The sequence below is a fragment of the Canis aureus genome, chromosome 7 (assembly GCF_053574225.1).
Source record: "Canis aureus isolate CA01 chromosome 7, VMU_Caureus_v.1.0, whole genome shotgun sequence".
In the NCBI taxonomy this organism is placed as follows: Eukaryota; Metazoa; Chordata; class Mammalia; order Carnivora; family Canidae; genus Canis; species Canis aureus.
In genome coordinates, this window is record NC_135617.1 from 67,588,492 (window position 1) to 67,802,171 (window position 213,680).

The following is a 213,680-nucleotide window of genomic DNA, read 5'->3' on the forward strand; positions in this document are numbered from 1 at the left end:
ATCAGGGATCCCTGGGTGGCGCAGCGGTTTGGCGCCTGCCTTTGGCCGGGGGCGCGATCCTGGAGACTCGGGATCGAATCCCACATCAGGCTCCCGGTGCATGGAGCCTGCTTGTGTCTCTGCCTGTGTCTCTCTCTCTCTCTGTGACTATCATAAATAAATTAAAAAAAAAAAAAAAGAAAAAAGAATACAGATCAAATAAAACTATTGAGAAGAGATGACATTTGAGCTGGGCATTAAGAATATGTAGGAACTGGCAACTATACTTCAATTAAAATTTTTCTTTGAGGGCCATGTGGGTGGCTCAGTCAGCTAGGCCTCTGACTCTTGGTTTTGGCTCAGGTCATAATCTCATGGGTTGTGGGACTGCGCCCCGAGATGGGCTCAATACACAGCACGGAGTCTGCTTGTCCCCCCTCTTTCTACCCCTCCCCCTTCATAAATAAATATATATATTTTTAAAATAAGGGTTTTTTTTGAAAAAAGAATATATAAGAACTATGTGATAAAAGAAGTACACAGTATAACCTATGAAATAATCTTGCCAAAAATATTAAACCTGAATCTTATCAATACTGCAGATCTAACTACCAGATTATAGGAAATATAGGGGGCAGAGGAATATGTTAAATGATACAAAGTAGAGTCAATCAGTGGAATCCAAAAAACTCAACAGGGCAATTGAGCCAGTTTTTTCAACAAATAAATTGAAAAACAAAAAGAAGAATGGAAAATATATAATTTCAGAGTCTTAAGGATGGAATATGTGGACCTTGTTCAAACCTCAATTTGAACTAATTGGAAAAGAACTTGAGACAAAGTCTACTAAAGGAAGGCGACTTTAATAAGCATACAAAAGATCTTGCCCTTGAGACATTTGAAGTCAGAGGTGGGCTGAGTCTAAGTAAAGCCACAACACAGCTCAGTTTCTGATACAATTAGGATGATCAGTCTCTCACTTTTTTGCCTAATAAGTATGTATCGTATGTGGGAAGAAATAACATTGACTTCAGTCTCTTTTTTACACAACTTCCAGCATATAGTTTTTAAAAACCACAAGGAATTTGAAGAAGTAGGGAAAATGTCTGACAATTAAGGGAAAAAAAGTATAGAGATACCTAAGTAACTCAGTCAGTTAAGTATCTGACTATTGATCTCAGCTCAGGTCTTGATCTCAGGCTTATAAGTTCAAGCCCTGCATTAGGCTCTATGCTGGGCATAGAACATACTAGAAAGAAAGAGAAAGAAAGAAAGAAAGAAAGAAAGAAAGAAAGAAAGAAGAAAGAGAGAGAGAGAGAGAGAGAGGGAGGGAGGGAGGAAGGAAGGAAGAAAGAAAAAGAAAGAAAGAAAGAAAGAAAGAAAGAAAGAAAGAAAGAAAGAAAGAAAGAAGAAAGAAAGAGTATACAATAGAAGCAATCCCACAGATGACCCAGGTGTCATAGTTAGCAGTAAAAGACTTCAAAATAACTATTATATTTAAGAAAATGGTGTAAAATATGGACAAAATGAATGAAAAAATGAGTAATTTCAAAAGAGAATTATAATTGACAGAAAAAGAATCAAATGGACATTCTAAGACTGGAAAATGAACATTCGTTGGACATGCTTAACAACAGACTGGACACAGCACAAGATAGGACTATATCACTCAAAGACAATGAACATAAGATATTCAGGATGAAGTACATAAAGAAAAACGAGGTAAAAACAAGAGAGAGCATTCAAGACATGTAACACATAATCAAATGACCTAATGTATGTGTTTTTGGAGTCCAAGAAAGAAGAGAATGGGGGAAATAATATTTGAAGATATAATGACTGAGAATTTGCCAAAACATGAAAGATAGCAAACTCAAAGATTCAAGAAGTTTATCAAACCCTAAGCAAAATAAAAAGAAAACCAAGCACAGGTATATCATAGTCAAATTGCTGAAAACCAAAGATAAAGTCTTAAAAGCAGTTAGAAAAAAAGGCACATACTTGCAGAAGAACAATAACAACACTTACTGATGACTTTATTTTTTTAAAGATTTTAATTATTTACTCATGAGAAACAGAGAGAGAGGCAGAGACACAGGCAGAGGGAGAAGCAGGCTCCATGCAGGGAGCCCGACGCGATCCCTGATGCCAGGCTCGATCCCAGGAATCCAGGATCACACCCTGGGCTGAAGGCGGTGCTAAACAGCTGAGCCACCCAGGGATCCCCTACTGCTGACTTTTTAACAAAACCTATGGGGAGCCAGAAGACCAAAGAGTAACATCTTTTAAGTTCTGAAAGAAATGAAAAATCTGCAGACCTAAAATTCTGTACCCAGTGAAAATATCCTCTGAAAATGAAGATGAAATAAAGATTTTATTAGACAAAGAAACTGACAGAATTCATTACCTACAGGTTCACTCTACAAGAAGTCTTAGAGAAAGTTCTTCAGGCTGGGGCACCTGACTGGCTCAGTTGGTAGAGCTTGCAACTCTTGATCTCAGGGTCACGAGTTCTAAACCCACTGTTGCGTGTAGAGATTACTTAAAAATCAGATCTTAAAAGAGAGAGAGAGAGAATGTGCTTTAGGATGAATGAAAATTACTGCAGGGGGAAGCTCAGAACTATAAAAAAGGAATGAAGAGCATTGGAAGGACTAAATATATGGATATGTATAAAAGAATATAGCTTGTAATTGTTTAAAGCAATAATAATAACTATCATGTGCAGTTTATGATGCATAAAAGTATGTTATATGACTACAAAAATACAAAAGACAAGATAGTAAATGGAGGTAAACTATTCACAAAGTAGCAAAGAACTAATTTAAGGTAGATTATAATAAGTTAAAGATGCATATTATTATGTCCAGGGAAACTATTGAAATAATAGTGCAAAAGAGGTATAATTAAAAATTAATAGAGAAGGGATGCCTGGGTGGCTCAGTGGTTGAGCGTCTGCCTTTGGCTCACGGCGTGATCCCGGAGTTCTGGGATCGAGTCTTACATCGGGCTCCCTGCGTGGAGCCTGCTTCTCCCTCTGCCTGTGTCTCTGCCTCTCTCTCTCTCTCTGTGTCTCTCAGGAATAAATAAGTAAAATCTTAAAAAAAAAAAATTAATAGGGGATCCCTGGATGGCTCAGTGGTTTACCGCCTGCCTTCTGCCCAGGGTGTGATCCTGGAGTCCTGGGATGGAGTCCCACATCAGGCTCCATGCATGGAGCCTGCTTCTCCCTCTCTCTCTCTCTCTCTCTCTCTCTCTCTCTCTCTCTCCCTTATGAATAAATAAATAAAATCTTTAAAAAAATTAATAGAGAAAAGGGGTATCTGGATGGTTCAGTCAGTTGGGCAGCCAGCTCTAGATTTTGGCTCAGGTCATGATCTCAGGGTCCTGGGATCCAGCCGCCTGTCAAGCTGCATGCTCAGCAGGGAGCCTGCTTGAGGATTCTTTCTGTCCCTCTCCCTTTGCCCCTCCTCCCTCTCACATTCTCTCTCACTCTCTGTAAAATAGAATAAGTAAATCTTTTTTTTTTTTTTTTTTAAGATTTTATATGTAGGGACGCCTGGGTGGCTCAGTGATTTAGCGCCTGCCTTCGGCCCAGGGCGTGATCCTGGAGTCCCGGGATCGAGTCCCACATCGGACTTCCTGCATGGAGCCTGCTCCTCCCTCTGCCTGTGTCTCTACCTCTCTCTCTCTCTGTGTCTCTCAAGAATAAATAAATAAATAAATAAATAAATAAATAAATAAATAATCTTTCTAAAAAATTTTATTTGTATCTTGGAGATTCTTAATATTAATACTGAGCCAAAGGAGGGTTTTTGAATTTGTTTGATTGATTATTTATTTATTTATTTATTTATTTATTTATTTATTTATTTTTTGTTTTGTTTGATTGATTAATTGATTTTTTTTGTTCCAGATTTCAGGTTAGTTTTTATTTTAAACAGCTTTATTGAATCATAACTGACATACAATAAATGACACATATTTTAAGTGCCCAATTTGATATTTTGACCTATGTATACACTCATGAAACCATCACCACAATTGAGATGAGCATATCAGTCACCCCCAAAAGTTTCCTCATACCCATTGATAAGTCCATGCTCCTGGCCCTACCCAACTAAGTTCCCACTCCCAGACAACCACTGATCTGCTTGCTATTACGATACATTGGTTATTTTCTGGACTTTTACATAAATGGAATGATACAGTATGTGCTGTCTCTGGCAAGGCGGGGGAACTGGCTTCTTTCACTCAGCGTAATTACTTTAAGATTCATGCATGCTGCTTCATGTACCAAGAATTCATTCCTTTTTTTTTTTAATTCATTCCTTTTTTTTTTTTTTTTTTTATGATAGTCACACAGAGAGAGAGAGAGAGGCAGAGACACAGGCAGAGGGAGAAGCAGGCTCCATGCACCGGGAGCCCGACGTGGGATTCGATCCCGGGTCTCCAGGATCGCGCCCTGGGCCAAAGGCAGGCGCCAAACCGCTGCGCCACCCAGGGATCCCCGTATAACTATCTCACGATCTGTTTATCCATTCATCTGCTTATGGACATGAGTTGTTTCCAGTTGGGGGCTATTATAAAGTTGCTATAAGCAATAATGCAAAAGTCTTTGGATGAACATATTTCACTTCCCTTAGGAACAGAATGGCTGAGTGTGTGATCAACATTTTAAGAATTTTCTGAAATGTTTGAACTATTTCATTTTTTTAAAGATTTATTTATGGGCAGCCCGGGTAGCTCAGCGATTTAGCGCCGCCTTCAGCCCAGGGCCTGATCCTGGAGACCCGGGATCGAGTCCCACATCGGGCTCATAATTTATTATTATGAATAAATAAATAAAATCTTTTAAAAATGTTTTTTAAAAAAATAATAAAGATTGATTGATTCATGAGAGAGAGAGAGAGAGAAAGAGAGAAAGAGAGAAAGGCAGAGTCACAGGCAGAGGGAGAAGCAGGCTCCATGGCTCCATGCAGGGAGCCCAATGTGGGACTCGAACCTGAGATTCTGGGATCATGCCCTTAGCCAAAAGCAGACACCCAACTGCTGAGCCACCTAGGTGTCCCATGTTCAGTTTTTTTAATTTAATACTTTCTAATAGCTAGTAATTCTCACTGTGTGTGTTTTTAATTTGCCTTTCTCTAATGACCAATCATGTTGAAAATTCTTTCATATGCTTATTTTATATTCATGTATCTTTTAGTTTTATTGATTTGCTCTATGGTTTTTCTGTTTTTTATTTCATTGATTTCTACTCCGATCTTTTTTTTTTTTTTTTTTTTTTTGCTTTGCTTGTTGTGGGTTTCATTTGCCCTTTTTTTTAAAAAGAAGATTTTATTTGTTCATGAGAAACACACACACACACAGAGAGAGAGAGAGAGAGAGAGAGAGAGGCAGGCAGAGACACAGGCAGAGGGAGAAGCAGGTTCCCTGCAGGGATCCTGACGTGGGACTCGATCCAGGGTCTCCAGGATCACACCCTGGGCTGACGGCAGCGCTAAACCGCTGAACCATCCGGGCTGCCCTCATTTGCCCTTTTTTATTAGATCCTTAATGTGGAAGCTGAGGTTATTGACCTGAGACCTTTCTTCTCTTTAATACTGGTTTATAATGCTATAAATTTTTATCTACTGCTTTAGCAACATTCCACAAATTTTAATATGTTGTTTTTTTATTCAATTCAAAATATTTTATGATTTCACTCTTGATTTCTCCTTTGATCCTGGATTATTTAGAAGTGTGTTAGTTTCCAGATATCTTAACCTTTGCTATGTGTTCTTGATGAATGGACCCATTCATTCCTTATTCAACATCACTCTTTGTGCCTGGTGATATTTTTGCTCTGAGTTTTACTTTGTCTAATATTATTATTGCCATTACAGCTTTCTTTAGAATAGTGTTACCATGGTAAATCTTTTCTCTGTGCTTTCATTTTTAACATACTTGTATCTTTAAATTTAAAGTGGGTTTCTTGTAGGTGGTATGTAATTTGGTCTTTTTTTTTTCTCTCTGAAAATCTCATCTTTATTTGGGATTTAGACTATTTGCATTTATTTTTTTATAGATTATTTATTTATTTATTTATTTATTTATTTATTCATGAGAAACACAGAAAGAGAGAGGCAGAGACACAGGCAGAGGGAGAAGCAGGCTCCATGCCCGACATGGACTCGATCCCCAGTCTCCAGGATCAGGCCCTGGGCTGAAGGCGGCACTAAACTGCTGAGCCACCGGGGCTGCCCCACTATTTGCATTTAATGTGATTATTGATATAATTAGGTTTGAGCCTATCATCATGCTATTTGTTTTTATTTGTATAATTTGTTCTTTGTTCCACTTTTCCCTTTTTTTGCTTTCTTCTGGATTAGGTGAATATTTTCAGTGATTCACTTTTATCCTTTTTGTTGGGTTGTTAGCTACAACTCTTTGTTGGGTTGATTTAGAAGTTGCTGTAGGGTTTATAGTATACATATTTAACTTATCATAGTCTACCTTCAAGTAATATTGTGTGACTTCTTCCGTAAGAACCTTACAACCGTATACTTCCACGTCTTCCCTTCCAGCCTTCATACTATTGTTGTCATACATTTTACTTCCATGTATGTTAGAAGCCCCCAAACATATTGCTATTATTTTTACTTTAAATAATCACTTATCTTTAAGAAGATTTGAATAATAAGAAAAATTTTTTGCTATTTACCCATATTACATTTCTATTGCTTTTCATTCCTAGGTGTAGATTCATATTTCCACCTGGAATTGTTCTCCTTTTGCCTGAAGGAGTTCCTTGAACATTTCTTGAAGTGTCGGTCTTTCAGATTTTTTTTTTCAGAATTTTTTATATCTGAAAAAGTCCATATTTCATCTTTGTTTTCCAAGTTTTTTATAAGATTTTATTTATTTGAGAAAGAGAGAGAATGAGCAAGAGAGAGAGAGAGGGAGCAAGGGGAGGGACAGAGGGAGAGGGAGAAGCAGACTCTCCACTAAAGAAGGAGCCTGACTTGGGGCTCCATCCCAGGACCCCAGCATCATGACCTGAGCTGAAGGCAGACGCTTAACTGACTGAGCACCCTCATCTTTGTTTTTTGTTTTGCTTTTTAAAGATTTTATTTATTCACGAGAGACACAGAGAGAGAGGCAGAGACATAGGCAGAGAGAGAAGCAGGCTTCTGCCAGGGAGCCCAATACAGGACTCAGTCCTGGGACTCTAGGATCACGCCCCTAGCTGAAGCCAGATGCTTAACCACTGAGCCACCCAGGTGTCCCCTCATCTTTGTTTTTGAAAGATATTTTCACTAAGTAGAATCTAGGCTTAACAGTTTAAGTATTCTTGGGATCCCTGGGTGGCGCAGCGGTTTGGCGCCCGCCTTTGGCCCAGGGCGCGATCCTGGACACGCGGGATCGAATCCCACGTCGGGCTCTCGGTGCATGGAGCCTGCTTCTTCCTCTGCCTGTGTCTCTGCCTCATTCTCTCTCTCTCTCTCTCTGTGACTATCATAATAAATAAAAAAAAATTTAAAAAAAAACAGTTTAAGTATTCTAAAGAGTCTATTCCACTCTCTTCTGGCTTGCATCGTTTTTCTAAAGAGAAATCCTCTATCATCTTTTTCCTGTTCCCCTATATGTAATGTGTCTTTTATCTCCCATTGCTTTTAAGATTTGTTCGTTCATTTGTTTGTTTTTAAGAAGTACCAGAACTGGGCAGCCCGGGTGGCTTTGCGGTTTAGCACCGCCTTCAGCCTAGGGCCTGATCCTAGAGACCCGAGATCGAGTCCCATGTCAGGCTCCCTACATGGAGCCTGTTTGTGTCTCTGCCTCTCTTTCTGTGTGTGCCTCTCATGAATAAATAAATAAAATATTTTTTTTTAAAAAAGAAGAAGTACCAGAATTTTTATTTTTGCTTAGTTTTATTAAGAATTTGTTCCTTAGGGCAGCCCCGGTGGGGTTTGGCGCAGCGGTTTAGCGCCGCCTGAAGCCCGGGGTGTGATCCTGGAGATGGGGAATTGAGCCCTCGTCGGGCTCCCTGCATGGAGCCTGCTTTTCCCTCTGCCTATGTCTCTGCCTCTCTCTCGCTCTCTCTGAATAAATAAATAAATAAATAAATCTTAAAAAAAAAAAAAAAAGACTGTTCCTTATTGCTGGTTTTAAGCAATTTGTTATAATGTGCTTTGGAATAGTTCTCTTTTTCTAAGATTTTATTTTTAAGTAAGTCTTTATGTTTCTTCTGCTTGCGGTTCATTGAGCTTCAGGAATCCTTTGGGTTCTAGTTTTCATCAAATTTATAAAAATTTTGGCCATTCTTCTTCAAATATTTACTATCTCTTTACCTTCCTCTTCAGGAACTCCTCTAACATGTTATTAGTCCACTTGAAGTCATCCTGTAGCAAACTGATACACTGGGGTTTTGGTTTTCCCCTTTTCTATTTATTTTCTTTTAAAAATTTTTATTTATTTATTCACGAGAGACACAGAGGGAGAGAGAGAGGCAGAGACACAGGCAGAGAAAGAAGCAGGCTCCATGCAGGGAACCCGTCATGGGACTCGACTCCAGGTCTTCAGGATCACACCCTGAGCTGAAGGCGGTGCTAAACTGCTGAGCCACCGGGGCTGCCCTCTATTTATTTTCTTTATGCTTTCTCTCTGTGTTTCTTTTTTTTTTTTTCCTGTGTTTCATTTTGGATGGCTTCTGGTTATATCTTCAGATTCATAGATATTTTTTTCTTCTGTAATGTCTACTCAGCTGGTAATCCCATACAGTAGATTTTTCCATATCAGACATTGTTGTTTTCATTTCTAGAAGTTCAGTGTTGGTCTTTTTATATCTTCTACATCTCTACTTAACATATTATTATTTCTTCTAGTGTCTTAAACATACAGAATATAAAAAAAACATACAGAATATAGTAATAGTTTTTGTGTTCTTTTCTATTTTGTGTGTGTGTGTGTGTGTGTGTTCTTTTCTATTGATTCTATCAAGGTACTTTTTAGGTCAGTTTCAATTGGCTGATTTTCCTTCTCATTAAGGGTCATTTTTTTCTGACTCTTTGTATATACATTAAATTTTATTAGATAGTAGACCAATTATGTTAGATATTGTAAATTTTATCTTTTGGGGCCTGAAATATAATTATATTCCTATAAATATTCTTGACCTTTGTTCTGGGATGTGGTTAAATGACTTGGAAACATTTTGATCACTTTAAGTATGACTTATTTATGCTTTGTTAGGTGAGACCAGAGCAGCATTTAGTCTAGGGCTAATTTTCCCCCAAACGGAGACAAAGTCTAAATATACCCAATGCTCTGAATATTAGATTTAACATAGTCAAAGGAGCCTTATGCTTTAATTTGTGTTATTTTATAAATTTGCAGATGGAGACTTTTTTGAGCTCATGATACAGATTTGTTAGTAAAGTTTTTCATTATAAGAATAATACTTGCTGGGGATCCCTGAATGGCTCAGCGGTTTAGCACCTGGCTTCAACCCAGGGCGTGATCCTGGAGTCCTGGGATCGAGTCCTGCATCAGGCTTCCTGCATGGGGCCTGCTTCTCCCTCCCTGTGTCTCTGCTTCTCTCTGTGTGTCTCTCATGAATTACAAAAAAAAAGAAGAAGAATACTTGCTTTTATTTTATTTTAATTATCTGAATTTTTAAAAATTTTTTATTTATTTATGATAGTCACACAGAGAGAGAAAGAGAGGCAGAGACATAGGCAGAGGGAGAAGCAGGCTCCATGCCCCAGGAGCCTGACATGGGATTCGATCCCGGGTCTCCAGGACCGCGCCCTGGGCCAAAGGCAGGCGCTAAACTGCTACGCCACCCAGGGATCCCTAATACTTGCTTTTAAATGAAGATTGAGGGGCAGCCCCGGTGGCTCAGAGGTTTAATGCCACCTTCAGTCCAGGGCAGGATCCTGGAGACCTGGGATCGAATCCCACCTCAGGCTCCCTGCATGGAGCCTGCTTCTCCCTCTGCCTGTGTCTCTGCCTCTCTCTCTCTCTCTCTCTCTCTCTTAGGAATAAAAAAATAAAATAAAGTAAAAAGATTTAAAAAATAAATAAATCTTAAAAAAAAAAATGAAGATTGACAGGGCCCCTGGGTGCCTCAGAGGTTGAGCCTCTGCCTTTGGCTCAGGTCATGATCCTGAAGTCCTGGGATCAAGTCCTACATCAGACTCCCCATGTGAGCCTGCCTCTCCCTCTGCCTGTGTCTCTGCCTCTCTCTGTGTTTCTCATGAATAAATAAACAAAATCTTAAAAAATAATAAATAAATGAAGATTGACAAAATAGGGGCACTTGGGTGACTCAGTCTGCCTTCAGCTCAGGTCATAAGTCCAGAGTCCTGGAATCAAGGCCTGCATCAAGCTTGCTGCTCAGTGGGGAGTCTGCTTCTCCCTCTCTTTTTACCCCTCCAAGCAGCTTGTGAGCACTTTTTCTCAAATAAATAAATAAAATCTTTTTTTAAAAAAAGAAAGAAAACCTTTATTTATTTTTAGAAAAAAAATTTTTATTTATATATTCATGAGAGACACAGAAAGAGAAAGACACAGACACAAACAGGGAGAAGCAGGCTCCATGCAGGGAGCTTGACATAGGACTCCATCCTGGGTCTCCAGGATCATGCCCTGGGCTGAAGGTGGCGCTAAACCGCTGAGCCACCCAGGCTGCCCTAGAAAACCTTCTTTTATTTTATTTTTTTTTAAACATTTTTTTATTTATTTATGATAGTCATACAGAGAGAGAGAGAGGCAGAGACACAACAGGCAGAGGGAGAAGCAGGCTCCATGCACCGGGAGCCCGATGTGGGATTCGATCCCGTGTCTCCAGGATTGCGCCCTGGGCCAAAGGCAGGCGCCAAACTGCTGCGCCACCCAGGGATCCCCGAAAACCTTCTTTTAAAAAAAAAAATCTACAGGGGATCCCTAGATGGCTCAGCAATTGAGCATCTGTCTTCGGCTCAGGGCAAGATCCTGGAGTCCGGGGATCAAGTCCTACATCAGACTCCCCATGTGAGCCTGCTTCTTCCTCTGCCTGTGTCTCTGCCTCTCTGTGTGTCTCTCAAGAATAAATAAATAAAATCTTTAAAAATTAAATTAAATTTTTAAAAATCTACAAAATGTAGAAACACAGGGAAAAAAATCCCTTGTACTTCCACTCTGTTAACATTCCAAGAGGCTTCCTTTGCTTTACTAGAAAGCATGGGCTTTCCCCTAGTAATGCAAGGATTCTCCCCTCCATAGTTACAGAACTTTCTAAAACTTCAACAAATTAGGGAGAGTATTTCGATTAAATCTAGAAGAAAATAACCCATGCTAATATGCATTTCTTGACCTCAGGTTGATTGATAAAGAATCTGGGAAGTGCTGCTGGCTGCCCACATCTGGCCCCAGCCCTACAGGGACCTCCCAGGCCTACAAGTTTGTTTCTAGAGTTCTTTCTTCAGATTTAATAAACTCAAGGAACTACCAGACAGTAGACAGAAGCTGTGACCATTCTCTGACACTCTTTTTTAGGAAACCTTGGGTCATGGCTGCTCCTCCAGGTTCAGGGCAAGTTGTCCTGGGCCAACCTGTGATGTTAGCAATTTGTCTCCAGATTTTTTTCACTTAGGGAACATTTGTGTGCTTGCCAATTGCTGAGCCTTATGCTTGTCTGGGCTTTTAAAAAATGCCTCTCTGCTCTGGAGGAAATTATAGGCGGGAGGAGGAGACAGCATATAACCCAAGGACTGTAATGCTAAATACACCAAACCCCTGTTGGAAAATGCTGCAGGGCTTTGAGGGCAAAGCATGAGGCAGGATTCTGCATTGCCCTCTGCTGGGAGCAACAGGAAAGAATTTTAGTTTTGGTTGGTTGGATGGTTTCTGTTTTTTACAAGAACACCAAACATATTTTATTAGCAAAAAAAAAAAAAAAAAAAAATCCAGCTGTTACGAGTCCCATTAAGTAGGAACACACATTAGCAATCAAAGGGTTAGTGTTATATACAAATATATATTTTCTCTTTTGTAGCTTTGGCACTAGCCATAGGGATATAAAAGAACATTTTGTAGCAGCAGGTTAGGAAACTGAGGGGCACTCACCAGTAGTTTTGAGCACATTAACAAAAACACACAAGAATGGATTTGACCACTTTAGTGAAAAATGTCTAGCACAGAACTGTAAATTCAGCTTAATACCAAGGAGCAAATACTAGAATTTGATATTTCTTCCAAAATAGCTCACTCAAGAAGTATTGCACACTATTCTAAGTGACAAAAGGGTGCTGCGTAAACTCATTTACACAGACAATGGCTGTACAGTACCTTTTTAAAAAGATTTTATTTATTTATTCATGAGAGACACAGAGAGAGAGGCAGAGACACAGGCAGAGGGAGAAGCAGGCTCCCCATGGGGAGCCCGATGTGGGACTCAATCCCAGGATCATGACTTGAGCCAAAGGCAGACGCTCAACCAATGAGCTACCCAGGCATCCCCATACAGTACCTTTTAAATCTGTAATTTAGGTTCCAGATTTTCTATTAAAAATTAACTGCACTGAAATATTATAAATTGTACTTAAGTAACTGGGCTATGAGAGTTTATAGCGAAGAGAAATACTGCTATCCAAACTATTAATTATAGTTTAACAATAAACTCAACATCAGCAGCCACTGCACTTATTATTATCTGACTTGTTCAGGCATCCTCTAGTCTCACTTCTTTCATGGTCCACAAACTCAACATAGGAATAGGAGCTCAGTATGGGAATCAATGATTAGACTACATTTGTCAACTTATAAGTCATGTACGGGGGTGCCTGGGTGGTGCAGTCAGTTGAATGTCTTACTCTTGATTTATGGCTCAGGTCATGATCTCAAAGTCCCGAGATGGAGCCCTGAGGAGGGCTTGCCTGCTTGTCCCTTTCCCTCTGCCCCCTGTCGCCCTGCTCCTTTGTCTCTCTCTCTCTCATAAATAAATAAAATCTTAAAATCAAAAGTCACACACAGGATTACATTGCAGCAGCTATCCCAAATGTCTGGGATTTTTGTGTGTCTTGTGATTGTTGTTTAGTTTAGTTTTTTTTTTTTTTTTGTCATTTAGTTTTTATTTCACAATTATAAACTTAACTCTGCAATCCAGCTAGACTTGGAGGGGAGTAAGGAAAATATGGAATCCATAAAACTGCATTAAAAGCACAAAGATTATAGGATATTTCAAGTAGATGAGAGTGAAAGGGTGCTCTCTTAAGCCACAGAAGGAATGGTCTGGCAGCTTAGGTAAAGCACAAGTCAAATTTATTAGATTTGTCCACAGTCAGCAATGGTGATCTTCTTGCTGGTCTTGCCATTCCTGGACCCAAAGTGCTCCATGACTTCGATGATATTCCTGCCCTCTTTTGTCTTGCCAAAGATCACATGCTAGCCATCCAACCCAGTTGGTATTGGTAGTGCAGATGAAAAACTGGAAAGCTTTTGTGCTGGGTCCAGCATTTGGCATGGACAAGATGCCAGGACCTGTGTGCTTCAGGATGAAATTCTCATCATCAAATTTCTCCCTATAGATGGACTTGTTGCCAGTGCCATTATGGTGTGCGAAATCACCACCCTGGCATAGAAATCCTAGAATAATCCTGTGAAAGCAGGAAACTATAATAAAACTCTTTTTCCCCAGTGCTCAGGGCATGAAAGTTCTCTGCTGTTTTTGGAACTTTGTCTGCAAACAGCTCAAAGGAGACAGGACCCAAGGGCTCACCCTCACCAGCAATGTCAAAGAACACCATGGATTCTTGGGGTTGATCAAGGTTGGTTGATGTGGATGGCTCCAAGGCAGCAGTGTCTATAAGGTTCCAAATGTCTGTTTTAAATTTTTTTTTATTTATTTATGATAGTCACACACAGAGAGAGAGAGGCAGAGACACAGGCAGAGGGAGAAGCAGGCTCCATGCACCAGGAGCCCGACGTGGGATTCGATCCCGGGTATCCAGGATCACGCCCTGGGCCAAAGGCAGGCGCCAAACCGCTGCGCCACCCAGGGATCCCCCAAATGTCTGTTTTAAATTAAAGCACCCATTAAACTATTAATACCTAACCTATAAATACAATTTTATTACCAACTTTATAAATCTGAAATTTTAGAACTATTATTTTTAAGACCTGGCTTATAAACAGTATCTTTTGCAGAAGAGACAAAGAAACTGAATATAAACTATATCAACATGTAAGTGAATTCTACTATGCCCTTGGGGCCAGAAAATTGCATTTTTTTTGTAAAAGGAAGATAGTTATTATTTTTTGGACTTCCTAAGTTTAATTTACAGAACTACAAGCATTTCTGCTTTGAGAAATTTATAGAAAAATTCTTTTAAAAAACCCCCTAAACATTAGGCATACTGGTGAAATACTCATCTAATATTAATAATTCACTCTTCAGTAAGAAGTAGAATTCCTCATAGCAAATGCCCCAGAGTTGCCTCACTCAATTACCACAGACATTAAAAACCAAACTGTTAGCTAAATCAGCAAAATATTTTTGTAACCTTACTGAACACCTGTACCTGTAGCTTTATCCTCTGCTGTCTCAATAGGCACCACATTTATCTAAGTAACAACAGATCACATCTGACAGATACTAACACTAAGCTTGTATACTGTCCTGAAAAAGCCTAAAGGTGACATGTGTGCTTGCTGTAGGTATACTGTCCGATGCACATAAAAGCAGATCTAGTTAATGCCCTTTGAGAACAGGAGAGTTCTCTCTTAACTCTTTGTTAAGTGGCACACTCTTAACTTTTTGTTTATAACGATATTTAAAAAGAAAAAAGATTTATTTATTTATTTGAGAGACAGTATAAGCAGGGGTGGGGCCAAGGGAGAGGGAGAGAGACTCCCCAGCAGACTCTGTGCTCAGTGCAGAGCCTGATAGAGAGTTCAATCCCAGGGCCCTGACTGAGATCAGGATGTGAGCTGAAACCAAGAGTCTGACACCCAGCCGACTGGGTACCCCAGGTACCCTTATAATTACCCTCTTTTTTTTTAAGATTTTTAATTTATTTATTCATAGAGACATACAGAGAGAGAGAGAAAGGCAGAGACACAGGCAGAGGGAGAAGCGGGCTCCATGCAGGGAGCCTGATGTGGGACTCCATCCTGGGTCTCCAGGATCACACCCCAGGCTGCGGGCGGCGCTAAACCTCTGTGCCACCGGGGCTGCCCTAATTACACTCTTTAAAAATTCTGCACCATTGATGGTAAAGGAAGCCCATCAATTCCATTACATGCAGTGCATCTGCAGATTATTGAATGGCGGATATATTGCAGACTAAAAGGGAAAGTCGTCTAGTGATATAGTAAGCAATGGTTCAAAATATATGCAAGAACTGGGATCTTTTTAATGTTCCAAAAGCCCTGTTACAGCAGAGGAGTGAAATACACACAGGTCATGGACATCAAAACTAAAGTTTGTGGTTCTACTGTTCAATTTGGGCACGAAGGGATCTGCAGTGGCAAAGGAAGCTCACAGAGGAGAGATAGTCCTCTTGGGCAGAGTCCCTGAGCAAAAATGTGCCTGCAGCTCTCCCTTCAAGAAAGGCTTCTGTTTTCTTGATTACCTGGAATCAGAAGCAAATCAGACATGAGGCTGTGTATGTAATCAATCTGTGGATAGACTTCCCAAGCTCCCAGTCCGCTACCGTGGGCATAGTTGTCTCCAGATACCTGATGTTGCTTCTGCCTACGTGACTGCAAACACAGGGTGGTTGTGTCCTCTTCTGAGTCACAATTAGTTTATGAAATGGCAAAATTATCCCTGCTTATTTCAGGCAATCCATGAGCTAACTTTGGTCCTAGTTAATACAAGTTAACCTGTGCAGTGGCTTCAATGTATGTACATTGCAATGTATGTGCAATGGGAGAGGTGTCAACCCCATCTGCAATACTAGGTCATCTTCTCCCTCTAAGCTTATCTTCTTTATCTTCTGTAGAAGCCAAATATGGATCAAGTGTATCAAAAAATGTTGAATGTGGTTTCTCAGGGCCTCTATACTATGTAATCAAATGCCATTTTGGAACTAAATCTGAGCCAGCAGGAAAAGGGCGGTTTGCAAGGATTAATTCAGACAGGTGTATTTTTCTTTCATTAAAAAAAAGGAGGGGAGGGGGAGAAAAGGGCTTTAACTGCTTGTAAATTCTCATGGAAAAACACAAACTCACAGTATCCTGCAACCTTTGTCCCAGAGACTGACTTCCCTTCAGGGGTTCAAACAAAGGGACATAATGAAATACTGATGTCTGAATTAGAAAGTAAATAACTTTAATGACCAGGTAACACATCTTTTTGCAATTCAGATGGTTTCCCATTATTTGATTTTGACAAAATTGAATAAACACCTCCAGGAAAAAAAAAAAAAACAAAAAAACACCTCCAGGAATTGTCAGGTGATGAGTGATTAAAACAAGCTTTGGTGATGATTACTGAAGGGTTTTGGCAAATTATTTGGAAGGAGTTCCAAAAGAACACCAAGAACTATATTACTGTAGCAAAACCCTTTTGGTTCCTATCCACTTGTTTTATATGGGCCAGTTTTCTTGGCCATTACGAAAGAAAGAAAGAAAGAAAGAAAGAAAGAAAGAAAGAAAGAAAGGAAGGAAGGAAGGAAGGAAGGAAGGAAGGAAGGAAGGGAATGATGCAGGACTCTTGGAGAAAAATCACCCACCATTCTAATGAGATGCATTTGCAATAAAATTCCATGTATCAAAAAATGATGCTATACATTATTTTGATTAATCCTGCAATAAGAATACTTGTAATAGGTAAGAAAGTGTTTTGTTGTTGTTGTTGTTGTTGTTGGTAAGAAAGTTTTTAAAAGATTTTATTTTATTTTTTTTAAAGATTATTTGTTTATTTATTTATTTTTAAAGATTTTATTTATTTATTCATGAGAGACACAGAGAGAGAGGCAGGCAGAGTCATAGGCAGAGGGAGAAGCAGGCTCCATGCAGGGAGCCCGATGTGGGACTCGATCCTGGGTCTCCAGGATCACGCCCTGGGCGGAAGGCTGATGCTCAACTGCTGAGCCACCCAGGCGTCCCTAAAAGAGTTTTTAAAAGAAAGTTTTTAAAAGATTATGATCTCAGGAAACGTTTTTAATTTTTTTTTTTTTTTTTAATGATAGGCACACAGTGAGAGAGAGAGAGAGAGAGAGGCAGAGACACAGGCAGAGGGAGAAGCAGGCTCCATGCACCGGGAGCCCGACGTGGGACTCGATTCCGGGTCTCCAGGATTGCGCCCTGGGCCAAAGGTAGGCGCTAGACCGCTGCGTCACCCAGGCATCCCCTTTTTTTTTGTTTTGTTTTAAGATTTTATTTATTTACTCAGGAGAGAGAGAGAGGGGCAGAGACACAGACAGAGGGAGAAGCAGGCTCCATGCAAGGAGCCCGATGTGGGACTCGATCCAGGGACTCCAGGATCACGCCCCAGGCCAAAGGCAGGTACTAAACCTCTGAGCCACCCAGGGATCCCAAAAATTAAATTTCAATGTAAATGCACATTTATGTGTTAGAGAAGTATGACAGGATGATCAATAAAGACTTTTTTTTTTCATCATAAGTCAACTGGACTTTATTTCCAACTCCAATATTTTGCAGTTATTTTCTTGCCCAGGTGAGATTTTATTCCTGTCTCATACCTTCTTTTTTAATTTAAATTCATTTCATTAACATATAATGTATTATTGGTTTAAGAAGGTCAGTGATTCATTAGTTGCATACAATACCCATTGCTCATTACATCACAGGCCCTCCTTAAAGCCTGTCACCAAGTTACCCCATCTCCCCACCCCTTTCCCCTCCAGCAAGCCTCAGTTTGTTTCCTAGAGTTAAGAATCTCCTATAGGGAGGCGCCTGGGTGACTCAGTGGCTGAGCATCTACCTTCAGCTCTGGTGGTGATCCTGGGGTCAGGTGATTGAGTCCCACATTGGACTCCCGCAGGGAGCCTGCTTCTCCCTGTGTCTAGGTCTCTGCCTCTCTCTCTCTCTCTCTCATGAATAAATAATTAAGATCTTTAAAAAAAAAAAAGTGTCTTATGGTTTGTCTTCCTCTCTCATTTGCTCTGGTTTTATTTTTCCCCCCTTTTCCCATGATCCTCTGTTTTGTTTCTTAAATTCTACATGAGTGAGATCTTATAATAGTTGTCTTTTTCTAATTGATTTATTTCCCTTAGCATAATATCCTCTAATTCCATCTAAGTCATTGCAAATGGCAAGATCTCATTCTTTCTGATGGCTGAGTAGTATTCCAGTGTGTGTGCATGTGTCTATGTATGTTTGTGTGTATCTTTATCTATTGACCTGTTGATGGCCATCTGGGGTCTCCATATAGCTATTGTGGACATTACTGCTATAAACATTGGGGTGCAGGTACCCCTTTGGATCACTACATTTGTATCTTTGGGGTAAATACCTAGTAGTGGAATTGCTGTATCGTAGGGGAGCTCTATTCTCAACTTTCAATAAAGACTTTAAAGTATAAAATTATATGACTTTAGGATAAGCTACTGTGACAGTAAAATGGAATAGAATTACAAGTTAAAGGAGAAAAAAAGTAATGTAAAATTTCTTGTAGTTAAAGTAATTTTACTTTTTTTGCTTATATTAATGGATAGATGCAGGTATCAAATTGGCATTCAAAGCTGATGTAACACTTGTATTTCAAAGTGTCAACTTCCTTTCCAATTTGTATGCTTTTATTTAATTTTCTTGCCTAGTGATCCTGGCTGGAACCTCCAGTACAACACTGAATAGAAGTGGTGTGAGTGGACATCCTTGTCTTATACCTGATCTTAGGGTGAAGACATTTAATCTCTTACCGTTAGATATGATGTTAGCTGTGGGGTTTTCACAGATGCTCTTTATCAGATTGAGGAGGCACCCTTCTGTTTCTAGTTTGTTGAATGTTTTGCATGGTGGTAGTTTAAAAGTTATTTCAGTGAGCAAGGGTGCAAAATGTTTGGAAGTTCAAGTTGAAGCTCCTTCGATGCTCTAGCCCTGCTATATCCACAGCAACAAGAATAGTCCTGTACATAGAAGAGGCCCAGCAAACAATTGAGGAGCAAACTTCCCTATCGCTCCCTTGGCATTTTATTCTCCAGTGATTCTATGGTGTCTCTGCTCCCCCTCGCCCCACCCTCCAATACCATGCTGTCTTATCTGGCTGGAGTTTTCTTTCTCCTCTTTCTATTCCCAGCTGACATCTATTCATGCTCTCCACCGCCATCCAGGTGTCATCTCATTCAAGAGATGCCTCTCTCCTCATCCTTCCTAGGACCTTGAGCTGAGTGGGCCTCTTTTTTGTGCTCCCACACATTAAGCACTGTGTGAATTATTTATTTATATGTCCATCTCCCACTAAACTAGGTGATATGGTGTGTAGCCAAGAGTGTGGATTCCAGAACCCAACGGCCTATATTCAAAACCCTGCCTCTTCCTTGCTTGCGTGAACTTGGTTGTGCCTCAGTCTCCTCATCTGCCAGAGAGGATGATAATAACACCTATTTTTGGTAGAGTTGTTTTGACAGCTGAGGGACAAATAGTAATTATTATATGAGTTAGCTATTAAGTCCTAGAGGGCAAGGTGTTGGCTTTTTTCCTTCTCTGCTTCTCACGGCCCTGGCCTGCAGTGGATGCTCAATGAATGTTCATCACGAGGGTGATGTGGTGAGAAGTATCTGAAAGAAAGAAAAGCAAAATGGATTCAACATTGCATCGCAGGTAGAAATCAGAATTCAAGTGCATAAGTCATATTTCTATGTTTTTCCTATACTGCCTTTGCTCTGAACCTGAGATTGCCAAGCTGGAGAAATTAGATCGCTCTCATTACGTGCTTCCTCTCCCTGGGGTCCCCTTAGAGAGTCTAGGAGGTTTATGCCTTGCTCAGAAAATAGGGAAAATACGTTTGATCTTCAGTCCGTTGTTTTTATTGTCCAAGTCTGCATGGCTCCATGAACATATTTAGTATAGTGGAGCATCTTCGCCTGGCCTGGCAGCCTCAGAGGGGCACTCTACCTCATGTTGTTTACAATCTTCCTTAAAATATTTTGACATTCCCCATTGGAATCAAGGAAAGAGAAGCATAGTCTAGGTGAGGATGTTTTTCCGGTACTTACAGAAACTTAGAAAGAATTCAATGTATCCCTGTTTTGGCAACTCACCTAGAGGGGATGTGTTGTAAAACTTTTTTAATCCATTCCCCTAGGGATGGACTCTTTTTTTTTTTTTTTTAAATTGGCATTTTTAAAGAAATGAATCCACCTTTTCAAAATAAAATACTTGGGCATATGAAAACTTTTGACAAAGACCGGATAACATTTGTAGATGCTAGTTACTTATAGTTACACCCAGGTGCGGCTTATATTCTAATCTGCAATTCCCAGGCCAGGAGTAGTTTGCGAACATTCTAATCAGAAAGTGGCTTCAACAAAGGGGTTCAGAGTCATCGATTACATAAATTCTGCCAACAGCAGCTTAAAAAAAAAAATAACATCCATTACACAAATTAATAGGCAACTCATCTCACAAGTGGAAACCTGCTTCTAAAAAAAAAAAAAAGGAAACCTGCTTCTGCTGACACCTCTGGTGTTGATCAGGATTGGAATAGCATAATGAATTATACAAAAGACCCTCTCTCTGGTTCCCTGATGCCTACTCTGCGGGTGACAGAGTCCTGCCTCTGTGATAGTTACCCCATGGGGAGGGAGGGGAGCAGTAAAGCTTTCACACAGTGGCCAGAGCATCTGAGAGGACAGAGACCTCAAAGAATGTACATAGTCACAGGAGCTGTTTTTGTGCCTGCTTGCAAACAAATGTTTGACAAATGTGTGTGTGCGGCAGATTTTAGTCTGCAACTTTTCATATGCGGGAGTGAGGATGTGAGGCAGACAATTCCTCATCCCTTCAAACTTTGCTGGAAGGTATCGTTAGCAACAAAAAAGAATGCAGAGTTGGATGTGATCAGCTCAGGCCAGCTTGCAACGCCTGGCTCTCTCCCCAGAGCACCTCCAGGAAGCAGAGCAAGGGCTCTACCTGTCTCTGGAACCACGGATCTCTGTAACCTCCTCATTGCTAGAGCATCTCCTCTCTCCTCCAACTTTGCTGCTGTGGACAGAGCATCCAAGAGGACAGAGCACGGAGACTGCAAAGAACTCATTTAGTTCCCCACTCCACCAAACCAAAGTTTTTATTCTTTTATCTCTCCTACCTCCTCTCCCCGACACAGTTTCCTTGTGAAGCTTAAGCTTTTATGGGGGGAAAAAAAAAAAAAGCCAGAAAGGGGATTATCTCCAAGCAGCTTTGGTTCTCAAGCCTTTTCAGGGACCAGGGAGCCCAAAAGGCTGGCTTACTTTGCTTGGAAAGTGCTAGCCACTTTGGGTGTATCATGTAGACTGCCCAGACAGGCTGTGCTGGATATTCTCTGTTTGCCCCTCCAGATGAACCCTCCACCCTTCTCCACCCTCCCTGTACCCTGGGAGGCTGGCTTGCCCAGACTGCATCACCCAGGCACCCTTGCCTTCTAACTTCCAGGTGGGTTCAGTCAATGGGAGGCACTAGTCTGAGAGGATAAGAGGAGAAAGAAATTGGGCATTTCATTTCCTGCTAGGCAGTGGTTATGTCCTTTTATCTTTTATTTATTCATGAGAGACACAGAGAGGCAGAGACATAGGCAGAGGGAGAAGCAGGTTCCCCACAGGGAGCCTGATGTGGGACTGGATCCCAGGTCCCCAGGATCAGGCCCTGGGCTGAAGGCGGCGCTAAACCGCTGAGCCACCGGGCTGCCCCGCCTCACTACAATTCTGATATGAGTTGAATTGTGTCCCCTCCCCAACAACAACAGAAAAGATATGTTGGAGTCTTAACCCCTCCCCTCAGTACCTCTGAAATTGACCTTATTCTGAGATAGGGCCTTTACAGAAGTAACCAAGTTAAAGGAGATCCTTAGAATGAGTCCTAATCCAGTATGACCGATGATCTTATGAAAGGAGAAATTTGGACACAGTTTGAGACATACATAAAAGAAACTAGAAAGAGACACAGAGTCCTCTAGAAGCCAAGGAAAGAGGACAGATCCGTCCCTCGTGGTCCCCAAAAGGACCCAGTCCTACTGACACCTGGATTTCTAGCCTCCAGAACTGTGAGATCATAAATTTTTGTTGTTTAAGCCACCTAATTTGTGGTACTTTGTTTTGGCAACCCTAAGTTGACCAACATAGGTATTATTGGGTTCCGGTTAACACCTCCACCCCTTGTCCCTTCAAGCCTAGGAATGTCAGTCCCTGGATGCCTCACCATCCCTTCTTCATTTCTCTTAACCTTACCCACATCTCAATCCTTTTTTTTTTTTCACATCTCAATCCTTTCATTCAATTCCCTTCGTTTGTTGAACATGCCATGTGTTTCCTGAAACTCAGCCTAGAATATAATTGTTTTCCCAATATAGTTCACAAAACTATGTAAGATTCTGTTGGGGTTCTCCAATTATGCAGACATCTACTAGGAATCTGCAAAATAAAGCATCTGATACAGTTCCACTTTCTTCCGTTGTCTGTTTCATCTCACAAATACTTTGGTTTTAATTCAGATCAAAACTTTGGACAAAGAATACAAATTTGTGGTAACCAAAGCAGGGAATGTTGGGTTTAATGAAATATATGTCCTAAACCTTAGGTGATCACATTTCAAAAACTTCAAAGACGCATTAAGGAAGATCCAAGGGAGTCTTCATAAATAAACTCCTGGGGAATGGGATCTTTTCAGAAATTAAATTCTGGCACTGCTTCATTCTCCAAATAATTCTACTTTTGAAAGAACTTGAGCAGGGGCGCCTGGGTGGCTCAGTCAGTTAAATGTCTGCCCTCTGCTCAGGTCATGATCTCAGGGTCCTGGGATCTAGCCCTGCATCAGGGTCCAGGCTCAGTGGGGAGAGTGGGGAGCCTATTTCTCCCCCTGCTGCTTATGCATTCTTTCTCTCTGCCAGATAAATAAATAGAATCTCTAAAAATAAATAAATAAATAAATAAATAAATAAATAAATAAATAAATAAATAAAAGAACTTGAGAAAAACAGTTGTTCAAGAGGGATATGCATGTAAGAATGGCCACCACTTGAGGAGGAAGGGTGAAGTCCAGAGTGGCACAAGCCCTCTGAAACTGGGGATGAGAGGGTGGGGAGTAATTTTTAAAGTTACTTTTAAAGCAAGAAGCACAAAAAAGGCAGAGGCTTTTTTTTTTTTTTTCAAGTTTCTATTTAAATTAGTTAATTAACATACAGCGTAACATCAGTTTCCGGAGTAGAATTCAGTGATCCATCACTTGCATGCAACACCCAGTGCTGGGTGCAACACCATCACAAATGCCCTCCTTTTTTAAAATTTTTAAAAAATTTTTTATTTTTATTTTTTATTATTTTTATTTTTTTTACAAATGCCCTCCTTAATACCCCTTTCCCATTAACCCCCCACCCCACCTCCCCTTCAGTGACCTTGTTTGTTCTCTATAGTTAAGAGTCTGTTTCCGGGTTTGCCTCCCCCCCACCCCATGGTCATCTGTTTTGTTTCTTAAAGGCATAGGCTTTAGAAAGGGGGGGGGGTACAAACTAGCTCATATGAACAACTACACAGAGTTTAGAAAAAGTGTGGAGAATGAAGTACGCTGAAAGAATGGGGGAAAAAAAACAAATGAAAAAAGGGCGAAATGGTCAATTCAGGGAACTTAATCCAGTGAACATGACACCGACTTTGGAAAAATTCTCAACTGGGTTGTTAAATAGTAAGCTCTTAGAGAAAGAAGCAATGATTACTCCGAGCCAGAATAGGTAGGTGAATTCATGCCAAGTTAAACGAATTTCCCTTCCGATGAATCTGCAGTAACCTACTTGGGTACTAGCACAGCTTCACGTTGTCCCTCTCATTGTTTTCTCTCTCTCGTCCAGAACTTTCTCATAAACTGCACATCACTTATTCTTTGATTAGACAGATATTTAAGCCCCTTAAGTGCTGGATACTATGCGAGGCACTGAGGATCAAGGAAAATCCAGGAAAGGAATCAAGGAAAATTCAAAACAGTGTCCTACCCTCATAGAGTTTACTTTCTGGTGGAGAGTACTTTGCCAATCTGGGACTTTTTCTCAGCCACTGCAGCTTTCCTGTCTTTTCTGAATCACACGAGGTTTTCCCAAGCTAGTGGAATCCTCAGGTTCCAGGGGTTCACTGTCTGCCCCAGCTCTCCTTTTGTTCTCAAGTAGAGTGGAGAGGAAACTGGGATGCAGTTTTCCTTGGCCAACAGGTGCTGTCCTCTTTGGCAATATGTCCAGAAATGTTATCATTCAGGTTCCATGCAACAGATATTAATTATCTAAATTTTGAATTTGGCAAACCTGCATTTCTGGCCTCACATGCCACTTGATCCACTTCAGTCGTTACCAGCCCCCGCCCCCGCCTTAGGATTCCAAACCTGTGCCTTTTTGCTCAATTGATTTTCTCATTCAGAAATGCCTAACATCTCCTTCTCCATCTATGGAAACCCTTACACATTTCCCAAGACCCACTTCAAAAGCTGCCTCCTCCCTGGCTGGATTTAATTATTTACTTTGCTCAATAAAATCCCGCCCAAGTCCCCATGCTTCACTTGCGCAGTACTATTATACTTTCATCTTCCCTTCTTAGTCAATTAATTACTTGTCCGTCTTCCCCATAGAGTCTAACTTCTTTCAGGGCAAAGGTCTTCAGAGCTGCCACCTGTCCAGCGTTAGTGCTTTACAACAGGGGTTGGCCTAAGCCAAGAGGGATTGAAATAGTTGAAAAGGATCAACAGAAGAATAGTATTTCATGACACGTGAAAATTACACGAAATGCAAATGTCAGGGACCATAAATAAAGCTTTATTGGAACACAGCCCCTATTTTCTATTTCCCTTTTGAGCTCCAGGGGCAGAACTGAGTAGCTGAGAAAGAGATCCTATGGCCCACAAGCCATAATGTACTATATGGCCCTTTACAGAAAAACTTTGCTAACCTTGTTTTATGATACGGGTTTGATGATTGAATCTTTGCATCGGGACATCAAGATTGAGTACACATCCCCTTCAATTTTTAGTTTCTTTGTATGGTGGAGGTAATATTTTGCTTTTAGGTTGTCATAAATATCAAATGAGGTAATGCGCTTACAAAAGTATAAAGACATCCTAAGAGATAACTATATTTCTCATGTACTGAAAAGATGAAGTGTTAAAATGAGAAAACGCTGTTTTTATTCTCCCCATTCCTTCCCTTACAGCCTTCGTATAAACTCGAAATTTCAAAAGAAAAACACACTTTTAAAGTTTTCACTTTTTATATATTTTTTAATTTATGATAGTCACAGAGAGAGAGAGAGAGAGAGAGAGAGAGAGAGAGGCAGAGACACAGGCAGAGGGAGAAGCAGGCTCCATGCACCGGGAGCCCGATGTGGGATTCGATCCCGGGTCTCCAGGATCGCGCCCTGGGCCAAAGGCAGGCGCCAAACCGCTGCGCCACCCAGGGATCCCGGTTTTCACTTTTAGAGTGAGGAGGGAGGGTCACAGGCTCCCTCTTTCCAGTCTTCTGCGTCGCTCCAACTTTTCCTTCTTCCTCATTTACAACCCCCCCCCCCCTTCTTTCTTTTCTTTCTCTCTCTCTCTTTCGTCTCAACAGACCCTCGCGAGAGCTCAGCGAAGAAACTGGGGCAGGCCTGACCAAATCCATTTTACAGACCAGGAAACTGAGGCGGACTCCGGGTGGCTGCGGAGCACTGACTCAGCACACAGGGAACCCTCAAAGCCACGCGGTCCTGCTCTCCTGAGCGGCAGCCGCCCCGCCGGCGGAACGAACCTGACCCCGCCAGGCTTCCAAGCCGGTTCTCCGCACCTGTGCGGCATTCACGGCGGCGTTCTTCCCTCCTCCCCGCCCCCGGTCCCGTACAGCCCCCCCTCTCCTGGCGAGCAGGTGGTAGGCTCCGCGCTCACCGCGCAGGCGCGCGCCGTCGTGGGGCCGGGGCGGGGCGGGGCCTGGAGGGCGGGGTGTGCGCCGGCTGGGTTTTGGGCCGCGGCGGGAGCGGGAGTCACCGCCACTCGAGTGCGCAGGCGCCTGGCGGTTACCGGTCTCGCCATGGAGCGGAAAGGTGAGCGGTGGAGCGGCCTCTGCCACGAGGGGCAACGGCCGGCGGGGCGAGGTCCGGGTCAGCGCTGGAGCCCCTCCTAACCGCCGCGGTCCAGTCCCCGGGCGTGCGGCGCCCCCCCGCTGAGGTGGCGCCGCGCCTCACCCCCCGCCTCTGGGCTGCCGGTCCGCGCCCCTCAGCCCCGGCGTCCTTCCGCGCCGGCAGCCCTCGCCCCTTGTTCCCCGCCAGGCCGGCCCGCGTCCTGGGGCCGCTGCAGGGCCCGACGCTCGGCGACCCGGGCAGACCCCGGCCCGCCGGCCCCCTGACCCGGCCCGGGCCCCCGCCGGCGCCCCCAGCCTGGGCGCTGCTGTGCACCCGGGGGGCCGCCCGCCGCCCGGCCGAAGCCGCGGCGCTCGCCCCGGAGCCGCCCTTCAGGCAGGCCCCGCACCCGGGCCTCGCGCCCCTGCTGGGTCTCCGCCCTCACCTTGGTCGGCTCCTTTCCTCCACGGTCGCCCTTCATCCATCCCTCTCTCCTGCAGTGCTTGCGCTCCAGGCCCGAAAGAAAAGGACCAAGGCCAAGAAGGACAAAGCCCAAAGGAAGTGAGTCTCGTTCCTTCTTTGGATTTCCTCCCGCACCTCCTGCCCTCTGGTTTCACCTCTTGAACGTGCGCCGGCTTGGGGCGCCCCGCGGCCGCATGGCCTCGGAGTGGCCCCGGAGGGTCGCGCCTCCTGAACCGTGTGGAACGGAGCTGGTGTTGCTGAGGGCCGGGCCTGGGTCTCAGCGGCGCCGGGCCTGCTGGACAGGGCTGTCGGAGGAGGACCGGAGCCCGTCCGGTGCCTTAGCTCCCCAGCTCCCCCCGAGTTTGGGCCTCCCGGCGGGGCTGGTTGATCCTGATCAGTTTGTGGACCGTGGTCTCTTCCCTACCTGCTTCCCGGTGTCCTAACTGGACCCCTAAGTCAGCACGGTAGGCCGTTGGGAAGTTCTTAAAGTGAATTTTCCGCATTGGGGTCTGCCCGCCGCACGCCGTCTTTTGTAGACGAGGGCATGGAGCTTTCCCCCTGGGTTAGTGCGGGCGGACCACTGAGGACACAGCCGGCGGCTGGTGCTGCTGCTCTTCTCTCCAAACCCTAAGTCCTCGCGCTCGGTGCGGATCCCTGCTGGAGTGGGCCTCACAGTAGTGACGGGAGAGCCCTTTAGCCACACCGCTGGTGAATCTGGTTTGGGGTGTTAAGTGCCTCAAGTCCGGTTTTATCAGCAGGATGCGTAACCGTGGTTTAGCGCTACTGTGGGAAACACAAAAGTTGGTCACATCTGAGAAACGCCCGGTAGAGGGCTCCTGCCAGCGAGGCTTAGTCTAAAGAACTTTAGCTCAAACCAGCGTTTACTTGCCGAGGGTCCTGAAAGTTGTCTTTTAGACAATTTGGATTGAAGGGGGGAAATGCATTATTTTCTTGACCCTTTTCCATTTACTTGTTGAATACAACTTCATTCTTGAGCTGGTAAAAGGAGCAGTTTCTGAGGTTTTCCTAGGTTACCTTTCTGAATGTTCCCACATGCGGGGTGTGTGTGTAAGTGTGGGTCTTGGTGGCTACCTAATGTTTGAGATGAGCACGTAATGACTTTTATCAATGTAGCTAACGTGGTAGGTGACCTCACCGCTTGCTCCATTTCTGTCAACTGTCTTACGAAATTTTTTATTTTGTAAGGTGCTTGGTAGGTAACCTATGCATTTAAATGTGAGTTTATCTACATGTGTTTGTGTGTGTTTGCCTCTTGATTATCCACATATGGATTATTCCAAAACTAGTTGTTTTTTTTTTGAATTTTTATTTATTTATGATAGTCACACAGAGATAGAGAGAGAGGCAGAGACATAGGCAGAGGGAGAAGCAGGCTCCATGCACCGGGAGCCTGACGTGGGGTTCGATCCCGGGTCTCCAGGATCGCGCCCTGGGCCAAAGGCAGGCGCTAAACCGCTGCGCCACCCAGGGATCCCCCAAAACTAGTTTTTAATCCCAGGTTGGTTTAATGGAAATAGCTGAGGAGCTAACCTGGTTCTTGTCTCCAGTGGGAGTGTAAATGTTACATTTTTTTTGTATGTGCCTTAGTTTTGTTATTCCCTCTGGAGCTGATGTGAATGTTATAAAACGTTTTATTTTCTGATGTAGGGAGATGGTAATTTCATTATTTTCTGTATTGTTTAGGAATGATGTGTCCTGGTCTCTCCACTTGGAAATTAATTTTGTATTAACCTGAATAACTTGTCATTTGGGAGGAAAATATATCTAGGTGATACTCATTCATTAATTCATTCATTCATTCAACATGGGGCTTGAACTTACCACCCTGAGATCAAGAGTCGCGTGCTTTACCAACTGAGCCAGCCAAGCACCCTGATAATATATTTTTAGCACCAGATATTCATTACTTTTGGATTATCTATTTAGACGTATGCTTTATTTCTAAAGCCAAATATATGTGTTTTGGATTATCTGTTACTCCTTCCTTCACTGCTGGATAATTTGTGTTCATTATTTACATTCACAAAAGCAAGTGAATAGCACAGATAATCTAGCAGTTGTTTTACTGTATATTTCATCTTGTACAGGTTCTATGTATATGAAACTTTATGTAAATGAATCACCCTTGTTTACTTGTAGTTTCAGAGGTGTTTTATTTTTGTCTTCAGTTAATAGTTTTTCTTGACAATTTTACCTTTCTTATTTTTTAAGTAGCTGAAATGTCTAATTTTTTTTTTTAATATTTTATTTATTATTTATTTATTTAAGTCACAGACAGAGAGAGAGAGAGGCAGAGACACAGGCAGAGAGAGAAGCAGGCTCCATGCACCAGGAGCCCGATGTGGGATTCGATCCCGGGTCTCCAGGATTGCGCCCTGTGCCAAAGGCAGGCGCCAAACCGCTGCGCCACCCAGGGATCCTGAAATGTCTAATTAACTTAGGTTAGAATACTGTGTCAGAAGTTCAAGTCCCACCTAACTCAAGTAACTTGACTTTGCTCCCTGACTTCTGACTGCATTCCGGACTTCCAGTCATTTTGCAAAAGCAAGCTAAGATTAGTATCTTTTTTTTTTTTTAATTTTTTTTTTATTTATTTATGATAGTCACAGAGAGAGAGAGAGAGGCAGAGACACAGGCAGAGGGAGAAGCAGGCTCCATGCACTGGGAGCCTGATGTGGGATTCGATCCCGGGTCTCCAGGATCGCGCCCTGGGCCAAAGGCAGGCGCCAAACCGCTGCGCCACCCAGGGATCCCCTAAGATTAGTATCTAATCTAGTTGGTTACTAGATTAGTCAGGGAGAAGGTCTGAGGAAGAAGTATGCCATAAATTTGGTCTTCAAAGTGAGTCAGATCTGGTTTGAATTATGATTTTGCCACTTTTAGCAATCTGACCTTGGAAAATTTAGTTAAGGAAATGGTCTTCTATGTTGTTATGACTGGTAGTTTAGTCATGGCAAAAACTGATTAAAAAGTTACAGAAGCTAAGCGTTTATTTATTTTTATTTTTTTAAGATTTTATTTATTTATTCATGAGAGATACAGAGAGAGGGAGAGGCAGAGACACAGGCAGAGGGAGAAGCAGGCTCCATGGAGGGAGCCCCACATGAGACTCCATCCCGTGTCTCCAGGATCCCGCCCTGGGCTGAAGGTGGCGCTAAACCGCTGAGCCACCCCGGCTGCCCAAGTTAAGCATTTAAATGAAGAATTTTAGAAAACTTAGGAGTACAGCTGTAACCACATCTTAGTAATTTAGTCAGTCATGGTGTGGTACCAGTGGAAAGGATTTCAGTCTACTAATTTCGTAGATCTTTTTTTTTTTTTAAATTTTTATTTATTTATGATACTCAGAGAGAGAGAGAGGCAGAGACACAGACAGAGGAGAAGCAGGCTCCATGCACCCGGAGCCCGATGTGGGATTCGATCCCGGGTCTCCAGGATCACGCCCTGGGCCAAAGGCAGGTGCTAAACCGCTGCGCCACCCAGGGATCCCTAATTTCGTAGATCTTAAAACTAGAACCTACATACATGAAATAATATGTCCACGGAGCTGGAGCTGTTTGTAGTTGGATCAGAACTGGGATCCAGGGCTCCTACCTTCCAGGTCAGTGCTCTCTAGTATTTCCTTTGGGTTCTTTCACTGTGCTGAAAGATTGGACTTTGGGGATTTCTAGTCTATTTTGAAGAATTTTGTCTCCATTTCACTTTTTCAGACACTGTACTCTTTACCAACATATATCTGGGTCTGATATATCCATCCCAAAGGCCTCAGTACTAACCATTGCTATCTCCAAGTGACAGTTCCTTTTGATACGTCTGGGAGGACAAACAAGGTAGAAACTGAGCAAACTGGGTCTTCTTAATAAAGTACCTCAGGATGCCTGGGGTAAAGTTTTAAGTACCCTTTCATGGCCTACTGGCTAAAAGGGCACAATTCTCTGTTGTCTTTTGGTCATTTGGTTTTCAGTATATATACACTAATAGGTGTGTGCTTTTATCTGCCATAAGCTTTTATAATTTAACACATTTTATGTTTGCTTTTGGCATTATTTCTATGGAACATAATTCCAGAATGGATTTCTTATCTAATGATTGTATTACTTAGCTTAGGATGTTTGGACAGTAATTTTTAATTTCTTTGCAGTTAAAGAACTTCATGGGTTTAGTATAAATTTGGTAGTAAAATTATTTGACCTGGAGAAGTGATTTTGCTCATATTTGATCTATGGAGTCAAAGGAGAGATGGCTTTATTTCCTAATTTTCCAAAAAAATGAAAAAAAAAATTTAAACTAATTGTTACATTGAAAATTAAGAAGAAAAGATGGGGACACCTGGGTGGCTCAAGTGGTTGGGCGTCGTCTGCCTTCGGCTCTGGACGTGATCCCGGGATCTGGGATCGAGTCTTGCATCGGGCTCCCTGTGGAGAGCCTGCTTCTCTCTCTGCCTATATCTCTGCCTTTCTCTCTCTCTGTCTCTCATGAATAAATAAATCTTTAAAAAAAAAAAAAGATGGTTGAAAATGTCTAACATTTTTATCTAGTTAGTAGAGTACATAAACTTGAAACTTTTTTTTTTTTAAAGATTTTATTTATTTATTCATGACAGTCACACAGAGAGAGAGAGAGGCAGAGACATAGGCAGAGGGAGAAGCAGGCTCCATGCAGGGAGCCCGACGTGGGATTCGATCCCGGGTCTCCAGGATCGCGCCCTGGGCCAAAGGCAGGCGCCAAACCGCTGCGCCACCCAGGGATCCCGAAACTTTTTTTTTTTTAATTAAATGGTTTTGGATGCTTTTTACACTTAACAATGTACCTTGGATCAGTTCTTTATAGTATAGCCTTACTATTTTTTTTTTTTAAGTCTGCCTCTTTCATGAGGCTTAGAAATGATTGTGTATGGGGCACCTGGGTGGCTCAGCTGGTTAAGCAAGCCTCCGATTCTTGATCTCAGCTCAGGGCTTACAGGTCTTGATTCCTTTTATTTTTTAAAGATTTTATTTATTTATTCATGAGAGACACAGAGAGAGAAGCAGAGACACAGGCAGAGGGAGAAGCAGGCTCCATGTAGGAGCTGATGTACGACTCAATCCTGGGATTCCAGGATCACGCCCTGAGCCTAAGGCAGGCGCTAAACTGCTGAGCCACCCAGGGATCCCCACAGGTCTTGATTTCAAAGTCGTGAGTTCAAGCCCTGTGTTGGGTTCCAGGCTGGGCATGGAGCCTGCTTAAAAAAATTTTAAAAAGAAGAATAAATGATTCTGTATCATGACACAGTGAGTAGCTTCATCTAGTATTCCATCATTCTGTTAATTGGTATATCATTATTTATATTAGCGCCTATTAATAAACATTATTTTTTTAAAGATTTGTTATTTATTCATGAGAGACACAGAGAGAGAGGGAGAGGCAGTGTCAGTGACACAGTGCCTGTGTCAGGGAGAAGCAGGCTCCACGTAGGGACCCCGATGTGGGACTCGATCCCAGGACTCCAGGATCACGCCCTGGGCCGAAGGCAGGCACTAAACGGCTGAGCCACCCAGGGATCCCAAACATTTATTATTCATATACTCAAGACAAAAATGGAATCATTGGGTATACTTTTCCCCCCAGCTACCATAGCATTAAATATTCCACATCCTTTTCAGTGTTCTAGTATACGTTGTTTCTAGTTCTTCACAATTCATAGTGAAGATGAATAAGCTTTTGGATAGCCATTGCTCATGTCAGTGATTATTTACTTAGGATAAATTCTTAGAAATGATATTACTGGTATGTACATTTTAAAGGTTTTTAAATTTGGAGCGCCTGGGTGGCTTAGTTAAGCATCTGCCTTCGGCTCAGGACCAAACCCTGAGTCGGGCTCTCTGCTCATCGAGGTGTCTGTTTCTTCCTCTCTCTCTAACTCTCCCTATTTCTCGTGCTCTTTCTCACAAATAAATAAATAATAAAGGTTTTTAAATTTATGTCATCAACAAAGTTTTCTCCAGAGACATTAACTAGTTTAATTAGGAATTAACTAGTTGGATTTTCCTAGTCATTAAACAAATAATTTTTGAACATCTCCCATATCCCAAGCAGTTTTCCATCCCTGTAATATGTCAGTGAAGGAAGAGCATCTTTGTCCTTGGAAACTTTATTTTCATGGAGGTGGGGGCAGAGAATAAACAATGTACATAATAAGTAAATTACGTGGCATGTAAGGCAATAAGTTGGAAAAATAGAGGAAGATAAGGCAAATTGAGAAGTGGAGAGGAGGGTGCAGTTTAAAATAGGGTAATTGAAGCCATACTGAGAAGATAACACCACGTAGGGAATGAAGGAAGACTGTTCCAAGCAAAGGGTTGGAAGTGGGAATATTCTTGCACATCCTGCTTGGCCAGTAGAACTGGGCAGTGTTACTTAAAAAGTTTCCCAAATTTGGTAATTGATAAGGTATCTTGTTATAATTTCTGTTACAATAAGGTGGGCCATTTCTGAGATGTATTTATTGGCCTGCTCCTATCTTTTACCCATTTTTATATTGGATTGTTGATCATTTTCTTGATCTTAAGAGCTGTTTAAGAATATACCTTTTGTCATGTGGCAGATTTATATTTCTCAGAATGTTGATAGCCTTTCTGATTTCATTTATAGTGTGTTTTTTACATACATTGATTTTTTTTTTAAATGTGGCAAATCTTTTTTTTTTTTTTTTTTTTTTTAATGTATGTATTCATTCATGAGAGACACACAGAGAGGCAGAGACATGGGCAGAGGGAGAAGCAGGCTGCATGCAGGGAGCCCGACTTGAGACTATCCCAGGCCGCCAGGATCCCGCCCTGGGCTGAAGGCGGTGCTAAACCCTCTGAGCCACCAGGGCTGCCCCAAATCTGTTTTTTCCTTTGCTTTTCATCTGAAATTTTCAGTGTCAGTTATCATTAAATAAAGTTTTATATTTGTGATTCCATTGAAATATGTGGTTGCAAAATTGGATTTCTAGAATTGCAGTTGTCAGAAATCGTTTCTTGTCCTCTTTTCTTCCTTAGTAAGTTTATATAATGTTGGTAAATTTTGTTTACATTAGTCTTTCTGGTATAATGGAGAGTCCATTAATAGCAGAGGCTTGCCAGAATACTATGTTCCTTTAGAATATTTGAAACAGGCAATTTATGGAAGTGTCAAAGTGGTGGGTACTTAGAAACTCCTTTATGAAAAATGAAGAAAAGACAGGCTAGTCAACTGGACTCAGTTTTTACTATTTTTTTTTTTTTTTTTTGACATGGTGAGATAACTGTGGCAATGTTTTTTTCTCCTCCATCTTAGGGAGACTTCTTGCTCCATGTTCATCTGATCTTCTCTATCACTAATGGGAGATTAAGGACTCCTATATTGGCTAACGTATTATTTTAATGCTTCTCTGACTGTAACTGAATTAATTCCATACAAGTAAAAAAAATTTGGATAGCCAAGAGGGTATTTTTGAACTCATTTCCAGTACAATGCAAATAATGATTTAGCTAAGGTGAGAAGATAACTAGATGTATTTGTAATCTTGGAGGGCTTTTTTTTCCCCATTGAATTTGAGATGCAGTTTTTTATTTATTTACTTATTTTTATTTTTATTTTTTTAAGATTTTATTTATTTTTTTATTTATTCATGAGAGACCACAGAGAGAGAGAGAGAGAGGCAGAGACACAGGCAGAGGGAGAAGCAGGCTTCATGCAGGGAGCCTGATGTGGGACTCGATCCCGGATCTCCAGGATCACACCCCGGGCTGAAGATGGCGCTGAACCGCTGAGCCACCAGGTCTGCCCTATTTTTTTTTTTTTTTTTTTAAGATTTTATTTATCCATTCATGAGAGACACAGAGAAAAAGAGAGAGAGAGAGGCAGAGACACAGGCAGAGGGAGAAGCAGGCTCTGTGCAGGGAGCCTGATGGCAGGACCCGATCACGGGTCTCCAGGATCACACCCTGGGCCGAAGGCAGCGCTGATCCACTGAGCCACCTGGGCTGCCCAGTCAGTTTTAAATTACACCATTTTATGTACCACGTAGGAAAAATACTACCACTTAAAACTGATCATTCACTGTAAGATGCATCTTGATTTCAGACATATGGGTATGGTTGGGAGACCTATTTGTGTTTGAATTTGTGAAATGCAATACTTCCAATGAAGGGCTTGGCAGCATTTTGTCTTTTTAAAAGCTTTATTGTGGAAATTTTCAAATGTATACAAACAAGAAAATGGCAAAAAAAAACCCTTGTGTAACCATCTCAACTTTAACAGTTACCAACTATGGCTACTGTTTGATCCTTATTCCCTTCTACTCCCCCTATTTTATTTTATTTTATTTTATTTTATTTTATTTTATTTTTAATTAATTAATTAATGATTATTTATTCATGAGAAACACAGAGAGAGAGAGGCACAGACACAGGCAGAGGGAGAAGCAGGCTCCATGCAGGGAGCCCGATGTGGGACTTGATCCCGGGTCTCCAGGATCAGGCCTTGGGCTAAAGGCAGCGCTAAACCGCTGACCCAGGCTGCCCCCCTTATTTTATTTTATTTATTTTATTTTATTTATGTATTTTATTTTTTTTATTTTTATTTTTTTTTTATTTTTTAAATTTTTATTTATTTATGATAGTCATACAGAGAGAGAGAGAGAGAGAGAGAGGCAGAGACATAGGCAGAGGGAGAAGCAGGCTCCATGCACCGGGAGCCCGACGTGGGATTCGATCCCGGGTCTCCAGGATCACGCCCTGGGCCAAAGGCAGGCGCCAAACCGCTGCGCCACCCAGGGATCCCTGTATTTTATTTATTTTTTTCCTGTATTTTATTTTATTTTATTTTTTTAATTTTTATTTATTTATGATAGAGAGAGAGAGGCAGAGACACAGGCAGAGAGAGAAGCAGGCTCCATGCACCGGGAGCCCGATGTGGGATTCGATCCCGGGTCTCCAGGATCGCGCCCTGGGCCAAAGGCAGGCGCCAAACCGCTGCGCCACAAAGGGATCCCTTTTTCCTCTATTTTAAAGCAAACCCCAGATATCATATCATTATGTAAGATACAGACTCTTAACTTTCTTCTTCTTTTTTTTTTTTTTTTAATTTTTTTTTTTTTTTTTTTTTGACAGAGAAAGAGCACAAGCAAGAGGAGTGGCAGGGAGAGGGAGAAGCAGGCTCTCAGCTGAGCAGAGAGCCTGATGGGGGCTCAGTCTCAGGACCCTGGGATCATGACCTGAGCCCACGGCAGTTGCTTAACTGACTGAGGCACCTAGGCACCCCAACTCTTTAATTTTCTAAACATAGCTACAGTATTATTTTCACACTTAAAAATTTTGAACCGGTAGCCCCGATGGCGCAGCGGTTTAGCGCCGCCTGCAGCCCAGGGCGTGATCCTGGAGACCCTGGATCGAGTCCCACGTCGGGCTCTCTGCATGGAGCCTGCTTCTCCCTCTGCCTGTGTCTCTGCCTCTCTCTCTCTGTCTCTATGAGTAAATAAATAAAATCTTTAAAAAAATTTTTTTGAACCACGGTCTTTTTTTTTTCCCCCAAAGATTTTATTTATTTATTCATGAGAGAAGGCAGAGACCTAGGCAGAGGGAGAAGCAGGCTCCCTGTAGGGAGCCTGTTGTAAGACTTGATCCCAGAACTCCGAGATCATGCCTTGAGTTGAAGGCAGATACTCAACCGCTGAGCCACCAAGGTATTAATATCAAATACCCAGTCAGGGTTCAAATTTTAATTTTGTTTGAATCAGGATTCATAAGGTCATTCATTATATTGCTATTGTTTGAAAAGTCTTGGTCTTTTTGTTTTGTTTTGTTTTAAGATTTTATTTATTTATTCATGAGAGAGAGAGTGAGAGAGGCAGAGACACAGGCAGAGGGAGAAGCAGGCTCCATGCAGGGAGCCTGACATGGGACTCGATCCTGGCTCTCCAGGATCATGCCCTGGGCAGAAGGCGGCGCTAAACCGCTGAGCCCACCTGGGCTGCCCTCTCTTGGTCTTTTTATCTATAGGTTCTTCATGTTTTTTTTTAATTTTTTTTTTCTCCTGCCATCTTGTTTTTGCTAGACTGCTTCATAGATGATGATGTATATACTTCTACTAGGAAACACCTGCTGTCTGGTTAACTTTTTGTGATGTTAGCGACCACTGATTATTGCCTAGATCCATTTTATTTAGGGTTGCAAAGTGTTAATAATTCTGTTCTTTAATTTATTAATTGTATTGTTCTGTAAAGAGAAACTTTATCTCCTCCCTTTGGTTACTCAGAGAGACACTAAATATATGTAAGACGCAGGGTATATATTTGATAATTTCTGGTTTTCATATAATTAGAGTCCTAGCATCCTCCATAGTGATCAATAAAGATTTATTTTTTTTAACATATTTTATTTATTTATTCATAAGAGGGGGGAGCAGAGACACAGGCAGAGGGAGAAGCAGGCCCCACGCAGGGAGCCCCATGTGGGATTCGATCCTGGGTCTCCAGGATCACGCCCTGGGCTGAAGGTGGCGCCAAACCACTTAGCCACCGGGGCTGCCCTATTTTATTTTTTTTAAGATTTTATTTATTCATGAGAGGCACAGAGAGAGAAAGAGAGAGAGAGGCAGAGACACAGGCAGAGGGAGAAGCAGGCTTTATGCAGGGAGCTGGACCTGGGACTCCATCCCTGGTCTCCAGGATCACACCCTGGGCTGAAGGGGGCGCTAAACCGCTGAGCCACCCGGGCTGCCCTAAAGATTTATTTTATTTTTATTTTTATTTTTAATTTTTATTTATTTATGATAGTCACAGAGAGAGAGAGAGAGAGAGGCAGAGACATAGGCAGAGGGAGAAGCAGGCTCCATGCACCGGGAGCCTGATGTGGGATTCGATCCCGGGTCTCCAGGATCGCGCCCTGGGCCAAAGGCAGGCGCCAAACCGCTGCGCCACCCAGGGATCCCTAAAGATTTATTTTAATATAAACTCAACAGATTTAAACATTTGTGGTTCAGTCCATTGTAGTTATTTTTTTTTTTTCCTGGTACAACTTTATGGAGGTACAATTTATATACCATGACATTCACCTGTTTTACATGTATAATTTAGTGGTTTTTAGTTTGGTCAGAGTTGTGTAACTATCACCATGATCTAATAAATTTGAAACATTTTCATCACCCCAAAAAGAAACCTGTACCCATTAACAGTCACTCCTCATTACCCCCTAACAGTATTCTACCTCCAACCCTAGGCACTGACTAATCCACTTTGTGTCCCTAAATTTGCCTAGTCTGAACAGTTCATATAAATGGAATCATACTAGTAAGTGGTCTTTTATTTATTCATGACAGAGAGAGAGAGAGGCAGAGACACAGGCAGAGGGAGAAGCAGGCCCCATGCAGAGAGCCTGACCTGGGACTGGATCCTGGGTCCCCAGGATCACACCTTGGGCTGAAGGCGATGCTAAACCTCTGAGTCACCCGGGTTGCCCAGTATTCATGTATTTTGTAGCATGTATAGTTATTTTTAGTGATTGTCCCTTCTTTGGCCAGTTGGAGTCCCTTTGCAATGGCCTAGCCCCAAAGTCCATTTGACTCAGTCTAAGGCATCTTTGATAACTTTTTTGCTATCTGGTATGACAATTTGTTCATATTTACCTTGTGGTACATTTTCTGCCTAGACCAGGAAATAGCCCTTTCTCTGTGAAGCTTTTTAGTGGGAAATGGCTTTTCAAGATCACAATCTAGGCACTTCATGACTAACTCAGTAGGAAGAAACACTTTGTTTCGAGGCCTTATTTGTGATTGGAGCTAGAAAATAAGTTGTGTTTTTTTCTTTTCTTAAAAAAAATAATGAGTTCATGTTATACTTAAAAATCAAAATAAATGACCCAGGGACTTTTCCCTTAATCTTCTTTGATTTTACATCTCCAGTCTCTAACAATGAAAACCCCTAGTTTTCAACAGTGTCTACATGATTAACTTGTTTTCCTTTTCCCATAGTATAAATACAAAATAGTCTCAGAATGACAATGCCAAATCTACCACCAGCAATATGATTATTGAGGAAAGCTAATGGTTTGTTGTTGTTTTATTGTTTTAAACCTTAGGGTATATTTCCCTAAGGGTATAGTCAAATGGCTGAGTTTTTTTTTTTTTTTTTTTTTAAGATTTTATTTAGGGATCCCTGGGTGGCGCAGCGGTTTAGCGCCTGCCTTTGGACCAGGGTGCGATCCTGGAGACCCAGGATCGAATCCCACATCAGGCTCCCGGCATGAAGCCTGCTTCTCCCTCTGCCTATGTCTCTGCCCCTCTCTCTCTCTCTCTGTGTGTGACTATCATAAATAAATAAAAATAAAAAATAAAAAAGATTTTATTTATTTATTAATGAGAGACACAGAGAGAGAGGCAGAGACAGAGGCAAAGAGAAGCAGGCTCCTTGCAGGGAGACCTCGATCCCGGGTCTCCAGGATCGTGCCCTGGGCCGAAGTCAGGCACTAAAACCGCTGAACCACCCAGGCGTCCCAAATTAACTGAGTTTTAAAGTTACTTGGGCCAGTTCCTTCCTGTGTAATTATGTTACTGCCTGGTTAACACAGATTTATTTGTCATTTTACATCATCTTCGGCATTTTTCCCCAAAGATTCCAAGTCTTACAGAATTTGGGTCACCTGTGTTCTTAATTTAAAATGAATATTGTGGGCAGCCCGGGTGGCCAAGCGGTTTAGTGCCTTTCAGCCCAGGGACTGATCCTGGAGACTCAGGATCGAGTCCCACGTTGGGCTCACTGCACGGAACCTGCTTCTCTCTCTGCCTGTGTCTCTGCCTTTCTCTCAGTGTCTCTCATGAACAAACAAAATCTTTTAAAAATAATGATAAAAACAAAATGAATATTGTATGTAATTTGTAATTGTGTTGATTTATTTTTAGAATGTGGCTTAGAAGCATACTCTGAGTAAGCCAAAAGAGGATAGTGATTATTAGAATGTGTGGAGTAGGCCTCCTCCTTTATATCTGAAGAAGAAAAGACTTCTTAGCACTCGTCCTGTGAGATGAGCCCAGTGTAACCAGATCGTCAGATTTTGTTTTTTCTTTTTTAAATATTTTATTTATTTATGAGAGACACAGAGAGGCAGAGACATAGGCAGAGGGAGAAGCAGGCTCCATGTGGGCAGCCCAGTGTGGGACTCAATCCTGGGACTCCAGGATCAATGTGGGACTCAGGATACCCTCAGCCGAAGGCAGAAGCTCAGCCACTAAGCCACCCACATGTCCCATCTTCAGATTTTTCAACAGACTCTGGAAATCTTTGTTTTCATGTGATTCTCCAGATTATTTGTTTATAGCTATTTTGATTATTTTTTTCTTTTTCAGTCATTGTAAACAAAAGTTCAGGGGCAGAATTTGGCTTCTAGTCTGGAGTTTGTAATCTCTGCCATAGATTCTGAACAGGATGAGGGTTAGGCCTTAATAGGCCTAGGCTTAATGCTATCTCAAGTACCCTTTCCTAAAGTTAGAGTAGACACAATTGTGGAAGAGCCCTGTGGTTCTGTGTACTCTTGCTGGAGAATTAACTTTGGGAATTTGAAAAAAACCCATGATACCAGCTGTGTAGACTGGAGTATCTAGTTTTTCAACTCTTTTGACAAAATGATTTCAGAAAGTTATCAGAAGCCACAAAATAAGTTAAATATACTTTGTTCCTTTGCAGAGAAAATTCGTCGCACTGGACACAAAAGTCGGTTGGCAGGAGCTAGCTAAATAAAAATCATGTTCGGGGGATCCCTGGGTGGCTCAGCGGTTTGGCGCCTGCCTTTGGCCCAGGGCAAGATTCTGGAGTCCCGGGATCAAGACCCGCATCGGGTTCCCGGCATGGAGCCTGCTCCCTCTGCCTGTGTCTCTGTCTCTGTCTCTTTTCTCTCTCTCTCTCTCTCTCTCATAAATACATAAATAAATAAATAAATAAATCTTAAAAAAAAGAAAAATCATGTTCATTTGTCATGATGTGCTTTCAGTTGTGTAGATGAAGATTAAAGTCAGGTGTAATGTGTTGCTCTTGGGTAATATGTTTATTGGTGGCTTAAATACTTTGGACAATATGGATGGGTATTTTAGGATAGCTTGTAAAGAAGTTTGAGAATGTTTAATACATAGGTTTTTTTTTTAAAATATTTTTTTATTTTAAGTAATCTCTGTGCCCAATGTGGGGCTTGAATTTAGAACCCCGAGATCAATAGTTGCATGCCCCACCAACTGAGCCAGCCAGACTCTGCTTACTACATATTTTTACTACTATATATAGAAATTGTAACCAGTAGTGATGTACAAACATCAATGCCATTAAGTTTGGTGTTGGTAGGTACCATGAGCCACGTTGATGATCTTTGTGTATTTAATTTACTCAAATTCTAAAGTTTTTGTTCTGAGTGGCTAGACATTTTTTGAAAGGCTGCCAGAACTTTGGAGGTGATTTTGAGAACCTTTGTTTCCTGAAATACCAAGGTAGTCTTATTTTGTAACTGATTATAAATGTAATTTATGGCAACTGTATCTTCTCATTCACTTTGCCTTTAATTGTGGTGCTGTTCCAGTTTGTGAATGTTCTTGAAAGTCCTTTTAACCAAGGAGTTTGATCAAAGATGTCAGGTTCTTTTTACAATGTGAGCGTGATGGCGAGGTCCCTTGATATTCCTTTTCCCTTCGACACCTACCTGTGCCTTTGAGAATAGGTTTAACAGAAGTTGTATTTTGCATTTTTTCTTTGCTAATATTATTAATAGTACAATGTGATTAAATTAGGTGACTTGTGCTCATCATGTTTCTAAGTGGAAGGTTAGAAACATGTATTCATGGTACACGTTCTCTTTACCAAAAAGAGCTTGTCCATTTAAATCACACAGTCCTGGGTTCCAGCTTTCCTTCTACGCCATTGCTGGGTGAACTTGGACAATGTCATTTGACTTCCCCTGAGTCTGACTTGGCTTATCTGTAAATGCTGAGATTCTGAGGGTGAAGTTGCATATGAGTGCCTAGCCTAGCACTAACTAAAGTGTTCTGGTGGTTACTTCCTTCCCTCCTCATGCTTTCTTCCTGACCTTAGGTGATTTTACCTTTTGACTTTTATGTGACATTTCTTACTATTATTCGTTATCAAACAAATGGTTTTAACTTCTCTGTTGGTGTTTCCTCTATATGAATCTCTAAATATAAAGTCTAATTTGGGGTATAATTGCCTAAAGATTGGGGTTCATTTATATTTAATTAATACTTGATAAACTTAGGCACTCAAACTTTTATTTTGATGGTACCAAACCCTAGCTCCAGTTTAGGATTCCTGAGTTGAGATTACTACTTGAATATGTCTCAGAAGTTAAGTTCAGCTTGTCAATTTGCAAAAGAAAGAAATAGCTGTCAGGAAAAATATGTATGGAAAAGTAGTGGGAGAATTTGAGTTCTTATTGAACTCTACTGTGTTTAGGTGCTGTAACTTAAAATAGTATCTTATTAAATTTTTGCATCAGATCAGGTACTTCAGAAGAGATACAAAGATGATTTCAAGTAGGGTCAGCTCTTCTCAAGGGGAGATGAGCATACAGACAGGATTTTCTCTTTGTATTAGTTTCCTAGAGTTACTGTAACAACGTACCACAAACTGGGTGTCTTAACCCAAAGAAATTTATTGTCTCACAGTTCTGGGGGCTACAAGTCAGAAATCAAGGAATCAGCAAGGTTGATTCCTTCTGAGGGCTGAGAGGGAAGGATCTGTTTTAGGCTTCTGTCCTTGTCTTGAAGATGGCCATCTTCTCCCTCCGTATCATCTTCCCTCTGTGTGTGTCTTGATTTGTATCCAAATTTTCCCTTCTTAATAAAGACATTGGTTGTATTGGATTAGGGTTCATCCCAAGGACTTCATTTTAGCTTGTTCACCTCTATAAAGATACTATCTCCAAATAAAGTCACATTCTGAGATACTGGAGGCTAAGCTAACTCGGCGGGGGAGATACAATGCAACCCGTAACACAGTCCCTAGAAGACAGTTCTCTATATTAGATGATCCTACAATTATTCATTCCCCATAAGTCAAAAGAAATGAAGACTAAAGTTTACAAGTAAACTAGAGTTGCTAGGGTGCTTTCTCTAGTCAGCTTTTTAGTTTGTCTTTTGAAGCCAGAACTAAATCATTTATAAGACCGAAAACCCAGTATCTTCAAATCAGTTCTTCCTCCTGGATTTCAGTTTTATTTTGATCAATTCCAGATTAAACTCCAGCATCTCTCACCTCTTCACTCAAATGTCACAATCCAATTTGAAATAATGACAATCTACTCTGTCCCCTTGCCTTAATTTTTCTTCATAGCCCTTGTTGTAGTCTGGCATTATAGAACATGTATCTCCTTGAGATACATTGAGATAGGACTTTGATGGGACTTTGCTGACCCAACTTTAGTTATTCATGGCAGAAACTCAAGAACCAGATAGATTCAGATATTGAGGGCTATTTTTTGTTACCCCATGCTCAAATGTAAACATGATGAAGACCGTGGACTACTACTTCTTTTTTTTTTTTTTGCTCATGGCTGCATTTCCAGTGCCTAGAAAAGTGCCTGACACAAATACTTAGTAAAAATTAGTTGGCTAACGAACAGATGATTGCTTATTTGTTTTCCTTTATTCCTACAGGCAGTGCTAAAATTTATGTATCAGTCCCCTGTACTAAGCATAGGATAAGCATATAAAGTCTATGTTCTCTATAACGTAGATTTTTTTTCCCCCGTCCTCTCTTTATCCACTGGGCTGAAGAACAAAGCTTCCTGAATTTGCGGTTTATCCAAAGTCCTGGAGCTCTGGTAAACTAAAGAGCCAGGATCAAACCTAAGTCTCCTGGCATCAGAGGCCTTGCTTATAACAACTACCTTTCCAGTGTCTCCTGTATCTTTGGTTTCTACTTCTGTTACCTTTTACCACCTTGACCAAAGAATTTTTCTAAAGCGCTGTTTTTATAAGGTCCCTTTTGCTGCTTACCTGTTTTGATGACTTCCACATAAAATAAGTCAGTGCTGGGACATTTAAGATTTAAGGCTCTTTGCAGTCTCCTTCCATTAAGGGACTGGTTTGGGGTGTAATGGACAAACGAAGTGTGGTAATACCTAGGGATGAAAGAGAAGATAGATACATGCCTTATGTGTATCCCTTTTCTAGGCATTTGGGATGCAGACATTGAGCAAAATAAAGTCTGTCCTCATGAGACTTATATTCTGGGATCGTGGGAAGGAAGACAAGAAAATGTCAAGTGCTGAAGAAAAATAGAGCAGGGTAAGTGGGTGGAGGGGAGAGCATGCAGCCACCTGCTATTTTAAATAGGAGTGTTGAGAAAGTTCTCTGAAAAGGCAACTAAAGAGATATGGTCAGAGATGGGTTTGGGGGCAATGAAAAATTGGATCATGAAAGGCTATGTAAGGCCGTTGTGAAAGCATCTGTTTTGAATGTAGTAGTTGCCTGGTATTGGTGCTTTTTTACAGATCAGTTGTGTTTTTGTTTTCTAAATATAATGAAGTCTAAAATGCTGTCTACGGAAAACCAGGCTGCTGGGATTGGGAGATCGATCACAGAGTGCCATCTACTGGCTGTTTATCATAGACGTGGGTGAGCCTTCCAGACAACTAGGCTCTACAGTAGTTTTGCTAGCTCAGTCATGTAAATGGAAAATGTGTATGCCTGAAGAAAACTTTTGTTTTTGAACTATTTAAGAGTTAGTTACAGACATTGACCCCCATACTCCTAAATACTTCATGTATTGCCTTAGAACAAGAATGTTCCCTTATATAACCAGAATAAGAAATAAAACATTGATACAGTATTAATACTTAATTTGGATCTTTTTCAAATTTTGCCAACTGTCCCAATGTCTTTATAGAAATAAAGTTTTTTTTTTTTTTTTCCCTGGCCTAGTATCTAACCCAGGAACATACATTGCATTTTGTTTTTAAGTCTCTTAAAACTAGAATAGTTCCGGGATCCCTGGGTGGCGCAGCGGTTTAGTGCCTGCCTTCGGCCCAGGGCGTGATCCTGGAGTCCTGGGATCGAGTCCCACATCGGGCTCCCTGCGTGGAGTCTGCTTCTCTCTGCCTGTGTCTCTGCCTCTCTCTGTGTCTCTCATGAATAAATAAATAAAATCTTAAAAAAAAAAAAAAAACTAGAATAGTTCCATAGCCTGCCTTTGTCTTTCCTAACATTGATATTTTTAAAGAATATAGGGGGGATCCCTGGGTGGCGCAGCGGTTTGGCGCCTGCCTTTGACCCAGGGCGCGATCCTGGAGACCCGGGATCGAATCCCACATCGGGCTCCCGGTGCATGGAGCCTGCTTCTCCCTCTGCCTGTGTCTCTGCCTCTCTCTCTCTCACTGTGTGCCTATCATAAATAAATTAAAAAAATTAAAAAAAAATGTTTAAAAAAAAAATAAAGAATTTAGGGTATTTTCTAGAATGTCCTTCAGTTTGGGTTTGTCTGTTTCTTCATGATTCAGGTTATGCATGTTGGTACCACCTAAGTAAATTGTATCTTCCTTGGTGCATCACATCAACAGACACATTATATCTGTCCCAGTATGGGTAGTGTTACCTTTGATTGCTTGGTTAAGGTAGTGACTACCAAGTTTCTTCAGCATGTTTTTCTCCTTTGCAAATCATAAATTCTTTGTGGAGAGATACTTTGACCTGTGTAAATAACTTTTTCCTCATTAAAAATTCACTATTTTAGTATCCTTGTTGATTCTTGCCTAAATCAGTTATTATGACAGTTGTAAATGGTGATTACCAAATGATTCTCCCATTTCCTTCTATAGTTACTGGTCAGCATTCTGTTACTACAAAAAACTTTCCTCCTTCCGTATTCAACATTGGTATGATCTTAGGGAGTCTGTTTTATTCAGTCAATTTTAATCCAGTACCATCATTATTTGATGCTCATACTCTTTCATATTTGGTCAGTGGGAGCCTCTTCAAGCTGGCACCTTGTCTTTCAACAAGTCTCCTGCATTCTTTTTGAGCACTTACATACTTTAGCACAAAGTGTTCGAAGTTCATCTTGTACTTTGTGTGTTGCAACCCTGGGATCAGTCCTTTCTCTAAGGAGCCCTGGTTCCTTTTAGTAAAGATTGGTATTTAGAAACCAATATTAGGGTATGATTTTAAGGTCCTCAAAATTTTATGTTGTACAGTATGTTGGCATACTAGTAGGTTTCTGTGACATCACAGTCAGTTCTTTATTTCCAATGAAAATCTCAGGTGGCAGAACCTGTGATGATCTCACACCTTTGGCATTACTCTACATTTAGTAGGCTACTGAAGCGATGGTAATTAATGTCGTAGCGAAGCTCCATATTTCTATTCTTGAAATAGTACATTGTAGAATTTGTTATTAATAAGTCCTCTAAAATATTGAATACATGAAGATTCATTTAAATAATAATTAGTTCTCCCTAAATTAATACATAAATGTCCTATCTAGTGACAATATTCTGTGAAGAACTAAAGCGGATTTTAAACTTCATGGAAAAATACGAATGTAAGAATAATAAAAATTGTGAAAAGTGTAATAGTAAGGGGTGCCTGGGTGGCTAGGTCAGTTAAGCGTCTGCCTTAGGCTCAGGTCATGATCCCAGCCCCACATCTGGTTCCCTGCTCAACAGGGAGCCTGCTTCTCCCTCTGCTCTTCCCTCTGTGCTCTCTTTCTGTGTCATGTAGATAAAACTTGAAAAAGTGTAATAATAAGAATGTGGTGGGAACTGCCCAGGTATTTTAAATGCTGTGAAGTTATAATAATTAAAATTGCTTGATACTTAATCCTTGAATAAACAAGATGGTGGAACAGAACAGAGAATCTAAAAAGGCAGTAAATGCATGGGAATTTAACACCATAAAAGTTGTATTTCAAATGAATTCAGAAAAAATGGATTCCAACTGCTATTGGAATAACTAGGGTTAAAAAAAAAATTATTCTTGCCCTATTAACACAATTAGTTAGAGGTGGGGACACCTGGGTGGTGCCCAGAGCATGAGCGTCTGCCTTCGACTCAGGGCGTGATCCTGGAGTCCCAGGATCGAGTCCCACATCGGGCTCCCTGCATGGAGGCTGCTTCTCCCTCTGCCTGTGTCTCTGCATCTCTCTCTCTCTCTCTCTGTCTTTCATGAATAAATAAATAAAACCTTTTAAAAAAAAATAAATAAAACCTTTTAAAAAAAGAATTACTTAGAGGTGGATCAAATATTTAAACATTAAAAAAGAAACCATGAAAAAAAATTAAAAAATAATAAAAAAAAATAAAAAAGAAACCATGAACACATAAGAAAAAATGTGAAAGTTAAAAGCGAAATCATCTTAGAAGCTGGCAGGCCCCCTACGCATGACCAAAAGCTGTATATATAAAGCTTGAAATATTTTATCTCATAAGAATAAAAAGTGTATGCATGACAAAAGGAAGAAAGTCAGAATCAAAACCAAAAAATACCAGGGAAAAAATCCTTTTCAACCTGTGCTCAAAGTGCGATGTTCATTTGACATGCAGTAAGGTTCATTTGTTAGTGTTTGTGTTTCATTTTGGGTTCTCTTTGCATTTTGGTTGGTTTTATTTTTTTATTTTGGGAGCCAGACAACACACTACGTGTGGTTCTGAAGATCCAGAGCTATACAAAGAGTTCTACTCAGAAGTGCACTTCCTTCCCATCCCAGATACCCCAGATCCCTCTTTTTCCACCTCTTTCCATTGCCCGTTGTTGTTTTAGTTCTCTGTTATTCCTGTGCTTTATTTTGCACAGGTGAGGAGGTATGTGTATTTGTTTTAATACCCTTTTCTTTCTTCCCTGGAGGGTAGTGTCCTATAGATACTCCTTTGCACTCTCCTTTTTTCACTTGGCTGTATGTCTTGGTTATCTATTACCTTATATCAGTTCATAAAGAACGTCATCCTTTTTTTTTTTTTTCTTTTGCAGCTGCATAGTGCAGAGTCCCACATCGGGCTCCCTGTACAATGTTCCTCAATTGTGTGCATATAACGCACTGTATTCAGCCACTCCCATGTATGGGCATTTAGGATGTTTTCAATATTTTGTGATTACAAACAAGACTGCAGTGAATAGCCTTTTGTAAATGTATTTCCAATTTGTTGAAGGTGTATCTTTCAGGACAGATTCCTAGAATTGGATTGCTGGGTTGGAACCCAAGTAGATTTATCATTTAAGTATTACCAGATTTCCTTTCAGCAAGATTGTACTATGCATACATTCTCACTAGTTTGAGTGTGTAAGTGCTCATTTTCCAACTGCTTCACCAACAGAATGTGTTGTAATTATTTGGCAGTCTGATAGATGAGAAATGATCCCTCAGTAATGAATTTACATTTCTCTTTCAGGGTGTTTGACCTTTTTAAAAAATATGTGTGGAGTGTCATTTTTATCTTTTTGTGAGTTGTTCTCCATTCAACCTTTTTTGAAAAAAAATTTTAAGCCTGTAGTAAAGTTGAAAAAAAAAATGGTATGATAACCTATAATTCTTCTCCTGTTACTGTTACTTACTGCTGACATTTTGCCCTGTTTTCTTCCATCTTTCTGTAACAAAGTACACAATTTGATGATTTGGCAGCTAGCTGTATGCATCCATGAAACCACCACCAAAGTACACAAAATTTCATTGTGTCCAGAAGTTTCCTCATGCTCCCATCCCTTCCTATACTGTTGCCCCCAGGCAATGACTGCTCTGTTCTCTGACATTATACATCAGTTTACCTTTTCTAGAGTTTTATATAAATGTAAATACACAGCATGTATTCTTTTTTAAAAAAATATTATTTATTTATTTATAGAGACACAGAGAGAGAGAGAGAGAGAGAGAGAGAGAGAGAGAGAGAGAGGGGCAGAGACCCAGAGACCCAGGCAGAGGGAGAAGCAGGCACCATGGAGAGAGCCTGACATGGGACTCATCCAGGGTCTCCAGGATCACACCCTGGGCTGCAGGTGGCGCTAAACCGCTGCACCACCAGGGCTGCCCAGCATGTATTCTTTTGTATTTGGCGTCTTTTTTTTTTTTAATACTTTTTTTTTTTTTTTTAATTTATGATAGTCACACAGAGAGAGAGAGAGAGAGGCAGAGACACAGGCAGAGGGAGAAGCAGGCTTCATGCACCGGGAGCCCAACATGGGACTTGATCCCGGGTCTCCAGGATCGTGCCCTGGGCCAAAGGCAGGTGCCAAACCGCTGCGCCACCCAGGGATCCCTGGCATCTTTTATTCAGCATAATGATTTTGAGATGCATCCATGCTTTATGTGTATTGGTAGTTTATTTCTTTTTATTACTGCACAGTATTCCAGTTTATGGATATACCACAGTTTGTTTATCCATTCACTTTTTGATAATCATCTAGGTTGTTTCCCGTTTTTGGCCTTTATGAAATAAAGCTGTCGACATGGTAAATTTGATGCTGAAACATTTGGAAGTTGCAGATCTCATGACACATCATCTGTATAGACTTCAAGATACTCTCCTAAGAATCACATTTTCCTTTAATAAAAGCAATAATGTTATTATACTGATAATGATCACACTTAAGAAAGTGAATATTAATTCAATATCATCTAACACTCTGACCATATTTTGATTTTCCTATTATCTCAAATATGTCTTTTTTAAAAAAAAATTTTATTTATTTACTTATTTATGAGAGAGAGAGAGGCAGGCAGGCAGAGAGACAGGAGGAGGGAGAAGCAGGCTCCATGCCGGGAGCCCGACATGGGACTCGATCCCGGGACTCCAGGATCGCCCCCTGGGCCAAAGGCAGGCGCTAAACCGCTGAGCCACCCAGGGATCCCCTCAAATATGTCTTTTACACCTTTTTTTTTGGATCTAGGATTTAGTCAAGAGTTTGAGCATTACATTTGGTTACATCTCTTCAACTTTAGTTATGTCTTATTCTGCATAAGGAGATATTCCAGATTCTTTATGCTTTCTCTGCCCAAGACTGGAATCACCTATTGCTCCAAAGAATCCCTTTGTGCTTTTTAGTGAGGAATTATATATGGAAATGAGGGTCTAGTTGCTGGTCCTGCTCATTGCTATTAGGATTCTGTTGTTTCTAGGCTTTTTCAGCAGGCATAGAGGGTAAAGGTAGGAAATATATTTAAATGTATATATATATTTAAAAGATTTTATTCATTTTTTTTTTTTATTTTTTTTTTATGTTTTTTAATTTATTTATGATAGTCACAGAGAGAGAGAGAGAGAGAGAGGCAGAGACAAAGGCAAAGGGAGAAGCAGGCTCCATGCACCGGGAGCCCGACGTGGGATTCGATCCTGGGTCTCCAGGATCGCGCCCTGGGCCAAAGGCAGGCGCCAAACCGCTGCGCCACCCAGGGATCCCAAGATTTTATTCATTTATTTATGAGAGACACGCAGAGAGAGAGAGAGAGAGAGAGAGGCAGAGAGAGAAGCAGGCTCTATGCAGGGAGCCTGACATGGGACTCGATCCTGGGTCTCCAGGATCAGGCCCTGGGCTCAAGAAGGCGCCAAACCGCTGAGCCACCCGAGCTGCCCAAGAATAAAGTTTCTATGAATTTGTGTATAAATCTTTGAACATACCTTTTCATTTCACTAGGATTGGACCTGGGAGAAACCTCAAAATGTTTTCTTAACAAGAAAGCATTCCTTTTCATGGAAATCGGTAGATAATATAAAAACTTCTGTAAAATTGAAAGATGATTATGATTTATTAATAGGTGTCAAGTCTTTTTCAGTAAACTTTTGAATGCCTATGAAATTAGGGCACATGTAAAACAAAAATGGATAAGACACAGTCCCTGTCCTTGTGAAAATTACAGCTTAGTTTCAGATTGGTGAGGGCAAAGAAAAATTAGTATTATTACACAGATATTCTAACTGCTGACTAACCCTGGTTTGCCAGGTGTCAGAAAAACACTTAATTGGGGTGCCTCGATGGCTCAGTCATTTAAGTGTCAGACTCTTGATTTCGGCTCAGGTCATGGGATCAAGCGCCCTGAATTGGACTCACACTGAATGTAGAGCCTGCTTGAGATTCTCCTGCCCACTCTAGCACATGTGCGTGCACACGCGCACACACATGCGTGCATTCTCTGTCTCTAAAGAAAACACACAAAACACTTTTCATTATTGAATATACCTATACTAAGTTTCTGTAAGCCACAAGAAAATCATTTATTAGTTTATAGTTACACCATGTCAAGAAAGTGCTCATTTAATGCTTTCCTGTGTATCCCACTTTTTTATGTTTGAGGTTGTTAATCACAGAAACCTAAATTTTCAGAAAATTAGAAATAACAATGCATCTATGTGGAATATTAATGTTTTTAAGTGCAATAATGGCTATAAAATGTTTAATAAAATATATATAAAACATAAGACAGTTCGATTCTATCCTAATCCTTTATCTCAGTGATGAGAAATTTCAAAAATCTAGAAAAGTTGAAAGATAGCATTATAAATACTTTGTATATTTGGCTATTTAGGTATATTACTTAGGTATATATGTATTATATTGATATGTATATGTAGACACATGCATATAAATTATTTTTGGCTGAATTATTTGAAAGTAAGCTGCAGAAACCATGATACCATATCCCTGAATACTTCAGCTTGCTCCTCAGAAGAATAAGGATGTTCTTTTACATATTTTTGTCAGCTGCAGTAATGGTGTTATGGTTAGCAGTAATTCCCCAGTATCATCTTACAGCCAGTTAATAGTCATATCTCCCCAGTTGCCTAATAAATGTCTGCTGTTTAAATCTTGATTAAAACAAGGTTCTCCTATTTTTTTTTAAATTTTATTTATGATAGTCACACAGAGAGAGAGAGAGGCAGAGACATAGGCAGAGGGAGAAACAGGCTCCATGCACCGGGAGCCCAACGTGGAATTCGATCCCGGGTCTCCAGGATCGCGCCCTGGGGGCCAAAGGCAGGCGCTAAACCGCTGCGCCACCCAGGGTTCCCCAGGTTCTCCTATTTTAGAGGTGTATGTTTATCTCTTCATCTAAAACCATCTCCCTCCCCTCCACTACCCCAATAACTGAATTTCTTTTTTTTCATATTTTCTTGGAAAATATCCCACATTCTGGATTTAACTTGTTCTCTCTCCATTGTATTTTCTTAAAACTGGAAGTTCAGACTAAAAGATTGATTAGGTTTTAGTTAAATATTTTGTTGAGAGCAATCAAGATGCTGTATACTGCATATTATTGTATCATTGTTTTTTTTTTTTTAATTTTTATTTATTTATGATAGTCACACACAGAGAGAGAGAGAGAGAGGCAGAGACACAGGCAGAGGGAGAAGCAGGCTCCATGCACCGGGAGCCCGACGTGGGATTCGATCCCGGGTCTCCAGGATCGCGCCCTGGGCCAAAGGCAGGCACTAAACCGCTGCGCCACCCAGGGATCCCTGTATCATTATTTGTAATGGGAAGTTTGACCATATGGTTATTGGAAGCTAGTTTTTAAATAATTTTTAAGGTAAAACCGTGTTACAATGTACATCCCCTTTGATTACACTAGAAAACATTAATATTTGTGAATGTATTGAACCTGATGGCTTTCTCTGTCCCTCAAACAGGAGAGTGAGTTTTTATTTTCTCGCATACTTTCTCCTGGACTGCTATTTTCAGTAGTGCTTAAAGAACTGGACAGGAAGTATAATGGCTTCATTTCTGGATCAGCAATGCAATTTTGTTTTTTGGGTTTTTTTGCAATTTTGTTCTATATTCACATGTACTTTGGTAAAATATTCAAAACAACTTTTCTTCCATTATGTACATACCCACTACGTAAAGCAGTGGTAGAGTTTATTTATTTATTTATTTATTTATTTATTTAATGGTAGAGTTTAATATCCTTGTGTTTTGAATTAGACTGAAACAAGGAGGCTTGGTCTTTTTGGTATTACTAATTTGAAAAGTAGGGGTGTATGAACTTTTTTAAGGTTGATATTTTTGTTGTTTAAAACCTATTGCTTTGGGAGTCCTGGGTAGCTCATGGTAGAGCGTCTGCCTTTGGCTCAGGGCGTGATTCTGGAATCCCAGGATTGAGTCCCACAGATGGAGCCTGCTTCTCCCTCTACCTGTGTCTCTGCTTCCTGCTTTTCTGTCTGCCTGTGTGTCTCTGCCTCTCTCTCTCTGTGTATGAGAGACATACTCATGAATACTCTCTCTCATGAATAAATAAAATCTTAAAAAAAAAAAAACTATTGCTTCTTTTAAATCTGATCCCTCTTTGGAGAGGGAAGATTGTAACGTGGCTTATGGGTTGAAACTTCTAAACTATATTCTTTTGGAGTGCAGAAACTGTCTTAGATTGGAGATGTCCCTTGCCTTTTCTAGGTAACATAATAATTTGAAGTCAAGAGATATTTTAAGGTTATTGTTACCAGCAAATTATTGCATAGTCATGAATGAGTTGACTATCTCCCAATAGAATAAAGAGGAGGAAAATCACATAATAAGACTTTTTTTTCTTCCTGTCCTTTTTCTACTTTTGATGAACAATTACTCTCCCTTGAGAGAAGCAACAAAATTAATTGTTTGCTGGCATGTCAGTGTTTGATAAGCATTAAGCACAAATAGATGAGCACAGCTAAGCAACTTCATAATTACAGGAAAAACCCCCATTATTCTTTCTGTATCAGAGTGCTTTTTGTGTACATGATCACACAAGAAGCTTTACTGAAGTAATTTAAATATATATATATATTTTTAAGTGTCAAGCAACAAAAGAAGATCCCTTATTTATTGACAGGGATAGCATATAGAATCCGTGCATCCATGGCTTTAAGTATCCTAGTAAGTGATGATTCAACTGACAAAAAAGGCACTCTAAAAAGAAAAGAAAAAAAAAACATTTTTTAAGTCCAGAGAGTTTTTTTTTTAAGATTTTATTTATTCATGAGAGATACACAGAGGCAGAGACATAGGCAGAGGGAGACGCAGGCTCTCCATGCTGGGAGCCCGATATGGGACTTGATCCCGGGACCACGGGATCACTCTCAGAGCCAAAGGCAGACGCTCAACCACTTAGCTACCCGGGCGTCCCTCCAGAGAGTATTTTTCTCTCAAATAGTATCCTGTCTTTTTTTTTTTTTTTTTTTTAAGTATCCTGTCTTAAAATTAATTTTATTTGGGTTATATGCATGTACCTTTCTCCCAGAACTTTAAAGTTGCATTCCTCAGATTCACTGCCAATATTTGTTAATATCAAACTGTCACAGAGAGGAGCTCCAGCCAAAGAGGCTATCCAAATTTCTCTATTTGAAATAATAGTATCTGTTGCCAGACAACTATCCTAAGCCTTTTATAAGTACTGCTAACTCATTTCATGCTCATTGCAACCTCATAAACTTAGTGCTTTTATTTTTATGACTTTATAGGTAAGGAAACAGGTTAAATTACTTGCCTAAGATCACACGGAATAAAAGCAAAGCCAAGATTTGACTACAAACATGTTATGCTGCAGTCCATGCTTTTACACTCTATTATAATGTCTCGTAAGATGTGATAGTTGGCATTGAGGTTCTGGAAGAGTGGAGACAACAGGGCACATATGTGTCTATAGAATCAAAGGTCTTACGGTCAATTCATATAGAGGAGAATCTTTTTTCTTTTTCTTTTTTCTTTTTCTTTTTTCTTTTTCTTTTTAAAAAATATTTATTTGAGACAAAGCACAGGCAGACAGAGGGAGAGGGAGAAACAGACTCCCACACTGAGCAGGGAGGGCAATGTGGGGCTTGATCCCAGGACTCTGGGATCCTGACCAGAGCCAAAGGCAGGTGCTTAACCGACTGAGCCACCAAGTGCTCCTGTTTTCTTTTTCTACATAATCTGAATTGCCATGAATTCCCTTATATTGTCCTTTAGTCTTATTGGGACTATGAAGATGCAGAAATAATGCTAATAACTCCTTTTTCTTTTCCTGCATGTGTTAATATACAATGTTTTTGTTGTCTTTTGTTTGTTTGTTTGTTTGTTTGTTTGTTTGTTTTGGAAAATCTGAACTGGAGCCAGAGGTCAAAAGGTGCTAAGAGGGAAGTCTTAGGGAAAACACGTAGACAAGAAAGTAGATATGGGACACTGGAAAAATGTGATAGTATGATAAACTGACTATTTAAAAAAAGATAGTAATATATACTTTCGAAGTTCATTGCACAGAAACATTTTAAGGAATAGTAAACATTTAAAATGGAAGGTATTGGGACACCTGGGTGGCTCAGTGGTTTAGCACCTGCCTTTGGCCTGGGGCATGATCCTGGAGTCCCGGGATTGAGTCCCACACCAGGCTCCTTGCGTGGAGCCTGCTTCTTCCTCTGCTTGTGTCTCTGCCTCCCCGCCCCCCGCCCCCCCCCCGCCGTCTCTCATGAATAAATAAATAAAATATTTTAAAAAATAAAATAAAGTGGAAGGTATTGATTAAAGGGTACAAATAGATAATCCTTTCAGAAATTACAATCTTTACATTAAAAGAACAAATTAGCAATCAAAGTTTACATAAATGGTGATTTAAACAGTCAATAAATTTACTTAGCCCTTTCTTGCTGGGTGTTTAGGCTTTTTGTTTGTTCCATAAGGAATTATGTCTCTTGGTATTAAAAAATGGAATGGAAACTTTTTTTTATTATTTATTTGAGATAGTAAGAGCATGAGCATGGGGGGAGAGGGAGAAGCAGGCTCCCCCCTGAGCAGGGAACCTATGTGAGGGAGGCCCAATCCTGGACCCTGAGATCATGACCTGAGCCGAAGGCAGACACTCAACTAACTGAGCCACCGAGGCACCCCAGAATGGAAACCTTTTAGTAAAAGGTACATATATATATAGTCTTTTGTCCTACCCTTTCCTGAGTCCTGAGCCTACTTTCTTAAAGCAACTATTTTTGACCTGTGTCTGTGTAGTTGATGGTTTCGTTTTATTGAGATATAATTGACATGTAACATTATGTTCATTTCATTTTTTAAAAAATATTTTATTTATTATTTTTTAAAGATTTATTTATGAGAGAGAGAGAGGCAGAGGCAGAGACACAGGAGGAGGGAGAAGCAGGATCCATGCAGGAGCCTGATGTGGGACTGGATCCCAGGTCCCCAGGATCACACCCTGGGCTGCAGGCGGCGCTAAACCGCTGCACCACCGGGACTGCCCCAGATTTTATTTATTTATTCATGAAAGACAGAAAGATAGAGATAGGCAGAGGGAAAAGCAGGCTTCATGCAGGAAGCCCAGTGTGGGACTCGATCCTGGGACTCCTGGGATCACATCCTGAGCCAAAGTCATGCTCAACTGCTGAGCCACCCAGGCGTCCTTCATTTCATATTCTTTTGTTTAATGTATAGCTCCATCATGCTTATTGCTATTTCTTGATTGATCGGCTTTAGCTATTACCATCAACTTGTGCTATGATTAAAGAAGATTTAATTCATTTATCCTACTTCCACTCTCCTTTCTGACATCAGAGTTGTACAGTCTTAACCACAGTCTAAATTTAGAACATTTTCACTGCCCCTGCACCCTCCTCCCCCCAAAAATAAAACAAACTCACTGCAGTCACTCACCATTATACTCTTTTCTCAGATTCTGGCAACTAATCTACTTTCTGTCCCTGGGAATTTGCCTATTCTGGACATTTCATATAAGGGGAATAATATAATATGTGGTCTTTTGTGGCTACTTCTTCCACTTAGTATAATGTTTTTAAGGTTCATTCATGTTGCAGGATATGTCAGTACTTCATTTCTTTTTAAGGCTGAATAATATTTTGTCACATGGATATACTACCTTTTATATATCCACTCATCAGTTGATGGACATTTGAGTTGTTCCACTTTTGGACTATTATAGTTAATGCTGTTGTGAACAGTTGTAGTTTTTTTTTCTGTGTGTGTGGGTATATTTTCATTTCTCTTGGATATATACCTAGAAGTAGAATTATTGGGTCAAATGGTAATGCTCATATTTAACGTTATGAGAAACTGACAAACTGTTTCCCAAAGTATTTGCATTATTTCACATTTCCACCAGCAGTCTGTGAGTGTTCCAGTTTCCCCCCATGCTCACCAACACTTGTTATTTTTTGTCTGATAATAGCCTTTCAAACAGGTGTGAGGTGCTATCTCATTACAGTTTTTATTTCCATTTCCCTGATGTTGAGAAGTACCTTTTGGCCATCTGTATGTCTTCTTGGCGAAAATGTCTCTTCAGATCGTCTGCCCATTTTTTTCCCTTTTTTTTTCTGCCCATTTTTTTTTTTTAATTTTTATTTATTTATGATAGTCCTACAGAGAGAGAGAGAGAGAGAGGCAGAGACATAGGCAGAGGGAGAAGCAGGCTCCATGCACCGGGAGCCCGACGTGGGATTCGATCCCGGGTCTCCAGGATCACGCCCTGGGCCAAAGGCAGGCACCAAACCGCTGCGCCACCCAGGGATCCCTCTGCCCATTTTTTAATTGAAGTTTGTTTTTCCCCTGTTGAGTGTATGAATTCTTCAATATTTTGGATATTAGCCCCTTATCAGATACATGATTTCAAATGTTTCCTCCCATTCAGTAGCTTACCTTTGATTTTATTGATGGTTTCCTTTACTCTGCAGAAGCTTTTTTTAAGTATGATTTCACACTTATTTTTAAAAACTTTTGTTGTATTTGCTTTTGGTGTCAAATTCGGAAAATCAAGACTTTTGTCAATGAGTTAACAACCTATGTTTTCTTTTAGGAGTTTCATTGTTTCCGATCTTATGTTTAAGTGTTTAATCTATTTGTGTATGATGTAAGATAGTGGTCCAGTTTCTTTCTTAATGCCTATGGCTGTCCAGTTTTCCCAGCAACATTTATTGAAGAGACTATCCTTTCGCCATTGTATATTCATAGCTCCTTTGTCATAAGCTAATTGACTATATATGAGTGGATTTATTTCTTTTTTTAAGGGATCCCTGGGTGGCGCAGCAGTTTGGCGCCTGCCTTTAGCCCAGGGCGCGATCCTGGAGACCCGGGATCGAATCCCACATCGGGCTCCCGGTGCATGGAGCCTGCTTCTCCCTCGGCCTATGTCTCTGCCTCTCTCTCTCTCTCTCTCTCTCTGTGACTATCATAAATAAATAAAAATTGAAAAAAATATTTTATTTCTTTTTTTAAGATTTTATCTACTTATTCATTAGAGACACAGAGAGGGAGAGAGAGGCAGAGGCACAGGCAGAGGGAAAAGCAGGCTCTATTCAGGGAGCCTGATGTGGGACTTAATCCTGAGACTTCAGGATCATGCCCTGAGCCGAAGGCAGACACACTCAACCCCTGAGCCACCCAAGCATCCCAATGTGGATTTGTTTCTAAGTTCTCTATTCTGTTCCACTGATCTATATGTCTGTTTTTATGCTAGTACCATACTGGTTTTTTGTTTGTTTTTGTTTTTAAGATTTTATTTATTTATTCATGAGAGACAGAGAGAGAGAGAGAGAGAGGCAGAGACACAGGCAGAGGGAGAAGCATGCTCCATGCAGCGAGCCTGACATGGGACTTGATCCCGGGTCTCCAGGATCACACCCTGGGCTGGCAGGTGTTAAACCGCTGAGCCACCCGGACTGCCCTGTTTGTTTTTGTTTTGAGAGAGACAGCACAAGCAAGGGCTGAGGGAGGAGAGGAAGAAGGAGAAAGAATCTTAAGCAGGCTCAATCACCCAGGCATCCCTAGTACTATTACTGTTTGATTACCATTGTTTTGTTTGTTTGTTTTTTTGATTACCATTGTTTTGTAATAAAATTTGAAATCAGAGACCATGATACTTCCAGCTTTGTACATTTTTCTCAAGATTGTTTGGTTATTGAGGTTTTTTTATGGTTCCATACAAATTGCAAGATTTAAAAAATTGTAATATTATTCCATTTTTTTGAAAAAATGCTATTTGAATTTTCATGGTAATTAAATTGAATGTGCAGATTGCGGCAGGTAGTATGGATATTTTAACAGCATTGATTCTTTTAATCCAAGAGCTTGGACTGTCCATTTATTTGTATCTTTTTAATTTTCTTTCATTAAGTTTTTATAGTTTTCAATATACAGGTGTTTTCCCTCGTTTTATTCCTAGGTATTTTGTTATTTTGGATACAATTGTAAATGACATTATTTTCTTAATTTTCTGATAGTTCATTATGAGTATATAGAAACACAACCAATTTTTGTGTATTGATTTTGTATTCCATAACTCAACTGAATTTATTACTTCTAACAGTTTTTTGGTGGAGTCTTTAGATTTTTCTGTATATAATATCATGTTGTCTGCAAATAGTGACAGTTTTATTTATTCCTTTCCAGTTTGGGTGCCTTTTATTTCTTTTTCTTGCCTAATTGCTCTGGTTAGGACTTTAGTACTCTGTTGACTGGAAGCAGTGAGATGAACATCCTTGTCTTATTCCTGATCTTAGAGAGAAAAGGCTTTCTCATTGTTGAATACAATATCAGCTGTGGGCTGTATTTATATAAACCTTTATTGTGTTAAGGTTTGTTCTCTTTATACCTACTTTGTTGAGAGTTTGTATGATGAATGGGTGTGGAATTTTGTTAAATCTTTCTCTTTTTTCAAGATGGTCATATTTTATTTATTTATTTATTTTTTAAGATTTTATTTATTTATTCTTGAGAAACACAGAGGGAGGCAGAGACACAGGCAGAGGGAGAAGCAGGCTCCATTCATGGAGCCTGATGTGGGAGTCAGTCCTGGGTCTCCAGGATCACACCCCGGGCTGAAGGCGGCGCTAAACCGCTGGGCCACCAGGGCTGCCCCGATCATATTCCTTTAATCCTTCATTTTGATAATGTGTCCATGCTGACTGATTCGTGAAGGTTGAACCATCCTTGCATCCCTGGAATAAGTCCCACTATTGTAGAGATGATCCTTTAATCTGTTGAATTTGATTTGCTAATATCTTGTTGAAGATTTTTTGCATCTATGTTTATTGAGGATATTAACCTGTAATTGTTATCAGGGTAAGTCTGGCCTCATAAAATGAATTCAGAAGAGTTCCCTCCTTTTCTATTTTTTGGAAGAGTTTGAGAAGAATTAGCATTGTTCTTTGACTTTTTGGTAGAATTTACCAGTGAACCCATTGGTTTTTGTTTGTTGGGTTAATTCAGTCTCCTTACTAGTTAATGGTCTTTTCAGACTTTCTGTTTCTTCCTGATTCATTATTGGTATAGGTTGTATGTTTCTAGCAGTTTATTAGTTTCTTCTAGTTTGTCCAGTTTATTAGCATATGATTGTTCATAGTGGTCTCTTAGGATCTTATGTATATTTATAGCACAGTTATAACGTCTCTTTCATTTCTGATTTTGAGTTATCTTTTCTTAGTATAGTTAAAGGCTTGTCGGTTTTGTTTCTTTTCAAAAAAATCGACCCTTAGTTTCGTTGATCTTCTCTATTGTCTTTTTAGTCTCTGTTTTATATATTTCAGCTCTAGTTTTTGTTATTTCCTTCCTTGTACTAACTTTGGGCTTTGTTTTTCTTTTTCTAGTTCCTTGAAGTGTAAAGTTACGTTGTTTGAGACTTTTCTTGTTTCTTAAGGTAGGCATTTATCACTATGACTTTCCCTCTTAGAAGTACTTTTGTTGCATCCCATAAATTTTGGTACATTTCAATTTTCATTTGTCTCCAGGTATTTTTTATTTTACTTTGATTTCTTTAATTCGTTGGTTGTACAGTAGCATGTTACTTAATCTCTATTTTCTAGTTTTCTTGTAGTTTATTTCTAGTTTCATACCATTGTGCTCAGAAAATATATGCTTGATATATTTCAGTCTTTTAAAATTTATTACTTGTTTTGTGAGTATGTGGTCTATCTTGGAGAATGTTGCATGTATTTGAGAAGAATGTGTATTTTGCCTTTGGGTGGGATATTCTGTATGTATCTGTTAAGTCCATTTGGTCTGATGAGTCATTTAAGGCCATAGTTATCTTACTAATTTTCTGTCTGGATGATATATTGATGTAAGTAGGACATTAAGATTTTTATTATTATTGCCTTGTATCATTTTCTCCCTTGAGGTCCGTTAATATATTTAGGTACTCCTATGTTAGGTACAATAATATTTACAAATGTTAAGTCATCTTGTTGGATTGACCCATTTATCATTTTTTTTTTTTTTTTATTTATTTACGATAGTCACACACACAGAGAGAGAGAGGCAGAGACATAGGCAGAGGGAGGAGCAGGCTCCATGCACCGGGAGCCCGACATGGGATTCGATCCCGGGTCTCCAGGATCGAGCCCTGGGCCAAAGGCAGGCGCTAAACCGCTGCGCCACCCAGGGATCCCCCCTTTATCATTTTGTAATGCCATCTTTGTCTCTTATTACAGTCTTTGTTTTATTTTTTAAATTTTTTTTATCTACGATAGTCACATACAGAGAGAGAGAGGCAGAGACACAGGCAGAGGGAGAAGCAGGCTCCATGCACCGGGAGCCCAACATAGGATTCAATCCCGGGTCTCCAGGATCGCGCCCTGGGCCAAAGGCAGGCGCCAAAACCGCTGCGCCACCCAGGGATCCCACAGTCTTTGTTTTAAAATCTATTTTTTTCTGATAAAAGTATAGCTATTTCAGCTTTCTTTTGTTTCCATTTGCATAGAATACTTTTCCATACTTTTACTTCAGTCTGAGTGTGCCCTTACCTCAAAAGTGAGTCTCTTCTAGGCCACATATATATGAGTCTTGTCTTTTTTATCCTTTCAGCCATTCTGTGTCTTTTAATTGGAACATTTACTCCATTTACATTTTTAAGTAATTATTGACAGGTATATACTTATTGTTAATTGATTACTGTCTGTTTTTGTAGTCCCTTTCTGTTTCTTCTTTTCTTGCTTTCTTTGATGACTTTCTTTAGTGGTATAATTATATATTCCCTTCTTTTTACCTTTTGTGTATAGATTTTTGCTTTGTGGTTACCATGAGGCTTATATATAACATCTTATATCTAATAATCTATTTTATAAAGTTACTGACAGCTTACATTTGAGGCCATTCTAAAGCTTAACATTTTTATTCTCCCACCCCTGTGGTTTGTTTTTTATGTCACATTTTATTGTGTATCCTTAACTAATTATTGAAATCATAATTATTTTTATTGCTTTTATCTTTTAACTTCCATCTAGCTTTATAAATGATGAATCTGTTTTCTTTACATTTACTTTTCCAGTGAGATTTCTTTCATATGTTTTCTTGTTGCCAATTAGTGCCTTTTCAGCTTAAAGAAGTTCTTGCGCAGCGGTTTGGCGCCTGCCTTTGGCCCAGGGCGCGATCCTGGAGACCCGGGATCGAGTCCCACGTCGGGTTCCCAGTGTGTGGAGCCTGCCTCTCTCTCTCTCTCTCTCTCTCTCTCTCTCTCTGTGTACTATCATAAAAAAAAAAGAAGAAGAAGAAGAAGTTCCTTTTGCTTTTGTTTGCAAAACTCTCATCTCTTCCTCAACATTGAAGAATAACTGCTGGATAGGGTACTCCTAGCTGGAACTTTTTTTTTTTTTTTTTTTGAAGTACTCTGAGTGTATTGTGTTACTCCTTTCTGGCTTGCAGTTTCTACTCAACAGTCTGCTCATATTTTCATGAGGGTTCCTTGCACATAATGAGTTATTTTTCTCCTGCTGTTTTTAATTTTCTGCTTGCCTTTAACTTTTGAGATTTTTTTAAAGATTTTTTCTAGTTTTTTTTTTTTTAAGATTTTATTTATTTGAGAGAGAACAAGAAAGCACAAGAGTGGGGTGAAGCAGAGGGAGAAGCAGGCTCCACTGAACAGGGAGCCTGATGCAGGGCTCGATCCTAGGACTCTGGGATCATGACCTGAGACAAAGAAAGATGCTTAACTGACTGAGCCACCCAGGCTCCCTAATTTTTGAGATTTTAGTTATGTGTGTCTTGTGGTAGCTGTCCTTGGATTCATCTTATTTGGAATTCTGTTGGCTTCCTAGATCTTTTCCCAAGTTAGGGAAGTTTTCATCCATTATTTTTTCAAAAGAGATTTCTGCGTCTTTCTTCACCTTCTGGGACCCCTATAATGCAAATGTTAGTCCATTTGATCTTGTCCCATAAGCCCCTTAGGCTATATCCGTGCTTTTTTTTTTCTTGCATTGATTGAGTTTCACTGTCTTGTCTTTGAGTTGACTGATCCTTTCTTCTACTTCATCTAGTTTGCTGTTGTATCTAAGTGTATTTTTCAGTTCAGTTATTGTATTCAGCTATGTATGTGACTTCTATTTGGTACTTTCTAGTATTTACTACTTCTCTCTTGAAGTTCTCACTGTGTCCATCCCTTCTTCTCCCAAGATTGGTGAGTGTATTTATAGCCATTGTTTCAAATTTGTTTCATTAAGGTTTATTTTTTGAGGTTTTATTTTGTTCATTCATTTGGAACATATTCCTCTGTTTCATCATTTTGCTTGACTCTGTTGATTTATTGGAAACAACCACCTGTCAGCGTCTTGAAAGAGTAGCCTTATGTAGACGAACCTTTTTTTTAAAGATTTATTTATTTATTCATTCAGAGAGAGCGAAGAGAGAGGCAGACACAGGCAGAGGGAGAAGCAGGCTCCATGCAGGAAGCCCGATGTGGGACTCGATCCTGGATCTCCAGAATCACACCCTGGGCTGCAGGCAGCGCTAAACTGCTGCGCCACTGGGGCTGCCCTGAATCTTGTTGTTTAGCCCTGCCCCAACTCTCTTGTCTTTCAAACCTTTGTGGTTTTCCAAGCAGCCTGTTATATATATATTTTTTTAATTTTTATTTATTTATGATAGTCACAGAGAGAGAGAGAGAGGCAGAGACACAGGCAGAGGGAGAAGCAGGCTCCATGCACCGGGAGCCCGATGTGGGACTCGATCCTGGGTCTCCAGGATCGCGCCCTGGGCCAAAGGCAGGCACTAAACCTCTGTGCCACCCAGGATTCCCTAGGCAGCAGTTTTTAAATGTGTGCAGATATATACATTCCTGTGGGACCAGAAGCATAAGCCTCTCTCGCCAGGCAATCTGGCAGTGTCCCCTGGGGAGCAGTTGCAAAAATCAGGCCTCCAGATGAGTGTATAATTTCTTTCTGGGAGATACTGGTGAGCTGGAGTATGATAGAGCAAGAGTGCCAAGAGGTGTCCACAGCCATGTATCTTGACAGCAGTTCCCTAGTCTACTAGATGTGTGCCACAGATCTCAAGTATACTTGAGACATTGGAGATACATGATAAAATAAAAGCTCCAGGACAAGCCAGGAGGCCTTCACAGAAAGACCGGGGGTTGTGCCTTGACATGCAGTCTGTACAGTACCCTGGAGGTAGCTTCCTGGCTGGGAACTATCTCCTTGATTGCCAGAGACCCATGGTACCCAGGAATGCAAGCCCTACCAGGCACCAGAACCAGGTGATGATGGGGCATCCTCTTAGTGGCAGCTGCAAAATACCAGGGCATAGAACATAAAAACCAGAGCACCAACTATATGTAAAATTCCCCTCCAGGAGTCAGTGGTGCTCCAGAGCATGACAGGAGAGTGCAGAGATAGTGCCTACCCTCTGAAGTCTCTGGAAAGGACTAGTCAGCCCTTAGATGCATGTTTAATTATATTGATTTTCAAAGTAGAAATTCAGTAATCTATCAATAACTAATGTTACTTTAACTATTATGCCTGTAATTATATATCCTTTTTCATTTGGCTTTTGGTTGTTTTCTGGAATTTTTCTTACTTTTCCCTTGTGTCATCTCCTTTTATCATGTATCTCCAATGTCTCAAGTATACTTTTCTTGTCTGTGTGTTTTCCCTGAGACCTCCCTCTTAGAGCCCTCCAGTTTCTGACTGTAGATTAATCTTCGATTAAATACATTCCAGGATTTGTTTTTAATTCCAGTATAGTTAACATACACAGTGCCATATTAGTTTCAGGTGTACAGTATCATGATTCAGCAATTCCATACATGACCCATTGTCCATCACAAGTGTACTCCTTAGTCCTCATAGATTTTCTTTACAATTATTCTCTTGGAACTTTTTTTTTTCCTGTCATCTGTTTGGATTCACTGTTTACCTGGATCTCATGTCTTCTATCTATAATCTTTTGTTTGCTGTCCTCAAATGACTTCTTCAGAAAAGGTGAATGAAAAAAAAAAAAGAAAAGGTGAATGATAGATAACTTCTTTAAAAAAAAATTATGTATTTATTTACTTACTCATTTATGAGAGAGAGAGAGAGAGAGAGAGAGAGAGAGGCAGAGATACAGGAGGAGGGAGAAGCAGGCTCCATGCCGGGAGCCCAACGTGGGACTCGATCCTGGGACTCCAGGATCATGCCCAGGGCCAAAGGCAGGCGCTAAACCGCTGAGCCACCCAGGGATCCCCTAATGATAGATAACTTCTATATCCCTTTATATTTAAAAGACTGCCCTCAAATGCTATTCAGAGTTAGATTGGGTAAAAGAAATTATTTTTCTCAGAAATTAGAGGAGTCATTGCCTCATGGTCTTTCTTTATATTGGGTTCCTTTTCCTTTTCCTTTTCCTTTTCCTTTTCCTTTTCCTTTTCCTCAGACACACAGAGAGAGAGGCAGAGACACAGGCAGAGGGAGAAGCAGACTCCATGCAGAGAGCCCAACATGGGACTCGATTCCCGGTCTCCAGGATCAGGCCCTGGGCTGAAGGTGGCGCCAAACTGCTGAGGCCAACCCAACCCCCCCCCCCCCCCCCCCCCCCCCCCCCCGCCGGCTGCCCTGTATCTTGGGTTTCTAATGAGACATTTGGTACCAGTGCAATTATTATTGCCCTTATAAACCTTTTTTTGCCCCTAAAAGTCATTAGGATCTTAATACTGGATTCTGGATTCTGAAATTTCCCTAGTCATCTCTATATATAGATTAAAGTAATCCTATTTTAGAACCAGGAGGGCTGTTTTAAATGGAGATTCCATTTAATCTCCAGGCAGTTCTTGTACTCCTTTAATAATATCCGCCCCCCCCCCCCCCAAATGTAAGTTTCTTGTTCTGCAACTCCCATGCAGATGATGGACGTTCTAAATGGATTGTCTTTGTCTCTTACCTCTTTTGGTGCGTTTATCATTTCCATAGGTGATTCCCACCCCCCCACACACACACATTTAGAAGACTGTGTATATTAACAAAGCTTGCTTGCTTGCTTTCTTTCTTTCTTTCTTTCTTTCTTTCTTTCTTTCTTTTCTTCCTTCCTCCCTCCCTCCCTCCCTCCCTCCCTACTTTTTTCCTTTTCCTATTTATTTATTTATTTATTTATTTATTTATTTATTTATGATAGAGAGAGGGAGAAGCAAGCTCCATCTACCGGGAGCCCAACGTGGGACTCGATCCTGTGTCTCCAGGATCGTGCCCCCCCCCCCCCCCCCCCCCCCCCCCCGCCCCGCGCCAAACTGCTGCTCCACCCAGGGATCCCCAACAAAGCTTCTTTCTCACGTTAATTACTTCTCTTTTAGAGTACCTCTTTCCATTTGGAAGTCAATATCATTTAAGATCTCTTCATTCACATAAATTATAGTTGACCCTGGAACAACAAAGGGGGTGGGATGCCAAACTCCAACACAGTAAAAAATCCACATATGTTTTGAATCCCCCAAAACTCAACTTCCAAAAGCTTACTGAACCCTCGCCTTGCCAATAACATAGTTGATTAACAGGTATTTTGTATGTTGTATGTATTATATACCATAATCTTTCAATAAAGTAAGCTAGAGAGAGGAAAACGTTACTAAGAAAATCATAAGGAACATACATTTTATAAGACTATACTGTGTTTATAATCAAGAAAATTGTGCATATAAGTAATACCGTGTAGTTCAAACCTATGTTGTTCAAGGGTCAACTGTAGTTTTAAAAACTGTGCTCTTCATTTTTTTTTTTTTTTAAATTTTTTATTTATTTATGATAGTCACAGAGAGAGAAAGAGAGGCAGAGACACAGGCAGAGAGAGAAGCAGGCTCCATGCACCGGGAGCCTGATGTGGGAATCGATCCCGGGTCTCCAGGATCGCGCCCTGGGCCAAAGGCAGGCGCCAAACCGCTGCGCCACCCAGGGATCCCAAAAACTGTGCTCTTCATAAGGCACCTGGGTGGCTCATTCAGTTGGGTATCTGACACTTGGTTTCAGTTCAGGTCATGATCTCAGGGTCCTGAGATCAAACTCCATGACTCTCCGTTCACTAAAGTCTACTTCCCGTCTCTCTCCTTCTGTGTTTCCCATGCCCCACTTATGCTTGCTTCCCTCTCTCTCAAAATGAATGAATGAAAATCTTTTCTTTTAAATGTGTAAGAAAAATAATCTTTTTTTTAAAAAATGCATTTCTCTTAGATCCGTTTTCCAGTTATTTATCTTATACTCTATCTTTGGGTGTTCCTCAAATGTTTACTAATACTTGATCAGCTTTTTGTATTTATGAAATGAGCCATTAGAGAACTGATTGAAAACTTTGTGTTCCTAGCAAGGTTTTTGCTTTCAGTGAATAAGGAGAGAGTTGTCCACGATCCCGGGCACCAGAATCTGGAGAACTTACTCTGGAGTACCAGCATCCAATCCACACTGATAGCCTTTGTTATTCCATTTCTGTTCATTTTCTTTAGACAATAGCCCTACAAGGATAACTGCTAGGCTGTCTACTGTGTTGTGTTAGGGTGTCAGTAGTATTTTACAAACTTCCAGTTGATCTCTTTCTTTATCCCTCATTTCATACCTGCATTCCATCATACCCATGTATCCATAGTTTAATCAGGTATCACAGGTTGGTGGTCTCCCTCCACCACTGTATGTAGTTCACCCTACCTTTGTTTTTCTGGGTTGCCAGGGCATTGCTCTTTTTGCCTCCACATTGTTTTAGATTTAAACCTTATTCCTTTATTTTACTTTTGTTGGCTTTGAGCAGGAAGATGATATAAATATAGTTGTAAAATCCATTATCTTAAAGTTTTTGTTTCTAGTTTTTTGTTATAATAAGTGCTGTGACGACCATCATTATTATTATGCCCAAATCTTTGTACATATTTTAATTTTTCCACAAATTTTTAAAGCTTTTTAAATTTTAACAATAATTGCAGATTTACAGGAAGTTGCAGAAATAGTATAGGGAGTTTCCAGTTTTCCCCAGTAGTTACTGCTTATGTAACTATATCAAAACTAGGAATTTAACATTGATATAAAGTGTATGTTTATATGTATATTTATCTTATTATAGAATACATATTTAGAAGTGAAATAATTTTAAATTGTGATTATTGCCTAATTATGTTTATGTATGTCTTATTTAGAATGCTTCTTGTTAGAAGTACTCAAATTGAAACTCATAGCCTGTATCCAGAGAGACTAATAGGTAGGGAGCTGTCTATGAATCCTGGAGGTACATTCAGTGCCAATTTTCCTCCACCCCTAGTCAGTAAATGACTTAGTTTTCTTTATTTTGGCATCATTCGCAGACATTCTGTCCCTCCTTGGCAGCAGTAATCATATAGGACAACTCCTTGGTCATTATTGCTTAAGATTTCAGAAATAGAGTTCCCAGCATCCATCATTTGTGCCTCAAAAGGATCTTGCTGGATCATGTGTCCACCCCCATAGGGACATAGGATGGATAGGGCCATGTGATTGGCAGCCTTGGCAAGTTGTAGAGGGTCATTTCCTGAAAGGAAATAATGCTGGTCAGAAGATGAATCAGAGTATGAAAGTAGCAGTCCTGTCCGTATACTCTTACCAACCTAACACTGAATTGCATCTTTTTAAAATTTTACCTATTTTTTAAGTGATGTGAATATTTCATGAGTAACAGCTTTTGTTTTATAATTGGTATATTCATGGTTACAAATGTTTCTCAAGTGAAACTCATAGATTTTATTTTTATTTTTAAAAAATATTTTATTCATAGAGATAGAGAGAGAGAGAGAGGCAGAGACACAGGCAGAGGGAGGAGCAAGCTCCATGCAGAGAGCTTGATGTGGGACTCGATCCAGGGTCTCCAGGATCACGCCCTGGGCTGCAGGCGGCGCTAAACTGCTGCGCCACCAGGGCTGCCCAACTCATAGATTTTAATATGTAATGTACTCTTTTTTAAACACTTTGAATTTTTTTTTAAGATTTTATTTATTTATTTGTGAGAGAGACACAGAGAGAGAGAGAGAGAGAGAGGCAGAGACACAGGCAGAGGGAGAAGCAGGCTCCATTCAGGGAGCCTGATGTGGAACTCGGTCCCATGTCTCCTGTCTCAGGCACTGGGCTGAAGGTGGCACTAAACTGCTGAGCCACCTGGGCTACCCACATTGAAATTTTATTTTATTTTTTTTAATTTTTTATTTTTTTTAATTTATTTTTTTATTTTTATTTATTTATGATAGTCACAGAGAGAGAGAGAGAGAGAGGCAGAGACACAGGCAGAGGGAGAAGCAGGCTCCATGCACCGGGAGCCCGATGTGGGATTCGATCCTGGGTCTCCAGGATCGTGCCCTGGGCCAAAGGCAGGTGCCAAACCGCTGCGCCACCCAGGGATCCCCACATTGAAATTTTAAATTTCATTCTCTTTAAATCAGCATCTAAGATATTTTTTATTGTATTTTATATATGCCTAATTGGGATCTTTTTTTGGATGTGTTTGGAAAAACTAGATATAAAGTATACATACAAGTATCGACTTATATTATTAAGTTATCATATAGTTGATGCCCATGTGTACTCCTCCTTGAAATATCCCTATATTGTAGCTCCACTATAGAAAATTTTTTTATTTTTTTATTTTTATTTTTATTTTTATTTTTATTTTTATTTTTTTTAAAGATTTTATTTTATTTATTTATTCATGAGAGACACACAGAGAGAGGCAGAGACACAGGCAGAGGGAGAAGCAGGCCCCATGCAGGGAGCCCAACGTGGGACTCGATTCCGGGTCTCCAGGATCACGCCCTGGGCTGCAGGCAGTGCTAAACCGCTGCGCCACCGGGGCTGCCCCTAGAAATTTTTTTTAAATACTTTTTTTTTTTAAATTTATGATAGTCACACAGAGAGAGAGAGAGAGAGAAAGGCAGAGACACAGGCAGAGGGAGAAGCAGGCTCCATGCACCGAGAGCCCGACGGTGGGATTCAATCCCGGGTCTCCAGGATCGCGCCCTGGGCCAAAGGCAGGCGCCAAACCGCTGCACCACCCAGGGATCCATCCACTATAGAATTTATAGTTACTCTGAATTTGTTGTGTATTTTCTTTTTTGTTATTTTAAATTTTTTTAAAATTTAAATTCACTTAATGTATATTATTAGTTTCAGAGGTAGAGGTCAGTGATTCATCATTCTTAAAATACCCCGTGCTCAGTACATCATATGCTCTCCTTAATGTCCATCACCCAGTTATACCATCTCCCCACCTCCCTTACAGCCAGCAACCCTCCATTTGTTTCCTCTAGTTGAGTCTCTTGTGGTTTGTCTCTCTCTCTCAGATTTCGTCTTAGTTTTTTCCTCTGTTCCTCTGTGATCCTGTTTTGTTTCTTAAATTCCACATATGAGGGTGATCATATGATAATTGTCTTGGTATGATTTATTTTGGTTAGCATAATACGCTCTCGTTCTATCCATATCATTGCAAATGGCAAGATTTTTCTTTTCTTTTTTTTTTGGTGCCTGGGTAGTCTATATATTTGTGTGTGCGTGTGTGTATGCATGTATATACATATATACATACACGCACCACGTCTTTACCGATTCATCTATCAATGGACATCTGGTTTTTTCCCAAACTGGTTACTGTGGACATTGCTGCTATAAACAGTGGGGTGCAGGTACCCCTTCGGAGCACTACCATTATATCTTTGGGGTAAACCCCTAGTAGTGTAATTGCTGGGTGGTAGGGTAGCTCTATTCTCAATTTTTTGAGGAACTTCCATACTGTCTTCCAGAGTAGCTGCACAAGCTTGCATTCCCACCAACAGTGTATGAGGATTCCCCTTGCTCTGCATCCTTGCCAACATCTGTCGTTTCCTGACTTGTTAATTTTAGCCATTCTGCCTGGTATGAGGTGGTATCTCATTGTGGTTTTGATTTGTATTTCCTCAATGCTGAGTGATGTTGAGCATTTTTTCCCCTGATACCGAGAGATTTTGAGCATTTTTTCCGTGTGACTCTTGGCCATTTATATGTCTTCTGCCAATTTTTTGATTGGATTATTTGTTCTTTAGATACTAGTTTGATAAGTTGTTTATAGATTTTGGATACTAGCCCTTTATCTGATAAGGCATTTGCAAATACCCTCTCATTCTGTCAGTTGTCTTTTGGATTTGTCAACTGTTTCCTTTGCTGTGCAAAAAGCTTTTTATCTTGATGAAGTCCCAGTAGTTCATTTTTGCCTTTGTTTCCCTTGCCTTTGGAGCAAGAAGTTCCTGCGGCTGAGGTCATAGAAGTTACTGCCTGGGTTCTCCTCTAGGATTTTGATGGATTCCTGTCTCACATCTAAGTCTTCCATCCATTTTGAGTCTGTTTTTGTGTTTGGTGTAAAAGAATGGTCCAGTTTCATTCTTCTGCATGTGGCTGTCCAATTTTTCTAACACCATTTGTTGAAGAGACTTTTTCCACTGGATATTCTTTCCTGCCTTGTCAAAGATTGGTTGACCATAGAGTTGATGGTCCATTTTTGGGTTCTCAATTCTGTTGCATTGATCTATGTGTCTTTTTGTGCCAGTACCATACTGTCTTGATGATTACAGCTTTGTAATAGAGCTTGAAGTCTGGGATTGTGGTGCCACCAGTTTTGGTTTTTTTCAACATTCTTTTGGCTATTTGGGGCCTTTTCTGGTTCCATAGAAATTTTAGGATTATTTGTTTGAATTTTGTGAAATAAGTTGATGGTATTTTGTTTTTTTGTTTTTTTGTTTGTTTTTTGTTTTTTGTTTTTTTTTTTAGTTGATGGTATTTTGATAGGGATTTCATTGAATATATAGATTGCCCTAGTTGGGACAAACATTTTAACAATATTTGTTCTTCCAGTCCATGAGCATAGAACATTTTTCCATTTCTTTGTGTCTTCCTCAATTAATTTCATGGGTGTTCTTTGGTTTTCTAGTACAGATCCTTTGCCTCTTTGGTTAGGTTTATTCCTAGGTATCTTATGGTTTGGGGCAGAATGCGATTATAAATGGGATTGATTCCTTAATTTCTCTTTTTTTCTGTCTGTTTTTTTTTTTTTTTAAGATTTTATTTATTTATTCATGAGAGACAGAGAGAGAGAGAGAGAGAGAGAGAGAGAGAGAGAGAGAGGCAGAGACATAGGCAGAGGGAGGAGCAGGCTCCACGCAGGGAGCCTGATGTGGGACTTGATCCTGGAACCCCAGGATCATGCCCTGGGCCAAAGGCAGGCACTAAACCACTGAGCCACCCAGGCGTCCCTGTCTCACTGTTAATGTATAGAAATGCACCTGATTTTGCTGAATTCCTGTGTGAGTTCTAGCAATCTTGGGTGGAATCTTTTGGGTTTTTCCACCCAGAGTATTATGTCATCTGTGAAGAGTGAGTGATATTTGTTGTCGGCTTTTCATATATGGCTTTTATGATAATGAAGAATGTTTCCTCTATCCCTACACTGTGAAGAGTTTTAACCAAAAAAAAGGATGTTATAGTTTGTCATGTGCTTTTTCTGCATCTATTGAGAGGATCATGATTCTTGTCCCTTTTTTTTTACTAATATAGTTTGTCACATTGATTTGTGGATATTGAACCATCCTTGCAGGCCAGATATAAATCACACTTGGTCGTGGTGAATAATCCTTTTAATGTATTCTTGGATCTATTGGGTAGTATCTTGGTGAGAACTTTTGCATTCATGTTCATCAGGGATATTGGTATGTAATTCTCCCTTTTTTGTGGGATCTTTGTCTGGTTTTAGGATCAAGATAATGCCTCATAGAGTTCAGAAGTTTTCTTTCCATTTCTGTGTTTTTTGTTTTTTTGTTTTTAAAGACAGATTTTTTTTTTTTTAAGATTTATTAAATTTATTCATGAGAGACCCACAGAGAGAGGCAGAGACACAGGCAGAGGGAGAAGCAGGCTTCATACAGGGAGCCCGACTTGGGACTCGATCCTGGGACTCCAGGATCATGCCCTGGGCCAAAGGCAGGCACTAAACCGCTGAGCCACCCAGGTGCCCCTCCATTTCTGTTTTTTGAAACCGCTTCAGAAGAATAGGTATTAATTTTTTTAATGTTGGTAGAATTCCCCTGGGAAGCCATCCAGACCTGGACTCTTGTTTATTGGGAGATTTTTTTTTTTTTTTTTTTTTATGATAGTCACAGAGAGAAAGAGAGAGAGAGGCAGAGACATAGGCAGAGGGAGAAGCAGGCTCCATGCACCGGGAGCCTGATGTGGGATTCGATCCCGGGTCTCCAGGATCGCGCCCTGGGCCAAAGGCAGGCGCCAAACCGCTGCGCCACCCAGGGATCCCTATTGGAAGATTTTTTTGACACACACAGAGGACAGGGACAGAGACACAGGCAGAGGGAGAACCAGGCTCATGCAGGAAGCCTGACGTGGGACTTGATCCCGGGTCTCCGGGATCATGCCCTGGGCTGAAGGCGGCACTAAACTGCTGAGCCACCCGGGCTGCCCTGCCCCTGTTGGGAGATTTTTGATAACTACTTCATTTCCTTCCTGGTAGTCCATCTGTTCAGGTTTTCTCTTTTTCCTATTCCATTTGTGGTAGTTTAAATGTCTCAAGGAAAGCATCCATTTCTTCTAGATTGCCTAATTTGTTGGCATACAGTTGCTCATAATACGTTCTTAAAATTGCATTTATTTGGTGTTGGTTGTGATCTCTCCTCTTTCATTCATGATTTTATTTGGGTCCTTTCTCTTTTCTTTTTGATAAATTTGGCCAGTGGCTTATCAGTCTTATTAATTCTTTGAAAGAACCAGCTCCTGTAGGTGTAAGGTTAGGTTGTGTATTTGAGACCTTTTTTGTTTCCTGAGAAAGGCTTGTACTGCTATATACTTCCCTCTTAGGACTTTCTTTGCTGCATCCCAAAGGTTTTGAACAGTTGTGTTTTCATTTTCATTTGTTTACATGAGTTTTTAAAAATTTTCTTTAGTTTCCTGGTTCACTCATTCATTCTTTAGTAGGATGCTTTTTAGCCTCCATATATTTGAGTTCTTTCCAAATTTTCTCTTGTGAATTCCATCCTGGAACTCCAGGATCATGCCCTGAGCAGACACTCAATGCTGAGCCACCCAGGCATTCCTAAAGGATTCCTTTTAATATTTCTTGAAGGGCTGGTTTAGTGATCACAAATTCTTTTTATTTTCTCAGTTTCTTTATTCTCCATCATTTTGCTTCTTCACTTTTTTTTTTAAACATTTATTTATTCGAGAGAGAGAGAGAGAGAGAGGCAGAGACACAGGCAGAGGGAGAAGCAGGCTCCACGCAAGCGAGCCTGACGTGGGGCTCGATCCCGGGACTTCAGGATCAGACCCTGGGCTGAAGGCAGCGCTAAACCACTGAGCCACCCGGGCTGCCCTATCTTGCTTCTTAAATTACTTTTTTCCTCAGCTTTATTTGAGATATAATTGACATATATATTGAAAAGTGGGTTCTTTAAAGATTTATGTATGTGTATTCATGAGAGACACAAGGAGGCAGAGGGAGAAGCAGGCTCCGTGCAGGGAGCTTGATGCAGGACTAGATCCCAGGACCCCAGAATCATGACCTGGGTTAGTAATAGACGTTTTAAAGGGGTGGGGGGAGGTGTCCAAGTGGGGAGCTCATGTAGCTAATGTTAATATATAAATTCATGAAATGTGTAAGTGAAAACTCATAACTATCCTATTCTTTATGGCAGTTAGGAATATATAGTATTTGCTCACAAAAGACAGTAAGTTTTTGTTTGGCACTTTGGTTTTACTATTTATTTGGGTGATGAGAGATTGGAGTGAAGGATGGTTAGGAATGAGAATTTTTTTAAAAATTTATTTTTATTTATTTATGATAGACAGAGAAGAGAGGGGGGAGGGGCAGAGGCACAGGCAGAGGGAGAAGCAGGCTCCATGCTGGGAGCCCGACCTGGGACTCCATCCCGGGACTCCAGGATCGCGCCCTGGGCCAAAGGCAGGCGTGAAACCGCTGAGCCACCCAGGGATCCCCCCACCCCCCTTTTAAATTTATTTTTATTTATTTGTGATAGAGAGAGAGAGGCAGAGACACAGGCAGAGGGAGAAGCAAGGAATGAGGATTATATCACAAATGGAATCTGAATCCAAAGGATCCTTAGAGGGACAGCCTGGGTGGCTCAGCTCAGTGGTTTAGCACCGCCTTTACCCTAGGGCGTGATCTTGGAGACCTGGGATTGAGTCCTATGTCAGGCTCCCTGAATGGAGTCTGCTTCTCCATCTACCTGTGTCTCTGCCCACCTCCCACCCCCCCCCCCCCGTGTCTCTCATGAATAAATGGATAAAATCTTTTTAAAAAAGGGGGGGGATCCTTAGAAATAAGGGGGAACACACCTTGACTAATTTGACTTTTATCATCTGTGTTTTTTTTTTTTACTCCTTCTCTGTCAAGACTAGCTTGGAAATAAAGGAGCAAAACTGTCAAACTTTCCCATTGCTTTCTGCCTTCCTCACAGATTTTTGCCTTGGCCTCATTCTGTACCCTAGCCAAGTATATTACTATTTCTAACAGTACTGCTGTTTTGATCAGGTTATCTCTTTTGAAATAATACTTGATCCTTTGTCCATTTCAATTTGTATGAGATTTTATAGATGTTAATGGTTTAAATTTTACATGCTTTGAGACTTTTATTTTTTTATTTTTTAAAGATTGTATTTATTTATTCATGAGAGACAGAGAGAGAGAGACAGGCCGAGGGAGAAGCAGGCTCCATGCAGGGAGCCCAATGTGGGACTCGATCCCGGGACTCCAGGATCAAGCCCTGGGCCAAAGGCAGGCGCTAAACCGCTGAGCCACCCAGGGATCCCCCGCTTTGAGATCTTTAAAGTGCTGACATATTTTTTTTTCTTCAGAACATAAATAGCAAAATTTGAGGCTTGAGGTGTAGGTATGAAAAGTTCAAAAGCACAGACTGAAACTATTTTAGAACCCTCTTTTTTGTTCTAGGAAGAATGGGTTTTAGCTCCTAATATTAAGTTGAAATTTTTTTCTGTAGCATTTCTTTCCGTTTTTTTATTCTTAAAACTCCTCATCAGTGAAAGTTAACACTAATTCTGAATTCTTTAATCCTGTCACCATATTATCTTCATTATCTAATAGTAACTGTCTCATCAAAATTTATTTTTGTTTTTATCTTTTTATGACAGACTTTTTCAGTTGCCTGATATTCCTTGAGGGACATTGTTTATAAAAGCAAGGCTTTAGTTAAACATGGGCAGTTTGAGAAAACCAGGATGATATACAGGATCAGAAAGAAACTTAGAGCCATAACTAGTATCCTTAAGGTTAAAGAAGGCAGTGCATCGAGATCCATGGGTAGCTTAGTGGTCTTAGTGCCTGCCTTCTGCCCAGGGCATGATGCTGGAGTCCCGGGATCAAGTCCCACCCACATCAGGCTCCCTGCATGGAGCCTGCTTCTCCCTCTGCCTGTGTCTCTGCCTCTCTCTCTCTCTCTCTCTCTCTCCCTCTCTCCCTCTCTCCCTCTCTCTCTGTCTATAATGAATAAATAAAATCTTTAAGAAAAAAAAAAAAAAAGGCAGTGCATCATTAAACTCCTCAGCAGGAGTCTGTAAAAAAAAGAGTAAAAATGGAGTGCAGCCCAGTCAGAAGAGCATACAAGTCTTGATCTCAGGGTTGTGAGTTCAAGCCCTGCATTGGGCATAGAGTTTACCTAAAGTAGGAAATTTAAAATATGGTAGAAGTGTAACAGCACAAGTTAGGAAAATAAATCTAAAAAGTAGAAGAACAATAAAATCTAAGGAGATAGAAAATATAAGAAAACTAAGGTAGTCAGTTAGAGTCCAGTGTCTGAAAAAAACATGTTCCAGAGAGAATAGACATAATGAAAAGGATTAAATTTACATTGAAATACAGGAAATTGGGGCGCCTAGGTGGCTCAGCAGTTGAGCATCTGAGGGCTTGATCCCCAGGTCCAGGATGGAATCCCACGTTGGGCCCTGCATGGAGCCTGCTGCTCCCTCTGCCTGTGTCTCTGCGCCTCTCTCTCTCTCTCTCTCTCTCATAAATCAATCAATCAATCTTTAAAATTCAAACAGGGATTAAAAAAAAAAAAAGAATGTCCAGATCTTTAAAGAATAATTTTTTAATGTTACGAATCCCATGATATTTGTAGAATTCTAATATTTTGGCATTTTATTTTTTTATTTTTATTTTTTTAATTTTTATTTATTTATGATAGTCACACAGAGAGAGAGAGAGAGGCAGAGACACAGGCAGAGGGAGAAGCAGGCTCCATGCACCGGGAGCCCGATGTGGGATTCGATCTAGGGTCTCCCGGATCGCGCCCTGGGCCAAAGGCAGGCGCCAAACCGCTGCACCACCCAGGGATCCCATATTTTGGCATTTTAAAAAAGATTGTATTTATTTATTCATGAGACACACACAGAGAGAGGCAGAGACATAAGTAGAGGAAAAAGCAGGCTCCCTGCGGGGAGCCTGGTACAGGACTCCATCCCAGGACCCCTGGGATCATGACCTGAACCAAAGGCAGACACTCAACCACTGAGCCACTCAGGTGTCCCATTGCAGTATTTTTTTAAAAAATATTTATTTATTTATTATTTATGATAGACATAGAGAGAGAGAGGCAGAGACACAGGAGGAGGGAGAAGCAGGCTCCATGCCAGGAGCCCAACACGGGACTCGACCCCGGGACTCCAGGATCGCGCCCTGGGCCAACGGCAGGCGCTAAACCACTGAGCCACCCAGGGATCCCCCCATTTCAGTATTTTTATGTTTGGTTTTCACTGCTTGTATCTCACTACTTTTCAGAAGTTTCACAATTGTAGTTCTTGTGTTTGCTTCAGCAGCACACATACAATTGTAGTTCCTACAAAGTATAATTTATTTTTTGTATTTTTAATTGTGAAAGGTACAAGTTTGAAATTAGAGAATCTGTTTTAGAAATTCATCTTAATCTTAAATTTAGGAATATCCATTCAGACTCCTTGTTTCCACCTAAGAAAGTCGGCCAAGTAGTTCTTTACTAAATGAGTATCCCAAAGACTTGTTTTCACTAAAAATGAACACATTGAATCATATATTATAGCTACTTTTGTACTCTTGGAAGACAAAAAAAAAAAGTACCAAGAATTGAGGCAGGTTGGAAAGGTCACCAAAAGTCTAAATCTGAATCATTAGTCAGAAAAAACAATCTGATAAAACAAGATGATGAAAAGGTAAATAATGTATTGAAAAATGAGAATTAAAATTCCTTTTCCTATAACTATTGAAAGGAATGTTGTGTACCCAGCTTATTGTGCTTAAAACTTTATAAACCAGGGAGGTGTAATAGGTGTTAACCTGAATGCAAACCCAAGTCTTTTTGCCTTTGAACGTCTCAGTGTACAAAATATGTTACATTTAATTGATGGCATGTAGAGAAAGGAATTACTAAAATTAACTCATTATAAAATGAGAAACCATTTTTACCTATGAAGTAAGCTAAATTTTCCAAACCTGTTAATACTCAAATACCAGAAGCCCAGATATGGCAGGAGATATAACTCAGTTACAACTCCTTTAGAAAAGTCATAGTTATATAATAACTCTAAAAGCCATTCATGGCCACAGGCTGGAAAGAAATAGTTTAAAATATTAATTTTTTTCAGAGGAGAAGTGTCTTAAAATATTTTCCAAATTTTCTATATATAACATGTTATTTTTATAAATAGGGAGAATGTTTCTGTCTTTTTTGTTTTTAAGATTCCATCCATTTATTCATGAGGGACACAGAGAGAGGCAGAGACATAGGCAGAGGGAGAAGCAGGCTCCCTGTGGGGAGCCCGATGCAGGACTTGATCTCAGGACCTGAGATCACAACCCAAGCCGAAGGCAAACACTCAACCAGTATGTGCCAAAGTGAGTGGTGATATGTGTAAGGGAAATATGTGAGATTTAAGAGATTGCATAGGAATGGGAGAAAACTTAAAACAGGAAAAGCAGGATACAAATTTGTTTATGTAGTTTGTGATTAGAGATCTATATTTTCATAAAAGTATAGGAAAATACTGAAAAAAATAGCTTTATCAGCAATTTTGTTTGGATATTTTTTTTATTTTAATTTTTTTTTTTTTTGATAGTCACAGAGAGAGAGAGGCAGAGACATAGGCAGAGGGAGAAGCAGGCTCCATGCACTGGGAGCCCGACGTGGGATTTGATCCCGGGTCTCCAGGATCGCGCCCTGGGCCAAAGGCAGGCGCTAAACCGCTGCGCCACCCAGGGATCCCTGGATATTTTTTTTTAAGTAATTTTTTTCCTTTTGTACTTCTATGTGTTTCCCAGATTTTATTTAATCATGTATTAACTTTTTTTAAAGTATTGCTTTCCTGGGGCATCTGGGTGGCACAGTTAAGTCTCCCAACTCTTGGTTTCAGCTTAGGTTGTGATCTTAGGGTCAGGAGATCAAGTTCCATGTTGGGCTCACCATAAGTCCGCTTGAGATTCTCTCTCCCTACCCCTCAGCCCCTCCCACTCATGCACACTCACTCTCTCCGTCTCAAATAAATCCTTTTTTTTCCTTTAAGTATTATTTTCCTAAGAAGATAAAGTGGTAGCTGTAGCTAATACTTTCTTAGGATGCCACTAGATAATATTCTGTTTATATTATCTGTTGAGTGGGGAGACATTTTGATAATGATGTTTTCTTAATGTCCCATTTTATTCTGTCCTTATGGAATGAACATGTTTGTATTATTTCTTAGATCTGAAACTCAGCACCGAGGCTCTGCTCCCCACTCTGAAAGTGATCTACCAGAGCAGGAAGAGGAGATTCTCGGATCTGATGATGATGAGCAGGAAGATCCCAATGACTATTGTAAAGGTAAGCCTTTTGAAGAGGAGATACCAAGTAAGACCTGATTCATGTAATGCCCTATCTCACCTGACTGTTTGGTCTATAAACATAAGCTGTTTTGATGTTTTCTGCTTCTTGCATCCTTTTCTTGAAGTATAAAAAATAGTATTTCCTCTCAGTTCAATTTAGTTTATTAAAGCTTGGTTTTATATTAAATCTGTTTTTACCTTTTTTCTCCTTAAAAATGCTAGTGCACTTTCTCCTTAGAAAATTTCAGAATATATTAAAAAAGAAAAGTCCTCTGTAATATGTATCACCCAGAAATAACCACAGATGAGATTTGGTATATAGACTTCAAAAAACCATTTCATTACCTTTTTTTCATAGTGTTGATTGCTAAGCTAAGTTAAACTGAAATTAGAGATACTTCAACTGTTAAAGTTACCTGGGATCTTTTTTGTTTCTTTGTGAGACTTTCTAGGATTCTGGGTGGCAAGTAATGACAGAATGTATCTTACCATCTAGGAGAACCTGGTTTGTGTTATTCTGAGCAAGCAGAGAGAGATGTAAAAATATTCTTGATTCCTGCCACTGTTGGCAGCCTTTTTAGGCCTTCCTGTGTTGTGTTGTGTTGTGTTGTGTTGTATTTTATGAAAAGAATCTCTATCTCTGTCTCTGTCTCTCTCTCTTTTTAAAAGATTTTATTTATTTATTTATTCATGAGAGAGAGAGAGGCAAAGACACAGGCAGAGGGAGAAGCAGGCTCCATGCAGGAAGAAGCCCAATGTGGGAGTCGATCCCGGGACCTCGGGACCACCCCGGGCGCTAAACTGCTGAGCCACTCAGGCACCCTGCCCCCCCACTCTCTCTTTTTAGTTAAATGGAATTAATTAATCTCATAAAAATACACCCTAAGACTACAAGTATAAATAGATTTTATTTATAAACGTGTATATTTAGATAAGTAATCGATTATTGAGGGGTGAGAATATTGTCGTACATAGCCTTTTTTTTTTTTTTTAAGATTTTATTTATTCACAGATACAGAGAGAGAGAGAGAGAGAGAGAGAGACAGGCAGAGGGAGAAACAGGCCCAATGCAGGGAGCCTGACATGGGACTCGATCCCGGGTCTCCGGGATCACGCCCTGGACTGAAGGTGGCGCTAAACCGCTGAGCCATCTGGGCTGCCCCATAGCCTTATTTTTGTTTGAGAATGACTTATTTTTTTTTTAAAGGTTTTATTTATTTATTCATGAGAGACACGGAGAGAGAGGCAGAGACACAGGCAGAGGCAGAAGCAGGCTCCACGCAGGGAGCCCGATGTGGGACTCGATCCTAGGACCCTGGGATCACGCCCTGAGCCAAAGGCAGCCGCTCAACCACTGAGCCACTCAAGGCATCCCGAGAATGACTTATTTTTTTTTAAGTAACTTGGTTGTTCAACAAAAGATTATTTGCTTACTCTAAATCATTAATCTTGGGCAGCCTCGGTGGCTCAGCAGCTTAGTGCCACCTTCAGCCCGGGGCCTGATCCTGGAGACCCGGGATTGAGTCCCATGTCAGGCTCCCTGCATGGAGCCTGCTTCTCCCTCTGCCTGTGTCTCTGCATCTCTCTCTCTCTCTCTCTCTCTCTCTCTCTGTCTCTCATGAATAAATAAATAAAATCTTTAAAAATAATAAATAAATCATTAATCTTACTCCCTAAGGCTTCTTTTTAAAGATTTATTTATTTATTAAAGTTTTTTTTTTTAAGTTTATTCCTGAGAGACACAGAGGGGATGGGACAAGACACACACAGAGAGAGAAGCAGGCTCCATGCAGGGAACCCAATGTGAGACTGGATCCTGGGACTCCAGGATCACGCCTTGGGCCAAGGGCAGATACCCAACCGCTGAGCCACCCAAGCGTCCCTAAGATTTATTGATTTATCTAGAGAGCACATCAGAGAGGGGGCAGGGGCAGAAAGAGAGAGAATCTCTAGCAGACTCCCTCTTGAGCATAGAGCTCAGTGCAGGACTCTATCTCATGACCCTCGAGAATCATGACTAAGTTGAAATCAAGAGTTGGATGCTTAACCACCTGAGCTACCCAGACATCCCTAAGATTTTTTCTTATGAGTTCAGTAATACTGTGTAGCTGACTTAAATTTTGTCTATTCAACTGATTATATAGAAGAAGCCACTTTTACTTGATGAACGGTGTATAGATGTTAAAAAATGAAATGAGAGGTATTTTTTCTTACTACTCAAGTGATTGTTTACTTCCTCTTGTTTTTTCCAGGAGGTTATCATCTTGTGAAAATTGGAGATTTATTCAATGGGAGATATCACGTCATCCGAAAGTTGGGCTGGGGACACTTTTCAACAGTGTGGTTATCATGGGATATTCAGTAAGTTGTAGTGGTCCTGCAAAAGAATTAGTTAGGTAATGCCTTAGTTTTTTCATATGATTTTCCAGAGATAATCCTGCCTTCACTCTAGCTCTAGGCTGATTTCTTGATCAGAATTTTGTTGTTGATAATCTTTATGTTTTTTTTTTTTTTTTTTATAAGGATGGCGGTGGAGGTTATGCCACACACAACCTTCCTTTTTTTATTTTTAAGATTTTATTTATTTACGAGAGACACACACACAGAGAGAGGCAGAGAGGGAGAAGCACGCTCCATGCAGGGAGCCCAATGTGGGACTCGATCCCGGGTCTCCAGGATCACACCCTGGGCTGCAGGCGGCACTAAACCGCTGCGCCACCGGGGCCGCCTGATAATCTTTATGTTCTTGAGCAAGATTGTCTTTCCTCTGGGAAAGAGGCACCTTAAAGACAAAAGATTGTTTTAAATTAGTATTCATAAGGCACTTGGAACTCAGAAATTAAAAGCATTGCAAATATTCAATGAAAGTGTGGTATATAAATTCATAGAGTGTTTTTGTCTGTTTTGTTTTAATTGGGGTAGTTATATTTTTAGATGATATCCTGTATCAGCCTATGTGAAATTATTCTGTTGTATTTTGCTTTGGTAAGAGATTTGCTCACCCCCCCACCCCCCCGCTTTTTAAAAAAGATTTTATTTATTTATTCATGAGAGACACACAGAGAGAGGCAGAGACAGTGGCAGAGGGAGAACCAGGCTCCATGCAGGGAGCCTGATGTGGGACTCAATCCCAGGTCTCTAGGATCCTGCCCTGGGCCAAAGGTGCTAAACTGCTGGGCCACCAGGGCTGCCCCAGATTTGCTCAACCTCTAAAATTTTTCCTACATAAAAGTATAGGCAATTAACATTGGATGCTTACCTACAAATATAGATAATCTTAGATGAGACAGTAATTGAGATCTAAACACTTTTTTTTTAAATCAGTTTGATTTCACCCCAAGTATTTCTTCTGGCTTCTTATAGGAAAGGGTTATAGGTGGGTTTTTTTTTTTTTTTTTTTTTTTGGTTATAGTTTTTAAGCTTTCAGCTTTCAACATGTAGATAGATATACAGGATACTTCTGGTCTGATGTGGTTCTCCCCCTTGCTTACTCCCATTTTGTGGTTTTACTTGGATTCAAAGAAACATTCAGAAGATAGACTTTAACTTGGAGAAAATATGTGTGGCTGACATTACCTGAGAACAGGTTTTCTTCCTTCTCTAAACGAAATCTGGTCAGTTAGTCCCATTACCACTTACACGTGATTGCATAGAAATAATTTATGTTTAAAGTACAAGGAAACATGGATCATTATTTGTACTTTGTCACTGCCTCCCGATTATGGCTAAATCTTACCTTCCTAAAGTAAGGATAGAGCATTAGTCTAAACTGCTTGTGTTTGTTCTCAGGGGGAAGAAGTTTGTGGCAATGAAAGTAGTTAAAAGTGCTGAACATTATACTGAAACAGCACTAGATGAAATCCGGTTGCTGAAATCAGTGAGTATTAGATCATATGTGTGAAAAAGCATCGTAAGCAAAATTTTACTGAATTAAGATATACCAAATGTAGACTTTTTAGCATGACTAATTTTTATTGTAAAGTTCCAATATCCTTTAAAGATGTAGAGGCAGATAACAATATTTATACATTCTGTGCATGTGATGGGGGAAGTGGTGGATTTCCATCATAAACACTGAAAAAAACTTTCAAATAAATGGAAATGTTTATTGAGCATGTTTTATATACCAGATAGCACAAAATATGTTTTACTTTCCTACTGAGGTTAAAAGTAAAGTGTGACAATAACCAAAATAAGAGCCCAGATGTCCATCACAGATGAATGGATAAAGAAGATGTGTGTGTATATACAATGGAATATTACTTAGCCATCAAATGGCAAATCCTTGCCATTTGTTATGATGTGGATGGAATGCTAAGTGAAATAAGTCAGAGAAAAACAAGTATGTTTTCAGTCATGTGGAATTTTTTTTTATGTGTGGAATTTAAGAAACAAAATAGATGAACATAGAGGAAGGAAAAGTAAAATATGGCAAAATTAGAGAGAGACAAACCTTAGGAGACTCCTAACTATAGGAAATAAATAGGGTTGCTAGAGGGGAGGTTGGGAGAATGAGGTAACTGGGTGATGGGCATTAAGGAGGGCACGGGATGTAATGAACACTGGGTGTCATATACAATAGCTGAATCACTAAACCATACCTCTGAAATTAATTAAAAAAAAAGAGTAAAGTGTGAATAAGTATATCACTTCTATTTTATGCTTTAAAGTATTACAAAAATCTATAAAACAAACACTGCTTATTCCTTTTATATCTGAAAACTTGGCAAATTTATAAAAATTTAGTTTTGTTATAAATTAGGAAGCTATGGTAGAAGGAGCTTAAATTCAGAGTTGTAAAACCTGGGCTTTAAGACCAGCCCTAGTCCAGTATTCTCCTCCAGGTCATCACTACATTTCTTCTGAGCCTTAGAGTTTTCATTTGTAAAGTGAGGATGTTAGACCAGGAGAGCTCTAAAAGTAATTTTCAAAGTGCCAGTCTGACAAGCCTGTGTCCGAAAATTAAATCAGTACTGCTTGCTCCCTTCATTGAGAAGGTTTTCCTATGCGGGGGAAAGGTCAGCTTGAGTAAACAGCATGATGAATGTTGGTTCAATGGTTGATTTGCATCCTGTAAAACTTAATTCCTTATGGCTTGGTAACCAGCAGTTAATTTGGGAGTCACACTTTTAGTAGAAAAATGGTTGAATTAGAGCAATAGTCTTTGTCAGTTGTATTTCCTTTTGTGCTCCATTTATTTCTTTGCATATTTGAGTTACTAAAATTTTAATGTTTTTCTTTGTCATTAATCTTTTGTTACATATGTTGCAGGTGTTCCCTCCCCACCATTTGGCTTATTTCAGTGATTTCCTTTACACTAAATACTGTCTCTTTCCCACCGTAGGTTCGTAATTCAGACCCTAATGATCCAAATAGAGAAATGGTTGTTCAACTACTAGATGACTTTAAAATATCAGGAGTTAATGGAACACGTATCCTTTTAAGAACCTGTTTGAAAATAAATCACGAAATAACCTTATCTCCATGAAAGGAACCAGATTTATAGCATTCATCTCTTTTCTCAAGGCAAAGTATAATCAAACTACTTTGTGTTATTGTAAACTTCTGAACACAGATGTAAATCTTGTTTATCTTTATATGTTGTAACTTACAGTGTTGTAGAGCGATGTCAAGGTATTGCTTTACATTTTTTCCCCTTCCCAAGCAAATCAAACCAAGTCAAAAGAAAAACGTAAAAAAATAAAAACAGTAGTAGTATAGGTTCTGAGATTTTTATCAATTAGTACAGAAACTTTTTTTTTTTAAATTTTTAAATTTTTATTTATTTATGATAGTCACAGAGAGAGAGAGAGAGAGGCAGAGACACAGGCAGAGGGAGAAGCAGGCTCCATGCACCGGGAGCCCGACGTGGGATTCGATCCCGGGTCTCCAGGATCGTGCCCCGGGCCAAAGGCAGGCGCCAAACCGCTGCGCCACCCAGGGATCCCTAGTACAGAAACTTTAATGGAAGTAATTTTTCATGAGAAACACTGGGCGAAGAAAAATGTAACACATTTTATTATCTTCCAGCCTTCAGCATTGAGGAGACTGTGCATATAGGTTATGCTTAGAATTTAAACAGGTATGATTGCATTTTAGCATATTGAAAAAACTGACTTGTTTTATGTTTTTATCTGCATTTTTAGAATTTCTAGTGTTGGAAGGAACCTTACCTGATATTTTCCTAAGTTAATATCAAAGTGACAAGTAGTGAGCTGATTGATTGTTGTGACAGCCATGCTTATGAAGGCCTGTCAGACTTTTCAAAATAAAAGATGAAGTAGAATCTCACTTGGATTGGAGAGTCTAAAACTGCCTGTTCATAAACTACTGAAAAATGTAAAAGGAAAGAAATTTCATTTCTCATTCTACTATTCTTACATATTTAGCTTCTTAAGAGAAGCTAAATTAACACATACTGTTAATTGCCAATTATGATCTTTTTTTAAGGAGATGGGCTTCATCTGATTCTGGCATCATGTGGACTATGGTAAGAGATTTGAATGGAAAAATGAGAGAAAACAGGTGATAATGTGTATTATACCTGCCATTCTGAATTTAGTTGTGAGTTACTTCCTTGGAAAAGTACAAATCACAGGGATGCCTGGGTGGTTCTGGGGTTAAGATTCTGCCTTTGGCCTGCTTCTCCCTCTGCCTCTCTGTCTCTTCTCTATCTCTCTCGAATACATGAATAAAAAAATCTTTAAATAAATAAATAAAATAGAATCTTGTGACTATTGTGGTCACTTTGTAGATGGCTTACTCTGTGTGCATATAATAAGGCTAATAACCAAGATCTAAAATCATACATTAGGATGTCACGATGGCCATTAGATTCTGTTTCCCTATTATTTGATCTTATAATGTCATGCCAACTCTCTGCTCATTTGGGAAAGTTACAAGTAAAATTAGAAATATTCTAAATAGTCTCTTCAGTAATGCTGAGTACCTTTGGAGTCTAATGAAGAAAGGTTTTGTTTTTGATTTTGCTTTTAACTATTGAAATCTTAGTGGATTTGAATTTAAAGTTCCAAGGGATTTCCCAAGTATTAACAGGTGGTTTCTCTGTAGTTTTATCCACTGAGTCCTTTGTCCTGAGCCCGGTTCTCTTTGCCCTTCCTTCTGCTTGTCTCCCAAGTATCTTGGCTACTGCAGTTTTGCTGCTAATAGAGATTGAAAAGGATAAAACTCAGAGCACTGAGTTAATGGTTAATGGATTATGCTGTTCTCTTCTCACAACATAAGCATGTCTGCATGGAGGTATATATCTGTATTTTTCTTTGCATCTGAGCATTTCCAGAGCACTGTCCTTTCCCATACTGAAATATAAGGGGCCTTGAACTAGAAAGTCAGTTATGTAGACTTCAGTATACATCGTTCATTCTACTTCCGTAGGTGGTAAGGGGCAAGAAGTGATGAAAGAGGGACAACTGTTCTATATATACTATTGACATTAACTGGTGAGTGTCCTTTTTTGGCCATCTGTATGACCTACTATGTCTTTAGGAGACTTCTTTTTTTTAATATGTATTTTGCCTCTTCCTAGCTCCTCTTACTCATAATGTGCTCTAAATGTGACTCGTCAGTGTTTAGTACTTTGTAAGTTTTTTCTTTACACCACCTCCCCAAGAAAAAATTTTCATGTATCCTTCTATCTAGTTCTTTCTGTTTCTTAAGCTACTAAATGTTTGGTCATTTTTATATCACTGCTTACAGATTAAAATACCATTGTCAAATTGTAAGCTTTCAACAAATTAAAGATTGAAACTAGGAATATAAGAGAATAACTTAAATTTTTTTTGTTTTTTTGGGGGGGGGTTGTTTCTTTAAGGAACCTGCATTTTCAAAAAATCCTGTTTTGGTATATTTCATGTATACAAAAGTAGAATAGTTTAATGAATCCCCACAAGACACATTACCCATTTTAGATCTTGTGTAATCTTGTTTTGTCTCTGTCTACCTCCTGCTAATTTTGTGGCCAACCTTAGATATATTATTTCACTCACAGTTATCTTAGAATGTATCTCCAGGGACGCCTGGGTGGCTCAGCAATTGGGCATCTGCCTTTGGCTCAGGGCATGATCCTGAGGTCCTGGGATCAAATTCCACATCGGGCTTCCTGCATGGAACTTGCTTCTCCCTCTGCCTGTGTCTCTGCCTGTCTCTCTCTCTCTCTCTGTCTGTGTCTCATGAATAAAATCTTAAAAAAGAATGTGTCTCCAAGAGACAAGGATGTTAAAATATAACCTCAATACAATTATTACACCTAAAAAAAATTGGGACCAGTTTTTTTGTTATTCAGTGTCTAATCTAGTCAGTGTTTCAGTCTCTAAATGTCTCATATTTTTTGTTCTTTCAGTTTTTAATTCTTACTTAGGTCAGGGTACACATAAGTCTTTGCAATTTCTTTATTCTTTGCCACATCGAGATATTCCAGGCTCTTGTACATTTCCTGTCCTGAACCTGGAATTGGCCATTACTTCTTAAGCCTTAATTCCTTTTAGTAGGAAATGGCAAGCATAATCTAAGCACTAGAAGTACACATTGTCATGGAGTTGTTAACTGCCATTACTTTTATGATTTGTTGATCTGTTGGCAAAGAGCAGAAATCTTCATTCTCTTCTTCCCCTCCTTTATTTATTTATTTATTTATTTATTTTTTATTTTTTATTTTTTATTTTTTACATTGCATGAAGTTGTCCCCACAGCTTATTCTTGTGGGTGGGTAAGCTGGTTAGTTGGTTTCGATATTTTTTCTCCATGTATTTATCATTTTGCATGGTTTCTATTGCTGTGCCATTCATGTTCACTAATCTTTTCATTCTGCAGTGCCTAATCTGCCATTTATCCAATACAGTGTATTTTTCATCTCTTACACTGTACTTTTCATCTCAGAAGTTCATTTTAGGTTTATATATTTATAGTACTATGTCTCTACTTTTTAACATACAGACTATAGCTATAACTGCTTAATTTCCTTGTCTGCTAATTCTGGCGCCTATGTCAGTTCTGGTTCGTTTTGAATGATTGATTATTGGAGTTTTCAGGTTTGTTTTCTTGCATCTTTGCTGCCTAGTAATCTTGTGATTTTTTTTTTTTTTTTTTTTTTGCATTTGGCTGCTGGATATTTTCCATTCCCATAAATCTTCTTGAGCTTTGTTCTGGGATGCAGTTATATCACTTGGAAACAGTTGGATCCTTTTCAGATTTTACATTTATGATTTGTTAGATAGATCCAGGGTAGTGTTCAGTCTAGGACTAATTATTAATTCCCTGTACTGAGGCAACACCTCCCTGAATACCCAAGCACACCCATGACTATGAATTTTTCTAGCCTTTATGTTTTTTTAATTGAGATAAAATTCACGTAGAACATAGAAAATTCACGTGACATTACATTAATTTTGAATGTACACAAATGAATGATTTATACACAGTAAGATAAAACATATCTTACCACAGTAAGATAACATCCATTACCATTCATAGTTACTCACCTGTAACAGTGAGTTAACATTTTTCCTGTTGCAGGTGAGTAACTCTGAATAACAAGTAAATCTTTCCTTGTGATGAGAACTTTTAAGATCTACTTTCTGAGCAACTATCAAATACACAATATAGCATTGTTAACTCTAGTCACCATTCTGTACATTATATCCCCAAGACTTATTCATTTTATAATTGGAAGTTTGGGGCAGCCTGGGTGGCTCAGCGGTTTAGCCCCGCCTTCAGCCCAGGGCATGATCCTGGAGTCCCAGGATCGAGTCCCACGTCAGGCTCCCTGCATGGAGCCTGCTTCTCTCTCCGCCTGTGTCTCTGCCTCTCTCTCCTCTATGTGTATTCTCATGAATAAAAATAAATAAAATCTTAAAAAAAAATTACTGGAAGTTTGTATACACACACCACATCTTTATCCATTCTTCCATCAGTGGACTGTGTCTTGGCTATTGTAGGTAATGCTGTAATGAGCATGAGGATGTAGGTAACTTAATTTGAGATAACAGTTTCATTTCTTTCAGATAAATACTCAGAAGTAGAATTGCTGGGTCTATTTTTAATCTCTTGAGGAACCACTGACCCTATTTTCTGTAGTTTTCTGCACCAATTTATGTTTCCACCAGCAGCACACTAGGGTTCCCTTTTCTCCACATCCTCACCAACACTTGTTCTCTCTCTCTTTTTGATAATAGTCATTCTGACAGTTGTGAGGTGCTATTTTGTTGTGGTTTTGATTTGCATTTCTGTGATGATTTAGTGATGTTGAGCACCTTTTCATTTACCTGTTGGCCATCTTAATGTCTTTTTGGAAGAATGTCTAGTTATATCCTCTGCTCATTTTTAAAAAAATATTTTATTTATTTGACAGAGAGCAGAAGCAGAGAAAGGGTGGAGGGAGAGGGAGAAGCAGTCTCCCGATTGATCAGGGAACCCAACTCCGGACTCAATTGCAGGACTCTGAGATCATGACCTGAGCCAAAGACAGATGCTTAATGGATTGAGCCAACCAGGCACACCTCATTTTTTATTTTTTTATTTTATTTTTACTTTTTTAAAAGATTTTATTTATTCATGATAGACATAGAGAGAGAGAGAGGCAGAGACACAGGCAGAGGGAGAAGCAGGCTCCATGCAGGGAGCCTGACGTGGGACTCGACCCCGGGTCTCCAGGATCGCGCCCCAAGGCCAAAGGCAGGCGCTAAACCACTGAGCCACTCAGGGATCCCCACACCTCATTTTTTAATAAGATTTTTTTCAATTGAGTTGTGCAAGTTCCTTATATATTAACCCCTTATCAGATACATAGTTTGCAGATATTTTCTCCTATTCAGTACATTGCCGTCTCATTTTGTTAATGGTTTCTTTTGGTGTGCAGAAGAGTATTATTTATTTTTTAAAGATTTTATTTATTTATTCATGACAGACACAGAGAAAGAGAGAGGCAGAGACACAGGCAGAGGGAGAAGCAGGCTCCATGCAGGGAGCCTGATGTGGGACTGGATCCTGGTTCTCCAGGATCAGGCCCTGGGCTGAAGGTGACGCTAAACCATTGAGCCACTCAGGCTGCCCAGAGTTTTAGCTTGATTTAGTCCTCTGTTCATTTCTACTTTTGTCGCCTTTGCTTTCTTTTGGTGTCAGATCCAAAAAAATAATCGCCAAGACTAGTGTCAAGGAGCTTACCTCCTATGTTTTTGTCTAGGAGTTTTATAGTTTCAGATCTTAATGTTCAGGTCTCTATTTTGAGTTAATTTTCTGTATGTAGTGTAAGATAGTGTTCAAGTTGCTTTATTTTGCATGTTGCTAATTTTCCCAACACCATTTATTGAAGAGACTTGTTCTTTCCCCAGTGTATATTTACAACTCCTTGTCATAAATGAATTGACTATATATATGGGTTTATTTCTGGCCCATGACTATGACCATGAATTTGTCTAGCCTTTTTGATGAGAACAGACATTGTTGGAGTCCTCTGGAAACAGTGGCCACTGTTCCCTCTAATCCCTTCAGATACTTTCCCCCTGCCTCCAGTAGTTTCCTTGTATACCTCTGCTGATTAGTCTGTGCTAAATACTTGAGGGCATCCCTCTGCAGATCTCCGGGATTCTCTTTCTGCAGCTGTCTCCCTCTGGTACTTTGTTCTATGACATGTAGCTGCCTTGGTCTCCCAAGACTCTTAGCTCCATCTCTTAAACTCAAGGGATCTGGAAAGGCTCAAGGCAGTAAGATGGGGCAATCATAGGATTCACCTCATTTGTTTCTCCTTTCTCAAGGATCACTGCCTTTGTTGCCTAATGTCAGGGTCAATAAATCTGTTGTTTATGTGTTCTGTCTGCTTTTGTTGTTGTCATTTTAACTAGAAAGGTCAGTCCAGTCCTTGCTAACTCCATTTTGACTGAAGCAGAAGTTTCTAGGTAAATGTTTAGCTCTTAAGCAATTGCCAACCAGTTTTCCAAAGTGGTTATACAATTTTACACTTTCGTTAGCAAATATGAGAGTTTTAATTGTTCCACATCCTTCCCTACATTTGGTCTGGTACCTTTTTCCTTTTATAATTAATAAGCAATCTGGGATGATACTGTGACATTGTGACTTTATTCCCAACAGTCTTTCACTAGTAGTTTTAGTGTTCATTGATTCATACTTGAATCAATTATCACTATAGGAATTGTAAAAGTGTGATTTTCTATTTCTGTCTCTTTGTATACTTATTTAGTTGACTTTTTTTTTTTAAGATTTTATTTATTTATTCATGAGAGACACAGAGAGAGAGAGAGAGGCAGAGACACAGGCAGAGAGAGAAGCAGGCTCCATGCAGGGAGCCCAATGTGGGACTCGATCCCGGCTCTCAGGATCACGCCCTGGGCTGCAGGCGGCGCTAAACCACTGCACCACTGGGGCTGCCCCTAGTTGACTTTTTCTATAAAGAAATATTTACAGGAGCATCAGACTGGCTTAGTCTTGCAGTCATGACTCCAAGCCTCATGTTGGCTATAGAGATAACTTAAAATCTTTAAAAAGTTAAAAATAATAAAAATTTAAAACTAAAAAAGATAATTCCTTATTCACAACACATACCTTTTTTTTTAGTATCTGTTTGGACTCATTCAATTTTTACTTTTGAGTTAAGTCATAACTTCATTATTTAAAATGTTTTCAGCTTGGCTGGTATCCTCTTCAAGCTGGTTCCTGTTCCTTTTTGATATGTTCCATTACTGTTCACACAGCAAGGTTTCCAGGTTCGCCTGGGATTTAGCCATTTCTTAAGGAACCTAGGTTTTCCTTTAGTGGAGAATCTTATTTAATGGAAAAATGTGGGTACTAGGTCATTATTACATATGTATATCTTGACTTTGCCATTTCTGGAGGTACAAGGTAGCAACATACTACTGAAATCCCAGCAGTGCCCTGCAGGCTAGTAGGTTTGTAGAGTTATTCCTGCTTATGTTGATTGGGCTTATGTTCTCATACATAAAGAGAACACATGGTGGCAGTAGAATCAAGATTAGTTTTGTAATCTACAGAGCATAAAGCAAGCCAGTTTCTTATTTTTAGAAAATGTTGGCCTTCACGGTGTTTTTTTTTTTTTTTTTTTAGGTTAAGTTTTGGTACATTATCTCCTGTTGTTAAAACAGAAGTTATTTTTTTCCTGCTTTGAGACTGTGAGAGTAGGGATTGTTACTCTGAACATTAATTTTGCATCAGGGAAAAGTGCCTAAGCCTAGTGCTTCCACTAATTGGATGTGGTTTCCCTGTTCTTTTACTACTGAGTATTTTAATTTAATTTTTTTAAAGATCTTATTTATTTATTTATGGAGAGACACACTCAGAGAGAGGCAGAGACCCAGGCAGAGGGAGAAGCAGGCTCTATGCAGGGAGCCCGTGGGACTCGATCCTGGGTCTCCAGGATCACGCCCTGGGCTGAAGGTGGCGCTAAACTGCTGAGCCACCCAGGCTGCCCACTACTGAGTATTTTAATGTGCACAGTTTTATTGATAAACCAGTCCCGTCCCACCCCCTGAAATTTTCTATTTCTTGGCTGTTTTCAGTTACTAAAGCATTCATGAATCTTTGGAATTCAGAATATTGACAGCCAGATATCTTTTTAGTCATACTCTATCTTTGTATACTGAAGGAATAAAACAGTAATAATTTCATTGGGGTGGAGCGCATTATTTTGCCTCTTTTCTTCTCTTGTGCCTTCCTCTTCCTTCCTTAACAAACTCCTAGATATCTGCATGGTGTTTGAAGTCTTGGGGCATCATCTGCTCAAGTGGATCATCAAGTCTAATTATCAGGGGCTTCCACTGCCTTGTGTTAAAAAAATTATCCAGCAAGTATGTATTTTAGTATTTTCTATGTGCTGATTGTTTTAGATTCTTAAAAGTGGCAAGAGTTTCCTATATCCAATAGAATTTTTATTTTAAAAACTAGAGAATTTTATTTGCTAAAATTAAGTGGTTTAGCCCCTAGTGTTTATTCTGTCATTAAGTGTCTTAGCAATAACCATTTTTCCAGATTCATCTCCTGTAATAATCATTAGAGGGGAAGGTGTGTTCAGTGACTGATGTTGGAAATTTGGAGCCCGTACCCAGGAGTTCTGTTGCAAATATTGATTATGTGGTAATAGAGAATTACTATGTCAAATTATTAATATCATTATAGAATATTATTCAAGGGCATTTTCTAATATTCTAAATAGGTTTCAATATACAGTAAAGGAGTTTACTCTCAGGAAAATATTAGTATTTGAAAGGGCAAATAATTGTTTGGGTAATGTGTTTTGGTGGAAAGAGCTCCAAACTAGGAATCAAGAGATCTCAGTTCTATATCAGCAAGGAAATTTGAATTAAAGACATAATCCAAATCTCTTTCATCACACATATGTCAACATTTAAAGAGCATAATGACCTTTTTTCTGAGTCTTTGTGTACTTCATTAAATATCTCCAAATACAATTAGCTTTTTAAAACTTTATTATAAACTCTTACCTTTGCTCCTAGTTGACAAGTTATCTTTCTGGGGAAGTTTCTTTCTGCCTTATTAAAAATGCTTTATTCTCTGTTGAAAACTACCATATTGTTTTTATATTTTTATTTTTTTAAATGTTGTGTTGTGATTTCTTTCTTCTCCAGAAAGACTTGTATTCTGTGTTTGCAAGTCTATTGCTCTATTCCCATCCAGGTGTTACAGGGTCTTGATTATTTACACACCAAGTGCCGTATCATTCACACTGACATTAAACCAGAAAACATCTTGTTGTCAGTGAATGAGCAGTACATCCGAAGACTGGCTGCAGAAGCAACAGAGTGGCAGCGATCTGGAGCTCCTCCACCTTCTGGATCTGCGGGTATGTTTTCTTTGAGGACTTTGGTCTCATTAGAAGTTAAGAGAAGTTCTGGGGCACCTGGGTGGGTTAGTTGGTTAAATGTCCAACTCTTGATTTCAGCTCAGGTCATGATTTCAGGGTCCTTGGATCAAGCCCCAAGTCGGGCTCCCCACTGAGCAGGGAGTCTGCTTGCTCCCTTCTCCTTCTACCCTACCTCCTGCTCACCCACTCTGTCTCTGTGTCTTTCAAATATGTAAATAAATCTATAAAAAAAAAAGTTAAGAGAAGTTCTTATTTTAATTCTGCTACTCATTCATTTGTATGCTATAAAAGCTGACTCATCTTCTTGTTTGTTTGTTTTTTTTTTTTTTTAAGGTTTTATTTATTTTATGAGAGACACACAGGGGAGCAAGATAATCAGAGACACAGGCAGAGGGAGAAGCTGGTTCCATGCAGGGAGCCGGACGTGGGACTCGATCCTGGGTCTCCAGGATCAGGCCCTAGGCTGAAGGCAGGCACTAAACTGCTGAGCCACCCGGGCTGCCCTCATGTTCTTGTTTTAAAATATTTTCTCTTGTGATTTAGTGTCCATTTTTGGTGTGTTTACCTCTTACCATGAGCATAACCTGTATGCTTGCTTATAGATCAGTGTGATCTGTGCGGGAGCAAAATAACTTTGCTATTAAGAACTTGAATTTAAGCACTGGAGTGGACAGACCTGGTTTGAATCCTGGCTTCATCACTGGCTGGGTGTTCTTGAGCAAGTTCTTGACTTGCTTTGACTTTCTTTTCTTTCATGCAGGAGTTCTTGAGATTTAGTTCCATGTTAAAGCAGTTAATAGGTTGCCACACAGTGTTGTGCCAAATAAATGATGGCTGATTATGATGGTTTTTTTGCCATTTGGAATATATATTTTTTAATTTTAATAGTTTTATTATATTTGAGGGGTTTTTTGAGGAACTTTCTTGATCCTCAAGGCAAATGAAGCCTAGGGATGTCTAGGTGGCTCAGCGGTTGAGCGTCTGCCTTTGGCTCGGAGTGGGATCAAGTCCCACATCAGGCTCCTGCCTCTGCCTATGTCTCTGCCTCTGTCTCCCATGAATAAATAAATAAAATCTTTAAAAATAATAATAATGAAGCCTAAAGAAGGGGAAATGAGAAGGTGTTTGATAGGCATAGAGTTTGATTTTTTCCAAAATGAAAACATTCTAGAAATATTACACAAAAGTGTGAGTATAATTAGCACTATTTGAACTGTATGCTTAAGAATGGTTCAGAGGGAAATTTTACTTAGTGTGGATTTTCCTACAATTTAAAAAAAATTTCTTGCGGAAGATTCTACCTCCTGCCTAAGCTAAACTAACATCTATAACATGATGTGTAATAAATTACTATATAATTCTTGATGCCATGCTCCATTTAAAACTGACCACTGCCAAGGGGAAGAAGTAAGAGACGGGGTTCTGGGTGGGAACGATGGGGTTATTGCCTGTCATTTTCTATTTTAAGCATATATAGGAGTGAGATTTTTGCAGCATTAATAGTGGAAACAAAATATGGGGACTTGGCTCTTTGCAATTACAGGTTTTATCTGGGAAAGAATTTATTTAAACTTAATTTTGCCAAGTTGTATATGCATTATTCTTTTTTTTTTAAATGGTACTTCTATCGAAGTTGCTTAAAAACAGTAGTTTTCTCTGTAACATAAACCTGCATTGCTTGCTGAATGCCAGGATTCTTACTTGGTTTTCTTTTCTTTTCAGTCAGTACTGCGCCCCAGCCTAAACCAGTAAGTATAAGGTGTTTCTATATTTAATTCTGATCTCTGGGCAGTGGGCAGGGATTCTTGTTTTAGGGATCACTGTATAGAGTATGAAAACCAAAGAAAAACATATTCCTGCGCTTCTATATTTTCTCCAATAAATTCTCTTGCATTTTTAACAAGTTTGTACTGGTGAGGCTTCTGTAAACTTGAGTGTATCTGAGAGTACACCAGCCCCACACACAGCTCAGAGGACCAAAATTTATTGTTAAGTTTGTTTTTATTTGGTTTCATAAGGGTATCCACATTGTTTAAGTTAATGAGAAACTTCAGTGCTATGTTAGGGAAAGATTGAAATGTAATTAGGAAATATTAAAGTTAACAGTTATCTCCAACTGGGGGTAATGGATTAGCCACCTGAAGGCTTTATCTGTTTGTAATCTCCGCCCAGGCTGACAAAATGTCAAAGAATAAGAAGAAGAAATTGAAGAAGAAGCAGAAGCGCCAGGCAGAATTACTAGAGAAGCGAATGCAGGAAATTGAGGAAATGGAGAAAGAGTCGGGCCCTGGGCAAAAAAGACCAAACAAGCAAGAAGAATCAGAGAGTCCTGTTGAAAGACCCTTGAAAGAGAACCCACCTAATAAAATGACCCAAGAAAAACTTGGTATAAATAGAGCATACACAAAAATTTACTTTAACATTAATTTATCATTGTTCTATAATATTACTGGTTTCATGCATACAGCACATCTCTGGGGGTGTCCTTATACAGTAAGAGTACAGAACCTTCATAAATGTCAGGCAGGTAATATTTAAATGTAATTTCTGAATTTTCTATGGAAATGCAACATAGACTTCATTTTGCAATTGAATAAGGATAAGATCTTTGTCCTTCCATAAATAGGTCGTAGATGTTCAGTCATGTTTTTATGTCACCCTGTGTAAGTTCTAGAAAACGTTTTAATCTTGTGGAGAAAATTTTTTTGTTCTTTTACTCATACACATAACACATACATCCTTTTTGTCTGTTTGTTCTTAGAAGAGTCAAGTACCATTGACCAGGATCAAACACTTATGGAACGTGGTGTAGAGGGTGGTGCACCAGAAATTAATTGCAATGGAGTAACTGAAATCATTAATTATACTGAAAACAGTAATAAAGAAACATTGAGGCTTAAGGAGGATCTACATAATGCTAATGACTGTGATGTCCAAAATTTGAAGCAGGAACCTAGTTTCCTAGGCTCCCAAAATGGAGACAGCAGCACATCTCAAGAAACAGACTCTTGTACACCTATAACCTCTGAGGTATCAGATACCATGATGTGCCAGGCTTCACCAAATGCAGAGCAGTCATTCAATGAACAGGACATCAGCCAACTTCAGGAAAGCATCCGGGCAGAGATACCCTGTGAAGATGAGCAAGAGCAAGAACAAAATGGACCATTGGACAACAAAGGTACCTAGATAGACATACTGCCCCAATACTCCTTCCCTGAATAGTATATTCATGAATTTCTAGACCGAAGCTACCATTCATTGTTTTTATAAATAAAGCTCTACAGCAAGTACCCAAGTTACCTTCCACTGTGTACATTTCTAACTAATTTTGAGTTGTATTAGTCATGTAGTATGCGCACAGCATTTCACTTTTTTGCTCCAAAGGCAGAGGTAGTTTTTTTGTGTGTGTGTGTGTGTTTTTTTGTGTGTGTGTGTTTTTTTTTTTTAGAGGTAGGTTTTAATTGTGTAAACTGAAGGTGTCACTATACTCTTTTTATCTTACAAAAATTAGATAAATTTTGCCAGTCAAGGACCTAGGTATATTGCTTCAGAGAGTTTTATTAATTTTGGGGTATTTGTGTGTTCACTAAACAGTCTTACTAATGGTATCCTTTGTCTATAGGAAAATCCACTGCTGGAAATTTTCTTGTTAATCCCCTTGAGCCAAAAAATGCAGAAAAGCTCCAAGTGAAGATTGCTGATCTTGGAAATGCCTGTTGGGTGGTAAGTTAAACTTATTTTATCTTAGTGCTGTGTTTTGAAGTGACTAGGAATAAATGAGAACTTGAACTTTAATTGTGCTAAGGAAGAAAAAACATCTGCAGATCTATATCCAGGTTGCCAGTTAACATTTTAGTGAACATTTTTTTCACTGTTTTCTTATTAGCCTTCTGTTATTGGAAAGTTCAAATATATTTCCAGAAGTAGAGAGAGTGGTATACTCCTCACTCCCACTCCAGGTACCTATCACCCAGATACAGTAATGTTAACTCCTGGCCAGTCTTGTTTTATCTGTATCCTCATTCACTTTCATATGCACAGTGCTTATATTTGTACTTCCCTTTTTCAAAATTGGCATCTAACTTAACTCATTGTAATCTTTTAAGTCCCTTAACATATTTTGGACACCTTTCTTTGTCACCCAGAAATTTACATCAAATTATGATTATTATGTAATATTCCCTAAGGTATTGTACGTTTTACACATTTTGGATGGCTCATTGTGATGAGTATCTTTGCTCATGATCCTTGTGTGGTTGTCCTTAGGACATACCCTAGACATAGAATTCCAAAGTCAAAAGTTGGGTGCTTTTTAAAAAAGGGGTTTTTGATGTATAGTGTCATATTAATACTGTTGTTTATCTAGTTAAGAATTAGTGAAGAATTAAGAGGGGGGCACATTATTTTTGAATGAACATCTCAAAAATCGACAGTAGAATGATTTGCACATAAATGACAGTACTTGGAATCCTATACTTTCTAACAGGAATGTTGAAGATTGCTGAAGCAAAAACTATGCATTGTTGAAAATCGACTTTAATAGGTTTTACACTTATTTTATACTTCAGATTTTTTATTCCATGAGACATTCTGTACCTCACTTCTAGGATATTGTGATAACTTTTTAGAAAAAAAAATGAAGTCAGAGCTTAGCACTGACTGGTAGGAATGGGGAAAAACTCTTCAAGTAATTAGAATTACTCCACTATTAATTTATCATAAATCAAATTACCATAAGTTATGATAAGTTATTAAAATTATTACGATAAATCACTCTGGTCTAGGCCAGCCGGGGTTCACCTGGATTACTGCAGTAGCCTACTCACTCTCTCCCTTCAGCTGCCTGTGCCCCCTACGGAGTTGACAACACAGCTATCAGTGATCCTTTTAAATGTGAGTTGCAGTGACTTCCCTCAAGATGAATGCCACAGTCTTTACCATGTCCCACACACCACCAAGCAAATGATGTCTTCCTTCTGCCTGAAATTCTCTTCCCAAGATAATGTATACAACTCACTCATTTTCTTCAAGTTCTTATTCAGCTGTCGTCTTACCAGGGAGCTCCTTCCCTGAACACCTAACATATTTAGCAAAGCACTACTCTCCAAACCCGTACACCTGTATTATATTCATTCATGTATTTTCTCTTTCTTCCTCTCTCCCCTCAATTTTTTTTTCCCCATAGCACTTATCACACACAGTCTGATACTATATAATTGTCTGCTTACCATCCCTCTCCCTAAATGTACATCCCATCATGACAGATTTTTTTTGTTCACAGCTGTATAATAGTACTTATAACAGAACCTGGTACCTAAGAGGTTCTCAATAAATATGCAAGTAGGGCAGCCCCGGTGGCGCAGCGGTTTGGTGCCGCCTGCAGCCTGGGGTGTGATCCTGGAGACCCCGGGTCGAGTCCCACAACAGGCTCCCTGCATGGAGCCTGCTTTTCCCTCTGCCTATGTCTCTGCCTCTCTCTGTGTGTCTATGAATAAATAAATAAAATCTTTAAAAAAATAAATAAATATGCAAGTAAATGAATTGTAAGAAACACATTGGCTCTGTCCCAGACACCACGTTGTACAAGCATCAGATGCTTCAAGCTTCTGTGCCTTTGTGTATAGGACACCTTCCTCCATTATTGTTTTATTTTTTTTTCCATTATTGTTTTAAATATTTTATTTATTTATTCATGAGAGACACACGGAGAGGCAGAGACCTAGGCAGAGAGAGAAGCAGACTCCCTGCAAGGAGCCGGATGCAGGACTCGATCCCAGATCCCGGGATCAGGACCTGAGCCAAAGGCAGACACTCTACTACTCAGCCATCCAGGCATCCTTCTTCCATTATTTTCTAACACATTTGACACACCTTTATTCTGCTACATTTTTCCTGTCACTTTTACAGTTACTCTCTTTTTTTAATCTGCATGTCTCTTCTCTTTTTAAATGTGTCTCTGTGCTATAAAAGACTTTGCCTTCTTTTCATTAATTCACTCCTTCAGCAAACATTGGCACATGCTCTGACCTACTAGTAGGACACAGTGTGAACTAGACAACGGTATCTTACCTGCTGGATCCTGGTCAAATCTCGAATCTTACTACTCTCTGCAGCAGAGCAGCATCTAGCATTCAGTAATGGGATTGTATATGATATTCAAATTGCTTGATTTTTAAAAAATATTCTTACTAGTTTTGCATGTATATAGTTTGGATGTTGTTTCAAAAATCTGCCCCTTGGGCAGCCCGGGTGGCACAGCAGTTTATCGCCACCTGCAGTCCAGGGCATGATCCTGGAGACCCGGGATCAAGCCCCACATCAGGCTCCCTGCATGGTGCTTGTGTCTCTGCCCCTCTCTCTCCTCTTCTCTCTCTCTCTCTCTCTCTATGAATAAATAAAATCTTAAAAAAAAAATCTGCCCTTTCCCTTTGCCAATTTGTTACTCCCCACACGACAGTATTTACCTTCATATCACTAATAAACATCTAAGCTATACTGCTCCCAATTTTTTTCTTTCAATATTAAGCATTATTTCTTCCTAGAAAACAGGATTTACATACTATCACTAAACCCATCCCCCATGTTCCCAATTTAATATATGATTTTGGCTGGTTATTTATTCCATGTTTGCATTATTGGGACCCAGTGCTGTTTTGAGCATAAATTGTACTGATTCCTTTTCCTTTTCTGCCTAACACTGTGTTTCATTTGCTTAGTTGTCTTTGTACTATTTATTACTTTAATTCAACCGCATACTTTCACCAAGTGGTATAAATACATATACTCTAATGCATACAGATACCTTGGGTACTCTTTCAACTTCTTCCTGAAGAGCTCTGTGTGGAACCTGAGTCTTCTACCCTGAGTTCACTGTTGGATTGCCTCATATGCCTATGGCATTACTGCCATTCAGATTTCCTTTCCCCATCATTCCTGGAGATTATGTTTACTCTATCTTTATATCCTCTACTTTCTGTCTCTCTTATTTTCTTTTTTTTTTAAAGATTTTATTTATTTATTCATGAGAGACAGAGAGAGAGAGAGAGAGAGAGAGAGAGAGAGGCAGAGACACGGACAGAGGGAGAAGCTGGCTCCATGCAGGGAGCCTGAGGTGGGACTCAATTCCGGGACCCCAAGTCACACCCTGGGCTGAAGGCAGCACTAAACCACTGAGACACCCGGGCTGCCCTCTGATTTTCTTTCTTGGTTTTCTCCATCATTTTTGTTTGTTTGTTCTTTGTTTGTGGTTTTGTTTTGTTTTGTTTTTTGGAGTATGTACAACTTGTCGTAGCTTCCTAAGAAAATATGTGAGACTGGGAGGGGCGTCTTGCATGTCTGCTAATGTCCTACTTTCACACTCAGTTGGCTGCAATGCAGTTTTCGGTTGAAAATTATTTTCTCGGGCAGCCTGGGTGGCTCAGCGGTTTAGCATCACCTTCAGCTCAGGGCATGATCCTGGAGACCCAGGGTGGAGTCCTGTGTCGGGCTCCTTGCACGGAGCCTGCTTCTCCCTCTGCCTGTGTCTCTGCCTCTCTCCCTCTCTGCCTCTCTCCCTCTCTGTCTCTCATGAATGAATGGATGGATGGGTGAATAGATAGATAGATAGATAGATAGATAGATAGATAGATAGATAGTTAGATATAATTTTCTCTCAGAATGTTTGTCATTGCTCCATTATCTTCTAATTCCCTGACTTGTTGCTGCTAAAGACCAATGCTATTCTGATTCTTGATCCAAAACCTTTTCCCCTGTGAAAGTCTTATAAGATTGTTATTTCATGGTGCTATGCCTCACTTGGGTCTGTTTTTATCCGTTATACTATGGACTTGATGTGCACTTACTTTTTTTAAGTTTATTTAAGCAGTTTGTACACCCAGTGTAGGGCTTCAAGATCAAGAGTCACATGCTCTTCCAACTGAGCCAGCCAGGCACCCCTGGTGTGTGTACACTTAATATTGAAATTCTAGTTCTTTGGTTTTGGCTTTGTTTGTTTGTCTGTTTGGTTTTTTGTTTTCTTTCTTTTCTTTCCTTGGTCTCTATTCTCTAGCTCTGAAATATTATCCAAATGTTAGACCTTTTATGCAGATCTTATCTTACCTTTCTCTCCTATTTTCTGTCATTTTCTTTTTGCTTTATTTTCTGGGAGATTTCTCAACTAGCTTTATTTTTTTCTCATTTCTCCTATTGCATTTTACTTTTCAAGAGTTCTTTGGTTTTCTTTCTTTTTTGGGGGGCGGGGGGGTTTACTTATTCGTTTATTTCCTCCAAGTTCTTTGGTTTTCTAATTACCTCTCAGAGGTACTCTCCCCTCAATTGTGTGGAGCATCCTTCATAGATCCTGTTTTACCCACTTGGGAGAAAACCTCCAAATGATCTGTCTGGCCAAGAAAGGGGCTGTTAGAGTGCATGATGCCCTCTGTTCTGGAGCCCTGTTTCTTTAAAAGATGTTTTTGTTGTTATTTTATTTTTATGTATTTAAAGAGTGTACTAAAGAGTGAGAGGTGTGGGGTAGAGGGGAGGAGCAAAGGGAGTGGGACAAGCGGACTCCCTGCTGAGCATGGAGCCCAACACAGGGCTTGATATCATGACCCTGAGATCATGATCTAAGCTGAAACCAAGAGTTAGATACTTAACTGACTAAGCCACTCAGGTGCCCCATCTTTAAAAGATGTTTTTATAAAGCACATTTCTGATTAAATCCCACCCTCACCCCTGTTTTCTTGTGATACCTGATACTGCCAAACCCTGATCCTTGAGGCAAGGGGTACTGTGGTATACATCACGCTGCTTCTCAGCTTTCACCAGTGGTTTATTCAGTTTTCTTGGATCCATTAAGATATTTACCAGTGATCTGGTTTTCATGTTGTAAATTTTATTACTCTAACTTCTTTGCCATTATCTTCGTTAGTTTATCCTTTAAAAATTAACACTGTGGGGCAGCCCTGGTGGCTCAGCAGTTTAGTGCTGCCTTCAGCCCAGGGCCTTATCCTGGAGACCCGGGATTGAGTCCCATGTCGGGCTCCCTGCATGGGTCCTGCTTCTCCCTCTGCCTGTGTCTCTACCCCTCTCTCTGTGTGAGTCTCATTCATAAATAAATAAATAAATAAATAAATAAATAAATAAATAAATAAATAAATCCTTAAAAAAGATAAATAAAAATTAACACAATTCTTACTAAGGTAGAGTTTTAGGAGTGAGTAAATGTGTGTATGTGATCCACCTTCTTTACTTTTGCTGATTCTGGACCTCATTTATCATTACAGTGTCTTAAAAAAAAAAAAAAGATTCCATTTATCTATTCATGAGAGACACAGAGAAAGAGAGGCAGAGGCAGAGGGAGAAGCAGGCTTCATGCAGGAAGCCTGATGTGGGACTTGATCCCCGGATCGTGGATCACAACCCCATCCGAAGGCAGATGCTCAACCACTGAGCCACCTAGGCATCTCTACAGCGTCTTTTTATTTTATTTTTATTTTTATTTATTTATTTTTTTTACAGCGTCTTTTTAAAGGCAGTAGTGAGACAGGAGGAGTAAAGATAACTCCCTTGAACAGTGTGTCCATTTTTCTAAATATATCACTGAAAAGGATGCCTGGACCCAATGCTAAAGTGTATGTGTATGTGAAGGCTCTCTCACACCAAACAATTCTTGGGCACTAGTCTGAGAATTCAGTTCAATTCTGACATTATCTACCTGGAGATAATGAGATTCCACAGGGTAAGGGGTCAGTCCCACAAGACCTCCCTCCACTTTAGATGCCAGTGGCAAGCCCATGTTACCTTTGCTTCTTGACCAACTCAAGATACCAATCACAGGTCCAGGTTGTTCCCTGTACTTCTGACTCAACTGGCTGTAAAGCAGAGATTCCCACAGCCCTTTCCTTGGGCTTGATTGATTTGCTAGAATGGCTAACAAAGCCCAGAAAAATCCCTTTACTCACTACGTTACTGATTTATTGCAAAGGATGTTATCAATAGCCAGAGGAAGGGATATATAGGGTGAGGTCTCAAAGGCACCTCTGTCCTTACAGAGCTGGGGGCCTGCCCCAGTGCCATGTGCTGGAAGCATTTTGGTTCCCCCATGTGGAAGCTTCCCAGACCCCCTCCTTTTGTGTTTTTATGGAGGCTTTATTACATAGGCATGATTGATTAACTCACCACCAGTGACTATTCAGTCCCTTACCCCTCTCCCCCCACCCAGAAATCAGAGATATGGACTGAAAATTCCCACCCTCTAGTCATAGTTAGTTCCTCTAGCAACCAGTCCCCATCCTTAGGTGGGTTCCAAAAGTTGGTTCATGAACATAGATTCAGTTGTGGTAGAAAAGGGCTTCTTAGAATAATAAGACACCCATTTTACCTTTACAGTTCTGGAGTGTTTTCAGGAACTGAGGACAGGAGACAATTTATATCAAATATGTTCCCATTACTCTTAGTGCTCCAGAAATTCCAGGGATTTAGGGAGTTGTGAGCCAAGAACAGTGGATAAAGACCAAATATATATGAGAAATACATTTTGAATGATGCATACATATGAATGATCACACACACACACAATCACCTACAGTACATTTCCACTTGAAACTCAATATCTGAACCCATTGTTTTTCTGTAAAACCACTTCCCTAAGTCTTTTCTGGTTTTTCAACAGACAGCTAATCCATTAGGCCTCTGCCACTGAGTTCTTTTTGGCTCTTCCTCCTTACCTCCCACATAGAGCCATCAAATTTTTAAATTCTGCTTATTCTTTCTTTGACTGTCCTTATGTTTAGTCCTCCCTCTCCTATCTCCACAACCAGTGTTCAGATTTTCATTCCTAAACCTAAATCTGGCCACCAACCAGAAAATCACTGGAATGATGTCCTCAGATTTCTTGTCAGTCTTTTTTTTTTTTTTTTTTAAAGGCCAAAGCTTGGGGTTTAAATTTTTTTTTTTTTTTTACATTTTTTTTTTATTTATTTATGATAGTCCTACAGAGAGAGAGAGAGGCAGAGACACAACAGGCAGAGGGAGAAGCAGGCTCCATGCACCGGGAGCCCGACGTGGGATTCGATCCCGGGTGTCCAGGATCGTGCCCTGGGCCAAAGGCAGGCGCCAAACCGCTGCGCCACCCAGGGATCCCTTGTCAGTCTTCTTGTAGCACTCTGTCCTGCGCATTAACATGCAGTGATGCCAGATGAAATCCAAACTGTTTAACCTAGCGGTTAACTGTATTTGGCTTCAACAGATGTCTTTCTGTTCAATTGGTGATGTTGTCTCTACCAGAAGTACAAAAGTTGCTCTTTTTGGTCAGTCTTTGTCCCTTAGAAGCTCTGGTCAATACTGGTTTTCTCCCTGAAGCTTTCTCTTCCTAATAATCTCCTTTTCACAAATGTTCTTTCTTGGAGTTTCTGGCTAGCTCAGTCAGAGGAGCATGCAACTCTTGATCTTAGGGTTGTGAGTTCAAGCCCTACGTTGAGTATAAAGATTACTTTAAATAAATAAAACTTGAATGAATGGGGCAAAAAAAGCAATTGATCTTATTTATGAGTTCCAGGAAAATTAAAGAATCATCTTCCACACATTCTTGTTAAATGTTTTTTAATATTATCTGTATTGTGTTCTGTATGTATGACTCATTCTAAACTTTTTTCTGCAATATTTTTTATTATGGCCAACTTCAAGCCTGTACTAAAATAGAGAGAATAGAACAGTGATGAAATCCTGTGCCATTAAACTAGTGTCACCCAGCAATTATCAACTGATTGCCAGTTTGTTTGCATCTATTGCCCCAGTCTCCCACCCATTCCAAATTATTTTGAACTATATCCCAGGTATCTTATTTTCATTCCTAAATATGGCTCTCTAAAAGACGATTCTTGCAGGTAACCATGACACAGTTGTTACCTAAAAAGTTGGCAATTCACCAATAACAAGTATTCAATCAGTTTTTACCTTGTAAACATTCTTTCAATTTTGTTTATTTGAAATGGGATCCAAGTAAAATCTATAAATACAAAAGTAGGTACTATGTCTCTTGAATTGCTTTTACTATACTTTTTTCCCTTTTCTTCCCATACAGTTTATGTGTTAAAGAAATTCCAGTGGTTTTGCTGATTGCATTCCCATGGTACTTAACATGGTCTCTGTTTCCCCTAGAATCATGTTTGAATTTTTTGGAGTGATGGGGATGGGGGAGAATGAGGCCAAGAGTTCTTTATAGGTGGTTACAAGATTCTTGAAACTTGAAACCAAATCTTTTATTTCTTCATAATGAGCACATAAGAAGGAAAGTTTCATTTGAATCTAAATTGGTGTCATATATTTGTTGAAGTGCTTATTAACTGTAGACAAATGACCAACTTAATTTTTGTTTGGGGTAATAACTTTTCCATTTCTTAAATAGCATTTTTTAAGAATGTATATCTATATTAAGGTTAGACACATGTGTTTATAAAAATAATTTGGAGTAGAAAGTGTGTTAAAGTACTCTTTGAAGCTATAGTATCAAAATGATACTTAAATGAAAACTGGTTTGAGGAAAACTTAAGAGAAATTATTTTAATTTCCATTTTTCTTCATGATTTGTTACTTTTTAGAATAAATAAATTTTAAAATACTGTTTCCTTCTCTATTTACTCAGCACAAACATTTCACTGAAGATATTCAAACAAGGCAATATCGTTCCTTGGAAGTTCTGATAGGATCTGGCTATAATACCCCTGCTGACATTTGGAGCACAGCATGCATGGTAATGTTTTTTCCCCTTATGTGGTATTTCTACACCTTGCCCTGTTTGTTAATTTTAGTAGACCTGCAAATTTACAAACAGGAAAATTTTTTGTGATGTACTTCATGTGATGCACTTTAAATCTGTCTAGAGAGGTGGGAATTCAAAAGCCAGTTAAAAACATCTGGCATTCCATGGTACCTGAGTGGCTTAAGTGGTTAGTAGTTAGTCGGTTAAGCGTCCAGCTCTTGATTTCAGCTCAGGTCATGATCTCAGGTTCATGAGATTGGGCTCTATTCTGGGCGTGGAGCCTGCTTGAGATTGTCTCTCTGCCTCTCCCCCTAACCCCAAGCCCCCCAACCCCATCCGTGCACATGTGCATGCTCACTCTTACCCTCTCTGTCAAAAAAATCCAGCATTCTGTTTTGTTCTGCCAAATTGCTGTTGGTTGAAAGCATCAGACTTTCTTATTGTGGGCTTTGGCAAAGGGGATTAAAAACAACTGCTCTAAAGTGGTAAACCACTTTTGATTAGGAGGTTATCAGTACCTTTTTTTTTTTTTTTTTTTCTTTCTAATTTATCAGAGAGAGAGAGCAAGAGCACAAACAAGGGGAATGGCAGAGAGGGAGAAGCAGGCTCCCTGTGGAGCAGGGAACCCAGTGCAGAACTCTCCCAGGACCCTGGAATCACAACCCAAGCCAAAGACAGAAGCTTAACTGACTGAGCTACCCAGGCCCCTGGTTACGAGTACCTTTGTCCTTTCAGCTCTGACCTGTTCTCAGATTAGGGAAACCCTTGGAAACTACTTCATTCTGTATAGTTTGACAGTTCCTCAAACATCTTTGTACCTCAAAAGATGTGAAAGCCCAGTCATCCTAAATTTCTTAAACTGCTGCTTTGTCCCTGCCAAACAACTACTCGAGTACTCAAGTACTTGATATTGAATGGTTTCCCACAAATAGCCTATGTTGGAATGTGTTCTATGGAGTGCACTCTTCAGTTTGTAATTATGTGTTTCTTTACTTGTTTCTCTTTTACTAGGTTTAAGTGTCATGCTGACAGGAACCATGTCTGTTATATATAGCTTAGTGTCTGGTTCAGGGCCTGGCACATTTCCAGTAGGTTCTAATAGTGCAATTCTGGTGCTAACTACCCAGAGTTATGGCAGACTTCACAGGTTAAGGGCATAATTCCCTACAAGCCCCCTCCCTTCAGACACTGCCTGCAAACTCTGGAGTCCACAGGCCACCTGCATTTCTGACCACTGGCTACAGGTTGGGAGGATCCATTATCCTTTCAGATTCAGTATCTTATTGGAATGACTCACAGAACTTGGGAAAGCGTTCAACTGCTATTACAGTTTTGTCATAAAGGCTACAAATTAGAACCAGTCAAATGAAAACACATAGAGTGAGGCCTAAGAGGGTAGCAAAGGTGAAGCTTCTTAAAAACTACGTAGGAGCCCACCATGAGTCACCGTGAGTCACCTGGAAGGGGTACCATGAATGACAAAGGGCACTCATCAAGTGGAAATACCAAGCTTTGAGAGGCTTCCAAGACCAAACAAATTATCTATTATATAATAGTACTTCCTGAATGTTGATGGACCATCGAATGAGTAAACTAAACCAGAAACCTATTAAACTGTCATTTCAATTAACATTATTCAAAGTCAGCTTTGGGGGAAAACTTGAGAAGCTACAGACTAGAGGCCCCAACCTATTTTAGGTCGTAGATTTCTTGATATCCACATTCTTAAAAAAACTTTGTCTTCCAAAGGTAATAGAATTAAAACCGTATTGTTTATATGGCATGACCTTGTAAATGTTTGTGTTATGGCACACCAGTAGTCTGTTCAGATGGTAGACTGTGTGAAATTCAAGTTTATACTGTGTGCACAAGATCAAAGAATATTAAAAGAAAATCTAGCTTCTTTCTTGCCATACTTTAAAGCTTTGTATTTTGAGGAATTTGATTTGTGAGACAAAATAAGTGATAGAGCTGCCACTAAATACAAAACAGTTTATAGATCACATCTGATTTATTATGATGTGGTTCTTAGTCATGGGTTGTTTGGGGACAGTAAGTCCTGCTTACTATTTAGTATATTAATACTAAGGCAATAAGACAAAAAGGGAATTAACCTTGCCCCCTGTTTGGAGCAGCTCATATGCAGGAATTTCTTGACCAAGAGAGGGAAAGCACTTACCTGACATGAGACCGTGTCATGGAAACTTGAGCCCCTTTATTCCCATTCCCGAAGTTTCTCTCCTTTTGCTAACAGACGTAGGAATGTTGCTTTCCCTTTAGCCATAACCAGGAAGTAAAGATAAATAAATCCCAGAATATCTGAAATGCCTGGAAAGGTAGGTCATCCTACATCCAGGGTAATTAATGGAAAGATAGGAGTCTTTGCTGAGAGATAAAAGAAATTGCCTGCCTCCGTAGTGATTGAGACTACCCAGTGAGAGGGCAGTTATAACAAGGGAGTGTTCTGTGAAGGCCATTTTAGAGTTGACAAAGAATAGATGTTTTTAAATCCTTCATTCTGTAGATTTTGACAAATGTATGATGACATGTATCTACCACTGTAGTATCATACAGAGTAGTTTAACTGCCTTAAAATTCCTCCGTGCTCTGCCTGTTTATCCCTGCTCCATCTCCTCCATTGATCTGGCCACCACTGATTTTTTTTTTTTTTTAAGATTTTTTATTTATTCATGAGAGAGAAAGAGAGGCAGCGACACAGGCACAGGGAGAAGCAGACTCCATGCAGGGAGCCCAACGTGGGACTCGATCCCAAGTCTCTAGGATCACGCCCTGGCTGAAGGTGGCGCTAAACCGCTGAGCCACGCTGGCTGCCCCACCACTGATCTTTTTATTGTCTTCACAGTTTTGCCTTTTTCAAAATGTCATGTAGTTGGAATCATAAAGTATGTAGATGTTTCAGATTGGCTTCTTTTACTTCGTGATACTCATTTAAGGTTCTTCTATGGTTTTTCATGTCTTGATAGCTTTTTCTTTTTTTGCACTAAATAATACTGCATTGTCTAGATACACCAGCACACTGGATTTCATAACTGATGTTGCCTCTGTTTGTCAGCATGACTGTCACAGAATAGGCTCTTTGGTTAGTGTGAGACAAGCACAGAAGTGGGAATCAGGAAACCTGGATTCTAGGCTGGGCTTTTTTTTGCCTTTCAGTTATAGCCAGTTTTCTCATCTATAAAGGGAGGGGACTAAAGTGTTTTGTAACCTAGAGCTTCTGCTAGTTTCAGTTCTGACATTGTAATTATTTGGTTTAGTTGTGCATTTTCTTTATTTCTTTGAATTTTAATTACAGTATTTTTACTGAAGTCACACTACAAGGCTTTGAAAAAATACTAGTTTCTGAAGAGATTAACAAATTTTGATAAATTAGAATCACAGTTCGTTTCTGTTCTGCTTTGGGACTCTAAGCCTCAGGACAGTTAGAGGGGAGGGTAGAGCCAGTATCACCTTCAGTATAAAACCAGGTATACCTGGGCGGTAGTACAGTTCAGGTAATAATAGTTTTTGAGAAAAGCTGTTCTCTCATGAAACTGCAGAAGCTGACTCTGGCAAGCCACTGAGACCTAATACCTAGGACCAAATTAGAGAATGTACTCCAGAATCCACCCCACAGTTCCTGAAATTGTCCAGACCATTGACTTAATCAAAATTGACCTGCAACTGGCACTTAAACTATACTTTTATACCAGTATAGTCCTTTTAATCAATGAAAGATTAATATAGCTCTATCACTCAGGTGCTGTTTTTCCATACTGCTCGGCATGTATTCTAAAGGAAATCACTTTTTCCTATTTCTTGAACACTGTTTACAAAAGGTTTTCGTGTAGAAGACACGTACCTATCTCTTCCTGGTGGGTGAGTGCCAAACCTGCTAGTCACATAAAACATGAATAACTCTTCACTGCATTTACACATAATATTTTTCTGATTTTTCTATAAATTTGGGAATTGGGGCTTCTGCTCAACAGTTTAGGGAGTACTTCCCAAAGGAAAACTTAAAAATGTACTTTTATAATTAAGAGTCATAAGAAGAGAGATGTCTGAGTTTTTTGGTTTTGATTTTGTGTACAGAATCTTAATTTCTAGCCATGTGAAATTATAAGAAAATAAGACGTGCTCTTCTCACGAATAATTTAATTAACTTAGAATCACCTTAATGTCCACATATGGCCCTCTCTGGGCAAAAAGAAATTGAAGAGAGCTGAATTACTGATAAGGGGATGTTATCAACATCCATATGTTGATGTTAACAGTTTTTGCTCTTATCCTTCTGTATTTTACTAAAATACAGGTGTGGAAGGAAAGCTCTTTAGAAATAATATCAGACTTTTTTTTGAATGATCATTGCGGCTTTTTCAAAGAAGAAAATGTTACCTCCTATTGAGCTAAATAAATAGCAAGCAATAAGCTTCCCAGAGGCTGCCTCTTTGTTTTGTTTTGTTTTGTTTTAATGCTTTCATATGCTGTCCTCCTTTTCTTAGGCCTTTGAACTGGCCACAGGCGACTATTTGTTTGAACCTCATTCCGGGGAAGAGTACACTCGAGATGAAGGTAAGTCTCCTTAACTGAGGATGTCTATGCATGGCAGTTACACTTCTCACATGTGGCTAACATGATTTGTTAGTACTGAAGCACTTGGTCTTTTTAGTGTGCCAAGGATATATAAATTCCAGAAAAGATAGAAATATATAGGATTTATGTATATTAAGTATTAGGTAACTAGATATTTTATAATGGCTATTTAAGAACTCTGAGGACGAGAGGAACGGCCACAATTCATTACACTACAACTTGTGTTTGCCAGATGATTTCTTCTAAAACATCTGGTTATTTTTCTTTATATATAAATCAGTGATTCATTCTTTACCCACTTTGAATTGCATGCTCATCAACTTACTGCTGAGTTATGCCTGTAACTTTATTTGGATGTCAGTCATTTTATATACAGACACACTACTTAAGTAGTATTTGTGAATGCAAAGACTATATTCTGTTTGTTTATATAAATTCTCTAAAATTTAGCAATCTTTTTACCCTTTGTAAAAATTAAAATTAAAGCCATACTTTTTTTGTGTGTGTAAATGATACTAACATTTAGAATTCTATTTTAAAACAGTGTTATTAGGGTACCTGAGTGGCTCCGTCAGTTAAGCAGCTGACTGTTGTTTTGGGCTTAGGTCATGATCCCTGGGTCCTGGTTTCAAGTCCCTCTGCAGGGAAACTGCATCTTCCTCTCCTTTTGTCCCTCCCCATGCTTGTGTGTGTGCTCTCTTGCTTTCTCTCAAATAAGTAAAAAATCTTTAATAAAATAAAATAAAAGTGTTACTCATTTAACATTTTGTGATAGCTGATGGGAAAGGCCCAAGCTGTCAGTTGCTCCATCTGACGGGTTGTCAAAAGCACACAACTGAATATGTGATTTTTTTTTTTTTAAATCATGGTGGTGTCCAAATAACTTAGATAATAACGTGAGTCGAAAAACTATTAGAGAAATGTTTTTGCCTTCTTTATTATACAGTTTCAGCAGATTTTATTTTTAGGATTAATGGGAATTAACTTTGAGGGAACACTAGCAATGTACCCTCCCTCCCAGTGTGGAAAACACGTCCTTTATTTTCTGCACTTTCCTCAGTTCTTAGGAAAATCAGGTTTATTCTCTGAAACCAAGAATGTTCTCCATTTCTTAAACCATGGTCCCTTGGGATATTAATACACAATGTTACTCTTAACACATGTAGTTTGGGAAAAGTTACACTAATTTCGTTAACCAAATACTTCTTTTAGTGGGTACAGTGTTTTCTATATATGAGTCCTTGTAAGAATATACTGTAATTACTATCTATGTACACAATTTTCCCTAATCTGCGTCTTTTTGTGTGTGTGTGTGTGTGTGTGTGTGTGTGTGCCAGTTTTAAGTTTGGGGCTATAAACTTTTAGAAATGCCCTACTTTATCTGTTTAAGAGAGTAATTGAGGTTTTTTTCCCCTCATTACTTTCCTAGACTCCCTGTAAATAGTATGTGTTACAGAATACACAGATAGCAGCTGGAATTATATTCTGTAGGATCTTAAACTACCAAACCTGAAAATTGAAATGTATATAAAAAGTCCAAAGTAAGCAGCAAGGGAGAACCATCTATTCTAGGTATTTAGATCCAAATTTATTTCCTCCCATACCAGTCAGTACTAATAGTCCTTAGATGAAACTTCAGACTATTGCAATTTGGCACACAAGAGCAGAAACAAAGCAAACTCTTAACCCCTAGCTAGTGTATGCATAGTTTATTACAAATCAGGATAGGACTGGGCCCTACCTGGGAAGCATATTTTCTGATGTCTTGGTGTTCTACAGCCCTGACTCTTGGAATAATATTTGACAATTTTGCCTATCAGGTATATCAGCCCTATGATTAACTGATATGCCAGAGATAGACTGCTGGAATTAAATGTAAAATAACACATTCAAGGGAAAAATAATTCCTTGGTCTAGGAAAAATATTAAAAGAACCAGTACTTCACTTGGAAGTTTACAGTAAGATAAACTGTAGTCTCACTTATAATTAGTTATACAAAGACCTTTATTTGCGGGTTTTGCCTAAAATAGGCAGAAATTTCTTGGCAGCCAATGTTCTTGTCAGCAAACTAAGTTCAGTCAAAACTGACAAAAGTTTGTAGTGAATTGATGTAAAGCCCTTTTAAAATGACAGCACTGAGTCCTTTATATGAGAAATAAATATGACCTGAAACTTTTACAAATTCTCAGATAGATTAATGTCTCTGGCATATTATTATTTCCCTGTCAGATAATATTAGTCGAAGTTTTATACTCATTCCTTTTTACCTTAAGGAATGTATATAACTACAGGATTAAAGTCATTTACAAAAATGACTAACACCCATCACTTTTTAAAATTTCTTCATATTCTCAGTTGCTTTCATCTGCAGAGTAAAAAAGTAGTAGAGTTACCTGTACATGTGGATGCCGCCTGTTCCTAGGCTCACTGCCTGGTGACATGCACACTCCCTAGCATGCTCACAGTCCATATTCATGCTGTGACATAACAAGGCACTACTATGATATGGACACCTTTTAGTGTTCTACAGAAGTCAAGTAGATGTTTGTGCTAATTTCTACTTTAAGATGTGATTTATTTTAAAACAAACACGCAGCTCCGAACTAAACATGATAAGATGTGAGTTCATTTTGAGTTCTAGTTCCTGTTAGCCCTGTACCTTCAAGTAGGCCATTTATTCGGAGGTTCTCTTTTCTCATCATTAAAATGGGGGTATTTATTAATTTTGACCTGTTTTACAGAGTTATAATAAAAATTGAGATAATCATGTGAGTGCTTTGTCACGAACTTCATTAAATAAGGTGATATTGGGGATCCCTGGGTGGCGCAGCGGTTTAGCGCCTGCCTTTGGCCCAGGGCGCGATCCTGGAGACCCGGGATCGAATCCCACATTGGGCTCCTGGTGCATGGAGCCTGCTTCTCCCTCTGCCTGTGTCTCTGCCTCTCTCTGTGTGACTATCATAAATAATTTTAAAAAAATTAAAAAAAAAATTAAGGTGATATTATTACTACTTGAAATCTCGAGCAGTATCATAAATAAAGGTTCTAGAATGTCTAAAGCATATTGGTAGTTTTTTACTTTAACCCACTTAAATGTAGATGTATAGACAAAATAGAACTAAAGATGTAAATAAACCTTCAGACTCTATAGAGTGGGACTTGCCAGCTGCTATCAGGTGATTAACCACCTGAAATAATTCTTGACCTTCCCAGTCTGCCATGGAGTATCCTTGGTTATATTTGTAGTTACTTTTAAACAGTCCTGAGAAATCTATTCAGTTTTTTAAAAAACTCTTTTACAGCTTGTCCTTGATCCTGTTCTTCTTACCCTTCTATTTTAGACCACATTGTGCACATTATAGAGCTGATAGGCAGAATTCCAAGACGCTTTGCCCTCAGTGGGAAATATTCACAGGACTTCTTCAATCGCAGAGGTAGTATTATTAACATGAGTTTTCATCTAGGCCCCAGGGATACAACTTCAGGAAGCAGAGCATTCACACCAAGATTGTTTTTAGTTACCACTCAAGTCCCACTGGAGTGGACACCTGATTTTTTATAGTTTCCTGGATTCTCCATTAGATGGATAGAGTCCTCTTCCTATTTAGGACAGAAAGCAAGGCTGAAATGCTTTACAAAGAGGTGTGCATGCTACTCTTTCTGCCATTGTCTAGAACTGCATTTGTTACCCCTGTTATGTATGTGTTTTTTTTCCCCCTCTCCTGAAACGTTTGAAACATACAGATCACATTGCATTGATCATAGAACTTCTGGGGAAGGTGCCTCGCAAGCTCATTGTGGCAGGAAAATATTCCAAGGAATTTTTCACCAAAAAAGGTAAAATAAATGTGTTTGTTCCCAGACATTAAGGGGGCAAAGTGTTTAAAAATGGAAAGGTAAGTACAGCTGGGTACCTGTTCCCAGCACCTACAGAAGAATGATCCTGCTGTGAATGCTGAGCTGTAACAGCAGAAAGGTGAATTAGTGTGGTCAAGAGCAGAAACGAGCCGCACTATCTGGGTTCATATTCCAGCTGCTTGTACACGACCTTGGTCTGCTGATTTCTAAATGGGGATTTTAAGTGTTTACGTCACACTAAATAAGTTACTGTGTGTGTAGTACCTGGCACACAATTGGTTGATTACTTCTACTACACTACTTCTGAAAAATGGGCAGATTTTTGGTAGCATTTGATCTAAGAACTGCCTCTTCTCAAAGGGCAAGTAGTTTAGTTTAAGCTTTGGGCAGAACTACATCTCACTCATCTTCTAGTCCAATGATACCTAACACAGTCACTGAAGCACATTAGTCCCACAAATTAACTTTACCCTCCAGTTTTATAAGTTGTTATCACCGATTAGTGGAGGCAAACAAAGATAATACTCTCACCTCAAATTTTTGACTTGATAATATATCTTGGCATAGTTATGTATTTCTTATGCATCCAAATAAAATTTAAAAGCTCATATTTGAAAATGTGACTTAGAAAGGACTAGAAAACTGGCCTCCTTTCCCTTGTTTGCTGTGGTTCCCTTTTTCCTCACCACCTCTATACACTTGACAGCAAGTATCCTCAGAAACATTTCTTAATGTTTCTTTTTTGGCAGGAAAATTGTGAAGTGCTTCATAAGAATTCCTCCTTGTGCAAAGACCAATTAATGGCATGTGTGTGCCTAGTAGGTGATGAATTAGACAGTTGCAGTTGCTGCTAACAGAAAAGGCTTCAATTAAGTGTTGTATAAGTAAAGATGGTCAATGTCAAGCAAGAATTAGAATGACATTTCAGAATAGTACAAAGTGTTGATGTAGCTATATCTGAAAGCTGTATGGGGTTTGTTCTTTTAGTCTTGTTGCTTTTTTACAGGTCTGACAAATTGTTCTTGTTATGTGATGATAAACTGTCTTTGAACACCATATGAGCATTTAATACTTACTTTAATGAATGCCTAGTTCCTGCTAGGCCTATCCAATTTGACCAGGACAAAATGTCCTAAAATGGTAGAGCAAACAAATTATTCTTAAGTTTTTAGACCCTCACTGAAAATGGAGACACTTCCAAGGAATGTGATAAGGAAGAGCTTTGTGAATAGAAAAGGATTAGATTCTGGTGGCAAAATTTGGCTCTTTATAGAGTACCTGGATTAGTTCCTGGATTTCCATGAAAGGATCTTTTCACTTGTCCATGTCAGTCATTTTCTTTTGTATTGTCTTTACTGTAGGTGACCTGAAACACATCACGAAACTGAAACCCTGGGGCCTTTTTGAGGTTCTAGTGGAGAAGTATGAGTGGTCTCAGGAAGAGGCAGCTGGCTTCACGGATTTCTTACTGCCCATGCTGGAGCTGATACCCGAGAAGAGAGCCACTGCCGCCGATTGTCTCCGGCACCCTTGGCTCAACTCCTAAGCCCCAGCCCAGCACCGCAGCAGAGATCACATGCTGACCCTCGCCCCTCTCTGCCAGGCATTTCCCTCTTCCCTTTTTAGGGTGAAGCTCTTCCTTCAAGGGTTTCCTGGGTTTTTTGGGTTTTGTTTTTTTTTTTTTTTTTTTTTTTAATCAATATGTTCATTTGGGTTTGCTTACTTGACCCTGTGGAGACCCCACACACCACCCCCCACAGCAATTGGGCATCCTAAGTGAATTTGGCCTTGATTGGGCTCTGCCAAAGACTAAAATGTGAAACAGCCTCTCACCCTGTACCCTTGTCTTTCCATTAGAACACCCTTTAAATTATAAGCATCCTTTTTAAAAAGAGCTATGAAGATGATGAGCTCATCCTTTTATTCACTGACTCTAAGAGTCAAATTTTCTAGTGCATCTCCTATTGCCATCATAAGGATGAGAACGGGAAAAGGGTGTTACTTCTGTGTACAGCAGAGACATTAAACTTGCTGTATCTAGGCTGCATCATCATCCTGGATTGTTTCTGTTGTTCTCATGTTCACATTTTGTCCTGCGACTTTGAAGCTACTATCTTTTTTTAAGTGTGCTATATAAACACCAAATTTGGGTACCATTTTATCACTGTTCAAAGCACTATGAAACTCCTTTCATCCTCCCGTGACTCTGAGATTCTTAAATCTTTGGTCTGATTTTTGGTGGACACAGATAGAACCATGGACATTTCTTCAGAACCACAGATGTTCTACAAAAAGTCCTTTTCTGTGTGTCTTCTGTCACCCTAACTGCGGAGTTACTTTGATTGGTTGTTTTGGTTTTTGTTTTAATATCTGGCTGGCACTTTACTCATTGCACTTGAGTTTACTGCCCCATAACTAAAGAATTCAGGATGACTTTAGAAAGGAGATCTGGGTTTGAGATTTCCCATCTAAGAAGAAAATGTCCTAGAATTCCTGGTTCTTTTCCAGTCAGTCCCCTACTTCTATTTACAGCATTTTCTTTACCTTGTCCAAAATTTAACCATGAAGCAGTTTTCCTCTGTGGCTTTGCCATTCTCATTTTCTCAGAGGCTTCAGGTCTTGAATGAAATCCCAACATAAAAGAACCAAGGCCAAGTAGGAGGGGGGATGGCACTTTTTGGGGTTTGGGGGTTGGGTTTTTTTGTTTATTGGGGTTTTTGTTTGTTTTTTGGTTTAAGATTAGCCACTCTCTGCTGCTATTTCTTTGTATAATGTAAGTTTTTAACTGCAATTTTGAGATAATTAAGATGTACTTGAGGCTTTTTTCTTTACCTTTTTTTTTTTTTTAAACGAGAAAAGGCTTTGCGAATCTTATTTTAGGATGGGCCTCTTCTAGACTTGTCCTAGACATTACCTATTCCTCGGGTCATATTGGAAAGCAAGAGAAGGGCAGGTTTGGGGTCCCAGCCACTTGTTCAGCACAGACCAGGTGGGCCTTGGGGATTGCAGCATTCTGCGGAGGCGGCTCCAGGACTGATTGACCGAAAGCCAAGGAGGTGCAAGTTGAGGCTCTACTAGCAGAGCTGCCTATGAGACTTTCAGGTAGCTGACTCTCTACATGGGAGATTGGAGGCCAGATTCTGCCATTTTCCCCACCAACAACAGCAAAGGAAAAAGTGGTGCAATTATGCAATCCATTTAACTCATAAACCTAGAACCCTAAGTAACTATGGCCAGCCATTCATCGGATCCTTGATTGGGTAGTCCTGAAATCAGACATGTTCCTGTAGAAAGAATTTTAAGTGAGGCTGTCTATGCACCTATCAAGAATAAAGAAAAGCGATTGTATCCAACAACGGCAGGGAAAATCCTTCGGCAATTCTAATCCACTTTGGCTTTTCAGCGATATATACATCTAAAGCAATAGCAGACTAGAACTGAATTCTTGTCTATACTGTAAAATAACAATTGTGCAATTAAATTACAGGAATTCTGGTGATGATATTAAAAGTGAAATAACCAAAACACATACAGAAGGCCCCGTTTTATCAACTGGTGTGAGAAGAAATTTTAATAAGAGAGAACCTATAACTTCTTTCTGGAAATGTTTTCCCACCAAATAAGGGCTTTCCCCCTATTATTTAAGGAGCCAGATGAATTAGAAGCCGTAGAAAGAGGCAGCTATAGAATTTGATCTTCCAAGTACCCCATTTACCTTTATTGAACTTAATCATAATACTGTCGAATTGCCATGATCTCACTAAAGGATTTCTATTGCTGTCAGTTACAACCCCAAATGCATTTTTATTCTTTCTACTGGGTGCATTGTCTGTTTTCTTTATAAATGCAGTACAATAAACAAATTATTTAATAACCTACATGTTTCCAGAGCATTTCTGTTCCTTTGTTGCCCAAATTGGTCTCATCCATGCTTCAAAATGCAGGAAAGGTTGAGTATGCTTTTTGAACTTAAATATGCAGTGAAACTGTACAGCTGGAACATACTCATTTTATGATGTTAGCTTTCCTTTTTAAATATTTAAGAGAGAAAGCATGAGCAGAGAGAGGAAGAAGCAGACTCCCTGCTGGGCAGGGAGCCCAATACGGGTGATCCCAGGCCCTGAGATCATGACCTGAGCCAGACAGTTAACTGAGCCACCAAGGTGCACTTTCTTCTATCTTGAAATTGGGGGGTAGGTGACATTAACAGAGTACGTCTTGGAAAATCTTAGGACAGTTGTTATTCCCTATATTCAATGGTATTTTCCCAGAATATTTGTAGTGTGTCCTTACCACTCCACCCTCAGATTACAATCACAGTATATGCAAATGCCAAAGGTTTATGAACTCAGCCTAAGGACTGGCATGACAAACCCTATTGTACACAGGCTTTCGTACCCTTCTCTAATTCATTCCTTCGGATAAATTCTTAAAAATGGGATGACTGGGCCAGAGAATAAGCAAATTTTTATGGTTTGTAATGTCCCCTAACTTACGTGAAGAAGAGTGAAGACTTGTGCTATGAACAGTATGTGAATGGGCCTGTTATGATCACACTCGTTTTATTCCCAATAGCCAATTTGATTGCCAAAAAACAAGAGAATCTTGTTTTAAATTGCATAGTGGATGACTAGTGAAGTCAAACTTTGATGGGTTTTATTGGCCATTTGTATTTTTTGGGTTATGTGCTACATTGCCCAGCTTTTTTCTTTGGTGTGCTTCCATATTTGATAAAGATTTATTCTGTATTAAAGATCATGCATTTTAGTCATTTTTCCATCACCTACTTCTCCAGTTTTTAATTTGCCTTTCATTTTTATTTGTGGTGTTAAGTGTTGTTCATAGAAAGTTCTTCCCCAGCCCTGAGCTATATAAAATCTTCTAGTTAATTGCGTCATATAAGACATACATAGTTGTGTTCATATTGTAGTTGACCAGAAGAGAATGTAACATTTAAAAAGCAACCTAAACAATTAAACTAGAATTTATCAAGCCAGTGTGCTCCCCAGACTGACCAATGTAGGCAGTCTCTCTAAGCCTTGTGTTAAATGTATGGCCTGGAACTCCCAAGGGTTTGGGGAAACTTAACCGCTATCCTAGGAGAACCAGCAAACCAGGGTTCAGGTGTCCACAGGGGAACCATTTAGCTGCTCCAGAGCCAGCCCAGGTTGCAAGTGAACTTTATTACTGCCCATTCTATTTTTGAAGCCTGTTGAGTCTTCCAGTTTGTCCCTACGAGGAAAGGGATTTGCTGTTAAATTACTGTATACTGGTGAGTTATTGATAATAAAATTAGAGATTTGTTCGAAAAATAAGGCCTGATGACACCAGAGAAACTTGAATAGTCCTTTTTTGTTTTGCCCACCAATTTGGTCCCTTTGGAGTTAGCAGGGCATTGGTAACTAAGATGTCTTGCACACTCTGCAGTATATGAAGATTAAATATGTAAACATACATAAAATCTATGAACCTTGAGACTTCCTGAGAAGGAAGTTTGTTTTTATGTCTCTAGTCTTGTTTTTAAAAGTTGGAATTTAAAAATTACATGTCCGATACACATTTGTCTTTGCACTTTAAGTATTTGCACAAATATTCATACCAACTCCTTGTGATATCCTATAACCCAGTTAAAAAGCCAGAAAATTTGAGATCATGTTTAGAAGTTCTTTAAAATCAAGCAAATTTACATTAGGTATGTAGTGTTGCTGGCTGTACCATTTCTTATAAGCGAGGAGGCTTTGTCATCATAATCTTTGTCCTTCATTCAGATCTACTTTTTGCCCATTTTAGTGACAAGCCTTGTCCTCCCATTTGCCAAAACTGGACTTTGTATAAGTGCATTGGCTGTCTACAATTTGAACTATGTTCCTAGAAGTTGTGCCCTTAGGACAATGCATTTGTTGCTCTGGATTTCATAAGTAAATAAGGTACTATTGGTGTTGGAAATTAGTGGACCCTACTATCAGTCTAATTGAGATAACAAAAGGGGTGAGTTTTGAGGGTTTGAGCCCTCATTTGATCTTCAATGTAATTTATTACAAAACACATGTAGCCATCAGCAAGTAAGATTACTATAATCTAACCTTCATTTCAATAAAAGCATTCTGGTAAGTGCCCATTTCGGCAGAAAATCATGAATAACTTGAAAAACAACTTTAAAAAAGACCCCAGTGATTCCCACCTGATACTAATGCACTTGTATAATCCCCTCACCTTGACTTCAGGCCGACTTTGTGACTGTTGTAACAGATTAAGGTGAACATGACAGGTGTTATTACTGAGATGGGTTACAAAGGGCTGTGGCTGCTGTTCTTTGTGCCTCTCCCTTGCTCTGTCCTGGAACTCTTCTGGAGAAGCAAGCTGCCATGTGAGAACCTTCTGGGGAGGCCCTCAGTCCAGCTGCTTGTGGAAAACTGCCTCCTGCAGACAACCACTGAGTTCAGAATGATTAGACAACTTGCAGCCTTGTGAGAAACCTTGAGACAGGGACACCTAACTAACTCTTGCCAGATCTCTAACCCACAAAAATTAAAACGTTTCAAGTCACTGAGTTCCGTGGTAACATGTTAGGTATACAGCAACAGATAACTAATACAAGGATGTAAGACAATGAAAGCATTTCCAGTATCCTTCCAGTTCACATCTCTGATACAAATGACTGGTCCTCTCGACCACATCTACTCAGGCCTAGTCACTGTTGGTAACAGTTGGGCCTCACAACCAGCCCAACAGCCCAGCCCAACAGAGGCAAGCCTGAAGTGAGGAATACTTGGTTAGAGGAGTGCTGACTTTACTGATTCTCTAATGCTTTCAGAGATGAGATTCCTGCCTTTAAGAATTTAAAAGGAGGGCAGCCCGGGTGGCTCAGCGGTTTAGTGCCGCCGTCAGCCCAGGACGTGATCCTGGAGACCTGGGATTGAGTCCCAGGTCGGGCTCCCTGCATGGAGCCTGATTCTCCCTCTGCCTGTGTCTTTGCCTCTGTGTGTGTGTGTGTGTGTGTGTCTGTCTGTCTCTCATGAATAAATAAATAAAATCTTAAAAAAGAATTTAAAAGGAAAGCCACTTGAGCTGATAAACAGTTACTTAGATATCAACCAAAATCAATACTGTGATTTGAGAGGTTGAATTCTGAGTTTTTTTTAACATAAAGCAAAAGGTCATCTGGGTCATCTGACTTAAATCTGCAGATCCTTCCCAGCACTGGTTATTGGTAAACTGACTCTTGAGTGCTTTGGTGAAACGTGCTGTTCCTGCCAAGAGCAAGGTGCAGGCTGTTGGCAAGCGCACCCTAAGTGCCCCAGAAGCTTCTGTGGACCACCACAGTTACTATTTTAGCAAGAAATTTTTAGAAGGTAGACTTTTAGAAAAGTTATATAAAACGTAAAATTATGAGAAGTAAACGAATATAACTCGAAAAGGCACTAAGCTATGGAATTTGTTGGGAGTCTGTCATTCATGAGGTCTGCATAAAATGCCTGACAATTTTATCAACACACAAAAATATAAACATCATCACCCTTGAGTCCCATTCTACTAGTTCCCATTACCAACAACAGGACAGTGTTGGGGTACTCATTCCTAATCCATCTGAACTGTACAAGAAACCACACTGACTGAGTGGGTTGTTGGTGCATTGGTTAAAAAGCATGCCCTATGGGGCACCTGGCTGGCTCATTCAGTAGAACATGGGACCCTCGCCTAGGTTATAAGTTGGGGGTAGTGTTTAAGGAAAAAAAAAAAAAAAAAGCATGCCTTGCAGCCCAGGAATGAGAAACCTATGGTTTACTGTGTTAGTGACAGCTCCTTGGTCAAGTAACAAGATCCATTACAGTTCATCATTTACCTCCTCTCCTCTCCACCAGCAGCCACATCTTCTTAGTGAATGCACACGACCAGGAAAAAAACACCTGTTCCTCAGGTTTATCCACTGTGAATGATCAACAAAACCCTGTTTCTATGTACCATCCCCTAGGCAGGGAGTAGTCTAAAGTCCTAAGTTTTTAGATTTTGTGTTCACCCAGTCTTAATAGGACTTCCTGATGGATTCAGGTTCAGTGGCCCCTCCATTCCTTACCCACCCCTGATCATCAATAAGAAAACAAAATGTGGGCAGCCTGGGTGGCTCAGCAGTTTAGCACCGCCTTAGGCTCAGGTCGTGATCCTGGGGTCCCAGGATCGAGTCCCATGTTGGGCTCCCTGCATGGAGCCTGCTTCTCCCTCTGCCTGTGTCTCTGCCTCTTTGTCTCTCATGAATAAATAAAGAACATCTTTTTAAAAAATGTGAGAAGAAGCAAAGGACCCCCAATACCTCAATCTGAAATGGTCTAGCAGGCTTACAATCACCTCTTTCTCAGCTGCCCTTTTAGAGCTGAGTGGCAGTTTCCAATGTGCGTTCAATGCAGTCTGTCGGAGAATCTGACCTCGGGGGCCCCAATACATGGATTCATTTAGCCCTCTCATTTTACAGAGAAGCCTCTAGAGGGTAAAGTGATCGCTGGTGTAAAGGGGATAAGAAGAGAGCTGGGGCTTGGGTAGAGTACCACCCATTGTCTCTCTGAATATCTTTGATGCGGGTCACTGTAGTTCTGCTTCACTTGTAAGTTTTCTGTCTTGTCTCAGGAGAATGTCAGGTTCTAATCCTATCATGAAAGGCTTCAGAACGAGAACATCAGGCCTATAGTAGCCAAGGACAGGGAAGCATGGAAGGAAAAAGTTCTTATCTCTGAAGAATTTGATTCCTTAATTTTCCATTGTCAGGGAAATAGATGACCTGTGGTATTAAAAAAAAAAAGGCAAGAGTATAAAATTTGACATTTTTTAAAAAAGCAAATCAAAACAAACAAAAACTTCCCCATGTATGTTCACATTTTGATTTAGTTCTACCCAGACATGCACATTTCCTTAATGTATAAGATAGTATTCAATGTGCCTCAGGTAATAACTTATGTCTCATAAGATGTAAATAAAATGTTGTAAAAAAAGAAAAGCCAAAGCAATCTGGGAAGGAACAAAGCTAGAGGCATCACATCATGGCTCCCTGATTTCAAACTATATAACTAAGCTTAAAGAGTATGGTATTGGCATAAAAACAGACACATCAATCAGTGGAAGAGAGTAGAAAGCCCAGAAATAAACCCCTGCATATTTGGTCAATTTATGACAAAGGAGCCATGAATATACAATGAGGAAAGGACAGTCTCTTCAATAAATGGTGCTGGGGAAACTGGACAACCCCATGCTAAAGAATGAAACTGGACCACTATCCTAAACTATACACAAAAGTTAACTCAAATTGGACTAAAGACTTAAATATAAGACCTGAAACCATAAAACTCCTAGAAGAAAACATAGGCAGTTAGCTCCTTGATGTAGGTCTTGGCAGTGCTTTTTGAATCAGACACCAAAAAAAAAAAAAAAAAAGAAAAAGAAAAAAAAAATCTGACACCAAAAGCAGAAAAACCATGCAGGACTACACAAAAAGCTCTGCACAGTGAAGGAAACCACCAACAAAATGCAAAGGCAACCTACTGAATAGGAGACATTAGCAAGTCATATATCTGATAAGGGATTAATATCCAAAATATATAAAGAGCTCATTTAAGTTAGTAGCAAGAAAACAATCTAATTTAAAAATGGGCAAAGGAGGGCAGCCCCGGTGGTGCAGCGGTTTAGCGCCGCCTGCAGCCCAAGGCGTGATCCTGGAGACCCTGGATCGAGTCCCATGTCAGGCTCTTTGCATGGTGCCTGCTTCTCTCTGCCTGTGTCTCTGCCTCTCTCTCTCTCTCTCTGAATAAATAAATAAAGTCCTTAAAAAAATAAACCTATGATCCATTAGAAAAAAAATGAGCAAAGGATATGAATAAACATTTTCCCAAAGAAGACATATGTCTTCTTCATGGCCAACAGGCACATGAAAAGATGTTCAACTATTAGGGAAATGCAAATCAAAACCACAGTGAGAGGGCACCTCACACATGTTAGAATGGCTGTTATCAGACAAGAAATAAGTGTTGGTGAGTTTGTGGAGAAAAGAGAACCTTTGTGCAGTGTTAGTGGGAATATAAATTGGTGCAGCCACCATGAAAAATAATATGGAGGTTCCTCAACAGATTAAAAATAGAGCTACCATATTGTCCAGCAATTCCACTTTAGGGTATCTATCCAAAGAAAACAAAAACACTAACTCAAAAAGATACACACACTTCCATGTTCATCACAGCATTATTTATAACCTAAGTGTCAACAGATGAATAGATTTAAAAATTGTGCTACATATACACAATAGAATATTACTCAGCCAAAGACAAATACTACATATACTCTCATATGTGGAATCCTGAAAGGTACACACACACACAACAACAATAACAAACATATGGACAGTGAGGTGTAAGAAATGGGTGAACTGTTTTTTTAAAATACATTGTTCAGGGGCACCTGGGTGGCTCAGTCAGTTAAGCATTCACCTTCAGCTCAGGTCCCAGGATTGAGCCTCTCATTGGGCTCCCTGCTCAGCGGGGCCTCTGCTTCTCCCTCTACCTCTCTCTCTACCCCTCCCCCTGCTCATGCTCACTCTCTCTCTCTCTCCTCTTTCTCAAATAAAATCTTTAAATACATTGTTCAGATTTTTTTTCTAAAGATTGTATTTATTTATCCATGAGAGACACAGAGAGAGAGCCAGAGACACAGGCTGAGGGAGAAACAGGCTCCCTGCAGGGAGCCCAATGCGCGACTCGATCGCAATCGCCAACTGAGGATCACGACCTGAGCCGAAGGCAGATGCTCAATTGCTGAACCATCCAGGCGTCCCCATTATTCAGATTTTTTGAAAGAGTGCAAAAAGAAAAAAGTGTAGTTATCTTTGATTCAGTCATTCCAATCCAAGATTTATCAGCAGAAGCAAAAAGTTATTATCTGTGAGAACAATCCTAAATGGGTAAAAACCAAGGTCTAGTTTAGCAATTAAATGGTACACCAGTGCTGTGGAGTTGGTGGCTTTTAAAAACTTTAATAACGGGAGTACCTGGCTGGCTCTGTTGATTGAGCATGCAACTCTTTATTTTGGGATTGTGAGCTCAAGCCCCACATTGGGCATAGAAATTACTTAAAAATAAAATCTTTGGGTTGCCTGGGTGGCTCAGGGGTTGAGCGTCTGCCATCGGCTCAGGTCGTAGCCATCGGCTCAGGTCGTGATCCAGGATCCTAGGATCAAGTCCCGCATTAGGCTCCCCACAGGGAGCCTGCTTCTCCCTCTGCCTGTGTCTCTGCCTCTCTTTATGTGTCTCTGAAGAATAAATAACATCTTTAAATAAATAAAATCTTAAAAAAATACTTAGTAACGAACATTGATAAGAGATGTGAAAATGTTCATGCTCTAATAGTCTAATAGTTTGCTACTCAAAGTGTAACCATTATGAGAAGCAGGTTAGAAACACAGTGTCTGTGGCCCCACTTCAACTGAATCAGAAGCTGATTTTAACAAGACCCCTGGTGGCTTGTATGCATATTAGAGTTTGAGAATCATCTAATAAATATGCAGGAGGAGAGCAATACTAATTTACATTTATTCAGAAAAGTATATGTGGTCAAGGATTGGAAGGTACTTTGCAAAAATTAAAATAGCTGAAATGTAGATAATCCCTCCTCCCCAAAGTGCCTGGCCTGCTGGAGGTCCTCATTAAGTGGCAGCATCTGGAAGGTGATACTATGATGAGCTTTTTTTTTAATGTGTTCCTTAATATTCCGTATTTTGGAAACTTAAAAGACAATAAGGAAATTGATATGTTGTGCTTCCTTTTCAACCAGACATTAAAACTGGTTACATCATATTTTTCTTTTGCCTCAGCTATCAAGAAGCATAAAGCTAAATTTAATACTCAACACAGTATTTCTATTAGCCTAGCTTTTGGGAATATTTGTTTTTCTCTGTGACTTTTATTTTTTATTTTACTAAGTTTTCTATTATGTTTCTTACAAACCACTGAAAATCTTCCTGAAAATAAAGGCCCAAATTAGAATAATGACTTCTAAACAGTCTGTTCTTTTTTGCCAGGCTCCAGAGAAAGATGAGTTTATGAAACTACCTGCCTGTTTTAAATTATTTCTTCCCAGGATCCCTGGGTGGCGCAGCGGTTTAGCGCCTGCCTTTGGCTCAGGGCACGATCCTGGAGACCCGGGATCGAATCCCACATCGGGCTCCTGGTGCATGGAGCCTGCTTCTCCCTCTGCCTATGTCTCCGCCTCTCTCTCTCTGTGTGTGACTATCATAAATAAACTTTAAAAAAAATTAAAAAAAAAATAAATTATTTCTTCCTGTTCTTTTTCCCCTTCTGGAGACAGAAGTAGAACGAGAGGGTCTCAGATGCCAGTGAGCCCCTGCCAGAGTCCTTGTTCCTCTCCCCAGCCCCACCAGCCAGGGAGGCCACAGCCCTCGCAAAAGCACGAAGACCACCCAACAATGGAATTACTCACCAACCCTTCAGCTGCTTCAGACTTCCTCTGCAAGGAAAAAGAACATCATTTGTTTATAACCAAGCCTTGTTTTCAGGATAACTCCCTCTCCCTCTCCAAACTAGATCAGATTTCTTTCATTCACTCTCAAAAAGCCTTGAGGGGTTTTTTTCTTCATAATGTTCATCAGCTTGTGATTCCATTTTGCCTGTGGTGTCCCTTATCAGATGGGAAGGTCCAATTAGACTTCTTCCCTCAATCCTGTACCCCCAGTGCCTGAACCTGTCGGTGGGCACATGGAGTGCAGGGGCTGTTACTGGGTGGGCAGATGGATGCTGTGAAAAGTTGGAGATGCTGGAAGGACAGAAGGGGGAGAGAACTAATATTTATGAATCACCTGTATAACATGCAGACACTGTTAGTGCTCTATACACACTATCTAATCCCTCACACTGTCTTTTTTTTTAATATTTTTTTTTAAATTTTTTTATTTATTTATGATAGGCACACAGTGAGAGAGAGAGAGAGAGAGAGGCAGAGACACAGGCAGAGGGAGAAGCAGGCTCCATGCACCGGGAGCCCGACGTGGGATTCGATCCCGGGTCTCCAGGATCGCGCCCTGGGCCAAAGGCAGGCGCCAAACCGCTGCGCCACCCAGGGATCCCTCACACTGTCTTTTTTTTTTATTATTGAGGTATAACTTACTAACATAAAATTTACTCATTTAAAGTGTACAGCTTGGTGGGTTGTTAGTATAATCACCGAGTTGTGCAACCACCACTGATATCCAATTCTAGAACATTTCCATCGCCCCAAAGAGAAACCTATTATCAATCACTCCCTGTTTCCCCCTCTTTACAGCTCTGGACAACTACTGAAACCTACATTCTTTCTTTACGGATCTGCCTATTCTGAACACTTTATATAAATGGGACCATACAACATATGGTCTTTTGTGTATGGCTCCTCTCACAATGTCTTCAAGGTTCATCCATATGGTAGCACTTAGGAGCACTTCATTCCTTTTTCTTTCTTTCTTTATTATTATTATTTTTAAAGATTTTATTTATTCATGAGAGACAGAGAGAGAGAGAGAGAGAGAGGCAGAGAGAGAAGCAGGCTCCATGCAGGGAGCCTGACATGGGACTCGATCCTGGCTCTCCAGGATCATGCCCTGGGCAGAAGGCGGCGCTAAACCGCTGAGCCACCTGGGCTACCCCTCTTCTTTCCTTTTTAAAGCTAAATAATATTCCACTGGGCGGATATACACATATCGTCTACCCAAGTCATCAGTTGATGCATATTTGGGTTGTTTCCACTTTTCGGCTATTAGGCTGCTATGACCATTTGTATACAAGTTGTGGTACAAACATATTTTCAATTTTCTTGCACACACATTTAGGAGTAAATTATATCTACATATCTAGTCACATGGTAACTCTATGTTTAACCATTTGAGGAACTGCCCTTCTGTTTTCCACAGCAACTGCATGATTTTGCATTTTCACTAGCAGCATATGAGAGTTCCAATTTCCCCACGTGCCCACCAACACCTGTTAATGTTCATCTTTTTTACTGACTTTATCCTAGTGACTGTAAAATAGCTCACTGGGGTTTTGATTTGCATTTTCCTGATGACTAGTGACGAAGACTGTCTTTTCATATGCTTATTTGGATGCCTTCCTTGGAGAAATGTCTGTTCAAATCCTTTGCCCACTTTAAAAATCGGGTTATTTATATTTTTTACTTAAGTTGTAGGAGTTCTTAATATATTCTGGATACTAGAATCATTATTTGCAAGTATTTTCTCCCAATCTTTGGATTGTCTTTTCACTTTCTGGTTGATAATCTTTAAAGTTTTTGTTTTTCAGGCAGCCCCGGTGGCGCGGCGGTTTAGCACTGCCTGCAGCCTGGGGTGTGATCCTGGAGACCTGGGATCGAGTCCTGCATCGGGCTCCCTGCATGGAGCCTGCTTCTCCCTCTGCCTGTGTCTCTGCCTCTCTCTCTCTCTCTGTGTCTCTATGAATAAATAAATAAGATCTTAAAAAAAAAAAAAAGGATTTAAAAAAATAAAGTTTCTGTTTTTCATGAAATCCGATTTATTTATATTTTTCCTTTAGTTGCTTGTGTATTAGGTATCACATCTAAGAAACCTCTGCCTAATCTAGGATCACAAAGATTTATACCTTTGCTTTCTTCTAAGATTTTTATAATTTTACATCTTACATTTAGGTCTTTGATCCATTCTGAGTTTTTTATATACATTGTGAGGTGGCTATGTAGTCCAACTTCATTCTTTTGCATGTGGTTGTTCCAGCACCATTTATTGAAAACAGTATTCTTTTTTTTTTTTTAATTTTTATTTATTTATGATAGTCACACAGAGAGAGAGAGAAAGGCGGAGAAGCAGGCTCCATGCACCGGGAGCCCGACGTGGGATTCGATTCCGGGTCTCCAGGATCGTGCCCTGGGCCAAAGGCAGGCGCCAAACCGCTGCGCCACCCAGGGATCCCTGAAAACACTATTCTTTTCCTTCACTGAGTGGTCTTGGCATCTTTGTTGAAAATCAATTTTCCCTGGGGCATCTGGGTGGCTCAGTGGTTGAGTGTCTGCCTTTGCCTCCAGGTATGATCCCCGGGTCCTGGGATCGAGTTCTACATCAAGCTCCCCACAGGGAGCCTGCTTCTCCCTCTGCCTATGTCTCTGCCTCTCTCTCTCTCTGTGTCTCTCATGAATAAATAAAAGAAAGAAAGAAAGAAAGAAAGAAAGAAAGAAAGAAAGAAAGAAAGAAAGAAGGAAAGAAAGAAAGAAAAATTGCCATAGATGCTTGGCTTTATTTCTGGAATCTCCATTTTATTCCATTGATCTGTATGTCTGTCCTCATACCAGTACCACACCATCTTGATTACTGTAGCTTTGTAGTAAGTTTCAAAATCAGGACATGAGTGTCCTCCAATCTCTTTCTTTTTTGTGATTGTTTTGGCTATTCTGGGTCCCTTGCATTTCCATTTTAGGATCAGCTTATCAATTTCTGCAAAAAACCAACTGAGATTTTGATAAGGATTGCCTTGAATCTGTAGATCAGTTTGGGGAGCACTGCCATCTTAATATATTAAGTTTTCTGATCAATAAACATGGATGTTTCCATCTATTTAGGCCTTTAATAACTTCCAACAATGTTTTTTAATTTTCATGTATAAATCTTATATTTCTTTTGTTAAATTTATTTATACATATTTTATTCTTTTTTATGCTATTATAAATGAAATTGTTTTAATGTCATGTTCAGATTGTTCATTGCTAGTGTATACAAATGCAATAGATTCTTGTATATTGCTTGTATCTTGCAACTTTGCTGATGTTATATATTAGCTTTAATAGATTTTTAGTGGATTATTTAGGATTTTCCATGTGCAAAATCATGTCATCTACTAATAGAGATAGTTATACTTCTTCCTCTCCAAACTGGATTTCTTTTCTTTCTTTTTCTTGCCTAATTTCCCTGGCTATAACCTCCAGTACAGTCTTCAACAGCAGTGACAAGAGCACATATCCTTATCTTGTTGCTGAGCCTTATCTTGTTCATGATTTTTTGAAGTAGGTATTTTTTACAAATGAAGAGAAACCTGCCGCCTATCTCTCTCCATAAAAATGAGACTCAGATGAGGAAGCTGAGACTCAGAGAAGTTAATCAATCTCTGCAAAGTCACAGTTAGATAACAGTGGAGCCCAAATTTTAAATCCAGGTCTGACTCCAAAGCCCACACTCATTCTCCTCTGCCTCCTTAACTCTTAAAGAGTGGATCAGCAACTCTGTACTTGTGCAAGGCTTCATTCCTGCTTTCATTGTTTCGCTCATGCCACACACTAATGGAGGTAACAGAGCAGGAGTTGGTGTTGCCCTTTTTACCTTGAAGAAAGTGACTTGGAAGAACTGGGATTCAAACTCTGCTTTCCTGATTCAATTCTGTGCTTTGACAGAGGCAATAACTACTTCACTGAATAGTTAGATGTATTCAGAAAGGTTATTTGGGTATTTTCTAACAGATAATAAACAAAAAGGATGAATTAAATCCTGCATGATAGTGAAGAAACTAAAATATGGAGAGAAAAAATCTGAAAAGATTGAAAACAGGTCGAGGGGATATGAAAGGAGAAAGGGAAGGAGAGGAGAGCCAACTGACATTATGATTTGTAAAGAAAAGTGTCAAATGGACAAAACCATCTCTTCATAAGAAAGCACTTTAAAGAGGCGGCAGGGGGAAGGGGGGGGAGTGGCACCTGGATGGCTCAGTTGGTTGCGCATCTGCCCTTGGATCAGGTCATGATCCCAGGGTCCTAAGATGGAGCCTCACATCGGGCTCCCTGATGAGCAGGGAACTTATCCCTCTCCCTCTGCTGCTCCCCCTCCTTGGGCTTTCTCTCTCTGTCACATAAATAAAATCTTTTCAAAAATAAAATAAGATTTTAAAAGAAAGCACTTTTTTAAAAGATTTTTTATTTATCTATTCATGAGAGACACAGAGAGAGAGAGGCAGAGGCACAGGCAGAGGGAGAAGCAGGCTCCACGCAGGGAGCCCGATGCAGGGAGCCCGATGCGGGACTAGATACTGGGTCTCCAGGACCACACCCTGGGCCCAAGGTGGCGCTAAACCGCTGAGCCACCTGGGCTGCCCAAAGAAAGGACTTTAAAGGGAGGTATGTGGGGATGCCTGGGTGGCTCAGTCAGTTAAGTAGCTCTCTCCTCTGTAGACCCTGACTCTTGATCTCAGTTGAGGTCTTGATCTCAGGGTTGTGAGCTAAACAGGTGAATGAGTGGATAATGTCAATGAAATTTCTTTCCAGCTGAAAGAATCCTTTCTGAAAAGGAAAGAATGCAAATGAGCTATATAAAGGTGTTCTCTGCTGTGTCCAGACAGATTTAAGGCTGGCCCTGCCTTGAGGATGAGAGCTAAATAAAATGCCTCCAGCAGCTCCTGCTAAAGCCTTTCTGGAAAACCCTCCATCAATGGAGAAAGTGCTGGTTGTGCAGCTTGCTGCTAGACTCGCCACCTCCAACCTGTCCTCACAGGATTGCTAGTTCCATTTCCTTTCCCTTTATGGGGTTTTCAAGGGACCCAGGCTTTGAGTATCCCCAGAACCTAGAAGCTATAGGCACCTCCTAAAATGGAAAGGTACCTCTCTTTTCTCTCCTCCTTGGCCCAGCTCATTCTAATAATTTGCTTTTCATCTTTAACCACTTAGCTTAGGTGTGGGAGTCACTCTTCTATTTACAAAGAAGGGTGAGATGTTTGATTACTTCCTTATGGAGAAGTGGGCCCTGGGCTGAGCCAGAGAAGCCCAGAGTTCTGGGCTCTTTGCACCACCTTTCTGTGTACTTCTGGGTGGGTCTCCCTTCCGGGCTTTAAGTTCCTCGTCTGGGAAGGGTCCTTGGTCATGGGGGGCGAGGGGGCAAGGGAGTTTGCCTCTTTCTTCTAGTTCAGGTCAATGGGGTGAAGACAACTATGGGGAAAGGAGACTGGAGAGGTCTCTGCATGGAGCCTGCTTTTCTCTATGCCTGTGTCTCTACCTCTTTCTCTCTGTGTGTCTCTCATGAATAAAAAAATAAAATCTTTAAAAAATTAAAAAACAATGAAACAGAGAACCCCAAAGCTACTTTTAACTCAAGGGAGCACCCACCGTCTGCACTCCACAAGCTGTCACATCTGCCCCCAACCTGCCTTTCTCCTCTAGCCCCCACAACTCAGCCCTCTGCTAACCTGTTGTTCCTCTCTCTGCACTGAGCAAACTCCCAGTGAACTTTAAGACCCAGTCAGTGCTGCCTTCTATAGGAGGCCATACCTACCTCCCCAGGCTGGACCAGGGTTCTCTCCTCTGTAGACCCTGACAGGAGTGAGGGCATGAGGGAGAAGGAAAGACACTCTTCTATCACAGACAGCTGCTGTCATCACCTCATCACCTGCTGGCTTGCAAACCCCCACTGACCGTTGGCCTCTGGAATAAGGGCATGTCTGATTGGTCTTGGTGTCCCCAACCCTTGGCCAAGGACCAATGGCTGAAAGGAAGCCCCACCTCCTTGGGGGATGAGAGTTACCTTTTCCATCTGCCTTGTAGTCATCCGGGAGGAGCTTGTCCTGCCGGTAGCCCAGCACAAAGGCCAGGAAGGAGAGGATGAGGGCATCTCCGATGCTGAGGATGGCCAGCATGAAGGCCCAGCGGATGGTGCACTGGCCCAGTGTATACTTGCCCGTCTGCTCCCCACACATGCGCCGCACCTCACTTGAGTCCCAACCATCTGGGTAGACCAGGCAGCCAATCATCAGGCCTGTGGCTGAGAGGGCAGCAGGGGGTGCAGATGCTGTCAGACTGGGTATGCTCTGCCTGCTACCTCCCACCCTGCACTGCTGACATCTTGTCACCTCCCTTCTCCTGGTGTTAACAGCCTGTGACATATGGGACCGCTCCTACCATCACTCTTGTAGAACACATGGTTGAAAATTAAAGATCCAAGAACTAAAGTCAATTGCCCTTGGTCATGGGTAGAGGCAGAAAGCAGAGCTCCTCAGTAGAGCCTGCCATGGCACCAGGTGGTCCTACTAGGCCCTCAGCCACGACCCTCACTGTGGACTTGATGAAGCATCGGCTACCCTGGCTTCAAACCCTGCCAAAATCTGGTCCCAGCCCAGAGAACTCATCACTCCTAAGATGAATATCTCTTCATACTCCAATAGCTCTGAAATAAGTATAATAAGAAAGTTTCAGGCCATCGTTTGATTAGAGTATTTTTCCTGGGCATCTGGGTGGTTCAGTCGGTGAAGCTCTGACTCTTGATATCAGCTCAGGTGTTAATCTCAGGGTTGCAAGTTCAAGTCCCACATTCTGCTATTTAAGAAAAAAAAAAAAGTATTTTTCCTCCTTACAGCACATACAATAATGGCATGTTCTACAACTTGGGAATCTTAGATTTAATGAATACACAAAATTTTCCAGCCCCATCTCTGGCTTCTTCCTTCATGAACTTTTCATTCAAGCAAATAAGCCTCTTCAAGCCTTACTTAGTAGAGTTCAGTGCAGTTGCTAACCCTTTCCTGAATTTAAGAATCTCTAATATTTATTTAAAATGCTGATTTCCAGGGAAGCCCAGGTGGCTCAGTGGTTTAGCGCCACCTTCAGCCCAGGGTGTGATCCTGGAGAACGGGGATGGAGTCCCACGTCAGCCTCCCTACATGGAGCCTGCTTCTCCCTCTGCCTGTGTCTTTGCCTCTCTCTCTCTCTCTCTGTGTGTGTGTCTCTCATGAATAAATAAATAAAATCTTTAAAAATAAAATAAAATAAGATAAAATAAAATAAAATAAAATGCTGATTTCCAGAGCTCAAGAATCCCTGTTTTTAAAACACTCTTTCGGGATCCCTGGGTGGCGCAGCGGTTTGGCGCCTGCCTTTGGCCCAGGGCGTGATCCTGGAGACCCGGGATCGAATCCCACGTCGGGCTCCCGGTGCATGGAGCCTGCTTCTCCCTCTGCCTATGTCTCTGCCTCTCTCTCTCTCTCTGTGACTATCATAAATAAATAAAAATTAAAAATAAATAAATAAATAAATAAATAAATAAATAAATAAATAAATAAATAAAAAACACTCTTTCAGGGCAGCCCGGGTGGCTCAGCGGTTTAGCGCTGCCTTCAGCCCAGGGCCTGGTCCTGGAGACTCGGGATGGAGTCCCACGTTGGGCTCCCTGCGTGGAGCCTGCTTCTCTCTCTGCCTGTGTCTCTGCCTCATTCTCTCTCTCTCTCTCTCTGTGTTTCTCATAAATAAATAAATAAAATCTAAAAAAAATAAAATAAAATAAAAATAAAACATTCTTTCAGGTAATTCTCTCAATAGGAAAAGCGGGGAAACACTAGCAAAGTCAGCCTGGATTCCAAGCCCAGCTCTTTGCTAACTAACTGCGTGGGCCAGAGCAAGCCACTTGAGATTTTTTGGGCCTCAGTTTCCTCATCTGTAAAGTAGGAATATGAATAGTCCCTACTCATTTGGATTGTAGTGAGGTTCAAATGGGTTAATAACGGAAAAGTGCTTGGCACATACTTAGTACGTCATGAGTGTTAGCTACGATTATCCCATCCTGTGTGTTCATTGACTTAGTATTTACAGCCAAAAATGTCATTTTCCCTACCTTCTCTTCACTTCTCCCATGCCCTCCCACCAATGACCATCCCACCTCAGCTGCACAAGTAGGTGACATAATCCTGGAATGTGACCAAGGCAACCCCAAGGACCACCACCATGTAGGCAAGGGGTGTCTTCCATGATCTGTGCTACTTTCCCATCCCTGATCCTCCTTCCACAGGCCTGAAGGCTCTCTAGTTCCAAGGTTGTACCATACCCAGGAGCACCTAAGAAGAACCTCACAGGACCTAGTTACCTACCTTGAGCTCAGCTTCTGCTTGCAAGGAAGGTCGGCAGATCAAATGAATGTACAGTAAAATATAAAGATCAGGATCCCACCTCCTCACCTAAATGTATATCAATTCTCCTTTGATTTTATACAGGACAAGCTTACTTATATAGTTCTCTTATAGGTCACAAAATACTTCCCATACCATTTTTCTCTTGATTCTGACAACAGCTCTGTGAAGTAGGCCATGTATTAATATCCCATTTTACAGATTAGAAAACTGAAGTCTCAGAGAAACCAAGTGAGTTGCCCAGTCATCCAGCTAGAGCAGAGCCAACACCTGAACTCATCCTGACTTTTTTGACCCCAAAATTAATTCCCTCAACTCCCAGACACACTTCTCCAAAGAGCTGAATGTATTTAGTCCTGACATTTCATACCTAGTGACAAAATGAGAAGTGTTTCAGGTATATACCTAGGGAAGGAGAGCAGGAACCCTCCCAGAGCTCTTTGGTAAAACCTATGTCCTTCCCCAGTTAGTGTAAGACCTGTGCTTTGGTGACTAGCATGGCCCCTACCTTAACCGTGGTGGGAGGGGGAACAGGTCAATGTGGAAAGAAGTCTTCCTTATGGACTTTCCATTCTCCCCATCTCCTCCCCTTGGCACAATTCTCCTTCCATAGCATCTCTGGAAAATATCCCAGGGCCTCTAACCTGGAAGCAACCCTCTGTGAGCACCTGACCCAGGCACCTGGACACATGGTAGGGGTCAACCCTATTTATAGTGTCTCAGAGGTCTAAGGGGAGGCCAGCATGCTATTCTCGAGCAAGTTTTCCTACCCTTTCTGATGTCCAGTCTCTCATCTGTAAAAGAATGAGATAATAATGCATGACTCATAACAGTATTATGAGGATTAAGTGTGGTCATGTGGAGAAAATGCTCAGTGCAGCATCTGATTCATAGCAAGCAGCCAGTTACTGCCATTTGTTGCTATTATTATTGGCACTAAAGTCAAATGGAAGCAGCTTCAGTGGATGTGCATGGCATTAGAGGTGTTCACAAATATTTCAGGGACATAGTAGGATTATACTTCCTTGGTCTCCTCTTTTCAAGTTAGGCAAGGCCATAAGACTTCCCTTAGACAACAAAATATGAGCAGAAATGTAGAGTGTTTAACTGCTAGGAGGAGACCTTCCAGAGCTCCCTTTCACTCTGCAATGATGAAAGCTGGTTGACACCTGATATTATATCAGCCAGGGTTCCAGGAGAGAACTGTGAGAGCACTGATCCTCAATAAGCATGTACCACAAGCAAAAAATAAACTTTTGTTTTAAGACACTTGGATTTAAGAGTTGTTACCTCACCTATCCTAACTGATAAAGTTGTTTTTGAGTTTTTTCACAGCTACTGAGCACCTACTATGTGACAAGCACTGTAGAAGGTGTTTTATATGCCTTATACGTCCCATCCTCACAGAACCTTGTGATAGGAGGTACTGTTGCTACATTCTTACAGAGGAGGTTACCAAGACTCAGAAAGACATGCAACTTGCCCTACCTATGTTTCTAGGAGCTAGAACCACACACAGTTTACAACTGGCATCCAGAAGCTAAATTAACATTGTTAAACTATAGCCCCACACTGTCCCAGTTATCTATCCTCTTTCCTTTCTCCTGTCCCTTTCCCTGATCTCAGGTTTCTCGATTAAACTAACTGGTTGAGACATCTTCAAATGGATGCATGTCCCAGTTGCTGTCTGCAGAGTACATGCGCTCTTCGTCCCTCCCTTTGGCTCATCTTCCATTCCCCTACACCAAAGAATGGAACATGACACCACCTTCGCTCTCCCCTGACATAAATGTTTCATAGGATGGCATCTGGCCACTTCTACTATCAGTGTCTCCAGCTCCATGACATAGAGTCTAATTCAAATGGCCTGATGATGCCTCCCCCACCCAAACTCTCCCAGGCACTGCCTGTTCAGCAAATAGCACCTGTTGCAGGAGGTTGTGGGAGGGGGCAGTGTGAAGAATGAAAGGAATGGTTGTGGTTCCAGCATTCCATAGTTCTGATAGGGAGGGCCAGCTGGTAAGCATGCCAGTTTGTCACAAAACTGCTAAATCTTCATTCCCCTTCCTTCTCCCCACTGCCCAAGATTAACCTCAGCCCTGCCCCAGCCCCTCCCTCATCATATAGAGACCAGAGGAGAGGGAGATGGTGGACAGACTGGGGAGGCAGCTCTGGAGCCAAGTCAGTAGCCTGAGTACAAGATTTGGAATCAAAGGTCCTGTCCATTTGCTAAAAGACAAGTTACCCACGAAGAGCCTTATCTATAAAATAAGAGGACTAGCTACCTCCCTAGGTAGGGATGGGGCTCTTCTAGATGAGATATATGAAAGTGCTTTATAAGTCATTATACTTACATAAATATGTGGCTTCCATAAAAATATCTTTGGAACACATCTAGTTTCCTGGAACCCACTGCTTTAGTTCCCCTTGGTCCTTAGTTGCCAGTTGCTCTGCTATAGTCTTGGTCAAGTCTTTTCCTCTTTCTTAGCCCCAGATTCCTCATCTGTAGCTGGGGGGATACCCACAGCTCTCTGGGGTCCCCTCCAACTCTGACAGAGTATTGAGTCTATGTGTTCGGTTGTCTGGGATTCTGATCCTGGCACCATTCCCCCTATTGTGGATAATGCTGCTTCTCATTCTAACCAACGATGTCAAGATGGTTTTCTTTGGAGTCTGCAGTCCCACCACTGCTCCTGGACATCTCCCTAGCATGGGCAGTCTGTGCATGACCTTGGAGTAGAAAGGGACCAAGGGCTACAGGGCAAGGCCTTGAGCCATCTCTTTCTAGGCTTTAGAGGAGAACAGGACCAGCTGACCCAAAGACTGAGAGGGCTGCCTGGGCCAGGAACAAGAAAAAGGGGAAGGCCTTGCCTCTGGGCACCATAAGTAGCTACCAATCCCACATAGTTTTAAAAGACTCTAGCCGGGATCCCTGGGTGGCGCAGCGGTTTGGCGCCTGCCTTTGGCCCAGGGCACGATCCGGGAGACCCGGGATCGAATCCCACATCAGGCTCCCGGTGCATGGAGCCTGCTTCTCCCTCTGCCTGTGTCTCTGCCTCTCTCTCTCTCTCTCTCTCTCTGTGACTATCATAAATAAAAAAATTAAAAAAAAATAAAAAATAAAAAAAAAATAATAAAAGACTCTAGCCACCACCCAACTGCCCCATCACAAAATATCACTGTCATTTATTGCCTCAAGTATGGCAACTGATAACTAGGGAATAAAGCTTTTCACTCCACCGAGAAAGAGGGAACTTAATGCAAATTTCTATGGGAAAGGTCACAGCATAACACTCCAAATCAATGACTGACCTTAGAATCTCCCTCAGAACAATTGGGGTGGGAGGGAAGGATTGAAGGCAGGGATCTGGGGATACTTAAAGAAGAAAGAACAAATACCCAGAAGTGGGAGATAGAGCTGTCTAGGATGTACTTTACTTATTTTGCCCTGGGTTGGATACTATTCCCAGAGGGCCAACAATGGAGGCTTCCTTCTTTTTCCTTCCCAGAGAACAATAACCTCTGATGTGGTGGCCTGGGAGTCAGGACACATTCTATCAACTATCTGTGTGTTCTTGGGCTAGTCACTTCCTCTCTCTGGACCTCAGTTCTCATCTGCAAGATGAGAGGGTTGAACAGTTTGACCTCAACCATCCTTTTGGTCTTAGCCATTCTAAAATTTTCTACTCCTCAGAAGCTTCGGCAGAGCATAGAGTAGAACTGGGTTAAAGAAGAATAGCTAAAGGGTACCTGGCTAGCTCAGTCGGTGAAGCCAGTGACTCTCGATCTTGGGGTTGCAGGTTTGAGCCCCATGTTGGGTATAGAGAGTACTCAAAAAAAAAAATCTTTGAAAAAAAATAAAATTAAACTAAAGGAGAACGACTGGGTAAGAGACCCGGAGGCTTCACAGAGGATGGAATGGTGCAGCTTACCCTATAGCCTGAAGTGGGCCCCTGCTTGCCCTCCCATTAATCCTGCTCACCTGCAGCCAGCTGCATCCATGCGCAGATCTTGTAGACAGTGGCTGTGTTGCAGACGAAAAAGAGGCTAAAGCAGATGATGGAGCCAATGATGAGGAACATGGCCAAGGCCACAAAAAACATGGCAGTCTTGAAGGCTCTAGAGGGAATGGAGGAGAAGTCCAGTGGGCCACCCTTGCAGATGAGTTCAGAGGACAGCACGTTGCCCACACAGTAGGAGAAGAGGCCAAAATAGCCTGCCTGAGGTGTGTTAACACTGTCACCGATCCAGTAGGGCTGGATGAAGAGGGCCATGACCAGTACAGAGAAGCAGATGGTGAGTGTGCCCCACATCACACCCACAGCCCTCGAGTTGCGCACATAGTTGGTATGGTAGATCTTGGCCGCCTCCTGGGCAGGCAGCAGCTTCACCATGGTGAGGCTGTAGGCCCTGGGCTGGAATCCTGGGGGCTGTAAGCCAGTGGCTTTGCAGATGGAGGCCTAGAAGTGGGTCACTCCTAAGCCGAGTTTGGGGAGGAGGCTGGGGGGGTGCAAGATGGGGGTCCCTGCAAGGTAGAAGAAAGAGAATTAGGAAATAAGACAAGGAAGACAACCTTGGTTTCTTTGGGGGAAGCTTGTCCAGATGCCTTTGTCCGCTCCAGCCAGGCTGTCTCCCTGTCCTGCCTCCTCTCCTGCCGGCCAGGGTCTCAGGCCTACTGGCGCCGCCCTGCCTCCCGCCCCCCTTTCCAGCTCCGAGCTCCAGAGAGCTCCGCCCCTCCGCCGCCGCGCGGCCCCTCCTTGCTCCCTCCTGCGAGAGCGCGGCTTCAGCACCGCGGCCAGCGCTCGGGACTCGGGCGGGAGGAGGGAGTGGAAACCCAGGACCCGGCTTGGGGAGGCGCGGCCCGCCCACCGCGCACTCCCGCCGCGGGGAACGGAGACTCCTCTTCACCCGCCCGAGCCGGGGGTGGGGGATGGAGGGGGGGGAACACACAAAAATTGGGAGGGGAGGGTTGCGACTGTCACATTCCTCCCTTTCAATTCCTGCCTTCTTGCCTCAAAACCAAAACCTTTTCCTGAGCACTGTCCGTACCCACCACCCCCACGTGGTCCCATTAAACTCCTCCCTGGCTCCCTAGTCGCCCTCTCAGCACTCCCAACCCTGTGGAGTCCAGCAAAACCTTTTCTGATTGTGTCTTCCAGTCACTGGTTTCTCATCTCTGTGGTTTCTCCTCCATCAACAATTACCAAGTGCGTACCATGTCCTGAAGCCCTGTGCTGGAGGATATCTTCCCTAAGCAAAACTACAGAGATAAAAATGACAGGGCCCCTGCCCTCAAAGACAGTGAGACGCTTACATATATGTATATGCGTCTGTATATTCGCAATGCACACTGATAGTGTGATAAGAGACAACTACAAAGTGCAGCAAAGGAAGCATCCCAGACCTTAACATGTTTCTGTTCAATACAGTATCTTTCTCCTATTTATGTTTTTGTTGCATATTCCTCTTTTACCTCTCTTCTTCAAAATATGTATTTCTCCTGACTACATAGGTAAATACATGTTTGGTGTAGAGAGATAGGAAAATCCAGGAAAGATTACATAAAAGAATATAAATCACTCATAACCCCAACGCTGGGAGCAAAGGAGAGCCAAGATCATCTTAAAAACAGACTTTGGCTTTAGACATATCTGGATTGAGTTAACTGCTTACTAATTTATGTGACCATCCATGGTTTAATCTTCCCAAACCTCAGTTTCTTCATCTATAAAATGGAGAAGATAATAGTATCTCTCACAGGGACACCTGAGTGGCTCACTCCTTTGAGCATCTGACTCTTGGTTTCAGCTCAGGTCAAGATCTCAGCGTCCTGAGATCAAGCCTCACGGGGCTTGATGAGATCTGCTCATCAGGGAGTCTGCTTGTCCCCCTGCTCTCCCTCTGTTCCTCCCCCTCCTTCAAACAAATAAACAAAATATTTTTACAAAAATAGTATCGGGGAGCCTGGGTGGCTCAGTCAGTTAAGCATCTGCCTTCAGCTCATGATCCCAAGGTCCTGGGATCAAGCCCCGCATTGCATCAGGCTCCCTGCTCAGCGACGAGTGTGTTTCTCCCTCTCCCACTCCCATTCCTGCTCCCCCTGCTTGTGTGTGCTCTGTGTGTCAAGTAAATAAATAAATAAAATCTTTTTTTTTTTTTAAGTACTATCTATCACATAAGAGTTAGGTAAAATTACAAAACTGGCTCAATGCCTCACATATAAAAGTACTCAAATGTTTATCATTATTACTACCACTATTAACATTTTGGTGTTTATCCCTCCTTCTTCTTTGACGGTCACTAACTTTGCAATTTAGCCTCTAAGTTTCAAAATATTGAGATATTCATGACCAAACTGAAAGAGAGGCAACATCACACAGACATCCTGAATTTAGCACTGGGGCAGTGACTTGTGAGACATCGGGCTATCTCCCTAGCATTTTGATCTGACACAGGATAGTTGCAACATTTGAAGGGAGCACTGGCAAGGAGTTGGGATTATAAATATGGGGGTGGGAGGTGGGAAGGAGTTCACTTGGTTGTTGACCAGACAAAAGGAGGAACTGTACTAAGAGCCCAGATTACCGGACGCCTGGGTGGGTGGCTCAGCAGTTGGGTGTCTGCCTTCAGCTCAGGGCGTGATCCCAGGATTTGGGATAGGGTCCGCATCGAGCTCCCTGCGGGGAGCCTGCTTCTCCCTCTGCCTGTGTCTTTGCCTCTCTCTTTCTGTGTCTCTCATGAATAAATAAATAAATCTTTTAAAAAATTAAAAAAAATAAGAGCCCAGATTACAAATACAGGACACCTGGGTGGCTCAGCAGTTGTGCATCTGCCTTTGGCTCAGGGCGTGATACTGGGGTCCCTGATGGAGTCCCATATCGGGCTCCCTGCATGGTGCCTTCTTAGTACTCCCTCTGCCTGTTTCTCTCTCTCTCATGAATAAATACATAAAATCTTTTTTAAAAAAATACAGGACCAGAAGGATGAGATGGGACCAGAGACATCATTACAGCAGCCACTGAGGGCTCAGATCATAGAGACCCCTGTCCCTGCTTCCTTGAAGACGCCTAAGCTTCCCTCCATGCTCCATCCTACCTTGGTCAGGAGAGAGGGGTGGTGAAAGGAACACTTGAGGCTGAGTATTGAATTAAAAAGAGACTGTCAAAAATAAAAAATACAATACAATACAATACAATAAATAAAAAGAGACTGTCAAACTGAAAGTCACTGCATGCCTCGCTTCCTACCCTCACCTAAACAAGTTGGAGATTGGATAGTCAGAGAAAATTTGGAAGTCACAATTATCACACACCTTGGTTGTAATTTGAGTCTACTTCTTGGGATTGTCTGTGGACTTGGCAGCCACCAATGGAATGGAAGGGGTACCTATTATTCTGGTTTGCCCAGAATCATTCCCCTTTCTTTGGTAACAAAAATCCACTCTCTATTTGGAGAATGTCCCTCCCCATTTCATGAGGCCCAGGTGGGCTGTCCGCCTCAGGGCTCTCTCCAGTGAGGCTCATGCATACAGGATTGGAAGACACAAGCAAGTCTCCCAATGGGGAATTTGAATCTTGAGTGGATTCCATGTCTGCTTCCTGCTCTGACTCCCAGGGTTGCTATACATCTAACTTTGATCCAGAGCTCTAAGCCCCTTCCCAGAAGTGAGTTGTCTGTGTTTGTGGCTTAAGCAAAGGGGATGTACTATAGGAACACAAGGGAGCTTCAGGCCCCACAGGGGCAGGGATGCAGCCAGCCATGGAAATCCATCAGAAGTCAGGGTATGGCTGCCACTGCTTCTTCTTGAATGGCTGATCCGCTCTTCTTCCCTTCGGCAGACCAGCTTTCTCCATCTCTTCGTCAGCACATCAGAGATCTGCCTTCCTGGGCTTTGCTAGTTTCATGTTTCAGATCAGCTTGAAGGCAAGCTATTGGATGCAAGTCTACATTCCAGGAAAAGAGAGGCTTGGGTCAGGTGTCTGTCTCTTGTCCAGTCCATAGTGGTGGAGAGCAAGACGGGCTCATTTATTAACATGGCTGCTGCTGGAGGCCCACCCTGCGTGTCCTGGGAGATCTTGGAGAATATAGAGCAGGTGACACCCACAAGAGGTTGGCCACATTTCTAGGTCTACAGCCACTGTGGCCCAACCCCACTCACCAAAAGACACGATACCTCCTCAACCCTCACCATCCATGTGGTATGACTTGACCAGAGAGGCATCTCCTCCTTTTTGAATAACATTGAGGTGCAGTATCTACATTACACACAGTAAAATACTCAAATCTTTTTTAATATATATATATATATATATATTTTAATTTATTCAGAGATTGAGAGAGAGAGAGGCAGAGACACAGGCAGAGGGAGAGGGAGAGGCAGGCCCCATGCAGGGAGCCCGACGCGGGACTAGATCCCGTGTCTCCAGGATCACGCCCTGGGCTGAAGGCGGTGCTAAACCGCTGCGCCACCAGGGCTGCCCAAAATACTGAAATCTTAAGCAAATCACCAGATGGATTTTTACATATGTGTTACCAACACCCCAAATCAAGATTTAGAACAGTTCTAACACTCTAGGAGGCTTTTTCCTGCCCCCCTCCCAGTCAACAGCCCTCCCAGGGGGATAGCTGCAGACTTTCATCAAAACTAAAAGGTTAGTTTTACCTTTTCTTGGGGGATCCCTGGGTGGCTCAGCGGTTTAGCCCCTGCCTTGGGCCCAGGGCGTGATCCTGGAGTCCCGGGATCGAGTCCCACGTCGGGCTCCCTGCATGGAGCCTGCATCTCCCTCTGCCTGTGTGTCTGCCTCTTTCGCTCTCCCTGTGTCTCTCATGAATAAATAAATAAAATCTTTAAAAAAAATTTTACCTTTTCTTGAACTGCATGCCAATGTAATACACAGTCTGTTTTTGTCTATGGCTTTCCTCTCTCAGTATTATGCCTCAGGTTAATCCATGTGACTGCACGTGGGGTTCCTTCTTGAAGTGAACAAACCCAAAGCACAACACTCTTTAGATTGCGAATGGGGTAGTTAAGCCTTATGAGGTTTTGATACAAAAAACATTTAATTGGGCCACCTGGGTGACTTAGTCAATTAGGTGTCCGACTCTTGATCTCAGTTCAGGTCTCAGTCTCAGGTTTATGAGTTCGAGTCCTGTGTTGGGCTCCATGCTGGACATGGAAACTACTTAAAAAAATCTAATTAATTTTTGTTTATGTTTTGCAAGCACAAACATTGGCCAAAGTTCTCTTTGCTATACTCTTCATTTATAAGGGAAAAATGCATTCTTTCTCCTCTGGTAAGCTGGCTGTGCCCAGCTGGAGATAGGACTGATGGATTTTTCACAGTTCCCTTTACAGGTGGAAATAGCTCCTCCAGTTCCTTCAGGGGCCTCCTGGCCTTGACTTGTGAGTGGGAAAGCGTCATTACCCTCCCTGTGGCTCAGCTCACAGGTGTAATGAGGTGGAGAGGGCAGGGAGCGAAGGAAGGGCCAGAATGAGCTCATGGGGGAAAAGCAGTTTTAAAGACTGAGACCTATAAAAATAAGAGAGAACAGTGGTTCTTTAATCAGTGGTATTTTTCTGTCTAGAATTGGTGGGTTTATGCCATTTTGAGGGTCTCCTGGCTGGTTCCTCCAGGTGCTCCCCTATATTCCACCCTCTAGCGGTATCAGGGGGAAGAAAGGAGGGTGGTATTACATGGGCAGAGCATCTACTACACGCCAGGCACTCTGACATACATTGTCTTGTTCAATCCCAACCTTACAAAGAAAGAGCCATCAACTTCCTTGCATAGATGAAGTAACCGAGGCTCAGATACTTGTCCAGGGTCACACAGTGAGTGCTGAGTTTGGAAGACAAGTCTGTCTGGATCAAAGCTTTGCTCTCAGCAGCCCAATCTGGGGCCTCCACAGTGGAGCAGTCTTCCACATCCTGGGATGGGGAAGGGGTCCTTGACTGCAATGACCAGTCCTCCAGGGAAAATCGCTCTGGTCCTACACCTGAGCACACTCTGGCAGCTGTGCCTCTTCCCAGCCTCCAGCCCTGGGGTCATCTGAAGCTCACAGGACCTCAGTCTCAGCCAGGACCAACTACTGTTCACGCTCACATGTGGCCTTGGGTGGGGGAGGAGGTGAGAGGAAGCCTTAACCACCGGGTGGGTCTTTAATTCCAGGATGCAGCCAGGAAGGGAAATAGAAAGGAAACAGGAAAGACTCTTCAGAGAAGCAACGTCCCAAGGCCCCTAAAATCACTCATGGAGGCAGCCCCCTAGTTGAGGGCAGGCGAAAAGCACAGCCAGAGTGACATATATACTGTGTTAAGGTAGGTCTACCATTTTCATTTTCTCAGGCCTCCCAACTCTCGAAATGATCCCGTTGACAGATAAGGAGATTGAGACTTAGAACAGATAACTTGGGATCCCTGGGTGGCGCAGTGGCGCAGCGGTTTGGCGCCTGCCTTTGGCCCAGGGCGCGATCCTGGAGACCCGGGATCGAATCCCACGTCGGGCTCCCTGCATGGAGCCTGCTTCTCCCTCTGCCTGTGTCTCTGCCTCTCTCTCTCTCTCTGTGACTATCATGAATAAATAAATAAAATCTTAAAAAAAATATTAAAAAAAAAAGAACGGATAACTTGTCCAGCCTATAAACTGTTCCGAGTCCACACCCAACCATTAACGCAGTATCAGCACGGACACCGACACGTGCGTGCACGCCCGCACACCTGCCAAGGTGCCAGGGGCCGCCCAGGGCTTTATCAGGACACGCCCCCAACAGATTGGCCACAGCTGGGCCTCGGGTTACGTCGAGCCCCGTGGGGTGGGGAAGGGGGGGTCACCTGTGGACAGGCCCCTTTTATAGGTCTACCACCCCACCTGGCTCTGTCTACTGCCACCTGACCTGCCAGCTGCTACCTATACCGGCTGTCCCCGTCCGTCATGGAAAAGATCCTCGTCCTTCTGCTCGTTGCCCTTGCGGTGGTCTACGCGGTTCCTGACCCTCGGGGGATCATTATCCACCTGGTAAGAGGGACTTCAGGGGAGGAGTCATCTTAACATCCAAGTAGGGACTTTTTTTTTTTTAAGATTTTATTTATTTATTCATAGAGATGCAGAGAGAGAGAGAGGCAGAGACACAGGCAGGGGGAGAAGCAGGCTCCATGCAGGGAGCCTGACGTGGGACTCGATCCTGGGTCTCCATGATCATGCCCTGGGCTGCAGGCGGCGCTAAACCGCTGCGCCACCAGGGCTGCCCCAGGTGGGGACTTTTTAAGCTTAGATCTTTACCTCTCACGTTTCCACCTGGGGCTGCCCGGAGGCTGAGAGGTGAGGCATCTTCTGCTTTACTGTCCATGCCCACCCTGCGCCTCCTACCGGGTTGGGGGAGGGGGGCTCAGACAAGGCTGATCGGCACGGAGCATGCGCAGAGCAGGGGTTTGACCTGGCTGAGGGACAGTCCCAGGCTCCTGCCCCGGAAGCCCTGGCTCAGAAGGTCCAGTAGTTCAGAAAACTCCCCCGGTGATTCTGGCTTCCGACCTAGAGTGACACACGGACACGGTTCTCAATGCCTCAGGACCGTTTACTCATTTAGTCCCCGTACTGACCGCATGAGGCAGGGACCTAGTATCAAACCCGTTTTCAGATGGAAAGCAGTTCTAGAGAAAGGTGAAGCCACCTGCCTGAGGTCGCGCAGCTGGAAGCTCTCAGCGGATCAGAGGCCGCAGGGCGGATGGTCCCCCCCCGCCCCCCCGTGCTGCGTCTCTACCCAAAATTTCTGAACTCGCGGCCTTGCAGGGCTCAGAGGGGCCAGGATCCCCCTGAGGTCATATGCCTTCCTGGGGGATGGTCCTCAACCTTCACAGGCTTCTCAGTGGACTGCAGGACCCAGGGAAGTCTGGACACCCTGTTTTGGGTCACATGTGCAGATTCCAAGGGGACACTGAGGCACGGGGGGGGCAGGGTCTTGCCCGGATCACCCCGGGAGTCGGTAGCGTGGCGGGGTCCTGTCTCGCAGCTTCTCCCGCGGGTGGGGCTGGGGGTGGGCAGACTGGCCGCCAGTCCCGCGGGTTGGGTCCTTTACCCGCGCCCCCGCGGGGGACGCGCTGTGGGCGGTGGCGGTGGCGAAGGGACAAAGGGCGAGGGCCCTCGCTAACTGGCCGCCCGGCAGGAAGACGGCGAGCTCTGTCTGAACAGCGTCCAGTGCAAGAGCAAGTGCTGCCACCGGGACACCGGGCTGAGCCTGGCCCGCTGCGCACCCAAGGCCAGCGAGAACAGCGAGTGCTCTGCCAAGGTGGGTGCCGCGGGCCGTGCGGTGCTGGGGCACGAGGCACAGCTGGGGGGCGGGTCAGGGAGGGGGTCAGCAGGCTCCAGGCACTGCCCCATCCGCTCGGCCCTTTCGAACCTCACGACTGACCAGTGAGGTGGGTGGGGGCGGAGATTTGTTATTCCCATTTCACGGATGGGTAACTGGAGGCTCCCCAGGGAGATCTAGTTAGTAAGCACCAAGGAAGCCGAGTGGGGGAACCTGGGCCGGGCGTCCTCCAGGCCCACAGCGCCCCCTGGCGTGGCAGTCAGGAGGGGACAGTCTGAAAAGAGCCTGGCCCGGGGTGAGGCGGGGAGCGAGGGGCAGGCTATGCCCAAAGTAGCCCCCCCACCCCACCCCCGCGACAGCCTGTGATTCCACTGTTTCTGTGTCTTTGAAGACGCTCTATGGGGTTTACTACAAGTGTCCCTGTGAGCGGGGCCTGACCTGTGAGGGTGACAAGTCCATCGTGGGCTCCATCACCAATACCAACTTTGGTGTCTGCCACGATGCTGGGCGCTCCAAGAAGTAAAGCCACTGAAGGATGCTCCTCATCCACCACCTCTCCCTGGCTGGCCACCCCCTTAACCAGCACCTCCCTTTTCTGATTGGATTCTCAGCAATTAAAGCTCTTCCTGCAACCTTCCCCGGGCTCCAGAATGTTCTTGAGTCAGTGTCTTCCTTGATGTCCCATCAAGCCTTCGCCTCGTCAAGGCAGGTGTCAAACAGGTCAGAGGAAGAACGGATGGGTCTGGGACCAGGCGGGATGAGGCTGGACAGACTGGAGACAAGGTTTTGAAGCAGCCATGCTGGGAACCTCTCCATTGGGGGACCAACCGCACCTCCCTGGGATGCCCCACTTGCCCCTCCAGTTCTCAGACAGGTGCACGTGTGTGTGCACACACATGCGCACCCTTCTAGTGGGGAGTTAGAATGGCCCATATTCCTGCCCTGCATCAAGCTTACCAGTCCCTGGCCTGGGCTCATACCTTCTTTCTGGGCCCAACTCTCAGATGTGCCAGCTAGTTGACACGACCCATGTGTTAACAGGACAGACCACTAACAATTGCTGTGGGCTTACTCTGTGCTAGCAAATCCTCAGAGTGACCCAGGAGGGAGAATTTATTGTCTCTAGATAAAAGAAACTAAAGTTCAGAGAGGTTCAGTAACTTGCTCAATGTCACATAAGTAGAAAATGTTAACACTACACCCATCTAACTCCACCCCTTACCCTTTCTACAACTCCCGGTTCTTTCCCAATTAGTCATACTAAGACAAATAGGTGGAATTGTAGGAAATTTGGTTTTGGTTTAATATAATAATTTTATGGGCAACCCTGGTGGCCCAGCAGTTTAGTGCTGCATGTGATCCTGGGGGCCCGGGATCCAGTCCCACATCAGGCTCCCTGTGTGCAGCCTGCTTCTCCCTCTGCCTGTGTTTCTGTGTGTGTGTGTGTGTGTGTGTGTCTCATGAATAAATAAATAAAATCTTTAAAAATTTTATATATATATATATAATTTTATATCCCCTGGAGCCATCAAACCTGGATTGCTTTGGGCAGGACTGAAGTCCCCATCACTGAGATAAGCAGGTGGACGTCCTCTGCCCCTTAGTGGAGATGCAGGAGAGGAGATTCATGCAAAGAAGGGAGTGAATTAATTAAAATCGAGATGCTCTCCCAGCCCAGGATTTTGTGGTTGGTGATCAATGCCTCCCTAGAGTAACCATTAGGTGTTTTTTTTTTAATTTTTATTTATTCATGATAGGCACACAGTGAGAGAGAGAGAGGCAGAGACACAGGCAGAGGGAGAAGCAGGCTCCATGCACCGGGAGCCCGACGTGGGATTCGATCCCGGATCTCCAGGATCGCGCCCTGGGCCAAAGGCAGGCGCCAAACCGCTGCGCCCCCCAGGGATCCCAACCATTAGGTTTCTGAGTTAGGACTGGATTTACCTGAATGTAACAAAAAACCATGTAATGATGGCTTAAATAACTAGGGACACACATTTCTCACGAATCAAGAAGTCTGGAGATAGGAAGCGCTGGCATTTGTTTGGCTGCTGGCAGACCTGCCGTTCTCGTGCCTCCTCTCAACTGGCAGCTGCCTTCCCAGCAGCTCCTGGGAGTGTCCTCTTGTCTCCCCCTATTCTAAGTATTCTAAGGTAAGAAGCGTGGAGTAGAGGCTGGGCGCTTAGGGCAGGCCATCTTATCTTGCGAAAGCCTCCGAGCTTTTTTTTTTTTTTTTTTTTTTTTTAGTTTATTTATTCGTGAGAGACACACAGGCAGAGGGAGAAGCAGGCTCCACGCAGGGAGCCTGACGTGGGACTCGATCCCGGGACTCCAGGATCACGCCCTGGGCTGAAGGCGGCGCTAAACCTAAACCGCTGCGCCCCCCGGGCTGCCCCTCCAGGCTGACTCCTTATCCCAATGGCTCCAACCGGGTCATATGACCACCCACGGCCACAAGGGGGTCTGGGAAAGCAAGTGCTGGGCAAAGGGAATGGGACGGCCATGACCGGCTTGGACTAACGTGATCCTTCTCCTCGGGCTGGACACATACTGTCCAAACAGTACTGGGGTTTGGTTCGCAAGGAAGGCGCGCAATGGCTGTTGGGGAGCTGGGCTCTGTGGAAGCAAGCAGCAAAGACCCCAACCCCCTGTTCCCTGTATTAAATCCTTTCTACTTGAACCCCCTGGAGTGGTTCTTGTTTTTCTGCACTGACACTAATACAAGACTGCCAGAAGGGGAGCATCTCTTGTTGTGTTGCTGTTGTTCAAAAGCACCTTCTCTCACTGTCTGTAGCCAAGACGGGTCATCATTTTCTTTCTTTTCCTTTTTAAGATTTTATTTATTTGAGAGAGAGAGAGAGAGCAAGAGAGAGCACGTGTGGGGGTTGGGGAGAGGGAGAAGCAGACTCCCCATTGAGCAGGGAGCCAGATGCCAGGGCTTGGTCCCAGGACCCTGAGATCATGACCTGAGCTAAAGGCAGACACTTAACCAGCTGAGACACCCAGGCGCCCCAGGAATCATCATTTTCTAATTCCCAAAGATGTCCTCTGCAGGGAGCACCTGGGTGGCTGGGTTAAGTGTCCTATTTAATTTTAGCTCATGTCATGATCTCAAGGTTGTGAGACTGAGCCCCAAGTCAGGCTCCACACTGGAGACTGCTTAAGGTTCTCTCTGTCCTCTCCCTCTGTCCCTCCCCACTCCCCACCCCATCCTCCACATGCACTTTTTCTCTATGAAAAAATGTCCTATAAGTTTTAGCTTTGCCAGTGACATGTGCCTCTTTAATATCCTAATCCCAGGGGCTCCCCACTTTCTGTGACTTTTTTTCTAGATCTGCTAGAAATAGAAGCAGGCAGGAGTATCTGCAGGCTTGAATCCATAAAAAATTCCTAATTCTGGACCTTGTAGACATATGCTGTCTAATATGGTATCGACTAGCCACATATTGAGCACTTGATGTGTGGCTGACTTGAATTGGGATAAGTGTAAAAATACAAATTGGGTTTGTAAAACCTATTACCAATAAAAAAGAATATGAAATATCTCAAGTATTTTCCATTTTGAAATAACTTTTTTTTAAAAGATTTTATTTATTCAGGAGAGACACACAGAGAGTCAGGGACACAGGCAGAGGGAGAAGCAGACTCCACGCAGGGAGCCCGACGTGGGACTCGATCCCAGGTTTCCAGGATCACATTCTGGGCCAAAGGCAGGTGCTAAACCGCTGAGCCACTCAGGCATCCTGAAATACCATTTTTGATTGGGTTACAAATAAAATATATTATGCTATGACTTAGCAATTGCACTACTGGGTATTCATCCAAAGGATACAAACATAGGGATTTTTAAAAAAGATTTTATTTATGTATTCATGGAGAGAGAGAGAGAGGCAGAGACACAAGCAGAGAAAGAAGCAGGCCCCATGCAGGGAGCCCGACGTGGGACTTGATTCCAGGACCCCCGGGATCACGCCCTGGTCTGAAGGTGGTGCTAAACCGCTGAACCACCACCAGGGCTGCCCCAAACATAGGGATTTGATGGGGCACCTGCACCCCCATGTTTATAGCAGCAATATCCACAATAGCCAAACTATGGAAAGAGTCCTGATGTCCACTGAAGACAAATGGATAAAGAAGATGTGGTATACACACACACACCACACACACACACACACACACACACACACACACACACACAATGGAATATTACTCAACCATCAAAAAGAACGAAATCTTGCCATTTGTGACATGGATGGAATGAGAGGGTATTAGGCTAAGTGAAATAAGTCAGTCAGAGAAAGACAATATCACATGATTTCACTCGTGGAATTTTTTTTTAAAGTCTGTTACTATTTATTTATTTATTGATTTATGATAGACATAGAGAGAGAGAGAGGCAGAGACACAGGAGGAGGCAGAAGCAGGCTCCATACTGGGAGCCCAATGTAGGACTCGATCCTGGGACTTCAGGATCACACCCTGGGCCAAAGGCAGGCGCTAAACCGCTGAGCCACCCAGTGATCCCCATCACTCGTGGAATTTAAGAAACAAAATAGATGAACACAGAGGAAAGGAAGGAAAAATAAAATAAGATGAAAAGAGAGGAAGATAACCATAAAAGACTTAACTCTAGGAAACAACCTGAGGAAACTGGAAGGGAGGTGGGTGGGGGGATGGGATAACGGGGTGATGATCATTAAGGAGGGCACTTGATGGAATGAGCATTGGGTGCTACGTATAACTGATGAATCACTAAATTCGACCCCTGAAACTAATAATACAGTATATGTTAACTAAATTAAACTTAAAGAATTTTAAAAAATAAAATACATTATCAAATTTGAATTATGGCTAATAGAAAATTTAAAATTACTTATGTGTCTCATGTTTCACTTCCACTGAATAGTGCTGCTACTGTAAGCTGAAGGCATTTGAGAATTGGCTTTTTTCTAAAACTCCTTATCTGCCTAAAAGCAGAGCCTCCCCAAAGAATTCAACCATCATAAATTCCCTCCTGGGGAGGTTTCTTGCAACCAGGAAAGATTGACTCTTCTCACTGGAGTCTTACCATTGGTGGATGTCAGCACTACATTGTCACAAAACTATCATGTACTCTCCTAAGGACCCATCTACTCTCCTAAGGTCCCATTTAGCTTTCTTAAAAATAATTTGCTTTTTCCTACATGCCCCTTCTTCCCATCCCTCCCCCTATTAAGAAGCCATTTTCCAAAGTGTCGTCCTCCCATTCCCCTCCCCCAATTAAGGTGGCGTATATGCCCCAAATTCCAATTGCCTCATTGAGTCACCTTTTTCTGTGAATTCCCTCCACATATGTATGTGAATAAAAATCTGACTTGGGGCACCTGGGTGGTTCTGTTGCTTAAATGTCCAACTGTTGATTTTGGCTCAGGTCATAATCTCTGAATCCTAGGATATAGCCCCACATCAGGTTTCCTGCTCAGTGGAGAGTCTGCTTGTCTCCCTCCCCCTCCTCCCCCCCCCAAACAAACAAACTAATTAACTAATAAAACAACTGTCTTTTCTCTTGCCAAGCTATCTTGTGTCCGTTTAATTTGCAGACCCCAAAAACTGAACCTAAGAGAGTAGAGGAAAAGTTTTCCTCCCATCACATGAAGCCAGTTTAATTGTATCAGCAACATATCTTCCCCTCCCCTTCTAAATTTGAAGGCATCAGGTATTTTTGGAGGCTGGGTTTCCAGCCTGCAATCTCTCTTTCCAAGGGCATTTTGTAGACTTTCTCCAAATGAGGGGAGCTCCTGTACCACTATGGACTGTAACCCTGTATCTATCTTTCTTTCTTTCTTTTTCTTTCTTCTTTTTAATTTATTTATTTATGATAGTCACAGAGAGAGAGAGAGAGAGAGAGAGGCAGAGACACAGGCAGAGGGAGAAGCAGGCTCCATGCACCGGGAGCCCGATGTGGGATTCGATCCCGGGTCTCCAGGATCGCGCCCCGGGCCAAAGGCAGGCGCCAAACCGCTGCGCCACCCAGTGATCCCACCCTGTATCTTTCTGATGTGCATGTAACACCAAGTATCTGTCTGACACATTTAGTACAGAAGCAATTTCTACCAAGACATGGGTTACAGTGTCATTAAGACTTACAGGGGGTGCTCTAAGTAAACCTCAGCTTCTATCTCAACTCCTGAGCTCTTGCACAATAAGCCCGTCATCCTGGAGGGCACATTTGGCTCAGGACTGAGGGCTCACTTAATCAGAAGTATAGCTGAGTATGGAACTTTGGGTCCAAAATCTGAATTATTTATCTCCAAAATGTAATCCGATTATAGCAGGGCTGCCTTGAAACCTGCTTCTGCTGAAAACTCACGACACACAGCCAGTAAACTAGCATCTGGCTCTAAAAGCCTCCCAGCCTATGCACAACTTCCCAAAACTCCTCTTGATTCATGCTCTCCCCGGATTTCCCCCCAGCATAGGAGGTGCTGCATTCTTTCTTTTCCTTAAGCTCTTTCCTTCTGCCTCATACCTCCTTTCTCTTCTGGTGTCCCAGAAGAGCCCAATTCATCACTTTCAAGCTGTGTGACTAGGAGCAAATTGCTCAATCCATCTCAATTTTCCCTCTCTCAAATAGGGGTGATAATAGCTCTGACCCCTCATAAGGATTTTTGTAGGATTAAGTGAGATCATTCATGTAAAGCATCTAGTGCTGCCCCTGGCATATAGTAAATGCTCCATAACACTCTATTTATTTAAAATAATCTAAAAAATAATAAAAATAAATAAATAAATAAAATAATCTCTACATCTAATGTGGGGCTCATACTCATAACCTGGATGGAGCTCAAGCGTTGCACGCTCTATGGATTGAGACTGGCAACTGTTATACACATTTGTCTTCAACTTTTTTTAAAAAAAGATTTTATTTATTCATGAGAGACACAGAGAGACAGAGGCAGAGACACAGGCAGAGGGAGAAGCAGGTTCCACACAGGGAGCCTGATGCGGGACTTGATGCGGGACTGGATCCCAGGACCCCGGGGATCACGTCCAGGGCCGAAGGCAGGTGCCAAACCACTGAGCCACCTAGGTGTCCCTGTCTTGTACATTTTCTTTAACATTTCTGATATTTAAGGTCAGGGGAACCAAGAGTTCAGGTGCAAACTGAGCTTTTGGAGGGTGGATTATGGAATGGGCTGAAGCCCATCAGGGTGGGGAGGGGAGCACAAGTCTCTGGGAGACTTTCATTCATGCCCCAACAGAGGAAAGGCCCAAGCCTAAGCTTCCTGCCTCTCTGACCCTTCACACACACACCCACACCCACACACACACACACACACACATGCCCCAGCAACCTGTGTACAGCCCATTTCAACCTGCATCTCCAGTGGGAGTGGATGGAGGAGGGGGAGGCAACAAAGAGAGAGCATTAGAAGAAAATGTTCTTAGCTGACTACTTCTCCTCCCCCTCCTCCTCCTCCCTCTCCTCCCCTCCCCTCCCCCTCCTCCTGTTTTCTTACAACAGCCACAGATGATTTTAAATGATTTCTCATTCTTCAGAAATACCCAAATCAGGTCCAGCAGACAGGAACAACTCGTTATCCAGGTGCAAGAATGTCTGGGAAAGACAGGACTTTGACCTTCCCCTTGGGGGTTGCTTTGCCCTCAGCCCTTAAGGGGCAGCCCCCACTCCCAGCCCAGTCTAGTTCTGGGGCCCATCTGCTTGCACACAGCAGAGGAGCCTGAGCTGAAGGGACCCCCTCAGACACAGTTCATTCTGGTTGCCTCCTCCAGGCTGCCCCCTAGGATTGTTGGTGCCCTCCTCCTAGTTTAATCTCTGGCATCACTTTTCACGTCCTGAACCCATGTGCCTATCCTGAGGGAATGAACACCCACTCCCAGGCGGCTTCCGCCTTTTCTCCTTAAGTCCCTCAGCGGGCAAACCAGCTCCCGTCTCCTGCGCACCCCCTGACCTGGAGCCACAGCCGAAGCCCTGGGGCTGCTGAGGAGGGAGGGCCGGGAACCACGCTGGGAGCCGACCCTCTAGCTGTGCCCACTTACAAGGCAACTTTCGAAGTTTGCTGAGATGACCTCTCGAGAGCCCGAGCCGGAACCCACATTCGAAAGAAAAGCCCCGCCCCCCACCTGGGGTTCCCAGCCTTTGGGGGCGGTCCCCACCTTGGGCCGGTCCTCGGGCTCCCCCAGGCGTCTGGGACGTGCAGTCGCAGCGCGCATTCCGGCTCCGGGGCTGGCCGCTCCCCTCCCCTCCCCCTGCTCCGTCGGGTTCTGGGTCCCCCTCCCTCCTTCCTGGGGACCCCCTCCCCGGGCTGTGACACGTGCTGTCCTCGTGCGCCCGGCGGCAGCCCTGGCTCCTGCGCGGCTTGCGCTGGGGGCCGAGCTCCCGGGCGTCCTGCGGGGAGACGGCGCCCTGGTCCCGGCCCCTGCGGCTGCCCGCGCTCGCCGCGCTGCGCCCTCGCCCTCGCCCTCGCCCTCGCCCTCGCCCGGGCCGGGCGCTCGGGAGCTGGTGCCCGAGGGGACTAGAGAGATGTGGCAGGTTTGCCATTCGTGGCACCCAAACAGGTGACTTCTCTCGCACGCACCTGCCGAGCCAGGCCTTCCTGTCTGCTCCCGGCGGTTCCCTCCGCGGCCCGACCCTGTCTCTGCAAACTCCTATTCACCTTAAAGCGGAGCCTGCTTGTCACCTCCGGGCTCCCTCCTCCCCGACACTCACACACGTCCTGATCCCCAATGCTGCGTCTTAGGAGGTCACACGGTCTGTCACTGCCGCCATCGTCTCTGTCAGACGAGCCCAGTAGTCAGCAAGTAGCACCCGAGCACCCACTGAGTCCAGGCAGCGTTCCGGGCCCTGGGAACACAGCTGGGAGCAAAAGGAACAGAAATGCCCAGAAATGCCTGCCCTGCGGGAGCTGACATTCCAGAACAGCTGTCCCACAGGACTTGCACCAATGCAAAAATGTGCTTTTTCTGCATGTTCCCATTTGATGATCACTAGCCACATGTGGCAGCGGATCTCATTAGCTCTAGAATTCAAAGGTCTCCGAGTTCCAGGGATTTGAAAAGATTCTTTCGTGTAATTCGATTGTATGTTATTATTATTATTTTTAATAGAGCTCATTTTTTCCAAATATTTATTTATTTATCTATCTATTTATTTATTTATTTAGCGGGGGGGGAGAGAGAGAGAGAATGAGGGAGCACAAGCAGGGGCAGAGGGAGAGGGAGAAGCAGACTCCCCGCTGAGCAGGGAGCCCAATGCGGGGACTCCATCCCAGGACTCCAGGATCATGACCCAAGCGGAAGACTCAACCGACTGAGCCACCCAGGCTCCCCCTGATTGTATATTATGATTAATAAACAGCATCATGAATATTTTCTCAGATGAGGTGACTGAGCCCCAGAGAAGTTGCCAAACTTCCCCAAAAGTCACAGAGCTATCAAGTAACAATTAGGTTCTAGTTTTCATCTTTCCACTCTCTTTCCCCAGAGATCTTCAATTAGAATTTTTTTTCTTTTTCTTTTTCTTTTTCTTTTTCTTTGAGAAGGAGAGAGTGCATGCAGTGGGGGAGAGGGGTTAGGAGGAGGTACAGAATCAGGACACTCTCTGGGGTAAACCGTCCTTCATGGGTGACTCTAGTGATCCAGGCACCACCCAGCCACCCACCCACCACCTCATCTGACGGTCTGGCTGTGGCAAGAGAGAACTAGGAACTCAAAGCTTTTGTGGGTGCTTCATGGAGGGGGAAATCAACTCTCATCCAAAATTGGTTTGGGGGATGCCAGGGTGGCTCAGTGGTTGAGCGTCTGCCTTCAACTCAGGACGTGATCCCGGGATCCTGGGATCCTGAGTCCTGCATCGGGTTCCCTTCAGGGTGCCTGCTTCTCCCCCTGCCTGTGTCTTTGCCTCTCTCTGTGTGTCTCTCATCAATCAATCAATAAAATCTTAACCAACCAACCAACCAACCACCAAACAAAATTGGTTCAGATGTTGGGACTGATCATACACATAACAAGATGATATGAAAAGATTTATTAGTCGAACACAGGAACGTTCCCAGGACAGCAGGGCAGGTGCGAGGAGGTGTGAGTAGCAAGGATGAAGGGGTGTGTGGCTTTGGCTGTTTTTACTGTGGCTAAGCATTGGGGCCAGAGTGAGGGTTTCCCTGGGCAGGCTGGGGGCATGTGGTCTGCACAGCCCACCAGCACCAAGGAGAGTGTGTACCTTTATATGGACTTGCCTAGATGTGGCGCAGAAGGGGAGTGAGGGCTTAAAAGCTGTCATTGCCCAGTCACCAAAAATGGAGACTTCCTTTCCAATGTGTCACACTTGGGCTTCTCTGCTTAGGCCTAGAAGTCACACCTGTCACTTTGCTGGCTAGAAATATTCACACAGCCCAAGCTACCTGTAGGAAGGCAGGCCTTCTGGTGCCAATGGTGAAGAAAATGAAATGGGACTTGAACTCATAACATTGTCTGTTGTCTTGCATTGGAAAAAAAGGAGGAACCTATGGGGGTAGAGACCTCACCTTAGAAATAAGGCTTCTGAGAGATGAGAGCCGTGTCTGGGCAGAGAAAAGGCTGATCAGATGGGAAGAAAATGATTTGGTTAAATGAAGGTGACCTGGAGCTTTGGTCTTCTCAGCATTAGGATTATTCCTCTAAAACTTCCATGTGAGGAACATAGTAATATTTGAATGTCCAGATGCAGAAAAATAATGCCTTTGAATCTGCATATTAACTCCTGTAATGCAACAAAGAAACAAATGAGGAAGGAGGGGAGGACAGAGAAGGAGGATGGAGAGGAGAGCAGCAGATGGCTGAGCAGGAAGCTAGAAGGTGGTGAGCACAAGGACAACCTCAACCAGCAGAGCCCTCGTCCTGCCTCTTCCACCAGCAGGTGCAGGAGAAGTCATCTACTTTGTTTGAGCTATCTTTACAGCAGGTTTTTGTGTCCTTAGCCAAGAACTTGTATCTTGAATGGATGGTTTGGATTGGGAAATGTTCTTAATGGCTACCCATAGAGAAATGGTTGAGCAAGACATGGTCCACAATAAAATGAGGCAAAGACTTTGGGGACACCTGGGGGGCTCAGCGGTTGAGCGTCTGCCTTTGGCTCAGGTCGTGATCCTGGGGTCCTGGGATCGAGTCCCCCTGCAGGGAGCCTGCTTCTCCCTCTGCGTGTGTCTCTGCCTCTCTCTCTGTGTGTCTCTCATAAGTAAATAAATAAAATCTTTAAAATAAATAATAAATAAATAAGATCCTGCCCTCTAGAACAAGACAGCCTGGGTTCAGATCCCAGCCCCATCCTTTATTCTGAAATCATGAGAAGGGTACTCAATACCCTATTTGTAAAATAGGTTTATTTGCTTATTTTGTTTAGTGATCTTTACACCCAACATGGGGCTCGAACTCATGGCCCTGATATGAAGGGTTGCATATTTTCCTGACTGAGCCAGCCAGGTGCCCCCCATTTGTAAAATAGGGATAATTATAGTACCTACTCTAAACTTGCTGTAACAATAACATGAATTAATATAGATAAGAAAGCATTTAGGGAATCTGTGGGTGGCTCAGCGGTTGAGCATCATGCCTAAGGCGTGACCTTGGGAGTCATGTAGCTCTCTGAGCCTCAGTTTCTTTTTTTTTTAAGATTATTTATTTATTTATTCATGAGAGACACAGAGAGAGAGAGAGACAGAGAGAGAGAGAGAGAGAGAGAGGCAGAGACACAGGCAGAGGGAGAAGCAGGCTTCATGCAGGGAGCCCGACGTGGGATTTGATCCCTGGTGTCCAGGATCACGCCCTAGGCTGAAGGCGGCGCTAAACTGCTGAGCCACCCGGGCTGCCCGAGCCTCAGTTTCTTTACTCGTAAAATGGAACTGATAATATCTGAGAGAGTGGAGGGACATCTGGGTGGCTCAGTCAGTTAAGCGTCTACCTTTTGGCTCAGGTCATGATCTCAGGGTCCTGGGATCGAGCCCCACGTCAGGCTCCCTCCTCAGCGGGGAATCTGCTCTCCCTCTCCCTCTGTCCCTCCCCCTGCTCATGCTCTCTCTCTCAAATAAATAAAATCTTGAAAAAAAAATCTGGGAGAGTGGAGACCCGAAAGCACCAGGTCTTTCCCACCACAGGCTTGAACATTTTTGCATTTATACTTTACACACTTTACACACCTTCTCATAACTTTCTCTCAATGATCTCCACCCTCTGCTCCCCTTGGAAAGCATTTCAATATTCCCTTCCAGTCCTTCCTACCATATAACCCATCCATGGGCACCCCAACATACACCTTCCAGCCATATTCCCCAACCCTACCCTTCCCATACAGCCAGCCCTCCACACCTTCCCGGGACCCAGCCTCTTCGCTCACTACCCTTATCCCATCCCCTTCCTGCAACTCGGTCCCAAGACCACCAGGCCTCTAGATAGAGCCAAACTTTCCACCCCGGACTAGAATAATCCCTCCCAGGTATCCTCTCCCAGAAAGTGCAAACAGAGGCCAGAGCCAGGAAGTGACTTTAATGTCTCAGGAGCTGGAATGTGAGCAAGACAGGGCTCTCCAGGCCTCTGGCCCCAAGGGACTGAGGGAGGGTGGGGTGGCAGCGACCAGCCTGGATCCTCCTCTAAATCAAATGGCAACGGTGGGAACAGATTGGGTCCTTGGATATGCAACTCAAGCCGCTTTGGCAGGGGCATATGACGTTGAGGGCTCCTTTGGTCTGTGGGAAATGTGAACGAGAGGTGGGAGTCACCAAGGTACAGGGAAGAAGGGGGTTTACACCTCTCGGGGAGCAGGAGCCTGGGGGCTCTCAGCTGTACAGTGGATAGCTCTATGACCTTAGGCAAGTTAGTGAGTTCTTGGTCTCAGTCTCCTCATCCGTCAAATGGGGGTGGCAATAGTAACCTGCCTCATGGGGTGACCATGAGGACTGAATAAAATAGATCCAGGGCCCATCATGAAAAGACCCTCTGGCCACCCCAGCTGTACAGTCAGGCCATCGGCAGCTCCCCAGACAAGGAAGTGGAGGCCGAGCCCATTCTTCCTAGAAAGGTTTGGGCCCAGGGCCAGATAAGAAAGGAAGAGGAGTAACGACCCGTACTATGCGTTCTGCATTTCTATCAGCTCAGAACCAAGCCCGGATGGGCACTGTCGTTGCCAGGACAATATTGGTGAGGTTGTCACTTTAGCACCATCTTACAGGTGAGGAAACTAAGGCTCAAAGAGCAGAAGTGACCTGGCTGAAGTCACAGAGACAGGGGATGGAAAATCCAGGATTTAAACTCAGGTCATTGGGATGCTTGGGTGGCTCAGCGATTGGGTGTCTGCCTTCAGCTCTGGGCATGATCCTGTTTCGGGGATCGAGTCCCGCATCGGGCTCCCTGAGGGGAGCCTGCTTCTCCCTCTGCCTGTGTCTCTGCCTCTCTGTGTTGCTCATGAATAAATAAATAAATAAAACCTTTAGGAAAAAACAAAAAAACCTCAGGTCCTACTCCCAAGCTCTGGTCCCTGCTGCCTCAGTGCCAGGCTCTTCTCAAAAAATTGGAGGTGGGTCACCTGGGTGGCTCAGTGGTTGAGCGTCTGTCATTGGCTCAGGATGTGATCCCGGGGTCCTGGGATCAGGTCCCACATCGGGGTCCACGAGGCGGCCTGCCTCTCCCTCTGTGTCTCTCATGAATAAATAAATAAAATCTTTAAAAAAAAGAGAGAGAGGGAGGTGGGGACTGGTAGGGAAAAAGTCTTTTCCCATCTCCTTTGCCTCAGTGATGTCAGGGTTGAGATATTCATTCAACAAACGTTCAGTGATCACCTACTGTGTGCAGATACTAAGTTGGAGGTAGGGGGTTCAAAGATGGCCATGCTGCAAGCCTGCCCTGGGCAAGCTCCAGCCAGCTCATGCTCTGGACGGCACCCACGGAAGACTGGGGCAATCCAGGCTGTGCTGAGAGTGGGAGCTGCAGGCTTCCTAGAAGAGGCAACCAGAATTGTGCTGCAAGATGAGTAGGAGTGGCCAGGTGAGGAAGGGGTGAGGGCACTCCAAGCAGAGGGTGAGAAAGCAGAGGGCAGCCCCAGAGGCCTGTTTAGCCTCCCCCACCCTTCAGGCCAGAGCTGGCTGCCCCAGCCCAGAGCCTCACCTGGAACAGGCACAACATGGCTATTCTGGCCTTGGGGGCACAGAAGGCGCCTCCGTGGTCCAGGTTCATTAGGCAGCAGTCACTGACGCACTCGGAGTGGTGGGAGCACTCCACTCCGTTCACCTGTGGGGACAACTCTGGTGCCACCAGCTCTCTGGCTGCATGGGAAGGGGAGGGAGGACCTGGGACGTTGCTAGGCCCCTGGGGTCCGGGAAGAGAGGCCATGAGATGGTGGCCACCAGGGGCCACCCCCTGCCCTGCACCTGCCCCAGGAGAGGAAGGGGGGGGTCAGTACTTTGCCTGTGTCTCTCCTTTTCCTGGGCTCCCTCTATGCTCTATACCCCCAGTTCACACTTGGTAGGAGTGGTGGGAAGAAAGGGAGGGACAGAAAGATGGGGAAGGGAATGAAGAGCGATTGCTCAGGAGAGGGGGAAGAGAGATTAGGGCAGGTTGGTAAGGCCGGGCTGGGGGGCAGGTCTGAGACAGCCTGGGGTGGGCTCGGCTCAGGGGAGGGGGGGCTTGGTGCTGGTCATAAGGCCACTTTCTTTCACCTCCGGGGCCACCAGGCAGGTGAAGCAGCAGGGCTCTGAAGCCCTTTGGGGGACTCAGTAAGCTTCCAGCCCTGGGAACAAGTCCCCACCCCCTACTCAGCTCTCCAAACCCAACCAGTGCCTCCTGGCTGGTCTAAGGCGACTACAGTGGAAGGTTCGAAATGCTCTTTTGGCTCACCTTCATGAACCTCTTTTTAAAGGGCAGGAACTCGCCTGGGCAAGGGAGCAGAACCCCCGCGAGGAGCACAAGGGCCATGGCCATGAGCCTGGGCACCGAGGATCCTGGCTCTGGTGGGGCCGGAGGGGCCCCAGGGACAAACCCCTTGCCTGGCACGTGACCCGGGGCCCCAGGGGCCCGCCCTGGGCCGGGGGTGGAGGGTGAAGAAGTTAATGGTCACAGGCTGCTCTGCAGCGCAGGCAGCAGACAGGATTCTCCCAGGCCCTGGAAGCAATGGCATAAGGAGGGCAGCTCCCGTGATACCCTGATTCAAGCCTTGGACAGGCTGGATCACACATTTTAGGGGGCCCAGGGGGCCCCAAATGCATTACTTTCAAATTAGGGGGGAAAACCACTCGTGGAATAAAATTTTGTTTTGAAAAATTATGTGAAGTCGATATACTGAAATGAAAGTCAGCTTCGTCCTTAATAGTCTGATCCTCTCCTGTCTCTCTGTCCCTGGTGCCCCAGACTGCCCCCTACCCCTTATCTTTTGGAGAAGCCAGCCCCGGCATCTGGTGCTTCTGAGGCCTTCTCCAGGTCCAGTCTTGTCAGTGGGAAGAATCAGGAGGAGAGGGACCCTGGGTGGCTCAGTAGTTGAGCATCTGCCTTAGGTTCAGGGCATGATCCCCAGGTCCCAGAATCAAGTCCCGCATTGGGCTCCCTGCATGGAGCCTGCTTCTCCCTCTGCCTGTGTCTCTGCCTCTCTCTCTGTGTCTCCCATGAATAACTAAATAAAATCTTAAAAAAAAAAAAAAAAAAAGAATCAGGAGGTGAAACAAGATGGCCTTGAAGACCTAGGAATTGTCTAGTCTTGATGAGTCAATTAATTGTCTAAGGGTTTGTCTGTGAATCTTATGAAAGTCAGGATGTGCAGACAATGGAAGAAAGGAAAAAAGACTCAGAGGGAAACGGGGTTTAAGGGACTGCGTCATGAGGCTAACAGTGGAATGGTGGGGGAGGCAGCCTTCCTCAGGATGTCCCTCTCCATGAAAACTTCACCTCACCTCGCCCTTGCCTGCCTCTGCTTTTTACAAAAATTTGCTCTTGGGGGCAGCTGGGGTGGCAGAGCGGTTTAGCGCCACCTTCAGCCCAGGGTGTGATCCTGGAGACCCTGGATCAAGTCCCACGTCGGGCTCCCTGCATGGAGCCTGCTTCTCTCCCTGCCTGTGTCTCTGCCTCTCTCTCTCCTCTCTGTGTTTCTCATGAATAAATAAATAAAATCTTAAAAGAAAAAAATTGCTCCTGGGGCGCCTGGGTGGCTCCGTGGTTTAGGTGTCCCACTCTTGATTCTGGCTCAGGTCATGATCTCAGGGTGGTGAGATTGAGCCCTGCATGGGACTCCCTGCTCAGTGTGGGGTCCATTTGAGATTCTCTCTCCCCATCTCCCTCTGTCCCTCCCCCTTCTTGTTCTCTCTCCCTCTCTAAAATAAATATATCTTTTAAAAAAATTTTGCTCTTAAGAGGAGATGTGAGAAACCCTGGGTTAAGGGGGTATTACAGACTTAATTGTACCCCCTACCAAATTCAGATGTTGAGGCCCTGCCCTGCAATGTGATGATACATATGGAGATGGAACTTTGGGAACTTTAGGTTTAGATGAGGTCATGAGGGTTCCCTCCTAAGGGGTTTAGTGCCCTCATAGGAGGAGACACCAGAGGGACACCTGGCTGGCTCACTTGGTGGACCATGCTGCTCTTGATCTCAGGGTTGTGAGTTTGAGCCCCACCCTGGGCGTAGAAATTACTTAAAAGAGAGATAGAGAGACCAGAGAGCTTGCTGTCTCTTTCTCTCTGCCATATGAGGGCAAAGCACAAAATGCAGCCATCTACAAGCCAAGAAGAGGGCTCTCACCAGAACCCAATCATGCTGACACCCTGATTTTGGGGTTCCAGGTTTCAGAACTCTGAGAAATACATCTCTCTCATTTAAGCTACTCAATCCGTGATATTTTGTTATGGCAGCCGGGCTGACTAATATAGGGGTCTTAAGTCTTTTCTCTGAAAATAACACCTCCACTGTACTCAGAGGGCTTGGGATCCATCATCTCAATCAGCTCTCTCTATATTAGGGTAATTAATACTAGCTGTCACAACAGAGAGCTCCTGAAATTTTGGCAGTTTGGCAAAATAAAATCTTATTTACTACTCATGTAAAATCTGATACGAAACAGAAGACCTTTCTTCCATCTTGTAGTCACACCATCTGGAAGACTGGCCTCCAGGGTCATTCTGGAAGATGGAGGGGACAGATGGAGGAAGTACACAGACACATTAATGCCTCAGCCAGGAGGGACACATGCCTCTTCCACTCACAGACCATTAGCCACAACTAGTCACATGACCCAACCTTCTGCGAGGGAGGCTGGAAAATTCAAGGGAGTCCCAGAACATTCAGTATGTTCTATCATTTCTGCTGCATGACATTTTTTTTTAAAGCTTTTATTTATTTATTTGAGAAAGAGAGAGTACACGAGAGAGAGCAGAAGCAGGATGGGGAACAGAGGGAGAAGCAGACCACCCCCCACCCACCCTGAGCAGAGAGCCTGATGTGGGGCTCCATCCTGGGACTCCAGGATCATGACTCAAGCCAAAGGCAGACGCTTAACCAACTGAGCCACCCATGTGCCCCTCTGCTGCATAACCCATATCCTCATTTTAACAGATGAGGACCCCCAAAACTCAAGGCACAGTAACCTGTCCAAATAACACAATTAGGTCGCAGAGCCACATATAAATGCAGGACATTCTAGCTATTGAGCCCAAGCTCTTACCACTGTCCCACACTGCTGTGGTGGCCAGGGGCCTTGCTCTCAGGGAAGGACTCCTGTTATCACTGTGTCCTCTCCTTCCAGGAGCCATGGTCTACAGCTCTCTTCACATCGGTGGTCTGCTGCTCTGGGCAGCAACCCATCCACAAAGCTCACCGTCTCTCCCAGCTCCACCATGCACTAGAGGGGATGCCCAGGCACTAATAATTCTTCCTACAGAGTTCCCTCCTTCCCTGACATATTTGCTTGTGCCCTTGTGGGTATTAGATAACTGGAAAATACTGTTAACTGCACAGGAAAGGGCAGATTTGGAGGCAAGAGGTCGGCAGCTGTGTGTCAAGACTGGCAAGGTGGGATTCTTCATCTGGGGTCCGAGGGCCCCTGGGAAGTTCGTGGAAGGCCTGGAGGGGAGGGTGGAGCCCCTGAAATTCAAGTCATAATGTGCACGACTTAAAAAAAATTTTTTTAAAGTCTTCCTCAGAAATGACTTAAGACTGATTCAGAACCTTCATTTTAAGGTGAGGACACGGAGGCCCAGAAAAGGCAGACGTCCACAAGTGATGCAACAGAGCCAGGCCAAGACGCCAGGCTCTTGACTACAGGTCCCGCACTGTTTCTCCTGTTCCAGGGGCTTGTCTCCCCAATCCAGCTGGTGCTGGTCACAGGCATGCATCCAGGACACCTGTGCAGCATGAAGGGGGTGGGAACCCGATCACCAGGGTGGCCAGGGCCAGGGGTGTGGGAGTGGTCGCTGGGCACCTGACCAGTGAATGTGGCCACAGCCTTGTGTATTGGCCAGGGCCCAAACACAGCCGCCCCAGAGGAGAATACGAGTCAGTTCAGGGCAGGGGAATACTTCACTGGGGGACCTCTGTGATCTCCCCCCTGGCCCCTATTCCCTGCCCCTCATCTTCCCTCCTCTGACATTCTCCAGTCTCTTCTGCACCTTTCTGGTGGTTTCCATGACAATGTTCTCACTGGTCTATTTTTGCTATAAAAATTAAGGGTAATGTAGGGTTTTTTTAAAGATAAATTTAAAGAATGATTCTTTGTTCTGAAATTATGCCCTTCCTATTTTTTTTTGGTGTTCAAATATATTTTTATGAAACAATGGCAATAATACAATGGTAGTTTTGTTCAGTTTGCCCTGTTGTTACGTGGCTGTTATACACATGTTGTTAATATGTAAATGCTGTCAGTCCCCAAAGTTTTTTGGAAGCCTTTTTTCTTTTAAAGATTTTATTTATGGGCAGCCCTGGTGGCACAGCGGTTTAGCGCCGCCTGCAGCCAAGGGTGTCATCCTGGAGACCCTGGATCAGGTCCCGCGTCAGGCTCTCTGCGTGGAGCCTGCTTCTCCCTCTGCCTGTGTCTCTGCCCCTCTCTCTCTCTCTCTGCATCTCTATGAATAAATAAAAATAAAATCTTTTTTTTAAAAAAAAGATTTCATTTATTTGAGAGAGACAGCTGGAGGGAGAGGGAGAGAAAAATCTGAAGCAGACTCTGTGCTGAGCGCAGAGCCTGGTGTGAGGCTTGATCTCATGACCACAAGATCATGACCTGAGCTGAAACCAAGAGTCGGAGGCTCAACTGACTGAACCACTGAGGTGCCCCAGAAGTTATATCAGCTTGTGAAAATACAAAATAAAGTTCTGGAGAAAACTCATGTGGTAGAAACTGTCTGTTACTCAATTCATTCCTGAAGGGATTCCTCTCAAAGTAATCTGGGGAGATTGATGAGTAAGTAGGTGCCTGAAAGAGTTTGAGATGTGGAGACACCATAGCTTCCTAGAGAAGATGGGCAGCAGGAAATATTTGGAGGTGAAGGGGTGGAGACACCAAGGTCCTATGTAGAATGCCCAGCACAGCCCTGGATGCCAGCAGGAGGGGGCAGTGCTCTTTTTCAAAGTCTTGAAGAGAGACTAAGATTCAGGCAAGCTGCGAATAAAGACCTTCCAAGTAAGAGTCCAGAGTGAGCAAAGATTTGGAGGTAACAATGAGCAGAGCACAATGAGGACAGGCTGTCTGCTTGTGGAAGGACATAGTGGAGTCAGAGCAGTCAATGCTATGGGAAACTTGCAGGGTCATGAGGGTAAGCCAGTTGAGGTGGCTCCTTAATGGACAGCTGGGCTGGTGGTGGCAGTGGGGAGATGGGGGATTGCTGGTTCCTGACAAATGAAGATGGATGTTGGTGGGCAGAAACACAGCTATCTAGAATATCCCAAGTTATGACACATGAGGATTGCTCTAGATCCAGGAAAGGCTCCCCTGGGGGCAGGAGTGAGTCATGGACATGTTTCTTTGGCCAGGGACAATGCCAAAGGAAGGGTGCTTAGAAATATGTGCTCACTGCCTCCCATCCTCTAAAAGCATTAAGCTACAACAGACCAAAGAATTTCACTTTTTTCAACTAAAAGAGATACATTTTTTAAAGATTTTATTTATTTATTCATGAGACACACACACACACACACAGAGGCAGAGACACAGGCAGAGGGAGAAGCAGGCTCCATGCAGGGAGCCCGACGCGGAACTTGATCCCAGGATTCCAGGATCAGGCCCTGGGCCGAAGGCAGGTGTTAAACCGCTGAGCCACCCGGGCTGCCCAGAGATACACTTTATATTGGTATTCAGACAACCAGTAGATATTGTTGGGATCCATTCCAATCAGTTGATGTCTGTGTCATGCTGATGGTTGAATATTTGGATTACCACCACTGTGAATGTGCGTGTGCATGTACACATTCATAATGTGTGTTTGTGTGTGCAACTAAAGTTTCACAAAATAATACTTACATATACTACATGCAACCTGTTCTGAGATTATTTATTGTATTCCATCTTTTAAGAATGTTGGTTAGGGGGCACCTGGGTGGCTCAGTCAGCTAAGTATTCTACTCTTGGTTTCAGCTCAAGGTTGTGAGATGGAGCCCCACATCAGGCTCTGTACTCAGTGTGGAGTCCACTTGGGATTCTTTCTCTCTCCTGGTCCTTTACCCTCTGCCCCTTCCCCCACTCAGGTGCGCACTCTCTCTCTCTCTCAAATAAATAAAATAAATACAATCTTTAAAAATGTTAGTTAGAATCCACCAAATTGCTTTCACCATTCTATTGAGTCACACTGAATTCTATTGAGTCCCAACTCATTGCAGACCAGTCTCAGTCCCCATTTGCCCACCAATTCATTCATTCAACAAACATTTGCCCATTAATTCACTCTTAGTCTCTATTTGTCCATCAATGCATTTTCAGTCTTCATTTGCCCATTGATTCGTTCATTCAACAAACATTTTGTGACACTTGTTCTATGTATGTTAGGCAGTTTATCACCAGGCTGCAGTTGCAGATAACAGACACCACTGTACTTATTCTAAGCAGAAAGGAATGTAATACAGATAGTTTGGGGCTTACGAAGTCACTGAAAGGACTGGAGGAGAGGAATGAGATCCAGCCTGAACCTCCAGGAATGAAACCCTAAAAACGGGGATCCCTGCGTGGCTCAGCAGTTTAGTGCATGCCATTGGCTCAGGGCATGATCCTGGAGTCCCGGGATCAAGTCCCACATCGGGCTCCCTGCATGAAGCCTGCTTCTCGCACTGCCTGTCTCTCTCTCTCTCTCTCTCCCTTTCTCTCTCTCTCTCATGAATAAATAAATAAATTAAATCTTAAAAAAAAAAAAAAAAAAGAAAGAAACCCTAAAAACCCTGCAGAACTGAGCTGCCAGGGAAGCTACTGCCTCAGTCAGTATCCGGAAGGTAGGAGTCAGGAGGCCATCACTGCAACCTTTGGCACCAAGAACACACACTTTAGCTGTGATCTCAGGATCAGGGAGCTGCTATCAAAATTATTGTCTGTGTCTGCTATATCTTCTCTAGCCTAAAAAAAGAATGCCTCTCACACAAATTCCTCTGCCGCACTTAACTCCATTCACATCACTTCTTGGGCAGTGCATATGATCAGTGATACCTAAATCACATCTGGAGTCCTGAGTGTGACCGTCTAACATTTCGTTTTCCAGCCCAGCTATACAAGAAGGCACATCAGAGGACAGCACAGAAGCTAAACAAGCCAATCGACAGCAAACCCCCTAACAGCGACAAAATGTCTGAAAGTGGCACAGGTTACCTGGATGGTGTGAAGGTAGGTTTCTACTCCCTGTCTGAATGGAAAAAGTCTGAAAACTTTTCCATTTTTACAGCTGCACGTCACTTTGAATGCCAACATAATGCCTTTTATTTCTATACTTCTCTCTCATATATATTTAATATGTCAGGTTTTTAAAAATCACCAATTTGATGGTCAGGGTTTTTCCTCTCTGGCAATTTGGTGGGGAAGTTCCACGCCCCACAGCCTGCCCGCTTACCAACTGCACTATTTTTATGCACCCATCCTGGTTCACTCTCAGAAAGGGCAGTGGAAGCTGCTTTGTCACTTTGTTCTAGCAACAATCAAAAGTGATTGCTCCCTCTGCTCTGTGCCATTAACCGCCTTGCTCACTGTAACCTGAACTTGCTCATTGCCTGCAGACTTCCATGGTAATCATAGTTCCTCTCCCTAAAACCAGTTGCTTCACAGACAAAAGATGTAATCTGCCATTTGCGGAAACCAAGGCAAGAGATGATTCTGGGAAAGACAGGCAGATAGATGAGCTCACCTCCCCTTTCTGTATTCCATGATGGACCAAACTCACTCTCTCCTCTGGTAGCTGGCTCTGTGCTCACCTGTCACCTCTTATTTAAGAGGCTACAATAAGAACACTCAAAGTTCAATAACTGTCTATTTAATAAGTAAATTGTAAAACAAATCACTAATAGTGTAATCTCATTTAGCAAGACAGGGCTACAGGACATACAAATAGGTATAGCCTATTTTTTAAAAAAGATTTTATTTATTTATTCATAAGAGGCACAGAGAGAGAGAGAGAGAGAGAGAGCGGCAGAGGGAGAATCAGGCTCCATGCAGGGAGCCTGATGTGGGACTCAATCCAGGGTCTCCAGGACCAGGTCCTGGGCCGAAGGCGGCGCTAAACCGCTAAGCCACCCGGGCTGCCCAAGGATACTGGTTCTTTATCAGGTATGTGTTCTGCAAAGCTTGTGCTTTGTCTTTTCATCTCTTAACAGTGTCTGTCACACAGCACAAGTTTTTAATTTTCAGTTTTCCAATTTTTTCTTGTTCATCATGCTTTCGGTGTTCTGTTTTTTTTTTTTTTTTTTTTATTCATGAGAAACACAGAGAGGCAGAGACACAGGCAGAGGGAGAAGCAGGCAAGGAGCCTGATGTGGGACTCGATCCCGAGTCTCCAGGATCACACCCTGGGCTGAAGGCAGTGCTCAACCGCTGAACAACCCAGGCTGCCCTGTATAGCCTATTTTTTTATTTTTATTTTTTTTAATTTATTTATTTACGATAGTCACACTCAGAGAGAGAGAGAGAGAGAGAGAGAGAGAGAGGCAGAGACACAGGCAGAGAGAGAAGCAGGCTCCATGCACTGGGAGCCTGACGTGGGATTCGATCCCGGGTCTCCAGGATCGCGGCCTGAGCCAAAGGCAGGCGCCAAACCGCTGCGCCACCCAGGGATCCCAGCCTATTTTTTTAAACTGCAAAATAAACGGCTTAATATAAGACAGAGGTTTATTTTTCTTTCATGTAACATTCCAAGCATACATAGTCCAGGGCTGATAGGGCAGCTCCAAGCCTCAGTGGCCCAGGCTGGTCTGGCATCTACAGGTATTGTTGTAATCAGCAAGGTCCCAGATTGCTTACCAAGCTGTTCCTGTTTCAGGCAGCATAATGGAAGATGGGGAAAGAAAGGGTCTGAATTTTCCTTTAAGAACTCTTCCATTCCAGGCAGCCTGGGTGGCTCAGCGGTTTAGTGCCGACTTCAGTCCAGGGCGTGATCCCGGAGACCCAGGATCAAGTCCCACGTCAGGCTCCCTGCATGGAGCCTGCTTCTCCCTCTGCCCGTGTCTCTGCCTCTCTCTCTCTCTCTCTATCTCTATGAATAAGTGAATAAAATCTTAAAAAAAAAAAAGAACTCTTTCATTCCATTGGCCAGTCATAGTCACATGGCCAAGCCTAGCTGGCCATGTAGTGGCCATGTAGAAGCTGGGAAATGTAGTGTCTATTCTAGGCAGCTATGTGACCCACAAAAAAAAAAAAAAAAAAAAAATTGAGGCACAGTGTGTTTGCCTAGGTGTATGCTTTCTAATTCCACGAGGTGCTTTCCCATTTGTGTCCAAGAGTCCTATCTGTAATCTCCTTAATCATGCAATCTCTATACCACACCCTCTCTGCCTCCTGGACTCACATTTGACTCCAGCATCCCCCAGAATACAAGTACCCAGGGTGATATGAGAATGGAGAGGCTCTACAGTGAGGATTCATTTACCTTTGCCATTCTTTGTCATCTCAGACTGACAGGGCTGGGCCAAACACACTGCCCACATTTACGCACCTTGGAAACAATAAATATTTGCCAGCCTTGTGATCAGAAGATGTCACCAGAGCACTGCAGTTAGCCTGGATGGTTTCCAGCCTTAGAAAACAGGATTCATTACGTAGCACCTCTTTCCCACCTTCCAATAATGTGATCTGGGGTACCTACAGCCTCAGGGAATTTCTCCTGAGGTTCCATCCTGGGGTCAATTTTAGTATATGTGCTGCTGAAGCGAGCATAATCCTGGGGTCAAATCTGAGGAATTTGTTCACTCCCTTGGAAGTAGCTGAGGTTCTCACACTTGCTCTGGCCACTTGGACCTTCTCGTGCTCTCTATAGAACACCAGGAAATGGCAAAAGATGTAATCCAAGTTCATGAACTCTGCTCTCTTTCTCTGCCTTCCTTCCCTCTTCTCACTCTATTGTATGTATCTAGGTCACTGCTTCTCAGACAACAATACATAAACTATTTTAAGAAATCATATTTCTGCTTTTCTATTATTATTTGTTTGCTCTGTTCACATTCATTTTGAAATCTCTTACTCATCAGCAGATAAGCTGTAGCAAATGCCAAACACTTAGGAGAAAAATATCTATTCACTTAAGTTTTTCCTTTAAGGAAAGACATGCATCACGTAATTTTGGCTATGGGACTCCCTGGCCCAACGCAAGGAAAAGAGGTGTTTTAAGGTGGTAATGACTGAGAAGCCCTGAGGCAGAGGGTTGAGAGGAGAGGAAGACAGCAGAGAGTAAAGGGGACCTCCCAGGCTGGGGTGTTGATTTATCTTTTGACTTAGGAGGGTCAGGTGTCATGGCAGAGGAAAGCTCTCTCTCCACTCACTTCTTATTCCTCTCAAAGGAAACTGTATCATGTTCCAGGACATTCAAATGGCTATAGTTTCTTGTGGGCAGGGATCAGGGACATTAAGCTCCCACACTTGAGTGTAGTGTTGCAGATTTTTTGTTCTCATTCTGAAAGAAGAGAACAGACCCAGTGACTGGACCATGCAACAGTCATTTGTTGTATCTGTTACTTACTGTGGCATAACGAAGTACCCCAAATCTTAGTGGCTTCACATCATTTCTTATTTTACAGTCTCTGCATGTCAGGAATCCAGTCACATTGTAACTGGGTCCTCTGGCTCTGGGTTTCTCACAAGGCTGCAGTCAAGGTGTTAGCTTGGGCCTCGGTCATCTTCAGGCTTGACCAGGGTGGATCTGCTTCCAAGCTTCCTCAGGTGGTGGGTGGCAGGTTTTGGTTCTTTGAAGGCTGTTAGACTGATTATCTCAGTTCTTCACAGGCTTTGGCCTGAGTCCTGCCTGGGTTCCTTGCCACATAGATCTCTCCATAGGACAGATTGTGGCATGGCAGCTGTCTCCATGAGCATGAGCACGTGAAAGGCAAAAGAAAATGGAAGCAAGATGGAAGTCATAGTTTTTTGTAATCTACCCTTAAAATTAACAGTCTCAGGGCATCTGGGTGGCTCAGTTGGTTAAGCACCTAAGGCTTTGGCTAAGGTCATGATCCCAGGACCCTGGGATCAAGTCCTGCATCAGGCTCCCTGCTCAGCAAGGAATCTGCTTCTCCCTTTCCCTCTGCCCTTCCCTCTGTTAGTGCTTTCTCTCTCTCTCTCTTACTCTCAAATAAAATCTTTAAAAAAAATAAAAACAATCTCTTCCTTTGCCATCTTCTATTGGTAGAAGCAAGTCCCTAGGTCCAGGTCACATTCAAGGGGGGGTGCAGATTACACAAGGTATATTTAGGAAGTGGGAGTCATGGGGTCATTTTAGAATGCTGTCTACCAGAGGCACCGGGGTTGCTCAGTGGTGAGCATCTGCCTTCGACTCAGGTTGTGATCCTACGGTCCTGGGATCGAGTCCCACATCAGGCTCCCTGCATGGAGCCTGCTTCTCTCTCTGCCTGTGTCTCTGCCTCTCCCTCTGTGTCTCCCATGAATAGATACATAAAAATCTTTAAAAAAAGAGAAGGTGGCTGTCTACCACACTTGCCATCTATTATTATTAGAGAGGCATAAAAGTCATATTTGCTGATGATAAGAGGATTCCTATTTCACAAAAGATAAATCGATTTCTCTCTTCTGTTTCTTCACTCATAACAGCACCTCTGAGGTTATTGCTTTGGGCTCAGGGAGCAGTTGGTGGTGAGTTGAGAGAGAAGGAAAGGCTCTGTTTTAAGTCTTAGGACAAATCCATAGCCTCCAGGCCCTTTTGCTCAGTTGAGAATACTGTGCTGGGATCCTGCTGGAAGTCATCTTGCGGGGACAGCTGAAGTTCTCATCTTGTAATTAGGGGTCTGGCTAAAGTCACCTACCAGCAAGCCAGCCTCTACCATAGTCCCATCTGAGAGAAACTGATTGGTATCCCTTTTGGTTAAATTCTCTGCTTTCCTTCCCCCATCTTACTCTATTGTATGTATCTAGGCCACTGCTTCTCAAACAACAATACATAAACTATTTTAAGAAACCACATTTCTCTTTTTTTATTATTATTTGTTTGCTTCTTGCTCATTCATTTTGAAATCTCTTACTCATCAGCAGAGAAACTGTAGCAAGTGCCAAACGTTTCCCACCCTGGAGAGTTCCTCCCTCTCTTTCCTCTCCCCTCCTCTCCTCTTCAGAGATCCAATGAAGCCCCTCTCTTCTAAGAAGACTTCTTGGAATCAACTGAAGAGATGGAAATTTCCTTGGAAATGTAATTGCCTGAAGGCAAAAGAAGGAAACAAGCTGACTATCTGAAAGAAGCCTGAGTGAAGAGAGATGATGGCAACCATCAGTTATGAAATTTCTCTTCTCCTTGAAAGAGAACCTCTGTAGGGAGAGACAGATGCATCTAGCTGCTGAGCACACAGAAGGTGTTCCATTAGTCCTTGTTGACCAATGCCACCTGTGGAGGTTCCTAAATGTTCACAAATTCTTTGTCACTCTTCCTTCAAAAGGTAGAGCCTGGAGAACTTGGGTGGCTCAGTCAGTTAAGTGTCTGACTCTTTTTTTTTTTTATTTTAAAGATTTTATTTATTTATTCATAGAGACACGGAGAGAGAATGAGAGGCAGAGACACAGGCAGAGGGAGAAGCAGGCTCCATGCAGAGAGCCTGACACGGGACTCGATCCAGGGTCTCTAAGATCACACCCTGGGCTGCAGGAGGCACTAAACCACTGCGCCACCAGGGCTGCCCTAAGTGTCTGACTCTTGATCTCAGCTCATGTCTTTTTTTTTTTTTTAAGATTTTATTTATTCATGAGAGACAGAGAGATGGGGGGAAGAGACACAGGCAGAGGGAGAAGCAGGCTCCGTGCAGGGAGACTGACATGGGACTCGATTCCAGGTCTCCAGGATCACACCCTGGGCTGAAGGTGGAACTAAACTGCTGAGCCACCCAGGCTGCCCCTCAGCTCATGTCCTAAACTCAGGGTTGTGAGATCAAGCCCCATATTGGGCTCACATTAGCCATGGAGCCTACCTATAAAGAAAATAATATTTTAAAAATTGGGCGGGGGGGGGCACCTGGATGGCTCAGTGGTTGAGCATCTGCCTTTGGCTCAAGTCGTGACCCTGGGGTCCTGGGATTGAGTCCTGCACGTCTCCCTCTGCACGTCTCTCATGAATAAATAAATAAAATCTTTAAAAAAAATTTTAATGTAAGGAAAGGTGGAGCCTAATTCTTCCTTCCTTACATGTGGGCTGGATCAGTGAATCATTTCTAATGAATAGGATGTAGTGGACTGATAATGTTCAACTTCTGAAGTTAAATCAGAAGAATTATTGCAGCTTTTGCCTTGCTTTCTCTTGGATGACCCACTCTAGAGGAAGCCAGCTGCTATGTCAGGAGGGCTCTCAAGCATCCCTGTGGAGATGCCCATACTAGAGAAACTGAGGCCTCTTGCCAACAGCCAGCACCAACTTGTCAGCCAAATAAAAGAGCCATCTTGAAAGTGGATCCTTCAGCCCCAGTCAGGCCTTTGGATAACTGCAGCCTTGGCCAAAAGTTTGACCATAACCATAGCTTGACCGAATCAGAACCCCCCAACTAATAGGCTTCTGAATTCCTGTGAGAGATAAATGCTTACTGGTGTTTTAAATTGTTAAGAGGGAGAGAGCTGGAGAAACACTGAAGGAGGGAAAGGTTTTGCTTCCTGGTTCTAGTATGTTCAGTTGGCAAGCTCCTGCAGTGCAAGCATCTTCCCCAGTGCCCAGTGCCTGGAATGACCAGCAGCACAAGCAGCTAGCAGCTTCTCCTGGCACTGCCCACCTTGGGCAGTAGTGTAAACAGAGTGCTTCCACCTCCTGCAGGTTTTGCAGCTTCTCTAGCACCCAGCACCTTGGCTTCTCCAGCATGAGGCTCCTGCAGCATCACGAGTTCTCTAGCATCTAGCCTTCTCTAGCAGGCTTCTGCAGTACTTAGAGGCCAGGAGCACCCAGTGGGCAGTGGTTTCCCCTGCTCAGGCAGTTTTCTAGCTTTTGGTTAGGCACCTCCATGTGAAGAACTTTCCCTGGCATCCTAGAGAGCAGATTTCTGGCAAGTTCCACTCTCATGACAGTACAATGACTTTTCTGCCATCTGGTGAGCCATAGGATGTGTTTTCAACAAGGTCTGGATTTCAGCTTTAGTGGGGGCTAGGGATGTCTCTTCCTCGGGTGTTCTATCTTAAGCCACAGCCCTAGAAGTAGGGGCTGCTCCTACATCTACTATTCATGTATTCTTTATTCCTTACTAAAAGGTCCTTTTGTTACTTTAATCCCCTGTTGTAATAAGTTAGGATATTAAAATTTCCCTGTTCAAATTACTGTACGATTTCTCTCTCTTGATTGGACCCAGGCTGATACACTAAGTTTGGTCATAGATTGTTACACAGCAACACGTAACCCATACAACACTCCCCATCTCATTGTCCGCTGCCAACTCCCCTTTCTTTACCATCAGCCAATTGTTATCTTGTGCCCATGCAGAGCAGGTTCTCCCTTCAAGGCTTTATAAGGAGTAAGGTATGACCTACTGCTAAAAGAACAAAATTTATAAGATCAAAGATTTAATTTGCCAAATGCCAAATGAAAGGTTCAGATATGAAGTGCTATAGGAAGGAGCAAAGGCTGGTTGAAGAAATCTCTAGGCTGCAGTAGGACATAATTCAACTCTGATGACACTACAGGACACAGACCAGTAAAAACAAGAGAAGGGCATTATAAAAAAAAATAAATAAATAAATTAAAAAAAAAAAAAAAAGAGAAGGGCATTATAGGCAGAGGGAACACTGTATCAAAAGCTTAGAGGCAAGACCACATGTGACAGGATTAGGTCAGCAGTAACCACTATTCACTTCAGTTTGGCTGGAGAAGAGATCTGACCTGATAGGCTAGTGACAAGCAATATGATCTTGCTCCTGGCAAGATCACAAAGGGTCTTAAATATAAAGCTAATTCATTTGGTGCTATAATGTAAAAAAAAAAAAAAAAAAAAAAAAGGTGAGGGGGGGTGAGTGACCATGACTTTGAGGATAAAACTCAACCTACTTTCGCTTTAAGTACAATTATACTTGTCAGATCATGAGACTTAGCTTTGGGGCTGAGAAAAAAGTTGACCATGACAGTAGGGAAACCCTGAATGTTCTCGAGGATGATCAACTCCTGGCTCTGAGATTAGCCTGGAGTGTGTAGGCCTAGAGAAAATGAAGACAGAAGTAGAAAGTGATACCCCAAAAGTCCTGAAGCAGGGAATAGGGTAGCAGTAGTGGTAAGTGAAGAACTTGGGTAGATGTGGGATGTTTGGAATGGCTGGTTGGCTGTAGTGAAGTTGAAGGTGATGCCCAATACTTAGGTGGTGACATGGGAACTCGAGGAGCTGGTTGAGAAGTGGATAGGTGATGTTGGCTTTTGATAGGTTCCACTGGAGTGACTGCGGTATATCTAAGAAACAGGAAGGAGCACTCTCAGGCCTGAACTCAGGAGAGAGATAAGGGCTGATGATTCAGATCTGGTAGTGGTGTCCACTCAGAGGAGACAAGTCAAACTTTGGGTGATGGTGATAAGGATGGCTTTCTGATCAGCCCATCCTTATTAACAACCCTCCCCCCACCTCACCTCTGACCCAAATGATGACATCCTGAGTCAGGAATTCAGTGGGGACAAATTTCCTCAAGTACTTCAGGCCTAAAAGGACAGCCAGAGGTGCTGTCTCTTTCAACTGCCACCGATTCTGGCTTAGAATCCATGGTCAACCCCCATGGGGTTCAGGCCAAAGACTATGAAAACAAAAAGCCCAAGACTAGGAGATTCTAACCCTGTTTTGGCCCCAAATCAGTCTTGTAACCTTGAGCAAGTCACTTTCCCTCTTTGGGTGTTTTCTCCTTCAGCAAAATGCCAGGGTTGGCCTTGGACTGGACTGTGGTTTTTAAATCCTGCCACTGAAGAACAATGGGGTTCCATAGCTGGGCCAACATGTTCTTCCTCCTCAATCAGGTAGTAGCAGATGGAACAGCTCCAATTTTAGGGTTTTCTCCCATAACATTTTCTTAAACCATTTGCAATCACTACTGTTTGTTTTCCAGCAAGGGCTCACAAATAACACAATGAATGAACAAGTGGGAAATGCAATGAATGGGGAAATCTGAAAATAGGTGACCATATTTGGTTTGACAGTCTCCTTGTTTCTGGAGAATTCATGGTTATGGTTTGTATTACCCACACAATCTGGTTTCTAAAGCTAAGTTCCAGTGGCATTTCCGGGTGCTTCATAGAGGGTTCTGGGACTCCTCAGTGCCTGTAATCCAAAGAGACTAGATTCATTGCTCTCTAAGGACCTTTCCAATGCTAAGCTTTCACTCTTTCAATCTTGATCTTTGATGCATACCCTCTGCATGCAGAACATTGTGCCTTATATTAATTCATATAATCCCCACATAATCTTCCCAACAGCCTCATGAGATAAGTTACTATTATTATTTTCATTTTATAGGTGAGGGGAAGACTAAGGCTCAAATAGGGTAAATGGTTTGGCCAAGGTCACAGAGCTAGTAAGTGACAGAGCTGGGGTTTGAACCTGAGATTCTGATTCCAGAGGTCTCACTCTTCCAATACGCCTGCAGTCTCTGTCATTAATGCTGTCACCAAATATTTCCAGTTCTTCCTTACACATGGTAAGACTGATCTTCCATACCCCCTTTGGCTAACACAATGTGAACAGAAGTGGTGAGCATCATTGCTGGTGTGACTTTTAAGGACCAGTGATCAGGGACGCCTGGGTGGCTCAGCAGTTGGGCATCTGCTCAGGGTATGATCCCAGAGTTCCAGGATCCAGTCCTGCATTGGGCTCCCTGCGAGGATCCTGTTTCTCCCTCTCCCTATGTCTCTGCCTTCTCTCTGTGTCTCTCGTGAATAAATAAATAAAATCTTAAAAAAAAAAAAAGAGCCAGTGATCACTGTCACATTCTCCTTTCCTTCTCCAGGAGTTATAGATACACAGTAAGAGCCACTCTCAGCCTTGGTCACTGAGAGAAGATGATTTGGAAAAGACAGCTGCCCCTACACCCCTCCCCCCCCAGCTGACCTGCTAGGGGCATGTAGGATGACAAAGAAACAACCCTGTCATTTTTTTAAGCCACTAAGATTTGGAGGTTGTTTGTTACTGCAGCACAGCCTAGCCCACCCTAGGAATCCATGCAATACTATCTCCTGTTGATTACCTTTGGCCTCAGTCCCTAAACATGCCTTCTCTCTGAAACTCCCCTACAGCATTGGCTCCACACTCAAATTTGAAAAGCAGCAAGAGAAAAAGGGAATCTGTCCCCTAAACAGGGCAGTGGGGACGTGTTTCAGAGATGCACCAGTTCCCTCACACCCAGAGAAGGGATCGTGCTGGATAAAACCACACCCAGTCCCTGGATGGCCTCAGATAGAAAGTGCCCTTCAAGCTTTTCTCCCATAGTCATTTATTGGCTCTCCTTAACTTTATTCCCCGCTATTGAAGTAGGAATGACTGGGCCGGCAGGAGGAGGGCCGGACTCCCACATCCTGGGAGCACTGCAGGCTGACTATGACCTTGCAGGCCTGGATCTGAACCTCCTCCTCAGGGTGGATGACCAGGGCAAGCAGCCGGTCTGCCAGTCGTGACTCATCCCCAAAAAGAGCTTCATGCAGAGATTGTTCATTGTAATGCCACTTCACAGCACGGTAGTGGGGTGAATTCCGGCCCTCACTTAGCCGCTCAGCAAACACCAGTACCTCGAACAGCAGACTCCCTGGCTGTGTGGTCTGAAACAGGTTCAGGAAGTTGGAATGCACCTATAACGGGCGTAGAGAGACAATGGCAAAGAAATCCAAGACAAGTTCTGAAGTTCTTCAATTTTCCTATTGCCTCAATTCTCCAGTATACCTAAGTTTCAGATTCAACTGTATAGGAATTTTTTAGTTTTCCTTTCATTATCACTAACATAATTGCACAATGGTCATAAAACATGAGAGATATGATCATAATATTGATTCTGAGAAATCTGTTGAGTCAAACTTTAAAGCTTTGCATGTGGCTAATTTTTATAAATATTGTGTGTGCTTGAGAGGAATATACACTTATTAATTGTAAAATGTTCTAGGTGTGTCTAATAGCTCAAGCTTATTTATGGTATTCACAGCAAATTCACCCTTACTGGTTTTAGATTTTTATCTATTAATTGCTGAAAAAACAAACCTCCTAAATCTTCCATTGTGATGGTAGATGTGTCAATTTTTCCTTACAATTATTCAGCCATGAGAAAGAAGGAAATCCTGCTGTTTGTGACAACATGAATGAAGTTTGAGGACATTATGCTAAGTCAGATAAGTAGACAGAGAAAAACAAATACTGCATGGTATCACTTATTGGTGGAATCTAAAGAAAAAAAGTCATACTCAAAAACAGAGTAGAAAAGTGGTTGTTAGGAGCTGGTGGTGTAGAAGAAATAGGGAGACATTGGTACAAAGGTATATAAACTTTCAGCTATAAGATGAATAAGATCTGGGGGTACCTGGGTGGCTCAGTCAGTTGAGCATCTGACTCTTGATTTCAGCTCAGGTCATGATTTTAGGGTTGTGAGATTGAGCCCTGTGTTGGGCACCATGCTAGAGAGATTCTCTCTCCTTCTCCCTTTGCCCCTTCCCTTGCCATGTGTGTGTTCTCTCTCTTAAAAAAAAAAAAGCCTATAAATGTAATGTAAAACATGGTGATTATAGTTAATAACACTGTACTATATGATTGAAATTTGCTGAAAGAGTAGAACTTAAATGTTCTCACACATACAAAAAGATAAATATGTGAAGTGGTGGATGTGTTAATCAACTAGATGGTGAGAATCCTTTCACAATGTATATGTGTATATCAAATCATCACTATATACACTTTAAATATTTTACAATTTAGTCTATTATACCTCACTAAAACTGAAAAAAGAGAAAAAAAATTCCTTGTAATTCTATCAAGTTTTGCCATATAAATATGAGGTTATGTTATTAGGTTCACGTAAGTTTAGAGTTCCTTTGGCCTCTGAACCACTGTTATGTAGTGACCCTCTTTATTCCTAATATTGGTTTTTGTTATAAGTACTTTTTCTCTAATATGAAAACACCTATATTTCCTTTTGTTTTGTCACTGGATACCTGGCTCTCAATGTTCAGAAAGCCCCTTAAAGGAGAATCTCTCTCTCAATAAAACAAATTCTCATTCTATTCAGAGAATGGAAGAGGAGATAGTTTTTAATATACACAGTACAAAAGCAGGAAGAGAAATAAAATGATCTTGTTAAGGCTAAGTATGTCTAGGGAAATCCATGATTCTTCCTTCCCCAATACCTGAGTTGGTATCTATTAACACTTCTTCAGTTCCTTTCTCACCTGGCAGTTGAGAATATCATAGAGAAGGTCGTTTTTCTGTGCCAAGTAGCTCAGCAATCGTATAGCTTGCACCTGAATAAAAGAAAGAGTAAAGCATGAGAAGGCAGGTGAATGTGGGCCTCAGCAGGGAAAGCACAAATCTCTCTCCCTCTCCCTCCCTCTAGGTGCTGTGCCAGGGCTGGTCAAGGAGGGCAGGGCATGGGCCATGGTCCTCAGGCACCTGTGCCAGGATATAGTCTGACTGCAGGATCTCCATCAAGGCAGGCATCACCCGTCGCAGCTGTGGATGTACATAGTCGGGCAGTGAGAGGCTGTTGAGAAGTCTGAGGCCTGCAATGTGCAGCTCCGAATCCCAGATGGTGGAGATCAGTTCCAGTACCTTGATGGAGTGTTCCTGGGGGTGGAGCAGATGAGGGGAAAAGGAACTGCTTTTATGTAGTGATTCCCCAACACTATGCCCCACTCTTCCCTGCTTGCGCCCAAGCCCTGTAGACAATTCCCTCTAACTTACACTCTCAACGTGACTTGACCTAGTTGGCCATGCCTATCCCCTTTCTGCCCTGGGCTTCTCCCCCACAGACTTCTTTCCTGGTTCTTCTGCCCAATCTTTTCTTCTCTATCTTGATCACTCCCTCAGTGATATCATCCAGACTCACAGTTTTAAAAATACTGTTGATGCTAATGCCTTTCAACTTCCCGACTCCAGCCCAGACCTCACCCTGAACACCAGATTCATATATTCAGGTGCCAATTCCACTCCTTCCCCAGAACGCTTTTTTTCCCCCAAGATTTTATTTTTATGTCATCTCTACACCCAACGTGGGACTCAAACTCACAACTCCGAGATCAAGACACACACTCCACCGACTAAGCCAGCCAGGTGCCCCTTCTCAGAATGCTTAATAGACCTCTCAGAGTTAACACATACTCAGCACCCAAACTGTTTTTTTCCACCAACTTCTCTGTCTCTGCTTTGGGTTGCACCTCCCTTCCAGTTACTCAGGTCAAAAATCTGTGGTCCTCTTTAACTACTTTGTTTTTCCTCACATTGCTTTTTGAATCCTTCAGAAAATTGTTAGCTCTACCTTCAAAATCTATCAACAGTCAAGCTGCTTCTACCAACGTGTTCCAAGCCACCAACATTTCTCACTTGGATTTCTGCAATAGCTTCCTGTCTCCCTGCTTCCATCCTCTCCCCCTAAACCTACTTTTAGGACAACAGACATATTAGACATGTCACTCTTCTGCTCAGGTCCCTAGTTCATTCAGCATAAGAGATAAAGCCCTTACAGTGGCTTACAAGGTCCAATATATTCTGCCTCGCTCCCTCCACAATTTCTTTGACCTCATCTCCTCTTCTCCTCTTTGCTCCCATGGTTGCCATAATGGACTCTTAGCCATTCTTTGAGCATGCCAAGTACACACTTATCTTGTTTTTGCGCAAGTTGTTTTCTCTACTTAGAATGCTCTCCCTCCAGATAGTCATAGCTCACTCTCTTACACCTCCAAGACTTTTCTTTAATGTCACCTTCTCAGTGAGGCCTTCCCTAACCACTCACTTCTTTAAGACTGCAACCATTCCCACCCTAGCCTTCCTTACCCTCCATCTTTATTTCATTCTTCTCCACAACACTGTCACATGCAACACTTTTTATTTTTGAAGATGATAACTCTCAGGAAGTTGCCAAAAGTAGCCCAGAGACATCCTGTGTGCTCTTCACCCAGTTTCCCTCAATGGTTACACCTTATGTAATTATAAACAATATCAAACCTAGGAAATCAGGATTGGTACAAATTCGGATTCCTCATTTTATTACATATGTAGTTTCATGTAACCACCACTGCTATTGACAGATTATTCCATCATAGTTTTCCCATCTCCCTTGTGGGACTCCATTATAGTCATATTTACCTCTCCCCACCCAAACCAGCCCTAACCATTGATAACCATGCAACTGTTTTCCATCTCTATAATTTTGTCACTTTGAGAATGTTGCGTACATTGAATCATACTTTGTGACCTTCTGAGATTGATTTTTCACTTAGTATAATGCCCTTGAGATCCAAGCTGTTGTATCAATAGATTACTCCCCTTTATTTCTGAGGAGTGTTCCATGGTACAGATTACCACAGTTTATAACCATTTACCTGTTGAGAGGCATTTGGGTTGTTTCCAGTTCTACGGCAAACGAGGTGCATACAAATAATTGTGTATAGGTTTTTGTGCAGATATTAATTTTCATTTCTCTAGGATAAATGCATAGGAGTGCAACTACTGAGTAAATGTATCACTTATTTTTTGTTTGTTTTTCAGTAGTCTCTGTACCCAGCGTGGAGCGCAACGCAGGGCTTGAACTCATGACCTTGAGATCAAGGCCAGAGTTGAGATTAAGAGTTGGACTTTCAACCAACTGAGCCACCTAGGTGCCCTGATGGTTTGTTTTTTAAAGAAATTGCCAAACTATTTTCCAGAGTGGGTGCTGTACCATTGTATATTCCCACCAGCAACATATGAGAAAGCCCATTCCTCTCTATTTTCACCAGTATTTGGTGTTGTCACAGATTTTGAGTTTGGACTACCTAATAGGTGTATAGTGATATCTCATTGTGGTGTTAATTTGCATTTCCCTAGTGCCTACTGATGTTAAACATATTTTCATGGGCTTATTTGCAACTCCTAGATCTTCTTCAGTGCAATATCTCCAAGTCTTTTGCCCATTTTCTAATTGGAATTTTTAAAAGACTGAGTTTTGAGAGTTCTATATGATCTACATATGATCATCTACATATGATCCTTTGTCAGCTATGTGCTTTGCAAGTATTTCCTTCCTGTCTGCAGCTTGTCTTTTCATCCTCGTAACAGAGTACCCCACAGGGCAAATGTTTTTAGTTTTGATGAAGTCCAATGTATCCATTTCTTCCTCTTATAGATCACACTTTTGGTGTTATTTCTAAGGACTGTTCATCAAGCTCTAAGTCCCGAAGATTTTCTTTGAAACTGTACCATCACCCCCTTACTAGCTTCTTTATAACCCTTCTTCTGCCGCACTTGTTACATGAAACATACTATATATTTCACTAATTTATATATTGCTTGCCTTGCCCTTCTAGAATATGTCTCACTGGGACGACGATCTTTCCTGCTCTGCTCACTGCTGCATGTCCAACGCCTAAACACAAAGTTAGCGCTCAATATACATCTGTTGAATGAACAAAAGGATCTTGGCTTCTGAGATGCAAGATGCTTAGACTGAGATATTTTTTTTAAGATTTTATTTATTTATTCATGAGAGACACACAGAGAGGCACAGAGACACAGACGAAGAAGAACCAGGCTCCTCACAGGGAGCCCGATGTAGGACTCAATCCTGGGATCACACCCTGAGCCTAAGGCAGAGGCGCAATCCCTGAGCCATCCAGGCGTCCCTGGACTGAGAGATATTACCAAAGACAGATAACTCCACATGCTACACTTCTGTGAACCATGTAAGAGGATGGCAAGAATCCTGGAATGAGGATCACAGCATTCCCATTAGTACCAGTTTCTCCCTGCCCCAACCCTTTGTTGTCCACTAAGACCTGAAGGACAGGTAAGAGTTACTCTGGGGTAGTGTTTAAGGCAGAAGGAACAGCAGGTGCAAGGGCCAGCGAGCGAGTAGGAGAGCATGAAACATACACTGTGAATGGCTAGGACTGGGGCAAGGAGGTGGAGGATCATGCTCTTCATGATGAGTCTTGAGGAATACCAAGCAGAGGGTTGATGGGATCAGATCCCTCTGGACAAAATGGTCTTACTTAGGGAATGAGGGCAAGGCCCATTTTGGACAGGCTGGGTTAGGGAGCCACTAGGATGTCTCAGTGGAGCAGCTGGCTGGGTCTAGGGGTTTGGGGGAATTCCCAGGCTATGGACAGAGATGCAGGAAAGCACATCTAGATGAAAACTGAGGCTAGGGAGTGGCTGCTTTTACCCAGAGAAAACAGGGATCAGGTCCCCACAATACCCCGGGCAAAGTGTTACCCAAGCCAGCTGCATCAGAATTTCTGGGTAGGCTTGTGAAAAACATAGCTTCCCTCCTAAACTAGACTCTCTAGGTATGGGGTCCTGAAATCTTCATAATTAACCAGCTCTGCAAGCAATTCTGATATGCTTGAGAATTACAGACTTAGGAAAACTCAGAGGCCCAAATAAAGGTGGCGAGCAAGCGAAGACCTAGAGACCTTTTTTTCTCTTTTTTCCAAAAAGAGGTGTTTTTTTTTTTTTCTTTCTTTCTTTTTAAGTAGGCTTCATGCTCAACATGGGGCTTGAACTCATGACTCTGAGATCAAGAGCACATGCTCTACTGACTGAGGCAGCCAGGTGCCCCTCTCCAAAAAAGTTTGATACAAAAAATTTAAATGAAAATACCAAGTTTTGGGGAGGAACTACAATGCAATGGGAACACTCAAGGTAGAGGGTGTAAATTGATACAACCCTTTTTGAAAAGTTGGGCATACCTTTTCACCTAGTCATTCCACTCCTGTATATAGGTCCTAGAGAAAGCTACCTATATTCTCAAGGGCGATTTATACAAAAACACTCATGGCACAACGTGGAAACAATTTTAATACCTACCGATGGGCAAATGGATAAATAAAATTGCAGGATATTCATGAACGAGAACACTATACAGCAGTGGAAAACAAGGAAACCAAGCTATCCACACAAATAAAGGTGAATCTTTCGATGTTGTGGGGAAAAGGCAAACCACAGCATACAAACTACATACTTCCAGATACATGAAGCTTAAAAACATCCCAAACTACATTTTGTCTATTCATTTATTATCTGCCTTGCCTTGCTAGAATTTGATACCTGCATATATAGCAAACCATACAAAAAAATCAAGGAATTGACGCACAAAATGCAGGAAATAATTGCATCTGTTTGGGGAAGAGATCAGATTGGGGAGGGGCATCTGGAGCATCTTACCTATTGGTCGTATTCTATTTCTCAGCCGTGTGTTTTGCTTTATAGTTCTTTCTATTGCACACATATAAAATGTTTGTAAGTTTTCAATATTTTACTTATGTTTTGATTCAGAAGAAACCATTTGCTAGAGAGAAATTTGGAAGTCAAGGAAGAGGAGTTGTTTTTTTAAGATTGGAAGGATTACAGCATGTTGAATACTACTGGAAAGGAGTAGGGGGGGATCCCTGGGTGGCGCAGCGGTTTGGCGCCTGCCTTTGGCCCGGGGCGCGATCCTGGAGACCCGGGATCAAGTCCCACATCGGGCTCCCGGTGCATGGAGCCTGCTTCTCCCTCTGCCTGTGTCTCTGCCTCTCTCTCTCTCTCTCTGTGACTATCATAAATAAATAAAAATTAAAAAAAAAAAAAAAAGAAAGGAGTAGGGGAAGGTCATATGAGACGAAGAAACTAATTAAGGAGAGGCCATTACAGAAGGAATGGGATCCAGGACTGAGACTGATGTTGACCATAGACAGGAAAAAAACCATTTTTTTACAGCATCAGCCAGGAAAGATGGGTGTGGAAACAGATAAGCGGGGGAACAGTTTGTGGCTTATATTTTCTCTACATGGTAGTAGTGAAGGCATCAGGGGCCCAGCCACCAGCATCAGACCAACACAGCACAGGGGGGGGTAGTATAATATATCTGATCTTTGTCCCTGGTTCTAGGCACAGAGCTCCTAAAATCTAAAATCTTTGCATTTGCTGGGCGCCTGGGTGGCAGTCAGTTGGGCATCCGACTCTTGGTTTCAGCTCTTTTCAGCTCGAATGAGATGGAGTCCTGTGTTGGAGCCCTGTGTTGGGCTCCATGCTCAGCACAGAGCCTGCTTGAGATTCTCTGCCTCTTCTCCTTCTGCCCCTCCCCATGTGCACGCTCTCTCTAAAATAAATAAAATCTTAAAAAAAAAAAAATCCTTGCAATTGCTGGAAGGGCCTTTTGTTATTCGTAACAAGCTCCTCTCAGCTATCCCAGAGCTTATGCTGATTAGGTGACTCAAGGTGGGTGGTAGACAGCTTCTGGATGGGGAGGGGAGCTAGTGGCCTGAAAGGCCAAGCTACAATTAGGAGGTTGGAGAAGGAAGGGAGGGGTTAGAGATTGAGTTCACTCACCAATGACCAATGATTGATCAATCACTCCTACATAAAGAAACCTCCATAAGTACCCCTAAAGAACAGGGCTCAGAGAACTTCCAAGGCTGGTGAACAGGTTAAGATGCTAACAGGGTGGCATGCCTAGAGAAGACACAGAAGCTCTGCACACCCCCCCCCCCCATACTTTGCCATATAGGTCTCTTCCATTTGACTGCTCAATTGCATCTTTTATAATAAACTGGTAAATGTAAGTAAAGTGTCTCCCTGAGTTCTGGAAGTCATTCTAGTGAATTATGAAACCAGAGGAGGAAGTACTGGCATGTGAAATGTACTGGCTTGTGAAGTGGGGGGGGGGGGGGGGCAATCTTGTGGGACTGAGCCCTTTACCTGTGGGGTCTGCACTAACCCCAGGTAGACAGCGTCAGAATTAAGTCGAACTGTAGCACACCCCATTGGTGTTGAATTAGCTGGTACCAGAAAGAATCTCGGTGCTTTCTGCTGTTTGGGGCTCCAAGCATCCCTGCTCAGTTTCAGCATGAGATTCAAAGATTCATGGCCCTTGAGGAGGGTCTTACTTAATTACAAGGAAAAGCATATTTCTGGATTACAAACTCAGACCCAAACAACTTCTGGAACATGACCAATTATCCAATGCTCATTAAAGAGCCCATGGCTTAAAAAAAAAAAAAAATAAAGAGCCCATGGACTACAGATATTCTGTGTTCTCCATCCCACCACTTGCCTCTGACTCACCTGGATTTTAAGCCTGAATTTTCTGATGCCAGAGAAAGCTTTAAGTGTGTTCAGAGCTTGGATTTTGACACTGTTGTCGTTGTCATCCAGCATGGAGCCCACCAACCTGATATCATCATTAGTACAAGCAGAGGCCTAGAGTGTGCCAGGAGAGACAGAAGAGGCGGGGAGAAGCAGGTGTCCTGGGCTCCCTGCCTGCCCCACATGTCACCAAGGCCCCTCAGCAAACCCCTCCTGCCATCAGCCAGAAAGACAGGTCCCAGGGCACAAGTCTGGCCAACCAAGGGGGGTGGGGTGGGGATCAGCTGTAGCCCCCAGGGGCCAGGCTGGCTGGGAGGGACCTCCTGCTTTCTTTCCCTCACCTCAGCCTCCAGCAAGTACACACAGCGCGTGATACTGTGCAGGATCATGCTCTTGGCGTACTCATCCTGTTTGCACTCCAAAGAGTTGAGGAGCCTCCGGAGCTCACCTGAGTCTCGCCCGTGCCGCTCTCGTTCGACCGCCAGGCCTAGACAGCCACCCCAGCCCAGTTCAGGCTGTGGACTCAGATGTGATCAAAGAATGGGGTTGGGAAGAGGGGGAGAGGGACCTGGGGACAAGGCTGCCTTGCCTTTTCTGAAGAGGCCTTCTTGCTCTATGCAGGACCGCCAGATACAGCTGAGCTGCGTGTACTGCACGAGGGTACTACATCTAATGATGTATCATTCAGATCATACATGTCCTGGTTTTGTATATTTACTATAACAATGTTCTGGCCTACAGCAGTCCTATGTGGCATCTTGTCATAATCAGTACATGGCAGGGATATCCCAACAGATGGCAATCAAGAGCCTTGCAGAAGGGTGCCTTTTTCTACTTTGCACAAAGTTGTTGTGTGGACTAGAGGAGGCTCTGTGCATCCAGGTAGCCCAATTTTCCCTTAGGTAGAATTGCTAACGCCAAGTTTCCAAGCAGTAGCATCCTGGCAGCTGGAGTGAAGGTAGAATTTGGAGACCCGCCAGGTGAACCCTGAGGAGTCACTTGAGTACCATCTACTACCTGGGGCCTCTGAGCTAGCATCTCGAGGACGGGTTTGAGGAAGATGGTGAAGAGGAAGGAAGGGGGAGAGAGGAACCTGGAGGAGTCACCTTTGGGCCCTCCCACACTGGAAGCCTCGAGAGCCGGTGCCTCCTGGGGCAGAGCCCTCTCCCCAGGGCCCGTACACTCACGGGCGATGCAGATGGGTGAGGCAGTGCAGAGCGGCGGCTGGCATTTTATGCCCGCCCTGATGGCCTTGTAGAGCAGATAGACGAACCCAGCACCTGTGGCCAAGCCCACGACACCCTTGCGGATGTCCAGATGCCCCAGGCACCGGGGGATGCTCATGCCCATGTCTTCAGTGCGGCCTTGCACCCGGGTGGGAGCTAGGCCCAAGGCACCTGGTGAGGGCCTTCTGGAACCAGAACTCTAGCAGGGCCAGGAACCAGGGTGCCAGAATCAGAACCCTGGGCAACAAAGGAAACTGGGGAAACAGGACAGAGAGTGGGTATAGGAAAATGGGGCTGCCAGGAGTGCTTGGGAGGGAGGGATCAGCTTCAGAGGCTGTAGGAAATCAATCTCAAGACTGTAGGGGAGTAAAAAGTCTGAAGGCAGGAAGGTCCACCACATCCCCTCTTCTTTAGGGGATCAGGTTGGTTGGGCCCCAGCAGGCTGCTCCGGAGGCTGCTTTCCTCCATTAGGGGGCAGCAGAGGCCCAACTTCTGGGCTGGTTCCTTTGGAAGTTTCTGGGAGGGACATTTGGGATGAGCCCATTAGGTACCAGCAAGGCTGGTCTCTCACTCTCTGGCCTCCTATCTTTTATTTCTTCACCATGGATTCACTGCTGGATCTCGAGATGTTTCTACAGGCAGGGCTCCCTTCCATCAAGGGGAGCACTTTATAAAGTGTTGCAGTCCACAGGCAAACCCATCATCTTCCAGAAGTATCTTCCAGTAGTTCCCCTGTAGTGGGTAGTATCTACTGGTCTGTCTAGAAACTCTTGAAGGCAGCTCTCTCTCCCTGCATCTCCAACATTTGGGAGAGTCCTGCACTTAGTAGGTGCTCAAATCATCACATCTGTCATTCTTTGAGGACTTGAGTGCACAACAGTGACAGAGGATCTGGTTACAGGGGCTCCAGGCCCATTTAAGCAGTGTGACACTGGAGAAGAAAGGGATGGACTGCCTTGGCCTAGGTCAGTCTGTGCACTTGCGATCTGAGGGGATCCAGAATTACCACTCTAGAACTCCAGGAATAAAATTGGGTAGGTTTGTACCTTTACATGATGGGGCCTATATTGGAGTAGCATGGTCCAGTGCCCAGCACCCTGCCCCACCCCATTCCCATAAGATAAGATGAGGCTTGGGATCCCTGGGTGGCGCAGCAGTTTAGCGCCTGCCTTTGGCCCAGGGCACGATCCTGGAGACCTGGGATCGAGTCCCACGTCGGGCTCCCAGTGCATGGAGCCTGCTTCTCCCTCTGCCTATGTCTCTGCCTCTCTCTCTCTCTCTATCATAAAAAAAAAAAAGATAAGATGAGACTTGAGGCCTCCCGTGGAGACAGAAAATGCCACCATCCCAGAAACATGAGAGTCCAACTTTGGGGGATTTGATGTCCACCAATAAGATGGGGCAAGTGAGACCAGACCCTTCCCCACTTGTCCCCTTACCCTCTGGCCTCACCTCCTGGGACAGAAAAGAGAGGGGATAAGCTCCAAGAAAGGCTCAGGCCCAGAGCCAGCACTGAGCATGTACTAGAATAGGGCTTTGAGCTCCCATTGGAAAGTTCTAGGTCCTGCTCTACACTTGGGCTTTCAGGAAACAGGGAGAGAAATAACATTCCCAAGGCTGCTGCACCCATCATACACCAGACTGTAGGCAACACTCCCAGGTGGCTGTTCTCTTCCCTTCCTGTTTTCTGTCCTCAGCCCTCCTCAAGGGTCATTCGTAGCACTTTACCAAGCTCCAAGGTGGGTGACTACATGGACTCTGTGCTGAGGGGTGACAGAGGCCCCTGGAGGCCTCCCTGCTGCCATGGAACCACCTGTCATGCCCCATGAACTTCAGGCAGGAAATGGCTGCTGGATGGGACTGCTTTAGTTTCCAAGGCTACCCTAGTGGATCTGAGGAGAGACCCTTCAGAACAAAGTTCTGGGGAGGACCCAGAACTCCTGGCTTCTCCAGTCCATGGACTTGATTCTGCAACCCTCATTTCCTAAGCAAATGCAGTGCTCCCCTGTTCTTTAAGGATTTCCAAAGAAGAAAAGTTCCTTCTTGGCTTTAACCTGACTCCTTCCTACTACACCTAAAGCCCACTTTTGGTTCTGCTTTGAAATGAAGCAGAGGGATTAAGAGGCAGAGGCCATCCCCAGAGTGACAGTTTCACTAATCCACAGCACAATGAAACACACACACACACACACACAGGAATGTCCATTTGTTGGTGTAAAGCCAATGACTATACATTCTTGGGAATAGCTGATTTTGATTCAGATGAGGTCTTTCTTACTTTGAGAATTAAAATCCACTTGCCCTTATGAAATAATGGTGGTAACAGATGGTAGTTGTGTTCTGAATGTTCTTAGGGTACATGAATTAAAGCTGCAACTTTGTAAGGACTTGGCTGTTGTTTTCTTGTTTTGTCTCTTCTGTCAAATCCAAAGATCTGGAACCACTGATGAGAGAGATCTGAGATTCCATGTACACACTGCCAGCCCCCAAGTTTCTTACCTGTCCTTACCAGGGCAAAAAGACGTGGGCTGCCATAGCACACACCTCTCTGTCATCTGCACTGGCTTTCTACTTTCAAAGCCGATATTCCCATCATGGTAGGTGCAGTTTCGCTTAGTGAAGGAGTGTGGGCTCTGGCCAGACTGCCAGGGTTCGAAACTAGTTCAGTCACTGACTTAGCTTTGTGCTCTCTTTGTAGCTGACTTCCCTCCCTGTAAAATGGGAATAGTAATGTCTGCATGGGGTTGCTTGTGAAGATGAAGTACCCATCAAATGTCAACTGTAATCATTACTATTACAAGGTTTCACCTGGACCAAAATGTTGGGTGTGGGAAGGCAGTGAGCACACAGATGGTGGGCCTGAATGACACCTCTAAGACACATTATTCATCCCCTCTACCCCTCCCACCCTGCTCTTCTTCGGGCTAATCAACCTCAACTCCCCTAACCCATTTAATTGCCTGGAACAACTCTGGAGCACTCTTTGAAGCCCTCCCCCCAAATACTTAAACCAGAAGTGCTATTCCCCCCAGCCCATTCCCCACCTATGAAACCCCAGACTACTGGGCTCTGGTAATGAGTGTTTCAGCCTAGTTAATTAGAAAAGCTCTTGGAGGGGCTACTGTGCAAGACACAGTGTTAGACCATTTCGGTGGGTGACTCTGGAGAGGACCGGAGCTTGTATGGACAGGGGAAGCCAAGGGGAATCAGCCTACTCTACAATGAAAAGCTCACTGCAGACCCATGGGCTTGGGTTTGGGCAAACTCCATAATCCGGGCCTCAGTTTCCTCCTCCGGAATACGGGTCTACGGAAACTTACCTACTACCAGGAAGTGCTGCTGTCAGACTGAATGAGAGAACGTATGTTGTGACTCTCGGTGAACGGGGGGCAAAGCCTACGTGCGAGTTGCCCCCCCACCCGCGTCAGAAAGCCAGAAATAGGGAGGCGAGACGCTGGGGTGCCGCCCGCGCCCCGCCGCGGACCCCACATCGCCGAGACCGTCCCGCCCCAGCCGGCGCTTACCCCGGCCCAGGCACCAGATCGGGGGCCTCACGGCAGCTCGTTACTCCAGAGAAAGCGTGGGCCCCGCGAGAGACGCGGCGAAAGCGCCGGGAGCGGCGCCCCCAGAGGAGGAGGGCCGCGGAGGGGGGCGGAGGCCGCGCCTGTCCCCGCCCCGGGCCCCCCAGCAGCCCCCCCGGGCTACCTCCTCCCCAGGCGCGCATCCGGCGGCGGGCACAGGATGTTCTTTCGCTCCCGTCCCCCCGCCCCCCGCCCCCGCTCTCACTTTCCCTTCGCTCCCTCCCCCCACTCCCGCCGCGCCCGGCGCCGGCACCTAGTTTAACTCCTTCTCTCCCGTGCTCCGCGGCTCCGCGGCGCCCCCCGGGCTCCCGCCCCTCCCGCCTGCCCCCAGGACGCGAAGCGCGCCCCAGGGCTGCCCGGCTAGGGCGGGATCCCTTGGCCCGTCGGTGGGGAAGGGACGGAGAGGGATCCCGGGGGCTGAGGCCGGCATCTCCGGACCCCCGCTAGCTCGCTGGCGCCGGGTGGGCTGGCGGGGGGCTGGCCGCCCCCGAGCGAACCCCTGGCCCGCGGGGGATGGCCGGGCCGGAGCTGGGCGGTAGGGTCCAGGACCCCAACCTCATCCGCTCCCCCGGTCGGAGAGGAAGGGGCCAGGGGCTCCCGGAGAGGATGGAGAGGCCACGCCCCTCGCGCCTACGTCACTGTTTCCACGGCAACGAAGGGCGGGGAACCGGGCTGGAGGAGAGATCTTAGAGAAAGGAGGCTCCAGGCTCCGGGCTCCGGGCTCCGGGCGGGGCCGGGGCCGGGGGTGGGGGTGGGGAGGCGGCGGGGGCGGGCTTTTCAATCTGCGGCTTCACTCGCTGCTGCTGCTGCTGCTGCGAGAACTGAGGGAGGATCGGCTCTGTTCATTCAACAAACGTTCATTGAGCTTGAGCTCTGCTCGGCTCCCTGCTTAGGCGCGGGGTTCTGGTGGCTCGGGATCCGAACCCTGTCCTCACTCGTTATTGTGAGTTAGGGTAGCCTGGCCTTGCGCCCCGGGTCACGTCTGTAGAACCGGTGTAATGATTAATAGTGTCCTTTTTCACGCTCAAGTGTTCCAGTGGGTGGGTGGGTGGGTGGGGCTAGTTCAGGAAATCTGTCCCCCAATGCAGGGAAGAATTCCAACCAAACAAGGAAGAAGACGAGCCGTCGTCTGATCACTATGCAAAGGCACTTTCTTGGCCCTTTGTAGTCTCTCTGACCTTTGCCCCTCATTCTGCAAGGTAAGTATCACCAGCAACTTCCACAGATGAACAAACAGGCTCAGAGAGGTTGAGAGACTTGCCCAAGGCCAAACAGCTAAGTATTGGAATCCAGATTCAGGTTTATACAGCCTCCAGAGTTGCAGTGTCCTATCCCACGCTTCCTTCTCAAAATAAGTAGATTATATTAAATAAATAAATGAAAGATAACTATCCCTGACATAAAGGAGCTTATAATCTATGGAGTTGAAAAAATTACAGGACATAACTAAGCAATAAAATAGATTAGAGATTGAAGGCAGATCATAAGGCTCAGAGAGAAGTTGACCAAATGATCAAAGTTGGGTGGACATTATCAGAGCCTTCATGCAGGAGGTATTTTGAAGTGCTGAGGCCAAGATCACCAGGAGTGTGTGTGTGTGTGTGTGTGTGTGTGTGTGTGTATGAAATGCAGTGCCAAGAAAGAGAACAATCTAAGGACATCAGGGACCAGAGCTAGGCAAGCTGGAATCTCCCAATTGTGAAAAGATCCCTCTGTAAACCCACAGTCACCAACTGTACCCACTCACCTTTTAGCCTTCCACCCTCCTCAGTGGTTTTATGTGTCTTAGGGAAGCAGAGATTCCCAACAGGCAGCTGCACTCATTCCACTCTGCACTCAAGGTCTCTGCAGTTGGCATTTGGCACAGATTCATTGATGTTAACTTGAGTATCAGCTTCTCCCTTCCCCACCCGACTCAGAAGATTTGGTAGATTAAAAAATAGTCACTCTTCAAAACAAAAGGGCCTGAGCCCTGAGTACCAGGAACCAATAGGCTCTATGGGAATGGGGAGACTGAGTCGAGAGAGAAAAATGAGAAAACAGCACACCAAGTGGGTTGATCCCTTGACTAACATTTGCTGCCCTTCTGCTATGTACCAGGCCCAGGGCTAGGCTCTGTGATCTAGGCACACCACGAATGAGCCCAGGTCCCTTCATACGGAACACACAGGTTAGAAGTCGGTATACCCAGTACACCCGGTTGAGGAGTCTGAAGCTAAAAGCATACAACATAAATAGCATCTGAGAAAAACTATCCAGGAAAAACCTATGTAGGAGAAAGGAAAAACATAGGTCAGAAAGGACAGTGTGGCAGAGGCTGTGGGAATTTGAGCCAAAGGTGGAACCTATGGGGATAGAGAGGAAGAGGTGAATGAGAAAAATAAAGAACAATACATCTTGTAATAAAAGCAACAAAGGGAGGAATTTGGTAGTCGGTCAGATACGGGATGGCGAAGGAGAGAAAATAGTTAAAAATTAACCCATCTTCCCGGTGAGCGTGGGGGATGGGAGAGTCACAGTGGGCAGTGGGGAAGAGCTGGTGTGAGACAGGAGGACAAGTTCAGTCACTTCCAGGTCATGTGAGGGCAGATGTTCTGTAGGTGACTGGACTTGGAGACAGGGGAGTCCAGAAGGGCAGTGGGCTGCCTTGTCAGAGTGTCCCTGTCACAATAGATATGCAGACAGGTTCAGAACAATTACTGACCTGGGATACCACAGACAGATTTCATTCATCAGATAGAAGCTTGGAGTTGATGACAGTTAAGTTACCTTCTGGTTGGGACATTCGGTGAACACTGGCTGGGTGAGCACATTTGTGGGAAATAGGACTGTATGTGTGGGAAGGGGATCCATGGCCCAGGCCTGCATTGGCATCCATCTCCTCAGAGGGTGCCAGAGATGCCATCAGATGGCCCAGGGGCATGGAGCCCAGGTGAGGCACTTCAGCTGCCTGGGGTCCCTCCCCCAGCCCCACCCTCCAAGGCCCTGGAGCTCAGGCCTATGCTGGCTGCCAGGGCCTTTCCTGGAACTCAGCAGAGGACCGAGCCCCTCCCTGCCAGCCCTGGCACACTCCAGGCACAGCGTGTCCCCTGGGGCACCTTGCAGACACCCCAGGAGGCTAGGGTGTGGGACAGGTCTCCGCCTCCAGGAAAAGTCCTGCCCTGGGCTGTCATCCTCATAGTGGCCCCACCAGGACAGCAGGCACAGAGGAGGAAGAAGCTTTGTGGCTGGATGGCAGGATTCATGAGTCTTTGTTGTGGCTTTGGGTGGGAGGGTGGGTAAGGCAGAAAAGCAAGGTCTCAGGCTTCAAAGCACCTCCCCACCTGCTTCTCCCTCCCTCTGAGGAAATCTTCAGGGGCCTGGTGGTTTTGAAGGGAGGGGACAGGAAGAGACTCTAAACTCTGGGTCAGCCGAGGACAGAGGTGGGGGACATCTTCTTGCCCTATATCCCACTTCTCTCAGCATCCTTTTCCTGCAGCGCTTCACCACCCCAGAACAGATTTCTACCTCCATCTGCAGCGATGAGTTACATCCCACACACCAAGACCTCCGGAGGCCTCCCAGGATGGTGGGCTTTGGGGGAAACTGGGACTTGTACACAGAAGCTGCAGGCCGGGCCACACCTGGCGGGTGGCAGGCGGAGAGCGCAGCGCCCCTCCCGGTGGGGATGGGGCCGAGCCTGCTCCGCCGGGCTGGGGGCCGTGAGACACCGGAACGCAGGGGCGAGAGGGCAGAGGGATGCGCAAACGCGCCACGTGGAGGTCCCGCGCGGCAGGCAGGGGCGGGAGCCCGGGAGCCGGCCGCGCGCCCGCCCTCCCCCCGCCCCCCCGCCCCCCCCCGCTCGAGGGAGCCTCCGAGAGTCGGGTCGTCGCTGACCGCAGGCTGCAAGAGCGGTTGATCTGGTGAGCGAGCACACCCACTTACCCAGCTGCTGAGTCAGGCTGTTCTCGCTCCCCGCTCGCCCGCCCGCTCGGGACATTGTGTTCCAGCCCCGGCGCGCTGGCACCGGGCCCAGGCGCTCACACCAGCCTCCTCGCCCTGTTTGTGCTCGCGGCTTGCGCTCGGCGCGCAGCCTCCCCGCCGCCGCAGCCCTGAGAGCGCGCGCTGGGGCCCGGCCAGGGGCGGCCGGGGGCCGGTGCCGAGCCCCGGAGACGCGCGCCGGGCCGGGGGCGGGGGGTTCCTCGCCGCCTCTAGCCCGGGCTCCGGGCTGCCAGCACCCAGACGTCTCCATCCCCCACCTGAGCCCGCAGTGGAATCCCGGGCGTGTGCGGGACCCGAGCACAGTTGGGAGGGGTGCAGGTGTTCGTAGCTCCTCGAGGGAGAAGCAGCCACCCCGGCCGCCACCCGAGCCCCAGAAGCGCACGGTCCGGTCTGGAGGAGGATCGCCGAGCGCGTCAGCCCCACACTTGGAAGACCCGGGATGCAGTCACGTGACAACGGAAGCCCGCTGGAGGGGGCCTATTCGAGCGATTCCCCCGGAGGAGCCCCTCCTCGTGCCCCGGACCCCCTTCCCCAACGGCGCCTCGCACCATCCTGGAGGCTCCAGGGATTCCCAGGGGCTGGCGAACCGAGCCCAGCCCTCTGGGATAGCTGGGGAAACCCCTGGCCAGACGCCAGGAGTACGAAGGGCCGAGCAGTGGACTGCCGGGTGGAGAAGACGACCCCACACTGGAGCCTGACCCCTCCCTTTGTTCCAGCCCCAAACCCGGATTTATTCAGAACCACGTTTTCTCTTTACCCATCCGTCTACAGAAAGACGTCACTGAGTGCAGTTCCTGAAGGTTCCACTGCTTCCAAACCAAGGAGGGGACAAAGAACTTATCTGAGCACCTACCACATGGAAGGCTCTGTTGGGTCCTGCTAAGGATGTCATTAGAAAGTTGAAGACAATTGCTAAAGTCCTTTCATCTCCCACCTGCAACCTCCACAGTGTGCTGTGCCATTTCTCCTGCCAGGAGTGCCCATCCTCCGCATACCCATCTCTTAAGCTCCAACTCATAAAAGCCTGCTTGAAACAGCGCCAGCCAAACCTGATTCCTCTCCCTTCTGAATGCCCAGCACATTCAGTCTGTACCTTTCTCGCAGCACAGCGTGTGGCCTGTCTCATATTCTAGTGATCTGTTTACTAATCCAGCTCTTCTAACCAGATTAAAAAGTCCTTGAGGCAGAAACAAAGTCTGCCTCTTTGAGGCCTCCGCCATCACTTGAGCTCATCCCCCACAGGCCCAGCTTGGCACTGGATTTGATGTTCAGTAAATGTTGGGTGTATTGAAATGATTTCCTGCCCTTGGGCAGTTTGCAGACCAGTTGAAGAGACAAACAGACAGCTCGTGAGGTTAAATAATAACCCAAGCCAGCAGGTGGTGAGTACCAAACGTTGAGTTATAGGGACTCAGGAAGGAGGTGGTGATATGGGAGAAAGATCCCAGGAGGTTCTAGGCCTTGAGCTGTGTGTGTGGAGGAGGAGAGAGGAGGTGTGGAGGTGACTCATTCTGGTTGACATCACCACCAAGCAGCCTCCATGCTAGCCTCTTTACATGCATTATCTCTAATATTTAGGTGGAGGAGGAGGGTAGGTTTGGAAGGAGTGGAGGGGATGGTGCCCAAGCCAGACCTGCCCAGAGCTAACCAGAGCGTAGAGGCAGCCTTGGATCTGGGCTCCCCACCCTCAGTTCCCGGGCACTGCCTGTTCCCTGGCCTGCCACGCCTGCACAGTACACCCAAGAGAGCTGCCCGGCACTGCCCAGCTCTGGATGCACTCTGGTCCCACCCTGGTGAACGACTGGCTGTGTGATCTTGGGCAAGGCACTTCCTTCCCTGCACCTCACTGCCATCTGTACCTCCCTTGCAAAGCTCTGTTAGTGCCCAAGCCATGCTTGCCATTTCCCTCATGGTACCTGGGCTGCTGTGGCTGCCTACACTGCCCTCCCCCCAGCCTCCTCTCTCTCCCCCACTCACTGCTCCCTCCCAGTCTGGAGCTGCTGAGAGGAACACTGGGTACAGAGTGTGAGCAGGGATAGTAGGTTTCCTGTGGTTGCAAAAGGAACATCGGGACTTTCCCTGCGGTGCCCGAGCTGTGGGAGAAGTGGGGGAGGAGGAGGCAGGGCCAACCTCGAAGGAACCTCTGCTCTCTTCCCTCCCCTTCACAGTGCTCCCAACTCTCCAAAAGGCTGGTACAGTTTGTTACGCTGGGGCCGGAATGTACCGTGTGTTTCATATGGCCTCTGTCCAGTCCTACACTGGCCGCTGTATATTTATACTTCCTTCTTCAGCTGTGGCATCCTGCTGTCAGGCAATCACCCCTGCTCTCATCTGCCCACCTCCCACCTGGGCCCTGCACCACCCCCCAGTCAGTCCTTGGGTTCCAAATTCTTGTGGGAGTGTGGGGTGGGAGGAGAAAAGTTGGATTCCAAAAGATAAAAAACCCCAGTTCCCTTTCTCTCTCTCATCACCCAGCCCTGCAACAGCCTCCAAGGTCATGGACCCTCCAGTTTGGGTCTGCTGGTTCTCTGGGCCCATGAGGTCCATCCTTGACACTCTTGTTTCCCCAAGTACTTTAGAAATATTCTTGAGCCTGGCTGGACAAGTGAGCTGAAGGCTCTATTTATGTTGCCTCCCCCAAAGCTTGGCAGACCTGTTAGTCCGTGATCCTCCCCCATCAGTCCCAGAGAACATGGCAGACATGGGGCCATGTCTGGGGGGGGAAGAATCAGACCCCCTTCCCCTCTAGGAATCACACAATCCTAATGGAAGCTGCAAGATGGAACTTGACACTTGGTGACTTACTGATTTTTCTGAGTCATGACCAGCTTAACCTCCTCAAAGTGGCTTTAGTGTTCAGAGAGTGATCTGGCCTTCCTCCCCCGGGAGCTTGTGACATTATTATTCACAATAATAGCTAATATCAATTGCTACCAGGGACCAAGTGTTGGGCTCAGGCCTTTGTACACACAAGCTCATTTATTATTCATGATTCTGGGAGGTGGATGCTGTTGTTAGCCTCCTTTGTCACTTAAGGAAACTGAGGCTCAGAGAAGTGACAGAGCTGGGATGCACATTAAACTCTACTATCAGTGCCAGCCTTTCTAAATAATCTGCCAGATTGCTCAGATCAGGTACTTAAATTGTAAGTCCTCCATTTCTCAGGCCTCAGGGTCTTCTTCCCTTCTTCCTCAAATGATTCCAGGAACGCTGCCTCCTTGGAGTGCATGCATGCCTCGAGGTATAATCTGATAGCCAGAAAACTGTCTTCAGCCCATTTGACAGGCTGAAACATAGAGGCCCCAGAGAACACTCAGTCAGTGTTGGAGCTCAATGGTCGGGCTTGCTGGCCAAGGCATCCTCAGTTGTCTCTCAGCCAGCTGGCATGCCTGCGGCCACTCACCCTCTCAGCGGGAATTAACTTTGCCTTGCTGTATTGATCCGGCATCAAATAAAAAAAAACAGAGGCTGAGTCTCTGAACTTGGGTCTATCTGTGGTACTCAGTGACATGAAGGCACAGCCTCTCTTAGGACCTGGGCACAGCAGGACTTTGGGAGAAATCACTATCGTTAATGTCAGTCCCTGGCCTTTGTATCAGCCCATGTGCATTTCACTTACACGTCCTAACTCAGTATGACCCTAACGTTCCTTTCCAGGAGAACAGTACTCACTTTCCTGATGGGAAAACTGAGGCAAGAAACACTAAGTTGCTCACCCAAGGGCAAGAAGCTAGGTTTGTGGCTGTGATATCTTGGGTGCTGTGTTTCATAACACAGGGCCTCTTCTGAGCTAAGAGAGGAAGAGTTTCCTAAGATGTCCCAAAATCTCGTGACCTGTGGCCTTTCACCCAGCCCTCCCACCCTAGGAGGGGACCACAGCACCACACTGCCCACACCACCCTTATCTACCCCCGGAGGCTGAAGCAAGGGCACCAGACATCCTGTAGCGAGTCAGCCTGTTCCAGTCTCTGGCTTCCTGTCTTCTGCAGCTCTCATGGGCACATTCTGTCCCCTCTGAGTCCAGTTCTTCCTCTTTCATCCTTCTCTGTCTTTGCTCACTGAGAGCCCTGTTTATATGCCTCCATCCATCCGTATGTTTTTTTTTTTTTTTTTCCTGCTGTTTATGTGTTCATTTTCCTGGGAAGTGTCCTGGGGCCCCCTCTGACACCGACTTGTTTCCAAGGATGCATCTTCCATTCCTACTTCCCACCTGCATGCCTCACCTTGCCCCCAGCTTCTGCCAATGTCAGATTGCTGAGGTTCACGCATTCACTGGGTACTTAATGAGCACCTACTGTGTGCTCCAGGACTTCTGTTAATTCGTGGGGACCCAAAGTCTAAAAGCTGTGCTGGGGCATCTTATTAATCACCTACTGTATGCACCAGACACCGCGCTTCATCCTGGGGGTGCCAAACCTGGTCACTGCCCTCAAGAGATCTCTAGGCTACTTGAGAGACTGTAAAACAAACAAACAAACAAAAAAAAAACAAATCATAAGAGTGCCCTGGAAAGTTGGGGACTGGATGTGGCCAGAGGAGTCAGGGAGGGCTCCTCTGAGGAGGCTAATCTTCAAGTCTGAGAGGAGCTAGCCAGGCAGAGCCAGGGTGCAGAGTGTTCCAGGTAGAAGGAGTAGTGTCTATAAAGGTACAGTGACATGAAGCAGCCTGTGTTCTCCAGTAGGCACTTTGAGTTGTTTGGTCTGGCCTGGACATGGAGTACAGGTTGGAGAACCCAGGGAGATGAGGCCAGAGGCAGGCAGGCCCAGATGGTACAGAACCTCATGTTCCAGCAAAAGGGTTGACCTTTATCCTGGAGCAGCCGGAAGCCCAAGCATGGCTCTGTGCAGCCTGGGAGCTTCAGGGCTGGGCATGGGCCAGGCCCAAAGCCCTCTCTCAAGCCCTCATTAACCCACATTTACTGCCCTTTGGCTTAGTGAAGCCTGTGACAGAAAATAATAAACTGGAAAATAATGCGTTTTTAAAGCATGATCATGCACTCATTCATAAATATTTAGGAACCTCTGATTTGGCCAGGTGCTGCTTTGAGCATTGGGAATGGGTCCTTAAACCCTACAGAGATCCTAGTGCTCAAGAAACTTACATCCTGGACAGTTGGAGAGGGAGGATAGGCCATAAACAAAACAAATAAATTAGCAAGATAATTTCAGAACAATGCTTGAAAAACAAGAACGATGCTGCTAAGGGTAATGGGTTAGTCAGGGAAGCCTGGTCTAAAGAAAGACCTGAGACCAAGATGACAAAAACAAACCAGTATGTGAACATCTGGGGCTGAGGGTTCCAGGCATAGGTTACAGCACATGCAAAGGCCCTGAGGCAGTAAGGAGCTTGGAGTTTTCCAAGTTTAGAAAAAATGCTGCATTTGAATTCATTACAGCAGTTCTATGCAAGGATTATTGTACCTATTTTGTAGAGATGGAGACCGAGGCTCAGAATGGTCAAGTTTCTTGGCCAAAATCATAACTGGTAGTGAAAATTTTGACTCTAAAGCCACTGCTGGTTTGTTTTTGGTGTGTGTGTGTGTGTGTGTGTGTGTGTGTGTGTGTTTTCCTACCAAAGAATCAAGTATAGCAACCATGTATCCCTAAATTATCTGGGAAGGTCCAATTTCTAAAAATTTGTCTCATCGATTCTCTGGACATTCTCTGTCCAAATCATAACTTTGAGCCCTGTCTCTTCCACCTACTACCAGTGGGATCCTAGGACAAGCACTTCATCATCGTCTCAGTGTCATCATCTGTAAATAGGTAGAGTAATAATTCTGATAACACAGGCTCGCTGAGAGATTAAATAAGATAATCCATGTAAGACAGTGCAATGCCTGGAACATGACACACATTCATTTCATTCAATTCACGATAGTTTTATTGTTACCTTGGGAGAACTGAGGTCACCTGCAGGATGATCCTGTCACCATGTGAAGCCTCTGCTGCATGAGACAGCCAGGGGAGCTGTTGGGGGAGAGAGAGCAGGAGAGGGCGGCCAGGGGTGCCTCTTGCCTGTGCTCAGCCACTTACTCCTCAAGCTGGGATCCCACACTGACACATCTTGAACTTCCCGTTTCCAGGGAAATTCCTCACCACTGGACCGCACCCGCCCTTGAGGACCTCCCTATGTCTTAGGGCAGAGCAAAAGCTAGACAGAGCTGGGGACTGTGAAGTGACAAACTTCAGCCCTGTGTGTGCCAGGAACTCCCAAGGGGCAGGCGCCACCCTGCAGGAGGACAGGGGCCCCTGAGGGAGCTGGGTGTGGGGTTCTGGGTCAGAGCTCTTCTCAGAGGTGGTGGGGACCCCGCAGAGTACATGACTCTTGCCCTGCAGCCTACACAGTTTGGTTAGCAGGACAGAGACCCCTCCCCACCCATCTCCAACCTTCCCCAGCTTCCTGCTCTGCTGGAAGGCCCTGTCACCACACATACACATTCTCTCTCTCTCTCTCTCACCCCCCTCGCAGGCACCCCCTGAGAGGACCAGCTGCAGCTGGGAGGTGGGGGCTGGGAGAGCACTGCCAGGGTTCTCAGATCCCTAGCCTCTGTCTACCACCCCTCCCTCACCCCCAACTGCTGAGCTGCTTCTAGGTTTAAAGCAAAACATGATTCTGTCCTTCCTGCTGCTCAGTGGCAGCAGCACTGCCTGGGATTATTTTTAGCATGGATGCAGGGAAGGCACATTTCTCCTTGACTTTCACTGGGGACATCCCCCACCCCCCAGCCAAGACTTGGCCTGGGGAGGCCAGGACGGAAACCCCCCTCCCAAAAAGGGGAAATGGGTGTGTTTTCGTTCCTTCAGCTCACCAGAACAGGAGTTGTAGTCAAGCTTGGGGTTGCACTGATGGGAAATTCTAGGTTCCAAAGCCCATGGGTTCCACCCCATCTCTGTCTCTGTGTCCCCTTAAATCTGGGGAGCAGGAAGTGCATGGTGTTTGCAGCCAAGATGCCCAGTCTTTGGTGTTGGGGTCCAAGGGGAGATTACAGCCAGCACTGTGGACTACAAGGGGCACCAGGCATTCTGCGTGGTGTTTACATGGGTGCTTGCTTTATAATTCATTAAACTGAGCATGACTGTTCTATATGTTTCTCTGTACGTGTGTCTTTTATTTGATTTCATTTTTTAAGATTTTATTTATTTATTTATTTATTTATTTGACAGAAAGAGAACACAAGCAGGGGAACTGACAGGCAGAGGCAGAGGGAGAAGGCCACTCCCTACAGAGCAGGGAGCCCAATACAGGACTCTGTCCCAGGACCCTGGGATCAGGACCTGGGCCAAAGGCAGACGCTTCACCAACTGAGCTACCCAGACACCCTATATGTGTCTTTTAATTTTTAAAAATAAATTTAAAAGTAGGTTCCATGTCCACCGTGGAGCTCGAACTCACTACCCTGAGATCAAGAGTCCCATGCTCTACTAAGCTAGCCAGGCACCTCAACTACGTATGTCTTTTAGATGGTAACATTACTTTATTGAGGTATAGTCTACACACAGCAATAGCACACATCTTAAGTTTACAGCTTCATGAATTTTGACAAGTGTATATATATCTGTGCAGCCATCATCTAAATCAAGATTTTGAACATTTTCTGCACCCCTATATTCCCTGGTACCCCCTCCTAGTCAGTCCCTATCCCTGGGGGCAACCTCAATCTGATTTCTACACCATAGGTTAGTTTTGTGTATGAGCACAGATTCATGCTTTACAAGCTTAAAAGAAATACAGCTGCTATCGTAGAAAAGGGAAGTGGAAAATAAAATCTTTAACATGAAAAGGGGGCCTCAAAGGGTGCCTGGGTGGCTCAGTCAGATAAGTTGTCTGCCTTCAGCTCAGGTTATGATCTCAGGGTCCTGGGATTGAGTCCCCGCAAGGCACTGGGCTCCTTACTCAGTGGGGAGTCCGCTTCTCCCTTTCCTTATGTCCCCCCACTCCCCAGCTTGTGCTCAGGGGCTCGCTCTCTCTCTCTCAAATAATAAATATTTAAAACAAAAAGGAAAAAAAAAAAGGAAAAAGACCTCAAAATAGGAGCGTTATTTCAATTTGAAAAAAAAAAAAAACAAAAACAAAAACTAAGGAATCACTGGCATGGGAAATGGGAGATTCCAGGCCCAGTCCAGCCTCCCAGGATTGGAACAGGAGGTCTGGGGACGCTTCTAGGAGCAGAGAGGCAGTGAGTGGAGAGAGCAGGGGTGAGGAAGAGGCCTACCAGGGCTCCTCTTGGGTCCATCCACCCCCCTGTTCTGTGTGAGGTCCCTGCCCCTCCTCCAACCCCCTCACCACAGCAGTTTTCTGCAAGGCCAAGGCTACTAGGAAGGGCGCTCTCAAGGGCATCCGTCCAGAGACAGGGAGAAGTCAAGGCCTCTGTACAGCTAGGATATTTATCTCTCCTGCCCTCCCTTTCAAGGTCTTTTCGATTTGAGGCCTCCTTCACCCTATGCCCTGCCTGGGGAGAGGCTGAGGTTCTCAAGGTAGGGTGGTACCAGAGTCATGGAGCTCAACGTTCCTTCTTTTTTTTTTTTTTTTAAAAAAAAAAAAGTTTTTATTGATTTGAGAGAGAAAGAGCACAGAGGAACAAGGAGAGGGACAAGGAGATTTCACTGAGCCCAGGACACTGAGATCATGACCTGAGCCAAGGGAGGATGTTTTATGGACTGAGCCACCCAGGCGCCCATCATAGTTCCTTCTTTCCTTCATTTAAAAACACTGATTTGGGGCTCCTGGGTGGCTCAGTTGGTGAAGCATCTGCCTTTGGCTCAGGTCATGATCTGAGAGTCCCTGGATTGAGCCCCACATTGGGCTACACTCCCCCCTCCCCGTTCATGCTCTCTCTCCCTCTCAAGTAAATCTTTAGGGTGGCCCCGGTGGCTCAGCTTTTTAGGGCTGCTTTCAGCCTAGGGCGTGATCCTGGAGACCCAGGATGGAGTCCCAGAGTCCCACGTCGGGCTCCCTGCATGGAGCCTGCTTCTCCCTCTGCCTGTGTCTATGCCTCTCTCTCTCTCTCTCTGTGTCTCATGAATAAATAAAATCTTTAAAAAAAACTTTAATAAATAAAAATGAAAACACTTATTTGAATGCCTCCATGACACTGTAGCTTCTGCTTCCCACTAAAGAAAGAAGGATGACTAAGACAAACATTAGCTCACAGGGAGTGAAAGGCAGCATTCCCAGGTGATGCCAGGCCTTCCACTGCCTTCGTGCTGGAAATGTGGGGTTCAGAGAGGCAAAGTGACTTGTGCCAGGTAGTGAGCCGCTAACAGAGGGAGGCAAAGAACAGGAACCCTTGACTCTGGCCTCCCTCCTGCGGGTGAGAAAGCTGAAGGAAGCAAAATCAACAGCCTGATTCCCTGGCTTTCTTCCCCGCAGGCTTTCTGGAGTAGCAGAAAGAGCACTGACCTGGAAGTCAGGAGACCTCATTTCTGCTTCTAGGTCTTAGAAGCACTTCCTCTCTCTAGGCCCGGGTTTTCTCCCATGGCCAGGAGGAAGGCAGCCTCCAGAGGAGCTTTAGGTTTCCTTCAGCTCCGCTTTCTCAAGTACACTCTGCATTTCCCCACCTCAGTGCCTTCCCTCGTTCCTCTGCCTCCTGCAATGCCCCCTTCCCTTCCCTTCTCTCCTCCCCACATTCTCCCAGGCATCTATGACCTAATTCACCGCTGCCCCCTGAGGCCCCCACAGCACTGGGGATCTACTGAGTGGTGTCCCCTTATGTCTCCACTGCCAGAACAGAGCCTCCCTCATTCTGCAGCCCTCCTGTCCTACGGCAGGGCCGCCGAGGCCCTGCTGGGAGGGTAGCTGGCGGTGAGGGTGGGAGTGGGGATATGGGTGTGTGTGTGTGTGAATTCTTGCTCCCCACTTCTGCGTGCCCCTTTCAACTTTCCGAGATTGAGCTCTTCCTGCTGGGCAGGCCAGCCCAACCCGGGGCATCAAAGTGGGGCATTTGGGACAAAGGTGACCCCGCTGGGAGGCGATCCCAGGAAGGATGAGGACAGCTAGGGCCTGCCCCACCTCCGCTGTCCCGTCCTCCTTCACAAACACCTGGGAAGAAATCCTCCCTCACAACAAACATGTGGCTCCTGTTCACACAACCACACCCAAACCCACTCCTACCTACCTGCCCACAGACAGACCAGCACCTCGGCGAAACACGTACCCTCCTGCTTCCTCCGCCCCCGGCCCCGCCTCTGGCACGGGCGCAAGCGCACAGTCACTGCACATGCGCACACGGGTGCACATGGGCGCACGCGGACACCTGGGTGGGTCCCCGGGGGTCCACGTGGGTGCACACGTGGGTGCACACGTGGGTATTAGGAGTGAACGCGGGCCGTGCGCCTCGGGCGCGCACACTCCCACGTGCATGCACGCGTGGGTGCCCATGTGCACACACTTACTCTCCGCGATGCGGGGCTCCGCTCCACCCTCAGCTCTGGGGTGAGCCAGCTCATACTTGCCCGCTGAGCATCCTCCAGGGGAACGTGGGGTGAGGACAGTGCTCCATTGTTGGCTCCTGGCTGCCTCTGGGTTTATATCAAACTATGCTCTTCTGTCTTAATTTTTTTTTGAATTTTTTATTTATTTATGACAGTCACACACACACACACACAGAGAGAGGCAGAGACACAGGCAGAGGGAGAAGCAGGCTCCATGCACCAGGAGCCCGACGTGGGATTCGATCCCGGGTCTCCAGGATCGCGCCCTGGGCCAAAGGCAGGCGCCAAACCGCTGCGCCACCCAGGGATCCCTGTCTTAATTTTTCTTACTCATGAATGACCGTATGGGTAGCAGGGAAAGCCCCAAGAGCGGTGGTGGGTTCCCTCTGGGCAGCACCTTGCTTGGCTGGCTGACAGGAATGAGGGTGGGGGTGAGGGGCGGCGGTAAGGTTTCTATCACTCTGTGAACAGACTCCAAGGAGCCATTGTTTTTGTGGGACCGGTAGACGGTAGACGGTAGGCGTGAGGCTGATCCCATTCCATCCATTCTTCCCGTTGCTGCAAGGCCCTTAGGCTCCTATTCTCTTCCTGCAAAGAGTAGAAAGGCTGTGAAGCAGGCCCAGTCCCAAGGTTGATGTGGGAACTCTGGGGCTGACACAGGGTCCCAGGCAGGCTGACCCCCTCAAGTGGAAGGGGGGCTCCTCTTGGCCACCACCAAGGCAGCACAGCAGTCATGCAGAGAATGGTGAGGTGGAGGGGTTGTGTTTGACACAATTACCCAATCAGGGGTTGGGCAGGGAGCAAACTTGGATTCCTTTAAACCCAATTCAGCTACAGTCACTGAGCCTGGCGTGGTGCTGGGGTGTCTGGGGAGGGTGAGGGAGTGGATACATAAATGAGTAAGACACAGCAACTGTCTTCTAAGTGTGCATGTGTGCATGGGTCTTGTGGAAATGGCATGTAACCCAGAGAGTGGAACGGGGGCACCATCCTAGATCTCTCCTCTCTTATCCCATCCAATCAGTCCCCCCGTCCCCTGGGCAATTCTTTTTTTTTTTTTTTTTTTTTAAGATTTTATTTACTTATGAGATAGAGAAAGAGGCAGAGACACAGGCAGAGGGAGAAGCAGGCTCCATGCAGGGAGCCCAACGTGGGACTCGATCCCAGGTCTCCAGGATCAGGCCCTGGGCTAAAGCAGAGCCACGGGGCTGCCCGGCAATTCTTGTTCCATCCTTCTCCTGAGTTCTCTCTGTTCAGGTCTCACTGCCACAGCTTCAGTGTCTCTTACCTCTTCCTTCCTGGGGCTTCTAATTGGGCGTGTGTGTGTGTAGCGGGTGGGGTGTCCCACCTCCAAGCTTATATCATCTCCCACTATGCTGCCAGAACCATTTGCCTCAAACACACAGCTGATCTGTAACTGAGATCCCTTCACTGGCTCACCATCACCATCGGAGTAGAGGTCTAAATGTCTGACATGGCACAGCCAGCCATTCGTGCACAGCATGCATGACCCCTGCATCGCTCAGCTTGCCCTCATCTGCACATTAGATCCCAGCCTCCTGATTCCCCTACTGACCATGCTGGTGTCCACATCTGAGCCTTCGGATGTGCTGTTCTTGTTGCCTGGAATGCCCATCCCCTCCTTGACCTAGCAAGGACCTTCTTATCTTTCTAGACTGAGGGAGTCTTTTTTTGTTTTCTATTAGAATACATTTTAGGGGTGTCTGAGTGGCTCTGTTGGTTAAGTGTCCGACTCTTGATTTCTGCTCAAGGTCATGGCATTGAGCCCTACTTTGGGCTCTGCACTAGGCATGGAGCGTGTTTGAGATTCTCTATCTCCCTCTTCCTCTGCCCCTCATCTCCCCCCACGAAGAAAGAACACATTTTAACATAACGTTGACAATAATGATTTAAAAGCCAACATTTCTACATAGCAGGCACAATTCTGACTGCTTTATATATTACATATAAATAATTATATTTATGAATATACATTAGTTCGTTTAATCCTCACAACCCTGATAGGTACTATAATTATCATTTCCGTTTGATAGGTGGGAAAACTGATACACAGAGAGTTTAAATGACTTATTAACCTAAAGTGGCATGCCTAATAAGTGGTAGAGTGGTATTTACACACAGCCAGTTCAAAGAGTCCATACAGTTCACCTCTGCACTACACTGCCTCCCTGTCTTAAATATTTGTCAACTTACGTAGCTTTTGAGCAACCAGATTCAGTTGTTTAATAAATGAATGAATGAACTCATTAACATTTAATGACATGAAGAAGTAAGGCTCATGTTCATTCACGTAAGATGTCTGCTATCCCAAAGCAATTTTATTTTACAGGACATAGAAAAAATTTTAAAACAGATTTTAGAGTAAAATCCCCTACATACTATTTTAATTTTATCTTCTTGCTTTTTACATGGAATTTGTGTGGATCTTCAAGCCTAAGTTTTTTCAAGTCAGTGAAGAGAGGTCCTCAAGACCTTCTAATGACCTACTTACCATGACCTCCTACCCATGACACAGGCAGATGTCAGCTACATTCTGAGCAATCTCTGTGCTTATGCCACCAGGGAGACAGATCCACTGAGAAGTGACCTAATACAAAGTGAATTATGGCCGATGCTGAAAGAACATCCTATCTCAGCACATGGGCCAGGGACAGAGTTGTTCCAACCAGGCATGTCTGTGAGCACTTTCTGGAAGAGATGAGATTTGGACTAAGTCTTGAAAGATTTTGATAACTGGAGAGAAGGGAGAAGGGCATGTAAGTCCAGAGAATGTTTGGATACCCAGATTTGGTGGTAGGAAGAGTCAGGCAGGAAAGTAGGAGGCAAGAGAGGATGTGGTGGGAGGTGAGACCACCAGGCAGGTAGGTAACCGCCACTTAGTGAGGTGGCAGAAGCTGAAATCGTCTTCATGTCCACCCTGGTTGATTGTACATTTTTGGACAAGTAGTTGATTTTTAAATTTTTCATTTTCTGTCCTATATGTAAACTAAGCATTTAAACCGGGGAAAAGCTCAAATGAGAATCCCCAGGGCAGGAGAATGTGCTGACTCTGCAATCTAGCATAGTAGCCTCACCTCCTACCCAACCAACATCTTCGGTCTCCCTACGCTCACTTCTGAAAGGTGGCGGAGCTTAGAGCAAGAGCCACAACTGCCAGTTGCTGGCTTGGCAGATCATTTAACTTCTCCATGCTACAGTTTCCTTGGGTTGTTTTTGAAGATTAAATTAGTTATGACAGAGACACCTGGGTGGCTCAGTGGTTGAGTGTCCACCTTTGGCTCAGGTCATGATCCTGAGATCTGGGATCGAATCCTGTATCGGGTTCCCTGCATGGAGCCTGCTTCTCCCTCTGCCTGTCTCTGCCTCTCTCTCTCTCTCTCTCTGTCTCTCACGAATAAATAAATAAATCTTTAAAAAAGCTTAAAGTAGTTAAGACATTTAGGCATCTAGAACTTTAAGAATTTCAGCTTCCAATAAGTGCCTGGTAGACTTTAGCTAATATGAACATTAGTCAAGGGTCTTCATCATGATGCAAATTGCACTGGGTTATCCTTCTTTTAGACCACAGGATTTGTCCTTCGATGTCACCTCTCCCTAGTCCTAGATGTCTCCCCACAGGTGTGGTTCCTGTTGACCTAAGCAATACCCTCCTCACCCACCAAATGCCTGAATTAGCCACCCCCTCTTTTTGCCCCTGCCCACTATGTTGACCTATTGGCTTCTTGGGATATGATTAATTCTGATTTGCGCCCATTGGGCTTGGACAGGGAAGCCAAGCTGCAAAGAAACCTGAGTAAATGCTTTCTGGGAGCTCATAGGGCACACAGCCAATTTCAGTTTGAGGGTCAGCCAGGTTCCAGGCATCAGAGCTAAGTCCCCAAAGAGTAGGCATTGGTGCCTCTATGTCGCCTCTGGGGAAGCCAGCTCATGGCCCTGCATGTACCCAGGCTTGGGAAATACCTTTGGTTGTTTGCCCAACAGGGTCAGAGCAGCATCCAGCTATGCAGTGACAGCCCAAAGATCTCTGAGAACTCTGAGAATCCTATCCTTGAGATAGGATATAAATCTGGCTCTTCACAGCAAAGGGCCAGGTGGAGAGGGGATTAGCTTATAAACAGAGCTGGGGCCCTTTCCCAATGCCAGGCCCAACTGGTTGCAAATCGAGAGGGACTTGACAGTTCTCTTTGAACTCTCAGGTTCACTTTTCCCCCTATCTTGCCCTTCTTGCTCACTTCTGGGACTTTCTCCCAACACCTTCCACCCTATAGAAGCTTTCTCTTGAATCCTGGGAACCAGAGTTTCTATCACTGTGTTTTGGGGTTTTGTGTTTTGTTTTTTAACTAGTTGTTCTGTGGTGAGATTTCTTGCATGTTTATCCTGCTTGTGGTGCATTCATCAGATTTGAACAATTTCAGCCATGGCTCGTTCTACATGGTTTCAGTATTTCTTCTGTCCCAGACACCATTTCTCGAAGATGGTCTGGGAGTTTGCTAACAATGCCCCACCCAAATAAGAATCTCCTGGGAACTCAAGAGTCTGTGTTTCCAACAAGTTCCAGGCCATCTTAGGTCCACTGTACTTGAGACCACTCAGCCAGGACTGTGAGTGCTTCAGTGGCAGGGCCTGGATGTCACTCACCTCTGTGTACCCAGAC

At 43.4% G+C, this 213,680-nt stretch overlaps 5 protein-coding genes, 5 long non-coding RNA genes and 2 pseudogenes across 17 annotated transcripts; 4 read left to right on the plus strand and 8 right to left on the minus strand.

Moving 5' to 3' along the window:
* Nucleotides 1-13,266: 13,266 nt before the first annotated feature.
* On the minus strand, nucleotides 13,267-13,748 carry LOC144316902 (peptidyl-prolyl cis-trans isomerase A pseudogene; annotated as a pseudogene).
* A 1,374-nt stretch (nucleotides 13,749-15,122) lies between these two features.
* LOC144316732 (suppressor of cytokine signaling 5-like) lies at nucleotides 15,123-16,296 on the minus strand (annotated as a pseudogene).
* A 2,213-nt stretch (nucleotides 16,297-18,509) lies between these two features.
* LOC144317629 (uncharacterized) lies at nucleotides 18,510-45,842 on the minus strand. Of its 2 annotated transcripts, none has more exons than XR_013383632.1 (3): nucleotides 45,235-45,842; nucleotides 43,638-43,762; nucleotides 18,510-19,688 (listed from the first exon to the last, which is right to left on the minus strand). It is a non-coding gene; the product is annotated as an uncharacterized LOC144317629 (long non-coding RNA). The 2 variants fall into 2 exon arrangements; XR_013383633.1 differs by lacking the exon at nucleotides 18,510-19,688 and adding an exon at nucleotides 41,867-42,476.
* SRPK1 (SRSF protein kinase 1) lies at nucleotides 26,120-117,771 on the plus strand. The gene is given in 16 exon segments (XM_077904279.1): nucleotides 26,120-26,210; nucleotides 26,213-26,723; nucleotides 79,538-79,656; nucleotides 81,911-82,019; nucleotides 83,448-83,535; nucleotides 85,003-85,090; nucleotides 93,384-93,490; nucleotides 94,338-94,503; nucleotides 96,247-96,272; nucleotides 96,697-96,910; nucleotides 97,286-97,705; nucleotides 98,150-98,250; nucleotides 107,150-107,257; nucleotides 111,769-111,838; nucleotides 115,605-115,697; nucleotides 117,080-117,771. Coding segments are annotated over 16 exon segments (2,481 nt in total). The 5' UTR covers nucleotides 26,120-26,134; the 3' UTR covers nucleotides 117,265-117,771.
* Nucleotides 85,097-88,555, plus strand: LOC144317628 (uncharacterized). Its single transcript, XR_013383631.1, has 3 exons — nucleotides 85,097-85,740; nucleotides 86,109-86,148; nucleotides 87,054-88,555. It is a non-coding gene; the product is annotated as an uncharacterized LOC144317628 (long non-coding RNA).
* On the minus strand, nucleotides 96,736-115,157 carry LOC144317627 (uncharacterized). The gene is made up of 2 exons (XR_013383630.1): nucleotides 114,254-115,157; nucleotides 96,736-97,655 (listed from the first exon to the last, which is right to left on the minus strand). It is a non-coding gene; the product is annotated as an uncharacterized LOC144317627 (long non-coding RNA).
* A 1,636-nt stretch (nucleotides 117,772-119,407) lies between the features above and the next one.
* On the minus strand, nucleotides 119,408-141,349 carry LHFPL5 (LHFPL tetraspan subfamily member 5). Of its 6 annotated transcripts, XR_013383628.1 has the most exons (6): nucleotides 140,616-141,349; nucleotides 134,263-134,499; nucleotides 134,014-134,162; nucleotides 128,190-128,216; nucleotides 124,062-124,488; nucleotides 119,408-123,645 (listed from the first exon to the last, which is right to left on the minus strand). XR_013383628.1 is itself a non-coding variant. In XM_077904282.1 (4 exons), exons 1-3 carry the CDS (start codon nucleotides 141,025-141,027, stop codon nucleotides 128,206-128,208), a joined length of 660 nt encoding a protein of 219 aa, XP_077760408.1. In that variant the 5' UTR covers nucleotides 141,028-141,349; the 3' UTR covers nucleotides 119,408-124,488; nucleotides 128,190-128,205. The 6 variants fall into 6 exon arrangements, 3 of the variants coding, with proteins under 3 accessions (XP_077760408.1, XP_077760407.1, XP_077760409.1); XR_013383627.1 differs by having other exon boundaries at nucleotides 119,408-124,488; XR_013383629.1 differs by lacking the exons at nucleotides 119,408-123,645; nucleotides 124,062-124,488 and adding an exon at nucleotides 126,562-127,002.
* Nucleotides 141,350-147,487: 6,138 nt separating this feature from the next.
* On the plus strand, nucleotides 147,488-149,573 carry CLPS (colipase). The gene is made up of 3 exons (XM_077904284.1): nucleotides 147,488-147,648; nucleotides 148,793-148,915; nucleotides 149,328-149,573. The coding sequence occupies exons 1-3, from the start codon at nucleotides 147,565-147,567 to the stop codon at nucleotides 149,457-149,459; spliced, it is 339 nt and encodes a 112-aa protein (XP_077760410.1). The 5' UTR covers nucleotides 147,488-147,564; the 3' UTR covers nucleotides 149,460-149,573.
* An 11,871-nt stretch (nucleotides 149,574-161,444) lies between these two features.
* Nucleotides 161,445-163,903, minus strand: CLPSL2 (colipase like 2). Its single transcript, XM_077902656.1, has 3 exons — nucleotides 163,796-163,903; nucleotides 163,067-163,189; nucleotides 161,445-161,652 (listed from the first exon to the last, which is right to left on the minus strand). The coding sequence occupies exons 1-3, from the start codon at nucleotides 163,877-163,879 to the stop codon at nucleotides 161,557-161,559; spliced, it is 303 nt and encodes a 100-aa protein (XP_077758782.1). The 5' UTR covers nucleotides 163,880-163,903; the 3' UTR covers nucleotides 161,445-161,556.
* A 17,060-nt stretch (nucleotides 163,904-180,963) lies between these two features.
* On the minus strand, nucleotides 180,964-192,136 carry ARMC12 (armadillo repeat containing 12). 2 transcript variants are annotated; one of them, XM_077904296.1, is made up of 6 exons: nucleotides 190,891-192,136; nucleotides 190,126-190,271; nucleotides 189,764-189,898; nucleotides 183,134-183,307; nucleotides 182,914-182,985; nucleotides 180,964-181,332 (listed from the first exon to the last, which is right to left on the minus strand). In XM_077904296.1, exons 1-6 carry the CDS (start codon nucleotides 191,132-191,134, stop codon nucleotides 181,000-181,002), a joined length of 1,104 nt encoding a protein of 367 aa, XP_077760422.1. In that variant the 5' UTR covers nucleotides 191,135-192,136; the 3' UTR covers nucleotides 180,964-180,999. The 2 variants fall into 2 exon arrangements, with proteins under 2 accessions (XP_077760422.1, XP_077760423.1); XM_077904297.1 differs by having other exon boundaries at nucleotides 190,972-192,105.
* Nucleotides 192,137-195,361: 3,225 nt separating this feature from the next.
* On the plus strand, nucleotides 195,362-198,362 carry LOC144317633 (uncharacterized). Its single transcript, XR_013383635.1, has 3 exons — nucleotides 195,362-195,534; nucleotides 195,680-195,790; nucleotides 198,070-198,362. It is a non-coding gene; the product is annotated as an uncharacterized LOC144317633 (long non-coding RNA).
* Nucleotides 198,363-202,926: 4,564 nt separating this feature from the next.
* LOC144317634 (uncharacterized) lies at nucleotides 202,927-208,760 on the minus strand. Its single transcript, XR_013383636.1, has 3 exons — nucleotides 208,690-208,760; nucleotides 204,465-204,541; nucleotides 202,927-203,029 (listed from the first exon to the last, which is right to left on the minus strand). It is a non-coding gene; the product is annotated as an uncharacterized LOC144317634 (long non-coding RNA).
* Nucleotides 208,761-213,680: the final 4,920 nt, after the last annotated feature.

Excerpts from the sequence above, each read along its gene's own strand:
- LHFPL5 (XM_077904281.1), bottom strand. The coding sequence starts at position 141,027 with ATGGTGAAGCTGCTGCCTGCCCAGGAGGCGGCCAAGATCTACCATACC. Across the intron at positions 134,500-140,615 it reads ATGGATGCAGCTGGCTGCAG|CCACAGGCCTGATGATTGGC; the intron begins GTGAGCAGGATT and ends CTGCCCTCTCAG.
- CLPS (XM_077904284.1), top strand. The coding sequence starts at position 147,565 with ATGGAAAAGATCCTCGTCCTTCTGCTCGTTGCCCTTGCGGTGGTCTAC. Across the intron at positions 147,649-148,792 it reads GGGGGATCATTATCCACCTG|GAAGACGGCGAGCTCTGTCT; the intron begins GTAAGAGGGACT and ends GCCGCCCGGCAG. Across the intron at positions 148,916-149,327 it reads ACAGCGAGTGCTCTGCCAAG|ACGCTCTATGGGGTTTACTA; the intron begins GTGGGTGCCGCG and ends GTGTCTTTGAAG.
- CLPSL2 (XM_077902656.1), bottom strand. The coding sequence starts at position 163,879 with ATGGCCATGGCCCTTGTGCTCCTCGCGGGGGTTCTGCTCCCTTGCCCA. Across the intron at positions 163,190-163,795 it reads TTAAAAAGAGGTTCATGAAG|GTGAACGGAGTGGAGTGCTC; the intron begins GTGAGCCAAAAG and ends TTGTCCCCACAG. Across the intron at positions 161,653-163,066 it reads CCATGTTGTGCCTGTTCCAG|ACCAAAGGAGCCCTCAACGT; the intron begins GTGAGGCTCTGG and ends CATTTCCCACAG.
- ARMC12 (XM_077904296.1), bottom strand. The coding sequence starts at position 191,134 with ATGGGCATGAGCATCCCCCGGTGCCTGGGGCATCTGGACATCCGCAAG. Across the intron at positions 182,986-183,133 it reads CAGACTATATCCTGGCACAG|GTGCAAGCTATACGATTGCT; the intron begins GTGCCTGAGGAC and ends TCTTTTATTCAG. Across the intron at positions 181,333-182,913 it reads ATGATATTCTCAACTGCCAG|GTGCATTCCAACTTCCTGAA; the intron begins GTGAGAAAGGAA and ends CGCCCGTTATAG.